At 53.8% G+C, this 282,366-nt stretch overlaps 4 protein-coding genes and 1 long non-coding RNA gene across 9 annotated transcripts; 2 read left to right on the top strand and 3 right to left on the bottom strand.

Annotated features, from left to right (window-relative positions):
- Window positions 1–578: 578 nt before the first annotated feature.
- On the bottom strand, window positions 579–71,455 carry SMARCC1 (SWI/SNF related, matrix associated, actin dependent regulator of chromatin subfamily c member 1). The gene is made up of 28 exons (XM_054273196.1): window positions 71,207–71,455; window positions 65,097–65,216; window positions 62,746–62,831; window positions 58,847–58,928; window positions 57,914–58,006; window positions 56,624–56,693; window positions 55,305–55,374; window positions 54,020–54,095; window positions 52,607–52,732; window positions 52,136–52,254; window positions 51,459–51,583; window positions 50,745–50,804; window positions 50,095–50,132; window positions 48,910–49,031; window positions 47,814–47,885; window positions 44,227–44,340; window positions 42,574–42,727; window positions 41,763–41,876; window positions 40,033–40,092; window positions 35,675–35,933; window positions 33,873–34,034; window positions 25,864–25,919; window positions 23,670–23,784; window positions 22,543–22,697; window positions 18,720–18,854; window positions 13,983–14,244; window positions 3,900–4,058; window positions 579–819 (listed from the first exon to the last, which is right to left on the bottom strand). Exons 1-28 carry the CDS (start codon window positions 71,426–71,428, stop codon window positions 737–739), a joined length of 3,309 nt encoding a protein of 1,102 aa, XP_054129171.1. The 5' UTR covers window positions 71,429–71,455; the 3' UTR covers window positions 579–736.
- A 1,661-nt stretch (window positions 71,456–73,116) lies between these two features.
- DHX30 (DExH-box helicase 30) lies at window positions 73,117–104,851 on the top strand. 3 transcript variants are annotated; one of them, XM_054273156.1, is made up of 20 exons: window positions 73,117–73,158; window positions 75,842–75,895; window positions 86,575–86,705; window positions 89,057–89,167; window positions 91,130–91,485; window positions 92,189–92,315; window positions 93,265–93,414; window positions 93,889–94,041; window positions 94,780–95,601; window positions 96,678–96,756; window positions 97,520–97,624; window positions 98,609–98,784; window positions 100,010–100,216; window positions 100,516–100,597; window positions 101,081–101,274; window positions 101,351–101,510; window positions 101,746–101,903; window positions 102,358–102,461; window positions 102,538–102,677; window positions 103,181–104,851. In XM_054273156.1, exons 2-20 carry the CDS (start codon window positions 75,865–75,867, stop codon window positions 103,414–103,416), a joined length of 3,522 nt encoding a protein of 1,173 aa, XP_054129131.1. In that variant the 5' UTR covers window positions 73,117–73,158; window positions 75,842–75,864; the 3' UTR covers window positions 103,417–104,851. The 3 variants fall into 3 exon arrangements, with proteins under 3 accessions (XP_054129131.1, XP_054129129.1, XP_054129130.1); XM_054273154.1 differs by lacking the exons at window positions 73,117–73,158; window positions 75,842–75,895 and adding an exon at window positions 79,600–79,753; XM_054273155.1 differs by lacking the exons at window positions 73,117–73,158; window positions 75,842–75,895 and adding an exon at window positions 79,841–79,947.
- A 1,613-nt stretch (window positions 104,852–106,464) lies between these two features.
- Window positions 106,465–107,568, top strand: LOC128935157 (uncharacterized). Its single transcript, XR_008482930.1, has 2 exons — window positions 106,465–106,561; window positions 106,662–107,568. It is a non-coding gene; the product is annotated as an uncharacterized LOC128935157 (long non-coding RNA).
- Window positions 107,569–109,402: 1,834 nt separating this feature from the next.
- On the bottom strand, window positions 109,403–146,744 carry MAP4 (microtubule associated protein 4). Of its 3 annotated transcripts, XM_054273160.1 has the most exons (12): window positions 145,172–146,744; window positions 133,931–134,031; window positions 132,877–133,089; window positions 130,652–130,829; window positions 126,570–126,629; window positions 125,164–125,486; window positions 123,288–123,410; window positions 121,503–121,595; window positions 117,153–117,234; window positions 114,243–114,355; window positions 110,743–110,917; window positions 109,403–110,483 (listed from the first exon to the last, which is right to left on the bottom strand). In XM_054273160.1, exons 1-12 carry the CDS (start codon window positions 146,664–146,666, stop codon window positions 110,479–110,481), a joined length of 2,961 nt encoding a protein of 986 aa, XP_054129135.1. In that variant the 5' UTR covers window positions 146,667–146,744; the 3' UTR covers window positions 109,403–110,478. The 3 variants fall into 3 exon arrangements, with proteins under 3 accessions (XP_054129135.1, XP_054129137.1, XP_054129136.1); XM_054273162.1 differs by lacking the exon at window positions 132,877–133,089; XM_054273161.1 differs by lacking the exon at window positions 123,288–123,410.
- A 9,726-nt stretch (window positions 146,745–156,470) lies between these two features.
- LOC128935226 (microtubule-associated protein 4-like) lies at window positions 156,471–265,898 on the bottom strand. The gene is made up of 12 exons (XM_054273373.1): window positions 265,776–265,898; window positions 213,187–213,436; window positions 202,759–202,824; window positions 174,694–174,807; window positions 169,225–169,335; window positions 168,274–168,402; window positions 167,507–167,581; window positions 166,510–166,653; window positions 163,924–164,721; window positions 162,016–162,162; window positions 161,091–161,194; window positions 156,471–157,136 (listed from the first exon to the last, which is right to left on the bottom strand). The coding sequence occupies exons 2-12, from the start codon at window positions 213,425–213,427 to the stop codon at window positions 156,471–156,473; spliced, it is 2,595 nt and encodes an 864-aa protein (XP_054129348.1). The 5' UTR covers window positions 213,428–213,436; window positions 265,776–265,898.
- Window positions 265,899–282,366: the final 16,468 nt, after the last annotated feature.

Raw genomic sequence — 282,366 nt, forward strand, 5'->3', positions numbered from 1 at the left:
TTTGTTTGTTTTCTTCATTTTAAAAAGTACAAAGTATATGCTCCAAAAAGAGGGACTAAAAACGGGGGGGTTATTCCTCAGTTGGCTACTGCACCAAACTACTCAGGGAAGGTCCAACTACCACCTCCAAAGGCAAAGGGAAGGTACAAACTGGAGCAAGAGAACTCCTACCATTGAGTGGTTTTATTCTGATTGATTCACTCCTGGTTTCACTGCCACGGATCAATATTTCCTGTAATAAGTTAGAGGCTGCAGCCACCAGGAATCCCTGCAGGCGTGGCTGCAGGGCTGTGCCTCCCCTGCTCTGCCCCCAGCTCTGGTTTGGCCTCTCCTCTGGGTGCTTTGCTCAGCCCAGAGACCCCGGAACGCCCAATCCCCCGCGGTGGGCACGTCCCAAAGCTCAGCTCCTGCCCTAAACCCGGCATTGTTCCGCCCCAAAGGAGGAGCCCAAAGCACCAAGAGGAAGGAAACCAGCGTGGAGCTCTGCAAGGCCAGCAGCAAGGCGGAGGCACTCCTGGCACCCCTGCCTGCAGCTTTCCCCGGGGACACCGAGCCCTGGGGGCTGCAGGGGACAGGGGACACCAACCGTGCCACCAACCGTGCCACCAACCGTGCCAGCCGTGCCCACGGCCGGGAGGGGAGGGGACCCCGCCCCGGGGACAGCAGGGAACTGAGGAATTCTCTTTTGGTCACCACTCCGCTGCTCGGGAAGCTCCTTCTCCTCCTCGGGGCCGCCTTAGGGGGCGGCTGAGGCCGGCGGGGCCCCGGCCGGGGGCGGCGTCACTCCTTCGGCGGGGGGCGGCGGCGCCGGGCCGGGGTCTGCGGGGACAACGGGACAGTCAGGGACGGGGGGGACACAACGGGACATGGAGGGACACAACAGGACAGTCAGGGACGGGGGGGACACAACGGGACATGGAGGGACACAACGGGACAGTCAGGGACGGGGGGGACACAACGGGACATGGAGGGACACAACGGGACAGGAGGGACACAACGGGACAGTCAGGGACGGGGGGGACACAACGGGACATGGAGGGACACAACGGGACAGTCAGGGACGGGGGGGATACAACGGGACATGGAGGGACACAACGGGACAGTCAGGGACGGGGGGGACACAACGGGACATGGAGGGACACAACGGGACATGGAGGGACACAACAGGACAGTCAGGGATGGAGGGGACACAACGGGACAGTCAGGGACAGGAGGGACACAACGGGACATGGAGGGACACAACGGGACAGGAGGGACACAACGGGACAGTCAGGGACGGAGGGGACACAACGGGGACAGGGAGGGACAGGAGGGGCGCTGTGCCAGGCCGGGGTCTGCGGGACACAACGGGACAGTCAGGGACAGGAGGGGACTCAGGGGGACACAATGGGACGGTGAGGGATGAGGGGGACAGTCAGGGACACGGAAGGACACAAGGGGATGGTGGAAAAGCAGTGAGGGGGGACAACAGGAGGGGCTGGACGCAGAGAAGGGATGTCGCAGACATCTTTTATGAAAAATCCTTTCCTTAGGATTTTTATCTCCTGAGAAGCTGTGAGGCCTCAGGAACAAAATGTGAACAATGGTTATCTGCTGCTGTGGAATGCAACAGGTGCATCTGGGATTGGGCTCATGTGGTTGTTTCTAATTAATGCCCAATCACAGTCAGCTGGCTCAGACAGAGAGCCTGAGCCACAAATCTTTATCATTCTTTGCTATTCTACTCTTAGCTAGCCTTCTGAGGAAATCCTTTCTTCTATTCTTTTAGTACAGTTTTAATGTAATATATATCCTAAAATAATAAATCAGCCTTCTGAAACACGGAGTCAGATCCTGGTCTCTTCCCTCATCCTCGGCCCCCTATGAACACTGTCACAAAGGGACACAACACCCGTGTCGCCAGGTCACAGGACAGTCTGTCTGAGGGCAATTCCTGCAGCCAGGACCCAGGAATGGCTCCTGAAGCTCTGCTGCACCTTTAGTTTGCTTCTCCACCACCCAGCACCGCATGGACTCGGTGAAAGAGCAAAAACTCCCATATTTTATGGACAAGATGCTGGGGATGCAGCCCAGCACTGGCAAAGCCATGCCAAGTAACCTGCAGAGCTGGAGTTGGCACCCCTCACCTGCCAGCTCTGTGCCCAAGCCCAAATTGCAGCTCTGCTCTGTTTAACACAGATGGAACAATGGCTGTGGTACCAACAGAGGCTGCTCCTCCCTCTGAAGGATGGATGTAGGTTAAAGCAGAGCGATCCATGGATGCAGAGAGGAGAGGAGGAAGGAAGGAAGGAGGGTACAAAGGGCCAGCCTCGTGCCCAGAGAGGAGATGCTAATGGAACATGACTGACTTGTGCAGCAGGGGAGGAAAAAAGGAGAAATGAAGGGAAGGGAAGAGAGCAAACAGGAACACAACCTGACACAAGACATTCCCAGTGGTAAAGGCCCGGGGAAAAGCAGGGAAAAGGAGGGCTGGGGAGCAGAGAACAGGAGCAGTGCCCAAGCAGAAATAGCACAGAGCTCTCCTGCTGGGGCTGGGAACGCCCTGAGTCACAGCTCACAGCAGCTCCTGCTGCTCAAGCCAAAACCTAAAGGGCTTTTCCCAATTATTTTTTGGGAGAGGTGCTACAAGTGATGGCAGTTCCTGCTCGTCTGGTGAGAGCCACACTGAGCATTTTGGGGTGAGGATTCCTGAGCAGCACTGAGCTGGGCCAGGCTGCAATTAATAATGGCAAATTTATTGAGGAATTCCTGATGGAGAATTCCCCAGTCATCCCTCCCTGTGCCAGCTTGTCTGCTGCCTTCTGGGCTTGGCCACACTCTCACACTCATTCAAGCAACTCCCACACCATGGCTCCTGATCCAGCTGCTTTTTTGGCTGCCATAAATCAGCTTCATTTCTGGAGGTACAGATTTTATACTGGGAATGTTCTTTACATGGTTTATCCTCTCCTTCCTCCTAATCATGATTTCCATGCTCCAGTTCCAGGGTGCCAAGTTTTCAGTATGGAATTATTGAACTGGATCCTACTCTGACCTCCACTATTTAGAAATTACAGTTAATTCCTGGCCCTTCACTTAGTCAGGAGAGGCTTTTGATCATCACCACCAAGCCTCTGTATGGTTATAAATAAAATAAGGGATGTTATAAATAAAATAAAGAACAATGGGATGCGTTGGGATGCCCAGAGGGCTGAGGAGCACTTAAAGCTTCCAGCACATCCCTGGCAGCACTCTGGGGCTGGCAGCGTGCTCAGATCCTGCTATTCCCGCAGGGAGCAGGGGTTTGGAGAGCAGGGGAGCCCAGGATGGACCATCCCAGTGTGCTCAGATCCTGCTATTCCCACAGGGAGCAGGGGTTTGTAGGGCAGGGGAGCCCAGGATTATCCCAGCAGGCTCAGATCCCATTATTCCCACAGGGAGCAGGGGTTTGTAGGGCAGGGGAGCCCAGGACCATCCCTGGAAGGGTGCACTTACACAGATCCCACTATCCCTGTAGGAAGCAGGGGTTTGCAGGGCAGGGGAGCCCAGGACTATCAGGATTACCCCTTTCAGGCTGCACTTACACATTCCATTTGGGGCAGCCAGGGGGTTTGGGGGACGGGGGACCCCAGGATTATCCATCTCTTTGTAAGCTGCACTTACACATTCCGTTGGGGGCGGCCAGGGGGTTTGGAGGGCAGGGGACCCCAGGATTAGCAGGATTACCCATCCCTGTGTCAGTGTGCACTTACACATTCCGTTGGGGGCAGCCAGGGGGTTTGGGGACAGGGGACCCCAGGGTTACCAGGATTACCCATCCCTGTGTCAGGCTGCACTTACACATTCCATTGGGGGCAGCCAGGGGGTTTGGGGGACAGGGGACCCCAGGATTACCCACCCCTGTGTCAGGCTGCACTTACACATTCCGTTGGGGGCGGCCAGCGGCACTCTGGGCCCCAGCAGGTTGCCGGCCATCGGGGCCATGCCGGGCGGGGCGGCCCCGGCGCCGCCGTGGATGCTGGCAGGGATCATGCGGCCCGGCAGGGGCTGGCCCGGCAGCAGGGAGCCGGGCAGCTGGCCTGCAGGGAGGGACACACACCGTGAGGGGCCGGGCAGCGACGGGCGGCAGCGCTGTGCCCCCAGCGTGGCACTGCCCGGGGGCACGGGCGGCTCCAGGGGTGCCCACACCCCGGGGAACGGCAGGAGAGCCCAGGCATGGAGACACCCCAGCCTATCCAAGGGGCAATTCCCTTCTCACCTCCAGCACATCCCAGGAAACACCTTCTCACTCCCCCCAGCACACCCCAGGAAATGCCTTCTGAACCCCTAGGAAACCCCCAGGAAATGCATTCTCACCCCCCTAGCACATATCCCAGGAAACACCCTCTGACCCCCAGCACACCCCAGGAAATCCCTTCTGAGCCCCAGGAAATGCCTTCTGAGCCCCAGACACCCCCAGCAGGGCCAGGGGCACCTGGAAGCTCTCCACAAGGGACAAGTGGGACACAGCACAGGCAAACCCACTGCAGGCAGGAAGGGCATCCATGGAATACAGGTTTTGGGAAGCAAATGGAGTCACAAGGCATCAGAGGAAGAGCCTTGAGGGAAAGGAGCAGCCATGGAGCCTCCTCATGGATAAATTTGGTGGGGGAACTGAAATCATCCAGTTAAAACTGGGCTGCACAGGAATCCCTACCATGATTCCCTGCTTTGCTGTGAGGGAGGATTCAAGGCTCCTCCTCACAAACCAGCTCTGTGGGAGACCTCCCTGCTCCAGGGAAGGAACAGGTTTCCCATGTTTTAAAATCTCATTTGAGATGTGGTTTGGCACAATCCAATTCCATTTCCTTCATCACACTTGCATGGAGGGACAGGGTTTCAATGAGACGGGGATGGGAGCAGCTCCTGCCCCCTAACCCCAGGCAAAGGGGGAAGCACTGAGAGCCAAAAGGGCTCCAGGAGAGCTGGAGAGGGACTTGGGACATGGGACAGGACCCAGGGAATGGCTCCTCACTGCCAGAGGAATGGGATATTGGGGAAATCATCCAGTTCCAAGCTCCCAAACACTCAGAGGCTTTGTAGCAGGAGATATTCACAGCTATGAGGGGTGTCATTCACTGGCAAAATGAAGGTTGATCAGGGAATAAAACTATAAAAACTGGAACAATAACAATACAGCTGTGTTTGAGAGGCCCAGGAAAGGTGGGAACTGAGGAACTCCCAGCCTGGGAGCTGCCACCTGACAGGAGCCTCAATAATTTGGCCATCCCTGAACACCACAGGCCTGCGAGATCCTCTCTCACTAATGAAGTGATTAATATTAAAATCCCTCTCCTGAAACACCTGAAGCTGAATCAGAGTTTGCTACACACTGAGTGGCTTCAGTGAAACTCCAGCAGTGGGCAGGAATTCCTTCAGGGAAAGGCTGCCAAACCCACAGGGACGTGAAGATTCAAGGATATTTTATATGCACATCAACCCCAGCTGAGCTAAAACCACCACTGAACAGAAACTAAATCTACTTTATAAAGTGCCTTTTCTTCATAAATGCAAAGTGTGGACACTTGGAGCAGGCTGGGACAGTGGGAGGTGTCCCTGCCATGGCAGGGGTGGCACTGGATGATCCTTAAGGTCTCTTCCAACCCAAATCAACCCCAAATGTCCCAGCAACGCTCACTGGGAAGCTCCTCCTCCCTGGGCCATGGAGTGTCCTGAGCTTTTCTCTCTGTTAAACCTTGAAGGGTTAAAACCAAGCAGTTCAAGCTGAAGTTGTGCATAAGCTGAGAGGTTCCTCTGTGTGGGGCTTTGGCTGCCCATTTTTCCCCTTCCTGACACAGGATGCAACATTTTCATCCCATAATTACCTGAGGGGGCTGGCAGAGGAACAAGAACAACCCACCCCAGCTCCAAAACACCCAGCTGAGAGCACCCAAGCAGTGACCCCATCCTGGTGGGATTAACCAGGGGAATCACTGCTGCCACCACAGCACAGCCACAGCCCTGCTCTCACAGAGATGTTTTTCTTTTTTCCAAGAGAAAGCGCTCCGAGACAGCGGCTCAAGCAGAAAATGTGCAAGTGTGACCTACATAGGGGGGAGAGCTGAGGAGCAGCAGCTGCAGGAAGAGATCCAGCCCAAAGGTTCAACACAACGAGACTGAACTGACTGAAAGCCCCTCACACAGAGGGGCAGGGCAGGTTCACCTTCCCCTGCAGCCAGAGCAGCTGCACAGCCCAGGGACACGGGCAGGAGCTGCCTTCAGAGGCTCTCCAAGGTATTTACCTCCATTGAAAAGCCTCTCCCTCTATTAAATCAGCACTTGAGGAGCGCTGGGCTGATAAGCAGCCAGAGGGGTTTTGTTTTGATGCACGAGGCTTGGAGCTGGTCCAAATCCTCCAGCACCTCTCCCTGCCCAGCCTGTGCAGGGGAAAGCTGTGGACACAGCCAGGGCTCAGTGCAGGATGGCCTGGGGAGGGCAGGGAGCAGCTCTGGGCTGAGCCTGGCTGCCAGCCTGCCCTGCTGCTGCTGCTGAGGAGCCGCTTCCCAGCCCTGACACGGGACAGGCACAGAACAGCTCCAGGGAACGGCGGCTGGCACCCCAAGGCGTGCTCCTGCCCGCTGGGAACAGGCTCCACAGGCTCTGGGAGTCTGGAATGGTTTGGGTTGGGAAGGACCCTAAAGCTGATCCCATGCCACCCCTGCCATGGGCAGGGATATTCCAACAGCAAACCCACCCTTCCCTCCCCCTGCCCAGGCAAGCAGCGTGAATAATTAACCACAACAACTCACTGAGCCTGTGTCTGGGGAAGGAGAGGCACAGTTTCCACTTCACTGGCACCCGCATTTCTGTCCCAGGCCCTCCCTCCAGAGCCAGAGCCAGCCCTGCTTGGGGCACCATTCCCAGGGGCAGCAAACCCAGCCCCTCTGGGGCACCATTCACAGACTCCTGAGAGGCATGTAGGAGACACTGGAACATCTCTGGGGAGCTTCTGCTGTCCCCATTCCACAGAAAGGGTCCTGCCCCCAACATCCCCAGGAAAGGATCCTGCCCCCAACATCCCCAGGAGAGCTCAGCCCTCAGGAGGGGAGGGGAGGGCAGTGCTGGTCCTTCCAGAGGAGCCACTGTCCTGGGGTCACTCTGATTGACTGCTTGAGGCCAGGAATTCTGTAATGTGTCAGGTATTTACTGCTTCTGTTCACTACTCCAGCCCCAAACAGCCCAACTGCAGCAGAGGGACCCCAAGGTGGTGTCAGTGTTCCTGTGTCACCAACCACCCTGACAGCTCCCATCCCAAATTACACTGGTGTCAGTGTCACCAACCACCCTGACATCTCCCATCCCAAATTACACTGGTGTCACTGTTCCTGTGTCACCAACCACCCCGACAGCTCCCATCCCAAATTACACTGGTGTCACTGTTCCTGTGTCACCAACCACCCTGACAGCTCCCATCCCAAATTACACTGGTGTCACTGTTCCTGTGTCACCAACCACCCCGACAGCTCCCATCCCAAATTACACTGGTGTCAGTGTCACCAACCACCCCGACAGCTCCCATCCCAAATTACACTGGTGTCAGTGTCACCAACCACCCCGACAGCTCCCATCCCAAATTACACTGGTGTCACTGTTCCTGTGTCACCAACCACCCCGACAGCTCCCATCCCAAATTACACTGGTGTCAGTGTCACCAACCACCCCGACAGCTCCCATCCCAAATTACACTGGTGTCAGTGTCACCAACCACCCCGACAGCTCCCATCCCAAATTACACTGGTGTCAGTGTCATCAACCACCCCGACAGCTCCCATCCCAAATTACACTGGTGTCTGTTCCTGTGTCACCAACCACCCTGACAGCTCCCATCCCAAATTACACTGGTGTCAGTGTCACCGACCACCCTGACAGCTCCCATCCCAAATTACACTGGTGTCAGTGTCACCAACCACCCCGACAGCTCCCATCCCAAATTACACTGGTGTCAGTGTCATCAACCACCCCGACAGCTCCCATCCCAAATTACACTGGTGTCTGTTCCTGTGTCACCAACCACCCTGACAGCTCCCATCCCAAATTACACTGGTGTCAGTGTCACCGACCACCCTGACAGCTCCCATCCCAAATTACACTGGTGTCACTGTTCCTGTGTCACCAACCACCCCGACAGCTCCCATCCCAAATTACACTGGTGTCACTGTTCCCGTGTCACCAACCACCCCGACAGCTCCCATCCCAAATTACACTGGTGTCAGTGTCACCAACCACCCCGACAGCTCCCATCCCAAATTACACTGGTGTCTGTTCCTGTGTCACCAACCACCCCGACAGCTCCCATCCCAAATTACACTGGTGTCAGTGTCACCAACCACCCCGACAGCTCCCATCCCAAATTACACTGGTGTCACTGTTCCTGTGTCACCAACCACCCCGACAGCTCCCATCCCAAATTACACGGGTGTCACTGTTCCTGTGTCACCAACCACCCCGACAGCTCCCATCCCAAATTACACTGGTGTCACTGTTCCTGTGTCACCAACCACCCCGACAGCTCCCATCCCAAATTACACTGGTGTCACTGTTCCTGTGTCACCAACCACCCCGACAGCTCCCATCCCAAATTACACTGGTGTCACTGTTCCTGTGTCACCAACCACCCCGACAGCTCCCATCCCAAATTACACTGGTGTCAGTGTCACCAACCACCCCGACAGCTCCCATCCCAAATTACACTGGTGTCAGTGTCACCGACCACCCTGACAGCTCCCATCCCAAATTACACTGGTGTCAGTGTCACCGACCACCCTGACAGCTCCCATCCCAAATTACACTGGTGTCACTGTCACCGACCACCCTGACAGCTCCCATCCCAAATTACACTGGTGTCACTGTTCCTGTGTCACCAACCACCCCGACAGCTCCCATCCCAAATTACACTGGTGTCACTGTTCCTGTGTCACCAACCACCCTGACAGCTCCCATCCCAAATTACACTGGTGTCACTGTTCCTGTGTCACCAACCACCCCGACAGCTCCCATCCCAAATTACACTGGTGTCAGTGTCACCAACCACCCCGACAGCTCCCATCCCAAATTACACTGGTGTCAGTGTCACCAACCACCCCGACAGCTCCCATCCCAAATTACACTGGTGTCACTGTCACCAACCACCCTGACAGCTCCCATCCCAAATTACACTGGTGTCACTGTTCCTGTGTCACCAACCACCCCGACAGCTCCCATCCCAAATTACACTGGTGTCAGTGTCACCAACCACCCCGACAGCTCCCATCCCAAATTACACTGGTGTCAGTGTCATCAACCACCCCGACAGCTCCCATCCCAAATTACACTGGTGTCACTGTTCCTGTGTCACCAACCACCCTGACAGCTCCCATCCCAAATTACACTGGTGTCAGTGTCACCGACCACCCTGACAGCTCCCATCCCAAATTACACTGGTGTCACTGTTCCCGTGTCACCAACCACCCCGACAGCTCCCATCCCAAATTACACGGGTGTCAGTGTTCCTGTGTCACCAACCACCCCGACAGCTCCCATCCCAAATTACACTGGTGTCACTGTTCCTGTGTCACCAACCACCCCGACAGCTCCCATCCCAAATTACACTGGTGTCACTGTTCCCGTGTCACCAACCACCCCGACAGCTCCCATCCCAAATTACACTGGTGTCAGTGTCACCAACCACCCCGACAGCTCCCATCCCAAATTACACTGGTGTCTGTTCCTGTGTCACCAACCACCCCGACAGCTCCCATCCCAAATTACACTGGTGTCAGTGTCACCAACCACCCCGACAGCTCCCATCCCAAATTACACTGGTGTCACTGTTCCTGTGTCACCAACCACCCCAACAGCTCCCATCCCAAATTACACGGGTGTCACTGTTCCTGTGTCACCAACCACCCCGACAGCTCCCATCCCAAATTACACTGGTGTCACTGTTCCTGTGTCACCAACCACCCCGACAGCTCCCATCCCAAATTACACTGGTGTCACTGTTCCTGTGTCACCAACCACCCCGACAGCTCCCATCCCAAATTACACTGGTGTCACTGTTCCTGTGTCACCAACCACCCCGACAGCTCCCATCCCAAATTACACTGGTGTCAGTGTCACCAACCACCCCGACAGCTCCCATCCCAAATTACACTGGTGTCAGTGTCACCGACCACCCTGACAGCTCCCATCCCAAATTACACTGGTGTCAGTGTCACCGACCACCCTGACAGCTCCCATCCCAAATTACACTGGTGTCACTGTCACCAACCACCCTGACAGCTCCCATCCCAAATTACACTGGTGTCACTGTCACCAACCACCCTGACAGCTCCCATCCCAAATTACACTGGTGTCAGTGTTCCTGTGTCACCAACCACCCCAACAGCTCCCATCCCAAATTACACTGGTGTCTGTTCCTGTGTCACCAACCACCCTGACAGCTCCAATCCCAAATTACACTGGTGTCAGTGTCACCAACCACCCCGACAGCTCCAATCCCAAATTACAGCCTGCTTGCAAGGATCAGCTCCAGCCCCTTTCACCACCCCTGACTTGGATCTCCTCTCATCCCACTGTTCCCTGCCCCTCCCCAGCAAGCTCTGCACATCTGATGGAGAAATGGGAAGCACTGACAGCTGACAGGGAATATTTACCTAAAGGAACTGAGCTCAAAATCCTTTTCTGTACCCAAAAAGCTCCTGGAATCATCACCAGTCCAATATGGAAGCAAATAGCATCCAGCAACTCAATTTAAACCCACAAATAATGAAATGCTCAGCAGCTGAAAAACCCCAAGCCCAAAATTCCTGTCAAAGTCTTTTTTTTTTTTTTTGAGTATTTCAACCATTGACAGAAAATGAGATAAAATCTATCAGGGAAGAGTTATTAAAGTTGCTCATCCTGTCATCCAGCTGTGGTGGGAAGCGTATCCGGCCCTCCTCATTCCATTTCTGCCTTAGGTCAGAAATGATTTACCAGCTGAAAATCCCACCTGAAGGAAGAGGTAACAATGACAGCCACTAATTCCCAGCTATCTCTCTTCCTCCAAGGATTTCCAGAAGTTTCTCCCATTCCACACCATGGGTGTCACCAGAACCAGGAGTTCTCATCCCACTGACCACCAGCCCAGAGCTTGAAGGGAAATCAATGCAGTGCCCAAACTGGTACTATGGGAAGGAACTGGGAATTGATTTCCTATTGCAATGAAAAGGAGCAGCTTTTCACAGTGAAATTGGAATCCAACTCTGCTTTCCTATTCTAAAAGTTTTCATTCCAGGGCAAAGGAATAAATAAGCTCAAGGAAAATGAATTCTATGGTCCAGCAGAGCCAGACACAGCCATGCTAAGGAGACGTGGGTGACCCTTGGCTGGAGATGTTCTCCAGATGGGTCCAGCACTGGAGATGTTCTCCACCACCACATCCAGACTGACACCTGAGCTAAAATCAGACTTCTGGGAAAAGCCTCACTTTTAACTCTTAGTTAAGAGCTTGACTTTACTGCTTCTGCCCTGAGCAGGGATCTATCCTCCTCTCTTCCCTCTCCAATGCCATCTCAGATCCTTCCCTCCCTTTGCTTCCCACCATCCCTGCAGCTGCTGCTGAGCTCAGAACCTGTCAGGAGCCACCACCGAGCACCAGGGTGAGGTCTGCAGTGAAACCTGGCAGGTATTCCCAGCCCAGCTGCTCCATGGTGCCCCTGGATCACCCTCAGGGGTTTGGGGGTTCTCCTCCCCATCCCTGGCAGTGTCCCGGGCCAGGCTGGACACTGGGGCTTGGAGCACCTGGGACAGGGAAGGTGTCCCTGCCATGGCAGGGGTGGCACTGGGTGGTTTTCAAGGTCCAACCCAAACCATTGCAGGACTCCATGATCTCCTCACACTCACCAAATTTTGGGATCTCCACAAAGGCTGCAGGAGACTCACAGGTGTGGGGTGACCAAGCTGAAGCTCACCAGTTTCCCATTTCCTCTCCATGCTCCCAAGCTGGAATAACTCTGCTGTGCAGCCAAGGAGCTCTGGCACCCCTGGGCTTTCCTAACCCCAGGAATTCCTAACAAACTTCCTCTGGAGAACCCAAGGCAAGGAGCCTCCTGTGCTTTCTAGGCAAGACCAGCTGGGCTCTGCCTGGGGACACAGAGGGGTTTGCTCCAAACCTAGAGTGGGCCTCAATTCTTCCCTTTACAAGAGCATCAAAGCAGAGAAGTGTCAGAGGAGTTAGGAAAACATTCCTAGGGGCCAGGAATGAGATGGCACCCCAGCTCTGGATGCTGCTGGGAGCCAGCAGAGTTGAGCCTCAGCCAGGGGAGGTGCTGCTGCAAAGTCAATCTATTGAGCAGCTTTAATCAAACCTGGAAGGGGGATGTTGTGGCTAACGAGCAGAGGCCATTCCCTGTCCCTGGGACTGCAGAGCCTGGAGGGCTGCGAGGGGCTGCAGTAACACAGGGCTGTGTCAGCCAGGGGAGCTCTCAGTGAACAAATACTCTAACCAATGAACAAATGCTTTAACCTTGCCCCAGTCCCCACAGCTGTGTGTGGATGTGCCAGGGTTCCCTCCTTCCCTCTGTTCCCATTTGTTTTCCCTTCCCAGGTTATTCCTTCATGGGAGCAGCCCTGAGCTGTGCACAGCCCACAACAGACTCAGATGTTAAATCTGAGTCTAAAACCACACCCTGTTTTATCACACTCCCAATCTAACTCCAGAAAAAACCACACCAGCTCCCAAACAGGGATTTTTGTCCACAGTAAACCCAGGAACTCCCTGAGCCCTAAAAGCAGAGTGAGCCTGAGCCCCACCAGCCACCAGAACTCTGCCCCTGCTGAGGGAACCCACTCTGATTACCCTGCAAACCCATTGGATTAGATTCTTCCCATTTTCCTGCTCACCTGCAGATCCTGCTGTTTTCCTGAGCCCTTCTGCTCCCTCCCAAACCAAACGCTTTTTGCCTCAAGAGGAAAACTCAAGTTCCTGCAGCTTCTTGTTGCCATGTTCTATGTGGATTATGACACCCAAACTTTGCAGCTTCTTCAGCAGCTGCCTATGAAAAGTCTTCCCAAATATTTTTAGCTAATAACTGATCAGGTTTTCTCCTGGAGCAGGTTTTGGTCAAGCTCCTCCTTGGCTGTATCCAGTCCCACAGCCAGGTTCCTACATGCCAGGCACCATTATTTGATTTTAAATTACCATTTCAACAACCTTTAGCAAGCAAAAGCTGCCAATTCACATCTCACCTGACCACCCCAGGCTGTGGAACCAGGAGTACCCACCCTGGAGACACCCAACCCTCAGCAGGACAGGCTGCACTGGAGACTTCCAGGTGACCCCTCTGACCCTCCCTGACACCAAACCATCCAGGCAGGACACAGGAACCCCTCACAGCCAGGTCTCCTGCCAAAGAAGGCCCTTAAGGAGCCCCTGCTGCTCCTCCCAGTCCTTTCCCTGAATTTCTGCACATTTGGTGTGCCACGAACTGGAGATTTGGAGGAGTGATTGTTTTTGAAGGAGCACCTGCTCAGATCAGCCATTATAAAACAACTCTAAGGAAATACAAATAACCTAAAAACACCTGGAAGTGCTTGGGGCAGCTTCACATTTCGCTTTACTTTAGAGCCTGACTGTCCCAGGCAGGGGACTCCCAGCCCTGCTGGACAATTGCTCTGGGGCTGGTGAGTCCCTGAAGGAGAAAAGTGTTTTCCTGTGGCTGGAAGGAATTTCTGCTGCTGCTGCCCACTGCCTCCCACCCCGGCACTCCCCTAGTCCTGATCTTTGGGGTTCCCCCTTCCATTAAACACCTCCTCCCCACATCTGGAATGGGAGCTCCATAACAAAGCTGTGCAAAGCTCATCTTTGCAGCAGCAAACTGTGTGTGACAGTGGCACCACTACAAACCAGTAACCCAGAGCACCCACAGCCCCCTGGGCAGCCCCTGCCCCCCTGGGCTCCCTGCTCAGGCTCAGGGCAGCCCTTCCCTGCTCCCAGCTCTTACCTGGCTGAGGTGGGTGAGGAGGTGGCATCTGGTGGTGCATCATGGGGTAGGGTGGGGGCTGCTGGTGGGGCAGCAGCCCCGGGTGTGCTGGTGCCCCCAGGGGGGTGATGCCAGGCCCGCTGGGGTGCTGCTGGTGGGGCTGCTGGGGGTTCTGGCTGTGCTGCTGCTCCATTTGCTGGCGAGCCCTCAGCTCGGCGTACTTGAGCTGCTCCATGTGGAAGTTCTGCCTCTCAGTGAGCAGCTGCTGCCTCTGCTGCTCCAGCTGTGCCAGGAAAGGACAGATCTGAGTTAGCAATGGTGCATTTCAAACATCTCCTGCCTCTGCTGCTCCAGCTGTGCCAGGAAAGGACAGATCTGAGTTAGCAATGGTGCATTTCAAACATCTCCTGCCTCTGCTGCTCCAGCTGTGCCAGGACAAAGGGCAGAGGTTAACAATGATCCATTTCCAGCTGTGCTGCTGCCTCTGCTGCTCCAGCTGTGCCAGGACAGGACAAAGGGCAGAGCTGAGTTAGCAATGGTGCATTTCAAACATCTCCTGCCTCTGCTGTGCCAGGACAGGACAGAGGGCAGAGCTGAGTTAGCAATGGTGCATTTCCAACGTGCTCCTGCCCATCAGTGAGTTGGGTTGGGTTGGGTTGGAAGAAGCCTCTCGTCCCAACCCCACCAAACCCAAAAGGAGCTGCTGCCCTGTGGATGTTTGCAGCAGGTTCTGGGAAAGGCTCTGCAGCTTTTTCTAGCTGGGACACATGAACTCACCTCGTTCTGTCCCAAAACCTCTCAGCAGCACAGCTCGTTACTCACTGAGCTCTGCACTGAGAGCTCAGCTCTGGGAGAAACTGGGGGTTTTCCTCTCCATTTCTGCATGTTGGGATGAGGGAGAGCAGGAACCCCAGGGGATTTTCTAGGGAAGGCTGAAGCAGGAGGTGTGTGCAGCTGCAAGAGCTTCAGGGATCACAGGTGGGATCCTTCTCCATCCTCTGAATGCAGGAATTGGATGTCACAGCAGCCAGACACAGATTTGCATTATTATAAGGTTTTTTACATAAAGCTCTTGTCATTCAGGCCAATTAACATCAAATAGTCTGATTTGATTAATTGTGAAGTCACATAGAGAGTGAGACCTGAGCAGCCTGGCCTAGGGAAGGTGCCCCTGCCCCGGGTGGAGCTGGATGATCCAGAAGATCCCTCCAACCCAAACCAGTCTGAGGCTCCATGAAAAGACAAAAAAAGCTACAGAAAGCATTTCCTACCCCTGGGCATTTGTGTGATGGGGCAGGGCTCCGGTGAAGGAAGTGATGTTTGACTTATTTCAGTAATGCTGACCCATTATTCCCACATTATGACACTAATATAAACAATAATACAGCGTTACGTCCACGGACAGCCGGCCCGGGCTGCGTGACTCGGGTACAGACACTGCAGAGTGCTTTAAGGTGGGCTGCACAGCTCAGCTGAAAGCAGGTTGCCAAGGAGACTCTCACCTAGCAGGAGCTCTCCAAAACTCCCCAGGCTGCTCAGTAGCTGTGCTGGCAGCCAGGGCAGGGCAGGCAGCTCACAGAGGCCCTTTGAGCAGCCCCAGCTGGGCCGAGCTCATGAATTAACCATGAGCCGGCCAGGGAGCCCTCCCGGCCACAATGGCATCATTCACGCTGCCCTGGCTCCTTTCTGCTCTCATCTGCTCAGGGAAGCTCCCCATAAACCCTCCCCGCCGGGGAAATGGGGTGTGTGGGGAAACATTCCCGAGGCGGCAGACAGCTGGGGGAGGAATTCCCGCAAATGACCCCAAACAAAGGCTCAGGCAGCGCTGTTTTGTTCCTTTGAGACCCTTTTGTGGCCCTGCTTTGCTCTCTTCGTGGCACCCCATCCCGTTACAGTCTGAAAGAGCCTTTACAAGGATGCCCAAACAGCAGCCAGGGCCTGAAAATTCACACTGGAGGAGGAAAAGCAGGGAAAACTTTCCTCATCCCAAGCACAGGCATTGTGTAGAAGGGAAGACAGCTGGACAGAGGAAAAAAGGCACAGAAAGACAAGTTAGAATTGAGTTGGTGCTAAAGCTGAGCCAAGCTTAAGCCTGGGCTCTAGTGCAGACCCAAAGTCCTGGTTCTGCAGCAGGCTCTGTCCCACCTCACACACAGCCCCCAGCTGTTTCCCCACACTGGCATTAAAACAACTCATTTAAATAACACATTTCCAGTGGGAGCTCCATCAGTGACCCACAGCTGCTCTCCCACCTCAGTCATTCCTGCAGGAATGAGGCAGGAACAAGGCTGGGAGCCTTCATCAAGGTCAGCTCTGCCCCAGACCTGGAGTGCCTGGGCTGGGAGGGTCTGGATGTCACCCAGGGCAGGGCAGGGTCCCTGGGTGTGCCCAGAGGGGTTTGGGATGCTCCAGAGAGGAGACCCCAGCCCCCATGGCAGCTGTGCCAGGCTCTGCCCCTCCATGGACAGAGGCTGTTCCTGCTGCTGTGCTTTGGTTTGTGCCGCTGCTCCTGGTGCTGTCACTGAGCAGGGCCTGGCACCTTCTCCTGGCACAGTTTGGGAGATTTGTGCGCATTGATGGGATCCCCTGGGAGCCTGCCCTTGTGCAGGCTGAGCAGGCCCAGCTCCTGCAGCCCCTGCTCATCAGAGATGCCCCAGAGCCCTGAACATCCCTGTGGCCCTGCTGGACCCTCTCCTGCAGAGCCTCCCCACAAAACCAACTCAGGAAACCAGCTGGAAGTGAGGGAGGTGGCTCTGGGTATCACAGGTGACAATGACAATATCCAACACCCCTTTCTGTGCTGCACCAGGAGGGGTATCTGCAATCCCTTAATGTCCACTCACACAACAAATCAGTGCCACAGCATCACCTCCAGCACAGAGCTTCCTTTCAGGGGAAATTTCCCCATGGAAAGGGGGCTCAGGCCTTGGCAGGGGCTGCCCAGAGAGGTTTGGAGTGCCCATCCCTGGAGGTGTCCAAGGATGGAGCTGGCACTGAGTGCTCTGGGCTGGGGACAAGGTGGGCACAAGTGTCGCAGACATCTTTTATGAGAAATCCTTTCCTTAGGATTTTTCCTCCTGAGAAGCTGAGAGGCCTCAGGAACAAAATGTAAACATTGATTATCTGCTGCTGTGGAATGCACCAGGTGCATCTGGGATTGGTCCATGTTGGATGTTTGTAATTAATGGCCAATCACAGCCCAGCTGGCTCAGACAAAGAGCCAAGCCACAAACCTTTGTTATCATTCTTTGCTATTCTATTCTTAGCCGGCCTTCTGATGAAATCCTTTCTTCTATTCTTTTAGTACAGTTTTAATGTAATATATATCATAAAATAATAAATCAAGCCTTTGAAGCATGGAGTCAGATCCTCATCTCTTCCCTCACTCAAGAACCCCTGTGAACACCATCTCACACAGGTTGGACTCTATGGGCTGGGAGGGCTTTTCCACCCTCAGGGATTCAGGAATTCCTCCCTGGACAGAACCAGCAAAGCTTCAGGTGCCAGTAGAAATTGTGGTGGGCCAAGCCCCACCAACAATGCCCTGGATTCCCACAGTCAGCAGTGGCACTGCTGACACTGCTCAGCTCCAACACAAACACAATAAATGAGTTTTGCCTGAGATGTTACGCCCTGCAGGCTGCAGCACCGGCTCCTGTCAGCACCCCAGCCCTGCTCCCTCCCTGCAAGGAAAGCCAGGGCAGCAGGAGTGACAGGCCCAGGGTGCACTGGCACCAAGGAGGCTTTGCTGCTTTAATTATTCCACTAAATATCCACAATGACAGGTGAAAAGAGCGAATTTAACCACCAGGAAGCCAAGGGGAAAATCTGTATGCACATTTTTAAAAAGGGAAATGTCATATGCCTCAAAAGGGAGGAAAAAAACCCTCCCTGTCACTAATGGAATATATCCCCCAAAGAAAGAATCTGCAGGGAACCTTTCCAAAAGAGCTGGGTCCATTTCCTGAGCTGCCACTCAAACACAGACTGAAACACTGGAGGATGTGGAGCAATCCAGAAATTCCTGCTGACATCCTGCTCCAAGAGGAGTCCACATCTTGTCAGACTCCATCAGTGTGATTAGGGGAACTCTGGATTGGAGAAGGTTCTGCATGGCTGTGACCATGGCATCAGGCCTGGCAGGGCTCAGGGAATGCCTGCAGGACGCTCCTGCTCACCTGGCTGAGTTTTGGGTGCTGTGAGGAGCAGGAGTTGGACCTGGTGCCCTTTCCATGAATGCCAAATGGGGCTGTAATTCCATTAAATTCACACAGAAGGGCAAATGCAGAAATCCCTGCAATTAGGAATCAACATAACCCAGATTGAATCTTCAAGCCACCCATAGTAACACTCTACTCACAACAATGAGGCAGCTACACACAGAAAAAAGAAATTAAAAACTGATAAAAATGAGATTTTGATAAAAAATGAGATTTGGAGTGATCTTTCAAGCAGCTGCAGACGAAACACTTCTCCAAAGCCTCTGGCACTGCATGAGACACAACTGCTGGTAATTCCTGGGTAATCCAGGCCCAGACAGCTCCTCTCCATGTCCTGACCTCACTCCCTTCCCCTCTCCTGAAGCTGCTAATGGACCAGAGAAGCACTGGATGGAGCAGGGCTCGGGTGCCACTGTGGGAGGGAATGGTGGGCTCCAGCTGAGGGGCACAAAGGAGAGGGGAGGGGAGGAGCTGCTGCTGCTCCAGGTGCTGGCACACAGAACTTGCAGGGAGAGATTTGATCCCCAGTTTCACTTACTGCCTCCTTCTCGCGGTCCATGATGGTTTCCAGCTCCTCAAAGTGGCGAAGCTTTATCTCCAGCTTCTTCATCTGAGTCTCCACCAGCAGGGCCACCAGGGACTTGATCTTCCTCTCCTCCACAGCTGCCAGGTGCTGGGGATGAAACACAGGGGGTGCTGTGTGACCCTGGGCACAGGAAGGGGCTGGCAGGGAGGGAACCTGCCAGCTCCAGCCCTCCTGCTCCACCTCTGTCAGGAAACAGGGAATTAGATCATAAATCTTGTACTGGGAACCAGAGGCCCTTGAAGATGATTAATCAAATAAAAGGTGCGAAGGTTTCATACAAGAGGTGTGGAGGATGCTCAGAGCTTTCCCATTCCAGTGGGAATGCAAACGAGGGAGAAGGAAGGGATTTGTCAGAGGAGTCAGCTGAGGGTCACCCAAAAAGCTCCCAGCAGGACACACACAGGAGCCTGTGACCCAGAACGACCCCAAACCAGGGAGGTGGCACTGCCATGTCCTTGCCATTAAAATAGATTTTTCTCAAGCAGAAGGCAAATTGATTTTTATAAGGATTAGCTTCGTGCCATTTATATCCACACATAAATAACAGCAGAGATCTGTGCATCTATATCTGAGGCATGAGGCAGCCATGGGAGTGTTTCACACCCCCAGAGTGTGACAAGGGTGCTCGTGGTGCCTCTCCCTGTTCCTGTTAAACCTGAGCTCAGCAGGAGAAGCCCCTGAGATGGAGACTGGGGGGCTGTGTGCTCACAGATGTGCCACAGGACACAGCCCAGGGCTGGGGGAGCAGGGAACAAGGAGAATCTGGGAACAAGGAGAAGCTGGAGCTCATCCAGCTCCAGCTGCAAACAGACCCTGCTGAGGGAGCCGGGCCCCAAAGTGGGACAAACACAGAGTGGGGAAAGCAGCATCAGAAACCTCCCTGGAACCCTGAGCACAATCCGAATTCCTCGAACCCGTGCGACACCGTGCCATTGACAACGTTCACCTCCTGAGCCAGCAGCAGGGAGGGAGGGCTCAGTAAATGTGGGCAAACGCACTCCTGACTCTCCAAAGTGAATTTCAAATCACGTCTGAGAGAACCAGAGTGACCCCAAGCTCATCCAACACCACTGAGAAATTCCAGCAGCTGCTCCAAAACTGACCAAAGTGCTGCACACAAAATAATGAAACCAAGCTGACAGAACAGGAAATTTCACATTAAATGACACCGTTCAGGAAAATAAACTCATTTGTATGAAAATTCAGAGTGAGGGAATCACCTGGGGATACACAGTCCTCTACCAAACATTTCACCCTGTTTCACATGTGCAATTTTAATAATGAAATGGGATGAACACCTGATCAAAGCACATGATTAGGTAAAGGACAGGTCTCCAAATACACCTTGGAAAGGAAATTATCCCTGAAGCTTTTCCTAGACAGACTCAAAGAGGCTCAGCCTGGCACTACCCAGGGCTTCCATGGGCAAAGGACAAATCCCTGCAGCTGCAGCTGAGGAAAACCAGGAACACAAATTCAGGGGTAATCTGAAATGCCTGACAAACCCATCACTGCACCAGCCTGGAGTCAGAAATGAGCAAGTGATCCTAAAGGGCTTTTCCAGCCTGAATGATTATACAAAAAAGAATCATGGAATGCATGAATGGTTTGGTGGGAAGGGACCTTGAGGATCATCCCAGTGCGACCCCTGCCATGGCAGGGACACCTCCCACTGTCCCAGGGTGATCCAGCCTGGCCTTGGGCACTGCCAGGGATCCAGGGCAGCCACAGCTGCTCTGGGAATTCCATCCCAGCCAGGAATTCCCACTCTCCCATCCATCCCTGCCCTCTGGCAGTGGGAGCCATTCCCTGTGTGCTGTCCCTTCATCCCCTGTCCCTCTGCAGCTCTCCTGGAGCCCCACTGGGATCAGCAGCTCCCAGGAATGGTCTCTCCAGTGCCAGGCACCTCTAACATTTGGTTGGGATTTGGGGAGGCCACGAGATCAGTGTTTGTCAGAGGTGAAACTGGGACCAGGACAGCTCTGGGAAGGGAAGAGATGGACCAAGAGCAGAGCTCTGCAGCGCAGTCCCAGCTGGAGCAGAGCAGGAGCCATCAGGGATATTTCTGCACAGAAAGGAAAAACCAGCTCACATTGGGTGTCCATTGAGGGGAAAATAAGCAGAAGGGACTTAAATGCTAATGCTGTTTGTTCAGAAACCAGAACCTGTGCAAACATTTCAGTTGTTGGTCTGTGTGAAATGCAGAGTCTCACCCTGAACATTCATGTTCACCATTCCTCAAACAGCACAACTCAACTTCTGGAAGCCACTGATCTCAAAAACAAAACAAAACAAAACAACCCCCCCCAAAAAACAATAACAAGGGAAAAAACCCCAAACAAACAACCCCCCCCTTTCAATCCCTCGTATTTAATCCCCATTTCAATCCCTTGCCTTTAACCCCCATCTTCACTCAGAATCCATCTGCAATATTGCTCTGATATGAAATCCTAAGGAAAACAGCTTTTCACATGAGCAGGCCCAGAGTTTATGATGAAGAGTTTAATTTCTCCCTCAGCCACAGACCACCCAAGGCTCCAATATTGTCTGGCTTTTTAAGGGAGTGGGAAGAGAAGTCCCTGCAGAACCTGAATTCCATCTGAAGTGTCAGCCTCCTAATTACAATGCATTACTCCCTGCAATGGGAAGCTGAAGCTCTTCCAGAACATTATCACTGCCATAATGAAAAGTGCCATCAGCCAGGCCCTGCTCCCTCCAACTCCTCATCTCCAGAAAAATGGAGCAAGTGGCCTTCCATAAAACACGGATTAAACCTCGTGTCTCCTCACACAGACACAGCTTTCCCAACCTGGCTGAGGATATCTGTGGGTCTGATGAACTGAGAGCCACTCTGGGCTCTGCACTTCACCAAAACACCGAACATCAGCTTTGCTGCAGGTGGGGATTTGAATGGACAGGGAGCTGTCTGCCATGTGGGATTTCACAGCCTGGTTTGAAAGGTAAGAACTGAAACATCCTCCATCTCCTGGGTCAGGAGGGGGGACTGCACAGGACATCACCCACCAGCCTGGGGGATGCAGCTGGGGAAGAAGTCTGACGTTAAAGAGTCAAAGATCAGAGTGGAAAAGTTAATAGAACACACAACACCTCATTCAAGCCATGGAAATCCATCAGGAATAAACACCCAAGCCTTGCTCTTGGTTTTATGAAGCAGGTGCAATGTGATACTGAATCCAAGAGCGATTAAAAAACCCAAATTAAAACTTGAATCCAGAGAGATTTGTAAAGAGAAAACAGATTTGAGAAAGATACTCTAAAAGCAATGAAAGCAGTGTGGCTCCTGCAAAAGGAAAGGCAAGACAACGTGCAATTAGTAATTACAGGGTAAAGAAAAGCTGATTCGACACAGCTCATTAGAGACCACACACAAACAGGATTTGGGGGACACACCAACGTGCCTTTAGCACAACACAGGATCATTAAGGTGCCTGAAAGCTGCGGTGCCAGGAGGGAACATCCCCCTGTGGCTGCCCCAGGGGTTGGAGTGGAGCCCTGGGGCAGCAGGAGAGGCCATCCGAGGGTTTGTGCCCCCCAGCACCACCCAGACCCCATTAGGGGTTATTCCTTAGGGATGCTCAACCAGTTCATAATCACCCAGGAGCTGCTTAATTACCCCTGTTCATTATCTCCCCCGGGGGCTGAGGCAGGCAGCACCGGTGCTCCTGTGAGGGGTCAGGGATCAGAGGGTGAGCCCTGGGAGCCAGGAGCACTGCAGGCTGGCCCTGCAGGCCCAGGCTGCTGGCACAGCACCAACCTTGGCCTTGGTGGCAGCAGAGGCCAGGGCAGCAGCTGCAGCTGTGGCCACGTTTCCTTCCGAGATCTCGTGCTCCACTTTCTTCTTGCCAGCCTCAGCCTCTTTGTCCTTGCTGCCATCAACGTTCTCCTTGTTCTCCTCTGCCTCCTTTTCCTCTGCAAGACACCCAGCCCAGGCCGTTACACGTGCGCCCAGGATGGCACCACACTAATTAGTCAGGCACTAATTAACTCATCCCCATCCAAATGCTGACAGGGGAACCCCAGTTCGAGAGGATCTGATCCAACAAATGGGGCAACATTAAATGCTTTTCATTCCCATCCTCTCAGTTCAGCACCTGCCATCAGCTCTCCCTCATCATTTCCACATCAACTCCATCAAATCCAAGCACTCCTCATGGTACATGGGGCTAAAATCCTGAATCCTGGATTGCAGGAAAAAAGCAATATATCCATTCCCATCCCTGGAGTGTCCAAAGCCAGGCTGGGAGCACCCTGGGATGGTGGAAGGTGTCCCTGCCATGGCAGAGGTGGCACTGGATGATCCTTAAGGTCCCTCCAACCCAAATCATTCCATGACTTTAGGAGACACAGGGGATATGACAAAAAGAATAAGGTTTTATGTAGATGTTATTACTCCTCAGCCTGTCAAAATCCAGGTTCTGCATCACTACCCAGGGAAACGGAGCTGAAGTATTAACTTCCAATAGGAGAAATGAGCAGAGAATGCCAGAATGGTTGGGTTGGAAGGGACCTCAAAGCCCATCCAGTGCCACCAGAGACACCTTCCCCTGCCCCAGGCTGCTCCCAGCCCTGTCCAACCTTTAACACCTCCAGCAGCTCCAATCACTTCCTTGCATCCAAAATGCTCAGATGTTGTGGAATTTGGGCAACCCCCCCCTTGCTATGACCCACAGGCACTTGGGGGCTGCAGCTCCTCCTCCATGCCCAGGGCTGGGGCGCTCAGGGAGGGATTTGGTGCCCGAGCCCTGCAGGGAGGCTCAGGGGAACCTCTGTGGGCACAGAGCACCAAAGGGGAAGGGGAAGGGGAAGGGGAAGGTTCCCAGCTGGACCGGGCTGTCCAAGCCCTCTGGGGAGGAGCTGGGCAGCAGGGACAGCTCTCCTCACCTGTCTTGGGCTCTGCAGCCCCCTCGCTCTCGGGCTCCTTGTCCACGCTGCGCTCGCTCTCCCCTTCCGGAACCTTCTCCCCTTCCTCAGGCTCGCTCTCGGCTTTGCTCTCCACCTGAGGGGATGGCAGTGGGGGACAGGCAGGGAGAGGAAATACTCACTGTTAACTCTAGGGATGGCCTTCCCATGAATTCCTTACCACACTGGAAAGGGTTACATTTTAAAGGGTGGCTGCTGCCTGAGCCAAATTTGACAGACAAACCCAAAATGTGAATAAAAGTAAATGCAAACTGGGCCAAGAACAGTGACCCAGGCCAAGCTGGGTTACTCTGTGGGCACAAAAACTCCTGAACTAAGATCACTGAATCATGGGATGTCTGGGAACATGCAGATTTCCAAGCCCTGAGTGAGTGTTCCCCACTTTTCTCTTCCCAAATGCCCCTGTTGATCAGGGAGGCAGAACCACCTGAAAACAGAGTGGGAAATAACCCCAAGGCTGCACTGATCAGCCCCAATTAGTCTGAACTCCTCATCAGCTGAAGGAGGCAACAAGAAATATCTCCTGTTGCTGCAGACTCCAGAAAAAACCATCTCCATTTATTTGTCAGGAATGCAGCAGGAATTAAATAATAAACAAACAAAAATTTAAAAATTAAATTTACATATATAATTAAAATAGTCATTTTATTAAAATACATATTAAACATAATTATATTAATACATAAACAAATAAAATAGTAATAATTTAAATATTAGAGTAATTTAGCAGTAACTAAACTGGTATCCTGGAATTGCTGGTTTAATCCCAGCTCATGTCTGAACCACCCAGTGCAGTGTGAGGTGCCTGTCTGTGGACACAGCTTATGAAAAAGCCACAAACGTGTTCCTGTGGTCATTACCAACAGGCTGAAGGATAATGATAATCAGTGATCTTTATGGGCAGGGTGGATCACCCCCAGCACCACAAACACATCCATGCCCAAGGGCCAGCCCAGAATTGCTGTGGGGAGGATTCTCCTGGAGCAGCTCAGCCGGAGGCCCCTCAGGCAGAAAGGGCAGTGAAATAACTGAGGGTGTTTCAAAGGCAGCACGTCCTGTCTGGGGCAGGCATTTGCCCAGAGCCCCCCAGGTCAGGGTGCCCCCACTGCAGCTGCAATCCCAGTTCCCACAGCATTCCCTGTCCCCAGTCCCTTCCAGAACCCCCCTGCTCCCTCACTGCTGTCACTCCACACCCCAGCTCTGAGCTGGAGCTCCGTGCAGGCTGGGATCTGTCCCTGTGGGGACACACACTGTCACAGCTGCCACTGTGCCACAGGCACCCCAAAACTCCTGGATTCAGGATCTGAGTGCCAGGAGCAGACGCAGACTGTCACAGCTGCCACCTGTGCCACAGCACCCCAAAACTCCTGGATTCAGGATCTGAGTGCCAGGAGCAGACACAGACTGTCACAGCTGCCACTGTGCCACAGGCACCCCAAAACTCCTGGATTCAGGATCTGAGTGCCAGGAGCAGACACAGACTGTCACAGCTGCCACTGTGCCACAGCACCCCAAAACTCCTGGATTCAGGATCTGAGTGCCAGGAGCAGACACAGACTGTCACAGCTGTCACCTGTGCCACAGCACCCCAAAACTCCTGGATTCTGCATCTGAGTGCCAGGAGCAGACACAGACTGTCACAGCTGTCACCTGTGCCACAGGCACCCCAAAACTCCTGGATTCAGGATCTGAGTGCCAGGAGCAGACACAGACTGTCACCTGTGCCACAGCACCCCAAAACTCCTGGATTCAGGATCTGAGTGCCAGGAGCAGACACAGACTGTCACCTGTGCCACAGCACCCCAAAACTCCTGGATTCAGGATCTGAGTGCCAGGAGCAGACACAGACTGTCACCTGTGCCACAGCACCCCAAAACTCCTGGATTCAGGGTTTAAGGGCCAGGAGGAGACACAGACTGTCACAGCTGCCACCTGTGTCACAGCACCCCAAAACTCCTGGATTCAGGATCTGAGTGCCAGGAGCAGACACAGACTGTCACCTGTGCCACAGGCACCCCAAAACTCCTGGATTCAGGGTTTAAGGGCCAGGAGGAGACACACACTGTCACAGCTGCCACCTGTGCCACAGCACCCCAAAACTCCTGGATTCAGGGTTTAAGGGCCAGGAGCCTCCTGCCCACAGCCCCAAACTCACCTTCTCTGCTGGCTGCCCCTCTGCCTCCGTTTCCATCTTCTCCTCCTCAGCTCCATCTGAGAAACAAACAGGGAGGGTTTAGGGTTTCGGGATTGCCCCCAATCCTAAAAACCTGCTGCTCTCCACCAGTGGCTTCAGGAAAGGGCCAGCACAGAACTGCCACAGCCCAGGCTGCTCCAACCCTGCCCTGGGGCACTTCCACCCCCCCAGCCCTAAACCAGACCAGATAAAGCCCAACTGGTGTTAAAGTGAGACCAACACGAGGACAGAAGAAGGAATAATAAAGATGATGGTTAAGGAGTCTCTGTTCCAGGTGCTGGATGGGTGCACCTCATAGCAGGAGTGCTGGGAGAGCTGGGAGTGCATCCTGTGCTCAGGACACAGCCCCTGGAAATTCATTTATTGCTTTACAAAACACTGATTTAAAATGTTCCTGTAATGACAGCTGGTTCTGGAGATCAGGGGATAACAGCCAGCCATGGAAACACCATGGAGGTGCCTGCATAATGTTCTAGAATCTAGAATATTTCGTGAGACTGTTTAGAAGTTCAAGGAATCCTAATTTATCCACAGCTCTACAAGGAGAGACAAGAGGAAGCACAAGCTCATGGTCCTGGCCAAGGATTTCACCATTTATCTAGAGGCATTAAAGGAGCTTATTTAGATCCTGGACTGGGGTGATGCAGAACTGCTGGTGACAAGCCCTGATCCATCTCTAAGCTTCTGAAGACATCAGCTGGTGCTGGGGGTTCATTTTCAGTAATCCTCATTTTCCTGCTAATTCCTGTGTGCTACACTGAGAAAAACAAGGTACAAAGTGTTCTTCTTGAACAGCAACAGCTCTGTAGAGAAATTTGTACACAAGTCCTTTCCATATATAAGAAAAACCAACTAAAATGTCTGACTGAAGGGTAATGGTTTTCCTCTTGGCCTATTTTAAGATGATAAACCCCCTTATCTGAACTATCTGCCACCATAATTCAATTTAGGGAGGCTGGGGACGTTCTCCCTCACAGGTTTTATCTCAGAGTAAGGATTTAGTGACCCAATAATGTCACAGGGAAAATCTCGATTAGATTTTGTCAGACAGCTCTTTCAAGCCTAGGAGCAGAGTTCCAGGCTGGGCTGGGAAGTGTCATTCCTCCAGGAAAGGGAAGGGCTCACAAAGAAAGCTGGATTCAATCCTTTGAGACAAAAAAGGGGAGACAAAGCGCAGAACACACTGAGCGTGCCCAGCCAGGTGGAACTCAAACAAAAAAATACTGCATAGAAATACCTAAATTTACATTCTTGGGTGGGGAGGATCACTGAGATCATCCAGTGCCACCCTGCCATGGCAGGGACACCCTCCCACTGTCCTGGGGTGCCCCAAGCCCCTCCAACCTGGCCTGGGACACTCCAGGGATCCAGGGGAGACCCCTCCATGCACCATGGGAGCTGCTGAGGGACTGATGCTGCTGCTGCTGTGGAGAAATGCACAGGATGCCAGGATCCCTGAGGCTGGAAAAGCCCTCCCAGCCCAGTGAGCCCACCTTGTCCCCAGCCCAGAGCTCTGAGTGCCACCTCCAGGAATTCCTTGGGCACCTCCAGGGATGGGCACTCCAAACCCCCCTGGGCAGTTCCAAGGCCTGAGCACCCTTCCCATGGGGAGATTCCCCCTGGGGTCCTCCCCTGGCCCAGCCTGAGGCTGTTTCCTCCTGTCCCTGTTCCCTGGGAGCAGAGCCTGACCCCCCTATCAGGTAGGGGCTCCAAACAAACAGGACATCCCACAAAGACAAACTGCTTCCCAGCCACTCTTCAGGGAGGATTTTCTCAAGGAAAAGCACACAGAGCATCTCCAAGTGCCCTCAGATCCTCCTGGGTGTCAGGACACACTGATGGACACCACCCAAACCCAGGTGCTCCTTCCCAAGCCCAGGGACACCTGGAAGGAAGGGACGTGTGACACCAAGATTATTCCAACATCCTGATTATTCCAACATCCTCCCTCCTCTGCTCCTGGCTGCAGCAGCACGTGTGAGGTTGAAATGAGGCTGACAGCTTCACACAGGTTGTGGTCAATGGGTTTTGAAAAGCGTTTTCCTGCATCAGCTGCAGAGCCCTGACAGGCAGTGACAGCACAGTGACAGCAGCTCCCAGGGCCACCAGGTGCCAGGGTGGGACACACGGGACAACAGCTTCAGTTATCCATTGTCAGTCTGGGGGAAATGAGTTAGCCTGGCTGGAAGCAGGTTTGGCTCTAAACCACAGGCTGCTCAAAGGATCCCAGGGTCACTGAGGTTGGAAAAGACCTCCAGGACCAAGGAGGCCAAGCTGTGCCTGATCCCCACCTTGTCCCCAGCCCAGAGCACTGAGTGCCACTCTGCACTCCACACCTCCCTGGGCAGCCCCTTCTGATATTTAACACCCTCTCCATGAAGAATTCCTCAAAACAGTAGAGTCTGGTATGACACAAAGCCCCAAACATGCCTGACCTTCTGCACAGCCATGGCAGAACTGCCTCTGGCCCTGGCACAGACACAAACACAACTGCACTGATTTTCTTGTATGATCTAATGAGCTTATTGAAAATACATCCCAGAGGAATTGACCAGCCTGGGACAAAGGGGAAGCCTTGACTTTAAGGAGAGCTCCTGAAATCCCTTCCCCTGCCCCAAAGATGCTCCTGAACTCTGTTCAGCAGGGTTGATAGTGCACCTTGCAGGGTGTGGGAATCGGGGATCACAGAATCCCAGCATTACTAAAGCTGGAATTCACCTCTGAGACCATGGAGTCCACCCTGTGCCAGTGCCCACCTTGTCCCCAGCCCAGAGCACTCAGTGCCACCGCAGCCCTTCCTGGGACACCTCCAGGGATGGGCACTCCAAACCTCCCTGGGCAGCCCCTGCCAATATTTAACAACCTTTCCATGAAGGAATTGCTGCTGTGTCCACCCTGAGCCTCCCCTGGCACATCCTGAGGCTGCTCCCTCTCCTCCTGTCCCTGTTCCCTGAATGAAAGGACATTTCTCAGGTCAGGAAGAGGCAGATGGTTGTGAGCCACCCCAGGACAGCTCTCAAGAGGGAAAATCCAGTGGGAGATGAGGAATCATCACCTCTCCAAGCCCCTCTTTCCACCTGAACCAGCAGCTGTTCTGTTTCTATGGAATTTTATTCCATTTTTCACACTATCTCCAAGAACACTGAGCCCTTTTTACTAACTCAGAGCTGAGTTCTGCCCAAGCCAGTGACTGTACAGAGAACTCAAATGGACTTCAGGTCAGCAGGGAAACCTGTGAAACACCTCCCTGCTAAGAGCTTCCTGTGTTACCAGAGAGATGCAGGAGCAGCAGATCCGGAGCCTCTGCTGCAGTGAGAGGAGCAAACAAAGCTCTGCAAACAGCAGTGGAGTCACCTGCCTGAGCTGCAGCTCTGCAAACAGTTTAAGATGCCCTCCAGACAGCCCAGACTCCCTGCTCTCACTGAGGCAACATACAGCCTGTCACAGCCAGGCTGGGACATGAATATTTAATGGAGAGGAAATCCACGATAGCTGAGGAAACATCCCAGCCCTGGCTATGATAATGATGCTGTTATCTAAACCATCATTTGCATTTCCCACCATAAATCAGGGCTGCACAGCCAGCAGAGCTCCTGCCTCGCACAGCCTGGGGGCTCAGCAACAGGGGGGCTCCAGGGCAAGCCTGGGGAGCTGGGAATGCTCTGGGGGAGCTGGGAAAGCCACAGCAGCTCCTGTGAGAGCCACAGGATTCAGCAGGTGAGGAGTGATGGGCTCAACCCCTGGGGGTGCAGACCCAGCCCTTGGGACACACTCAAAGCTATACTATTATTATATTATAATATTTGTACTATATTATATTATTATAATTATTATCATATTATTGGCACTCTGGAATCTATTGGTTTAGGAATGTTTCCATCACCCTGGAGAGCAGCAGAGGAATCTCCCTGCCAAACATGACTAAAATAACTGGGTGTGTGTGCTCTCCTTGTGTGTGGTTTTCTAGAGAGTGTGTGTGTGTGTGTGTGTTTGGGAATGACTCAAACCCGTGCCCAAAATGGTGAATGTAACCCTCTCCTGACACCATTTACTGGTGTTGGGATGCAGGAAATCCAACCACAGCCCCTCACCCCGTGGCACAGAGCAGCTCCAGCTGAGGCCCCCAGGATGGGGTCAGTGGAAATTCCTGTGGGACTGAGACCTGAAATGCTCAGGTACCTCCAGCACAGCCCCTGCAGAGGCTGCCCTGAGAAATCAGTGTCATTAACCATGAACAAAGACTTCCTAGAAATTATTAATCACCACAGGTGTGCTGGATATTCCCCTTCTCTGGAGCTGAATCCCAGCCCAAAGAGGGGATCCTCCTTTGCTCCTTTGCCCAAAGCGCTGAATCCTCCTTTGCTCCTTTGCCCAAAGCGCTGAATCCTCCCTTGCTCCTCTGCCCAAAGAGGGGACCCTCCCTGGCTCCCCTCGGGCCATTGTCACTGTCACAGCTGCAGAGCAGCCCCAGTCATTCCTTCCACAGCCTTCCTGCACTGGGGCAGCAGTCAGAAAGCTCTTGGTATTTATTGGTATTTACTGTGGGGGACTGTTCTAAAACCTTGGAGCAGATTGTGCAGAGCAGCTGTGGCTGCCCCTGGATCCCTGGCAGTGCCCAGGCCAGGCTGGACAGGGCTGGGAGCACCTGGGACAGTGGAGGTGTCCCTGCCATGGCAGGGGTGGCACTGGGTGGGCTTTAGGGTCCTTCCAACCCAAACCTTTCTGTGACCCTATGAAAGCAGGAGACAGAGCCCACCACACTCACCACAGCATCTGAACCACTCCAGTCCCCTCCCAACTCCACTGAAGCCTCACTTTATCAACTTAAAAGGAATTATCACCAGCTCTTAGAAAACCTAACAATGAAGACTTAGAAGAGGAGATTCTTGGGTATTAACTTAAGCTTCTCCAATCTGTTCCAGTCATTTTCGCTTTTCACATTCCATATTGACTATAATTCACTGATATTAAATAGTTTTAAAATTATTATGGAGCTCTGATATAATTTTACTTTTGAAATATATCAACTAATGAACTTTAATTCTAGTATGGAACCTTAGGCAGATAATTGCACTGCAGCCATGGTTGCATTTAAGTATAAAACCAGCATTCTGTGGTTCCATCACAGAATGGATGAAGGGACAGAACACAGAGAATGGCTTTGAAGAGAAAGAGGGCAGGGTTAGACTGGATATTGGGAAGGAACTGTTCCCTGGGAGGGTGAGGAGGGACTGGAACAGATTTCCCAGAGCAGCTGTGGTGCCCCTGGATCCCTGGCAGTGCCCAAGGCCAGGCTGGATGGGGCTCACCTGGGACAGTGGAGGTGTCCCTGCCATGCAGGGCGGGCACTGAGTGATCCCCGAGGTCCCTCCCAGCCCAGCACCCTTTCATTCCATGCCAGTCTAACAGCCAGTGGGCTTTCATTCCCACCTGGAAGCCCCAGCAGGTGTTCCCAGCCCTGCCCAGCTCTGGGGTACAAACCCCAGTGTCCGAGCACAGCCCCAGCCCATGGCACAACCTGTGCACGGACACCGGGGGTCCCTGTGCCCAGCTCCGGGGGGTGGGAGGCACCACAGCTTGCTGAGTGACCCAGTTCACTCGGGCTGAGCAGCTCCCCCAGGGAGAGCCATCTGCTCCTGCCCTAATTTACTCCATTAGTCACAGCCCAGCACAAATCGCATTAACGCCGTGGGGCCGGGCCCAGCTCCCCTCACTGCTCACCCAGAGCTGCTGGGCTGGCACTGCCCCGGGAGCCCCAGAGCCACTGACGGGCACCTCACACCCCCTGCCAGCCTGGGCCCACACAAAGGGCCACCAAGGGCCAACCTGCCCCGGGAGCCCCAGAGCCACTGACGGGCACCTCGCACCCCCTGCCAGCCTGGGCCCACACAAAGGGCCACCAAGGGCCAACCTGCCCCGGGAGCCCCAGAGCCACTGACGGGCACCTCGCACCCCCCTGCCAGCCTGGGCCCACACACAGAGCCAACCTGCCCCGGGAGCCCCAGAGCCACTGACGGGCACCTCGCACCCCCCTGCCAGCCTGGGCCCACACAAAGGGCCACCAAGGGCCAACCTGCAGCCTGGAAACGGGGAAAAGTCCAAGAGCAAATGTGTTACACATTCAGGACAGGAGGGAACGGCCTCAGGATGGGCCAGGGGAGGCTCAGGGTGCACATCAGCAGGAATTCCTTCGTGGAAAGGGTTGTTAAATATTGGAAGGGGCTCCCCAGGGAGGTTTGGAGTCCCAATCCCTCGAGGTGTCCCAGAAGGGCTGGAGGTGGCACTGAGTGCTCAGGGCTGGGGACAAGGTGGGGACCAGGCACAGCTGGGACTCTGTGATCTTGGAGGGCTTTTCCAACTGAAATGATCCTTAACAACCCACAGTGACACTGGGAGAATATGGGAAAGAGGAACAAAGACTGGAAGAAAAATTTAACTTAAGCTGACCTTATTTTAAAACAGCTATGAAATTAAACTCAGCCCCAGATGGAGTAACACGGAGATTTGGTTTATAGCTGACTTGTAAATAAACCCAAAGCTTGTCCTTCCAGCATGGCTTCAATGCCTGCTGTCAGCTCTGAGGAACAGAAGCAGCAGATGTTCCAGATGTTTCTCTTCCCTTCCAGCACACAATGCCCACCATCCCAAAGCACCGAGCTGCCTCATGGCAAGTCTGTCCCGCTGAGTGCACAACAGAGATGTGTGACAGCAGGGCTGAGTGGTTTGTTTGCTTCTTTCCTAATTAAAAACTATCTTGGTGATTTAAGTGGCATTTTGCAATCTGATTTACTGGGTAGTTCTGCAGTGGCCATTAGGAGCCATAAATAGCAGCCCTCTGTGGGCAGCAGTGGATAAGCGAGGAGCAGCGAGCACAGCCCCTCGTGATGCCATCCCACAATCTGGCACCTTGCTCGTGTCCCTGCACAGGGTGACAGCAGGGAGCTCTGCAGGGCAGGAGCACATCCCAAACCAGCCTCCCCGTCAGGCTCCATCTCATCCTGCTCAGCTTCACCCAGAGCCAGACGTGCCTGCTCACGTCCAGTCACTGAAATCACTTGTGGTAAGCTGAACAAAGCAGGAGCCAACAGGGCTGAGAGAAAGCAGCAGTGACAAGATTGTGGATCTGTAACCAAACCAGGAGAGCAAAAGCCCTGGGGATGGAGTAAACAGAGTCTGCTCCTCCTGCTGGGCAGAGCCAACAGAGAGGGGCACACACAGCTTCACTGCCCAGAGAGCTGCTCTGACACTCCAGAGCAATCAGGAACCAATCTGCACCAGGCAGGGTTTCAGAGGAGAGACTTAATAGCAGAATATTTGCTGAACACCACAGAAATTAAACCAGAGCTTGTTAACACACACAGGTAAAGCCCAGCAGAATTCTAGCCCAACCAGAGCCAGGGCTGGATTATCATGTGCCAGTCCAGCACTCCATCAGAAATGTCTCAGCTGCTGCCTCCACAGTGAGCAGCACACTCAGAGTACCAGATCCACCCTAAACCCACTGCCCAAACTCCCCTGCTTGCTTAAACACCACAAAGGCAGAAACAAAACCGTAGCTAAATGCACAGTACCATAAGGAGACAACAGATTTGTATTAATAATACAAATTAATTGCATTACTTTAGCAGAATTAATACTAAATTTAGTCTTGAAGGTCTTGCACAGCTTTCTATGCAAGAACTCCATGACTATCATTTTGCCTTGAATTCTCCAACACCCAACCAACAGAATATCCTGCTCTGGTATTTTTGGTCAGCCCACTCTGTGCACCCCAAGCCACAGCATTTCCCCACAGTGAGAGCAGGAGAACAAACTCCTAGAACTCAAGGTAGCCCTAAAATCCTTAGTTCAGTGTCCGAGTCAATCCTGCTGTGAGCAGAATGAGCCATCCCCTTCTCCCTGCCCACAACTTCCATCTCCTGCTGGAGGAGGAGAATTTGGGGTTTCTCAGGAGGGGATGCAGCACTCACCCATCTTCTCAGGCTCCTCAGGGCCCGTGCCTGCAATGCAGCTGCTCTCCAGCCCATAGGTGGGATCCACCTTCCCAGAGGCTCGAGCTGCTTCCTGCACCTTCTTCACGTGGGCCTCCACCAGCTCCAGGGGCACCTCCTCTCTGACCCGGGAGAACTCCTCTGGGGGACACGACACACAAAATGAGACATCCTGGGGATTCTGCAGCAAATTAAGTCACATTTTCTCTGACTGGTGTGCAGGTAAACCCTGGGACAAAGGGAATTCTCAAACAGCTGAGTTCCTTTCTCTCACACGAGGTGGTTGATTCTGCCTTTCAGGTGTGGTAGAAGAGTCTCTTCCCAATTACACAAAATTGTGTTTTATGTGGAAAAACAAGGCAAAAATTGAGATGAACTATCTTATCGAGTGGACACATCCAATGTCCACTCAAGACTTGAACCTTCTAGAGCAAGATGTCCCTGCCCATTGCAGGAGGTGGAACAGGAGGTCCTTTTAAGGGCCTTCCAACCCAATCCAGTCTGGGAATTCAAGGATCTCTGGCAAATAATTTCACACAGGTAAAACAGGAAAACTGCACAATCCACACTGAATTTACGCAGAGCTGCACTGGTGACAGTGCTCAGAGGAACACCAACCACCAGGTGCAAACACATCAGGAGCAGTGAGGGCAGAAGGTAACACCAGCAATTCCTGGGCACTCAGTGGCCTTCTGGAGCCACTCCAACTTCACACAGAGTGCCTGGATGTCACCCAGGGCAGGGCAGGGTCCCTGGGCTGTGTCCAGGTGGGTTTGGGATGCTCCAGAGAGGAGACCCCAGCCCCCTGGGCAGCTGTGCCAGGCTCTGCCCCTCCACGGACAGAGGCTGCTCCTGCTGCTGTGCTTTGGTTTGTGCCGCTGCTCCTGGTGCTGTCCCTGAGCAGGGCCTGGCACCTTCTCCTGGCACAGTTTGGGAGATTTGTGTGCATTGATGGGATCCCCTGGGAGCCTGCCCTTGTGCAGGCTGAGCAGGCCCAGCTCCTGCAGCCCCTGCTCATCAGAGATGCCCCAGAGCCCTGAACATCCCTGTGGCCCTGCTGGACCCTCTCCTGCAGCTCCTTGCCCTGAGGAGCCCAGAGCTGGACAGGACCCCCCAGCTGTGCTTGGCCAGGGCACCCTGGCTGCAGATGGGATTTTGGGAAAGCAGAACACAAACCTGGGAGGAGCAGAGCTTCTCCCACATAACTGTACCCCCAACTCCTGCGTTTTACTGCTCACTGAGGACTCTGCACCCCTGTGGCTGGAGGGGCAGGCACACACAGGGTGGGGGACATGGGGTGAGGGGGAACAATGCAGGTGGTGAGGGACGTGAGGCGAGGGATGCGGGGCAAAGGGGGCAAGGGACGTGGGGCATGAGGCGAGGGACGTGGGGCAAGGGATGTGAGGTGAGGGACGTGGGGCAAAGGGGCGAGGGACGTGGGGCGAGGGATGTGAGGTGAGGGATGCGGGGCAAAGGGGCGAGGGACGTGGGGCAAGGGATGTGAGGTGAGGGATGCGGGGCAAAGGGGCGAGGGACGTGAGGCGAGGGATGTGAGGCGAGGGATGTGAGGCGAGGGACATGGGGAAAAGGGGCGAGGGACTTGGGGCAAGGGATGCGAGGCGAGGGACACGGGGCACGAGGAGAGGGACGCAGGGCAAGGGATGTGAGGTGAGGGATGTGGGGCAAAGGGGCAAGGGACTTTGGGCAAAGGGGGCAAGGGACATGGGGCAAGGAACATGAGGCAAAGGGGGCGACGACATGGGGCCAGGGCTGTGCCGTACCGAGGGCAGCCTTAGCAGCGGCCGAGGCCACGCGCGGATCCACCACGGAGGCCAGGAAGGCCACGGTGCTCATGACGGGGTTCCCAGACTGGCTGAAGGGCACGGGCTGGTAGGCCAGGGGCCCCAGGGAGGCGTCCGAGTTCTCCAGGTAGGGATCCTCGATGGGCAGGCGCAGGAAGTGCAGGATGCACTCGTCCTGCGTGCGGCTGCCCACGTGCTCCGACACCTTGTTCCAGTCGTCCTTGTACATCTCCAGGGCCTGCAAAAGGCAAAAGTGGCGGCTACTCGGGGAAAGCAACGCTGCTGTGGGCTGAAGGGTTATCCATACTGGTTATTGTGTGATGGAGCAGTAAATGGGGATCAGACAACTACTGAAAATGGGTGTTTTCTGGCATCAAAATTATCTGCGTAAGAAATGTGAGAATTTCCCAGAGGTATCAGTGACGTTGAAGCCACAGGGATCATCATAGGAGTGGATGCTGGTACTACATCAGAATTACTAATATTTGCATAGTAGGTGTTTCCCCATTTTGCTTCCACAGAGAACTAAATCTGCCTTTCCTACCAAGTTTCACAATCCTTTAATTCCCAGCACTCCCCCCAAGGATTCTCTCTCTGCTCCCTCTCTGAACATAGGAAGCTCTTTGGGGCAGGAACAGCATCTATTTCTCTATTTCTTTTTCCAAATGTGGCCTGGCTGTGATGGTGAAATCCAGTCTTTAGATCCAACAGATGCTATGGAAGTGGAAAAGCATCAAGCCAATAGACCAGGGGAAAAGAGGGAAATCTATCCCACACCCTGAAGCCAGGAGAGACCAGCTCGGCAGGAGCTGTGCAGAGTGTGATTTCTGTTAAAGTCAGGGCTAACAAATCATTACTGGCTAGATAAGGCACCTGATAAAGCAAGAACTTGCAGATCCTATCAAAGACATAATTCTGAATTCCAGCCATTTTTAAACTTCCTCAAGAAAAGTCTTAAAACAATTCTACAGCAAGGAGCTACTGAAGGCCTGCACTAGTTCCTGAAAACCAACACATTAATCCTGTAAAACCATCCAAGTCACAGCCTAATAAATTATTACTCCTTAACAAGACATTTTTTCCCTGAAAATTGTTTTAGTGCAGTATCTGGACAGTATAAAATAAATACTGACATATCCTGAACCATTAACTTTTACATTTCTGAGAGGATTCATGGTGCAGTCACCCAGAAAAGGCAAAAAAACCCATTTGAGTTTCTGGCAGATGATGTTCAGTGTGAAAATGAGCTTTCCCAAGTAAATCTCTCCCACAAGCTGAGAACTCCCAGAAATCTCAACCTTCCAGACTGACTGAACTCTCGGAGAGGGAGGGAGAGCTTGGAGCTGGATCTGCCAGAGGTCCCGAGGAGAACATGCTCAAGGTAGGAGAGCAGAGCACAGAGGGACACAAAGTTCCTGTGATGGGGTTTCAGCACTTCCCAGGGACAAGAGGAAGATCCAAACTGGGTCACCAGCCTGGTGCTCAGAGTTCCTCCACCTGGTAAGGGCCCAGAATACACACCAACTTCTGTGGAACAACAGGACCAGGCTGGAGGGGGCTTGGAGCTACCTGGTACAAAGGAAAGTGTCCCTGCCCATGGCAGGGGTGGGGTAGGATGGGCTCTAACATCCCTTCCAAACACACTGCTGTCTTCAGAGCAGCTCTGAAGTGGTTTAGTATTTGTTCAGCTAAAACAGAAGCTCTGAGAATTCCTCAAGGACAAAATATTGACCTGCACGGGGCCCTCAGGCACATTGTGGCTGCAGAGGGTCAGCTGAGGTCAGGAAAATGTTTGCAAAAATGCTCCTGTTTGCAAAGATGTGGAAGCAAACTGGCTACAAGGACAGATAATTCAATCCAAAGGCATCAGAGATCCAACATGGATCAAACTGGAAGGACGTGCCCAAGCTGCCTCAGTGGGCAGCACTTCCCAGAGTGATTTAAGCTCAAACCTGGCTGAAGTTCCTCTCTCCCAGCCAGGTCTCACTGCTTAACTAGGGTGGAAGAGGACAACCCCCAGGTTGTCTCCAGAAAGCCTCTGGCTCCCTGCTCCTTCCCTCCCAGCAGCAGGTGGGGCGTGCTGGGACACCCAGCTGGGTGGGGAGAACACCCAGGAGCTGCTGGAGACCCCGAGCAGCACCAGGAGGGGTTGGAGAGCTCCAGGAGAGCCCTGGGCTTGGGAAGGACCTGGGACAGGCTGCACCGGCCAGCCTGCTCCCCAGCACGGAACCACCATCCCCCAGCCCTGCTGAGCCCTTCTCCTGCCCCTGGGGCCTCCAAGGGCTTGAGCAGAGGACAGACCGCTCAGCTCAGTCACACTCAAGGGAGACATTTATTCTCTGCTCAGCCCTTATTTCCCTTTCCCTGATTTCACCTCTGGGCTCTCAGTCCCCATCTCCATTTTTAACCCCACTGGCACATGAGATCAGCTCTGCTTCTCAACCCCCAAATTTCTGCTTTCTGCTCCTCCTCCTTCCCCGTCTGTTGTTTTCCTGCCAGACAAACCCTCGCTCGCAATAAATGTCCTTCCTAAAAATAGCTGAAAATGCATTTAACTCTGCCTGAGCCGTGGGGACACGGACAGGGCTGTGCAGGGAGGCTGCTTTGGGGAGGAAAGCTCTATTTCCTCCCCCAAATTATTCAGTCAACAGGCAGAAGGCCAATAATTATATTTCAGATACGATTTATTATTTGGAACTTCGCTGCCTATCTATTTGCCCAAAGCTACCCTGAGGATTTAATTGGACTGAGCTGGCTTGTTACAGCAGAATTACTTATGCTTGAACTGATATACTCTTTACTGATTTATTCATGGAGCAAGTCCATGAAAAAGGAGGAACAAAAACATTATTAATTTAAACTCATTAAGCAGAATTGCAATCTCAAGATTTAGGGGGGTTTTGGTTTGTTTTAAACACAGAATATGTCACTGGATTATTTCATTGGGCTATAGCATGAAGCGTACGACCATAAGCTAAAAACATACAAACCAATGAATTTTAAATAACAGTACTATTAATATTAGATATTTAAATAATATATTTAAGCAAATAAAAAAGGAAAGAAGTCAGTATATCAAGGCATTAGCCTTGTTTCTCCTTACAAGAATGCCATGGAAAACAGCTGTTTACACCCTGTAAGCAAAATTTTTCCATGTGCCAATAGAAAAGTATTGGCTAAACAGTGAATATCAACCTAAAATAAATAGGAAAAAAGGGGAGATTTTGGCTGTTTGATGACCACACTCCATATGTGTGAAGACTGAATCACAGCTGCTCATTTGGCACTGACACAGGTCCATCCTCCAGGCTTTTCCCCAGGAAATTAACTTTTCAATGGGTTTATTGACACATGGGAAGACAAAAAAGCTGTAACAACCAGGCAATTGCAGTTTGCTCTGAGCTCTGCAAATAAAACCCAACAAAAACAGAGCCCCAAACTAGAATTCTCAGAACTCTGAATTACCTTAAAAGAAAGAAATCAGCCATGCAGCCTCTACATCAGGAAAATGCTCCTGTGAAAGCAAAGCTGGGGAGAAGATATTTTCTTTGCAGGAAGTGGCAGCACTTTAAATTATTTCAGGCCACTGAGATTGTTCTTGTGCTGAAGCAGAGAGAAAGTGCCCTGATGTGAGAGCCCAGAACCCTCTGCAGCTCCTTGGAAGGTTCCAGCCCCACCGCAGTTCCAGAGATCCACCCATCCCTATGTGCTCCAGAGCTTCCCTGGAAGCCACCTGGGGACACCAGCCTGCACCATAAGGCACCTCATGGAGTCATCTCGGGATTTTTTTTTGGTAGACTTCCAGAAAAAGCTCAAAGAACACCCCAAGTTGAGCTACAGGAAAACAAGGAGGAGACAGATGGGATGAAGGAGCTACCGAAGAACTTCCCTCCTCTGTGGCCTCAACTGTTTCCCAACCACTTCAGCTTCCAAAATGAGCTGTTTCCCTGAGCTATGGCATAGCTTGGAAATCAAAACTCCCAAGTATTTATCTGAGGGCCAGGCAAACATTTACCTGAATTATTTACCACTATTTGAATTAGTGACATCAATTCACACTGTCAGTGAGTCCTGCTGAATGAAAGCACCTCTCTGCACTGCAAAACCTGTTCTTGACTTATACAAAATTGTTAATTGCTTCATTCTGGCCTGCAGGTCCAAGTTAGAAGCAAACCTCAAACACAGGCAGCCCCTCTCTCACAGAGATGATCCTGCCATCTCTTTTTGGTAGCAACACTCTTGTAGCCACGATGGCAGTCATGCTTTAACTCCAAAAAATGCACATGTGGATTTTTAAAGCCTGACCTACCCCTCCTGGCTGGGCCTCATGAACTCACCTCCAACAGAAGCAGTGTCTCCTGCTCTGTCCATTCTCTGCCAGCACTTGCACCTTTACTCTACAAAAGACAGGAGGGAAAAAAGCAGGTGAAACACAGGACTTCTTGCACAAAACCTTGTAGGAGAAAACACTGAGGAGGAAAGGGGAAGAAGCTGTGATTTGATCCACCCAAACCTCCCCCTCCAGCTGGTCACTCCATGCAGGGGTCCATGATTTACTCCTCAGTGAAGGCACACTGGGTTCACACACCCCAGCTTCCCACCATGCCTTCTGAGCTAAAGCAAAGGGATCTGCACCCTCCTCTCCCAGTGATCTGTGCCTGCACACACAGCACAGAGGGTTTTCCTGAATAACAAACCCCTCTGAGAGCTGGAGGCAGAGTGGGCTGGGCACAATGTGGGCTGGTCCAAAATAAGTGAATTTATCTCCAAGTTCATCAGTAACTCGGTAGAGAAATAACAACTCTGTACAGGGGGGTGAGCTATGTGAGAAGGGAGAGTAACTCCAGCAGGATCATCTGCTCCAAGGGCTGCTGCTCCCAAATCTGAGTAAACTGCTCAGACTGGACAGAAGTTCCAATTTCATGGAGCAGCCTCCCCTCCTGTGACACCCCGACCCAGCACAAAAGCAGCTCAGGACCTGCTCCCAAGGAACACCAGCCCCACTGCATGGCTCCGTGCTAGACTGAGAGGAAGAGGCTATTTAGGATAATAAATGTTATCTCCAGATGCATTTCAAACAGCTCATTAACCCACACACAACATTAATCAATGTGAGTCACCCAACTGCTGCTCTCCACAAAGCCCCAGCACACAGAAACCAAACAGGGCAATCTGCCAACAAACCTGCTCCAGTTCACAGTCCCTGTAAACACAGCCAGTGCCCACAACCACCAACAGATTTATCAATTTGGAGAGTATTTATACTTCCCCTAACAAGTGAGACAGTCAATCCATGAAATGTGAGATGGACCAACCTTACAAAAAATACCTCGAGAACTGGTTTGGGTTTGTGGGGTTTTTAAAGGATGGTCTGAAGTGGTAAACAGTGTTTAAATAGTTATTTTTTTAGGTTTAAACAGTGAGCTCTGAGGACAATGAACCAATGGCATGAAATTAGTCTGATGCCACCCATGAGGGGCACTGCCCAGCTCTGCAGAGTCTCAATTCCCACTGGAGGCTGTGCTGAGGTACCCTGGCATTCCCACAGCACCTCCAGGGACACACAGGGAGCAGGGAAAAGCAGGAGGCTGTGGAATCAACACCCCACTGCAATGATGTCCCCCAAGTTTCATTACCCTGTGTGACACCCTGCAATGACAGTGCCCAAGCACCCCCTGCAATGGCCCCAGGACACTCAAGCAGTGGGCACTGGGGTCCCTGAGTGCCACCCTGGGAACCAGGAGAGGTTTCCAGGCAGAGATCCTGCTGGAAGCTCTCTGTGTCCCAAATCCTGGGGTGGTTTGCTGCTGCTGAGCCATTCCAGCAGGACATGCAGGGACACAGTGAGCTTGGCATCTGAGGCTGGCAGTGTGCACTGCTCTGGATGCTGTCCATGGCTTTATTCCCATAAAATCAGAATGCAGCACAACCTCCCACCACAGTGTCCTGCACAGGGATGGGAGACATCCAAACCAGGAGTGGGGGAGCAACACAAGTCACCTCAGGGACAGAGTGGGGGACACCTGAGGGACAACAAAGCTCACAGGGAGCTGGAGGCGACACTTGCCTTGGCCAGAGTCTTTTTGGAGTAGATGTCAGTGCGAAGGCCAAAGTTCTGCAGGTCAGTTGGCTTCTCCTTGTTTTTCTCAGGGAAGCTCAGCATCTGCTGGGCAGCTGGAACCTGGGAACAAACGTTACAGGGGAGAGGGGCAGCAACTGAAAGCTGTCCAAGGTTTCCAGACCAATACCCCACAGAACATGGACTGGACAGAGAAGCTGAACACAAGCCCAAGACACTAAAACAATGTCTGAGCAATGTGGGAGTGGTCCTGCACAGAACTGCCCCAGATGCTGGGCCCAGCTGGCAGCAAGGGGACATTTCCCCAGATGTCCAGCAAAACTACATTATCCCCAGCTGGGCAGATAGGAAGGGGACATTTCCCCAGCTGCTCAGACAGGAAGGGGGACACTTTCCCCAGCTGTCAGACAAGGGACATTTCCCAGGTATTCAGCAAGGGGACACTTCCCAGCTGTCAGACAAGGGACATTTCCCAGGTATTCAGCAAGGGGACACTTCCCAGCTGTCAGACAAGGGACATTTCCCAGGTATTCAGCAAGTGGACACTTCCCAGCTGTCAGACAAGGGACATTTCCTAGCTGCCCAGCAAAGGGACACTTCCCCCAGGTGAGCAGCAAGGGGGACATTTCCCCCAGCTGCTCAGACAGGAAGGGGACACTTCCCCAGCTGTCAGGGGACATTTCCCCAGCTGTCAGGGGACACTCCCCCAGCTGTCAGGGGACACTCCCCCAGCTGTCAGGGGACACTCCCCCAGCCGGGCACAGCCCTGCTGCCAGGGCAGCCCCAGCCCCAGGCTCACCTGCGGGGTGCGGATGTGCAGCGGCATCAGCCCCGAGGGGGTGTCGGCCAGCACGTTGAAGTGGGGGGTCGGGGGGGGGCCCATGGCCATGGGGCGGCTCTCGGGGTCCACCTGGTAGTTGATGAGCCCCCACTGCTCCAGGAAGGCGTGGACCCTGTGAGGAACAGCACAAATCCAGCCTTTCCCATAAAGGTTTGCTCGTGCTTCATGTGGGAGGGGGCAAAGGATGGAGCTGATGGTGCTAGATCAAATCCAGACCTAGGAGCTCCTCCAGTCCTTCCTTAATCCCAAAGAGCAAAACAAATCCCAGAGCAGGAGCTCTGTGCACACCTGAGGGCACTGCAGTGTGATGGACAAACCAAAGTGTGGACACTGACTGTGTCCAGTTCTGGGCCCCAAAGAAAGAGCCTGAAGGGCTGGAGCGAGTCCAGGGAATGGAGCTGGGCAGGGGCTGCAGAATCCCTGAGGAGCTGGGCAGGGGCTGCAGAATCCCTGAGGGAGCTGGGCAGGGGCTGCAGAATCCCTGAGGAGCTGGAAGGGGCTGCAGAATCCCTGAGGAGCTGGGCAGGGGCTGCAGAATCCCTGAGGAGCTGGGCAGGGGCTGCAGAATCCCTGAGGAGCTGGAAGGGGCTGCAGAATCCCTGAGGAGCTGGGCAGGGGCTGCAGAATCCCTGAGGAGCTGGGCAGGGGCTGCAGAATCCCTGAGGGAGCTGGGCAGGGGCTGCAGAATCCCTGAGGAGCCGGGCAGGGGCTGCAGAATCCCTGAGGGAGCTGGGCAGGGGCTGCAGAATCCCTGAGGGAGCTGGGCAGGGGCTGCAGAATCCCTGAGGAGCTGGGCAGGGGCTGCAGAATCCCTGAGGGAGCTGGGCAGGGGCTGCAGAATCCCTGAGGAGCTGGGCAGGGGCTGCAGAATCCCTGAGGAGCTGGAAGGGGCTGGAGAATCCCTGAGGAGCTGGGAAGGGGCTGCAGAATCCCTGAGGGAGCTGGGCAGGGGCTGCAGAATCCCTGAGGAGCTGGGCAGGGGCTGCAGAATCCCTGAGGAGCTGGGCAGGGGCTGGAGAATCCCTGAGGAGCTGGGCAGGGGCTGCAGAATCCCTGAGGGAGCTGGGCAGGGGCTGCAGAATCCCTGAGGGAGCTGGGCAGGGGCTGCAGAATCCCTGAGGGAGCTGGGCAGGGGCTGCAGAATCCCTGAGGAGCTGGGCAGGGGCTGCAGAATCCCTGAGGAGCTGGGCAGGGGCTCAGCTGGAGCAAAGGAGGCTCAGGGGCCCTTGTGGCTCTGCACAGCTCCTGCCAGGAGGGCACAGCCGGGGGGATTTGGGATCTTATCCCAGGGAACAGGGACAGGAGCAGAGGGAACGGCCTCAGGCTGGGCCAGGGCAGGCTCAACTTGGGCACAGCAGGAGTTTCCCCATGGAAAAGGTGCTCAGGGTTGGGGCTGCCCAGGGAGGTGACCCAGAAGTGCCCAAGGAAGGCCTGCATGTGGCACTCAGTGCAGTGCTGGGGATAGGGCAGGGGCTGGGCTCAATCTTTGGAGAACTTTTCCACCCTCGGTTATTCCACGATGCTGCTGCTGCCTGGGAATGCCCAGAAGCTGCAGGCCCCAAAGGCCCAGACCCCAAAGGTCCCCAAAGGCCCCAGAGGGCAGGCTGTCACCTCATGACAGCACAGACGTCCCCGGTGAGGTTCCTCCTGCAGGCAGTGCTGGTCAGGTACTCCTGCGGGTTCAGCCGGTACGTGTCGATCATGAAGTTCCTGTAGGCCAGGTATCTGCAACACAACAGCCACAGCTGTGGCCCCCAGCTCCTCCACAGCTCAGGGCAGGCATTTCAACACTCACACTCTCAAACACCCATATCTGACCAGGAAACACCAGCAGATCCCTTTCATTGCTGCCATTTCAGAATCAACACCAAAACCAATGGGTAAAGTGGAATTCACACTCTTCCAGACTGCTTCACTCTGGATTTTCCCCTGTCTTTGGATCAGCAACACATGGAAATATGTTGAAATTGTAAATCACACAATTATGTGATGCAGCTTGGTCACTGAGCAAATATCCCCACAACAGAATAGAAGCTGCAGGATGAAAATAAAGGTAGCTGGTCTTCAGACAGGAACAGGATAAATAATCCTGCTGCATCCCTGTGTGAAGGAAAAAAGCTGCACAGAAAAGCAGAAGTGGATGGAACACTGCTGTGGCTGCATGTGGAGTTTTTAATGGATGAAGGGATGAGGCAGAAAAGGCTGGAGAACAGCAACATGGAGAAGAAAAAACCTTTGAAAAGCAGAGGACAAGAGCCCAGAGCCAGCACAGCTGGGAACGGCTGGAGCAGAAACAACCCCTCAGAGATTCCCCCATTTCAGTAAGATTCTGGAATATACTGATGCTTCCTAATATAAATTATCCTGAAGAAAATAACCTGCCATAAAATTATTGATAGCCCTGCTCTTTAGAGGGAACAAACCCCATCTGCCACAGGCAGGCTGGCACCATCCAGGCTGGATGGGGTTGGAGCAACCTGGACTATGGAAGGTGTCCCTGCCCATGGCAGACAGGTGGAGTGAGATGGGCTTTAAGGTCCTTTTGTGCCCAAATTACTGCAGGATTCTGTTTAGTGAGTATCCAGTGCAGAGCTGTGTGTAAAACAGTGGTTTTAAAGCAGATTTCTGCCTTTGGAAAATTCCAGGGGAGAATGTTTCACATGCAGTGTGTGAAGCAGCTGGGAACCAAAAATATAAATCATCCAGGCAAGGCCTGAGCAGGCAGATGCTGCAAGCACATGTCCCTGCCAAAATCCCACATCTTCCTCCTGACCAGATCATATGTGCAACTGGCTGGAAGAAAATTGCTGGAGTAGGTGTTTGGCTCCATGTGGGATGCTTGGGAGGCAGGAAACAAAAAGGAGCTTCTTCCACAGAGGAACACTGAGAACATTCCTGAATGCCCTGGGGAGGAGGGGAAGAACCTGCCCAGAACAGGTCCTGGCTGCAGGAATTAGTATTGATTAGCAAAGGTCACATCAGGAGGAGGAGAGAGAAGCACGAGACAGAAACAGCCCCAGGTTGGTTCTGAAGGGAGATGGTTCTGAGCCAGGAGCCACCAGCTAAACCCTGGCAGCAGTGAGAGCTCCAGCAGGATTTATCTGAATCCCTTTCCAGCCAGGGCCACCCCAGGCACTGCTGTCACAGGGATGAACCTGTGTGAGCTCCTCCAGCACGGTGTTCTGGCCTGAACATTCAGCTGAGGCCACTCAGCTCCATTCAGGGGGATGTTCTCTTTTATCCCAAAAGAACTCGCAGAGCCAGGACCATGTGCTGCTCCTACAACCCCACGATGGCCCCACAACCAGACCTCCAGGGTGACAGGAGGAGTGGCAGGAGTGCCCAGGCTGCTCCCATGGCAGGCAGAGAGCAGGGGCAGCCCAGGGAGGAGCAGCAGGAGCACTGACTGGTGATGCCAGCTGCAGGAGGGCACCTGGGCCTGCAGTGACAACCAGGAGAGGAACATTCCTTCCACATCCCAGCTGCCTGCTGCCTCTCACTCTGAGGAACCCCCATACTGCAAAAGCTGCTGGAACAGAGGCAGTGCTGGATGAGCCTTGGAACAAATCCATTTGGAATGGCAGGAGTGGAACAAGAGGATCTTCGCAGCCCCTTGTCCCAAGCCCTGCTGGTGCTTCCCCTGCACTCCCACATGCAGAGAAGCTGGGAGGGCAGAGCAAGGACTGGGAGTCCCTGGGGGTGCCAGGAGCCTCAGGGGTGTCTGAGCCAAGCTCCTGCTCAAACCAGGAATTGTCACCAGGTTCCTTAGGGCTTTGTCCAGGCAGGCTCCAAGGAGCAGCAATCCCGACTTGCCAGTGCCTTGCCTTGTTCAGAGCTCAGAACTCCCCTTGTCTCCAGCCAGAAGCTGCTGTTCCATGCCAGCCTGAGCTGCTCCTGTCCTGGCACAGGCCCAGGGACCTCCTGGGGCAGGACACAAACACCACCAGGGCCCCAGCAGAAAGGACAGCCCCCAATTCCTGTTTCCTTATCAGACCAACAGCCACACCTGAGCTGGGAGATTCCAGCACAAGGACAATCTCTGCAGGGATTGCAACCTCTGCAGGGATTCTCCTCTCCAGGCTGGAGAGCTGGGAATGCTCCCCTGGACAGGAGCAGCTCCAGGCAGAGCTCAGAGCCCCTGGCAGGGCCTGGAGGGGCTCCAGGAGAGCTGCAGAGGGACTGGGGACAAGGATGGAGGGACAGGACACAGGGAATGGCTCCCAGTGCCAGAGGGCAGGGACGGATGGGAGATTGGGAATTGGGAATTCCTGGCTGGGATGGAATTCCCAGAGCAGCTGTGGCTGTCCCTGGATCCCTGGCAGTGCCCCAGGCCAGGCTGGACACTGGGGTTTGGATCACCCTGGGACAGTGGGAGGTGTCCCTGCCATGGCAGGGGTGGCACTGGGTGTTTTTTAAGGTCCCTTCCAGCCCAAACCATCCTGGGATCCCATGGAATGCTGTGTATGAGCAATGAAGGGCCCAGGTGACATCAGGACAATGAGGGGATACCTCAAACACTTCCTGTAGTACTTGATTGAAAAATCACCTTCTAAAACCCCCAAAAGCTGCTTTGGAGCCAAGGCAAGATCTGACACCAGGACAAAGTGACCCCAGCCAGGCCAGTCCCACTGCCCACACTGGCCAGCACACACTGGTGTCCAAACCCAGGATTTTTTGGTGTGAAATCTCAGGTTTAGGATCATTTTAATAGAAACAAGCATATTGTTCAAAAGCCTTTGACCATATTTCCTTTATCAATGGCCTCTCAAGATCACTCTGAATAACCAAACTCAAACCAGAAAATTCACTCCACAGCCTGAGACAGCATCTACAACACACAGAAATACAGAAACAGAGCATGGCATGAGGAGAGAGGCAGGAATAAGCAGGACTGTTCCACTTTTACCCTTTCACGACATTTTAGCATGACTTTGGAAGTGATCACATCTTGTACCACACAGACTTGAAGAATTTGTTCCAGTATTACCAGGGGGAAAGTAGTTTTATTTTACCTGGATAACCAGCAGTAAATACCACTTTGGTGTTTGAACTTTTATCTCTACCACAATATTGAACAAACACTGTCAGTGGCTCTGTCCCTTCAGGAAGTATCAGGCTCACACACACCCAGCTGTGGCCACAGGATTTATGGGATGGGAAGCTCCTTTATCCTGCCCACATTCCCAGGTTTCACTCACATTTCTGGAGTCTTGGACTTGTTTTTCCCATTGAAGAATTCTGGAAGCGCTCGACGCTCAATGACGTGGATGCTGCAACAGAAGTTCAGTGTCAGACCCTGAAACAGCCCGGGCTCCAAGGGGGATTCCAGGCTGCAACAAGTGTCCTCCCTCCAGAATCCCTGACTTCTCCTCAAACTCAACTTCTGAAGCAAAATAAAATGGCTTTCAGGAGTAGAGATAAACACAGAATGGTCAGACAAGGACTAGAGAAGAGAGAAAGGAATTAAGGTGGGAACTGGAGGGAAATCAACGTATGCAAAACCTGTCTGAAATCCTCTTCCTCATTCCCAGTCCCTGAGAAGGCCCAGAAAGATTTCAGCACAAAGTATGGGAACCAGACCTAAACAAGAGTCACTTCCTTCAGCTCCCAGGCTGATTGGTGAGAAAACAAAACAAAGTGAAGCCTGCCTGTGGAATCCTCTGAATGCTTCCCCCTTCCCCCTCCGGGAAAGCCCCAGGGCTGTTGTGGAATCCTCTGAATGCTTCCCCCTCAGGGAAATCCCAGGGCCTTGCCTTGGAACAATTTCCCACAGAGTTTTCCCCACCTAGGCTGAAGGAGAAGACTTCCTATGGAGTCCTGCACGACACCATGAACCACTCCAGTTCCTTTCCCCATATGTCCCAAATTCTGGTGGCTTCTCCTTTCCCTGTCCCCTCATTGGCTGTGGCACCCCTGGTTGCCAGCCCTGCCTTCCCTGTAGGGCAATGCCACCCCAACGTGCGCCCATCCTGAACCCTTTGTGCCACCCCTGTGCCCTCCCACACCCAACCTTGTGCACAGCACATGGCCAGCTCTTTTATCCCTGACTTCCCTTGGCTGTGCTGAAATAAACCCTGCTGGAACTGATCCTACAAAAGGCCCTGCTGCCCCTCCTGGCTGAGCTGGCCACGGTGAGGGTGGTGTGTGCACCTCAATGCCTCCCCCAGCAGCCTTTCCACAGGAGATCTCACTGGGGAACAGGATCCAGGCAGCAGCAGGCACCACCCCATGGATCCCCCTGCCCCAGGTACCCCTCACCACCCTATGGACCTCCCCTGGCCCAGGGCCCCTCACCAGTTGTAGTCGAACCAGGAGGCGTAGCTGGGGATGATGATGTGGTTGGTCTGCTCGGTGACATTGTCCTCTCCTGTGTCCAGGGAGCGGCTCTGGTCACCCTTGTTGGGGTCCTCGTCCTCCTGGGGCACAGGGGGACACAGCAGGTGAGGGCACAGGGGTCCTTGAGCCCACAGACACCCTGTGACACCCCCAGGAACAGGGACAGCAGCACAGGGTCCCTGAGCCCACATTCTGTGACTCCCCCACGAGGAGCAGGGACAGCTTTGGGCCCCCTCCACCGACCCTCCTGTGAACAGCTGCTGTTCTGCAACTCAAGCTCCAACTGCTGAGCCCCAGTGATGATGAGGAGGGCACAGAGGAGGCAGCAAAACAGGGTCAGGACGTGACAAGGACTGTACAAAACACCTCAGGTGTTGATTGAGTGGCATTAAAAATAGCCAAGTGCCACAGGCAGAGCCTGGGGAGTCACTGGTATCAATAATGGATCGTTATCTGTGATCAGATCTTTGTTTGAGCTCCCCCAAAGACAACAAGGTATCACTCTGAACACATTCAGGGATCTGACATCTGTTAAAAATAGTGCCTGGCATGCCACAAATGCAATTCAATACAGAAACTACCCCTGCAGCTCTACTGAAATGATCAGGGAGCCAAAGCAGCGCTTAGATTTAGTCCTAAAACTGAAAAAACAAAGCAAAACCTCTCTCTGAAAAATGCTTCTTGGAAAATACTCAGCATCTGTCTCCTCATTCTCCTTTCTGATACACCAGATTTAAAAATACCAAGTCATCCACAGAACCTGGAGAGCTCTATAATAACAAACCCTCCATCCCGTCAGTCAGTGATTTAATCTTCATCTCACAGATCACTGGAAAATGAGTTCAGGTGAAGTTACTGAAGGCCAGGCTAAGATCTTGACAGGACACAGGGAATGACTTCAAAGAGAAAGAGGGCAGGGTTGGATTCTGGGGAGGAATTGTTCCTGGTGAGGGGCCAGGATGGGAATCCCAGAGCAGCTGTGGCTGTCCCTGGCAGTGTCCCAGGCCAGGCTGGACAGGGGAAGGTGTCCCTGCCATGGCAGGGCTGGCACTGGGTGCTTTCCAAGGTCCCTTCCAGCCCAAACCCTCTGGGATTGTACAATCTCAGCTGTTACCACATCCAGGAAGCAGCAGGTGCTGTTACCTTTCCTCCAGTCGCCACTGTCTCCTCATCCTGCTCATCTGAAAGGGAAAAACATTGAGAATTACACCAATAAACTCATCTAAATGCTCAGGAGCCTTTCCAGCAACACAACTGTTTAACTGGAAAGGACATTTAATTTCTTAGGGAAGGGAGGAGGGAAACAAAGGGGATCCCACATCACTAAAGCAATTACACCTTTACCTATCCCAGACCAGGGAACAGGTAAGAATACAGGAAGAATAATTAGAATTTCTCAACACTTCAGAATCCACAATTAATTACTTCCTTTCCCAGTGTCTTAGGTGACTCTTGTATGATAAGATATGGGATACAAGTTTGTATCTTGTGTCAAGGCTCAGCAAAGCTCAGTGAACCTGTGATTTACCCTGATTCCCAGTTTAAAAAAAAATCTGTTAGAAAGGAGCTCGTATGTCATGTTAAAAAATAAAAGTAACAGTAGCCTATGAGGGAACAGCCTTGCAGTGAAGAGCTGGTACAGTGGAACTTGAATTTGTATGAAATATGAATTAATTCAACAAAACAGCAGAAGTAGAGATTGCTTTTTAAATTGGGAGATTTAGAAATATTTAATATATATTCTAAAATACTGGCTGGAAGCAGGATTGAGGGTGAGGGCTCAGGGGCTTTACCCAGGTCTGCCACGGTTCCGCCTTTGACGGGCGTGTTCTCGCTGTCCTTCTTTGGGTTCACTGCAAGAACAGAGGGATGAGAGAGCAGCAGAGCAGCAGAGCAGCAGCCTGGCCCCGCTCCCTGGGCCCTGCCTGCAGCTCAGGAGTTCACAGCAGCACAAGGGCCCGTTTGTCCCATTGCCCTGCACTCCCAGCTCCTCACAGCCCTGCCCAACACACAGCAGGGCTCCAGGGCACATCCAAGGATCACCCAAACAGAGACTCCCAAATTATTGCTGCCAGGGATGCTGGAGGAATTCTTTTTCCCAGAATTATTACTGCCCACACCAACACTGCCCTGAAAAGGACTAAAAGCACTTGACACTAGCACATTTTCCACTCATTTAACATCCTTCTTCTGGGGGCTTGGCAGGGAAATACTTTGCTCCAGAAAACTCCATTTCCCCCAACACGAGCCAGTGAAAGGAAACATTTCAGCAGATCGTTGCAGATCTATTTTTAAAAGTGTCTTTTATAAATGCAGTTTTGTATTTTAAAAGGCCAAAAGGAGGTGACAAAGCTGCCCTTTTCAGCTGTTACATGCCTGACTAGATAAATTTATGGGCAGAGATCCATCGCCACGGAGTATTTCGAAGATTTGACAAAATATAGACACAATTTTAGTGCAGTTTCATTCCTAACACTCGAAGAGCCCCAAGTGTTCCCACATTTTACCATTTTTGGGAAGTACCACTTCCTCTATGTTGGGCACTGGGGTGGGATCCTCCATGTCCTTGGTGAGATCCTCCTGCTCATCCTCCTCCTTCTGCCCCCTCCTCTTGCCATAGAGAGCTGCTTGCCTGGAACAGAGCAGACACAGGGGCTGTGCCAGGTGCTCCTGGACAGTGCTCAGTGCCAGGACAGGGGCTCAAACCCTCCTGAAACCACTCTGGGAACAGGGGCAGAACCAGCCCCATGTGTCCTCACAGACCCCAACTCAGGCTTTACACCTGGGAGGAGGAATTCAGATTATCAACTCATTCCTGATAAAGTTCCAGTTTTGTCTCAATAGAGCTCCACAGGTGCATAAACAACACCTGAATTTTTAGCTTTGAAGTGCTCTCCTCCATACCCACAAATAATACCCCATAATTGGCAATTAAGTTTTTAATTACTATTAAAAACTTCCTAATTGCTATTTAAGTAATAGTAATTAGGTTTTTATCTGGCTAAAACATTGGTAGAATAAGGAATTGCACAAACTGCCCAGGAATAATCCCTCAAGCCTATCCAGAAATAATTCCAGAGGCCCAGGTCACAGAGCACTCCCCATAAGCATTTCCTGAATTTCTTCTCTCCCTCATTTCATTTCACCTCCATTTCCAGGCCTCTGGACACTTGCAGACACTCACCCTTTCTTCCCTGTCTTTTTCCTGGACTCCACAGGAGTGGGGGGTGGAGAAGGGGAGTGTTTCCTCTTCCTTGTGCTGGCTGCTGCTTTCCTGTCCCTCCTCTCGGGGCTCCTCACGGGCTGGGAGGGAGCAGAGCTTTGAGTTACCCCCAAATTGTCCCACTGCAGGGCTGGAGGCTGCATCCTTCCTTAACCCACCCCAAAACAGGGTGCCACAGCTGCTCCGGGCACCCTGTGCCAGGGCCTGCCCACCTCACAGGGAACAATTCCTAATTCCCAGTACCCCACCCATCCCTGCCCTCTGGCACTGGGAGCCATTCCCTGGGTCCTGTCCCTCCATCCTTGTCCCCAGTCCCTCCCCAGCTCTCCTGGAGCCCCTCAGGCCCTGCCAGGGGCTCTGAGCTCTCCCTGGATCCCTCCCTTTTCCAGCTCTGTGCATGCAGAGCTAAAGGACACTGCTGTCCCCCCTCACCTCCTCGTTCTTCATGGAGATCCTCTGGCGGAAGCTGACGGATTTCCTGTTCTCATCCACCTCATAATCCTCCTCATTCATCCACTCATTGAACACATCCGTGTCCAGAATCCACTTGGCATGGACCTGCACACCAGGAGACAGGGACAGGCTGATGCTTTGGGGAGAAACAGCTCCATGGGAGACCTCCCAGGCTTAGGGACACTCCTGGAGCTTCACCAGGCCTGAGTGTCCCAACCCCTCTGGTGTCACACACACTCCTGCAGTGTCCCAGTCCCTCTGGTGTCACACACACTCCTGCAGTGTCCCAGTCCCTCTGGTGTCACACACACTCCTGGCAGTGGCACAGGGCAGCACCACAAAGGATGAACAGGACCCAGACCTCAACAGTCCCAGGACTCAACCTCTGTTCCTCAACCATTTTCAGGCCTCCTGGAGTGGGAGGTCAGTTCTGAGAGCTGGGACAGCAGCTCTGGGTTACCAGTGCTCTTTGCACGCTGAAAATTGCCATCCAAACCTCCTAAATACACACAGCCCCTTGGCAGGTGTGCCACAAACACCGAATGTGAGCAAGAGTTGGCCACTCACTGGAGGGACAAAGCCAACTGTCAGGATTATAACACCCACCTTCAAAGAGTTTGGTTTACACAGCTGAGAAACCTTCTGGAGTAACTTATTACTGATTTATTATTATTTCACACAATTCTCTGACTATTCCTAGTAAGGTTTATACCCCAAAATCCTGCTTTCCAGTGAGTTACAGGTGCTGGAACAGACTCCAAGGTCCTTTCAGCTTGGGCTGCTGTGACTCCAGGAGCACACACAGAACATGGCCAGGGTAACACAGTGAGTGCGGAACAACCAGAGCAGGGCCAAAACAACAACTGCCCCAGCACAGGGATCCTGGGAAGGAATGAGCCACACTCACTCATCCTCCAGGGCCTGAGCCACACTCACTCATCCTCCAGGGCCTGAGCCACACTCACTCATCCTCCAGGGCCTGAGCCACACTCACCTTCCAGGGCCAGAGGCACACTCACTCACCCTCCAGGGCCTGAGGCACACTCACTCATCCTCCAGGGCCTGAGCCACACTCACTCATCCTCCAGGGCCTGAGGCACACTCACTCATCCTCCAGGGCCTGAGGCACACTCACTCACCCTCCAGGGCCTGAGCCACACTCACTCACCCTCCAGGGCCTGAGCCACACTCACTCATCCTCCAGGGCCTGAGGCACACTCACTCATCCTCCAGGGCCTGAGGCACACTCACTCATCCTCCAGGGCCTGAGCCACACTCACCTTCCAGGGCCAGAGGCACACTCACTCACCCTCCAGGGCCTGAGCCACACTCACTCATCCTCCAGGGCCTGAGGCACACTCACTCACCCTCCAGGGCCTGAGGCACACTCACCTTCCAGGGTTTCTCAGGGATGGGAGCATCCTCGATTTCCGCCTCGATCTCGCTGGCATGGACCCAGGTGTCGTAGCTGGGGAGGGTCAGGAGAGAGCAGCTCAGGCACCAGGAGCAGCAGGAATGGTTTTGCAGCAGCCCTGGCACGTGCAGCCCTCGTTCCCACAGGGAACAATCCTGCTTTGTGCCACAGCACCAGGCACAGGGCACAGGGAGGGCCCCGGGGCATCCAACGCACGTGAAAAGTTAAAAATCCTCTCAGTGAACCACTCCAGCTCCAAGTGCAAGTCTGGAGAGGTTCAGGGGGTAAAGGCAGCTCTGAGTCACCCAACCAAACCCCGCCATTAACTTAATCCACTTCTCCCTGTTCTTGTGATTTCAAAGCAAGAGCTGTTGGATTCCTGGAAGGGAGGAAGCTGCACCCTGCCCTAGAAACCTCTCATTATTTATATTCACTCTTCCACATCATTCCCTCAAAAGTCTATTTATTAACAAACTGCAGTGAGGAACAGCAAAAGCCACAGTGTCCTTTGTAACCAACAGCAGGTGCTGAGGAACAGGAGGGAGTCAGGTGCAAGGAAAGATGTGCCCACAGCACCCTGGTTTTACACTGTTTTGTGTGCACCTGGTTTAAAAATGCCAATACAAGCCTGACTACTGATAGAAATATAGAAATATTGAAAGGCTCTTCATCTGTATGAATAAAAACCTTCAGTGTGATTATGTTTGCTGTCCTCCATTGAAAGCCCCATGTGAAACAGAATTCCCAGGAATTTGGTGTGTGAACAGATTTCAGTGGCCTGAAAAAGTTAATTAAATAGCAGTCAATACTGGGTTATCAATGCTTTGATTGATTTTCCATAGCCTGGGCTCAGAAACCAGTTATTGCAAATACAGTGAAGTTTCTATCAGCACACACATAGAATTTCAACATGTTCCAAGAGCACAGGGCAGGTTTCTCAAAGGATGCTTTAACAGTCACTTGCACCTGACTGAAGACAACCCTTGGAGTGAAATCTCTTTGTCAGAGCACAGCCAGGTTCTCCCTTTAAAATTTTAGGAAAGGCTCATTCCAGCTTTAAAATCAATTTCCAACCAGTTCCTTGTGGCTCTGCAGAAGAACTCTTTTTCCAGCCTCACCCACCTGCCAGTGCCACAGACGGGTGTGGATATTGCAGTTTTACATCAATGGTTCATTCCTTTCAAGCTTTGCACATTGGGATCAAGACTTTTCCATCAACAAACAGTTAAAACTCAGGGTTTGCTTTCCCCCAGCCATCTTTACCTGTCTGGAAAAAAGCCCCAATGTACCAGCACCTGCTTGTCCTTTTTCATCACAGGTCTCAACCACTCATCTGCAAAGGGAGCGAGATCCAGGTCAGGTGTGGAGGGAAAAGCTCAAAAATTCACTTTCCACAGTGAGTCAGAGGGAAGTTACTGCAAACCCCTCTGCTAAAGGGGGTCTGGGAAGGGACCTTAAAGCTCATGCCAATCCCCCCTGCCACGGCAGGGACCCCTCCCACTGTCCCAGAGACATTTCCCACTGTCCCAGGTGCTCCCAGCCCTGTCCAGCCTGGCCTGGGGCACTGCCAGGGATCCAGGGGCAGCCACAGCTGCTCTGGGCACCTGTGCCAGGGCCTGCCCACCCTGCCAGGGAACAATTCCTAACTCCCAACATCCCATCCGTCCATGCAGCCCTCAAGTACCAAACCCTGCAACCCAAACCCTGAGCACAGAGCCCAGAGAAGCACCACAGGAGCAACCCTGAGGATGTGAACCTGCATCTCCAATCCCTGCTGGAATTTTGGGCTGTGGGACCTGGGGCTCAGAGCCTGAGACACACACAGGGCTGAGCCTGCTGCTGCCACAGGGACAGACACACACCATCCCCAGTCCCTGCTGGAATTTTGGGCTGTTCCCCAGTGTGACCTGGGGCTCAGAGCCTGAGACACACAGGGCTGAGCCTGCTGCTGCCACAGGGACAGACACAAACCATCCCCGATCCCTGCAAACTGCAGGGAGCACTTCCATCTAGTGGCCAGCACAGGCCAGGGAATGTGGGGAAGGGATTTCTTTATGTCTGTGCAACTTGGGCTTTGAGGACAATGACCTCCCAGGTAATTAAATTTTATTTAGGATGAAAAGGGAAGAAATATTTTTGGCTATTTGCAGAAAGAGGCAGCAGTGAAATTGCTCTTTTTGGACCTTGCATTTCATGCAGGCAGAGTGAACTTTAACACGGCCAAGGCTCATGGAGGAACTCTCCTTGCCCCCCACACACAAGGGTTGTACCAGCATTCCCTACAGAATCCCTGGAGAGCCAGGAACGCAGAATCAGGGAATTGCTGAGGCTGGAAAAGCCCTCCAAGACCAGAGTGCAGCCATTCCCCAGCACTGCCCTGTGTCCCCAAGTGGCACACAGCTCTGGAATCCCTCCAGGGTTGGGAGGAACTCCCCCAATATCCAGCCCAAAGCTCTCCAGGCACATTATCCACAATGCAGCAATGTCCCTCAGGAGCAGGCTGGGACCAGTCCTGGTGAACACTTCCACACTTCTCATGGCACTCATTACAAGAGGACTCCCACTGAAAAGCAGAACCTCACCATCATCCACTGAGGTAGGACTTGGATACACGTGGTGGGTGGCCTTGGATTTCTCTTCAGTGACTGTTCCCTGTGGGAAACACAGGAGAAACTGCATGAGAAACCCTCAGCACATCACCCCAAAGCACAGCTGGTGTTCAAAACTTACACCCCATAAACACGTAAGGGATTGATTCAACAGCACGAGCTGCAGATCCCATCCCTGGATGGCAGCAGCAGGAACAGAACAGCATTGTGGGTGGGATGTGGGACACTCTGGGATCAGGGGCTGAAGGGCAAGAGCTCCCACAGCTCAGGAAAGGACAGGGCAGCTCTGGAGGGAGCTGGAAAATAACAAAAATTGGAGCAGGGAGGACTTGGGACAGCAGGGAGCCACAGGCACTGGGCTGGGGTAGCAGGGAGATGACAGCAAGGGGTTAAAAATGAAAATAACCAAGATGTGAGGAAGCAAAGCTGGTGACAAGATAAGCATTCAGAGGCAGAGCAAAGGAAAGCCCAAAAAGCAGAATTAGGGACAATTTCTGTTTTCATCTCCTCACATCCCTGCAGAGGCAAAGCTGCTTTAAAAATCCCTTAAATCACTCGTGGATACAGCGTGGAGCTCACTACAGACTTCCTTTATGAAAGGAAAATTGACTCATTCACTCTAATTTAAGCAATAACACCCATCCTGAATCAGCCAAATAATTAAGAGCAACTTGTGAAAATGTGCCCAACTGAGGCTGAGACAATGGTTCATAATCACAACACAGGAAATACATTAAATCTGGAAAAGAAACTCTGGCTACAGCTGTGACTTGTCCTGACTCAAAAGCCACCAGACCATGCAGAGGTCACGTTCCAGGGTATGTCTCTGCAGACAAGTGAGAAGACTGTTTATGTTTTTAAGGATGAAGCCATTAATCCTGCTCAAGTCATCCTGGAATTACGAGGGCAAGGTCCCCTGAGGCTGCCTGGGCTCTGCTCAGCACCAGCAACCAGAGAGTGAAATAAAGCACAAACCAACAACCATGCCAGCTTCCTTCTGCTGTCCCACACATCTGGAACAGCTGCCTCACTCCCTGCTTCAGACCCAGTTTGGACAAACCTGTGCTGAGCAATAAACCAGCTGGGGCTGCCCCAGCTCACCCAGAGCCACCTGGCAGCAGGTCCAGGAGTGCTTTTAGAGCACAGCCCGGGCTCAGCCTCCATGGCAGGGTAAAAACCATTCCCCCACTCCCCAAGGGAGCTGTGCTGCTGCTGCTGGGTGCTCAGGCAGGGCTGGGTGCAGCTGTGCTCTGTGACACTCACCTGGTGACGCTTGACAATGTCCTTCAGCTTGTTGGCCAGCTTCAGCTCCATGTCGGGAATGAGGTAGATGGTTGGTCTGCTCAGACAGTTGTTCTGGGAGAGAACAGCAAGTGGAACAAGGAATTAGGGGGTCTCTGTGGCAAAAATCAGAATATTCCTATAAAATCCCCAGAGTTAGAACTCCAGAGCAGGGGGTGACACAGGTCAGTGATCCCAGCTCCAGGAGCCCTGGGACAGGGACATTCCCTTCCCACAGCTCCCCAGCAAAGCCCTGCCCAGGTTTTTATCATGCACTGAAACCATTGTACGTGGGCAAGGGTTTTTTGTAGTAAGAATATTGTTGCTGTTCTTCCTGTTTCCATTGCTAATGGACACCTGAAAGTTATGTTTTTACTACATCATACACTGAACTTGGCTTCAGAGTTTGAAAAAAAATCACACATTATTGCCACTCAGCAGTTAAAAAAACTAAACTTCAAATGAGACTCCACAGAGCTGCTTAAGGGTACAGATAACTGGTTTGACAAAGTGAGAGTAAAATGGATCCTGACCTGAAAAAGGCCAGTTCAGATCAAACTGAAGTCAGCCCTGGAATGGGTACAGGAGCCCCAGGGGTGCCACCTCCACAGGGACATGGGGACACCTGGGGTGTTTGCTCTTTGCTTACAACAGGTTTTCCTCACACAAATAAATAAAATAAAAACCTCACACAAATAGATAAAATAAAAACCTCTGCATATCCACACAGGGCCAATGGAAATATTTCACATTTCTCAAGTGAAAATGTGGAATTGTGACTGAGCTGGGTGGGAGAGGGAGGGGAGGGTCCCCCATTGCTACAGAGGGCCAGGGTGAAGTCCTGCCCTGAGTGCCCAGGGAGTGGTTCCTGCCCTGGGCTGGGTCTCTCCTGCCCTGGGCTAGGTTTCTCCTTGCCTGCACCAGTGTTTTCTCAATGGTCATGAACATCTCCACGTTCCGGTCCATCCGCGAGGGATTCTGCAGGTCAAACCTCCTCCTGTCGAGGGAAATGATTCACAAATATTAACTGCACACCCCCAGCTGCCAGCAGTCCAGAACCTTCCCTGCTCCACACAAACTCTGGATGGTGGCAGGGGTGCCAGGACACTCCGGCACAGCCACAACTACTTCTGCTGCGCTTGGCACCCTCAGCAGCAGGAAAACCACCATGAACCACACCGAGAAATGCAGCTGATTTGTGAGATGTGCAGGGAGAAAAAGGAAGGTTGACAGTGTCCACCAGACCCTGCAGCAGGGCTGTGCATTCCACCACAGTCACAGGGGGTAACTGAACACACAACCACCATGGATTTCAACAGCAGATGAGAGAATTCATGGATGAGCCCTCATGGTTCTCTTACTTCTGGCTGCCCCATCCAGCAGTCCTGCAGTCCAGAGAAGCAGCAATTCCTGTGCCTGGTGTGAGAACAAACCACCCCCCAGGGCACAGGCAGCTAATAACCCATGGCAGCATTGTATCACCACCTTTACTGGACCCCGGTGCTCTAATTTTGTTATTCCATGGACAAATCATCACAAATATTGCAATGCCAATGGAGATGCGTCCATCAGAAATGGGGGAGGACACAACACCTGAGAATCCTCCTGGGAAGCAGCAGGGGAGCCCCCAGATTCCTTGTGCTGTGCCCTGAACATGTCTGGAACTCACAGATGGGCCAACCCAAAGGAGGGATTGGGGTGGTGACCCCAGAGCCTGAGCTGGGACAGCCCCAGCCCCAAAACAGCCCCAGCAGCTGCAGGGAGTGCCACAGCTGGGGCTGAACCCTCAGGATCCAGCCTGCCCCAGAGCTTCAGCACCTCAGGATCCAGCCTGTCCTGTCCCAAAGCTCCAGCAGGTGCTGAACCCTCAGGATCCAGCCTTAGGAGCTCTTAGGAGGTGCTGAATCAGGATCCAGCCTGTCCCAAAGCTCCAGGAGGTGCCAAAGCCCTGCACACCCAGGGCAGTGGCAGGTGTGAATCCCAAACCCAGCACACCCAGGGCAGTGGCAGGTGTGAATCCCAAACCCAGCACACCCAGGGCAGTGGCAGGTGTAAAACACAAACCCTGCACACCCAGGGCAGTGGCAGGTGTAAAACACAAACCCTGCACACCCAGGGCAGTGGCAGCTGTGAAACCCAAAGTTTTGCACACCCAGGGCAGTGGGGGATGTGAGACCCAGTTTTGCAGAGCCAGGGCAGTGGCAGCTGTGGGAACCCAAGCCCTGCACACCCAGGGCAGTGGCAGGTGTAAAACACAAACCCTGCACACCCAGGGCAGTGGCAGGTGTGTAACCCCAAGCCTTGCACACCCAGGGCAGTGGGAGGTGTAAAACACAAACCCCGCACACCCAGGGCAGTGGCAGGTGTAAAACACAAATCCCGCACACCCAGGGCAGTGGCAGGTGTGTAACCCCAAGCCTTGCACACGCAGGGCAGTGGAGGCTGGCACACCCTCCCCACGAGCACTGAGGCTGCAGTCACCCCCAGCTCACACCAGCCCTTGCCAGCCAAGGGCAGTTCCCCACAAACACAGCCCTGTCCCAGCACAGATCCCTTTATCCAGGGCACACAGGCTCAGGAAAGCAAAGTTCAGCCCCAAAGCTTTCAGCCCCAAGCCCTGTGACCCCACTAAATCAAACATGACACCCCACTGGGACCTCCAGGATCTCCTCCAGGGATTTCCAGGAGGGAGGAGCCCAGGCAAGGGGTTCTGTGGGAGCACCTGAGGTGCTGGGCAGCTCCACCAACACTCTCTGTCAGGGGGATGGTTTCTGTCCTAAAGAAATTACCCTTGACCCTGAGGACATGGCAAACAAATCAAATGTGAGATCCTGGCACATTTATTGGAACCAGCCTTTTAGAGAGGAATTTATGACCTTGCTGTGTGCTTTGGGAAGTTCACCCTGACTTGCAGAAGCATGGCCAGACATCAAGGCTGTCAGGTACTGTTAATAAGGTATTTTACACCTCTAATACAGAGGATTTTGAGTCAAGACTGAGCCCTTTCTCCAGTATTCAGCCATGGTTTGGATCCAAAACACCCAGAATGGCTCTGCGGGAGACAAATGCCACATAAACTCCTACAGATCTCTTGGTACCTGTGGCACAAGGACACCAGGGCACGAGCAGAACGTTGCCATTTTTAGCTCTACACCTGCACTGTGCATCCATGGAATGCTGCACGCCCCAGCTCCCTGCCTGCTCCAGACAGCCAGAGAAGGACACGGACAATGAGTAACAGCGCTGTTTCAGCTGCCCATGAGGACAAAATGGCACTAACTGTTCCTGGGCTCAGCTCAGAGGCTGGGCCAGGCTGTATGTCCAGCTCCCAGACATACCTATTGTGGCGAGGAAGGGGACTTCTCCTATAAGACAGATCAGTCACAAACAGGTTAAGCAGGAGCGACAACGCAGACCAAAACAAAAATCAAATCAAGCACAGGGCAGGCAAGCAGCACAGATCACTGGGCAGAGTCAGTGGGGGCACATTCCAGGCTCTAGGGCTGAGCTCAGAGTTAAGTGCAGGATTACTGCCCGCATGCACACGCACCAGGCACTACCCACCTAATCCTGGGCAGCAGCAAGGCAGGGACAGGGGAGGAGGCAGCTCCAGAGCCCTGCTGGGCAGGGCAGCTGGCTGCACACCACATTTTCTTGTTGAAAATAAGGAATGTTCATTCCATTCAAAGGTTCCTGAAGCTGGAACCATTTCATTCCTGTATGTTAAGGCACAGAGGCAGCAGGACACTGCTGACAAACCACACTGCAGAGGTGCCTGTCCCAGGTGCTGGTAGGATTGGAATAGCAAAGCCCCTGAGAGTGGGTTATTCCTGATAAATCCACCTCAGACAGAGCAGATATGAATACAAATAATTCCTAAAAACAACCAACCATCCTCAAACAACTTTGTTTTGCCTTTTAAATGGCTCTTGTGTGTAAAAACAACTCAGTCAATTCCGGGAATGCTGCTAGATTGGAAACATCACATCCAAACTATTGAAATTTGTGGACAGGAACAATCTCTGCTTAATTTTATTGATTGTTTACATTTATTGGCTTTTCATCCTCATTTTTTTTGCCCAGTGCTGTCAAAAATAGTGATTTCAAGGCCAAAAACAGTGATTTCAATTGGACACTGGGGCTTGGAGCAGCCTGGGACAGTGGAAGGTGTCCCTGCCATGGCAGGGGTGGAACTGGATGAATTCAGGGGCCCTTCCAGCCCAAACCACTCCAGGATTTTATGCTCCCACGCTGCTGTTCCCTTGGGAAGAGGATTGTAACTTAAAAACACCCAGGTTAAACCACTCCTGGGATGTCACAGGGATATTTTCATCCCAGTACCAACAGCTCCAGGGGCAGTTTCTAAGTGCTTACACTCCCCATTTTTGGAGCAATGGAAACCTGAACATTTACCAGGATCTGCAGTGCCTCATGCTTTCCCAGTCATAACTAAACCAAATAATCAACACAGCAACAAAGATTTACATCTCACAGATGTGAGACTGATCCTGGTTCATTTTCTCAGTCAGACAGCAAGGAAATAAAAAAGGAGCCTCAAACTTGTAATTAACTCCAACTACAGACACAAAACCTTAAACTTGGCCAACTCCTCTTTAAATTTAGAAGTGTGGGGGTGTCTCTTAAAAAAGCTACCATCAGCAAAACAGGAAAAAGTTCCCTCTTCCCATCTCCACTGCCTTGCCTGCCCCAGTCTCCAGGAAGGATTAAACTTTAGGTAGTTTGCACAAGCAATTCATGTGCTTGGTTTCATGCAAAAGGTGTATAAATAAAATAAAATACAAATAAAAACTTACCAGCCCTGTTCATTCTTATATTTGTAAGCAGCACCAAGAATGTGACATAATGTACCTCCAGCTTTGAAATCCATGAAGCACTTTGCCTGGAACCCAGAAAACAAGGAAAAACAGTCACATTGACTTTTATGCAATTATTTTAAACAAATACAAGGGTTAGCTGAGTTTTAGACATAGAACATATCAAATGAAAAGTTAATTTTCAGATGAAACACTTCTGGAGTTTGAGGTTTTCCTTTCAGAATGTTTCCTGAAGATTAAATGTATTTGGATTAGGCAGAATTCTTTGTGTTTGCAGGAATTTGATGTATCTGAAAGCTCCAAGCAGAGCTGTAAAAATCCAAAGCACTCTTTGAACACCCATTTCATAGCAAATTAAACCTCACTGTGTAGCTGTCAGGGAAGCAGCTCTTCACCTGTGTGAGAGCATCAAAGCAGATCATCAGGAATGAGCACAGGAATGAGGCAGAGCTCAGCTATTCCACACTCCATCCATCCCTCCCTCCCCAGGGAAAGCTGTGTGTCAGGAGCTGCACACCTGCCCTAAAACACCAAACCCACCTCATTTCTGCCCTTCATTATTATTATTATTATTTAGTATTATTATTATTACTACTACTACTGTGCTTCCCAGTGAATATAAAAAGCCTGTACAAGGCACAAAGCAGAATGTGGGGAGGTGCTCAGAGGCCAGGCTCTGGTTACCACCAGGGCTGAATGTTGGGAGTATGACAGACCCCCAAAGAGCAGCAACTGCTGAGGATGCACTGAGGAGCCGAGTCCTGCTGGAAGTAACAGATATCCATGGGCTGTAAACGAACCTGAGCGAATTTGGCCAGATTAGAGCTTTGAAGCAGCGAGAACAAACACAGGAACAACATCTTTATGATGCCACTGCCATGTTTATTGCTCATTTTTAAGATAAGACAAATTGATTTAAGGCTCAGGAGCACTCCAGTGGTTTATGCACTTGAGGAATGTGGGCAGGTTTATGGTTTGTGCTGCCACATCCAAATAAAGCTCTGCAAAGCTCCCCCTGTCCCTGAAGCTTCCCACCAGCACTGAGGCACCAGGAGAGGTGGTGAGATCCCAATGGCACCTTGGGGTGCTCCTGGGTGCTCTCCAGGAGAGTCACAAAATCCCAAAATGGTTTGGGATGGAGGGACCTTAAGGTGCATTCAGTACCCCCTGTGCTGTCCTAGGGCCACCACCCACAGTCCCAGGGTGCTCCAGGGTCCAGCCTGGCCGGGGGCACTGCCAGGGATCCAGGGGCAGCACAGCTGCTCTGGGCACCCGTGCCAGGGCTCAAAGGGAAGGATTCCTTCTAAAATTCATCTGGGAATCGTTGTGGGATTCACCCCACGAGTGAAGGAGTGTGCACACCCCACCCTCATGGAGAGCTTACAGGGGCAAACACCTGGGGACAGCAGCACAGAACAGAACAAGGACTGTCCTGGCACGTGCACCCACAGCCACAGGAGCTCTGCCAAGTTTCCAGGCCAAATTCAGCTTCCATGGGCTCCAACCTCCTCACTGGCTGGAAATGGTTCAGCTTTGTGCTCCCACCCCAAAGAGCCCCAGAGGCACAGCCCCGGTGCCAGCACACATCTGTGCCAAAGCTGAGCACACCCTGACAGGATCAGGGCACTGCCCTGGCCCACAGACCCCCCAAAGCACCCGGCTGGCACCAGGCTGGCACCCTGCCCTCCTCTGGGGCTCACACTGCTCAGGACAGGATCTGGGTGAGGGCAGGGCTCCAGGCTGGCACCCTGCCCTCCTCCCACCTCTGTGCACCCCACACTGCCCAGGACAGACCCCTGGGCGAGGGCAGGGCTCCAGGCTGCCCTTGGGGAGCAGCACCCTCACAATGCTGATGTTGTTTTGGCTCCCTGGATCCCAGGGGACTGAGAGCCACCCCAGGCCAGCAGGGCACTGCCTGCTGCTGCTGCAGAACGTGGCAAGGGCACTTCTCAGCCCTGGCAACCTCCCAAGTCTGGAGTTTAACCACCAAAACACCTCATGGCAGCTCGTTTGCCCTGGAAAGTGCATTTTACTCACTCAGTTTAGGAGGTACCAGTCCAGAATTGACTTAAAGGTAATGAATTACACTGAGTTTTAGCAGAAATGGAAGTGTTCCCACAGCATTCCAGAAATCATTTCAAATACAGAGAGAAGCTGTATTACAGTGCAAATGGGCACTAAGGAGGGGTGTGCTCCTCCAGCCCCTCCAGAGGGTGCAGCAGGAGCCTGGGCTGGGGCAGGGACGTCCCAGTGCCCTGGACACGTCCCCGGAGCACACACAGAGCTGTGGCAGCAGTGAGAGCCCCAGCAGAACACAACACAATACTCACAGGAAGCTTTGTGAAGGCAGGATTGGTGACATGTTTTCCAAAGGCATCTTCCTGGAATTGCAGCAGCTGCACCACCAGCCCAGCCAAGGTTTTATTGGTAGGAGCATCTGCCTGAACGTACTGCAAGACAAGAAACACAGGTTGTGGGGACAGGAATGCTTCCTCCTGCACCTGCAGAGCAGAGTTTTAGCATTTTGGGATCCCTGGGAAGGGCTGCAGGGGGGTTTGCACAGGAGGAGCACCCTGCAGAACCATTTTCCAGCTTTAGGCTGAGCATCCAGCACTCGCCTGTGCCTGAGCTCCCAGCTGGGCTCCAGACAAGGATTAACCACTCAGCCCCTAATACAGGACCAGGCTCGTGCTGCCCACACACACAGAGCCTCCTGCTCTAATCCACTCCCAGTTAATCCTCAGAGCAGCCCTTGGTATAAATAGGATGTCCTGCACAGAGGGAAAGGCTGAGCCACACAGAGGCACTTGTGATGGTCTGGGACAATCTGACCAGCTCCCAAGGTTCAGTAAAATTACATTTACATTGTGAATGTGAAATCACAGCATGAAGCATTAAACCCCTCCCATGGTGCTGAGTTTTTGTCACCCCTGATATTCAGTATTCACTCACTGGATGTCACCTCCTCGCTGTGCCAGGTGACAGCCAAGAGGAGAACAAACATCACTTTTTCCAGGTAGAACATGGAGCAATTCGAGCTGCCCCAGCCTCTCAGCTGGGTAACTCTCAGCTTTTCCTCTTCCCTCAAATCAGATTCTGCTAAAACCCCTTAAAAATGAGTTTGAGACCCAGACCCTCAAAGTTTTAAAGCTGTGGTGCCAAACATCAGTCAAACCTCACTGAGCTTTGCAAAGCATCAGCTGCAAAGCCAAAGGCACCACAAAGCCACAGAGCGAATGGAAACAATCACAATGTCAGTGTCTGACCACCCTGAGATGTGAATTCCCCCAGCACTTTCTCAGGAGCAGGCACATAGCTGAGAAATTAAATCTCCCCAGCTCAAAGGACACAAATCCCCCTGAGGCTCCCCAGTGTCCTGTCCTGGTATAAATCCTGAACCAGAAACACGAGCCTGGAAGGAACTGAAGGCTAACATTTCAAAGCTGCATTTCAATGTGCCCTCTTCCCTCCCCCAGGAATTCATGTTTTAATTACATCAAAATCACAGAATATCCCGAGTTGGAAGGGATCCACAGAGATCACCGAGTCCAACTCCGGGCTCTGCACAGGACTTTGGACAAGGGGGAACAGCTTCCCACTGCCAGGGGCCAGGGCTGGATGGCATCTTGGGAAGGAATTCCTGCCTGGCAGGGTGGGCAGGCCCTAGAATAGAAATCCCAGAGCAGCTGGGGCTGCCCCTGCATCCCTGGCAGTGCCCAAGGCCAGGCTGGACAGGGCTGGGAGCACCTGGGACAGTGGGAGGTGTCCCTGCCATGGCAGGGGTGGCACTGCATGATCCTTAAGGTCCCTTCCAACCCAAACCAGTCTGGGATTCTATGAACCTCCTTCAAAAAACAAATCCAGAAGAAGTGGCATCCTTGTACTGACAATATATATACTTTTTCGGATATTTTCCTTCAGAAGGAAAATTACATGAGAATGCACCTTGCACAGCCTATTCTTAGACAGGGGAACTTTTCCAGGCAGTCATTCCTTTTCCTGCAGCTCCCATTTTTACCTCTTGCAGGAGGCACTGACAGCTGGAAGCTATAAAGGAAGACAACACCTTCTCATCCTGCCTTGCACTGCCACGATCCTGCAGATCCTTTTAATGAGGAGCCCGTTACCTTGCCTGAGGTCCCCTGAACAATAAAGGGGAAAAACCCTTCAAAAAGAAGCCCAAGACTCCCCTCCATCATCTCTGCATCCTAATGAGCAGCACAAATGGGTTTTTAAGCATTAAAACACAGCAAACAATTTCCCAATCAATGCACAGGGGTTTGAGGGACCACAGAGGCATCAAGTCCAACAGATCTCCAGGTTCCCCCCTCATGTCCACAAAAAATGATCCTGCAGCAAATAAAGGTTTCTAAGCAGTGAATTCCAGAGGACAGAATGATGCCCTGTTCCATAAGAGGATTTTGCTCTCCTGCTGAAATGCCAAAGCCCCACAGACACAGCAGAGTTTTCCAACCTTTCCACAATAATTAGAAACACAAAGCCACCCCCTATCTTTAAGCAGAAAATGTGTGCTCAGGAAGCAGAGTGTGAGCAGCAGCAGAGGGAATCTCTGCAGCCAGAGCTGCACTGCAGCTGCCCTGGGAGCATTTGTCACCGATGGGGGACAGATCCAGGCTGGCTTTGATGTGGGCACTGACCTCAAACACCCCTTCAGCTCTGCTGCGCACACACCTTCCCCACACAAAGGGCACTGCAGCCACACAGGAGCCACGGGAAACGTACACTGAAAGGCTTTGATCTGGTCAAACAAACCCCTGTTCCCTTCCAAACCTGCTCCCTTCCAAAGGGGAGACAAACCCCTGCTCCCCTCCAAAGGGCAGACAAACCCCTGCTCCCCTCCAAAGGGCAGACAAACCCCTGCTCCCCTCCAAACCTGCTCCCCTCCAAAGGGCAGACAAATACAAACCCCTGCTCCTCTCCAAAGGGGAGACAAATACAAACCCCTGCTCCCCTCCAAAGGGGAGATAAACCCCTGCTCCCTTCCAAAGGGGAAACAAAGACAAACCCCTGCTCCCTTCCAAAGGGCAGACAAACCCCTGCTCCCCTCCAAAGCGGAGAACACAGCAGAGCTGCACACAGACCCTCCCTGGATCCAACTCCATGGACACTGCCAGGGCAGCCCTGGGGACAGCAGGGACACTGCCAGGGCAGCCCCGGGGACAGCAGGGACACTGCCAGGGCAGCCCTGGGGACAGCAGGTGGTGCCAGCCTGGCACACTGATGGCACAACTGTCCCCAGCAGCTGCCAGCGCCAGCCTGTGCCCTGCTCTGGGATATTTCTGGCAGGGAGGAGGAGATGCCAGCTCTGCCTGGAGCTCTGCCCTGCAGACCCTCCCTGGGCAGCAGCCCCAGCCCAGGGATGTGCTCAGACCCCTCTCCCTGGGCCAAGGGGGTCCCAGGTGTGCCCCAGAGCTCCCCGTGCTGAGCCACGCCCTGATCCCTCTAACCAACACCCCACCTGCTCCTTACCAACCTCAGCACCCTCCTCCTGCCCCCCAAAAATCAACTGCTCCAGCCTTGTGTGCCAGAGGGACAGAGCTCCCAGGGCCAACAGATGGACATGGAGCTGGATATTGCCCTGGACATGGATAACACACCAGGAGGGCTCCTCAGGGAGCTCAGCTGCAAGGCCAAGGCCAGGGGCTGCATCCTTCATCAGGCAGCTGCTAAACCCCTCCCAGACTACCTTAGAAATAGGTATTACACACAATAAATAACTGCTTTGGAACACCTCATGTTAATATGAGGGATGTGGCTTACTGAGAAAGGAACTGCCTAAACAATGCACAATGTTAGAGGTAAATGAGCGTTAATATAACAAAAAGAGAACTGCCCAGTTTGCCTCTGAAGTGTGAATTTCTAAGTAACTATGGTGGCATCAAGGTGCCCATTAGAGTCTGCCCAAATTGCTCTGAACAAGGGATGGAGGGACAGGACACAGGGAATGGCTCCCACTGCCAGAGGGCAGGGATGGATGGGGGATTGGGAACTGCGAATAGTTCCTGTGAGGGTGGGGAGCCCCGGTGCAGGGTGCCCAGAGCAGCTGTGGCTGCCCCTGGATCCCTGGATGTGTCATGGACAGGGCTGGGAGCAGCCTGGGACAGTGGGAGGGGTCCCTGCCCATGGCAGGGGTGGAATGGGATGGGCTTTGAGGTCCCTTCCCACCTCAACCATTCCAGGATCCTGTGAGTTTGTTCTGTTGAAGTCTGGCAGATGTCCCAGGACCCCAAACCCATTCCCAGCTCCCAGGGAAGTAAGGCTCCAACATCCACACTGCCTGGGAAGGAGATGGGCACCTCCTGCATCCCTTGATGCTCAAAAACACACAAACCAACTTCCAGACATCACACACACACACAAACCAGGAGCAGGAGGGAGCCTAGAATAAATCAGCTCAGTACAATATCAATAATTACATTTTCTGTCATTGTGCTTGGTGCCTCTCAGTGAGTTTTTCAAGGTGCACTGTGAGTCTTCCACACTACTACTACTGAAACCTCTTTTGTTCTTAGTTGTACATTGGAGACACACAGAGCTCCCCAACAGCTGTTGTACTCTGGAGACACAGAAAACTCTTCAATACTAAAGTCTTGTCTAATCTAGAGACAAAATGAGCAGCTCTGTAAATGCAGTGCCCCAACTCTCCCTGTCCCTGGGGACCTCTGGATCCTGACTGAGCTCGGTGCTGCTCTGGGATTCTCTCCAGCTGCTCCCCAGTGTCCCTGGAGCTGGGCACACCAACTGCTGCTGACAGCTTCCCCACTGAGATGTACCAACGCCTATTTTTAAGAGCATAAACTGGACAAAGGCCAGTTAAAATCACCATGTACCTCTCTGGAAGGAGCCACACACCCACAGTGGGATGAAAACAGAACAAGATGAACCAGAGTCCACTTATAGCACATCCAAAAGGCAACCAGCCCTTCCCTCTGCAGTGCTAAGGCTCTATCTCTAAGCATTGGTATCAACTTTCTTGTTTCCTCAAACCAAAATCACTTTTCATTTTTTAAAAGGATTGTTAGGATTGTCACAGCAAACATTCCAAAACTCACTTGCCCTACAGAGTCTCCTTAGCCCAACTCTAATTACCTTCCAGAGCCACAAGAAATAAATATCTATTGTTATAACAATTCATAATATAACAATATAATTTCTATAACAGAATAGTATAATTTCTATAATAGAATAATATAATTTCTATAATAGAATAATTACTATTATATAATTTCTAAATAATAATAACGATAATAATTTTATAAGCAATTTGAAAGGAGGGTTTTTTCCCCTTGGCTCCCATTGCTGCACCACGCTCCCCTGCCCAGCCCGGCAGGGTTCAGAGCCACACAAACACTTTCTGTGCTCAGCAGGGCACCTGGGCCCGGCTCCGAGCAGCGATTTCCTGGGATCCCGGGGGTGCCCGGCCCGGACAGGGAAAGGGAAAACCGCAGCTCCTGCAGGGCGTGGGACAGCCCCGCAAGCGGAACGAGCCAAACCGCACAGATATTCTGTTCCATCGCCCCGTCAACACAAAGAGCCCGAGCTGCTGCTTCAAAGCGCTCCCCACGCCCCGATCCGAGCTGGAAGGAGCTGGAAGGACTGGAAAAACAAAAACACAGCCGAGCCCCAGCTGCCTTCACCCCGCAGCGCCCGGCTCAGATTGCCGGTCTCAGATCCTCCGCCACACAAAGGGCCCAGCCAGCAGCCGGTGCTGCTCCGCGGGTGACGGAGGAACCGGGCCGGCCCCGGAACCGGGGGCACACGGAGATCGTGCAGCTGGGGCCGTGCAGCATGCCCGGTACCGCTCCGGGCCCAGCAAAGCTCCTCCAGCTCCGCGGCAGCGCCGGGCGGAGCCGCTGCAAAGTTACACCGGGGCATTCCTCACGGTACCGAAATGAAGTTATAAAATCAACACAGGGGAAAAAAAACCCCAAACACATAAAGAAAGCGAGGCAGCCGAGGGGAGCGAAGCGTGCGGGGAGGAAGAGGAGCCCAAGGGCAGCAGCGGCGCTGCCGGGGCGAGCGAGCTCGGGGCAACACGCGGGGCCGAACGCGGCTCCCGACGGCTCCGGGGGATTTTCCTCCTTGTCCTCCCTTTCCCAGCGCTCCCGACACCGCCGGGGCGCGGCTGGAGCGAAACCCAGCGGGGCCGGGACCTGCCCGCACAGGAAAGTCACTGCCCGGGGCGGGCGGGCACCGGCCGGGCCCCCGTGGGCAGCGGGAACGTCCCGGGGCCACCGGGGCTGCCCCAAACACAGCCCCGGGCAAGGAGGGAGCGGAAACGTGCCCGGGGCTGCCCCCGGGCCGGCCCCGCGCCCGCCGCAGCGCCGAGGCCGCGGGTCACAAAGAGCGGCGGAAACCTCCGGCCCCCCCGCCCCGTCCCGTCCCCCGCCCGGTGCCCGCCGCCCCCGCCGGGCCGCACCTTCTTGTAGTGCTTCCCCAGCCACACGCGGACCGAGTCGAGCTGGGACACGGTGTCGGGGCTCTCCCAGAACTTGCCGGCGGGGCCGCCGTCCTTGCGGCGCGCCGCGGCCAGCGCGGGGCCGGGCCCGCCCGCCGGAGCCGCCGCGGGGCCGCTCCCGGGGCCTCCGCCCGCCGCCAGCGCCGCCGCCGCCATTGTCCCCGCGCGCCCCGCGCCGCGCATGCGCCGCGCCCCGGCCCGCGCCCCGCCCACCCCGGGAGCGCGCCCGGGACCGGAACGGGAATGTGCTCGGGGATCGGAACGGGAACGCGCACGCGATGGCGAGTGTGCTCGGGGATGAGAGCAGGAACACGAACGGGAACGTGAACGTGCTTGTGGATGTGATCGGGAAGCCCAGCGGGTACACGCGCGGGAACGCGCACGCCGCTCATGTGAAGCCCCACCTCTGCCCCGGGGCGTCCCCGCCCGAGGCGCTCCCGCTGAGGGACTCCGGGAGCTCCGGGTCCTGAACACACCGTCTGTGCCCTCGGTACCGGCAAGGGAGCGCTCCGGGTCCCGAACACACCGTCTGTGCCCTCGATACCGCCCGAGATTGCTCCGGACCCCGAACACACCGTCCGTGCCCTCGGTACCGCCCGGGACTGTTCTGAACACGCCGTCGGTGCCTTCGGTACCGCCAGGGACCGCTCCAACCACACCGTCCGTGCTCTCGGTACCACCCGGGATCGCTCCGGGTCCCGAACGCGCCGTCCGTGCTCTCGGTACCGGCCGGGATTGCTCCAACCACACCGTCCGTGCTCTCGGTACCGGTCCGGTCTGTTCCGACCCCGCCACTCAGGCCCAGTGCAATTAGGGAATAAATTGGGTGCTGCCATAATTACCTGCAGGTGTCTGCACCGAGTTCTCAGTGCTGGGTGAGGACCTTTCCACAGTCACATCCTTTACCTTTTCATAATCACATCTAGACCCACGGAATGGGTCATTAGGAAGCAATTTCCCCCAAATTTCCTTCATAGAAAACACTTAGATTTGAGTCTCTGCTAATGTTTTATTTGTGAATTGAACATAACAGAGATTTTTTTAAAAGCAAAACCGTGTATATAATTAAAAAATACAACATATTTTAGTTCAAACATTATCAAATACAGTGTCAAAAGTCTGTCATTAAAATCACAATGCCCAGTATAAAACCGTCCCTTGTATTACTGTAGTTTGTAAATGTTCCCTTGTCCCTGAACACTATAAACACCTGCAGGAAAGGAAACCGCTGGAGATACAGGGAATAACAAACCCACCAAACATACAGAAATCTGAACTCCAGAATTTCATAGCTGCCACTCTGAAACGGCAGCAGAGTGAGTCCGGCCAAGAATTCCAGAAGGGTTCGGGTTGGGAGAGCCATAAAATCTCATCCCATTCCACCCTTGCCACGGCAGGGACACCGCCCACTGCCCCGGGGTGCTCCCAGCAACAACGTCCAGCCTGGCCTGGGGCACTCCCAGGGATCCAGGGGTAGCCACAGCTGCTCTGGGCAGCTCCCCGGTCGGGATCGGGGTCGGGCCTGGCCGGTCCCATTCCAGGATCGACACCGGGACCAGGATCGGGATCGGGATCAGGGCTTGGATAAGGATCAGGGCCGGAACCCGAACGGGTCCCACGGCGGGGCCGAGGCTACAGCGCCCCCACAGGCCGCGCCCCCTATTGGCTCTGCCGTTGCCATGGGAACAGCCATCGCTGCCCATTGGTTCTGCCGTTGCCATGGGGATAGGCCCCGCCCCCCGCCCACGCCAGGCTTCGCTCTGTGGCGCCGCTGGCCGGAGGGAACGCGCGGGCCGTCTCACTTCCGGGGAAGGGCCGGAAGTGAAGCGCGCGCCGCGCCGGAAGCGCACGCGGGGGCTGCCGGGAGGTGTAGTCCCGAGGGGCGGCCCGGCGGCGGCAGTCGCGGTGCGGAGGTCGGTGCCGGGCGGGCGGGGGTCGGACCGCGACTTCTGGGGCGAACCGGGGGGGCCGCGGGGGCGGGACGGCGGCGGGAGGAGGGGCAGGAGCGGGGGATGGCGGCGAGCAGCGCGGGGCGAGGCGGGGAGGGCCGTGCGGGGCCGCGGCCTGTGCGGGCGGGGCGGCGCGGGCGGGGATGCTCGGCGGCACCGGGGATGCTCGGCGGCACCGCCGGGGCCGGGGATGCTCGGGAGGCCTCGGGGTGCTCGGAGGGGCTCGGGGCACCGCTCCCCGCGGGCCCTGGGCGAGAGGCCGGCGGGGAGAGCCCGGGAGGCGGCGCCGGGAGCGCGGCATCCCCGGAGCTCCGTCGCTGCCCGGGCAGGCTCCGCTCCGCCCGCACGGAGCCGCTCTCCCGCCGCCTCTGCCCCTCCGTGCCCGCCCGTGGCTCGCCCCGCTGCCGCCGCCGGGCCCGTTCTGCCCCGCGGCCGCGGGAACTGTGGCTGCCGGTGCCCGTGTGGCCCCGGGGCTGTCCGGAGCCCGGTGCCACCTGCAGCCCTTCCCTCCCTGTGCCCTGCACCGCTGAGAGCCCGCGGGGCTGCCCCAGCCGGGGGTTCCTGCACCATCCGCTGCCCTTGGCACAAATGTCCAAAATAAAACCGAATCTGCTGCAGGGGCGTGCTGGCTGTGCCCGAGCCGGGCAGGGATCCTGGGCTGTGCAGGCAGCGGGATTTCTCTCTCTGTCCTTTGTTCTCCTCACAAAGCAGCCGGGGCTCTGCCCTTCCCACACCGCTGGAGCACCCCAGCAGCCAGGGATCACAGCTGCTGGGATTTCCCTGTGTCTCTCCCGGGGATGGGGTTTTCCCTCGTGTTTTCCAGTGGATGGAGGAGTCCCCACAAAGGCCCAGTTCCTTCCCATCCTTGGGGATCTGATCTGACAGTTTCTGCAGTGCCTGGTTCCACTCTTTGCCTGAGTCTGTTCCTAACAAACTTTTGGTGTCTCTTGTGCCACCTGGGTCTCTGGAGTTTGCTGGGTGTGAGGCTCCAGGCTGCCGTGGATTCTCATCCCAGCTGTGCCACTGCCTGTCCTGTGTCATCCTGGGCCATTTCATCCCAAATGCGGTGTCCTCAGAGCCCCCACATCTCTCCTGTCATCAGACAAAATACATTTTGAGTGTTCCGGTGCTCCTCTCCCTGGTGGTCCTGCATCCCTGTGCTTCCCTGGGGGCTGCAGCAGCTGTCACAGTTGGACACTTCTCCTCATTTGGGACCAGGATCTGCAGGAGCAAACCCTGGGATGTCCCCCAGGCTGCTGGATGTGCTACAAGTGATTCCCAGGTCGGGATCCTGGTGCCAGGCTCAGCAGATCCTTTATTCTCCTCCCTGCCGTGCCCCGTTCCCCCAGTCTGGCTCTGACTGGTTCCAGTGAGGCTCCCAGCCCCGCTGGGCTCTGCGGACAGGATCACACCAACAGCTGGGCTGGAATCTTCCTTATCCAAGGGCATCTCAGCTGTTCCTCTTGGAACCTCATCCCCAGACGGTCCTCCATTTTTTATTTCTTTGTTCTTGAGCAGAAAAGACCATTTCCATCAACTTTATGTTGTGTTTGCCCATTTGGGTTGGAAGGGAGCGTAAGGATCATCCAGTGCCACCCCTGCCGTGGCAGGGACACCTGCCACTGTGCCAGTGTCCAGCCTGGCCTGGGGCATTGCAGGATCCAGGCATTGCAGCGCCTCAGGAGCATTCAGGGATTGGCTCTTTCCTCTTGGAGCAATGCTGGGCTCACCCACTCATCCCAAATCCCCTTGGCTTGGGGCAGTTTGAGCCAGGCTGGGATGGTGCCCATGGAAGGGGGCACAGGCTGCCCTGTGCCAAGCTCCAGCCTTGGGCATCTGCCCCCAGGAACAAGGAGAGCTCCCTGACTTTGTTCCCTGCAGGAACACTACCCTCCAGGATTCACCACAGCACACGTGGAGTTTCACTTTTGCCAAGTCAATTTACCCTGTTTTTATTGATTTCATCCTTGGAAAAGTCCAGGTGTGGGCCTGGCAGCCAGGGCAGGTTGGTGTCCGTGTGTCCATGGGGAAGGAACCATGGACAAGGTGTCACATCCAGAGATGTGGCCAGAAAATGGGGTGGGTTTTGAAGTAATTTTGTCTTATTGAAAGCAAAAGTGAATAATTGGAAGGATAATTGCAGGCTATTAATTGCATGCACAGGAAGTCAGTGATGGGGACAGTTCATGTCCACAGGATCCCAGAATATCCTGGCTTGGAAGGGATCCACCAGGATTGTGGAAGTGCAGCTCCAAACCAACTTTGTGTGTAAATGCTGACCTTCAGTCCTCACCCATCTGATCTGAGTTTATAGAAAATCCTTGTTACTGTTTCCAAGAATCCCTACGGTGTATTTAATGCTTGGCATGACAGATAAAACACCCCAAAACAAAGCTGGTTTTATTTGAATGAAAGTTATAAATAGGAAATTTAACACAGGTTTAGTAAAGAACATTATCAGAAGTACAGTTCTCTTTCTTCTCCTGTTTTTTTTTCCCTTTAAAGAGAATAATGGCCATAATCTACTTCATCCTGGCCTAAAAGGCTTTTAAACCCCCTCATTTTCACCCCAGAGCCAAAGCAGAAGCATTTGAAAGGAAATGGCCATTCTAACCCGAGTTTCTTTGTCTCCCCGCTGCTGTCCCAGGAGCGCCCTCCCTTCCCGCCGGGATGGAGATGTTCTCGCTGAATTCCCTCAAAGGTAGGAGCTGCCACGCCCGGGGGTTCCTGTGCTCCTGGGGAGATGGAGCAGGGCGCTGGGGAGGAGGAGGAGCAGTTCTTGGTGTGAGGAGGGAGCTCAGCTGTGTCCTGGGGGCTGCAGCACGGAGGGGATGTGGCAGGAGGCTGGGACAGGAGAGGATTTCAGAGGAACAGGAGTTCTTGGTGTGAGGGGGAGCTCAGCTGTGTCCTGGTCCCTGCAGCATGGAGGGGATGTGGCAGGAGGCTGGGACAGGGCAGGAGGCTGGGACAGGGCAGGATTTCAGAGCAGGAGGAGTTCTTGGTGTGAGGAGGGAGCTCAGCTGTGTCCTGGTCCCTGCAGCACAAAGGGGACAGGACAGGAGGCTGGGACAGGACAGGAGGCTGGGACAGGGCAGGATTTCAGGGAAGGACTGGGACTGGGCAGGGAGGAGCCCTGCAGTGTTACCCAGAGACACTTGAAGCTGTTTAGCTTCAAGTACAGTTTTTTTCCCTTTCAATTTTGTCCTCCTAGATATTCCTGTATCCCTCAGTACCAGCTCCGTGGGCTCTTTGTCCTTGGGATTTGATCCTGTTACTGTCACCATGGCTCTTTTCCCTGCCACTGCTTTGCCAGCCTTGCTTTCTATCATATTTTGTCCTCAGAAATCCCTCCAGTCCCTGTTTCCTGTTTTAACTTGTGGATCTTTCCTGAGCTCTGTTACTTGGTCTTAGTGGATAGAATGGACCAAAATATTCCAGCTCTGGTTGAGGCAGAGGGACCCTCCCTCCATCCCAGGGAATTCATCCTGGCACTCAGGGAACCCAGCAGTGACCCCACCACTCCTGTCACTGCCCTGCTCTCAGCCACCAGCACTGGCATTTAGCTGAATTTAAACTAAAAACCCCAGAATTCTTCCCAGTGTGGGGCAGGAATTGTGTACAAAGTCACCTCAGCTGGGAGCAAAGCCCCTCTGCTCCCCCAAATCCTGCCAGGAGGGTTGGAAAGATGGAACTGCCCTGCTCAGGGCTGGTGGTTTGTCATGGCCAGGCTGCCTGTGGGACTCTGGGACGCTCCAGCCCTGGGGATAAATGAATTCCTCAATGAAACTTGGCTCCTTCAGCCCTGGCTGGAGGGGCAGGTCCAGCCCAGCCCCTCCAGGAGCTGCCAGAGCTGGGGATGGCTCTGGAGGTGCTGCCTGTGCTGGCTCACGCTGCTCTCTGCAAAGCAAACATACCTGGGATCCGTGCCTTCTGCAATTCTGTAATAAACTGACTCTGCACCGCTGCTTCTGTGCCCACAAGATAATTTTTTATATCATTTTTAGTGACAAACCACCAGCCCTCCTCAGCCCTGACTGTCCCTGCACGCTGGGACTGCCTGTCAGACTCTTCCCCCAGCTTTTCCAGCCCCTGCCTGTGTGTTCCCAAGGTTTTCCCAGCTTTTCCAGCCCCTTTCTGTGTTTCTGAGCTTTCTCAGCTTTTCCAGCCCCTGCCTGTGTGTTCCCAAGGTTTTCCCAGCTTTTCCAGCCCCTTTCTGTGTTTCTGAGGTTTCTCAGCTTTTCCAGCCCCCTGCCCATGTTTTCCAAGGTTTTCCCAGATTTTCCAGCCCCCTGCCTGTGTGTTCCCGAGGTTTCTCACAATTTCCAGCCTGTGTGTTCCCAAGGTTTCTCCAGCTTTTCCAGCCCCCCACCCATGTGTTTTTAAAGTTTTCCCAGCTTTTCCAGCTCCCTGCCCATGTTTTCCCAAGATTTCCCAGCTTTTCCAGCCCCCTGTCTGTGTTCCCAAGGTTTTCCAGCCTCCCTTTCTTTCCAGTCCTCCTTGAAGATTTGATTTCCAAACCACCTCAGTTTATTCCTGAACAAATAGTAAAAATCACAGTAAAACAGTAAAATAATAGTTTGTGCAATGTGCTGTCACAAGATTAACCCAGGATTAATTCCCTTCAGTGGGATGAGTTTTCCTTTTTAGTGGTCTGGATTATTTTTGGATGAGTTTTGAATGATTTTTCCCATTTTAGTGGACCAATCCCTTAAAATTTGTAATCCAAGTGCCAGAATAACTTCATGTCTTTCAAAAAAACCTGGTTTTTTTTTTTGTCATCTGGTGCTGATTCAAGATCTGTGTTTGTGTTTACATTTGGGGGTATTTTGTTTGTTTAGTGGGTTTTTTGTTGTTGTTGTTGTTTTAAGTAAAAGAACCTACAAAGACAAATCAGCAGCTAATTTTTAGAGGTTCTAAAAAGTGAATACAGGAGAAGGCAAACTTGGTATAATAAGACTTTTTTTGAGTGTTAAACTCTTCCTAACGTTAGTTTTCTTTTTTCTTTTTCTTTGTTTGTTTTGTTTTTTCTTTTCCCCTTTTTCCTAAAGAGTTTTATTTGATAACTTTATTTGTCTTGAACCTCTTCTCATGGAGCCCAGGCTTTGTAAAACTGAACTGTGCCATTGTATTAGTCAGTATCTTTTGCCTTATTTAAGATTTTTTTAAAAATCAGAAAAGAACAAAACCAAAACAAAACCAAAACCAAAACATAAACACCTTTTGCATCATGATGCTTAACCAGCCATTCATGGTAATTTTCACTTTACACACAAAATACTCAGAAATAAAGTCTTTGACATAAAAATGAGACCCTGGTTTAAAGAAATGCAAAATTGAATGGTAATCCCAGTACAGCCAGGGCTGATACAGATTAATTGCTTAGAAAAAAAAAGAAAAATCAGATTTAAATAAATCATCCTGTAGGGTGGGAATTTCAACCAGTTCCGCAGCCTTAAGAATTTTATACCTGAATTATTATATGAAATAATTCATGTAGAACTGAGTAAAGGAGGAGTTGGAGAAGTGGGGAAGCGCTGACTTATTTCATGAAGATTCTAAGATCTTTATCAAAGATTTTCATTTTAGATTGTATAGATTTAAGATTTTATACAGTTTTGAGATTTTAAGTTCTTTAAAAGATTTAAAGCTTATAAAGATTTTAATTTTTTCAGTGTTTATCTCCAATATTAGCAAATAACGAGCTGCAGGAGCAGCTGCATTTTAGGGATATGGGAGGGGAGGACGGTGGCTCTGTGCGCTCCAGGGCCGGAATTCCCAATATTCCCCGGCCGCAATTGCCGGTGCTCCAGAGCTGGAATTCCCGATGTTCCCACAGCCGCAATTCCCGGTGCTTTTATAGATTCTACCGGGAATACCTACTTTATTCTTTATCTCCGTCTAGCCTCTGTTCTAAGGCAGCCTTCCCCAGGCATCACTTCCATGGCCGCAATTCCCGGTGCCCTCACGGCCGCAATTCCCGGTGCTCACGGCCAGAATTCCCGGTGCCACACGGCTCTGGAGCCCCGAGAATGCCGCGGGCTCCGGCCACGGCCAGGACAGCAGCTCCCTGTCCTTTCCCCCGTCCATCCGGGACAGCAGCTCCCTGTCCTTTCCCCCGTCCATCCGGGACAGCAGCTCCCTGTGCTTTCCCCCGTCCATCCGGGACAGCAGCTCCCTGTCCTTTTCCCCGTCCATCCGGGACAGCAGCTCCCTGTCCTTTCCCCCGTCCATCCGGGACAGCAGCTCCCTGTCCTTTCCCCCGTCCCTCTCCGGTCCCTCTCCGCTCCCTCTCCCCGCTCCGTTCCCGCCGGGCCGGGCTCTCCCGGGCGCTCCCGGTCCTCCCGCCCGCCAGGGGGCGCTGCCGCCGCGGCCCCGGCGCTGCCCGCGGGCAAGGGGCGGCCCAAGATGGCGGCGCTGGGGCTGCTGCTGCAGGCGGCGGGGCCGCTGCGCCTGTGCCGCGGGCCCTGCGCGGCTCCCCGCGGGCTCTGCTCGGTTCCCCGCGGGCCCGCCGAGCCCCGCCGGGACGAGGAGGACGAGGAGGAGCCCGAGGCGGCGCAGGGTGAGCGGCGGGCCCGGCCGAGCTGGGGGCCCCGCGCGGCGCTCGCGCAGCGGAAGGGAGGGGCGAGCCCGGGCCCGCGGCGGGGCGGGGGAGCCGCCACATCCCTCCCTCCCTCCATCCCTCCCTCCCTTCTTCCCGCGGCTCCGCCGGGACCGGGATGCGCGGCCACGGAGAGGAGCCGCCGAGCTGCGCAGGTACCGGGGGGCGCCGGGGGCACCGCGGAGCCGCCGCGGGGCCGCCCCCGCCGGCCTTTGTTGGCCGCTGTTGGGTTTCCCCGGTGATTCCCCTCAAGGTCGCCGAGCCGGGCCTGGGCCAGACTCCGGCCGCCTCCGGTGGCTGACGCTAGAGGAAAATCCCCGTGGAGCTCCGGCAGCGGAGCCGCCCGGCCGGGCGGGCCGTTAGGGCCGTTCCCCGCTCTCCGTGCGCGGCATCCCGCGGGTCCGCCCGGGCAGCGGGTGCCACGGGCAGCGGGAGCCACGGGCAGCAGCACCGGACAGCGGCCCCGGGCAGGAACCCCGGGCAGCTCCGCGGCACCGGGCCCGGTCCCGGCCCTGCAGCGGCCCCGGGGCTCACGGCTCTGGCCTGGAGGATGGTCCCGGTTGGATGTCAGGGCTGAGCGGCCCCGGTGGGAAGGAAGGAAGGGTGAATGCCCTCGGAGCTGTCGCTGCTGTAAAAGAAGGTTCAAAACTCGCGTTCGGTGCCGTGTTTTGAATCGCTTTTTGTTGGGTTATGGAGCGTGGAGAACACTTGGAGCTTGGAGGGATGCGAGGGGTTTTGTGCCAGAGGTTGTGACTTGAACCATTTTTCCTTACAAAAACCGCTGGTTTGGTTTCAGTTTTCTTTCGAGGGCTGCATTTTGGAAATTTGGAGTGTTACTATATTTGAATTTTTTCGTTTTCTTTTCTCGGCCCTCATGCTTCTGTGTTGGGTGTTTTTTCCCCCATGCTCCACCATTATTAAAGTTATTCGTTTCTCAGTAATTTCTGGATTCTTTGGGTCGTGGTTCTATTTGTCTTTCAGAAGCTGCTGAGTTTTATCTTGGAGTTCAGAGTGGCATGGTCTTTCAGTTGTTACATTCAAGCTGTTCAACAGAGCAAATTAACTCCCTGCTAAAGCAAGTGCTGAACCACCCCAAATTATTGTTTAATGAGCTGCTTCAGGTGTTGCCTGAGAAAAGGAATAAACCAGGATTTTTTTTCTTTCCTGTTTTGTACTTCATCCCTCATCACTTTTTTCCAATGTGTTTTCAGGCAGTCCCTGAGTACTTTTATTTTTGGTCTTCAGTTCACTCATCCTCCCAGTTTGTAGGGAGGATTGACCATGGAAGGCTCTTGATCTTGAGATGGGAGCGTGGTGATGCTGGAATCGTTTCCAATAATAGATTTGTTTTGGATGAACAAATAAAAGCCCTCAGGGCCTTGTGAACCTGCCCTACCTGTCCAGCTGCTCCTTGAACACGTGAAGATCATAAATGTCATTTGAAAAACCTCTTTCGGAGGTGGGTTCTGAGCCCTCAGCTTGTGGCCTGATGTCTCATTAGCTGTCATCATTTGGCTGCTTTGTTATTGACCTTGGATGCAAATATGGAAACCCACTCAGGCCCAGGCCAGCTTCAGAAAGTCACTGTTAGATCCGTGTTGTTATCTGAGGCTTCAGGTTTTTGGCTCACACGTTGGGTTTGGGGAGCTCATCACTTCCCCCTTGTTCTGAGGCTGACAAGGCAGGCTGCCCCTGCCCTTGGCTTTGCTCCAGGAGCCCTCCCGTGTCACTGATTAAATTTGTCCTGTAGAACTCGGCAGAATTTGGGCTGGAGCTCTGGATGGATCCCTTCCTGGAGCAGGTTCCTGAGCAGCCCCCGTGGCTCCAAGGGGGAGCTTGGCCACTGCTCCTTCTCCTCCTCCTTGCTTTTGGAGGAGCCTGCTCTGTTCCCTGAGCTCTCCTCCAGCCAGGAGCTGCCCGTGGGGTTTATTCTGTGTGTGTTGAAAGGAGCCCTGGTCAGGATGGCTGGGGATGGTTTAAAACCCCCAAATTCCCCAAAAGCCATGCTTTGGTGTACTCCAAGCTGAGCTGCCGGGTGGAACTTCTGTGTCTCCCTCCATCTCTGCAGTGGAACATGTCTGGGCTGATTCCTTGTGTAATGGATATTGTGGAGCCACAGGGCTTTTTTTTCTTCCTGGGGGATTTTTGATGTCTTGGAAACACATTCGAATTTATTGCTTGAATTTATCCTACCTTGAGGACTTTTTGTCTATGACAGTTTGTCCTTGGTGCTCATTTGTTGCTTTTCCAGGGAGTAGAATTGGAGGGAAGAGAGAAACTAGAAACTGATGGGTCTCCTGTGTCCTCCTTGAAGAGGACTTTGGGCTGTTTGGTTTGTGCTCTGGTACCTGAGTGTTGTTTCCACTCCTCAGATCTGTGGGGTTTGGAGGAGGCTGGGCCACTCCAGCTGGGTGGTTTGTTGGTTTTGGGGTCTGCTCTTTGTGGCTTTCAGTGTAGCTTGGAATTATCCGGACTTTCACAATCAAATTAAGCTAAAGCACTCACTGGCTTTGAGGAACTTTAATTAGTTAATTGGCTTCTTTGATAGCCCCACCCTGACTTGTCTGCTCTCCAAGACAGGCTTTTAATATTCCTTCTTGCTGTCAGGGCTGTGGTTTGGGTGCCATGTGTGGCTGTTTGGGGAGTGTTGGGTTGTGCTCCTTGTGCTCCCCTGACGCAGTTCCCACCCAGACATCCACCCTCGGCTGTGGCAGACCCGAGACCCTCCTTGCTGCAAATCCCTTTTGGCAGGGAAGGCAGGGGAAGGGAACGTTCTGCAGAGCCAGCCCTGCAGCTGGGGCTGTTTCAGTCAAAGCTCCAAGGGAGGGATGGCTTCCTGCAGGGTGAGAGCTCTGGAATTGGGGCAGGAACGGGCTGAAGGTGATCCTGCAGCCTTGGCACAGTCAGGGTGTGCTGCTGGATGTGGCATTGTCAGCTGGGGAGAGAACTGCACCTTGCTGGGAATTCCAGGCCTGAGCTGTCACCACCGCTGGGCTTTGTTAGTCAGAGATCCCATTTCCCCTCTAGAGCAGGTTAAATATTTAATCTTCACCGAGGAGTCACCTCAGAGTGTGAGAAACTGCCTCTGTCAGAGGTAATTGCACTTGGGGGGCATTATAAAAATGTGCTTCTTGCACCTCTTATCACAGGATTTCCCAGGTAATTGTTGTGAGAGAGGAAACAACTGGAAGCCAAATCACCAGGCTGGTGCTGGAGATCTGCTTTTTGCTTTTCTTTTTAATTAGTGAATTGAATGGTGCATTTGGGAGTTGTGTTACTGCTCCTCCCTCTGTTAGTCCCACCAACGTGGAATGGAATAGAACTGCAGAGTGCCAAAATCTTGGACACTTTTCCAGTTTTCCTGAGCAGGCCAAAGTCTGAACGTAGAGGAACTTGCTTCAGTAGATAGAAATAGCACATTTGCTGTATAATTACAGAAAATTGGCTCACAGATTTTCGTAAGGCTGAGACCATTTTCCTTCTCCCTTGGCCAATATATAGAAGGTAATTCATGGACAAATCACGTTCATAGATCAGAGTAATTCCTGCATTTCCCCTGGAGTTATCCAAGGCTACTGAAAGCGTTTCTCAAGATCCAGGTGGTTCTTCTGTGGTTTCCAAGAAGCAGTTTCAGAACTGAGTGTCACCAGTGCACGTTGTGTGCTGAGCTGTGGGCCAGGCTGCTGGGTGCTGCTGGAGGGGGTGATGGCATCAGCAATGGCTTTTTGTTCTCCCTAGCCAGTGTCCAAGGCAGTGTCAGGCCTGCAGTGGCACAGCAGAGCTCTGCTCTCTCTGAGCCTCCTGTGGCTTCCCAGTTGTTCCCTGCCAGCTGGGCCCTGCTGGGACAGCACCAGTGAGCAGCTCCCCAGAGAGCATCTCCTGCCCTGCCCGTGGGACAGAGCCTCTCCCAGCTGGGCCCTGCTGGGACAGCATCACAGCATCAGCTCCCCAGAGAGCATCTCCTGCCCTGCCCGTGGGACAGAGCCTCTCCCAGCTGGGCCCTGCTGGGACAGCATCACAGCATCAGCTCCCCAGAGAGCATCTCCTGCCCTGCCCGTGGGACAGAGCCTTTCCCAGCTGGGCCCTGCTGGGACAGCACCAGTGAGCAGCTCCCCAGAGAGCATCTCCTGCCCTGCCCGTGGGACAGAGCCTCTCCCAGCTGGGCCCTGCTGGGACAGCACCAGTGAGCAGCTCCCCAGAGAGCATCTCCTGCCCTGCCCGTGGGACAGAGCCTCTCCCAGCTGGGCCCTGCTGGGACAGCACCAGTGAGCAGCTCCCCAGAGAGCATCTCCTGCCCTGCCCGTGGGACAGAGCCTCTCCCAGCTGGGCCCTGCTGGGACAGCACCACAGTGAGCAGCTCCCCAGAGAGCATCTCCTGCCCTGCCCGTGGGACAGAGCCTCTCTGACCTCTCCTTGCCTTGAACATCTCGGGAAGCGTCCCAGGCCAGGCTGGATGGGCTTGGAGCAGCCTGGGACAGTGGAAGGTGCCCCTGCCCAGCTGTTCAATAAATGAATGAAAGATCTTCAAGGGTCTTTCCAGCACCATTGTGGGATTATCTGCAGTGCCCGTGTTTGTTCATGGCAGTAGCTCCCGAATCAGTTCCCAGCAGGCCATGGTGGCACATCTTGGTGCTGCTCAAGTGGGTGACTCTTGGCTCCTCGTTTCTCCTTGCACTTGGTGGCTCAGTTGGAAATTCTGGTTTCTGATGGTGCCAGTGATCTCTGAGCCGGCTTCTGATTCATTGCTGAAACTTGCCCTGGATTCCTGCAGGGGATTTAGAAGCTCTCTGAAAGGGAATGCTGTCCCCAGGGTGGTGTGCAGGGAGGTTACCCAAGCCCTGGCTGCCCAGGGTGGGTGTGTGGGATGAGCTGTGCTTGCTCCTGCAGAGAGGAACCATCCCTCTGGTCCCTTGTGCTGCTTTTGGTACCTGCAGAGCTGTGCTGGCTGATTCACTGGGAGCCCAGCACAAATGTGTGGGTTTCCTTTCCCTGCCTTGGCCTCCTGTGGGATTAGGGCTGCAGATTGGCTCCCTGCACATCTGGCTTAGTGGGAGTGGGGCAGCTGCCCCTCTCCACAGCTGGAGCTGTGACACCTCCCTGCTTGTGAGCTGTAGGAACGTCTGGAATTGTTATCACGTTGGGCTGATCTCGCTGGGCCCAGTGCTGGCCATGGCAGTGGTGCAGGTGAGAGCAGCTGGAGCAGCTCCGTCACTGCCAAAGCTGCTGGATTGGTCAGGGAGGAGGCTGGGACAGGAGGTGGGTGTGCTATGGCTCTGTCTGGGCCAGTGGGATTATTATTATATATTTTTGTTTGTTTTTTTTTTTAATGAGCGATTTGCTCTGACCATGAACACCCCCTCACTCCTGTACCCCGAGCAGCATTTCCCTGTGGGGGCAGGGCCAGTCCCACCTGCCTTCTGTCCTGCTGCTCCTGGGGCTGCTGTGTCTCCCAGCACTGTTGGCAAACTTCTTTCCAGGAGGTTCTCTGGGCAGTTCAGTACTAAACCACATTCCCAGGCTCTAATCCATCTCAGTCATTTCAGAAGAAGTCCTCAGGCATTTTTACATGTTCCTCTGCTGGTTGGATCTGATGTGTACCCTGTGAGACCCTGGATTTAACCCATGGCTGAGGGGGACGTTGCAAACACCCCAATTGTGCAAAGTTGTCACTGCTCAGTTGGGTTTTGATATGGAGGAGTGACAAACAGAGCTGGTGGGGAAACAGAACCTGTTCCATGCTAGTGACAGTGGCTGGACACAAGGGCAGGGATTGTCCCCTGTGCTGGCCCTGCTGAGGGACCCCCTGGAATCCTGGGGGCAGCTCTGGGCCCCTCCAGCAGGAGAGACCTGGAGGGGCTGGAGAGAGTCCAGGGAATGGAGCTGGGCAGGGGCTGGAGAATCCCTGAGGGAGCTGGCAGGGGCTGCAGAATCCCTGAGGAGCCGGGCAGGGGCTGCAGAATCCCTGAGGAGCTGGGCAGGGGCTGCAGAATCCCTGAGGAGCTGGGCAGGGGCTGCAGAATCCCTGAGGAGCTGGGCAGGGGCTGCAGAATCCCTGAGGAGCTGGGCAGGGGCTGCAGAATCCCTGAGGAGCTGGGCAGGGGCTGCAGAATCCCTGAGGAGCTGGGCAGGGGCTGCAGAATCCCTGAGGAGCCGGGCAGGGGCTGCAGAATCCCTGAGGAGCTGGAAGGGGCTGCAGAATCCCTGAGGGAGCTGGGCAGGGGCTGCAGAATCCCTGAGGGAGCTGGGCAGGGGCTGCAGAATCCCTGAGGAGCTGGGCAGGGGCTCAGCTGGAGCAAAGGAGGCTCAGGGGCCCTTGTGGCTCTGCACAGCTCCTGCCAGGAGGGCACAGCCGGGGGGATTTGGGATCTTATCCCAGGGAGCAGGGACAGGAGCAGAGGGAGCGGCCTCAGGCTGGGCCAGGGCAGCTCAGGGTGGGCACAGCAGGAATTTCCCCATGGAAAGGGGGCTCAGGAACTGGAACTGCCCAGGGAGGCTGTGGGTGCCCATCCCTGGAGGTGTCCCAGGAACACCTGGAGGTGGCACTCACTGCTCTGGGCTGGGACAAGGTGGGCATTGGGCACAGGGTGGGTTTGATGATCCTGAGGTCTCTCCCAACCTCAGGGATTTGGGAGCTCAGTGGTGCCTGGAGGTGCTGCAGGTGAGCCCTGGGCCCTCTGCCTGCCCCCCATCCTCCCCTGTGAGCCAGTGCTGGAACTCACCTATGATGGGACTGCACAGCAATTGGGAGACATTTCATTCCTCTTCTTTTTTTTTTGTTCCAGATTCCAGAGATTTACTAAAGGAATTTCCACAGCCTAAAAACTTGCTCAACAGCGTGATTGGCCGAGCCCTGGGCATTTCCCATGCCAGGGACAAGCTGGTGTACATCCACACCAACGGGCCAAGGAAAAAGGTAATCCTTGCTGCTGGGAGGGGAGCCATGGAACTGCTAATCCTGGATGTAGCTTCCCAGAGAAAATCATAGGAGAGTTTTAATTCCACTTAAAAGTTTGTGATAATCTTTCAAACAAGAAATATTCTCAATTCTTCCTATTTTTCCTGATCTTCATGTGCCTTAAAGGTGTATAAGTGCAGGTGCTGTTCCTCTTTTTGTGTGGATATTTTAAAGTGACTTGCAGTATCTGGCCTTTCTCAGCAGAAGGACACATAGTCTGTGCTTAAAGGTGTCCCTCTACCTTAGAAAATTAAGATTTAAAAGCTGTATTTCAGCCCTTAGGACCCCTAGATTTGATTGTAAATTCCAGTAGAACAAATTCTGAAGCCTAAAGTGTCCAATTGTGAGCAGAAAAGAGGAATTTCTTTGCAATGGAGGGAGACTTTTAATAGTACTTAGGAGCAGAATGAAATGCAGCCTCTTTGTTTGTTAAATGAAGCAGAGGAATTCCAAGCAAACAGTTTGCCAGGTAGTTTGAGCTGTCACTGGGATGCCCAAGGCCCAAACCTGGGTCTGGGCTGTGAACTGAGCAGGGATTCTTACCTAATGGTGCTCCCTGGTCAAGGCTGTGCCTCCTCCTGTCACAGCAGCTCATTCCAGAGCTGAAAGCCCTTTCCAGCTGAAGTTTAACTGTAACCTACATTCCAGGAAAAGACTCACTTCTGATGGCTTAACATTTTCCAATAACGTTCTGTCTAAAATTTCCCAGACAGTTTTTATTGCCACATCCTTTTTAAGCATCCCTGGATTTTAGGGGATACATTAATAATGTTACTGCAGAATTCTTCATTATTTCTGTTTGTTTTTCTTGCTCTTTCTCAAGCACTAGTGCAGTTTCCCAACTTTAAATTTTGGAATACTATAGCCAGTGCCTCATCCCTAAAATTTGGAGTACCCCAGGCAGTGCCTCATCACTTTAGTTTGTGTAATTGGTTCCCATTCTTGCCAGCACTTAAATAGATTAATGTGGAGAGTAACTTCACATTAAAACAAAAAACTAAACCAGGAAAATGATAAAGGAAATAAAGGAGCCTTGGGAAAAAATGAGGGTTGGCTCACAAAGAAAAAGCAACCCAGCAAATGCAGACAGAAGGACAGGTGAGAGCCTGGAGAGCTCTTGTTGGATGTGAACAGGGGATTGTGAGCACTTGGCCTTCCTGAGACACCTTTTTTCCCAGCAGGTCTGTGCTATCCAGGCTGTGCCTGAGGCCAAACCCATAGCAATTCCCTCTGTGAGCCAGGTTCAGGGGCAGGAGGGCAGCCAGCCAGGTGCTGGGGAGTCAGGAGCCCTGGGGGATCCACTGCTGCCTTTCATCTGTGCTGCACAAGCAGGAGAGAGTTCCCTGGGCATTTCCCTCTTGGAGCCTCGTGGCATCTGCAGGGCTGGGAGCTGAGCGAGCTCTTGATTTGGAGCAGTGCTTTGAGGAGGGCACAGTTCAGCTCTCAGCATTCTCTGCCTCTGCAGGTTTTTTGTGCTCCCTTGCAGGAGCTGTGGTTCTGCCAGGGTTGGGTGGAGCTGGGTGCTCCTGTGAGTGCTGGGGTGCCTGGGGGCTGGGGCGCTCCTGTGCTGCTTCCATCACAGGGAGGAGGCAGCTGGGAAGGGGTTGGAGAGGGGATCTGCTCCAGGGCGGGCTCTGGCTGCTGCAGTGAGCAGAGGGACACTGGGATGGAATTGTTCTGTAATGTGGGAAGGGGTTGGAGAGGGGATCTGCTCCAGGGTGGGCTCTGGCTGCTGCAGTGAGCAGAGGGACACTGGGATGGAATCGTTCTGTAATGTGCTCCTGGTGTTTGTCCCTGGGAGCTGACACCCTGTGACACCACAGCCCGTGCTGGACCTCAGCCCTGCAGCTCCTGTGGGGCTGTGGCACCCCTGTGCCCTGCTCAGCCTTTTCCTGCAGAGCTCCTGCAGTGGAGCTTCCCCTGAAGGCACCAAGGCAGCGCTTTGTTCAGTGCTCTTCTGCATTTCTTTTCTTTGCCTGGGGTGCAGAGGTAGTTGGTTCCCCTGAAGGGACCAAGGCAGTGCTTTGTTCAGTTTTTTTCTGCATTTCTCTCCTTTGCCTGGGGTGCAGAGATGGTTGGTTCCCCTGAAGGGACCAAGGCAGTGCTTTGTTCAGTTTTTTTCTGCATTTCTCTCCTTTGCCTGGGGTGCAGAGATGGTTGGTTCCCCTGAAGGGACCAAGGCAGTGCTTTGTTCAGTTTTTTTCTGCATTTCTCTTCTTTGCCTGGGGTGCAGACATGGGTGGAGTGGGTGTGCTCTGCTGGAGGGGAGAGCTTGCCCAGCTCACCCTGTGGCTGTCCTTGCCTTTCAGAAAGTCACTCTCCATATAAAGTGGCCCAAGAATGTGGAAGTGGAGGGCTATGGGACCAAGAAGATCGACGCGGAGCGGCAGGCGGCGGCTGCAGCGTGCCAGCTCTTCAAGGTGAGCCCTGCTGCTGCTGCTGCCCTGCTGGCCAGGCTCACCCTGCACTGTGCACCCAGCCTGGCCTGCTGCTGGGAGCTTTCTCCTTGCCTGGGCACTCCCTTAGTGGGCCCCTCTGGTAGTCAGGGGTAGAGGGTCAAGACCTGAGTCTGAATCCATTTGAGCTTAAAATCCCACTTGCTGCAGATAATCCTGGTCCTTGTTCCTTTTGTCCTGGACCTTAATCAGCTCCTTAGCCTCTACAGCGAGCAGTTTCTCTCAGGTGGGTTTGCTGGTCACTAACTCCCACTTCTGCCCAGTGCACCTGGGTGTGTTTGCAGTTGTAGGACCTTCAGAACCTCCAAAGGCTCTTTCCTCTTCATCAAAGCCAGTGGGGCAATTACATGTAGTAATTTACTATTACTCTACAGTTATGCTTTGTTTGGCACTTATTTATGGCTGGAAATGGGTGTGTGCAGCCAGTATCAAACAGACACAGTAAAGCTATAAAGGTCACTCTTGAAGGTGTTTTATAGCTGAGAAAAAGATGCAGTTTTATCTCCAGCTCTGCCCCTGGTGGTTCTGTGTTACCTTGAGTGAGTCTGACTGATTTTGGAGTTTCCTGTTAATCTATTCAGTGGGAACAGGGATATCTCTGTGCTCAGGAGAGGATGCTGTGGATGCTCTGGCAGTGAGACAGCTTTTGATTTGCTTGTGGATCAGAATGCTCTTTAAGGAAATAGCCAGCCTTCAGAAATTCAGGAGGGCAGTGTGAAAACTCAGCTTCTTCAGCTGCTGAAGCTGATCCTCTAATTCTGTGATCAGCAAAACTTGTCTCACTCACTGACTTCATTCCACCTCACTCAGTCAGCATTCACTGGGAATATATTCTGGTTTTATCCTCTCTAGTCCAGTTTCCTGCTTTCTTTGAGACCCTGGAAGTTTTCAAAGGAAGGAAGATACCCTACTGATACATTTTCCCTGAATTTTGGAAATGGCTGAAGTGTATTTTAAAACTTAAACCAAAACCCAACTATCTGATACCTGAGATTGAATATGCAAAGCTTTCTTTGCCAGCTAAACTGGAACCTGGCTGAAGACCCTTGTGATGAGAGGCCTTGTGTGATCACAGCTATAGAAAGAGCTACAAATGCTGCCTTAAAAAGCCATCAGTTCAAGAAAATTATTAGTGTCCAATTAGTGCAGAGAGTGAATAGAGAGGCTTTGACTAGAGCAGTGAGCCAGGTGAAATTTGATGTCTTAGGCACTCCCACAGCACAAAATAATGCAGCTTTTTCTAATTTCTAATTCAAGGCCATTAAGGCCATTAAATGGCCTACAACTTAAATTTATTTATTTATTAAATTTATTAAATTTATTAAAATTAAAGCTAGAACTTCTTGCAGCAGTCTGGTAATTTTGAAATGGTGTGTGCTGCACTCTTGGTATGTCTGGAGCTTCCTGCAAGGTTCAGTTTGAATGGTGATGGTAGGAAAGTTTTTCATTACTGCAGGTTTGCTCCAGAACCTGACAGGTTAGGGACATTTTCCTGCTGCTTGCACAAATAACTGTTCCTGGGAAATGGAAGGGGATGAACCATTCCCTGAATTCTCACCCTGTATTATCCCAGATTATGCTAGTTCAGACTAGCCTTCCCAAAAAGATGCATTTCCTGCTTTGAGAGTGCTTTCAAAACTCGAGGGTGCTAAATACAGCCAAGAGTTTGGTGGGCCAGGGTTTACTGGGGTTTTACATTCTAAGGAGCTGTGTGGGGCAGAGAGCCATACCCTGGGAAGGGAGGGAGGGAGGGCAGGGAGCAGATTCCCCTTGGGACAGGGCAGTGCTGGGAAAAGCTCAGATCTCCCGCAGGTGCCTTTCCTCACTCTGTCTGTGCTGGGGGAAGGATGGGGAAGGACGGGGCCGCTCCTGCCCCGTCCCCAGCAGGGTTGGGCTGGTTCCCAGAGCTGCCCTGTCTCCCTGCAGGGCTGGGGCTTGCTGGGCCCTCGGAACGAGCTCTTTGACGCCGCCAAGTACCGGCTGCTGGCCGAGCAGCTGGGCTGTCCCGACGAGCGCTGGTGCTCCGAGGGCAAGTGGCGCTCCAAGTCCGGGCCCTCCCTGGCCGACCTGTCCACCTGCTGGCGCCGCATGGAGCCCGACGACGCCATCCAGCCCATGGAGCAGGGCAGGATGCCCAAAGCCATGAGGAGGGAGGAGCTGGAGGAAGGGGAGCTGGAGGAGGGGGAGCTGGAGGAAGGGGAGCTGGAGGAGGAGGCCATCGATGTCTCGGACTACCTGCCCATGGCGCACCAGGACGCCCGCACCCCCGGCAGGGACGCCAGGTGGGTCTGAATGGGAGTGCTGAGCCAGGGCAGGGGAAGGGAGGGTTATCCTGTGGCTGGGGAGGGCTGGAGGTGGGCCAAAGGAATAGTGGGGCAGCCTGGTCTGGTACCTGGCGGCCATCCAGGGAATGCACAGACTTGTTCCCTGCAGCTCTGCCCTCTGGAGACGCTGCTGCCAGTCTTGTTACCTGCCTGATTCTTCTGTGCCTCAAGGCATTTCCATCCCCAGAAGTGGTGCATGTGCACTTACACCAGGTTTTGACCACTCTGTTTTTGAGGGCAATGTTAAATCTGCTCCCTTCCATCCCCATAGCTGCCTGCTTGACTTTATGAGCACAGATCTTGGATTTTTAATAGGCAGCAGGAGCAAGATCTGTAAGAGATAAGGGTGATGGTGGTTATTTCTGTGATGTGATTTTTAAATTCAGAATTATTTATTAATTAAACTTGTTTCAATCTGTTGATGCCGTCTGGTTTTTAGCCTTGGTGTAAAGGTTTGATCTCTCTGCAGTAGGTGACTTTGCTGGGCTGGGTGGTTTTGACTGACAGATTTTAGTACCAAGGGACAGCAGGACTCTGCCCATGACCAGAATTACCTGGGCTTTAACAGAGTAGTTTCAGAGCTCAGTAGCACTCCAGGTGTGAGGCAGGTCTGAGCACAGGTGGGCATTTGCACATCCAGCTCTTCTCTTGTCCCGTGCAGCCGAGGAGGGAGTTCCATTGAAATGACAGACGACAACACTGCCATCCGTGCCCTGACACAGTTCCCACTTCCCAAAAACCTCCTGGCCCAAGTGATTCAGATTGCAACCTCTTCCTCCACAGTCAAGGTAAGGTGCTGTCTGACCCCTGCCAGGGAGGAAGCTCAGGGGCTCTAACTGGAATCACTTTGGGTGCTTGCTTTGGGCAACAGAGCTGGGGAGAGGGGAAAGTTAAAACTAGGCCTAAAGAAATCAGTGTGAACAGCAAAGGAAAGACTTTGTGGTGAGAGCTGAGGGAATGTCTTAACAGAACCATGAGGAATGTTACTCCTGAGGCCAGGGCAGTGGAGGAGCTGCTTTCTAAGGTTTCCCTTCCCCATATACCTGCAACAAGCACAAGTTTGTGTTGCTGGGAGCGATGTGTAACTTCTGTGCTGATAGAATCTTTCCACAGCTCCGTTCTTGCCCGTATCCGGTGATCCTCCTTCCCAGGATGTGTCACCCACCTCCCAGAGCTCGTGTGCTCAGCAGAGAGGAGCTGAGCTCCACCCTGAGGCTCTCAGGATGTTTCCCACAGTTGTCTGCTCTGACTTTGGCTTAGACAATGCCTTGTGAGTTCAGTGCAGTAACCTTCTTCTAGTGCTCCATTAAAAAAAATCCAACAAGTCCAGCAAAAAAACCCACGGTGAAAGGTCAGAGGGGCCACATGAGGATGGCTGAGGTCACTGGGTTGGTCCAGCTGGAGCAGAGCAGACTGAGGGCAGAGCTCAGCAGGGCTGCAGCTCCTCCTGAGGGACAGCTCCAATCTCTGCTCCCTGTGACAGCGACAGGATCCAGGAACAGCTGGAGCTGGGCCAGGGCAGGTTTAGGTGGGAGATATGGAAAGGTTCTTTCTCCAGAGGGCACTGGGCACTGCCCAGGCTCCCCAGGGAACGGGCACAGCCCCAAGGCTGCCAGGGCTCCAGGAGCGTTTGGACACCGCTCGCAGGCACAGAGGGCGTTGTTGGGGTGTCTGTGCAGGGCCAGGGCAGGGCTGGCTGGCCCCTGCTGCCCCACAGAGCCCCTGTTGTCCCTGCAGGAGTACATGCAGTTCCGCACGGTGGGCACCAAGACCAAGATCTGCAAGCTGACGCTGCGCTGGCCCTGCCCCATGACCTTCGCTGCCAAGGGCCGGCGCAAGGTGGAGGCCGAGAACAAGGCAGCAGCTCTGGCCTGCCAGAAGCTGAAGGTGAGTGCCCCTGGCTGCTGCATCCCCTGGGATGTGCCTCTGGACACAGGCTCCTTCTGCCTCACTCGCTGCCTTTGAGCCTGCCAGGGGATGCTGGAAACGTCCTGTGCTTTGGCTTGTTAGTGAGCTAATGCTTAATAAACATCTGCTTCCAAACCTTGGGATCCACAGCATGCCAGAATCACAGCAAGGGACTCAACAAGAGGGTTTTGCAGTCATGGCTGCTGTTCCTCTGATGGGTCTGTTTGAGACCTTGCAGGTGTAGTATCAGGACAGGTGGTTGGTTCTGGTGTGTCTGGTCCTCCAGAGCTGGGGTCATGTCTGGCTTCTTGCTGTGGCAAGAAAAGCAGGAATTGGTGGGTTTAGGATGGTAGGGAGTTGTCCTATCCAAACATGGGATCCAAGTGCTCTGTATCCCAGCCCTGGGTGTGAGCAGCCTCAGACCTGATGGTGTTGTTTGCCTGTTCTCTGCAGAGCCTTGGCCTGGTGGACAAGAACAACAACCCCCTGAGCCATGCCATGTACAACATGACTTCCCTGAGGGAGCTGGGGGAGAACCAGAGGAAGCCCTGCCACATCAAAGTCCCTGAGGCCACCCTGCGCAAGATCGAGAACTACCTGAACCACGTAAGGCTCAGCCCCTGAGGATCCCCTGGGCCTGATCCCTTCTCACTTTGGGAATTGGATGTGTCTGACAGCTTCCTGTCAGAATGTTGGAATTCATGGTTAGATTGTTGCCACAAAACCTGATCACTCTCTGCTGCCCTTTGGGGAAGGAACTCTTCCTGGGCAGTGGCCTTCCCTTTTGGAAGACTGGGATTCTTAAGGTTGAATCCAAAAGATGTGATTGATTGAAAGTTCAGCAGCTTTCATCCCATGAACATCTGGGCCAACGCTTTGATTTGTGTTCTAGGCAATTCCTGACCTCTTGCTCCTTGTAGTTCTTCCTGTGGGATGTCGACTTCAGTTTTTTCTTTTGCCAAGACGGAATGTTTCCGGCTTAGCCAAAAGCTTGTGTTTTGCATAAGTTATGTGTCTGGGTGGTGGTGTAACTTGATAGTTTCCAAAAGTTCTCTTTGAAGGGCTGTTGCATTGCATTGCTGAAGTTACTGCTCTGTGCCTGTCAGTTCAGGCAGCAGCACTAATACCCCTCCTAAAATAGGGAATGCAGCAAGGAGCAGCCCAAATTAGTTCTCACTTTAAATAACCTCAGTTCAGAACAACACTGAGTTACCTAAGATCTGGGGAGACCTTGGCCGAGCCTTGGCCAAGCCAGACTGGCTGAGTCTGTCCCAGGCACTTTTCCTTTCTGTCCTTCTCAGGACCAGCACTAACCTTGCTGTCCTTGCCTGCTTCCTCCCCCAGTACCCCGTGGACATCAGGGAGTCCAGGCCCCGCATTGCCGATGACATGATGAACCTGACCAAGGAGTCCGGCGCCATCAGCGACGCCATCACGGGGAAGACCTACATCCCCATGCTGGAAGCAGAGGAAGTGCGCCTTAGCCAGAACCTGCTGGCCCTCTGGAAGAGGAGAGGAGCCTCCTGGCAGGAGAGCCACCCGCTGCCAGTGGACCCCCACAAGGACACCATCCTGTCGGCCATCGAGCAGAACCCCGTGGTGGTGATCGCGGGGGACACGGGCTGCGGGAAGACCACGCGGATCCCGCAGCTGCTGCTGGAGCACTACATCCTGGAGGGCCGCGGCGCGCGCTGCAACGTGGTCATCACGCAGCCGCGCCGCATCAGCGCCATCTCGGTGGCGCAGCGCGTGGCGCAGGAGCTGGGGCCCAACATGAGGAAGAACGTGGGCTACCAGGTGCGGCTGGAGAGCAAGCCCCCTGCCCGGGGAGGCGCCCTGCTCTTCTGCACCGTGGGCATCCTGCTCAGGAAGCTGCAGGGCAACCCCAGCCTGGAGGGCGTCAGCCACGTGGTGGTGGACGAGGTGCACGAGCGGGACGTGAACACGGATTTCCTGCTCATCCTGCTCAAAGGCATCCAGAAGCTGAACCCCGACCTGCGCCTGGTGCTCATGAGCGCCACGGGCGACAACCAGCGCTTCTCGCACTACTTTGGGGACTGCCCCGTGGTCAAGGTGCCGGGCTTCATGTACCCGGTGAAGGAATACTACCTGGAGGAGATCCTGGCCAAGCTGGGCCGGCACCGGCACCGGCACTACGAGATCAAGGTGGGTTTGCAGCCAGGGGGGCTGTCCCCATGCAGGGGGCACTGGCTTCTGGCCTGTCAGCAGGGGGACAGTCCGGGCCTGGGACTGCTCCTGCTTCCCTGTGGCTGTTGGACGTTTGCTTCGCTTTAACTCCATGCCAGTCCTCCTGAGGTGAAGTCAGCTTAGTAGAACCCCAGAGTATTTTGATTAAATTATGCATAAAGATGACTTTGCATTGGGGTCAAGTTGCTTTTGTCTCCCTTTAATGGGAAGTTTGATGTTTGAGTAGGCTGAGAGCTCATTGCTGTGTGTACACAGCCATAGAGTTGAATGTTTGCACACCCTAGGCAAGCCTGGCCCAGGACTGGGATGGTTGTGGCTTCCAGCACTGTTACCTCAGTGCTCACGGTCCTGCATGACTGAATCCCTGATTGCTGCTTTCTGCAGCTGCTCTGGCCCTCTGGAAAATGCCCTCCAGACGTGTGCAGTGCTCAGGGTAATCCTACACCAGTGATGGGTCATGGAGTCACACAGTCAGAGGTTGGCCAGCGTCTCCAGACGTTTTCTGGTCCAACCAGCTGGTCTGGAGTTTGTCAGCTCATTTTTCCAGCCTGGAGAGATCCTTCCCTGTGGCTGAGCAAGTGTCTGGAGTATCAGCCACTTCTCCAGGTCCTGGATCATCAGCAAACTTGCTTGGGGTATCCCATTGCCCCCAGGGCATTCTTCCTGTTTCTGTTGTGGCAGGGATTTTATCTGAGCTTTAATAGTCTGTTCCAAATTCCTGAAAGCTACAGAAGCTGCCGCTCAGAGCCTGATGCATTTGAACTCCCAGGTGCATGTGGCAGTTTTGTCCACAAAAATCTCGTGGCAGTTCTGTTACTTGTGAGTGCTGTTCAGCAGAGATGCACAGATCTGGACATTGGGAAGGGACTGTGCATTCTCTCTGCGCAGCAGGGAAACTGGCAGCCCTTGTGACCAGAGCAGGCTCCAGGTCCTGGGCAGGCTGTCCAAGGGAGGCGTTTGCTGCCTGCAGAGGGTGCTTTGAGTGCCCCTGTGCTGTGCTGACACCCCCTGAGCCCCTGTCCTGTCCTTCCCAGCAATCTGACGATGAGTGTGTCCTGGACCTTGACCTGATCACTGACCTCGTGCTGCAGATCGATGCCCACGGAGAGCCAGGTGGGTCCTGCCTCGCCCTGAGCTCTTCCTCTGCTGGGGGGAAGGAAAGGGAGCCCCTCCAGAGCCTTTGCAGAGACACCACAATGTGAGTCTTTAGCTAAGACAGGATTATAGGAAATCAGGGCAACCCCGACAAATGGAGTAATGACGAGGAGGACTTTATTGATATCAGAAGGTTAATTAATTACTTTATTATGTTATATTATTTTATACTATATTGTCTCTTGACCAGCAGTCTGGACACGCACTTGGCCCTGGTAGACCAAGGAAATAAAACACTATCACTTTGGGTAAACAGTCTCTATATTGCATTCTACTTTGGCACAACACAGGTGCAGTAAATGAGATAAGAATTGTTTTCTCTTTCTCTGAAGTTCCTTGCTGTATTCCTAGAAAATATCCTTAAGACGTTGTGCCTTGCTTTTCTCTGTAAAGAGAAATGTAGCTACACAGGGTTGGACTCCTCAGTGTCCTGGGCAGCTGTTCCAAGCTGTGCTCCAGCACTGGGAGCCTTGTGCTGCATAATTACCTTTTCTGTTGGAGCCCCATCCCTGTCAAATACCCTTGCCTGGACATGATGTGTTTGGGAACAAAGCAGGACTCTCAGGTGACTTGAAGAGATTTAAGTGTTTCAAAGCTCATGGTATTCACTGTCAAACTCCAGGTAGCCTGGTAGCTTTCTGCCCCAGGAATTGTGTGTCTCCAGCTGGGGAAGAGCACTTGGCTTTAGAGGCTGTGAGTTCTTAGCTGCTGTGTGTTGCAGGTGGGATCCTGTGCTTCCTCCCTGGCTGGCAGGAGATCAAAGGGGTGCAGCAGCGGCTGCTGGAGATGCTGGGCTCGCAGAACAGCCGCTACCTCGTCTTGCCAGGTGAGAGGGCAGGGCCAGCCCCTTCTTCCCAGGATTCGGGACAATCTGGGGCATTGGCTTCATGTGCCCCTGCAGCTTTGCTCTGCTGCAGAGCTGGTGAGCTTTGATGTCCCAGCTGTGTGATGGTGTGTGGTAAGTGTGAGTAACTCCTCCTAGCAGAGGCTGAGTAACTCCTGCGTATGATCAAAGAGAGTGGCTTCCCATTTGCCTCCAGCAATTTGGAATTAGGCAAGGGGAAAGCAGCTCAGTTCTGCACTGCTGTAGCTGCACGCTGAGCCTGCCCAGGAAAGATCTCAGGACCTGTTCCGTGGGATGCAGGTGGACTCTGGAGCTGAGCTTTGATCAGTGAATTTAACATTCCTTGCCCCAGGAGGAAATTTACAACAAAAGCCAGCTTTGCTCTGCATAGTTCTTAAGGGTTTTGGCATTTTTTGTTTGGTTTTGGGCAGCTCTGCCTATTCAGTGTCAAACCAGGCCCGGCAGGAGCAGAGCTTGGAGCAGCTGGGCTGTTGATGAGTGCAGGTGTAGTTTGGTGGAAGGTGCCTGCTCTCCTCTGCCCTGCCGTGCTCTGCCAGGAATTCCTGTGTGGTGCTGAGCTGTGGCAGGGAAAGCTGGGATACAGGACAGCCATGGGCCCTCCATGAGAACCCCTTCTGACAGAGAGAATCCCTGCCCCGAGGGACTTTGAGGAGGGGCAGCTGCAGAACTGGACTGCGGGAGGGAGTGGGATTTCTGCCAGGGATATTCCTGGGGTGCCACCAGGCTCTGGGACAGGAGGTGGGCAGAGCTGCTGCTGCTGCTGAGCACAGGTTGAAGCTACTGAAGTGAGGCCTTCCCAAATGACTTGTGGGAGCTTTTTCCTGGGGTCTAGCTGGCAGGAAGCTGCTGGCTGTGCCCACTGGCACCTGGTGTCCCCATTTCTGAGATGTGGCGGTACAAGGAAAAGCTCAGCTGGGTGGGTCTGACTATGGTTTGGTTTCCCAGTGCACTCCAACATCCCCATGATGGACCAGCAGAACATCTTCCAGAGGCCTCCCCCGGGTGTCAGGAAGATCGTCCTGGCCACCAACATTGCGGAGACCTCCATCACCATCAACGACATCGTGCACGTGGTGGACAGCGGCACGCACAAGGAGGAGCGCTACGACCTCAAGACCAAGGTACTGCTGCCGTGCTGCCTCTGACCCCCCTGGGACACTCTGGAGCACAGGGCTGTGGTCAGAGCAGTATCTGGGGTGCCAGTAATGGCATGATGGAGCTGTGTCCCATTTGGCCCCTGGGGCACGGGCGTTGTGTTGTTTATGGAGAGTGACTCCTCGTCAGCATTTGCTGTGTCCAAGCTCTGGGCGAGGCTCCCCATCAAATTCTGAGGTTTTTCCAACAAATTTAAGGCAAATCCTACCTCCTTCTGAACTCTGTTTTACTATAGAGCACCGTAGGTTCTCTGTTTTGCTTTCAGCTTTTTTCTATGATTTCATCAAAAACCTCTTGCTGGCCCTCGCAGGGCAGCCCTGACTTGTTAGATCGTGCTCCTGTTGGCAGCTCTCCTGGCCCAATCCCTGTTCCTCAGCTTTCCGAGGGGGATCTGCTGCCCCCTGGCCTGTTCCTGGCAGTGCTGGGCCCTGAGCCTGGGAAGGCTCTTGTTGTACACCTTTGCAACAAAGTGAAGGCAACCGTGCTGCTGTTGCTGTTGGGAAAAGGAATTGTGGCACCATCCCTCTGCCGCTGTTCTAGAACATCATCTCCCAGGGCTGTTCACACCTTGGAGCAGTTCTGGTTTAAACTTTGGTATTTGCCCAGTTTTATCCCAGTTCAGAATGCAGACCCCGAGGCAGGGCTGGGATGGGATGGGATGGGGAGCCCCGGGATGGGACAGGGACAAGTGTCCAGCAGGTGGCATCTGGGTCCCATCCATGCAGCCCGGAGCTGCTGCTGGACAGAGCCTGGCACTGCACGAGGCACGAGAGTGGGAAAGGCTTCCCTGGCCCTTTGGGACCATTCTCAGTCTGAGTTCTCTTGGCTGGGTGGAAAGATGGCAAAGGGAGGGACTTTGGGTATGGGTCTGGAGTGACAGGACAAGAGGGAATGGCTTCCACTGCCAGAGGGCAGGGATAGATGGGATACTGGGAAGGAATCCTTGGCCGTGAGGGTGGGGAGGGGCTGGAATGGATTTTCCAGAGCAGCTGTGGCTGCCCGTGGGTCCCTGGCAGTGCCCCAGGCCAGGCTGGACAGGGCTTGGAGCAGCCTGGGACTGTGGGAGGTGTCCCTGCCGTGCCAGGGCAGAACAGGATGGGCTTTAAGGTCCTTTCCAGCCCAGAGCAGGCTGGGGTTCCGTGCTGTGAGCAGGTGAGCTGTGGGAGGGCTCACCCTCTGCTGTGCCCACAGGTGTCCTGCCTGGAGACCGTGTGGGTGTCCAAGTCCAACGTGGTGCAGCGGCGCGGGCGCGCCGGGCGCTGCCAGTCGGGCTTTGCCTACCACCTGTTCCCGCGCAGCCGCCTGGACAAGATGCCCACGTACCAGGTGCCCGAGATCCTGCGCACGCCCCTGGAGAACCTGGTGGTGCAGGCCAAGATCCACATGCCAGAGAAAACGGTGAGCAGGCCCTGGCTGCGGGCACTGAGAGGGTTTGTGGAGCCCCAGGGGCAGGAGGGGGCAGAACCCAGAGTGCTGATGAACATGGTGCTGTCCAGGGAAGTTCAGAACAGGAAATGTGTGGATCCCTGAGATCACAGAGTGTGTCTGGAGGCTTGAAGGAACGGAGAGGGCTGACTCATATCCCTGGAGGCAGACAGAGAGGGAGTTGTGCTGCAGTCTGGGTTCCTGAGGGCTCTCACAGCTGTATGGGAAGCTGGCTCACTTTTTCCCTTTTCCCTTCCCCTGCTGTGTTGCAGGCAGTTGAATTTCTGTCCAAGGCTCTGGACAGCCCTGACATCAAAGCTGTGGATGAAGCTGTGATCTTGCTGCAGGAGATTGGTGAGTTAATTCTGTGTCCTGGAAAAATGTTTGCTGTCTTGGCATGGGAATGGGACTTGGCTGCTGTGGGGCAGACTGGGCAGGATTGTCCCTGGATAGGGGTAGCAGTTGACAGTGACTTCCCCAAACCACGTGCCCTGTGCTGTTTTATTTCCCACACTGCTTTGCTTAAAAATTGGGGATATAACTTTCCAAGGTTCAAAAAATAAAGCGGAGGCTACAGAAGGAAGTGGTGATCTGGAGTTCAGAGGTGGGGGACAGAAGGAAAGGAAATGGTGATCTGGAGTTCAGAGCTGGGCCTCGTGGATTGTCCTGTGGCTGTTTCTATGTCCTGAGCTCAGTGAGACCTGGGGGGTTCTGGGTGCTTACTGCAGGCCCCTGTGCCTCTTCTGGAGGTCACCCCAAATCTTCCCAGCCCTGGCAGTTCCCATCCCCTGTTTTGGCTGAGCTGATGGATGTGCCGTGTGGGTGTCTCTCCCGCAGGAGTGCTGGACCAGCGGGAAGCGCTGACCACCCTGGGCAAGCGCCTGGCGCAGATCTCCACGGACCCTCGGCTGGCCAAGGCCATCGTGCTGGCCTCCATCTACCGCTGCCTGCACCCGCTGCTGGTCATCGTGTCGTGCCTGACGCGGGACCCCTTCAGCAGCAGCCTGCAGAACCGCGCCGAGGTGGACAAGGTGAGGAGCGGCCCCCCGGCACGGGGGCACGGCTGGCGCGGGGGCTGCCCGTGGCTCAGCCGTGTCCCTGTCCCAGGCCAAGGCCGTGCTGAGCCGGGAGAGCGGCAGCGACCACCTGGCCTTCGTGCGGGCGGTGGCGGGCTGGGAGGAGGTGCTGCGGCGCAGGGACAGCCGCGCCAGGGACAACTACCTGCAGGACTACTACCTGTACGGGCCCAGCCTGCGCTTCATCAACGGTGAGTTCTGAGCCACCCTGCCCCTCCCTGGCCCAGGCGGGTGCTGTGCAGGGAGGGACACGGGGCACAAATGGGCCGTGCTGGGCTGGTGACTGCGGGACCAGGCAGGGGCTGGCTTTGGCCCAGGACAGGGCTCCTGCCCCAGCCCGGGCTGGTGCTGCCCTGCTCAGGTGACTCATTCCATGGGGGAAAGGAGAGGGTGAATCTCATCGCTGGGGCTGTCTCCTCCCTCCAGGCCTTGTCAAGCAGTTCTCTGAGAACCTCTACGAAGCCTTCCTGGTGTCATCCCCGTCTGACTGTACCATGCCCTCGTCCGTGTGTAACCAGTACAGTGAGGAGGAGGAACTGGTCAAGGGTGTCCTCATGGCTGGGCTCTACCCCAACCTCATCCAGGTACTGCACTGCCATTGCTCTCTGGGGTTGGCTGTCACAGCAGGTGGCACTGAAGTGCTGAGGTGCCAGAGAAGCTTCTGCTCTCTTGGCAGTGAGTGTCCAAGCCGGGCGTCCTGCTCTGGGCTCCGGCCTGTGCTCCAGTGCTGTCCCTGATCCCCATTCACGAGGAGTGGCCACCCCAGATTGTGTTAGGTCCATGTTTAGGTTCTTATCACTGGGTTTGGGAGCCATTGAAGTGGCATTTATCTCCTGTTTACTGCCTGAGGTGGCATTTTTCTCCTCCTTTTGTCTCTGCTGGCACTGGGTGATTGCCAGGTGTAGTCACCCCAGGAACACACTCCACTAACCCCTGGAGCTGCTGGGAGTGCAGGGACATCATCCCCCTCCCCCTGTCAGAGGGTGGCTGTGGCTCTCAGGGCTGGTGCAGGTGTGTGACAGTCCCCTCCCGTGGCAGGTGAGACAAGGCAAGGTGACACGCCAGGGGAAGTTCAAGCCCAACAGTTACGCGTACCGGACCAAGGCCGGCACCGTGCTGCTGCACAAGTCCACCATCAACAGGTGGGTGATGGGGAGGGGTCCCACGGGGCAGCGGCTGTGCCAGGGCCTGGCCAGGCTGACAGAGCTGCTCCTGCAGGGAGGCGTCCAAGCTCTACAGCCGCTGGCTCACCTACTTCATGGCCGTCAAGTCCAACGGCGGCGTCTTCGTGCGCGACTCGTCGCAGGTGCACCCGCTGGCCGTGCTGCTCATGACTGACACCGACATCCACGTGCGAGGTGAGTGCTCGGGTGCCCAGCCTGCTCCAGCTGCTCCCTGGGCCCAGTTCCCGCTTCCCAAGGCTCTCGGGCTGGGCATGCATTGGTGGCAGGGCCATAGAGGTGATGGTTTGTGAGCTGTTCCCAGCTGCTGCTCTGCAGGGAGACAAAGCCAGCCCCGGCAGGCTGAGCCTTAGGGCTGTGCCTGATCGTTCTGGGGGAAGGAGCTGAGCTGGCAGGATCCCACTTGTCCCTGGGGATGTGTCTGTCCAGCCTGTGGGGTTTTGGCAGTGCTGCAGTCGGTCTCTAGCCCACGAGCTCAGCAGGGCTATGCCATCAGTCACCTCCTGTGGGAAAGCAGGAGGATCCCAGTGTGTGCTCAGAGCTGCCTGGCTTTTGTGGAGCTGTCGGCCCAGCTGAGTCCCTGGACCGGCTCAAAGGAGTGTGGGGAGTCGCTGCCTCGGGGGCAGCAGAGGAGCCCCAGCAGCCCCGTTTTCCCCTCACACGCTCTCCCTCCCCCCAAGATGACGGCTGGCGAGCGACGGTGTCCCTGACGGACAGCGACCTGCTGGTGCTGGAGGGGGACTCCTACACCATCCGCCTGCTGCGCGACTTCCGCGTGTCCCTCTCCAAGATGGTGGAGACGTGCCTGTGCTACGAGATGGCCGCGATCCCCGGGGACCTGCACCACCAGCACAGCCAACTGCTCGACATCCTGGTGGATCTGCTCAAGGGCCCTCCCGGCAGCTTCGGCTCGTAGGCGGAGCTGCAGCCTCGTGTGGGGACTTGTAATTTGTATAAAGATGTTCACAAATGTTTATTTAAATAAAGTTCTATTTATCCCTTGTGAAGTCATCTCTCTCCATCCTAGAAGATTAATGTTGTCTGAATCTCCTGCTGTCGGCTCCGTGCATGGTCACCGCGTGGGAAGAGCAGCGCAGTCCCGCCGGGAATGGACTGGGAGTGCCGACGGACCCCGGCTCGTGGACGCCCACCCGCCTCCTCCGCCCGTCCCTGACCGGGAGCAAGGCCACGGCTGCTGCGGGCCCTCCTCTGCCCCCTCCCCACGGGGCCAGAGCTGCTCCGGGCCCAAGAGGAGCACGGATGTCCCGGCTGTGCCAGGATGGCGGATGCAGCAGCTCCGGCAGGGAGGGGATCGCTGATCGTTGTCTCTCCGCTCTCCGCATGGAGGAAGCCCCGAAAGCGCCGGATGGAGAGGAATTCCACGCGGGATCCGAGGGGCCCTGCCAGCCCCTGCACAGTCGTGGCGTCTGAGTGTGAGATGTGACTCGTCCTTCCCAACCTGCCTGTACTTCTCGTCCTCTTGCGTTGTTCCTATGATTTTTTTTTAATTCCTGTTCTCCCCACGTGGAGGAGGCCGGATCCCTGTCCCTTGTGCAACACAGGACGTGATTGTAGCTGCCAGGCTGCCTGTGAGCGCCGCTCCTGCGGGAAGCCAGGAGCAGAGGCACAAAATCCTTTGTTTTCTATGAACAGGGACCATATTTCTGTGGAAGGAGGATTGCGACAGGCACAGCACTCACTGAGGAATCTGGAGTTTAATCCCAGCTTTGCCTTGGATTCTCTGTCCGAAGAAGACAGTGACCTACCTCACAGGGCTGTTGTGAGGGTCGGGGTTTGTAACGGGAGCCCTCGGGCCCAGGGCTGTGCCCCCCGGGCCCGGGCTCCTTTCTTTTTATTCCCATTTCTTACGCTCTTTGTACCTGCAGCCAGGAATGGGAGTGAGGCCGTTTCCATGGCACAGGGGCTCCTGCCCCGGGGCCACCCTTTGGTTCTCCCAGTTCTACCATTTACGTTCCTGCTCATGGGCTTTAGGGCACCGTGGCTGTGCCAGCACAAGGCCCGGGGGGCCCTTCCCAGGCCCCGCTGCCCCCGGCCGTGGGGGGCCCTTGGAGTCCTGCAGCCTGGGGTCACTCCAAACTGCTCATCTTCATTTCACTTGCTTGAGGTTGTCACTATTATTTGACCAGTGTTTGTTTCTTTTGGCCTGTATAATGGGCAGTATGGTTTTCCCTTCCAGCAGGTTTAAAAAAAAAAGAAAAAAAAATACAAAAAAAAAAAAAGACTAAGCTATTGTCTAAATGGTTCCGAACTAGTGTGATATTGGGATACTTCCGTGGCTGTTATGTGATACTGGATCTTTTTACAACATAGATTAAAGACAATAAAAAGGGATAGAGTAGGAACTGCCTCTGTCCTCTTCATTCTTTTTTTCCTTTTTTTTTTCTCCTGCAAAGGTTGGAATGTTGTGCCTTTCCCTGGGTAGGGAAGAACAGCAACAGCTGCTCCTCTGCTGGGAGAAGTGCAGAGCTGCCCTGGGGCTGTGGGGCAGTGAGGGGCTGCAGGGCCATGCTGTGCCCCCACACCGACCCCAGCCACACTGAGGGGACAGGGAGCACAGGGGGCTGGCACTGAGGGAGGGTGTTTGGGGGGACAAGGCCTGGTGCTGCTGCTGCCTGGAGAAACCGAGCGTGGCCCAGAGGTGCCCACACGCGAGGAGGCCAACCCAGGCTGTCCCAGTGCTCCCGTGTCTGGGGCAGCTGAGGGTCAATGGTGCTGGGGCTGTTTCCACAGCAGCACTCAAGGAGGGCGCAGGAGCAGCTGCTCCAGGCACGGGGCCCTGGGACTTGGCTCCCAGTCCTGTTTGGGGTCTCGGGTCAGGTCCAAGCCAGGGTGGGAAACCTTTATCTGTGTGAGTGGCCAGGGGCACCTCCTGGTACCTCTGGCTGTGCCAGCTGTGCCACGTCAGCCCAAAGCCCCGTCCCCTCCGAGCCCAGGCTTGCAGAGCAAAGCCAGGGATGGGAATTCTCCTGTGGCTGAAATCAAGCACCCAAATTCCTTCAGTCCCCTGCTTAGCCAGCCCCACATCAGGAGCCCCAGGCTGTGCTAGCGCCCCCTGCCCGGCCCTCCCGTCCCACAGAGCCACAGCAGCCTGAGGAGGAACATCTAGAAGCTTTATTTCAACCCTTTACAATAGTAAGAATCACAACATCAAGTCAGGAAATGTTGCTAAGGAGACGACGCTCGTACAGCCCCCGGGGCGGGGAGACACAAAGGCAGAAGCAACCGCTGGGCTCCCCCCTGATCTGCTGCCTCACACGGAGCACTGACCTCCCCTCACAGCCCTCGCCTCCCCACCACGGCGCAGGGACCGCGGAGTCCCCCTCCTCGGGCACGCCCTGCAGAATAATCCAATAATCCTATGACACAAAATAATAATAACACGTCACATTTAGAGAACACGTCACGCGCTGCTCGCGCCTCACAACAGCCCGGTGAGGTAAAATTGAATCCCCCCCACCTTTGCAGATGGGGAAACTGAGGCAGAGAGGTTGAGTGGCTTCCCAAGGGAGCCGAGGGCCGGGATCGCCCTCCGGGGCGCTGCCCCGAGCCCTCCTGCCCGGCCGCACGCCCCAGCCCGCGGTCACTGCGCTCGCTCCTGGTGCTCAGCGTGAGGGACAGCGGGGGCTGCGGGCGGCCGGGCGGGGACGGCGAGGGGCGCTGCGGCCTCGTGTATGATCTCGGCCGGCGGGACCCGCGCGAGGAGGGCGGAAGGTGAGCGCTGCCGGGCTGGGGCTCAGGCGGGGAGGGAGGAGGGAGAGCCGGAGCCCCTCAGAGCCCTTTCCATGCTGCTGCTGCTGCTGCTGCTGCCGCCCGGAGCCTCCTCCGTCCCACCCGCCGGGTCCGCGGGCCACGAGGCCTTGGGGCACATTTCCCCTCAGCCTGGAGGCGACTCGGCCTCAGGGGACATTCCTCCAAGCCTGGAGGCCGCTCGGCCTTGGGGGACATTTGCCCTCAGCCTGGAGGCCACTCAGCCTTGAGGGACATTTCCCGTCAGCCTGGAGGTCACTCGGCCTTGGGGGACATTTCCCCTCAGCCTGGAGGTGACTCAACCTTGAGGGACATTTCCCCTCAGCCTCGAGGCTACTTGGCCTTGGGTGACATTTCCCCTGGCCTTTGGGGACATTTTCCCTCAGCCTGGAGGCCGCTCGGCCTCGGGGACATTTCTCCAAGCCTTGAGGCTGCTGAGCCCCAGTGCGGCCGCTCGGCCTCAGCGGGGTCGCGGCTCCGCGGGGACTCGGTCCTGCCCTGAGGGGAGCCCCGTCACCCCAAGGACCGACACCAAGCTCCAAGAAAAGTAGGAATTCTGCCTAGACACGAACACGCGAGGCCCGGGGCCCCTCTCACACACCACACTACGCGGGGACAGCGCGAGGGGCAGCGTAGAAAACTACATTCAGTTTGCGGCCGGGAGCCGAGCGGGAGCCACGCTGGGGCGGCCGCGGCCTCGAGCCCACCAACTCGGTTACTCGAATGTTGCTGTTTAACAGTACAAAAAGCCCAAAGAACTGTGGATGCCACTGATATGCCGAGAGGCGCCGGGCTCCGGCGGCTGACGGCCGGGGGAGGCTCCGGCTGCCCGGAGGAAGGGCGGCCCCGCCGGGGTGGAGCTCGCACCCGGCCCCGCCGCTTCCCCCCAGCCCTGCGGCAGCTCAGCCCCTCCAGAGCGCCGCTCCGAGCCCTGAGCTCTGCGAAGGCCTTTGCCGAGCATCTTGCCCGGAGCCAGCCACCAGCCTGGCCCCGCTCAGCCCCTGCCCAGCCCACAGTGCCCCCAGTGCGGCCAAAGCCAGGACCCCTGGCGCCAGCTCGGGACAGGAACGTGTACATTCAACTTGCATCTCATTCAGAGCTCAGCTCCTGTTTCCCCCCGGATTCGCTGCCTCCACCCCTCGATGGAGCCACTGGCGCCCGCAGCCCCTTCCCCAGCAGCGTTAAGGTCTCAGCACTACCCAGCTCATCCCACCTCTCCAGACAGGAAACTAAAGTCATTCCCACCACACACGGCTCCTTCCCAGCCTAGCAATATGTACAGCCGCTTTCTCAAAATAAAGTTAAAAAACAAATCCGTATTAAAACTGAAGCTGTCCTAGAAACACCACGGCAAACTAGTGTATCTGGATTTAGTTAATCAGCTAAACACAGGCACAACAAGTGTTAGAGAAGTGGCACAGAGGCACGGGCCGGGGGTGAGCTGGGCCGGGGTTTGGGCAGGGACAGCCTGGGCACCGCACGCAGCCACCGCGCCCGGCCAGGGCCGCCCGGCGCTCGGGGAATCATCGGGAATCGGAGAAAAGCAGTGCAGGGAGAAGGTGATGTCTCTGTCCCTTTGCAGCGGGGCAGGGCTGTTTGCTTTTTGCAATCTCAGAAGATAAAGTGCAATGTTGCCATTTGCTTTCCTCCTGCAGTCCCTGAACCGGGACCGGGCTGCTTCCCTTTGCCCGGGGCCTCACCTGGGCACCCTGGGAATACCATCCTGAGGGACCCCGGGAATGTCATCCCGGGGCACCCTGGGAATGTCATCCCGGGGTATCCAGGGAATGTCATCCCGGGGTATCCAGGGAATCCCATCCCGGGACATCCCAGGCCACCGTCCCTGGGGTGCCCCAGGAAGAGCAGCAAGAGGAACAAGACATCTCAGCCTGCACCTCCTCTTTGGTTGCCCCCGCACATCTCCGGCTGCCGCCAGCTCACAAACGCTGCTCTCAGCGCCTCTCCCGGCCGGTGAGCCTGGAGCTCGACTCCAGCCCTGCCGAGGCCACCCCGGCTGGTCACAGGCTGGGAACAGAGGCTCCAGGCTCACCGTCCTGCCGAGGGGCTCACCCTGCTCCTCTCCTCTCCTAATTCTCCCTCAATTCAAGTGTTGGAAAAAAAAAAATCGACCAAAGCAAAGGCAAGGCTGCCAAGCTGAAGCTGGTGTGTAGAATTTAGCAGTAAAGAAAGAAGGAAGCGTCACGGGAGGGCAGTGATATATACCGGCACACGGGGATCGAGCGGGGCTCCGGGGCGCGGGGCCGGCTCCAGCTCCTGCTCCGGGAACGCCGGGGACACACAGGGACACACAGGGAGGGCACGGAGCGACGGCACGGCCGCCTGCCCCGCTGGGGTCACAGGGATGCGGAGGGAGTGGGGAGGTGGGGAGGAGGAGGAGGAAAAGGAGGAGGAGGAGGAAGAGGAAGGGAAGCACTGGGAGGTCTCTGGGTATATATAACCGCCCCTTTCAGGTGCAAATCTGCATCGTTTAAATTTGTATTCAGATGAAAAAGCACTTATGAAACTACCAGACGACTTTGATGCAAACTAGTACATTTTAATGCCATTTTATTAGAAACCATGCAAACTTTAATATAAAAAATACAAGTGCAATAAGAATCTTTGTGTGTAAATACAGATTCCGGGTTATCGTGTCGTTGTTGGCTTCCCAAAGAAATACTCCCACAAGCACGAGAAGCTGCAGGCTTCCCTCTGTCCCCTTCTGGAGCAGCCCCCCTTAGCACACGCCTGGTTCAGTTCTCTTTGATCCCAGTGTTTTGTTATTCTGCTTGCCTCTTATTTTTTTTTCTTTAAATTAGTTCGACCACCCAAGAACACTTTTCTTTTCTTTTGTTTTAATTTATTTACATTTCGTTCCTTTAGTGTCATTTGAAACGAGGAGCTCCAAGAGTGGTTAGATCTCCTTCCCAGTCAGAGCTGCACCTGCCTGGCACCACCCCTGCCCTGCTGCCCCCGGGATGAGCTCCCTGCTCCTGCTGCCCGCTCGGCGCTGCTCATCCCGGCTCGCTCGGGTCCCCCTGCACCACCCCAAAACCGCACACCCCGCACTGCCCACACCCCCACGGACCTGCGGCAGCCTCGCAACTCCCGGCCCGCGCCCTCCCGCCCCCGCCGCGGCCGCCTCCTGCTCCCTCCGGCCTCGGCCCGGAAAACGGGACAAATCCCGGGGCTCGGCCGTGCCGCTAATAAATAAACCATAAACCACCTCGGCAGAAGGCACCCGCGGAGGGCTCGAGAGCGTCAATTAACACATCTCGAGCATCAATTACACATCTCGAGGTCAACACAGGCTCCACCTGAGCTCTCACAGCAAGTTCGCCCTTTACACATTCCTGTGCCTTTCGTTCCGGACATGGCTTAATCCCATGAACTCGCTCCATCGTTTTAAAATATTAAAAAGAAAAAACCCCAAACAACAACAAAGAAGTTACAACGGCTGGATATGTCAGTAAGAAGCCAGCACGGCAGCAGCGGTTAAATGTCCCTACTCTCCTACGGGTCGGAAAAGAAGGAAAGAGAAAAGGAAACTTAGCACGGCTTCGAACACGATAAATCATCAACACTTCGTCACAAAGAATAAAAGGTTCAAGTCAACAGTTAAAACAGCCTAACGAGTGTGGAGGGGATTTATCAGCATCCCACAGGCGGCAGAAACTGAAGCGGCGAGGAGGGAAGGGGTTAAAAAGAGAGACAGAAAGAAAGATCACAGCTTATCCCTGTTAACTCGGCCTGGCCCCAGAGCCAGGGCTCTGCTCTGCCCTGCCCTGGCACAGCCGGAGCCGCTCGGGCCGGCCCCGAGGCGCAGCAACCCCCGGGAGTCCCGGGCCGGCGGGAGGGCAGGACAGGGGGAGAAGGAGGGAGGGGAGCCCTGCCCGGCCGCCGAGGGACCCCAGCCCGGGCGGGCCCGAGGAGCATCGGCCCCTTCCCCCTAAAGGCAGAGCCGGGTTAAGAGGGCCAAGCTGGGGTCCCCGGGGCGCGGAGCGGGGCCGGGGGTCACAAGCCTTGCTGGGAGGGCGCGGCCGGCGGCGGTGACGGTGACGGGGAGGCGACGGAGCCCAGGCTGTCGCTGGCGGAGGTGCTACGCCGGGGGCAGGTGCTGCTGGAAAGGGTGGGGGGTTTGGAGACGACGATTTCCGCTCCGTGGTCTGTTCGAGCCTTGGCCTTCGCACGGAACGTCAGCTTGTGAGACTCAATCTGCAGCGACACAAGGGCAGGGGACAAGGGGACGCGGGGAGAGGAGGAGACAAGGGACAGGAGGGGAATGGAAGACGATACCATAATGTCATCATTAGATGCCTGGAAGATAAAAGGCAATTTTCTGAATTAAAAGCAAGGCACGACAACCCCGCAGACGTCGCTGGCAGCGGTCGGGGGCTGCGGTGGCAGCGACGCCGCCGCGCCCGGGGCTGCCGGGCTCCCTCCCCCCGGCCCCGGGCGGGGCCCCGGCGCTTACTTGTTTCTTGGATGTGAGTGTCGAGGCTCTGCATTTCCCTTTGGTCGGCGGTGCCGAGGGCGGCCAGGGCCGGCCCCACGCCGTTCTCCCGCAGCGCGGGGGCCGCGGGCAGCGCGCCCGGCTCCGGCCCCGCTCCGTTGGCCGCCGGGAGCTGCGCCGGCTCCGCGCCGCCCTCCTGCAATGACAACGCGGGCACGGGTCAGTACCACGGCGAGGGAAGGGTGCAGGGACGGGAGGGGATGGCAGCGGCAATCTCGGCTCCTGGGAAAGCAAATCCTGCCCGGCCCTGCGGGGTCTGACGGACCCCGGGGCCCTGGAGCTCCTCCGGGTGCCCTCGTGTCCAAGAGCTGAGCTGCCACACTGACACCTGGCACAGGGAATGCCAGGGACAAACCCCCGTGTTCTGGGGCCGAGGGCTGCCTGTGGGGCCACTGCTGTGACACTGGATCATGACCTGGGGACACCCACAGCAGCTGGGGCTGCCCCTGGATCCCTGGCAGTGCCCAAGGCCGGGCTGGACACTGGGGCTTGGGGCACCCTGGGACAGTGGCAGGTGTCCCTGCCATGGCAGGGGTGGCACTGGATGATCCTCAGGGTCCCTTCCAGCCCAAACCACTCCAGCATTCCGTGTTCCCAGCTCCTGGAGGGTCCCAAACCAGCAGGGCCAGGCTCACACAAGGAGCCCCCTTCCCCTCCACACTGAGCCATGGGCCAGGACTGAGAGCTCAGAGAATCCAGAGTCCCCTCCTGCTCTGGTCCCACAGCAGAGCTGCTCATCCCACTCGGCTCAGCAGCTGTCCCTGGGCCTGGAGCAGAGCTGAGCCCTCCTGCCCTTGGAGGGGACTCTGCTGCCCTGGGCATCCCAGGGGTGACAGAAACCCTTGGCAAGGCCCTGGGACAGCAGCAGCATCACTGCCAGCACTGCCAGCACAGACACCCAGGGAGGGGAAACAGCCCACAGTCACAGTCAGACTGAACCTGAGCTGGCTCCACAGTCAGGCTGAACCTGAGCAGGTGAGAATCTGGAACTTGGGTGGAAGCATCCTCAACTCCCCAGCACACACCAGTGTACACACCAGGAGCTGCAGTTCACTGGAATTCTGTTACAGAAAGTTCCAGATCCCTTCCCATGCAGGAGCAGCTTCTCCAGCTCCTTCCAGCCTTCCCTGAGCCACGATTTGCCAGGATGGAGTTTCCAGACAGGGCTGGAGCCAGGAGAACCTGAGCAGTGGCCATGCCCTCTGCCCTTGCTTTGCCAGGAATGCCTGAGCTCCATCCCCCTGGGAATCCTGCTGCCCCAGGACTGGCACTGCTGCTTTCCAGTGCCCCCAGAATTCAACACAGCAGCTCAGCCCAGCTCTGAGCCCTTCCTGCACACACAGAGAGAGCCTCACACACGCCAGGGCTGGGACACCCAGTCCAGCTGGACCCCTGGCAGTGCCCAAGGCCAGGCTGACACTGGGGCTTGCAGCAGCCTGGGGCAGTGGGAGGTGTCCCTGCCATGGCAGGGGTGTCACAAGTCCCTTCCGGTGACTCCCTGAGCACAATTCCTGCTCCTTGGGGTTGTGCCAGGCCCACACGTCCCCTGGGGAGGGAATGTCCCCTCCCTGGGCACAGATGTCCCATTGCTGCAGCCAGACCTGGAACACGCAGAGCCGAGGCTGGGGACAGTTTGTGCTCCTGTGGGAGAGGGGATGAATCAGCCCAAGAGCTGGGCTCTGTTCTCATCCCCACACAAACAAAACAGGGCTGAAGGATGGGCTGGACAGATCCCTTCCAGCTCAGGGCATTCCATGGCTCTGTAAATGCTCCCAAGACTGCCAGGTGCTCTCTCCAGCACAGAGCATGTGAATCTCAGCAGCTTTCACTGGGGGTGAAACTGCCAGCCCCTCTGCTGGGCACGGCCCCTGCCAGCCCTGCCAGCCCCTCTGCTGGGCACGGCCCCTGCCAGCCCTGCCAGCCCCTCTGCTGGGCACGGCCCCTGCCAGCCCCTCTGCTGGGCACGGCCCCTGCCAGCCCCTGCCAGCCCCTCTGCTGGGCACGGCCCTGCCAGCCCCTGCCAGCCCCTCTGCTGGGCACGGCCCTGCCAGCCCCTCTGCTGGGCACGGCCCCTGCCAGCCCTGCCAGCCCCTCTGCTGGGCACGGCCCCTGCCAGCCCCTCTGCTGGGCACGGCCCCTGCCAGCCCTGCCAGCCCCTGCCAGCCCCTCTGCTGGGCACGGCCCTGCCAGCCCCTCTGCTGGGCACGGCCCCTGCCAGCCCTGCCAGCCCCTGCCAGCCCCTCTGCTGGGCACGGCCCCTGCCAGCCCCTGCCAGCCCCTCTGCTGGGCACGGCCCCTGCCAGCCCTGCCAGCCCCTCTGCTGGGCACGGCCCTGCCAGCCCCTCTGCTGGGCACGGCCCCTGCCAGCCCTGCCAGCCCCTGCCAGCCCCTCTGCTGGGCACGGCCCTGCCAGCCCCTCTGCTGGGCACGGCCCCTGCCAGCCCTGCCAGCCCCTGCCAGCCCCTCTGCTGGGCACGGCCCTGCCAGCCCCTCTGCTGGGCACGGCCCCTGCCAGCCCCTCTGCTGGGCCCCCAGCCTGCAGAGATCCCTGCTCTCAGGTTCCAAGAGGAAGGATGGAGATGGGCAGTGCCAGCCCTTGGGAATGCCCAGCAGGATCAGGCACCCCGAGCTGGGTCCAGCTCTCTCCTTTCCAGCTGTCCTTGTCCTGGGCTCCATCCTCACCCAGGGCTCCATCCTCACCCAGGGCTCCATCCTCACCCAGGGCTCCATCCCTGTCCTGGGCTCCATCCCCATCCTGGGCTCCATCCCCATCCTGGGCTCCATCCCTGTCCTGGGCTCCATCCCCATCCTGGGCTCCATCCCCATCCTGGGCTCCATCCCTGTCCTGGGCTCCATCCCCATCCTGGGCTCCATCCCCATCCTGGGCTCCATCCCTGTCCTGGGCTCCATCCCCATCCTGGGCTCCATCCCCATCCTGGGCTCCATCCCTGTCCTGGGCTCCATCCCTGTCCTGGGCTCCATCCTCACCCAGGGCTCCATCCTCACCCAGGGCTCCATCCCCATCCTGGGCTCCATCCCTGTCCTGGGCTCCATCCCCACCCAGGGCTCCATCCTCACCCAGGGCTCCATCCTCACCCAGGGCTCCATCCCCACCCAGGGCTCCATCCTCACCCAGGGCTCCATCCCTGTCCTGGGCTCCATCCCCGTCCTGAGCTCCATCCCCACCCAGGGCTCCATCCCTGTCCTGGGCTCCATCCCCACCCAGGGCTCCATCCTCACCCAGGGCTCCATCCCTGTCCTGGGCTCCATCCCCACCCAGGGCTCCATCCCCACCCAGGGCTCCATCCCCATCCTGGGCTCCATCCCCACCCTGGGGTGCACAGCACAGGCCCCAGGAGCAAGGAGGCTGTACCAGGCTGTGAGGGAGGAGCTGCACAGCAGGAGCAGGACAAGAACTGGATCAGAGCCCTTCCCTGGCTGTGCCAGGTCCCTGCCCTCACCTTGACGGCCCCTCCGGCCGGTGAGTGTCCCACGTTGTCCAGAGATCCCACCTTGGCCTGGGCCTTCTCCTTGAAGTTCAGCTTCTGGTTCTCGATTTTGACGTCTCCTCCGCCTGCAGGGACAGGGAGCAGGGCTGAGTTTGGGGAAGGTCCCAGCAGTCCCACCCAGGAGCCGCTGGGGAGCCCTCGGAGGAGGGACAGGACAAGTTCCACAGTCCCTGCCTCAGGAAAAGTTCTGCAAGACCAACGCTGGTGACTTCCAGCCCTGCCAGCACACAGGGCCCTGGGGAATGCTGCACATCCAGACAGACAGGATGGAGAGAACTCCCTGGATCTGCTCCTGAGGCTGCCTCCTCCAGCAGAGGCGTGAAATGCCACCCCCACCGTCCCTCACTGCTGCCATTCCAAGGCTGTGTCCCATCCCTGTCCCTGCCCAGGCCCCTCCAGCTCAGCCACCTGTGCTCCCAGCAGTGCCAGGGCACCTCCTGCTCCTCTGTCCCTGCCCTCCTCCCCTGCTGCTCCAGCCCTGCCTGCCTGGGCAGCTCCCCTGGCACACCCCACCTGCAGGAACACTGCAGGGAGTGTGGAGGGCACAAACACAGCTGAGCATTTCAGCAAGGTTTTTCCAGAATGGAATAGATTGCAGAATTAGATATAGACAGATTCCTATAAATAGATATATATAGATATAGATGACATAGATACAGATACAGATAGATTAAGACAGAATAGATAAATTAGATATAGATGGATTCCCATTAATCACAGAATCCAGAATGGGCTGGGTTGGAAAGGACCTTAAGGATCCTCCAGTGCCACCCCTGCCATGTCAGAGACACCTCCCACTGTCCCAGGCTGCTCCCAGCCCTGTCCAGCCTGGCCTGGGCACTGCCAGGGATCCAGGGGCAGCCACGGCTGCTCTGGGCACCCTGTGCCAGGGCCTGCCCACCCTGCCAGGGAACAATTCCTAATTCTCAGTATCCCATCCAGCCCTGCCCTCTGGCAGTGGGAGCCATTCCCCATGTCCTGGCACTCCAGGCCTTTGGAAGTCATCTCTCCCCATCTTTCTTGGCTCCCTTCAGGTCCTGGAAGGCCACAGTGAGGTCACCCCAAAACCTTCCCTTCTCAGGCTGAGCAATCCCAGCTCTCTCAGCCTTTCCTCCCAGGGGAATGCTCCATCCCTCTGATCACAGTGCTTTACTGACAAATCCTTTACTGACAAATGAGCGCACAATCCCACAGATTGGAATCCTGGATCCTGAGGATGATTCCAACCCTCCTGGATGGACAGGCCCACCTTTCCCTGGCTGCAGTCCCCGTCCCAGCAGCTTCTCCAGAGCCCAGCACAAGTCTTGCTGAGCACAGCTCTGCCTCCCAGCGACATCATTAAAGCCTCAGCTCTGCCCTGGAAGCCTGGCACGGCCAATGGTGCAAAGCAGAGATTTGGTGCCACAGCTGAAGCCCTGGCAGGGTGGCAGTGCTCCCATCAGGCCTGGACAAGGCACTGATTGTCACCCCAGCTCGTTACTGGATTGTCACTGCCCAGCACTGAGCTGGCAGAGGTCGTGCCCGTGGCACCGCGTTCCCAGGGCCGGGAGCCCCTGGAGCCGGGGCTCCTGCCAGGGAGTGCCCTGCTCTGACCTGGCAGCCTGGGCAGCCTGCAGGGCACTGCCAGGGGGACACAGAGCGGCCTGAGGGGCTCCCTCCCACCCTGAGGGGCTCCCTCCCTGCCTGAGGGGCTCCCTCACAGCCTGAGGGGCTCCTTCCCAGCCTGAGGGGCTCCCTCCCTGCCTGAGGGGCTCCCTCCCACCCTGAGGGTCTCCCTCCCTGCCTGAGGGGCTCCCTCACAGCCTGAGGGGCTCCCTCCCACCCTGAGGGGCTCCCTCCCTGCCTGAGGGGCTCCCTCACAGCCTGAGGGGCTCCCTCACAGCCTGAGGGGCTCCTTCCCAGCCTGAGGGGCTCCCTCACAGCCTGAGGGGCTCCCTCCCACCCTGAGGGTCTCCCTCCCTGCCTGAGGGGCTCCCTCACAGCCTGAGGGGCTCCTTCCCACCCTGAGGGTCTCCCTCCCACCCTGAGGGGCTCCCTCCCACCCTGAGGGGCTCCCTCCCAGCCTGAGGGGCTCCCTCACAGCCTGGGCACTGAACCCTGGCCCTCGTGCTGGCAGCAGCGCTCCTGGCTGGAGAATGTGCCCAGAGGCCAGGGGCAGCCAAGGGCACTGAGATGACCATCAGCTCCAGGACACAACTGACCATCAGCCCAAGGACACTGAACTGACCATCAGCTCCAGGACACTGAACTGACCATCCCTCAGGCCAAGCCAGGGGCCTCCAGCCCCAGCACCTTGGGGTGGGCACAGTGTGGGACAAACCTGAGATTCCCAGGAACTCAGGCTGTGTTCTCAGCAGGGAGCAGGTAATTCCCACACCCATCCCAGAGAATCCACCCTGGGCCCTGAAGGGTTCCATGTGAGGCAGGAGCTGCTGTGGACTCAAGGCTAAAAGGAGCCTGGTGTGTGCTCTGAAGGACTGCAGGGTATTTCCTTTATCCTGCCATGTCCCATGACCATCCTGGGATGTTCTGAGTGCCCCAAAGCCTCTGTGAGCATGGATGGAGCTTCCTGGAATGACTGTGGAAGCATCCCTGTGTTCCTTCTCAAATGAGCAGGAAAAGCAGAAATGAGCCAAAGCTGTAGATTATCTTCACAGGCAAGAGGACGTCCCACATCTCCTAATCCCCCTCTCTGCTCATCAAACCACCAGGAACTGTGGAAGAAGCATTTCTAGAAATTTCCAGAAGCACTGGGAGCATCCCCTGAAAGCAACAAGCCCCTAAAACTATTGCAGTCCCAATCCAGGGCTGTGTTTAAGGGACAAAACTTACAGATAAATGAGGAAATGGCAAAATTCCTACCTGGCTTATGCTTGATATTTGCTTTAGATCCACACTTGGAGGACACTTTGGAGAGGTCGACTTTCTTGTTCTGGATCTGCACCTGGGGAGACAAAAAGCAGCAGCTGAGCACAGAGAAAGCCCTGGAGCCAGAGGGCACCTCAGGCTGTGCTCTGTGAGCCTGTGTCCCTGCTCTCATCCCTCCTCCTGCAGATTGCCAGAATCCTGCCTGCAATTCCTGTGCCACTGCAGCCCTGGGGTCACCCAGAGCCAAAGTGAGACACAGCTGGGACAGACAGCAGGACAGAGGGACAGAACCATCCCAGGGCTGAGCTCGGGCACAGCCATGGGACACAGCAGCCCTGCGACAGGACAATAAAAGCCAACCCTGCTGCCAGGGTGCCCACAGGGCTCCTGCCCAGCCTGGGACATGGGCATGGCCTGGGGCCACCTCAGGGAGCCCAGCTGCAGGCCAGGGCTGTGCCACCAGCTCTGCTCTGCTCTGCACCATCACACACAGCCTGGGCAGGAGCAGCTCCAGGGAGAGCTCAGAGCCCCTGGCAGGGCCTGGAGGGGCTCCAGGAGAGCTGGAGAGGGACTGGGGACAAGGATGGAGGGACAGGACACAGGGAATGGCTCCCACTGCCAGAGGGCAGGGATGGATGGGAGACTGGGAATTGGGAATTCCTGGCTGGGATGGGATTCCCAGAGCAGCTGTGGCTGCCCCTGGATCCCTGGCAGTGCCCAAGGCCAGGCTGGACAGGGCTGGGAGCACCTGGGACAGGGGGAGGTGTCCCTGCCATGGCAGGGGTGGCACTGGGTGGGATTTAAGGTCCCTCCACTCCCAGCAGCCTGGGATTCTCACAGGGATCTGGTGCCCTGATGGAATGCCCTGCTCCAGCAACCCACCCCTCTCCAGGACAAGGCCAGGGGTGAGAGCAGCCACCAGCTGGGGGCTGCAGGCTCAGCTCTGCTCCAGGTCACGTCACAGAGCAAACCCAAGGATTTCCTTTCCAATATGAGCAGAATTCCCAGACCAGCAGCTGATCTGGGAGGTTACTGAGAGCTCTCAGGAGGATCTGCCAGAACTCCTCCAAGGGAATCAGGGATCCTGCTGCTCTGTGCCCAGGGAGGAGCCCCAGGATGCTGCAGGGGGAGCAGGACAGCCCAGCCCAGCTCCTGCCAGGTCCCACATCCCCAGCTCAGGGACACCCTCCAAAGGTCCCTCACACACCCTGGTTGTGTTTTCTCAGGAGTAAAGTTACTACAGCTTTAATCACCAGTCCTTGCTTGCTCAGAACTGAGCTGAAATGAAATTTATTTCACAGAATGCACCTGGAAATCTGCTGTTTGTTACCAGCTGTGGTTCCTGACCTGAGACACAAACTGTCCCACCCTCAGGGAAGGGTCTGTTGGTAGCACTTCAGCAGGAGCTGGGTTTGCACCTTGGGATTGCACTCAGAGAGCCAAGCACAGACTCTGGAGCCAGAAATAAACTTTGGGGGTTTGGCTCAGGTGGGGAAGTTCGGTGTCAGCTCTTGTCAGCTTGTGTGTCCCTGACCACGTCCCAGAGCAGCCAAGCAGGACAAGCCAAAGGCCAGGGGAGCACAGGGACACTCCAAACTCCCTTCCCAAACCTCCTTCACCCACACATTGCCTGCACTTTGTGAAATCCACTCTGCTCTGCTGTCTTGGAACACAAAACTTGCTCAGAGGTTGGACTCCATGGTCTTGGGGATCTTTTCCAACCTCAGTGGTTCTGAGAGAGGGAAATACTAAACAAAAACCATCCAACCCTTTTCCCCAGGAACTGGACTGTGTTTGTGCTTCTGGTGAGCAGCAACTGCAGCTGCTGCTCTTGGGCACAGCTCCTGGGGAATGTGGGCATGGACAGGAATGATCTCCACGGGCAGAGGGCAGGGTGGGACAGCAGTGTCCACCCTGGAGTGTCCCTGCCAGGCTGGACAGGGCTGGCAGCAGCCTGGGACAGGGAAGGTGTCCCTGCCACGGCAGGGGTGGCACTCAGTCATCCCTGAGTCCTTCCCAACCCAAACCATCCCATGGCCATCCCCTCCTAAAGCTCCACCAGGAATTGTTTCTAAACCACAGCACTCTTGTCCACAGGATCCTGCAAGCTCCACCTCAAGGCACAGACCAGAAGAGACCTTCCAGACAGACCCAGCTGGGAATCCAACACTGGGAATTCTATCACAAGTGATCACCACAACTACCTGAGCAAGGAAACATCTTGGAAGAGGTCACTAACACCACAGTGCTCCAAAGGGAGGGGGAAGATACAAAAATGAATAAATAAAAATAAAAACGTCCACACCGCCTGTGCTGGAGGGCTGGCAATGCTCTCCTGGAGCTGCTCTGGGAGCATTTGGAGCCTGAAATGAGTTTTTGGCTCAGAAAATGCAGAATAAAGAGCTGCTTAGGGAGCTGAGCAAGGAGCAAAACTGCAGTGGTGAAAGGAGGGTGTGGGAGAGGAGGAGAGGAGAGGAAAGCAGGGACAGAGCTGTGCCCAGGGCTGGGAATGGCTGGCAGTGCAGAGGGAAGGACAGGATGGTGACTCATGAGCAGGAGGACACTTCAGTGACACAGTTCATCAGGCAAGGCAGGATCCCCACATGCCAGCGCCATTTCTGCAGCCTGGAAGAGCAGGGAAGGCACCTGTGAGGCTCCTGGAAGGCTCAGCAAGGTAAGGTGGCAGCACTGAGGTGGTTTATGAAATACAGCCCCTTGGGGAGCATGGCCAGGGAAATGCCAGCAGCTGCTCCAGAGCTGGCACAGGGGGGCCAAAGGCCCTTCTGGGACAGGCTGGGGACAGCACCAGGGGAACAGGCAGCAGGAACAGAATCAGGGCCCCAAACCCCCTGAGGGCTCCCATGGACACCAGGGCTCCAGGCCAGCATTCCCAGGTATCCTGTGGGAGTATTTCCATGGGAAACACTCCCAGAAACACGGTGTAAATCATGGAAACAGCAGAGAGCCACAAATCCCAAATCCCCAGAGCAGGGATGTGGGAAGGCAGCCTGGGTTCAGTGGCACAGGTGTGACTTCAGCACCTCTGGCCACCCTGGCAGCCAGCCTCCAGGGAAGCAGGTGTCAGGAACCCACATTTGGCTGCCACTTGCAAAGATCTGTGGAAAAATCAGTCCTGGAGAGGTTCAGGCAGCTGGACATGGATTTTCCAGGAGGAGTGGCCCCAGCTGGCTCCACAGGCAGGTCCTGAGCAGGGTTTGTGTCACTGGGCACCTCAGAGATATGGTAGATGGACATCTCTCCTTGGGAACCCAGGATATTTAAACATCTCAGAACAAACTTTGTTAGGCTCAGGTATTTCAGTGCCTTTGAAACCACCCAAACTTTGCATTGCTGAACCTGCCCTGTGCCCAGAGCCCAGCCCAGGTTTGTCAGGGCAGCACAAATCTGAGCCCCCAGACCCTGCTCATGCTCTCCCAGCCTGCCAGGGGCTGGACAGAGAACCTGGCTTACCTGGCAGACACCTGGAGCACCCCACACCCCAAACCAAGCTGCAGACACCACCAGATTAACTTTCTATTTTAATAAGCTCAGCCCTGCTGCCAGAGATACCAGCAGCCTTTAAATTTAGAAATTAATCTCAGCTCAAAGGTTAAGTCCCAGAGTCTTTGCCTGCTCCAAAGAACCTTTTATGAAACAAGGAGTGAATGAGTGTGGCTCCAGCTGGCCCTGGGAGCCAGGGGAGAGTTACAGGCACTGCCAGGCCATGATGGATCTGCTCTGGGGATGGAGGCTCCAGGCAGGTCAGGGGCGAGCTCAGCCCCAGGCTCAGGCACATCCTCACCCCTGTGTGGGTCACAGCCAGCCCAGGGAGCAGGAACAGCCCAGGGAGCAGGACCAGCCCACAGAGCAGGACCATTCCACAGAGCAGGACCAGCCCACAGAGCAGGAACAGCCCAGGGAGCAGGAACAGCCCACAGAGCAGGACCATTCCACAGAGCAGGACCAGCCCAGGGAGCAGGACCAGCCCAGGGAGCAGGACCATTCCACAGAGCAGGACCAGCCCAGGGAGCAGGACCAGCCCACAGAGCAGGACCATTCCACAGAGCAGGACCAGCCCACAGAGCAGGACCAGCCCACAGAGCAGGAACAGCCCAGGGAGCAGGAACAGCCCAGGGAGCAGGAACAGCCCAGGAGCAGCTGAACACTGGAACAAACCCCACAGCTCAGCCTGGCAGCCCCAGAGCAGGGCAGGAATCCTCCAGGCTGTGCCCAGGAGCTCTGCCACGGCTCCTGCCTGCAGCACAGCACTCCTGGGGCTGGCACCCCCAGCACAGCACAGAGAAGCAGTCAGCAGACACACAGCTTGCCCAGACCCATACTTACATTCCCACCTCCAGGGACATGCTTAATATTGTCCTTGGAACCACACTTGGACTGAACATGGCTGTAGTTCGCTTTTTTGGAGACTATCTGGACCTGGAACGTCACAGAACGGAGACAACACAAGGGAAGAGGACTGGTTAGAGATGGCATTCTGCAGGGCACCCGGGCTCCTGGGCACCAGGGACCCTGAGGAGCTGGGCCCAGAGCTGGGGAAGGCACCAAGGAGAGAGTGAGAGACAGTGAAGGACAGGAGGCTGCACAGACAGTGTTAGTGCCAGGCTGGGAGTGCCCAGGGACCCTGCAGAGCCCTGGGGTGGGGTGGGCTGGGGCTGCCCAGGGCCTGGAAACCCTCCTGGGGCAGGGAGAGCCAGCCCAGAGGGACAGGATGGGACTGCCCAGGGCATGGAAACCCCCTGGGGCAGGGAGAGCCAGCCCAGAGGGACAGGATGGGACTGCCCAGAGCATGGAAACCCTCCTGGGGCAGGGAGAGCCAGCCCAGAGGGACAGGATGGGACTGCCCAGAGCATGGAAACTCCCTGGAGCAGGGAGAGCCAGGTGGGATGGGACTGTCCATGGCCCAGGAGGCTCCTGGGAGGTTTCCAGGGACATCTGGCCAGAGCAGGGAGAGGCAGCCCTGGGAGCCAGCACTCCCAGCACGCTGTGAGCTGCTCCAGCCCTGGACAATGTCCCTCCACAGCCCTGGGCAGTACAGCTGGCTCTGAGGAACATTCTGCTACTGAAGGTGGTCACACCTTCAGCTGAATGGCCTCAGATGAGTCCCGGGTTAATGAAATTGTTTCTCCTTCACACTGACTCAGATGAAGGGTGCGAGAACGTGGCTGGAGGTGGTTTGGCAGTGCTGGGGATGGCTGGACTCCATGATCTCACAGGGCTTCTCCAGCCTCAGTGAGTGTGTGATTTTTAAGGCAAGAGGAGAGGTTTGGGTGAGCTCTGCTCACAGCAGTAGCTGGGTTAGGCACCAGTGTTTACAGAGGTTAGTTACAACACAGGTTTAGTCTGGAGCTGAGTTATTCACCACAGCACAAGCAGGCCCAGCTGGATCCTGGCTCCCACAAGGCGACAAGCTTGGAGCACAGCAGGGATCACCCAACACTCTCAGCTGGGCAGGCTCCCAGAGCTCCTCAGCCAGGTCAGAAAGCCTGGACTCAGGAACAGGAGCTCTGGGAACATACCTGTGCCATGGAGTGTGGGCTGCTTCACTGACTCCATACACGTACAAACCCTGCTCATTCCTGACCATTCCTGCCTGGTAATACTGGAATTAATCTGTGGCACTCCCACCTCATGCCATCCACTTGGACTTTGGAGTAACCCATCCAGTGGTGATGGCCTAAGGCTTGGAGTTACAGAGTTTTGGTACAACTGGGCTGGGAGTATTGCAGGGAAGGTGTGAATTCCTCCATATTGTGCACTCCTAGAAGGAGCAGCTGTGAACTCAACCCCTCTGCCTCGTTACAAACTGGTTCTGTGTGTGGAGAACTGGTTTAAGGGAAACCCTCTGACTCCAAGTTAAGCCTGTATTAGCCTGGCAGTGAAACAGGAGGACTCTGCTCTGCAAACCTCTCCAGCAGCAGCGGAGAGGGTCCCTCCCTGGAGGAGCTTCCCTGGGAACATCTCAGGGTGCAGGGGAGAGAAGGGGAGGTGTCTGTGCAAGGACAGTGCCACTGACAGGAGAGAGCAGGACAGCTGGAGAGGAGGGACAGTGACTCAAAATGGAAACGTTTTCCTTCATCTCCCCCAGAGAAAAGTGTGAAAGCAACTCACTTTCCCATTGGGCTGTTTGGGGACCCCCTCTTTTGCTGCCACTTTAGGAGCCACCTTAGAGCCCGCGCTGGGCTCAGAGCTGGGCGCGGCGCCGGCTGACTCTGGCCTTTTCTCTACCTTCCCCTGGATGGAGACAAAGGGATGATTTCACCAGCAAAGGCAGAACCTGGGCAGGAGCACGGGAACACGAGAGACCTGCTGCACAGAGACCCAGCACAACTCCCTGCCTGCTCTGACTGCCAGGGCAAGGATCATCCCATGCCGGGACCGCTGGCACCAAGGGCACAGCAGTGCCCAGCCCGGGGCACAGAGCAAGGATTCCCTTCTCAAAAAGCTCCTGGTGCCCTTCCTCAGGATCCAGGCAACCCCAGGACAATGATGCTGCCAAAAAAATCCAACCAAATCCCTGGGGAGCCCAAGAGCAGAGCAGGAGCAGCTCCTTCTCGTGGAGGACGTGGTGCAGGTCTGGAGGTGAAGACACCCAGGGCTGGTCTGGGGCTCTGAGGGCTCTGCTGGACACACACCCTGAGCTCCCAGCTCAGATTCCCACCCAGCCTCACTGCACTCAGCCTTGGATCTCAGCAGCTCCTTTAGTTTTTATCTACCCAAAGGCAGGTGCACCCAGAAAGTCCAGCTGAGCAGAAAATTGAAGGAAAATTTACAGGTTTCATAAAAATTCAGCAACTACCTGAGGATATCTATTGTTTTTGCTAGTTTAGATGCAGAGAAGTGCAGCAGGACCTGCATTTTTGGGGAGGGCTCAGCATAAATCTTGTGTTTCACTAACCTACAGACCAGTGAACAAAAAAACCCAACACTACAATAATTCTCAGACTCTAAAAACAGCTCAGTGTGGACAGGACTACAAAAAGGACAATTTGCTTAACAAGGCAATTGTTAGGATTTAATAACTCTATGAAAATATTTAGAAAATGAAGGGCAGTGCAATTAAATGCAAATGCAAGTCCCCTGAGCTGACAGAACGAGGGCTGTGCTGTGCTGCTGCCCAGCCAGGAGCTGCTGCCTCTGAGGATAAATCCATGCTGCATCGATGCTGTCTGGGACACACAGCACCCAGCCAGGAGTGCCCTTGACTTTAATGTGCCTGAGAGCAGATTAAAGCTCTCCCAGCATGGAACGTGCTCCCTTGGCAGCAGATTAAAGTTCTGGGCCGGGTTATTCAGCACCACAGAGCTGCAGCAAAGAGAATGGAAAGATCTGTGTCCCACTGGGGGGGAGGCAGAGCCCTCTGGCTGCTGCTGACACACGTGGCCAGGCCAAGGCTGGGCTTACACAACAGCTAAGCAGGGCTCTGTGGTTCTGCTTGGCCATTTGTTCAGCAGGGGCTGCAGGTGGATCCCATCTTTGTCCTCTCCATGAGAGGTGCTGATGGTGGAAGTGCCCCCTAAGGGCTTTAGGAGGCAGTGAGAGCCCCAAGTTTTTTCTCTGGTAATGGTTTTCCAGCACTGCCCTCTCCTCATGCCCACTATGGGGGGTCCCAAAAGACTCATTACATGTCAGCTTTGGGCCTGAGGAGCTGGGCATGGGAAAGGTGCTGTGCAATCCAGAATTCCCTCATCCTAGTGCACTATTCCACCTTCTGTACCATTCAGCAGGCAGTTCCTCCACCCAAGGGCAAAGGGCAGGACTATGGACAGGACCGAGGGTGTTTCTGTGCCAGGCTTGGGGCAGGAGAGCAGCAGCAGCGGAGCTCTGGGTTCTGCTGTGGAGCAGGGCTGGCTCTGGGGTGGCTCCCGCGCTCTGCCCAAGCAGGACCCAGCGAGGAGCCGAGAGAGCAGTGAGGACACAGCCACCATCCCGCAGAGCCGGCACAGAGCCCGGAGCAGGCAGGGCGGGCAGGGAGGGCAGGGCTCACCTTTCCCCCGCCGGGCTGGTGTTTGATGTTGTCGGTGGAGCCCACCTTGGAGCGGACGTGGCGCAGGTCGGGCCCGGCGGCGCTGGCGGGGCGCGGGGCTCGGGCCGCGGGCCCGGTGCTGCCTTTGCTGCCCGCTGCGGCCTTGCCCGCGGCTCTCTTGGCGTCCGCGGACACCGTGGAGGCCGTGGCGGCTTTGGGGGTGGCGGCTTTGGGCTTGGGCCGGCTGGGGGCCGTGCCCGGCACGCTGGAGGCCGCGGTGGAAGGAGTGGTGGCGCTGCTCTTGGTGGTGCTGCCCGGGGCGCTCTTGGGGCGGCTGGAATCGCCTGTGGGATCGCGGGGAGGGAAGGGGAGAGCAGGGTCAGGTACAGAACTGCCTCGGACACACAGAACTGCCTCAGTCAGAACTGCCTTGGACACACAGAACTGCCTGAGACACACAGAACGGCCTCGGACACACAGAACTGCCTGAGACACACCGAACTGCCTCACTCAGAACTGCCTGAGACACACAGAACTGCCTCAGACACACAGAACTGCCTCAGTCAGAACTGCCTCAGTCAGAACTGCCTGAGACACACAGAACTGCCTGAGACACACAGAACTGCCTCGGACACACAGAACTGCCTCACACAGAACTGCCTCGGACACACAGAACTGCCTCGGACACACAGAACTGCCTCACACAGAACTGCCTCAGACACACAGAACTGCCTCACACAGAACTGCCTCGGACACACAGAACTGCCTCGGACACACAGAACTGCCTCAGGCACACCGAACTGCCTCAGTCACACAGAACTGCCTCAGTCAGAACTGCCTGAGACACACAGAACTGCCTCAGTCACACAGAACTGCCTCAGACACACAGAACTGCCTTGGACACACAGAACTGCCTCAGTCACAGAACTGCCTCAGTCAGAACTGCCTCAGTCACACAGAACTGCCTCAGACACACAGAACTGCCTTAGTCACATAGCCCAGCACGGGCTGGAACCCCAAAGATCAGCTCATCCCAGCCCTGCCGTGGCAGGGACACCTTCACTGTCCCAGGTGCTCCATGTCCCATCCAGCCCAGCTGGGACATCCCCGTTCCCAGAGATGTACAGGGACCCCGTAATGACCCCAGCCCCAGACAAAGGGGATTGGATTCAGATTGAGGAAACAGCCTCAGGCTGTGCCAGGAGAGGTTCAGGTGGATATTGGGAATATTCCTTCCTGGAAAGGGCTCTCCAGCCCTGGCCCAGCTGCCCAGGGCAGTGGTGGTTCCCCATCGCTGGAGGGATGTGACACCCACGTGGATGTGGCACTGGGGACATGGTCAGTGCTGGGGACAGGGGCTCCATGGCCTTGCAGGGTTTCCCCAGCTGGATTTCCCAGAGCCCAGGTGAGGAGGGAGGTGAGGTTACCTGAGGGAGACTTGGCAGGAGGTTTCTTGGCATCGGCCGGCTTCGCGTCCGTCTTGATGGCTGCCAACACAAACACAGCAGTCAGAGGAGATCCCTGCACGTTCCAGCCTGGAACCAGCCCAGGATTCACTGCTCTGTGGGTGAGAGCACCTGCAGCCTGGGCAGCTCCTGCTGCCACCAGAACCCCTCGTGTTTGGCAGCCAAAGCACCAATCCTTGTCACAGGATCCTTGCTCTGTGACACCACACACCTGGGGATGGGCTGCATTTTCTTTCTCCTCACATTACCTTCCTGGGTCTGACAGCACTCACTGGGAGTATTTTAATCCTGCCCCATCTTCATTTCTTAAACAAAAAACCCAACCAAGCAAAAAACCCTACCCCAAAACATTTCCTTTCTTTAAAAAGGAACAAAAGCAGCCCCACATTTGTCCTTGTCCAACCTTGCTCTCATTGCCAGACCAGTCCTACTCTGTGCCAATTTTCTTGCACAGGAGTTATTGCACATATTTTGGCTGCTATTTTAATTGTATAAACCCAAAAATCAATCCCTAAACTGAGCTGCCTTTGGGCAAAGCCCAACGATCATGACCTGATTACACTGCACAGAGGACACTGTAAACCAGGGATGCAGCCACACTTCCCCAAGCAGGAGAAAACCAAACACCAAATTGATCAAGGCAAAAACCATAGACTGAAAAATAGAAATGGGACTTTATTTTAAGGAACTCTTTGATAATGAAATTGGAGGGGTTTTACTATCAGTGATGAGCACGTTTGGGTAAATTCTGCTTCATTTCAACAGCCAAAGGAAGGCAACATTGAAAAGAAATAATAAATTGAAAAGACCCAATTTAGAAATTAGGAAAACCCTCATTTTTTAATATTTAATTTCCATTAAGTCTCAGATTTTTAGATACACTCCAGCAGCTGTCAGGGTCCTTTATGGAATATCAATACCAAAAAGACCAAGGGGAAGAGGCAGATAACTACAGGCCAAGTTAGTCTGGATCATTCCACCCTGACTTTGCTAAAAGCATTCAATTAAACACCCCAGATAAGATTCCAGCTAATGAGGTGAAACCCATTTGGATAATTTAATAAGGCCTAAAGGATGGATACATAATTAATAGCAAACACTTCAAACAAGGGGCTGGCAAATCAACCTAATTTCATTCCTCGAGACCACAACTTTAATTGGGGAAACTGCACAGACAGAACAGCCTTAGGTTTGTGTAAAAGGCAGAGGAATATTATGTTAGATTAATATACAGAGATGTTCTGTCTGCTGGTGTCAGTGGGGAGCCAAATGCTGAACACTTCTCTCTGTGTGAACATGAGGTGCTGCAAACCCAGAGAGAGCCCCTGGGACAAGGGTCTGTGTGACAGACTTTGATCTGTGCCTGATCTGAAGGGCTGAGCGTGGTCTTGTACAAACATTAAAGTCACTTCCACAGGGAGGGGGGCAAAAACTAATGAAGAAATAAAATTAAAAATCAAAACATTAAGCCCCACATAACCCTCGGCTCTCCTTTAGCAGAGAAAATGACTGACCTGAAAATACCTGAAAAAGTGGGACTCTATAATGTCAAACCTGGCCTTTACACACACATTTTGTGTGAGACAATGACTGAAATTGATGGCAGCTGTGACCCCAGAGCTGTGAGCCCAAGAGCTCCAGGTGTTCCCACCCACATCTCACTCAAACCACACCAAACCCAACCCAACCCAACCACACCAAACCCAACCCAACCCAACCCAGCCAAACCACACCAAACCCAACCCAACCAAACCACACCAAACCCAACCCAACCCAACCAAACCACACCAAACCCAACCCAACCCAACCACACCAAACCCAACCCAACCCAACCACACCAAACCCAACCCAACCCAACCAAACCACACCAAACCCAACCCAACCCAACCACACCAAACCCAACCCAACCCAACCAAACCACACCAAACGCAACCCAACCAAACGAAACCCAACCCAACCAACCAACAACCAATCAAATAAAACCAAACTAAACCAAACCCAATGAAACCAAATCCAACCGAACCAAACCCAACCAAACCAAACTCAATCAAATCAACCCAACTGAACCAAACCCAACAGAACCAAACCCAACTACACCAAACCAAACCCAACCCAACTACACCAAACCAAACTCAACTCTCAGCATTGGGCTCGTGGTTGCCTTGAGGCCCCAGGGCACCTTCCACCCTCTGTCCCAGCCCTGCTTCCACCTCACCCAGCACAGGACCCCCTGCCCTTCCCATTCCTGCCGTCCCTGTGCATTTCCAGATCCAGATTTCTCAGCCTCCCCATGGAGCCCCTCCAGCTGACCTCATCCTCCCTCACCCCAGGGCCCTGCCTGTGCCCTGGCAGGTCCCACCACGCTCCTGGTGCCACAGCCCCTTGCCCTGCACCTCCTGCCTCTTGGAACAGCTCCCTGCAGCTCTGCATCGCTGCCTCCATCTCCTTTCAGCAGCAAACATTGCTTTGTTTGTGGGGCAGCAGGAATGAGCCCAACTCATTAGAACAGATCCTGCATTCCCGCGCTCCCATTTGCCTCCAAGACCACACAAAATGAGTTTGACTCACAAAATGAGTTTATCAGACAGGATATGTGGCTCTTGGAATGTGCAACACCTTCTCTACACTTGATTAATTAGATTTTCCCCCAGAACATAAAGTCTGGGATGTCCATCAGGCCAAATCCATCTCAGCACAGCTAAAACATGACAATTTTTTTGGGAAAGCTGGGATAGGAATCCATGCTTTGGGATTCAAACCAGTCTGTGCCATTTTACACTTTAATTGACAAATTTTGCCACTGAGGCCAGTCATTTGAAAAGACTGGAGAAGACTTGGACTATAATCTTATCTAATGTTAAATCTCTCAAGTTCCATTAAGAGGAGTGAGAACAGTGTTAGCTTAGCTAAAACACTGCTCAGGTTTCCTGTGGAACTCATGGGAAGTTCCCTCTTTAGCAGCAGCACGAGTGGGACACAGTTTTTGGACGAAGCTGATGTGATTTCAGCTCCAAATTCTTCCTGCTCTACTAAAAATCCAGCACTTCTGCTCAACCCTTTTGGATTTCCCACACCAGTTCAGGTGTTTCAAGTCCTCTTCTGAAGATTTGCTTTTTTGAACTTTTATTTAGTGTTTATTCTGTTCCTATGGCAAAATATAGAAGGAATGGAATGCCCACTCTTAAATCAAGTGTGTCCAGTAATTGCATTAACCCTGGATTACACACAGTTGATGGAGGTTGGCCCTGAAGGGAACTGGAAGAGGAAGCCCTGGAGAGAAGAACACTTAAGCCACTGTCAGACTCCAGGCAAAGATGGAGTGGCTTCTGAACACTTCCAGAGGTGAGGACTCCACAGCTGTGCCAGGGCTGGAGAGCCTTTTCCAGGAGGAACATTCCCAATAATATCCACCTGAACCTCCACCAGCTGTGCCAGGGCTGGAGAGCCTTTTCCAGCAGGAACATTCCCAATAATATCCACCTGAACCTCCACCAGCTGTGCCAGGGCTGGAGAGCCTTTTCCAGGGGGAACGTTCCCAATATCCACCTGAACCTCCAGCAGCTGGGCCAGTGCTGGAGAGCCTTTTCCAGGGGGAACATTCCCAATAATATCCACCTGAACCTCCACCAGCTGTGCCAGGGCTGGAGAGCCTTTTCCAGCAGGAACATTCCCAATAATATCCACCTGAACCTCCAGCAGCTGGGCCAGTGCTGGAGAGCCTTTTCCAGGGGGAACGTTCCCAATATCCACATGAACCTCCAGCAGCTGGGCCAGGGCTGGAGAGCCTTTTCCAGGAGGAACATTCCCAATAATATCCACCTGAACCTCCACCAGCTGTGCCAGGGCTGGAGAGCCTTTTCCAGGAGGAACATTCCCAGTATCCAGCCGAGCGTGCCCTGCCCAGCCTGAGGCCGTTCCCTCTGCTCCTGTCCCTGTTCCCCAGCTGTGCCCTGTGCCAGGAGCTGTGCAGAGCCCCCGGTGTGCCCAGGCAGGAGGCTGCAGGTGCTGCAGGATGGGTTCCCCAGGGAAGGGGCAGCACTCACACGTCGGCCTCTTGGGAGGAGTGGGCGCCGTGGTTTTGGCAGCGGCCGCTGCCGTCACCGGGGACGGCGCCGTGGTCCGGGGAGCAGCAGAGGAGCTCCTGGAAGGAGTTTTGGGGGTGGTGGAGGATGGAGGCTTGGACAGGGAGGTTTTCTTCTCCGCGGGCTTCGCATCCGCGACCTGCAAGGGAGCGAGCGGCGTCAGAGCGGCCCCGGCAGAGCCCGACCCAGGAGGGGCTGGAAGGAACAGGAATCCCTGAAATGCCCCAGCACTTAATGAAGCCTGGCACTGCTGAAAGGTTATAATGCAATTAAAATATAATTGAGACGTGCAGAAGCGAGCGGTGGTGTGGAGGGCAGGACACGGAGCACGGACGCTGCGGAGGAGCAGCTCCCAGCCAGGGCTGGCTCAGCTCTGGTGTGTGGGGGGGCCTGTCCTGCTGGGGAGCAGGTTTTGATTTCTGGATCAAATGGAGCCAGCAGAACACCAGCAATGCTCCTGGGAGAGATTCCCATCCTCCAGGAGCACCAATGCTCCCTAAGCTGGAATTTGTTTTAACAGTGGGGACATGAGAATCAGGAGTCCACAGATCATCCCTCACTGGGAAAACTCTTTCCTGCTGTCCCTGCTCAGGCACTTGTTTGTCAACTGCCTGATCTCTGAGGTATGAAAATACTGAATTAATATTATTTTATCAAAAAGATACAAAAACTTGAACTAAACCAAAGTCACCAGCTCAGAGAAGAGTACAGTTTTACACCTGGGCTTTCATTTGCCTTCTGCTATTTTTAGTTACTTCTAAAGACACTCAAATGCAGTAACTTGAGCTTAATACAGCAGGAATGGTGGTGTTCAGCCATCAGTGAAAGCTTCTGAAATGGATTTGATGTTCCCTTTTAAACTTGAGTTCCCCTACTCTCTCAGATCACAAGTTAACTTAGGGATCATTCAAGGGACACCTCCCACTTCTGACACACAGGGATTCCCTGCTTATCTGGAAGATGCAACACTGTCCATGAATCCTCTCTTTTGGGGATTTACACGTTTCCAGAGTTTTTTAAGTGTTATCAATCCTCTCTGTGCAGTTCTGCAGTGACCACACATCATAAAATAACCATTGGTGGGAAATAAGGAGTGTTCACATGGATTTGTTTTTCTTCAATATTCATATCAGATGTCCCTAGTCAGGCTTCCCATGTTCTTGTCTGCATTTAGGAGTTGTACACAGAAAGAATTCCTGGCTGGGAGGGTGGGGAGGGACTGGGATGGAATTCCCAGAGAAGCTGTGGGTGTTCCCTGGATCCCTGGAATCCAAGGCCAGGTTGGACAGGGCTTGGATCACTCTGGGATAGTGGGAGGTGTCCCTGCCATGGCAGGGATGGGATGGGATGGGATGGAAGGGGATGGGATGGGATGGGAATGGGGATGGGATGGGAATGGGAACGGGATGGGATGGAATGGGAATGGAGATGGAGATGGGAATGGGGAAGGGAATGGGGATGGGATGGGATGAGATGGGATGGGATGGGAATGGGGAAGGGAATGGGGATGGGATGGGATGGGAATGGGGATGGGATGGGATGGAATGGGATGGGATGGGATGGGAATGGGGATGGGATGGGAATGGGAACGGGATGGGATGGAATGGGAATGGAGATGGAGATAGGAATGGGGAAGGGAATGGGGATGGGATGGGATGGGATGGGATGGGATGGGATGGGATGGGAATGGGAACGGGATGGGGATGGGATGGGATGGGAATGGGGATGGGATGGGGATGGAATGGGATGGGATGGGATGGGAATGGGGATGGGGATGGGATGGGATGGGAATGGGGATGGGATGGGATGGGATGGGATGGGATGGGAATGGGGATGGGATGGGGATGGAATGGGATGGGGATGGAATGAGATGGGATGGGATGGGAATGGGGATGGGGATGGGATGGGATGGGAATGGGGATGGGATGGGATGGGATGGGGATGGAATGGGATGGGATGGGCTTTAAGGTCCCTCCCAACCCAACCCAGCCTGGGATCCCTGACTCATGGCAGCTCATCAGGACGATCTCAGCACTACACTCAGGTTTAACTCTCCTCTGTGCCAGGGACACTGAGTGCCCCTCCTGATCTCACCTAGCCCAGCAATTCTGCCCTGCCCCGTGGCTGAGGGCTGGCAGCCTGCCCTGCAGCGAGCCCTGGTGCCCCCAGAGCCAGGCAGTTCTTACCTTTGGTTTAGTCTCTTTTGGAGTGAGGGTGGAGGGACGGGTGCTGCTGGTGCCGGGGCGTTTGGAGGCGCTGCCTGGAGCAGGAGCTGCACTCGGGCTCGTGGGCTTTTTGTTTGTGCCCGGGGTGGCCGAGCTGGGCCGCTTGGGGCTGGTGCTGCCCGAGGGCTTGGCCTTGGCTGCCGCCGCCTTGGCAGAGGAGGAGGATGCAGCAGGCTTTAGGGTTGGGCCAAAAAGCAAAATCCAGGATAAAACCAAAGAAATACAACAAAAAATAGCGCATTGTAAACCAAAACACTGAGCTGCAACAACAGAAAAGTGATATTTTAAATGAAAATAATAATAATAATAATAATAATAATAATAATAATAATAATAATAATAATAATAATTTTCTGTTTTCTGAGTGCAACAAAGACCAAAATGCAGCAGCCTCTGAAGCTGGGGGCGTTCTGCCATTCAATTCCAAACCAACAGATTTATTTCAGCAGCATGGAAAGCAACAGAAGGAATGGCTGGTAAAGCTGGATTAGTAATTGGGTGCTCCTGGCATCCAGGGCTACGTGCAATCCACGGCCGTGGCTTTCCAATTATGGGCACGCAGGGATTGCAGCTCCAAATCCCCTGGGATCAGCTCCCATGGTCACACGGGCAGGGCCTCGAGGGGACAGAGCCCCTGCCCCCCAGCCCTGCTGGGGACACTGGGGGGACCCTGCTGAGTGCTGGGAGCTCCTGAGCACAGCTCCAAAGCCAGAGGGGCTGAGCAGGGCTCTGAAATGGGCTGGGAAACACTCACAGAGTATGGCTGAGCACAGGGGTTACCACACGTTTACTCCGTGTTTACTACTGCTACAGTCACTGCAGCAGGCAGGAACTCACTGAAATGGATTTTGCACACTTTGATCACAGTTTGCCACGGGCAGCTCCGAACTGGACGGGTTTGCTGCAGGGGCAGCTCAGAAAACAGAAGTGTGGCTGGCACAGCTGAGGAAGCAGAAAAGCTGGGAAATAAATGAAAGCCCTGGGAGCAGGGATGGGAGCAGGGAACAGCTCCTACCTTGGTCTTCTTCTCGGGGCTGGGGGGCAGCTCCTTGTTGGGGGGAGCTGAGATGTCGTTCCCACTCACGGCCTCGGCTGCTTTGGGCTCCTCTGCCTTGCCTGGGGAAGGAAGGCACATCTGTGAGTTTAAGCTTTTTTTTTTTTAAGATATGTTTTTTAGTTTGCTGTTATTCAACACAGCAGCAGCAGGAGACAGAACTGACACAGCACAGGTTGGTGTTAGTGGAAAAGTTCCTGAACCCCAAAATACCTGCAGGAAGAAAGATTTTCCCTGTAAAAGGACAGGTTCATCCAGGGGCTGTTAGATTCCAATTTCTCACATTATCCCAGTGGGAAAAGCCAGCCAGCAGAGGAAGGAAACCTGTGGTTTACTTTAAATAGCAAATTTCATCTTTAAGTTGTTACAAGAAATTGTTGGAACGTTCATGGTGAAGTCCAGGTTTTACACTTATCCTGGAGTGGGGCTCTGCTCCCAGCTATCCCCATTGTTACAGCTGCTCCTGCTCAACCTTTCCTCTGCCCACATCCACACCTGGAGCCCTCAGGGAGCAGCCAAAGGGAGCACCAGGAAAGGTCACACACATCACAGGTGCCAGCCCTGATCCAACAGCACAAGGAGCTGGAGCTGCTGGACAGATCCAGAGAGGCCCCGGAGCTGCTGCAGGGCTGGAGCCAGGCTGGGAGAGCTGGGAATGTTCATCTGGAGAGGAGAAGCTCCAGGGAGAGCTCAGAGCCCCTGGCAGGGCCTGGAGGGGCTCCAGGAGAGCTGGAGAGGGACTGGGGACAGGGATGGAGGGACAGGACACAGGGAATGGCTTTAGCTGAAGGAGGGTACATTTAGATTGTTTATTAAGAGGGAATTCTTCAGCTGTGGCTGCCCCTGGATCCCTGGCAGTGCCCAAGGCCAGGCTGGACATTGGGGTTTGGATCACCTGGGACAGTGGGAGGTGTCCCTGCCATGGCAGGGGTGGGGTGGGATGGGATGGGATGGTCCTCAATGCCTCTTTCCATCCAAACCACTCCAGGATTCCCACAAGAGCAGGACCATGGGGATCCCATTCTGGCAGACACTGACCCCTCACTGCAGCTGTGTTACAGCACGGAGCTCAGAGCCAGTTCCAAGAAGTGCCATTGTTTCTTCTGGCCATTGTCACACTGCCTGGGGACAGGGAACACACCCAGGCTGTTCCCTGAGGGGCAGGAGAGCAGCACCTCCTCCTTGTGTCCTCTGCAAAGCCAGAACCCAGACCAGCCCCAGCACTGCTCTCCAACCCAACAAATCCTTCATTGAGGAGCGGTTTCCCCACGTTTTCTCCCCAAATCCCTGAAATCCCACAGCAGCCAGCAGCAGCTTCCCTACAAATCCCTTGCAAGCCCTCCTTCCCCAGGGTGCAGCTGCACAAGCACCCTGCCCTGGGCTGGATCCTGCCAGCATCCTGTGCCAAGAGCCCAGCACGAATTCCTGCAGCATCTCCCCTGTCATCTGGGGATTCAAATCCAGCCTTATCCGTGTTGGACGCTGCTTTTTATAACCCTGAACAGATTGTGACAAGGCCAGGCTAAGGATTCCAGCAGTAAACAGCCTGTTCTCCACATCTTTTGGAAATTGCAGTTTCTGTTCCCTGCTTTCCTGCCTGCCACACTTGACAGGAGTGTCTCAGAGGATGTCTCAGTCCTGGTACCAGCCAGGAAAATAAAATCACCCCGTGCCTCCCTCCCACCAGAGTATGGGGTGTTGTTTTTGTGTTCTGACTCCAGGGTAAGCTCAGGATAAGCCTTTTTCCCCTGAATTGGTTTAACCCCTTCCTGCCCATCTGGCCTTCCAGTTTTGCAGCACTGGCTGAGCATCCTGGGCACACGAGAGAGTTGTGAAGGAAAATCAGCAAAATGTAGAGGCTGAACACCTGCTTTACTGCAAAATCCTTGGGAATTGTGTCTGTTCACCTGGAAAACCTGTTTTTATTGCAGCTGATCTGTATTGGCTGCTCTCTGATTCCTCCCATGCATTTCAATAACCCTTTCTCTTCTCCTGGTTTCACCTGTCAGGTCCATGCACAGCAATGCCAGCAGCAGCAGTTGTCAGCAGTTCCCTCTCCTGAAACACAACTCCTGCCCATTCCCTTCTCTCTGCTCCCAGAACTGCTTCGTTTGGAGTCCTATCAGTCTCAAATATCCCCCACATCAAGGTGACTTCCAGTGGTAAAAGCTGCTGTCATGAATTATTTCAGCTAATTCAGCACCAACATTAAACCTCTGCCTGATGAGGGGTTGCAGCACCCATGACAAGAATTCCCAGCATCAGGGAGTGCTCCTCAAATCCTGCAACACCCAGAGGGTCAGGATCTGAACTCCAGCAGCTCCCACATTTCTGAACCAGTGACAGCATGAATTTCAGGTTATTTCATGTTGCTTACTAGAAGGTGAATAAAAACCAGGACAGGACACAGGGAATGGCTTCCCACTGCCACAGGGTAAGGTCAAATGGAATATTGGGAAGGAATTGCTCCCTGGGAGGGTGGGCAGGCCCTAGAATAGAATCCCCAGAGCAGCTGTGGCTGCCCCTGGATCCCTGGCAGTGTCCCTGCCATGGCAGGGGTGGCACTGGATGGGCTTTAAGGTCTCTCCAACCTAAACCATTCCATGATATTATTATTATTATTATTATTATTATTATTATTATTATTCAGAAAACTGAGTAGAGACCATCCCTACTTGAGGGGCCACAACTCAGGCTCCATCTCCCACAGACTCTTGACATCCCAGGACACACAACCCTGCCCCATCCCCCAGGGATTACAGAAGGAGAGCTTTGGGGTTTAATATTCATTTGTCCTGTGTTCATCAGGACATTTCTCTCATTCACGGTTTAATTACGAGGCTGTTCTCAGAGCAGAGAACTGGCACCATTTCCTAGTTACAGGGAATATTAGGCAAAGCTGCCAAACCTTAATCAAATTTGTTCATTAGGCCGCAAGAATTATTTAGGAGACTTTTCAGTTTGCCTGCTCCCCCAGGCAGAGGAGAAGCCCTGGCAGATGTTTGAAAGGCATTTGGTCGGAGCTGCTGTGCCCTGAGCTGAGTCAGCAGCCCCAGGGCAGCACTGCCAGGGCCAGGGGCTTCAAGGAGCCAGGGAAGGACGTTCCCATCTGCCACCCCATGGATCCCTCCAGGCACAGCCAGCAGCAGCTCCTCCCCACACTGCTGGCACTGTGCTGCCAGTGCCTCCATCGCCGTCCCTGTCCTCACCACTCCTGCTCCTGATGGGGAAAATCACAATTCTTGGCATGTCCCAACAGCTTCCAAGAGCAGCACTGCAGGAAATTATTCTTATCATTATTCCTATCAAGAAATCGCTCCTAGCATTTTTCCTATCATGATTCCTATCAAGAAATGATTCCTTTAATGATTCCTATCAAGAAATTATTCCTATCACTTTTCCTATCATGATTCCTATCAAGAAATGATTCCTAGCATTTTTCCTATCACAATTCCTATCAATAAATCATTCCTATCATTTTTCCTATCATGATACCTATCAAGAAATCATTCCTGTAATTTTTCCTATCACGATTCCTATCAAGAAATGATTCCTATAATGATTCCTATCAAGAAATGATTCCTAGCATTTTTCCTATTGTGATTCCTATCAAGAAATAATTCCTGTAATTTTTCCTATCACGATTCCTATCAATAAATGATTCCTACCAATAAGTCATTCCTATAATTTCTCCTATATGATTCCTATCAATAAATCATTCCTATCATTTTTCCTATCACGATTCCTATCAATAAATGATTCCTATCACGTCTCCTATCATGATTCCTATCAATAAATCATTCCTATAATTTCTCCTATCATGATTCCTACCAATAAATCATTCCTATCATGATGAAGCTCTAGCACAGGGTGCCCAGAGCAGCTGTGGCTGCCCCTGGATCCCTGGCAGTGCCCAGGCCAGGCTGGAGCTTGGAGCAGCCTGGGACAGTGGGAGGTGTCCCTGGGACAGGGAGAGGTGTCCCTGGGACAGGGAGAGGTGTCCCTGCCATGGCAGGGGTGGGATGGGATGAGCTTTAAGCTCCTTTACCCCAGTTCCCCACCCCAGCTCCCCCTGATGCTCAGGGCTGTTCAATCTTCCTCTGAGCGTCTCCAGCAATGGAGATTCCACAGCTGGGAGCTGCTGCTCCTCTATCTGATCACCCTCCTGGTAAAAAAAATAGAAAGCTAAAATCCCACAGTTCCCAAATTGCTGGCAGGAGCTGTTTTACAGCTTTGCTGAAATCTCTCAGCAGTCACACAGCACGGTTTGCTTTCAGCTGCTGCTGTTATTTTCGTTTGCTGACCCACATTCCTATCCTGGAAAAGCAGAACTGTCTCTTGTTCACAGCTCCCCTGCCACTGATGGCTTTTCAGACACAACCACAACCTCCTCCCTGCCTCCCCACATTCCCTGTTCCAGGCTCAGAGTCTCGTTTGGCCACTGCCTGGGCCAGCTCCCCCAGGACAATAAAAAAATAAATTTATTTATTTATCACAGCTCTCATTCCAGGGAGCCCCTGGAGGACCAGGTGTGCACTGAGACATTGGACTCAAAGGGAAGCACATGGAATTATGGAATCCCAGGATGGTTTGGGATGGAGAGACCCTAAAGAGCATCAGCCCCTGCCATGGCAGGGACACCTTCCCCTGTCCCAGGTGCTCCCAGCCCTGTCCAGCCTGGCCTTGGGCACTGCCAGGGATCCAGGGGCAGCCACAGCTGCTCTGGGCACCTCCCCACACTCACAACCAGGATTTTTTCCATTTATCTTTACCTGAAATTTCCCTCTTTCAAACATTAGGATTTATGAATTAACAGAGTTTTTTCCTTTTGTTTTCTCTTTCTGGATTCCTCCAAGTCCCTGTGCTGGAGGAAAGCCACACAGAATCGTCCTTATGGCACCTCCATCCTACAAATCCAGTGTGGAGTCCCAGCTGGTGTGAGGTGATGCTGAGCTGAGCCAGGAGGGAGCAAACACAAACCTTCAGCTTGGAGTAACAGCTCTCACAAAAGCTGCAACTCTGTGTGAAAACCCCAAACAGGCACAAAGCCTGAAAAGCTTTGCTGTTTGTATTCTCCGAAGAAGTAAAACGAGACAACAGCACTTGCAGAAATGCACCCAGGAGGATCTTTTCGAAGTTAAACTGTGCTACTGCACTGATTTATAAATCACAAAGCTCAGGAGCAACGCCTGTGGCAGCTCAACACCAACCAGCAGCTTAGGAAAGAGCAAGAACTCCCAAAAATCCATCCTCATGCCAAAAGGCAGACCCTGGTAGGAGCTGTCTTGGGCTCCTCTCACCAGGCCAGAGGTGTTCCTGGTTTCTGGCCCCATGGTAGGCAAAGGCTGGATGTGGAACCCATCCTGCTTTTTGGGGTTTGCTGCTCCTCGTGTCCCATCCAGAGGCTGCTGGGCCTGCCCAGGCTCCCCAGGGCATGGGAGCATTCCCAGCCCTGCCAGAGCCCCAGGAGAGTTTGGGCAGCACTCCCAGGGATGCCCAGGGTGGGATTTTGGGGTGTCTGGGCAGGGCCAGGGGTTGGATCAATGATCCCTGTGGGTCCCTCCTGCCCCAGGACATTCCCCATTCCTCTATGACTCCTTCCTCCCTCTAATGAAGGAGATTTCCATGGGTGTTTGAGGCTGTATCCCCAGATGTGTCCCTGGGGCTCTGTGTGGCAGTCCCTGTGTCACCTGCCCTGCCTGCAGCTGCAGCCCAATGTGAACCAGGCCAGGCATCATCCCCAGATCCCCAGCCAGGGATATTTAGCAGGCTAAGCTCAACTAAAACATCATTCAATGAAACAGCTCCATAATTCTCATCGGGATTAGAGTCATCAGCTGAAAATCCATTAAGAGAAATAGATTAAGCAATAAGGCAATGACCATCCTTGTCTTTACTCTCCCTCTTGAACGTAAACAAGCCCTGGAACAAAACCCTCATGGGGAACCACAGAGAGGGACCAGCTCCTCCTCATCCTCAGCTCCTTCCTCATCTGCTTCCTCACCCCTCAGCTCCTTCCTCATCCTCAGCTCCTTCTTCATCCCTCAGCTCCTTCCTCATCCTCAGCTCCTTCCTCATCCCTCAGCACCCCAAAGGAGCAGCTGCATCCCAAAACCCACCCTCAAATAAAGCTTTTTTGTCTAAGGCTCTTCAGAAAAGTATCTACAAGTACAACAGATCTTGGTTTGAACAGAAATGCAACCCTGAGCTGCTTCCTCCTCTCCAGAAAAGGCAGAATCAACATCTCCTGCTTGACCCAAATGCAGAGGGCTCAGCATTTTATTTGGCAACAAATGCAACTCAGTCAATGTGTACATTTTCCCTGGTTATCAAGAATTGAGAATTAATCAGATGTCCTCTTTGCCTGCATTTGTAAACCTAAGGCTCCAGGATTGCTAAGACTCTATTTGTACCCCAGCAAGGGCAATCCTAAATGAGAACAACCTGAAGTGCCTCCCACATTTATCCAACAGAGCATGACTGGAATGGTGAGGCTGCTCTGAGTAACAGCTCCCACCACAGCGACAGCAAACCCCCCTGACCTGCAGCTGCCTTGGGCAGGGCAGCCAGGGAGGAGCAGGCACGAAACAGAGCCCAAATTCCATTGCAGGCTGGCCCTAAAGCTGCTCTGAATGCTGGTGAAACCCCAGAGAATCTCCAGCTGCCACCTGGGCTGGGGCAGTGCTTGGGCCAGGGGACAAGGGGCTTTACAGGGGATTTACAGGGAATTCAGAGATTCCCAGACTGGTCTGGGTGGGAGGGACCTTAAAGAGCACCCAGTGTCACCCCTGCCATGGCAGGGACACCTCCCACTGTCCCAGGTGCTCCAAGCCCTGTCCAGCCTGGCCTTGGGCACTGCCAGGGATCCAGGGCAGCCACAGCTGCTCTGGGAATTCCATCCCAGCCAGGAATTCCCAATTCCCAATCTCCCATCCATCCCTGCCCTCTGGCACTGGGAGCCATTCCCTGTGTCCTGTCCCTCCAGGCCTTTGCCCAAAGCCCCTCTCAGTGTTTCAGTGTCTGAAGGCATAAAACTGTCCCAACACTGTTCAAAATGTGAAATAAAGGCAATCCTGCCTTGGAACAGCCAAGCACAAAGGTGTCACTGATGATGCAATGAATTCCAGGGAGGCTCCCCAGTATCCCCCAGTCCCACCCAGGCCCAGAGCAGCTGCAGTCACTTCTGTCTTTTCTCCCTTGGGACAAACACATTTCCTGTGCCCCCACACCACCAATGCAGTGTTGGCTTTTTACAGGTTGTTTTACTGGGCTGACATTCCCAATCCCAGCAGCAACTTAAATCAGTGCAAACCTGAGGCCAGGGCTCTCACACCCTCATGCTGGGACTCCTGGATTCTGTATTCATCTAAACCTCAGTGTTCTGCTGAAAAAACATCCCTCAGGAGACTGGGAGTTAGGCTGGACTTCACGGAGTATAAAAAACATGAGTGGAAACCCAGGATGGTTTCCTGATGCAAAATGAGCTGGTGTTGGGTGGGACAGACCCAACCTGCAATTCTTGGTGTTCCAGAGCAGAAAACATCTCAGGGAGAGGCCGAGGCAGTGAGAGAAGGCAGAAGTGAGGGCAGTGCTGAAGGACATCCCTGCTGGCAGTGACACTGCTGGAGGTGACACTGGGGACAGATAAATGCCAATAAATCACACAACACTCAGGAGTCACACCTGTCCCCAGGGCTGGGAACAACCTGGCCAGGGAGATTTGATTCCTGAGGGAGCTGGGCAGGTGCTGGGGCTCAGCTCTGAGCAGGACTAATCTGCAGCCAGGATCTCCTGGCTGAACATAAATACCCATCCTGGGCACGCCAGGGCTTGGACTGGGAGCATCTTTGGGGCAGCTTTTAAAATGAAATTGAAATAAAATTAAACTACATGTGCCATCACCAGAGGGGCTTAAAGGTCCCTTCCAATCAAACCACCCTGGGATTCTGTGATCACACAAACACCCACCTGTCTGCAAGGAAGAAAAGTAAGTTTCATGTACAATTCTACTAATTCTTTCTATTAAAAGAACACAAGAGGAGCAGATATTTAGCAAAAAATCCCACAACCCTGGGTGGGCAGAGCCAAGGAAGTCTGCTGTAAGTGGAGATACCATACAAATGATTGGGATCAGGCTGCACAATTCTTAAGGTATTTTTAGGCCGATAAAAGGTGCAAGTGACAGAATTTGTTGCCCCAGGTGTGAGCACCGAGGTCAGGGTGAACAGGCAGAGCAGGCAGACAAAGAGAGGGGTTAACAAAAAGCAGGAAAAACCCTTTGTGTCAGATCAATGGATGCTCTGAGCACTGAGAGCTGCAAGGGGAGTGCTGGGATGAGGCTGATCAGGATCTCAGGACAGGAGCTGAGCCTGAATGAAATGCACAGGAGGGATTTGGCACCAGCTCCACCTTCCAGCCTGCACTGCCTGCTGGGGGAGTTATTTTTACTGTAACCACCTCTCTGCTGGTTAACAGGGGAGAGGGAAAAATCCTCAGCACGGAAAGCTGGAAAGCTTTTCAGGAGCATCTGAGGAATTTCTGTCTGGTTTCTCTTGCATCCTGAAAATCCTCTAAACTGCACATATAGAAAACATTCGTTGCATTTACTGCTTTGTTTACTCCCAGGAGAGGAAAAACCCAGAGATTAAAAGAGTAAAAACTACAAAGAGCAGAAAATAACTTTTTGAAATCTACGATACTGATGCCTGCGAGAGCTGTGCCAGCTCAGCTATCTCTGTATCAGCTCACCCAGACCTGTGACTGTGAGGACAACAAACAAGCTTTCATAATAAAGATTGCAAGAGCAAAATTTTAAACCAAATGCTAAAAAACCCTTGGCAATCTGAATAAACCATCTGCAAAGCACAACCCAGCCAGAACACTGGGAGCACTCCCATCTCAGCGACCTTTCCATCACTGATGCTCAGCCCCTCTGGGGAAAACATGTCAATCCACTTCAGATGAGGTTTTAAATGTTTTGTCTGATTTAAAGATCCCACAGAGCTGGGCTTTCAAACAGCTGTCCCTTGAGCTGGACAGAATTCACCAGCCAAGCCAAACTGGGGGTCCCAGTTGCCCAAAACATGAACCTTTTTGCTGATTTGTATTGTAGTTAAACCGTGGTGTCAGGGCAAGTGTTGGCAAATCCTATCACCCCCAAAAAACTGGGAAATGGAAAGTGTCAGCAAACACCATCACCCCCAAAAAACTGGGACATGAAAAGTACCAGCAAACCCCTAAAACTGTGACATGAAAGGTTTCATCAAACCCCACAAAACCTGGCACATGAAAGACGTCAGCAAACTCCCCAAGATCTGTGACATGAAAGGTGATGGCAAGCTCCTTCACCCCGAGAACTCTGACATGAAAGGTGTGCACAAATAATTCATTTTTGGTTATTTTCTCCTCCACATTTGCTGTCAACACCTCTTTACTCCTGCCATGTTTCAGTTCCCAAGACAACTGATGGCCCTCTCATGTTTGGGTACAAAATCAAGCCCAGGTGACCAGGGAACACAAGGGTCTGATCTGGGCCCAAGGGAACATCCCCAGGTGTCCTGTCCAGCCCTGTGGCTCAAGCCAGGACCACCACAGGGCAGCCAGGGGCTCCCACCTGCCTGCCAGGAGCTGACAGCTCTGCTCAGGCTCCAGGCTACCCGAGCTCATTAAAATCTGTCCCTGGAGCTAACCGTGAGGAACCAGGGAACACTGAGAGGATGGAAAGGGAAGGATCTCCCCATCCTCAACACTCCATCCCTGGAAGTGTCCCACGCCAGGCTGGATGGGGCTTGGAGCAGCCTGGGACTGGGGAAGGTGTCCTTGCCCATGGCAGGGGTGGCATGGATGGGCTTTGAGGTCCCTCCAGCCCAGCCCCAGCCCATCCTGGGATCCTGTGGTTCAGTGAACAGGTGAGACATGCTGGCAGAACACAGAGGGGAGTTTGTACTGCCCAAATGCTCCCCAAACATGAGGTTGGGAACTGAAGCATCTAGGGAGATCAGTGGAGAAAGCAGAACCCCCATTAGGCCCAGCAGTGCTGAGTGACCGATGGCTGGGGGGCCATGGCCAGAGCCCAGCAGTGAGAGCAGCCAGAGTGACCATGGGGTGTCACTCACACACCACAAAGCCAGAGGAGAGCAAACCCAGGGCTGTGAGAGCACAGCCCCTCGGGGCTGCCCTGCCCCGCTCAGAGAGCTCAGCTCACCCCAAGAGTTTTGGGGCTCCACCTGAGGAGCTCATTCCCTGCACACCTGAGCTGTACCCTCCCCTCCCTCGACAACGCGACCCTTCCCATTTCACATCAGCCCTCCCAGCTGGCTACAAGAGGATGCAAAAATTCTCTTGCAAATCTTTTGTCTTTATCCCCTGACACATTTTCTCTCTCTCGTTAATGCGGGCGGCAGACAAAGCACAAACACCGCGGTCGCATCCAAAATCTGGGAAAAAAGCAGGTTTATTGCTGGCTGGGGCTGCCAGGGGGGACACAGAGATGTTGTTCCAGGCGGGAGAACAAAGATTAACTACTCTTCTCACAGATTTTAAATCCGGGAAGAGTGACCTCATACACCACAGCACCATTGAAACAACAAACCCCACAGAACACAACAAGCTGCTATTGACCCTTGGAACGGGAACGGCTCCATTCAAACGGGGGGTTTGGGACAGAGCTTCCAGAAAGTGACAGGGAAATTCCACTTTGAATTTCAGCACCGGGAAGAGCTTAACTCCATAAATCATCGCACCCATCGCTCTTGTGCTCCCCTCAAACTGAGTGCCAGAAGCTTACGGGAAAAGCACAACCCGCAGATTTTTTTGGCAGGGGCTGAAAGGGTTTAACTTTGCTATCACCCTGCTCTCACAATGCAGCTCGTGATCTGGGGTACCTCTGCTCGGGGGAGGTGTGGCAGGAGGGGACCCGGGGCAGACCGGCAGGGACCCCTGTGGATGCCACGGATCTGAAAATGCATCGCTCAAGTTTAGGATCCTGACAACCCATTAACAGCTGCTGCTGCACCAGGCGCTGAGCAGCCAGCCAGGCAATTAATTTTCCCCTTCTCCCCTCCGTTTCTATCCGTACGGAGCCATCCTTTGTTCTGCCTGCCGAGCGCGGCGGCGCCGGGCTCCCAGGTGCGCTCTGAAGTCACTGAGCACTCCCAGCTCCTGTCCGCTCCCTGCCCGGAGAGGTAAAAATCAGTGACATACCATCACGTGGTAGATCTCCTTGCTTGGGAGACGGAGAGCTCTGCACATTGCTGACCTCGATTTCTTTCCTCTCCAGAGGAGCCGCTTTGCCGGGCTCCGGCTCGGCGCCTTTGCCTTTGGGAGCATCGAGCCCCGGCGCTCCATCGCCGCCGTCCCTCTTGTCCCTCTTGGCCGCCGCCTCCTGCCGCTCTTTGTCCTGGCTGCCGAGCTCGGGGATCTGCTCCAGCTTGCTGTGGAAGGCGCTCGGGCTGCCCAGCTCTCTCTTGAGCGAGTTGCTGCCGTTCCACTCCTCTCGCTTCTTGGCGGCCGGCTCCTCCCGCGCCGGGGCCGGGGGCTGCGCGCCGGGGCCGGGGCTCGGCGGGGCCGCGGGGCCGCCCAGCGCCGCCTGCTCCTCCGCCACCGTCAGCGAGCGCTTCATCGGGGAGCTCGGCTTGGCGGCCGTGGGGCTGCGGCTCTGGGTCAGGCTGCTATTAGGAGAGAGCAGCCCAGTGGCGACGTCTTCTCTAAGCACCGGCTCAGGGTATTTATCGGCCAGGTTAAGGGTTAGGGGCACCGACAAGTGAGAGCACTCTGACATCGCACGCCTCATCGCCTTCCTCTGGTGGGCAGCCCTGGCCAGCAAACTGCCCTCAGAGCCCAGCTGCTCCTCCATCTCCTCCTCCAGCTCGGGGCTCTCGCTCAGGTCGCTGCTTTTGGACTCGTCCTGGGCCAGCTCCACGGTGGTGGTCGGAGGGGCGGCTTTGGCCGCGGGAGCGGGGGAACGGAGCCCGCTCTGCCCGGAGCTCTCGTTAAGCACCCCCAGGACACAATAGCCGGGGGCTCCATCTTTTTTCACGGCCGCTTCTTTAGACCCCGAGTCGTTCGGCAGGATGGGCTGGAAATTGGGGTTCCAGACGCTGATTTCCTGCTCCTTCATGTATTTGCCGGCATCGCTCTCTGGCATGGAGAGATGGGGCAGCTTCGGCTCCGGCTGGCACTTGGTCTCCATCCCAGCCTTACCCACGGCTTTCTCCTGGTCGGTGATGGCTTCATTTTTACCCAGCCCGGGAGCGGCTTTTTCGGCTGCCGCCTGTCCCACGCGGAAATCGGTGGCTTTAGGGTTCCCGAAGTTGCCTTCAGCAGAAGGATAGGTTTCCGAAATCAGGGACCAGCTCTCAAGGTGACCTGCAGCCGCCTGGTATTTCTTGCCGGGCACCTCAAATTCTCTTTTGTCTTTCTGAGCTATTTTTAGCTCTTTGTCCAGCTTTCCCTCGAAGAAGCAGAGCTTGTCCTCATCCGTGAAACCGGCGTTCTTAACGAGCCCATCCTTAATCGGTCCCCCCGAGTTCACGTTCAAGCCAATCTCGTTAAGCTTCCCCTCGGTCCTCTGCCACTCGAATTCGGTTTTGCCGAAGTCCTTCGGGGACTCCATGCGGTGGAAGGCGGCCGGGAAGCTCTCGGGGCTCTTGCCCTTGCCCAGCGGGCTGTACTCGGGCTGCTGGTTGGAGAGGGACATCGCGGCGGCTCCGCGGCTCCGCTGCAGCGCTCGGCGCGCCGGGCTCGCTGCCGTGACGACACGGCGTGCCCCCGGTATTCGTGACAAACCCCGTCCTCCCCACCCCCTGCGCCGTCGCCTTCACTTACTGCAGGCAGCCACTAGTTCAAAAGAAACCGGCAGGTTGCATCCTTTTGTGGAGAAGCCTCAGGAATTCACTTGGGGAAGGCGAGCGCCCGGCCCCGGGCTGAGGCTGCCGGGGCTTTATCGGCTCAGGGGAAGGGTTCTGCTGTCAGCAGCCTTTGGGGGGTCCCGACACGTTTGGGGGGATTTCAGCCTCTCCCCTTGCTCTGCCAAGCTGTGCCGCGATCGATGCTGTGATCGGTATCAGTTCCTGCTGATGAGCCATTCCAAGAACACGCAGGACCCGAGGTCAGCAATTCCCCCCCAAACCAAACCAAGGCACGGCCCCCCCAGCCCAGCCCCAGCAGCACAGCGCAGAATGAGCCCTTTCAGCACAAGGGCTTTGTTTTCTGTGAATTTTAATATATTCTTCTGGAGTCAACAGTGATCACAAGTCCTGCTGTAATGAGGGTTTCACAATTCACAAACCGGATCGCTCCCGTAAGCAAGAGGACAAAGCTGAAAAGGATGGGAAGGGATGTGTTTGGAAAGGTCCTGGAGTCTCAAATACAGCAAGAATCATTTTCATCATATTTTTATGAACACGGACATATCGTACAATATTTTTAGCTGACGTAAAGATTCCACATATCTGTGTTTTGAAACAGCCTCTCTGGGTGCACAGAATTTGCCAGACAAGCCAGACATGTGCCCCAGCTGACAAAAATACAAACTTCATTGCTTGTTGCCCTGGCTGCAGGTGGATTTTTTCTGTCACCCTTCACCCACACCAGCACTGCACACTTTGTGTTGGTCCATCCCAGCCCAGCCTCAACACCTCTGATGTGTCCTCCTCAGCCACCCCTGTTCCAGCATCCCCACAGGGCTCCTCCAGCTGGGAGTCGTGATTTGGACACCACTCCCCTGGTTAAACCGGGCTGCAGAGGCTGCATTAGCACCAAACTGCAGATTCAGCTTTTATTCTTAAGTGTCTGGTGCAGCTTAATCCTTGACTGAGGCAGATTTTGCTCTCTGAGCCAGGGTCACAGCACATGAACCATCCCGGATGTCACCACACTCTGGAGAAAATGTCCTCAGAGCTCATGGAAAAGGCCTCCCCTGCTCGAATTGAACTGAAAGAAATGTATTTTTATACCCAGAGCCTGCAAGTTCCACTACGCCCCCTGAATTGAACCTGCTGTGAGAAATGCTACAATCCACACATTTATCTGCTTGTATTTAAGCCTGGGATTTAAGGCACTGCTATATTTAAAAACAATGACTAAGGAACTGTAAGTTATATGAATCTTTCCTGACAGCCTCTAATTAACCAGAATAGTTCCACCCACAACCTTCACTTCTCAAAGAGCCTCAACAATCTTTCTCTGCTCTAAAATATTCCGAGGTGTCTTGCTGTGGGAAACGGGCTCTCAGCTCACGGCTCGTGCTCTCCCTCCTCCCTGATGTAGGACTAATGTTTGCAAGCACTTGCTCACTCTGAAAGTACTGACTGTGCTCCCCAATCTGGCAGGCCCCGAGTTCCTCTAATCCCGTGTAATTACTGTTATTCCTCCATTGCTCACTCAATCCAAACCAAGATTTTTTTTACAGGAAATCTCAATCCACCAGAGATCCCTTAAAGCACTTCCCTAGGAGTGAGGGCAGCCCTGTAAAGCTCTCTGAAACCACCTAGGAGCTTTTTATTTGATTTTTTTTTTAAGAAAAGCAAATATCAACCATTTCTAACAGAGGAGAAAACCCCCTTTGATTTTGGGGCTGGTACTTCAGAGCCTGGGATCATGGAAGGGATTTGCATCACAGGGATGAAAAGCCTGGCTCCATGTCAGTGCACAGCCACTAACAGCCTCCACTGCTGCTGCCTTATTAAATAATATTTTCTAATGCAGGAAATGAACCACAGTCAATACCTGGGATGCTCAGAAGCAGGAGAATGCTTAGCTATGAAAAATCTCCAAAGTCAGCCAGTATTTAATCTCTCAGGACATTAATGGAGGTAATGCAGAGTTCATACACTGAGAGCTTCCCAACAGCCTCCTCCTGCCCAGGGCATGCTGCTCCCAGAGCCCTGCCCAGCTCCAGTGGCCTCTATCTTCTACCCAGTCCCTTTCTTTTCATCTCTATTTATGAATATTCTGCCTCGGAAGCTGTGCCATGGTGTTTATGCAAGGGCAGGAATGGCCACTCGCTGTGACCAGCAGCTCTCCCAGCAGAGCTTTGCTCCCTCTTGTTCCTTTAGATTCCCAGAAACCTTAAATTCTCTGAAGAATTAAAAGGCAAAGTGGCCAGTGAAGATGAGCCAGAAAGGGTGGAAGGATGTTGGGCAGATTTTGAGAAGAGACTCAAGTAAGGGAGGGTCTCACTGGAGCAGAGCTGGGATGGAAGGAGGAATCAGACACCCCCAAAGGAGCTCCACCACTGCTTTCACCCTCAGCTCAACATGGAGGAACATTTCCTGCTCTTCAAGTACCAAATCTGGGGTTTCCCTCTCCTCTGGGCTCTCCGGCACCCTTCATGCCAGGCAGGAGCAGTGACACCATGACAGGATCCTGTAAATCAGGCCTTGGTCCAGCTCTGCACGTGGAGCTTCCCCACCGCCTGAGGGTCCCAGTCCCTCCCAGAGGGGAGAGAGCCTGCTCTTGAGGAGGAAGGCTCTGGTTTGCCTGCTCACAAGGAGGAAGGCTCTGGTTTGCCTGTTCACAAGGAGGAAGGCTCTGGTTTCCCTGCTCACAAGGAGGAAGGCTCTGGTTTGCCTGTTCACAAGGAGGAAGGCTCTGGTTTCCCTGTTCACAAGGAGGAAGGCTCTGGTTTGCCTGTTCACAAGGAGGAAGGCTCTGGTTTGCCTGCTCACAAGGAGGAAGGCTCTGGTTTGCCTGTTCACAAGGAGGAAGGCTCTGGTTTCCCTGCTCACAAGGAGGAAGGCTCTGGTTTGCCTGTTCACAAGGAGGAAGGCTCTGGTTTGCCTGCTCACAAGGAGGAAGGCTCTGGTTTGCCTGTTCACAAGGAGGAAGGGTCTGGTTTGCCTGCTCACAAGGAGGAAGGCTCTGGTTTGCCTGCTCACAAGGAGGAAGGCTCTGGTTTCCCTGCTCACGAGGAGGAAGGCTCTGGTTTGCCTGCTCACAAGGAGGAAGGGTCTGGTTTGCCTGCTCACAAGGAGGAAGGCTCTGGTTTGCCTGCTCACAAGGAGGAAGGCTCTGGTTTGCCTGCTCACGAGGAGGAAGGCTCTGGTTTGCCTGTTCACAAGGAGGAAGGCTCTGGTTTGCCTGTTCACAAGGAGGAAGGCTCTGGTTTGCCTGCTCACAAGGAGGAAGGCTCTGGTTTCCCTGTTCACAAGGAGGAAGGCTCTGGTTTCCCTGTTCACAAGGAGGAAGGCTCTGGTTTCCCTGCTCACGAGGAGGAAGGCTCTGGTTTGCCTGCTCACAAGGAGGAAGGCTCTGGTTTCCCTGCTCACGAGGAGGAAGGCTCTGGTTTGCCTGTTCACGAGGAGGAAGGCTCTGGTTTGCCTGCTCACAAGGAGGAAGGGTCTGGTTTGCCTGTTCACGAGGAGGAAGGGTCTGGTTTGCCTGTTCACGAGGAGGAAGGCTCTGGTTTGCCTGCTCACAAGGAGGAAGGCTCTGGTTTGCCTGCTCATGAGGAGGAAGGCTCTGGTTTGCCTGCTCTTGAGGAGGAAGGCTCTGGTTTCCCTGCTCACGAGGAGGAAGGCTCTGGTTTGCCTGCTCACAAGGAGGAAGGCTCTGGTTTCCCTGTTCACAAGGAGGAAGGGTCTGGTTTGCCTGCTCACAAGGAGGAAGGCTCTGGTTTGCCTGCTCACAAGGAGGAAGGCTCTGGTTTGCCTGTTCACATCTGTTTAACCCCATTAAACACTGTCCCTGCTTGCTGGATCTGACAGGATCAGTCCGGGATGCTGAGCACGCCCAGCCCAGTCCCAGTCCCAGCCCCAACCACCCCTGCAGGCACTCAGACCTACTGGGCTGCTTCCAGTGATCCCTTTCCAAGGGCAGCCATCCCAAGGGATGCTGAGCCCTCGCTGGGCTGCTCCAGGTGGAGCTGGGCCGTGCCAGTCCCCGGAGCAGGCGGAGATCACTACATCCCACGTCAGCCCTGGTACCCAATCTGCAGCCTCCCAGCCTCAGCAGATGAATCAGCCTAGTGCTTCTATTTTTGCTTCACTCCCGAAGCTATTACTTATCCCTGCTAATGCTCTGGGGTTTTTTTTTTTGCTTTAATCTAACACAATCGTTTCTGTGCAGCCTCTTGCGCTGGTTTCTAAGGCAACATCACTTTCCAGGATGATGAGCTCCTCGGTGCCAGCGTGGTTGGTGTGGTCTCTAATTAAGAGTTATTAGCAAGAACAGCAATCAGAGCAGGCAGAGCCACGAGGACACGCTCTGTGTGCCCAGGAACATGGGATTTACACACCCTGCCCCCTGCGCTGGCACACACACGGGCTGTGGAACCAGCCCTGCCCAACTCATGCTTCACTTCTTCCCACAGGCTGCGAGGAACCAGGCTGAAGGATAAAACCAGAATATTTAGGATTCTGACCACCAGAACCTTGCACTATAAGGTCAACATTGCAAAGGTGAGAAGTTGTACAAACCTTAAACACAGCCTCATGCTTTATAGGATGGGTCATTTACAGATCAAATCCTGCTTTAGAATTTACATGAAAAACCAGAGATCAGCCAAAACCAGCAATCAAACACACTCAGAGTGTTTCCAACTCAATATTTGCTTATTGTGGAGATATTTCACAGAGCAAAGGCAACACAAAGTTCACCAAATGATGCACAAGCCACAGACTGGCAACATCAGCCAGGGAAAGAGGTTTGGAATTCAGATTTCCCAGAAAGTTACACAGCACCACAAGGAAATGTGGTCAGCAGCCTCAGCCTGGCAGACTCTGCAGCCAGAAGTGGATTTGTTTCACTCCCAGCTTTTCTTGGAAATCCAAGTGTCAAGGATGAGCAGGAATACAAAATAAAGGAAGGAGATCAGCCTCAGGAAGGACCAGCTCCAGGGGAGAGCTGGGCATGGCTGCATCAGCTGCAGAGGAACCAGAACTGGGGCAGCAGGGAGGGAAAGCAGCTGGGAAAACCAGGGGCATCTGCAGTGGGGTCAGCTGCTCTGGGCAACCTCGACAGAACACAGAGCTGAGGGCTGGGGTAGCACAGGGAGGGGGATTTAGGTGGGATATTGCCCAGGAATTCCTGCCTGGGAGGTGAGGAGGGTGCCCAGAGCAGCTGGGGCTGCCCCTGCATCCCTGGCAGTGCCCAGGCCAGGCTGGACAGGGCTGGGAGCACCTGGGACAGTGGGAGGTGTCCCTGCCATGGCAGGGGTGGCACTGGGTGAGGTCTGAGGTTCCTTCCAACCCAAACCATTCAGGGATTCTGTGATCCTGTGGGATCAGAGGCCCCTGAGCACCCAGCACTGCAGAGCTGCACCTCTGGAAAAGCATCCTGTAAGCTCAGCTCAGCTCAGCTCAGCTCAGCCCAGCTCAGCCCAGCTCAGTTTTTAGCCAGGGACAGAAGCAACACCTCCCCAAAGCCTTCTGCTCACGCTGAACCAAACTCCCAGGGCAGGAGAGCAGCCCAGGGCCAAGGTCCCCTCCCAAAGCCCTGTGACACTGCCAGGTGACACCGTGTGGGGCTCAGCTCCCTCCCACACCCCCCGGGATAATTAACAGGCCTTTAATTAATGCACAGCCTGCAATATGGTGACTCTGAGCACTTCCAAAGCGTTATCAGAGCACCTCTGCTATTGCCAGCACACAACTGCTGATGATCTCAGGATGACTGGCTGCACTTGCACATCCTCAGCCCCTGCCCTGATTAACACAGCGTTAATCAGCTGATGAATTGCTGTCAGACAAACCCAATTACACTTTGGGGTCCCACAGGAGAACTCCAAACATGGCATGACTGAAAGGTTACTGTGCAAACGCTAGACCCACTTAAAATAATGGAAACCAGGCAGGGAAAGAAAATATTTCCAGCAAGAGCTTCACTGTGGCTGCAAAAGCAAAGCAAATCCTGTCATTAGACAGGGATGGGCATTTCTTGCTTTTAAATGGATTTGATTTGCACACAAACTGTTGAGAAATCTGCCCTGCATGCCACAGGGTGGCTGTGGCAATGGGCACACGACAGCCTGGCACGGGCTGGGGACAGGAGGCAGCCCCAGGGATGGGGATGGAGGGGGGAAAGAGGGATCCAGGCATGAGATGAGCACTCCAGCAGCCCCCACTGGGGCAGGAAGGCAGGAGCAGACTGTCAGCACCACAGGGTGGTTGTGCAATGGCTGCAGAGCTGGCCCTGGGCTGAACAGCTTATGCAAATCAAAATCCATAAGAGGATACAGCCCCCAAACGCTGAAACAAATTAATTTCTTTTTCTAAAATCGACTATTCTTCAAGGACAGATTGAAAAAAAAAATCTTCTGCAATTCTCCCTTTGAAATAGAGCTTGAGGAGCAGAGGGAAGGGGGATGTGAGCAGCAGATCAGAATCTGAATCAGAATCAGAATCCAACAGCCCAGCCCTGGCCCAGTGGAAACTTTCCATCATTCCTGCTTAACCATTCCCCAGCACCCAGCACCTCCTTGGAAATTCAGAATTGAGGATCCTGACTGTCACCTCTAATTCCCAAACTGAGTTTTAATTCACACAAGAGGCACCACAAAGGTTCAGTCACATTGTAAAGGCTGATAATGCCTGTGGTGTTTCTGTTATCAGCTGCCTCCTGACATTAAAAGTATAAAATAATTTTCCAGGAGGCTCTGGGGTAGTTTTTCCAATGGCAACAACAACAACGAGAAGCTGAAATAAACCCAAAAGAGGGATAAGGGATTAAATTTAAGAATTGCACCATCAGCCTTATAGCCAATGTTCCTTAAGCTGCACAGTCAAAAATAGAAAAAAAATAAAATTACACAAGTGTGCAAGGCCTAATTTACAGGAGATGGATCCAACTCCCATCAGAGAGAGGGATCTGCAGCATCACAGTTGCCATGACTCCCGAGGGAGCTGCACCACAGCCCTGGCACTGATTTTAGCAGCACAGACAGGAGCTGATGTTTTCAGGGAAGCATCCTGTTATCCTGGAACACACAGTGTAGGACATGGGAGCCTGGCTAAAGAGATTTCATCACTGAACTTCAGCGGGGGGTCCTCCAAAATGCCTTAAAATGGGAGCAAATCACTGCCTGCCCACCAGGGGAAAGAAACAAGAAAAATGGAGAGGGGCTGGGGACAAGGATGGAGGGACAGGACACAGGGAATGGCTCCCACTGCCACAGGGCAGGGATGGGTGGGAGATTGGGAATTGGGAATTCCCAGCTGGGATGGAATTCCCAGAGCAGCTGTGGCTGCCCCTGGATCCCTGGCAGTGCCCAAGGCCAGGCTGGACATTGGGACACCCTGGGACAGTGGGAGGTGTCCCTGCCATGGCAGGGGTGGCACTAAAGCTTTAAGGTCCCTCCCAACCCAGACCATTGCAGGACCCTGTGAGGATCTCAGGTGTGCAGCAGGAGCCTCCCAGCCCTGCCTGACAGTCCCAGGTGAGGAGCTGGCCATGGTGTGGCCACAGCTAAAGGCACAAACCCCCTGAGCATGCCACTGTTACAGAACAGGAGCACAAACCGGCACCTGGAGGGGACACAGCCCCTGTGACACCTGGACTGCCACAGAGCTCTCCTGGGTCCCTGCAGCCCTGCCAGGGGATGCTGCCACCACCAGCCCTGGAATGGTTACAAAGGTGTGGATGTGGCACAGGGGAATGTGGGTCAGTGGCGCCCTGGCAGTGCTGGGGTTAAAGGCTGAGCTTCCCCAGCCTGAGCAATTCCCTGATCTGTGCCATGAACAAGCACAGGCACCGGCCAGGGATGCCAGCACCCTCCCCTCGCTGAGTGCTGGGCTCAGCTCGGTGCCACTGGGGTGTGAATCCCCTCTGCAGGCACCCCCACACCCCTTGTGCCAGCTGAGGGACCCAGCCAGGCCCTGGGGTGTTTGCAGCTCTGAACAGCTGCTCCAGGAGGGGCCAGCACGGATGGAAATGGAGACAAAAGCCTCGGCCATGGATCTGATCTGTGGGCAGGAGTGCCCATCCCTGAACTCCTGGAGGTGGCACTCAGTGCTCTGGGCTGGGGACAGGGCTGGCATTGGGCACAGCACTCCAACCTCAATGATGCTGGGGCTCTGGCATGGCAAAGCACCCTCAGCTGCTGTGGGAACACAGCTCAGGAGCTCCCAAACAAGCTCAGCCTGGAACCATGGAAGCTCCTGAGCTGGGAGGGATCCACAGGGATCACTGATCCAACTCCTGCTCTGCACATACACCCCAAAATCCCAGCCTGAGCATCCCTGAGGGTGCTGGACAAACACCCCTGGAGCTCTGGCAGGGTTGGGGATGTGCCCATGCCCTGGGGAGCCTGGGGGAATTCAGAGCTGGGCACTCTGAGCTCCTCCTAAAACCCCAACAAACCAAGTGCTGACTCTGCAAAGTGCTGAAAGGAGGAAGCGATGGAAGGTTATCAAAGCCCTGAGTAAACTGACATCAGGACAACTTCCAGGTGCAAACTTTGTGCCAACTTACTCACAGGCTGCAGTGCTACTCTGAGTCAGGGCTCCTCCACTGTTACCTGTTCAAGTTATTCAGGAGGAGCTTCTCCTTCAGAAACTCCTGGCAGACAATGGAAAGGCTTGGAAGAAATGTTGGTTTTGCAAAAGGTGCCGCCTTCAGCTTTCCCTTTGTTTTGTTGCATCATGCACCAAAGAGCATCACTCACTTCTGCAGGCACAAGTTCATGCAGAGAACACCACTTCCACTAAAATAGAACTACTTCAGGTTATGCAACACTCATTAAAATTACAAAACCTCTCAAAAACCTGAGCAGCATGTTAAGGCACTCTGGAGCTCGGGGTCTGGTGAGTTAGTGGCTGCATCATGCAAACTGGCAGCAAGGGACTCTGCAGAACAGCAGCAAACTTCCATGCCTGATGACAAGGCACAAATGGAGAGCACCTGAGGGCAGGGATAAACTCCCTGGCCTGTCTCAGCAGAGTGGGGTTCACAGAGATGCCAACTCCTGCTGAGGAAGCTTCAGAATGAGCACAAGCACAAGAATATTGGTAATCTCATCTCTAGCCGTATTTCAAAATTTCTAAGAACTGGATTCAGTTCTGTGGGATCAATTCCAGCTCATTTCCTATGAGCACAGAGACCTTGTTCCCTGGAGAACAGCCAGGGTGCCCAGCCCTGGATGCTGACCAGCCCATCCAAAGTCTCCTAAGAGGGAAAAAGTCCCAAAATTTACATCAGTCCCACCATTGTTTTGTTCGAGCTGCTTTGGAAAAGGTTTTGGCTTAGAAGGAAACACATTTTGTGGATGAGGAGGCTCAAGCCAAACCAACTGCAGGAGGAGAAGGGGATGCAGTTGGTGTGAGGTGGGATAGAGCCAGACCCTGCCAACAGCAGGGACCCAGAACATGCCCTGCCCTGGCATCCTCCATCCCTGAGCAGGTCAGGGACACTGTCACACCAAACCCTGCACACACACCAGCTGTAACTCAGTCCCACGCTGCCCCAAGGCAGAGCCTGGCACTCAGTGTGTGCCAGCTGTGCCCGTGGGCATGAGCACTGTGAGCCAGGCAAGCAGCCCCAGCACCCTGAGAGCAGCCAGCACCCCTCATGCCACGCTGGGTGCCCGCTGGGGCTCGTGCCAGGGCAGGCAGGCAGCCCTGGGCACACACACACCTCTGTCCATGCGCCGGGGCACGGCTCGGCCCGCCAGGGCTGGCACCAGGGCTGGCACCCCCCGCGCCTTGGTGGGTCTCATGTAGCCCTTGAGCTGCTCTGCTGCCTTCACTCTCTCCTTCTTTGCCTCTTTCACCACTTTCTGCTCTCCTTCTTCTGGCTCTTTAGCTGGGGCTCCAGATTCCTTCTCTTTAGTTACTTCTTGAGATTCCTTCTCTTTGGTTGTGTCCTGAGATTCTTTTTCTTTGGCTGTGTCTTGAGATTCCTTTTCTTTAATTATTTCTTGAGATTCCTTTTCTTTAGTTGTGTCCTGAGATTCCTTCTCTTTAGTTACTTCTTGAGATTCCTTTACTTCAGTTGTGTCCTGAGATTCCTTTTCTTTAATTCTGTCCTGAGATTCCTTTTGTTTAGAGGTGTCCTGAGATTCCTTTTCCTTAGTTGTATCTTGAGTTTCTCTTTCTTTATTTGTGTCCTGAGACTCCTTTTCTTTGGTTTTAGCTGGAGAATCCTTTTCCTTGGTTTTCTCTTGAGGTTTATCCCCCTCAGCCTTTGACACTGGAGCGTCCTTCAGGAGAACCTCCCCAGCATGAGGAGCATCCTTCAGGAGAGCAGGGCCCTCCTCTGCAGGCTGACAGGGACCTTTTTTGTCCTCTTTGGGCTGGTTTTGGGTGGTTTGGGCAGCTGGCCCAGCAGCCTCAGGCTCAGTGCCCTGGTGCTGGGGGGAGCTCTGCTCATTCCTCCTGTCCCTGCCCTGCTCAGCCCCTCCAGCCTTCCTGTCCTTGCCAGCTCCTGGCACACCCACAGGTGTCCCTGCAGGGGCTGGGGACACCCCTGTTCCCTTCTCTGCACAGGACCTGGTGGCCTCTGGTCCTCCTGCCCCCTCAGCAGCTCCAGAGGCTGCTCTGTGTTTTGGATCTACTGCCCCATGAGGAAGCTCTGAGGGAGCCTTGGCAGTGCTGTGCTTTGTATCAGTGGGTTTTATTTCTTTATCACCCACCTTTGTGTCAGTGGGTTTTATTTCTTTATCACCCACCTTTGTATCAGTGGGTTTTATTTCTTTGTCACCCACCTTGGTATCAGTGGGTTTTATTTCTTTATCACCCACCTTTATATCAGTGGGTTTTATTTCTTTATCACCCACCTTTATATCAGTGGGTTTTATTTCTTTATCACCCACCTTGTTATCAGTGGGTTTTATTTCTTTATCACCCACCTTTGCCAAGGGACAAAGGTGACTTTTGTCCTCAGGCTGGCCACCCTGGGACCCAGCCTCTCTGCTCTTCCCACCTTTCTGGGAAATCTCTTTTCCAGGTTCTTTGGGCTGCTCATGAGATCTCTGGCTCTGCATCTCCTTCTTAGCACCAGCTCCAAGCTCTTTGCTGCTTTTCTCTGCTTCCAGAGGAGGAGGAGGAGGAAGGCCCCCAATCCCTGCAGCCCCCTCTCCCTGCTTTGGGAGGCCACAGGGAGCATCAGCATCACCCCCATCCCCAGGGCCACGTGCTGGGCTCTGAGACATGGATTTGAAGTCCCTTCTTTTATTATTCCCAACTCTTTGAGGGCCAGTGGGAAAGTTTTTGATGTTTCTGTTTTCATCTACAAGATCTGTGTCTCCCACCCCACACTCCAGCCCAGCTCCCACTGCAGGCTGTGCCTCACTCCTGTCTGGTTCTGCCTCCAGGGGAACAGGCTGCCTGGAGGCATTTTTAGCCTTTTTACTGCTTCCATCATAGCCCCTCTTTTTAGATCTCTCAGTGACTGGGGCCAGGCTGGGATCTGACACTGCTGGATGCTCTGGAATAGGAGTTTTATTCCTGCTGCAAGGACTGGCACCTCCTGCCTCAGGTTTGTCCCTGATCTCCAGGCCAGCAGGAGGGAACATCTCTGCTCCTGCTTTATGCTCCAGCAGAAAGGGCTGCTGTGGGTCAGGCTCCCCCTTTCTGTGCTTCTCCTCCCCACCTGTGTGTGACTTCCCTGGCTCCAGGGGCAAAGCAGGGGCCTGTGCCTTGGCAGGGTCAGGCAGGTGACCCAGCAGCACCTCTGGACTCCTGGAATTCTCTTTGCCCTCCTCAGACTGAGCTTGTTGAACGTGTCCCACTGCAGGGAAGACACCTGGCTGCATCTCAGGACTGTGCTCAGCCTTTTTGCCTTTCCCATCTCTGCTTTTACCCTTGGGCTTGTCCATGCCCAGTTCCCTGGTGGGACTGTGCATCCCTGCCCTGTGCCCTGGGGATTTATCTGCTTCCTTCCCTTTATTCACAGGCCAAGTTTCCAAGTTTCCTTTCCCTGTTTCTGGCTCTGAAGTCTCTGTTTTACGGCCTGAAAGATTTGGCTGCTCACAGAAGCTCCCAGTGCCACCCTGCATTCTGGGCTTCCCCAGCTCCTCCTCCAGCCTCTCTCTGTGCAGACCAGCCCCCTTCTCCTCAGCCAGGCTCATTTCCTTCCTGCCTGCAGCCACCTGCTCCTGCCTGCCTTCCCCCCCAGCCCCCAGGGCAGCTGCCTGCCCCGAGGGGCTTTTCTCAGCCTGTTTCCTTCTCCCATCACTGCTCCTCTTCCTGGCTTTCTCTGCCAGCACCGGCACATCCGAGCTGAGCCCGGCAGCTCCGGCCTCTCCGCCTTTCCCAGCCAAACCCACCTGCTCTGTGGGGCTGGTGGTGGCAGCCAGAGCAGGGTTTTTGGCTCCCTTTCTGCTCTTCTCCAGCAGCAAAGCTTGGTCTAAAGCTCCCAAATCAGCTGTTTCACCTTGCCCAACATTTTCTTTCGGTTTCTCCGGTCCCAGCTCAATTGGCCTTTGCATTTTAGCTGCATTTTCCTGCAAGCCCCCAGCAGGGACACAGCCCTGCTCTCTGCCCTTGTCACTGCCCTCCTTCACCTTATCAGCTCCCTCAGGAAAACTCCCTGAATCCATCTTATTATCAAGGAAAGGCTGCTGGGAAAAGCTCCTTTCCCCCTTTTTGCTCCTTCCGTCGCTGCCTCTTTTTTTGGGCTTGTCTGCAGGGCAGGCCTGTGCAGCACTGCCTGAGGGGTGTCCTCTGGCAGGAACAGCCTGGCCATTCTCAGGATAAACTGTTTCCTTCCCAGCCTCATCTGTCCTCGCTCCATCCTCTGAGAGCATCCCCTGCTCTGAGCAGCTTTTCATTCTTTTGCCTCTCCCCTCACTGCGCTTTTTCTTTGGCCTGTCTGTGCTGTGTGCCAGCCTGGGCTCTGTCCCAGCCTGCTGCTCACCCTCAGGGACCCCTTTGCCCTGCTTTGGATCTGCTGCCACCCCCGTGTCCCCTGCCTCGCCAGGGCTGGGAGGTTTGGGGACACCCTGGGCCCTGCCCTGCCCAGCCGGAACTTCCCCAGGTTCTGGTGGAACAGGAACAGGAGCTCCAGGAGCGTCTGTGGGGCTCCTCAGCGCTCCCTCTGACCCTCTTCCCCTTTCTGCAGCTGCCTTTGGCTCTGCAGGGAGCTTGTCCAGGGCTGCAGCCTCCAGGTGAGGCTGTTGGAGGGGTTCCCTTCCAAGCCCTTTGCTTTTTTCCCACTTTTTCTTGGCTGCTGTTTCCAGGGAAGGCTGGACAGAGTCACTGGGTGCTTCCTGCCCTGGAGATGGGGATTTGGGCTCCTTGTTTTTATGGGACAGTTCCAAAGGTTTTGTCTGTAAGGGAGCTCCTGCTGTGCTCAGATTGACCTTCAGCTCGGCACCCTTTGGCTCTTTGTCCCCTCTCCTCTCATTTTGCCTGGGGAGGTCTCTCTCTGTGGCCTTGCTGGGTCCCTTGGCTGCAGCAGATTCCTGCAGCTCAGTGTGACCCATCTCTCTGCTCTGGCCCTTGGATCCCAGCCCCCAGCTGGCAGCTCTGCTGCCCTGTGGCTCCGTCTCCTCCCTGGGGCTGCCGTCCAGCTCGCTGGGTTTGGGGCCCTGCTGTCCTGGGGCTGGCACAGGGCAGCTGTTTTTCTGCTCCAGGATAGGACTCCCAGGTGTTGTTTTAGCCTCCTGTGGCACATCCAGAGCTCTGCTTCCAGGGGCTGTTGCAGGACACACGGCTGGGTTCTGCCACTCCCCCCCAAAGGGAGCACTCCTGGCACCTCTGCAGGTTCCATTCTCCTCCCAGAACTCCATCCCTCTTGGCAGCTGGTTCCTCCTTTGTTTTGGTTTCTTTTTCTTTTTCTTCACCATGGCACCTTCCAAATCCCAGTTTTCCTGGGGGGGATCTCTGCAGCTCTCCACAGGCTCCGTGGGGACACTGGTGGCCTTTTTGTGAGGAGCCCTAGAGCGAGGGGATGCTCCAGCACCACAGCCAAGCTCCACTGTGGAACAGGGGTCTGCTCTGGGCTCAGGACTCTTCTGCTGTGGGACACCTACAGGATGCTCCTCTGGCACATCTGTGAGAGGCACTGGGGCAGGTTTTGCTCTGCCAAACCCACGGTCCCTGGATTTGGGAGCTTGCCTGACTTGTGCAGTGGGAAGACCTGGAATACAGGAAGCCTGCTCAAACATCAAGGCCACTATTTGCTTGATAAAAGAAATAATAAATATATTCTCTGTGTGGCTGCAGCCCTCTCAGACAGGCCCTACAGGCAGGATTTCCCACTGGAACCACACCAGAGCCACCTCAGGAGGGCTGGGGTAGGCATTTACCCCAACACCTGTGTGATCTACCCCAAATCCATCCACCAGTGCTATTTAAACACAAGTCTGACACAGGCTCTTACCCCACCAAAAAGCACCAGTTCTTGCAAGGACATGCCATTGCTTTTTAAAAATGCATTAAGGATCCATTTTGTCTCAGCAAGACAAGATCAGAGAGAGCCTTTTTATATCTCTAGCTGGCATCCTTCCAGAGTGGGAAAACAGAAGTTTAGTGGGAAGATGGGAAGAGAGATGGGGGCAAGAGAGCCAAGTTTCCCCAGCAGCCAGGGAGGAAGCAGGGGGAGGCAGAGCCTCTGTGCCAGGGTCACCTCTGTGTCCCTGGGGATCCCTCAGGGTGAGGAGAGCAGCAGCTGTTTGTCACTCAGCCCTGGCCCACAAATCCTCCTCCACACAAGTGTGAGCAGCACCAGCCCCTCTGGAGGCTGGGTCAGTGGAGCAGGAGAAAATCACATCTTCCTTTGGCAATTGCACAGCTCACTTGGGAAGGAGATCCTCCCTGGAATATCCTCACGAGAATTACCAGTCCTTTTCAACAGCAAAATAAAAGCCAGTGCTGATGGCAGAGATGGGAGCTCTGCACTGCCCCAGCACAGCTGTGAGCCAGTCCCAGTGATAAAGCACTCAGAGCACAGGGATTTGGGCTTTTAGTCTGAGTGGGAGGGGAAAGAGCCTTGGAGAGGGCAGGGATCCGAGGGGAAGGGTGAGCCCAGCACCAGGAGCCCCGAGAGCCACACAAAGACATTTCTGCTGGCCCAGGTGGCCCCACAGCCAGGAGCAGAAGTGAAGAGTTCCCAGAGGAGGTTTCCATGAGGAAATGGAATTGTTTTTTATGTTATCATTTCTGTCCTACCTGTGGGCTCCTGCAGGGCTTTCCCTTCCTGAGGTTCTGCGTGTTGGACGTGGTTGTGCTCAGCCTCCTCCTTCTGTGTCTCACCATTCTCAGCAGGAGCAGATTTTTCTGGAAGGTCTTTATTGTCTAGTGCTCCTTTTGCTTCAGCTGGAACATGAAAGACAGGAACAGAAAGCTTCAGGTCTCAGGAGTACAGGCAGCCTGCAGCTAAACCTAGCCCTTGCAAAGGGGTTAATTTTGTGTTTAACAGGAATGAGGTTTATGACACATGGTTGGTTCATGCCCTCACAATCCCATTTCAGCAGCACTTTTACATTTGGCACACGCCAAGGTGGGGGCAGAACAGAAGCAGGGGCTGTTTCAGGGCTTTTAAGCACAGGGTGAGGGTTTGTTTGGGTTTTTTCCTCTTTGTAATCAGCCCAGTTCAGACTGTCCCAGCTTCCCACTGGGAATTCAAATCCAGAATGAACTCCATTATCAGCCTGGAGTCCCTGGCTAATGCTGATCATCTTGTATTCATCTATACCTTCCAATACATGCACACAGCCACCACAACATTCCTCACTCTGCATAATTACAGCCAGTTTTCATTTGTAAGGCATAATTACAAGGGAGAGCAGTTCTGCCTGTAATTAATTTTATTTAAATTTTGCACAGAAAGGGAAACGATGACAGGCATTGGTGCAAGAGCCGTGCAGGGGGAAGGAAAGGACAAGGGCTGTGACTGAGCCCCGTGTCAGCAGGCACTGAAAACCTGCAGGGGCTGCACCCTGGGGCCTGGCCCTGCCTGCCTGGGCAGAGCTGTGCCCTGCTGCATTTCCCACCTGCTGCCTCCGGGGGCTGCTGGCTTTTGCCGGGAGTTTCCTCCTCCCCGGGGCTCGGGGGAGGTTTCCTGTCCTTCGTCTCCTCTGAGTGATCCACACAAACTTCAGGGGCTTTGCATTCCGCCTCCACCTTTGCTGCTGCTTCTGTAAATCGAATGTGAAGAGTAAAAATTCCTGGGTTTAAATATAGATCAGATTAAATTAGATAAAATTCACTCTCTCGCCTAGTTTTTAATCCTCTGTAAGGAACTGAAGGGTTTCCTCACTTTCAAAACCTGATTTTTAGGATCTTTCTACCTTCCTGCATTGTCTTGCATTTCCTCTTTCATTCACCCACCTGGTCCTCTCAGTCTCTACATCCCAGTGGGTGTTTTTGTTAAAACTTCTCTCTTGAAATTTATCTTCATCATTAAACTAAGGAGTATTAGAAGGTAAGAAAAAAAACATCTCACTCCAACCCCATCCACAACCAAGCCACATATGCTGCCTCTGCCCAGGACTATTTGCTGCATTTTAGTAATATAAATATTCAATAAGTACAATTTTGGAGAGCAGTTTTCTCTCCAGAGGGATGGTGTCCCTGGAGAAACCCACACAGCACAGCAAACCTGCACATGGAGAACCAAACACGCCCTTCCCAGCATTCAACACCTACAGTCATCCCAAGGAAAGGTCCCAGAATTATCAACTAAGCCTTTTAGGCTCTTCAGAAATTGTTTTCAAGAACCTCTGTTTGTCAGCTCTGTGTCCTACAGGACCTGGGAGATTCCAGGGAGAGCTGAGGGCGGTGGTGACACAGAGCCAAGCACCAGCAGGGATGAGCCAGCACCTCCCCATGGCTGTCCTCAGACCACTCAGCACTGCTCAGAATGGCAAATGACAATTTAAAAATCATTTAAAACCTCTGGTTTCATGTTTGGTAAGTGAAGAATCCCCATGATGCATTTTCTGTGTCTGCTGAGAGCAGAGCTGAGCCCTCCTCAAGGTGCTTCACCCAAAGCCAACCAATGCTGGGCTCCCTGACCTCAGAGGCTTTTCCAACCTGAATTACCCATGGCTGTGACTGGGATTTGGGCACACTCACCTGCAGCAGCCTTGTCCTGCTGAAGGGCAGCCTCAGATGTCAGCAGCTCCCCAGACACAGCAATGCTGGGCTGAGCTGCCACGTTCCCACCATTCACAGCAGGGACAGGCTTGGCTGGAGCTGCAGGAGCAAACCCAGAATCCAGGCCATGGTGATGGTTGACTTCTGCTGCTGGGGCAAACTCAGAGCCCAGAACGTGCTGAGCTTTGTTATCTGCTGCTGCAGCAAATCCCAAATCCAAGGTATGGTGAGGTTCTGTGTCTGCTGCCGGGGCAAACCCCAAATCCATGGTCTGCTGGGACTCCACATCTGCTGCTGGAGCAAATCCCAAATCCATGTTCTGGTGGGACTCCAAACCCGCTGCTGGGGAAAATCCCAAATCCATGTTCTGGTGAGATTCCACACCTGCTGCTGGAGCAAACCCCAAATCCATGTTCTGATGGGACTCCACATCTGCTGCTGGGGCAAATCCAAAATCCATGGCTTGGTGGGACTCCACACCTGCTGCTGGGGCAAATCCCAAATCCACGGCCTGGTGGGACTCCATACCTGCTGCTGGAGCAAACCCCAAATCCACCCCATGGTGGGATCCAGCATCTGCTGCCGGGGCAAACACGTCATTGACACCTCTGGCAGGGCTGGCTTCAGGTGCAGGAGCAAAGCCCCCATCTGTGGCCTGGAGAGGGCTGCCTGCTGCTGCTGCAGGACTCTGGGGAGGTTTGGCGTCTCCAGCAGGGCCAGCCCCAGCTTTCTCTGCAGGATGGGACGCGGTGTCGGTGGTGGGAACAGAGGCTGCACCTGGCAGGGACAGAGGCACCACAGGTCAGGGACAACCCATGGAAACTTCTGACCTGCTGCTTTGTGCCTGGGGAACAGCCAGGCTCCCTCCCTGTGTCCCCTCCTGCCTTTCAGCACCACCTCCTCCCCTGGCAGCAGCTCACCCAGGTGCTCCATCCTTATCCCCTGCTGCAGCCCCCGTGCCCTGTGTGCACCCCTGGCTGCAGAGGGGCTCCCATCTGCTCCAGCAGCAGGGATTGCCTCTGTGCCAAAGCTGCCCGATGCCAAACAGCTGGCAGGGGGCCAGGGCTGCTGGATGCTCTGCCAGGAGCACATTCCAGCAGAGCCCAGCATGGCTGGAGCTGCAAGGCACCTTCGAGATGTCCCGGCTCCAGTCCCGCTCCCTTCTCCTGGCAGGGACACCTCCCACCACGCCAGGTTGCTCCATCCTGGCCTGGGACACTTCCAGCAGCCACAGCTTCCCCAGGAAAGCTGGTTTTCCCTCTGCTGCAGGACACAGAAAACGTGGGATCACCTGTGTGAGCCCAGCAAGTTTTCTAAGAGCAGAAGTCCCGTCACCCTCCAAAGCCACACACTTCAATGTAAACATGGTTTGTGCTGCTGGTGGGGTTGGGTTGGTGCTCCAGCAGCAGCTCTGGCACTCCTGACACAAAATCCTCCCACGAATCCCAAATTCCCTCTATTCCCTCAAATTGGCCTCGTTCATTTTTCACACTGTATCTCCTAACACTGAGCTGGTAGCTCCAAACCAACATTTGTCACTTCACAGCACAATCAAAGCTCTGCATTAAAGCTCCTATTTGCCTAAAATCCCCCTGAAGGAGGTTTTTCAGTCAGTTTTTGTTTAACGTTTCAGCTGTCCAGAGGCAAGCTTTTCCAAATGATCAGAGGCAGAAGCAGTGGATCTCTGTGCTGCAGCTCCTCATCTCGACAGCCCCAAGCTCTGCCCACCCTCTGTGTCCTGCAGCTCAGTGCCCTGAACATCCCCCATCTATTGCTGACGACCAAAAAACAACATTTCTACTGATTTTTTGAGTCACATCTAAAAATATCCTCCCCATCCAGTGGAAAACGTATGAAATCTAATTTAGATGCTTAAACTGAAGTCAGAAAGAAATAGAAAAATCAAAAAAGCCCCTTGTAAAATGGTACTAAAGGATCCATTTAGATAAAACAAGTATTTTAGTGAACCAAAGCAAGAGGATCCATCATGCACCAGCCCTCATTTGGGTTTGACTTTGTTGTGGGTTTTTTAAGTGATATCATGATCTTCTCCAAAGAAAACATAAAGGTTGTGATTTAACATGTGAATAAGACTGTAAATAGATATTAAAAGCAGTATGGATGATTCCCGGAGAATTAGGGAAATGAGTGGGATGAAGATTAGGAAACTGGACAACAACTGGCACTGTGAGTCTGTGTATAAATACGTTAAAAATGGGTTTTTTTAAAAGAGAATCTTTAAAAGGACAGATTCAAGGTCCTTGTGGATAGATGTGGCAGTTGGGGCCGTGGGCCAGTGCTGGGGAAGGGTTGGACCCAGTGACCTCAGGGGCTTTTCCCCCTAAACCATTGCCTCCCTCTGCTGTAACCACAGCCTTGGGATCTTCCTGGAGCTCAAACGTGGAGACAGCAAAGAGCCACGGAATCAGCTCCAGGACTGGGACACAAGCAGCAGGTTTGCTGCTCCTCCCTCAGCTGCAGGCACACAGATCCGTTCCCACCTTGCTGTGTTTCCCCCAGGAGAGGCAATCCCGTGTTCTGCCCCCTCCAGGGTGCAGGGCTCACCTGGAGCTGCAGCCTTGGCTCCCTCGGGGGCTGCAGCCTCTGCTGGCAGGGCTGGGGCTGCGGCAGGGGGGCTCCCCGGGGCTGCTGCTGCCGTGGGGCTCTCGGGCAGGCTCGTCCTTATGGCTTCTGTGGCTGCAGGGGGCACTGCCAACACAAGAGCTGGCATCAGCTCCTGGAGAGGCCTCACCCCCAGGTGCTGCCTCAGCCACCGCGGGGAGGGAATCCCCCTCAGCTCAGAGAGAATCTGCTCTGATTGCCCACCCTCAGGAAAGTAATTGGTGCAGCACCCAGGAAAACTCTTGAATCCCAGGAGAAGTGGCAAAGTTGGGGAGGGTTGTGCTACAAACCCTCCCAGTGCCACCCCCAGCTCCAGAAACACTTCCTACCCATCACCAGGGTGAAACTGTTCCCAGCTTCTTCACAGAAATAAAGATCCCATTATGGGTCAAGTTTTGTAATGCACACAAATCCCAGTGGGATAATGCTCCAGTGGAGCTTCAAAGATTTATCTGTGACCAGAATTTAAAGGTAATTGTAAAATCCCAGGAAGGTTTGGGTGGGAAGGGACCTTCAGGATCATCCTGAGCCACCCCTGCCATGGCAGGGACACCACCACTGTCCCAGGGACACCTCCACTGTCCCAGGCTGCTCCCAGCCCTGTCCAGCCTGGCCTTGGGCACTGCCAGGGATCCAGGGGCAGCCACAGCTGCTCTGGGCACCTGTGCCAGGGCCTGCCCACCCTCCAGCCAGGAATTCCTTCCCAATCTCCCATCTAACCCCACTCCCTTTCAGTTTAAAGCCATTCCCACTCCCCAAAGACTCATTTCCATTGTAAACTGATGTGAGCAGCAGAAACAGTGCTGTCCTTGGCCAGCCCCCACGTGGCTCTGTCCCAGTCTGGTGTCCCTTGAGGAGGCAGACAAGGAGAGGAGCTGGTTCTGCTGCTCAGGAGCTCTCTGCCAACACCTCCTACAGATCAGCTCACAACTGGTTTTACCTGGTGGCTCAACAAAGTAAGAGGTATCTGGTCCCTTCATGTCCTGCTGAGCTCCCATCCAGTATTCTTCAGGGGCTGTGGGAAACAAACACACTGAGTCCAGCCCTGACCTCACAGGGCTTTGATTTCCCAGGGGAAGGTTTGACTCTGCTGGCTCTGGGGTTCATCCCCAGGGAATTTCAATTCCCTCTACAAGGGGCAGCAGAACCTCTGTTCTCCCAGGATTATTGGGAGTGAGAGCTCCCATCAGACAGAGTTACACCCAGCACTGACCCCAGGAGCCAGAAGAGGAGTTTCTTTCCTCAGTTCTCCTGGGCAAGTGGCTCTGGGTAGCCCTGCCTAAGCAGGGGGCTTGGAAAAGTTCCAACCTCACTAATTCTGTGACCTCCTAATGTAGAATCCCAGCATGGTTTGGGCTGGAAGGGACCTTAAAGCTCATTTCAGGGGCAGGAACACCTTCCACTATCCCAGGGTGCTCCAAGCCTCCTCCAACCTGGCCCTGGGCACTGCCAGGGATCCAGGGGCAGCCACAGCTGCTCTGGCTGTGCCAGGGTTAGGGTTTGGGTTAGGGGCTAGGGGTTAGGGGTTAAGTTCACACCAGAACACTCCCCTGAACCAAGAGCTGTCCATGCCAAGAGGAAACTTTCCAATCTTGACTCATTTTTTGTATCAACTCCTCACCAAGGTTCTTTCGGACTCGTAAAGTGGGATTTCCCAGCTGCAAACCCTCCAAACCCAGCCAGTCAGAGGAAACATTTGCTTCTCACCTGCTTTTCCTGGCAGGAATTCTGTGCCTGACTCAAGGCCTATGAAGGCCGACGGGTCCAGAGCCTCTGCAGGGGAATACAGGGACCCCAGGAAAGGCTGTTCAGGTCCCATCATGGATCCATGTGGAGCTAAGGAAATAACAAAACTTTTGTTAGTCACCAGCCTTAATGGCATCTCTCCTAAATTTCAAGTCCTACCACTTGGACTGTTCTGCTCAGCAGCAGTTCAGATCAATCTGCATCAAATGTTAGTTCTGCATCACAAACCATAAATTTTGTATTTAACAGAACCTTCTGACAAGGTTTAAGAGAGTAAACACAGGCAAATTATTTCCTTTAGCTTTCTGCTTCTGCTCCCATGAATTCCAGCTGGTAATCCCTTAATAATCCAATATTGGTATAATAATCCAAGAGCTGAAATCCTGAAGAGCATTTTGCAGCAACAGCTCCTGAGTATCTGGGTTTCAGCCATTAAAACAAGAGCAGGGGAAGAAAAGGCTTGTGAATTTACAGCTGTAGAAACCTCCCTCGTGGATTCCCTGATGTGGAGACCCCTAAAAAGTTCTGGGCCAGGATCGAGAGATGGGTGGGATTTTGGGTTTTTCAGTCTTCAGGTTGTTGTTTATTTTTCTCTTATCCAAAGCTCTGCAAGCTGCCTACATCTCAGACTTGGTGTACAAAGAGAAGTCACCAAAAATCACACGACACACAAGTTCAAGGCCTTTTAAAACTAGTTTGCCCAATTAACTCTTAGAATGTATTTTAATTCTACCTTCCTACTAAGAAAGGTAGAAACGGGTTCCAACATCAAACCTGAAGTTTCAGTACATGAGAATGAACCTTCAACCAACACCGTGGAGTTCCAACGTCAACCTGAATTTCCAGCACAAGACAGACAGGAGAGCCGAGTGCCCAGCTGGCAGCTGGGGAGGGCTGTGCAGGGGAGCTCACCCAGGATGTCCCTGGCAGCGTCAGCGTGGCCCGGGAACAGCGGCGCGCTCTTCATGTCCGTGGGGAAGGACAGCTCGGGCAGGTTCTCCCCTCCGTGCATGCTGAAGGGGTCTGGCAGAGACACAACAGGCAGGGACACCACTCAGGGACAGGGACACCACTCAGGGACAGGGACACCACTCAGGGTGACAGGGACACCCTCAGGGTGACAGGGACACCACTCAGGGGTGACAGGGACACCACTCGGGGTGACAGGGACACCACTCAGGGGACAGGGACACCACTCAGGAGCACCACTGGAACAAGAGGAAGGAGATGCAGCAGGTCCCAACGCTGCACTTCCAAGGAAAGGCTGCTTTTGGAGCAAACCCCTTCCCAATTAGAATTCACACCCTCAGTAGCTCAGGCTGATTTTTGGGGAAAGTGGATCATGACTGCTCCTGGAGAAAGTGTGCCCTCCCCTCCAGGAGGAACCACTTGCCCTGATGGACACAGCCCATGAATCTGAGTCAGGAACAAGGGCTGGGCTCAGCTCAGCCCAGCCCAGAGCAGGGAAAGGTGTGGGATCCCTGAGCTCTCCCAGCCATGAGCTGCACCCCAGTATGAACTGGGCTGATGGACTGGTATTTTAACCAAATTACTGGGAAATTGAAACATCCCCCAGTGTCCCAGGCAGACTGTCCCACCCCTGGCAGTGTCCCAGGCCAGGGGGCACAGGGCTTGGAGCAGCCTGGGACAGTGGGAGGTGTCCCTGCCATGGCAGGGGTGGCACTGGGTGGGCTTTGAATGGCTCCGTCTGGCAGTGGGAGCCATTCCCTGTGTCCTGTCCCTCCATGCCTTGTCCCCAGTCCCTCTCCAGCTCTCCTGGAGCCCCTCCAGGCCCTGCCAGGGGCTCTGAGCTCTCCCTGGAGCTTCTCCTCTCCAGGTGAGCACCCTATTTCCAGACACTCAGATTTCCTCCAGTTAAAGCCAGCTCAGGGGGATTTGGTTCAGGGCTGGGGCTCATTCTCATGCCAGAAGTGCTCCCTGCAGGGCTGAGAGCCCTGAGCTGCTCCCATGCCCACAGTGGGCTGGGATGTCAAGATCAGGTGAGCTGAGCAAATTCCTTCATAAACCTGTCAGATTATTTGAGATGCCAAGACAACATCTTGCCTCGGAGCAACATGCAGAATATTTTGATTTTGAGCTGTTTACAACAATACTGCCAGGTTTGAACAACTGCTTTCTTTCCAGTTAAAGAACCAACCCCAAAAAACAAGGGAAAAAAAAAAAGAGCATGACTGAAACAATTTAAAACTAGAAGAGATTCTGCTGATGTTCCCTCTTTGCCCAGCAGTTGAATGATGTGGAAGAAATGGGCAGCTCAGATCTCTGGGCCAACCCACCTCTGCTCCAGAGGGAATAAGGGAGGAGTGGGAGAGCTGAAATTTCCCCTCTTTCTTCCCAAGGAACAAGGAATTACAGGGATACTGGTCAGGGGATCCTTTGTACCACTGGCCAGAGAATCCTCTCCTTGGGAGGGAAATCATCCTCCCATTTTCCAAAGGGTGGGCACACCAATATTGAATAAATCAAATTATTTCTCTGAGTCTGATCTCTGCTCCATTATAGGAGCTCTAAGCAGAATCTCATTTATATCCAACTGGAAGAGCAACACAGGGGACACTTTGATCCTGAACTTTATGTGATCCCTGCAGAGGTGTGCAAGACACTCCAAGGACATAAAACCTAAAGAAATGTGGTTTCATGCAACAAATAAACTAAAATATTCCTATTATTCAGGCCAAAAGAACACTGGGTGCCAGGCCAGGTATGTAAATTGTTCCTAATTAACAAATTTGACATCTGGCTCTTGAGCAGAACAACACCAATGTCCCATTCCTGCACCCACTAAGCAACAGGAGGGAAAACCCAAGAAAGCTGTGGCTCTTCCAGTTCTTCCATTAATCATTTCTTATCCTTGTAAAAATACAACAGTTCTTCACAGTCAGTAAGAAAATCATGCCCTAAGCAGGCCTACAGTACTCAAAAATATATTAAAAATAAGAAGTTCCATCCTGTATCTTCCCAGGTTGATTGCCTGGGATAATCTGGGCAGGACCCACATTTCTTACGCGCTCCTGGAGCCAGCAAGCAATTTCATTTCAAAAAATGAGGGGGGAAAGGAGAATATTGAGGGGAAGCTGCTGGGTGAAAGTGTATCAATGTGCAGGGCTGGGTGCAGCTCATGCTCAGCAGTGTCAGCAGCTGCAGAGGTGTGGGACAGCCCCACTGCAGGGCAGGATGTGACACAGGGACAGGCACTGCCTGGGGACACTGCAGCTCAGAGGGACACATCTGGGGGGGTCTGCACTGAAACCCACAGTGCTCACAGCAGCTCAGCTGTGGGAGTCCCCCAAAACCTGCTCTGGGCATAGAACCCCAGAATTATTAGGGCTGGAAAAGAGTTCCAAGACAATCAACTCCAACTTTTGACCAAATACCCCCAAAATACATCACAAAATGCTGTGTCTGCTCAGGCTTTGAACAATTCCAGGGATAGGGACTCAGCACTGCCCTGGGCAGCCCCTGCCAACACTGAACCTCTCTTTAGTGCAGGAATTTTCCCAATATCCACCCAGAGCCTGCCCTGGCCCAGCCTGGGGACATTCCTTCTGCTCCTGTCCCTGTTCCCTGGGATAAGATCCCAAATCCCCCTGGCTGTGCCCTCCTGGCAGGAGCTCTGCAGAGCCACAAGGGCCCCTGAGCCTCCTTTGCTCCAGCTGAGCCCCTGCCCAGCTCCTCAGGGATTCTGCAGCCCCTGCCCAGCTCCTCAGGGATTCTGCAGCCCCTGCCCAGCTCCCTCAGGGATTCTGCAGCCCCTGCCCAGCTCCTCAGGGATTCTGCAGCCCCTGCCCAGCTCCTCAGGGATTCTCCAGCCCCTTCCAGCTCCCTCAGGGATTCTGCAGCCCCTGCCCGGCTCCCTCAGGGATTCTGCAGCCCCTGCCCAGCTCCCTCAGGGATTCTGCAGCCCCTGCCCAGCTCCTCAGGGATTCTCCAGCCCCTGCCCAGCTCCCTCAGGGATTCTGCAGCCCCTGCCAGCTCCCTCAGGGATTCTGCAGCCCCTGCCCGGCTCCCTCAGGGATTCTGCAGCCCCTTCCCAGCTCCCTCAGGGATTCTGCAGCCCCTGCCCAGCTCCTCAGGGATTCTGCAGCCCCTGCCCGGCTCCCTCAGGGATTCTGCAGCCCCTGCCCGGCTCCCTCAGGGATTCTGCAGCCCCTGCCCAGCTCCTCAGGGATTCTGCAGCCCCTGCCCAGCTCCCTCAGGGATTCTGCAGCCCCTGCCCAGCTCCCTCAGGGATTCTGCAGCCCCTGCCCAGCTCCCTCAGGGATTCTGCAGCCCCTGCCCAGCTCCTCAGGGATTCTGCAGCCCCTGCCCAGCTCCCTCAGGGATTCTGCAGCCCCTGCCCAGCTCCCTCAGGGATTCTGCAGCCCCTGCCCAGCTCCCTCAGGGATTCTGCAGCCCCTTCCAGCTCCTCAGGGATTCTGCAGCCCCTGCCCAGCTCCATTTCCTGGACTCTCTCCAGCCCCTCCAGGGCTCTCCTACTGGAAGGGCCCAGAGCTGCCCCCAGGATTCCAGGGGGTCCCTCAGCAGGGCCAGCACAGGGGACAATCCCTGCCCTGGGCTTGTGTCCAGCTGTTGTCATCAGCCCCGGTGCCCAGCCTGGAGATCCCATGGGGTGACAGTGCCCTGAGGGCAGGACCTGGCCCTCAGCCGTGGATCCAGCCTGTCCTGATCCTCCTGGAGCCTCCCTGCCCTGCAGCACGGCCACATCCACACACCATGTTGGCCGTGACCACGGAGGAGTCACCCCATGCCCTCACCCCATCCCCAGGAGGGATCCCCTGAGCAGGGCTGGGCCCAAAACCAAAAACCAACTCACAGGGAGTCCAGGGGCTGCCAAAGGCCATGAGGGGAGCAGGAGCCCCTCAGGGATGGAGCCTGCAGGCCATGAGGGGAGCAGGAGCCCCTCAGGGATGGAGCCTGCAGGCCATGAGGGGAGCAGGAGCCCCTCAGGGATGGAGCCTGCAGGCCATGAGGGGAGCAGGAGCCCCTCAGGGATGCCATGAGGGGAGCAGGAGCCCCTCAGGAATGGAGCCTGCAGATCGTGAGGGGAGCAGGAGCTCCTCAGGGATGGCATGAGGGGAACAGGAGCCCCTCAGAGATGGAGCCTGCAGCCCATGAGGGGAGCAGGAGCCCCTCAGGGAGTCCATGACAGGAGGAGGAGCCCCTCAGAGATGGAGCCTGCAGTCCACGAGGGGAGCAGGACCCCCTCAGGGATCGAGCCTGTAGGCCATGAGGGGAACAGAAGTTCCCTCAGGAATGGAGCCTGCAGGCCGTAATTGAGGGGAGCAGGAGCCCCTCAGGGATGCCATGAGGGGAGCAGGAGCCCTCTCAGGAATGGAGCCTGCAGCCTATGAGGGGAGCAGGAGCCCCTCAGGGATGGAGCCTGCAGTCCATGAGGGAAGCAGGAGCCCATCAGGGATGGAGCCTGCAGTCCATGAAGGGAGCAGGAGCCCCTCAGGGATAGGGCCTGCAGTCCATGAGGGGAGCAGGAGCCCCTCAGGGATAGGGCCTGCAGTCCATGAGGGAAGCAGGAGCCCATCAGGGATGGAGCCTGCAGTCCATGAAGGGAGCAGGAGCCCCTCAGGAATGGAGCCTGCAGCCTATGAGGGGAGCAGGAGCCCCTCAGGGATAGGGCCTGCAGTCCATGAGGGAAGCAGGAGCCCATCAGGGATGGAGCCTGCAGTCCATGAAGGGAGCAGGAGCCCCTCAGGGATAGGGCCTGCAGCCTATGAGGGGAGCAGGAGCCCCTCAGGGATAGGGCCTGCAGTCCATGAGGGAAGCAGGAGCCCATCAGGGATGGAGCCTGCAGTCCATGAAGGGAGCAGGAGCCCCTCAGGAATGGAGCCTGCAGCCTATGAGGGGAGCAGGAGCCCCTCAGGGATAGGGCCTGCAGTCCATGAGGGAAGCAGGAGCCCATCAGGGATGGAGCCTGCAGTCCATGAAGGGAGCAGGAGCCCCTCAGGAATGGAGCCTGCAGCCTATGAGGGGAGCAGGAGCCCCTCAGGGATAGGGCCTGCAGTCCATGAGGGAAGCAGGAGCCCATCAGGGATGGAGCCTGCAGTCCATGAAGGGAGCAGGAGCCCCTCAGGGATAGGGCCTGCAGCCTATGAGGGGAGCAGGAGCCCCTCAGGGATAGGGCCTGCAGTCCATGAAGGGAGCAGGAGCCCCTCGGGGATGCCATGAGGGGAGCAGGAGCCCCTCAAGGATGGAACCTGCAGTCCATGATTGAGGGATGCAGGAGCCCCTCAGGGACAGAACCTGCAGCCCATGAGGGGAACAGGAACCCCTCAGAGATGGAGCCTGCAGCCCATGAGGTCCCCCAGCTGCTGAAATCAGGGTGCTCCAGCTCCTGAGCCATCCTACCAGCCATGTCCATGGGCTTGAAGCACAGGTCCCTCTCCTCTGCTGACCAGGTGTCGTTGCGATCCAGGAACTCTTTGTAGGACATCTTCTCATCCATGATTTCTCCTGGGAATACTGACATGGGAGAAGGAAATGACCCAGTCAAAAGCCAAACATTGAAATATTTAAAATGGATTACTGCACTATGTGACATTTGGGTGTGACATCCCCAGGTAACAGGGACTGGCAGCCAAACCAGAGCCCATAATATTCATTTTTGACTGGTTTGATCCAGCTCTTCAAATACAAGACTCAGAATAATGGGCATTTCTGTGTCCTGATGCACATGTAAGATCAAGAACAGACTCACACGGAAGTGCTGTCCTGGTCCAAAGCCCCCAGTTGTACAAAAAGAACAAAACCATAAGTCCTGAGGCTTTAAACAGGACAAACTCAGTGGAAAGGTTCAAAATTAATACCCAGACTAATGACTTTTAGCTATATTTCTGTTTTAAGGACGCCTGAATTTGTCAACTCTTCTGAGGACAACATTAGAGTTTTTTAACTGGTTCCAGTTTCTTCTGGAAAGAAACAGAAATATTTACAGGGACTCCTCTCATCCCCCATACAACATCCTCTGCTCTCTGCCAATACACCTCTTCATGCTTTTAATATTTTTACCTTCACTTAGGCTGACAATACCTGCAAGCCTGGAGCTCAGGAGATGAAATTCATCACAAAATAACTCTGGATATAACCCTTAATTCAGTGTAAAACTGTAGTTACTAAAAACAACCTAATGTTAAGGCACAGAAGGACCAGAAGGGAAGAATTCATTAAAAACATGACCCTGGTCTGTAAAACAACAACCTGGAGGGGTCAGGTGGGCTGAGAGCTCACACAGCAAGGTGGGCAGAGACTCAGCTGTGTTTTTATTAATAATGATGATGATGATAATGATGATGATAACAACAACAATAAAGTTATTGAGAGAGAATAAGATGAAAAATTGCTTTTGTGGGGCTCGGGGTTTGTTTTACATCATAAAACAAGGAAAGGTCACCAGTACAAATCATCAGGTGTGTTCAATAATTTGCTCAGACAGTCTGGGTTTAGAGGAGCAGGAAGAAATTCCTTGGAGTTTGAAACATGTCCAAATCTCTAATTTGGGTAAATATTAAATATTACTTCTAATTAATAACAAAATCAATAATATATATAGTTAATAATTATTTAAATAATTAATAATTAAAGCAATCATTAGAATTATAATACATTTCTATAATAATATAATCTATTAGATAATTTATGTTATGTATGTTATAAATAAATGTAATATATAAATATACAGCATATACATTTTATATATAATATATTATATATACATTATAGGTACTTCATAATATATTTTGCATGTTTCCATGCACATCATTCTACATATTATAATATATATTTTATCATGTATAGTTCATATATTTTCATGTGGTTTATATTATATATTACATTATCTTATATAATGTATACTATATAATACTTCTATTTATATAAATATATGTAAATGATGTATTTTATATTATTCTATACATATTTTTATTTATACACACACACACACACACACACACATATATATATATATATATATATATATATATATATATATATATATAAAAATGCATTTTTGTAATGACTAATACAATTAATGTAAATATTACTTCCAGTCAGGGGTGTGGCCCTGTGAGCCTGCGCTATGTGACACTCACTGTGTGTCTGACATTGTGTGTGACACTGTGTGTGACACTCCCCGTGTGTGACATCCCCAGTGTGTCCCCTTTGTGTCTCCGTTCCCAGGCCAGGCAGGAGCTTCCCAGGGTTTGGATCCCTCTGAGAGTCACATGGAGTGACACGGAGGTGCTGGCACCGTGTCCCCATTGCCACCCTGGGCAGGAGCAGGACGGGAGCTCCACCTGCCCCTGTCCCAACATTCCCACCTGGGTGTCCCCAGCAGGAGCTGCCAGGGGCAGGACAGATCCTAGAGAGATGCTGGTCCAAGGAAACACAAATAAAATGGATTTTTACACTTACACACACTGGGAAAGCCAGGCTGGGAATGAAAGGGGAATTTCAGGGATCACAACACTCCCACCTCTTGTCTCCAGGAGAACCCTGATTCATCCATCCCATCCATCCCCTGCAGCCCTGCCCCAATCCCATCCATCCCCGGGCACCTCTGGAGCTGCTGCCCCTCCTGTGCAGCCCCCAGCAGCAGGGCCTGGCACGGGCACGCTGCTTTGCTGCCAGAGCTCTCATTCTGCTCAGTGGCTCCATTTGCCATGGCTGACTGCAGCAGGGCACTCAGCAGCTCCCAGGCAGGGTGACACCACCTCTGCCTCCGCTGACAAAGGACAGGGGGACACGGGGGACAACAACCCACCGTGTGTCCCATTGAAAACCAAACCCAGCCTGGGCAACGCTGCCCGAGCCTGCAGCAGCTCAAAGCCTGATTATTCAGGAGAAAAGTATTTTATTAATATTTTATTTGAGAATATAACATAATTTTGGTACTATTTCATTTAGCTTTGCAAAGTGCTTTGGAGACAAAGTGCCACTGCAATGTGTCAAGAGACATTATTATTATTTACCATTATTTGTGGTACAGAACAGCAAGGGATTTAATTAGATTCCACTGTAAATTCCTCTAGACAGGAGCCTGTCATTCGTGTGTCTATAAAACTATTTAAGGCAAAAAAAAAAAACAGAAGACACTAAAAGTCCTTGACAGTGTGAGGAAGAGCCTGGGAGCAGTTAAAACATTCCAAAACTTCCTCAAAGATGATATGATGATATTATGACATTAACAGAGTGCTGGGCTGGACCCACACTGAGGCTGATGGAGAGCACCCACTGCTTGAACTCTGAATATTTGAAACAAATCAATTTGTTAGCACTAAAAATATATTGGCATATTGCCATGATGAAAGATTTCACAGGGAAGAACATAAAATTAGGGTCAGAAAGGTAAACCTGAATAAACCCCTTCACTTTGAGGGGGTTTAGTACCAGGTTGTGCTCATGCCTTTCAATACAGAGGGGAACCACACCCGGGGCTGGAGAAGGAGGGAGCAGCAGGAGACAAAAGGAATTGGGACAGGAAATATTTCCATTTGCCATCAGATGGAACCAAGTTGAGCAAAACTCCGCCAGTGTTTGCAAGCCCTGAGCTGCAGCAAAACCCCAGAGCCGGCTGCAAGCTGCATCAGGAGCAGTTGGGAGCTGCCTCTGCCAAATCCTTCCAAATCCAAACCCAAGACTGGAATATTCTTCACACAATATTTTCACAACAGATGCAAATGAAAAACCCAAAGCAGGCAGTGCTTCCCAGCAGGAATGCCGGTGCAAGGAGGGATGCAGGCAGCTCTGGAGCAGGGAGAGCAGAGCAGGGCCAGCCACAGGGACAAGGCTGGAGCAGCCATCCCTTCCCTGGGCCAGCCAGGACCCAGCTGCCCCTGCCAGGCCAGCACAGCAAAGATTTCTGCAGCACAGCCACCACCAGCAAACCCCCTCTGCTATTCCCACAATGTTTCCCAAGTTATGTGCCTTACCGTGGACACTTCCAGCTTATCTGTCATCCCCACCCCATCCCAATATTCAGTTTCCCCTTATCAAACCTGGAACACAAAATGTGATCTCAGATTTCCCAAGGACTGGGAAAAGAGGATTTTTCAGTTCCACACCCAGGCTCCCCAGACACCAACAAACATCTGATCTACCAACAAACATCACAAAACAACACAAAGGAGAAGCCAAACTCCTCCAAGGCCCAGTGCTGCCAGTGCCCGTGGATGTGCATGGCAGCAGATAATGCACTCCACACAAAATGCAAATCTGACAGATCCCACAGACCTGTAAAGCAATTTTAGCAAGTATTAAAGCTGGCTGATAGCTGAAAATCCGGTTACGAGCCCTGATAATATAAACCAATGTAGGATTAGAGCTTACAAAGTCTTGCTTAAAGGAAAAAAGACCATTAACAACATACTTACAAAGCAAACTTGCTTCTGAGAGGAAAAACAAGGATCCCATGCAAGAAGCACCTTCTGTGCACTGCTCCCAGGGCAGGATGAGGGCGGAACATTTAGCAGGGCTGCTGACAGCGTGGAATTGTTTGTTTGATCATCTCTCTGCACAGGTCAGCTCGGTCACAGCACCCAATTCACAGCTAATCCAGCCAGAAGTGCCCCCGTGGCCACCCACCCCTGTGCCCAGGCTGGGAGCTGGGGCAGGACCCGCTCCTGGAGCTGCTGGCACACAGGACACCCCAGGGAATGTCCAGCCAGGGCTCTCTGAGCACAGGATTACCCTCTAAAGCCTTTTCCCTGCAGGAGATGCTAATCTTGGCAGGTCACTGGCCAGACCTCCAGCTCGGGGTTAAGGAGCTTCAAAATTACTGAGTGAGCAGCCAGGAGAGGGCCCTGCCAGCAGCCAGCAGGGAACACAGGGAGAGGGAGGCCTGGGAGCTCCATTCCTGCAGAGGATCCCAAAGGGAATTTGCCCAGATCACCCTGGCATGGGGAGGCACAGTTGGCCTTGCTGGAGTCCCCAAAGAGCAGCAGTTTTATCAGCCATGCCAATCAATTCACATCCCCCTCTGCAGGTGTGGGATCTGCAGCCTCAAAAAGGAGCTTCAGAATCAGTCATGGAATGGTCTGGGCTGGAAGGAACCTCAGAGCCCCTCCAGTGTCACCCCTGCCATGGCAGGGACACCTCCCACTGTCCCAGGTGCTCCAAGCCCCAATGTCCAGCCTGGCCTTGGGCACTGCCAGGGATCCAGGGCAGCCACAGCTGCTCTGGGAATTCCATCCCAGCCAGGCATTCCCAATTCCCAGTCTCCCATCCATCCCTGTGTCCTGTCCCTCCATCCCTTGTCCCAGGTCCCTCTCCAGCTCTCCTGGAGCCCTTTTAGAGTCCAAAGTGTCCCTGGAGCCTTTCCATCTCCACACTGGATGCTGTAGGGGTTCCACACAAGATTTAGGCTGTTTTGGGAGCACTTGGTGCCTGTGCTCAGGGCATTTATTACCAGGAGCAGCTTCTGATTCCCACTTGAGGGATTTATGAGAACCTTGCCTGCATGTCCTGTCTGATTTTCAGGCACACACCCCTTCAATCTGCTGCCCAGTGGTGTTGTACAGGATGGGATTCACCTGGAACATCAGGTAAAAACCCCAACAGGCAGCCAAGACATTCCAGGGTCTCCTTCCCTTGCCCACAACATTATTTCCAGACATTATTTAGGGTAAGCGAGGCAAAAGTTTCCCCTGAAAGGTCACAGGGTACCTCCCCAAGAAGCTCAGGCTCTCTGTGCCTGCTGGCTTTGGAGTAAACATGGAGTATCCTGCAGGAATACCCCCTCAATGCTTTATGATCAGTCTCATCATTTTGTAAAATAAAATATTGTCTAGCTCAGTTCAGAGTGAAAGGTCTGAAAATCCCTGTGAGTGAGTTTTGCAGACAAGCTTCACTAATCCCAAATCTAAGGGATAAGCACAGACAGGAGCTACATGGGAAAAGATGTCACCCAGCCACCCAAAGGGAGCTGTGCATTTTTATCCAAGGGAATAAGAGCTCAAGATTCCAAGAAGTTTTTGCATTTAATGAATGTCTAAATCACTGAGCTGGCAGCCCTGATGGAGCACAGCTCACCCAGAGCAGAGCTGTCAGAGCTGGTTACTGCCTCCCTTTGCTCCTGTCAAAGTGAAGGGCAGCAATTCCACTGAAATTCCACTGAAAACTGAATTCTGAGGGGACTGGACACGGGGCAGGTTGGCCAGAGAGGCTGTGCAGTGTCCAGCCCTGGGCAGCTCCAGCCCAGCTGGGCACAGTCTGCTTTCCCTGCCCTGGGCAAAGCTGCTGGGCTTGGCAGAGCTTCCTCCAGCCTGCTGAGCCCCCACAGGCTCCTCACACCCAGCTTTTTGGGGAAAACACATTTCTGTCCTCGCAGGAGAGGAAAGTTTAATCCCAGGAGCCAGTGCTGAGCCCAAATCTGGCTGGGACGACACAAAATACTTTAATTTCATAGAATATTATAATGGTTTGGGCTCGAAGGGACCTTAAAGATCATCTCATTCCATTCCCACTGTCCCAGGCTGCTCCAAGCCTCAATGTCCAGCCTGGCCTGGGACACTGCCAGGGATGCAGGGGCAGCCCCAGCTGCTCTGGGAATCCCCTGCCAGGCTCTCAGGCAGGAATTCCTCCCCAGTATCCCACCCATCCCTGCCCTCTGGCACTGGGAACCCACTCCCCCTTGGCCTGGCACTCTCAAGTCCCTGCAATGAGAAGCAAATTAAATTCCACCACTGAGCTGGATGGGAAGAAGATGATCAGGAGTCTATGCAAGGCCCTCAAGGAACTGCAGGGCATTTCAGAGGGTGCTGACAGTTCCAGAAGGGTTTTGCTGCCTTCCCTCTGAAATTCCATGAGGTTACATAACCCTGAATGCTAAAAGGGCCCCGTGCCTACAACTGTCAGAACCACTATCTCCAAACTTCAGAGATGCAAAGTCAGTAACTTGAAAGTTCAACACAAGGTTCATGTTCTGCCTTGTAAAAAAAAAAAATCTACAAGGAAAAAAAAATGCAGCTGCTACAGTTTCTTGTCCAGCTTTTTTCCCTTCCTTACTTCTCCTTCCCAGAGGGAATTTTGGCAGCAATTGCTTTGTCATGGACTGGGGGGTGGAAGCAGGGAGGTGCAGAGAGCAACCAGCTGTGCTCTAACTGCTCCATGTTTGTCCTGCTGCTCCTGCTCCCCACTGGGAACACCAGGGAGTGGGGAATCCTCAGCACTGCTCACATTTACTCCTCAGTGCCCTGCACCATGGGACAGCCCAGCTCCCACCTCACCTGGAGCCAGCCTGCACAGACTCATCTGGTAATAACACTGTTAATAACAGATTCATCTGGTAATAACCTCTGTTAATAATAGACTTATCTGGTAACAACAAAGGCACCCAAAGCTCTGTTTTTAAACAAAAGGCTCACTAAAGACTTATTTACACCACACTGGAAATACTCCAGGTGTTGGGAGCTGGAGAGGGACTGGGGACAAGGCATGGAGGGACAGGACACAGGGAATGGCTCCCAGTGCCAGAGGGCAGGGCTGGATGGGAGACTGGGAATTGGGAATTCCTGGCTGGGAGGGTGGGGAAAGGTTGGTACAAAATTCTCAGAGCAGCTGTGGCTGTCCCTGGGTCCCTGAAGTCCCCAAGGCCAGGCTGGACACTGGACCTTGGAGCACCTGGGACAGTGGAAGTGCCCCAGCTTGGACTTTTTGTTTGGATTTTCTCAGCCCAGTGGCACAACTGAGACACTTCTGTTTCACTTGGGTTTCCTTCCTAAAGCCAGGAGCCTTCTGCACATCCTTGGCAGGGAATATTTCCATCCACAGCCAGGCAAAACCCCCCAGAGCTGTTCAGCAGGCCCAGGGCGAGGAGCAGGTGATGCAGAGACCATCTCATCTCCTGTGGAGAGCCCAGGGCAGCAACGCCAGGGCAGCAGTGCCAGGGCAGAGGCAGCTGAGTCCCTGCCCCATTCCCTGGCCTTGCATCCTGCCCCAGAGCTGGGGAGGAGAATCCAGAGCAAGGTCTGGGACACCCTGCCCAGGCTGCCCTGCCTGAAACGTGTGAAGCTGAAATAAACTCAATTCTGAGGCAAAGGGATCACAGTGAGGAGTGGGCACAGGAACCTGTCCAGATCCCACTGTGCTGGCACAGGGAGAGCCCCAGAGACCCCAGAACCCTGCAATCATCCAGGCTGGAAAAGCTCTCCAAGATCATCAAACCCACCCTGTGCCAAATGCCCACCTTGTCCCCAGAGCTCTGAGTGCCACCTCCAGGTGACATCTTCAGGGATGGGCACGCCAAACCTCCCTGGGCAGCTCCTGCCAAAGCCTGAGCACCTTTTCCATGGGGAAATTCCTGCTGTGCCCACCCAGACCCTGCCCTGGCCCAGCCTGAGGCCGCTCCCTCTGCTCCTGTCCCTGTTCCCTGGAGCACAGCCCGACCCCCCCAGCTGTCCCCTCCTGGCAGGGAGTTCTGGAGGACCACAAGGTCCCCCCTGAGTCCCCTTTTCTCCAGGCTGAGCTGTGGCACCAGCTGGAGCCTCCTCCTCCTCCCTGTGCCAGCCTGGCCCCAGCTCCTGAGCAGGAGATCCCAGAGCCACGAGCACACAGGGCTGGGACTGATGTGACAAAATGGTGTAAAATAGGGGTCACCTGAGCTTCCATCAGCTCTCCCACCGAGCTGTGCTGCTTCCATGCCCTACAGCAGCTCCTGGGTCCCAGAGCAGCCTGGCAGGAGCCCCAGGGAGGTTTGGGGGATGGCAGCCCCTCCCTGGTGCCAGCCAGGCAGGGCAGTGTCCCTGTGCTGGCACCATGGAGCAGTGACAGTGCAGTTTGCAGAGCTGTGACCCGCAGTGCTGTCAGCCCTCCCTCTGAGCAGGGAACGGCAATTTCCCCTGAAAGGGCTGTTTCCAAATTTACACTGCTCCAGCCTGACTCAGGGAACGCTCCAGCTCCAGCCTCACTCCTCGGTGGGGCAGAGCTGGGGCAGATCTCAGCCCTGAGGAGCTCCCTGAGCCTGTCTGGGTTCCAGCTCCAGCCTCACTCCTCAGTGGGGCAGAGCTGGGGCAGATCTCAGCCCTGAGGAGCTCCCTGGGCTCCAGTCCCAGCCTCACTCCTCAATGGGGCAGAGCTGGGGCAGATCTCAGCCCTGAGGAGCTCCCTGGGCTCCAGTCCCAGCCTCACTCCTCAGTGGGGCAGAGCTGGGGCAGATCTCAGCCCTGAGGAGCTCCCTGGGCTCCAGTCCCAGCCTCACTCCTCAATGGGGCAGAGCTGGGGCAGATCTCAGCCCTGAGGAGCTCCCTGGGCTCCAGTCCCAGCCTCACTCCTCAGTGGGGCAGAGCTGGGGCAGATCTCAGCCCTGAGGAGCTCCCTGGGCTCCAGTCCCAGCCTCACTCCTCAATGGGGCAGAGCTGGGGCAGATCTCAGCCCTGAGGAGCTCCCTGGGCTCCAGTCCCAGCCTCACTCCTCAGTGGGGCAGAGCTGGGGCAGATCTCAGCCCTGAGGAGCTCCCTGGGCTCCAGTCCCAGCCTCACTCCTCAGTGGGGCAGAGCTGGGGCAGATCTCAGCCTGAGGAGCTCCCTGGGCTCCAGTTCCAGCCTCACTCCTCAATGGGGCAGAGCTGGAGCAGATCTCAGCCCTGAGGAGCCTCCCTGGGCCTCCCTGGGCTCCAGTCCCAGCCTCACTCCTCAGTGGGGCAGAGCTGGGGCAGATCTAAGCCCTGAGGAGCTGCCTGGGCTCCAGTCCCAGCCTCACTCCTCAATGGGGCAGAGCTGGAGCAGATCTCAGCCCTGAGAAGCCTGCCCAGGCTCCAGTTCCAGCCTCAGCCCCTCAGTGGAACAGAGCTGGAGCAGATCTCAGCCCTGAGGAGCTGCCCAGGCTCCAGTTCCAGCCTCACTCCTCAGTGGGGCAGAGCTGGAGCAGATCTAAGCCCTGAGGAACCTCCCTGGGCTCCAGTCCCAGCCTCACTCCTCAATGGGGCAGAGCTGGAGCAGATCTCAGCCCTGAGGAGCTGCCTGGGCTCCAGTCCCAGCCTCACTCCTCAGTGGGGCAGAGCTGGAGCAGATCTCAGCCTGAGGAGCTGCCCAGGCTCCAGTTCCAGCCTCAGCCCCTCAGTGGAACAGAGCTGGGGCAGATCTCAGCCCTGAGAAGCCTCCCTGGGCCTCCCTGGCCTCCAGTCCCAGCCTCACTCCTCAATGGGGCAGAGCTGGGGCAGATCTAAGCCCTGAGGAGCTGCCCAGGCTCCAGTTCCAGCCTCAGCCCCTCAGTGGAACAGAGCTGGGGCAGATCTCAGCCCTGAGAAGCCTCCCTGGGCCTCCCTGGCCTCCAGTCCCAGCCTCACTCCTCAATGGGGCAGAGCTGGGGCAGATCTAAGCCCTGAGGAGCTGCCCAGGCTCCAGTTCCAGCCTCAGCCCCTCAGTGGAACAGAGCTGGGGCAGATCTCAGCCCTGAGAAGCCTGCCTGGGCTCCACACTAAGCCAGGCTCAGGAGGGGCAGGACTGAGAGCAGCAGCCCTGCACAAGGGCACAGCACAGAGGGAGCAGCACAAGGACTCCTGCTCAAAGGTCACTGCTGGGATTGCTCAGACCTTTCACACAGGAACTGTCACCCTGCAGGGCTTTCAAGGCAGGCAGGTCTGAAGTTCCCTTCCCCCAGGAAAACTGAAGCAGCCTCTAGGACAGGGACACAGATCTCCTCTGAGGCTCTGGAGAAGGGGTGGGATGAGCAAACATCACCAGACTCACCAGGCCCAGCCAGGGAACCCGAGGATTGGAAGGCGAGCAGGGGCAGCTGTGAGCTGGACAATGTGCTCTGGTGCCTCCCAGGTGTGTGTGACTCCCTGGGGCTCAGGAGCAGGGGACAGGCCCAGGGTGCCCAGAGCAGCTGTGGATTCCAGCCCCTGGCACTGCCCAAGGCCAGGCTGGAGCTTGGAGCAGCCTGGGACAGTGGGAGCTGTCCCTGCCACGGCAGGAATGGAACCCTGTGAGGTCCCTTCCCACACCATCCCATGACTCAGGTTCTGCTCTTGCTCACAGGAGGCCCAGGGATACCCTCCAGCCCAGCTGAGATTTTGGGCTGGGACCAGACCCAGTTCAGGGAATCCTGAGCTGCAGCCTGGGCCGATGCCAACACCTGCAGAGGGTTCAGGACACCACAAACACAGAAGAGCAGCCAAACCACCATCTGCTGCCAGTCTGCACACAGGAATGGCACTTGCAAAGTGTCTCCTGCTCCCAAGAAACCTAAGAGCCACAGAGTGAAATTAAAAAAAAAATACCTGAGGAATAAATAGCCAGCAAAATTCCAGAAAGAAAATATCCCTTCCTTCCCACTGATGATGATGCGGTACCCAAACCTCCCCTAAGCTTTATCCTTGTGATACCCAAGCACATTTACCATAAAGAGCAGAGCTGCAGGATTCTCTTCAGCTGAGCACAAAGCACTCCTGATCCCGAGGCAGGCCAGGACCTTCCTGCTGCTGTGCCCCAGCACCGAGAGCAGCCCAGCCCTGCTCTCTCAGTGGAACCGGGTACCTGAGCTGCCCTCCCGGGGCTCAGCAGGCAGCACACGTTCCCCACGTCCCACAGTGACTCCCCTGCCTGGCACGGCCCTGGCAGGAGCAGCTGGGGCAGTGCCCACTCCCACGCCCATCACCCCACAGGACACGGCCCCTGCTCCCTGTGCTGCTGCTGCAAACCCCAGATCCTCCCTGGCACCAGCCAGGACCTGCATTCTTCTTTTAAATGCAGCCAGGGCCAGGGAAGAAAACAAAAAGAAGAAAAAGCAGCACTTACAGACTCTGCTGGGGATCACGAGCTCCAAGTGTGCTCCTTGGAGAGTCAATATTTACAAACCACGAGGAAGAACAAGGTCCACACAGCAGCTCACTTGACCCACTAACAGCACTTTGCAGGAGCTGCTCCTCAGGCTGAGGAGGGCACAAAACTCTGACTCTTCTCAAAACTTACAGCACATAAAATACATGAAGAAAACATCCTCACTGCACCAGGCTGTAGCTACACCTCATCTGCTGCCCCCTCACACTTTTATCCCTCCAGCTGGCTCTCTCTGGCTGTGTCAGCACTTGTCCTGATATCTGTTAATGAACTAGGTTACCAATTAATAATCCTTCACACATCTGGGTGGTGCCTGCCCTGTCCATCAGCTGGAACACCCATCCCCACCCCTGAGTGCTGCTCCCTGCCCTGGAAGGAGCCTGTGCTCTAATCCTTATCAAATGATAACAACCAGAACTAAAGCAGGCTGAGGGCTGAACCCTGCAGCCTCCTGTGCATCACTTTCCCCTCCATCTCCATTTAAGAGCTTTCTTCAACCCTTCTCTTATCTCTAATAAACTGGAAATCCTCTTCCTTTGACTCGTGCACTTCAGTGCTTGTAAATCACTGTGCACCATAATCTGGGCAGTCCTTAAATCTCCCCAGCTCTAAGTCCTCTCTTCCATTTTTATTAATTTCCTCCTTTTTTTCCAGGCTCTTAAAAGCATTTGCCACAGCCTCCTTGGAGATGGTCTGTGAGTGCCTTTCCTCCCCATACAAATCACTTCCCTCCATTAGTTTTTTAGCACTTCACCTTCCCAACAGGTTTAACTCCTGCCATCCCTGACTGCCAAGGTGAGTTTGAATTTATTGCCCTTTCCTCCCTCCTGCTCATGTTGTGAAAACAGCCAATCCTATCACATTCCTTGTTTCCCAGCTTTCCTCAGGCAGCAGTCCCTAGGGAAGCTCCATGATTAACCCTTCTCCAGGCTCAGAACATCCCAATCTTCAGCTCAGGCTGGGAGCCCACACTTGTCCCCAAGAGCTGTCAGTGAGGGAGCCCCTCTGAGGATGAGGAATGAATTATAAATATTGCAGGAGTGTGGGAACTCTGGAAATCATCCCCATAATCCTGCCCCACGTTCCACCACACCCTACCAGTGCATCCAGCCTGGAATTCCAGCACTTGATTGCTGCTTGGATGCAAAATACTTCATTTCTCTTGACCTACATATTTTGGCACTTTCACTCTGCCTCACATGAGATGGAGAGGAGCCATTCAGAAGTGACAGTATTTACTGACACCCTTGAAACACACACATACACACACACATATATCTCCATACACTCATTTGTATTTTTCCTCCTCCTTCCTGGATCCCATCTGTGGGTGCACGGCCCCAACACCCCCCCACATGCTTGTTGTGCAGAATGAGATGGTGATAATGGAAATAAGGGCTTAAAATAGCAGATTTCCCTTCAGCACTGAGTGCTGTTTGTTTGTGGCTGTGATTCCAGCATCCCTGCTCACACACATCACCCTGACCTACTTTCAGCTTCCCCAATCCCGCGGCACAGGCAGCGAGCTCACAGGAGGAATCACAGGCAGTCAGGAGAAATCTCTCTGCCACGTTTGTAATAGAGTTTTATGGCCATTAATTCCAGCTAGTGTCAAACTAATGACACGAGGGACATCAAAGCATGAAGCCATTTACATAATACCAGAAGAATCTACAATTCTATTACTGTTTATTCAGGCAGCTTCTGCTTGAGAATGAGGAAGATGACACGCTGTCTGTGCTCTTTTGAAATCATTCTAATTTACAGCCCTGCAGAGAGGCAGCCAGTTTTCTAGGAATTCTTTAATTCCTCACTAAGGAGTTTCTGATGTTTTGAAACAAACCCTGTCAATTTGATTTTCCTCTGAAAATCTAGGAAATAAAATGCTTTCATTCCTGTGGACGAGCCCTGAGAGACTCAACCTGGCATGTGAGGGAGCAGCTCACCTCAGAGCAGGGCTGTTCCATGGGATCTCCCACCTGGCCACCACGGGCATGGGATGGAAGGAAAGGAAAAGTGAATTCTTGCCCAGATCCGTGCTCTGGGACTGAACTGTCTCACCTAGATGGAGCTGACAGCGCGGGCGGCGCCGCGTTTGACGCTGACACCAGAGGACATTTCCAGGCTTCTGGGAGCTGCTCCCAGCCCTGCTCACCCTGCAGGGCCCAGCCAGCCCAGACGTGTCCCCTGGGCTTGGGGACAGCACAGCACAGCACACACAGTGTCACCTTCAGAGCCAGCCCCGTGCCCAGGGGGATGAGACGGTGCCACCGACACCGCTGGCACAGGGACAGGCTGCAGGACGGGTCTGGCACAGGGCAGCTGGGGGTGACTCCAGAGACACCAACAAGGGACAAAGCCCTCAATTCCCGCTCTCCAGGTCCCTCGGGGGGTATGGCTTCAGACTGGAATTCAGCACCAAACAGATGAGAACAAACCCCTGAATGGTTTGGGTGTGGAGGGACCTCCAGGATCATCCTGTGCCACCCCTGCCATGGCAGGGACACCTCCCACTGTCCCAGGGTGCCCCAAGCCTGTCCAGCCTGGCCTTGGGCACTCCCAGGGATCCAGGGGCAGCCACAGCTGCTCTGGGAATCCCATCCCAGCCCCTCCCCACCCTCCCAGCCAGGAATTCCTTCCCCATATCCCACCTGGCACTGGGAGCCATTCCCTGTGTCCTGTCCCTCCATATCTTGTCCCCAGTCCCTTCCAGCTCTCCTGGAGCCCCTTCAGGCCCTGCTGAACTTCTGGTTGTCTTCAATTCACAGAGGTTTAATGCTGAAACCTGATTTTAGCAGGACTGCAGTCACCCCTGATACAGAAAAGCAGCACAAGACTCAGAAGGTAAAAATCTGATGTGACCCCTGTGAGCAGCAATTCTAAAATCACCAGAGGAAATAAAACTGCCACCTGAAACCTCTCATAAGATCATTTATATCTACATTTATGTGTTTTTAGCTGAAAGTCTGGCCAGGTAAATCTCATCTTCCTCAACTCTCTGCTACAAAATGGAGCAACTCTAATTTGGATCTCTCCATGATTATCAGATTCCCATTCCTATTGAATCTCAGATTGTCTTTGGTACAATACAGAGTTGCCAAAAACTACCTGAAACTTTCAGTTATGCTCACAAAATTGCAGATTTTTTTTAAAGCAGACTCATTAATTTTGGTTGTAAAATTGAGACACAGAGCCCCTAAAATCTTGCAAAACTGCCCATGAGTGACATTTAGAAAGAGCTGTTTGCATCACTGGGAAGCAGGAGAGTGTTAATGTAGGAGATGGAACATCACAGCTTTTCCAGGCAGAGCATGGAAGGCTTGACAAAGCTGAAAGCAAAGTATTTTTATCTGTAGCCAGGGGAAATGTTAGGGAAAGTGGAGACACAAGGAAATGACACAAAGGTAAATAAAGAGTTGGCTAAGTGACAAGTGGCAAGGCAATGTCAAAAGGGGAATTCTCTTCCTGGAGGAACATAACCAGTTATTAGAGTGTGAGGATTGAGGAGCCAAAACAACCCTTGCTTAATGTTTTCATTTTTAATCCTAGAAACCCAAAACCTCTGATGAAATGAAGATAAAAGTATCTTTTCTCAGATAAAACATTCAGCCTGCACATCACAGACTCAGCTGAGCAGCCCAGTTTGTCACCTGTGTGTGCTGGAGATCAGATCAGACACTGCTGCCCAGTGACCAGAACCTCCCTGGAGCTGGATGATCCCTGGCTCTCCCTCCCAGTCCAGAATATTCTGATTTTATGATTTCTCTTGGCAGATTCCACTCCCCAGCCTGGCACTGGGATGGGAGATTTGGAAGCACAAAAACCCGGGCCCCAATAAATGCAGAATTGTTTTCCAGTCCTTCAGACATCTCTGAGGGAACTCCCAACCCTCTGAAACCCAAGTCACTGCTGATCCCCAGGAGTTTAAAAACACTGGGTTTGGCCAGGCTGGGTTTTCAGGAAGCCAGACCAAACTGGGGGCACGGAAAACCCAACTTCACAGAATCACAGAATATCCTGAGCTGGAAGGGACCCACAAGGCTCATCCTGGCCCTGCACAGGCTGAGTTTGTCACAGAGAGCCACAGGAAATTCTCTTTGAGAAGAGACAGATCAAACCTGTGCAGGAGGGGACAGCCAGGGGGGTCAGGCTGGGGACAGGGACAGGACAAGGGGAAATGGCCTCAGGCAGGGCCAGGGCAGCTCAGGGTGGGCACAGCTGGAATTTCCCCATGGAAAGGGGGCTCAGGGTGGGCACAGCTGGAATTTCCCCATGGAAAGGGGGCTCAGGGTGGGCACAGCTGGAATTTCTCCATGGAAAGGGGGCTCAGGGCAGGCTCAGGGTGGGCATCAGCTGGAATTTCCCCATGGAAAGGGTGATTAGACTTTAGCAGGGGCTGCCCAGGGATGTCTGGAGTGCCCATCCCTGCAGGTGCCACCTGTACATGGCACTCAGAGCTCTGGGCTGGGGACAATTTGGGCACAGCTGGGGCTCCATGACCTTGGAGCTCTTTTCCAACCTCAGCAACTCCGTGATTCAGTCAGATGCAGTGTGCTCTCACTGCAAGGAAGAAGGTTAAACAGCATCCTAAGTTATGTGACAGAACAGAATCAAACATCCCTCCCAGATATTTTTTTGGGGGTGGTGAACTGTGCTCTGCTCGTGTCCTGCAGTCTCCTGTCACTTCTGTGCCTTGCCAAGTCACTTCTAATTCCAGAGGTGCCTCCAGCATCAATTGTCCACAGAAGCAGCCACAGCCAGAAGGTGCAGGACTGTTCCCAGGGGAGCTGTTAACCCTGCACTATTTAGCAGCTATTAATTAATGCCAAGGGAAGCAGGGACCCTGCCTGCTCACCCCCAGGAAGGGGCTCCTTCTGCTGCCAAAGGAAGGGACAGCTTTATGGGAACAGCCTCATCCTCCACCACACACAAATCCCAAGCCCACCTCGGGCAGGAGCAGCTGCAGGTGAGGGAGCAGCTCTGCCTTGCTGAGCTCAGCTTTTACCCCCAAATGGAAAATCAGGAGCACACACTTAGAAAAAGCATCCAACCCAGCATCTGCCACCATTCCCAAGGGTGCACTGAGCCTGCCTTGCAGCTTTACCCCACAGGAGAGGAAATGTTCCAAAGGAGCAGGCACAGCTCCCTGGGCTGGGAGAGGATGAGGATCCTGAGCATCTCTCACACATTATTTCAGTTTTGTAACTCCAGAAAGCAGCAAAGCTTTCCTGCTGATACTCAGGAATTCAGGAAGGTTTTATGCCACACTTGCCAAAAGCCAGAGTGTTTCAGACACACCAAGTGCACACAAGGTGTGCTCAGTATTTCACGGGTCAGAGCTGGAAACCAGCTGCAGAAATTGCACCAAAACAGCAGCAGAGAGGGGAGACTGCTGCTGAGTATCATGTAATTTATATTTCAGGGACTTGCTCATGCAGGACTGAGAGAGCTGAAGTTGTCCAAAGGTCTCTCCAGGGAGAGCAGCTCTGTGGGGTTTAATGAGGAGGCACCACAGCCTTGCTCAGCCTTGCTGAGCTTCCCTTTGCTGCCCTTGCTCCAAGGTGTAGATTTGCTCCAAGGTGTAGATCCGCTCTCAGCCCAACCACCAAAGAGCTCCTGATCAGCTTCACAGTAACCAACACGTTCCTTAACTATAAAATTTCCTTTTTCCAAAAAAAAAAGGCCCCATTAATCCAAGATTACCCCGGTGCCAACCCACCCCGAAACAAGAACGCTCGATAACAACAGCTGGGGTGCAGCTAGAAAAGATAAAATGCACAATATAATCAGCCTTACCCTATTTGCAGTGATGGGGCTGAAGTGGAAGAAGATTAAAGAGCTCAGGCCCACGAGGGAGCCACGAGCAGAGGCGGGATTAGGGAAGTTTCCTATCCCGGGTTGGATTTAGCCCGGGTCACACGACCTCGCAAAGCCACCCCAGCACACGACTCTCCCCGGGTTTTGTAAGCAGGATAAACCCCAGCAAATCCCTTCTTACCAGGAGAACCCAGCGCTGCAGCAGGAGTGAAAGGTGGGGAGAGAGGCTGGAAAGGGAGAGCCTGCTGGGAGGGAGGGGAGCACACTGCAGGCCCAGCCACACCTTGCTGCAGGTGCTGCTGCACAGCTGCTGATGGAGCTTCTGCTGGGAACGGGACCCAGCAGCTCCCAGACCCCCTCCAGCCCTGCTGGGGGGCATGGACAAAGCCATGGAGATGGGTGAAGCCATGGGGATGGATGAAGCCATGGGAATGGATGGAGCCATGGGGATGGATGGAGCCATGGGGATGGGGATGGATGAAGCCATGGGAATGGATGGAGCCATGGAGATGGGGATGGATGAAGCCATGGAGATGGGGATGGATGGAGCCATGGGGATGGGGATGGATGAAGTCATGGAGATGGGGATGGATGGAGCCATGGGGATGGGGATGGATGAAGTCATGGAGATGGGGATGGATGGAGCCATGGGGATGGGGATGGATGGAGCCATGGGGATGGGGATGGATGAAGCCATGGAGATGCAGATGGAGGTAGCTGAAGCCCTGCAGGTGGACATGGCTGAAGCCCTGCAGATGGGGATGGCTGAAACCATGGAGAAGGAGGTGGCTGAAGCCCTGCAGATGCAGATGGAGGTGGCTGAAGCCCTGCAGATGCAGATGCAGGTGGGGATGGATGAAGCCCTGCAGATGGACATGGATGAAGCCATGGGGATGGAGATGGGGATGGCTGAACCCCTGCAGATGAGGATGGATGAAGCCATGGAGATGGAAATGGCAGAGGCCCTGGAGATGCAGATGGCAGTGGTTGAAGCCCTGCAGATGCAGATGGGGATGGTGAAGCCCTGCAGATGGGGATGGGGATGGAAATGGCTGAAGCCCTGCAGAGCTCATCCCTGCTCTTTGTGCTGTCAGCCCAGGAGCTGATCCAGGCTCACCCTGACAGCTCCAAGACAAATATTTCAATATTTACCCAAGTGATCAAAGGCAGAGATTAACTCCCATTGTGAAGCCAAACCACGAACCCCACCTAGCAAAAAGGTGATGATAAAGGGTTTAGACTAAGCTTCATTTTTGTGCCTTTTACAGTGCTGCTGTTTATTTTCCTTTCACAAGCCCCTCATTGAAATTCCCTATTTAATCTGAAGGATCCCTGCAAAGACTCCCCATGAGCTACTGGAATAAGCAAGGGAATAAACATGATGTTGTTTTAAGCACTGAAGAAGGAGGGGGAAAAGCATCTTTTAAGCTGCAGTGAAGTCCAGAGAGACAAATTAAAGGCAAATTGGGTAATGTAAGCGCAGGGTAAGAGCAGGGCTCTGGAAGAGGAGCAGTGAGGGTCAGCCAGCCCTCCTTGTCTCTGTCTCTCCTACCTGCCTCAAACCCTCCTGAAAACACCAAGAGTTTAAAAAGCTGCCTCATGATGTGCCCAGAAACATTCCAGTCCCACAGGAACACATTCAGAGAAATGACAGGCCAATTTGGTGTGAAGGCTGACGAGTTCAAAGGAGGGGCAGAGAAAAGGGTTCACATCTTCCAGGAGGTCCCAGCCTGCCCAGCTCTGCAGCCCCTCCCCAGACAAGGGGCTTTAGTGCACTAACAGCACATTAAACCCAAGCTACAAGCTCCAAAGTTCATGGCTTGAATATTTTAACTCCCAGCTACTTGCTGAGGCAATTCAAGCCTTGGAGGATCCCATTAATTCACCCAGCTGTCAGATCCTTGCTAGAACAACTCCTGAACACGCTGCAAAACAGAAAGGGTTTGTATTCCCAGTTTTTAAACCTCTCTAAGCCTCCCTGTTAAGCTTTTAATAGACTTCTCGACATATGTATGACTTCATTATAATCCTTTTAATTTCCCATTCAATGAGCCAAGCCAGGGACATCCCACCTCAGAAGCCAAGGCTGAAACAAAAAAAAAGAAAATCCAAGCAGCAGATTGGTGGGGAAGCACCATCTGAGAGAGAGCCAGCATGAAATCAGCATTTTGTAGGCAGAAAAGGTCCCTGCTTTTCCTTGGAGCCCCCAGAGGAGCCCCCAGGGCATTCCAGGCTGCAGCAGCTCCAACACTCGCAGCCCTGTGGGGACACACAGTGACACTGGGACAGCAGTGCTGGCTTCCTGAGAAACCCCAGCTTCTGCACCCTCATCCCAGAGCTGCTTCTGCACATCCTGACACCACAGGTGCCACAATTCCAGGATGCTTTGGGTTGCAAAGGATCCTGAGCCCACCCAGTGCCACCCCTGCCATGGCAGGGACACCTCCCGTGGTCCCAGGTGATCCAAGCCCTGCCCAGCCTGGCCTTGGGCACTGCCAGGGATGCAGAGATGCTGCTCTGTGTGTTACTCCCAGTGTTTATCAGCACTCCAACACCTGGGAAATGTCTTTGTGCTCTTTGAAAGCCTCAGGAGCAGCTCAGGAGCTGAGATTGTGCAGCTGCTCAGCTCCTGAGCCGCAGGAAGCCACAAATTCCTCATCTGAAAGAGCGGCAGGACCTGCAGGAAAAACCCTCATCCCCCACTGCCCCTGCAGAGCTGGGGAGGCTCCACATTGCCTGGATGGGCTCTGTCCCCCCCAGCTGCCACATCCCCTTCCCCCAGAACAAGCCCCCAAAGCCCAGGGAGGCTCTCACAGAGCTCTGAGCCGCAGGAACTCAGCAAAGCTGCTCAATTATTCACTTGGCTGCTGTTTTTAGCCTGCAGCCAGGGAAAGGTGAAGTCCCCAGCTGTGAGCACGGGGATGCAGCCCCCTGTGAGGAGCCTGCAGAGCTCTGCCTGGAGCCAGGAAGGATAAAAGCCTCTGTAAGCAAAAACTTGCACCAAGAGGGAAATGCACAGGCAGGTAAAGAGGAAAGCCAGCAGAACAGTTCTGATTAGAAGAACACACCAGTAGCTGTCCTATTTACAAAATGCTACACAGAATAAACAGATTTTGGGATGCTTTTGTTGGGTTGTTTGGGCTGGGGGGGTTTTTTAATGCTTTTCTCCCACAAATCTTTGTCCTCAGTGTTCTCCATCCCTTCACTCCCAGGCTGGATTTGTGCTTGGGATTGTCCCAGCCCAGGTGCAGAACTTTGCCCTTGGCCTGAGGCTGGCACAGCCCCATCTCTTCATGCCTTAAGTTCCAGCTTCCATATTTTCCAGATTCTGCGTATATTAGTATATACATATATATTTATTTATTAATTATTATTATTATACTCTGAACTTCATACAAAGTGTTAGTAAGTTCTCCTCACAGCTTAGTCAGACAAAACAATCCCTTTCCAGCCCCAGAACCAAGGATACCATTCCAGCTTCAGGCCCCAAAAGTGCAAACAACAGTGAACTGAGGAGAGCAAACTGGGAGGATGGGGCTGCATAACCTGGAGCTGGAATTGGACAATTAACCCCAGTATGTAAATGGACCAAAACTTATAAAAATATGACAACCCGTGACTCGGAGTCCATCTTGGGCGTAGCCTCAGGCAGGCTCTTGTACTGCCCAAGGCGCATCCTTTGAAGGCCTTTTAATCAATCCCTGCTTTATTCCTTGAGCACTGTCCAGCCCCTGGTCCAGGGAGCCTCCCCAGCGTCACCAGCACCCAGAGTTCAGTGTCAGCAGCACCCAGAGCTGTCACCATCACCCAGAGCTCGGTGTCACCATCACCCAGAGCTCGGTGTCACCAGCATCCAGAGCTCAGTGTCACCAGCACTAAGAGCTCAGTGTCACCAGCATCCAGAGCTCAGTGTCACCATCATCAAGAGCTCGGTGTCACCAGCAGAGTGCCCAGGGTGCCCCAGCCCCAGTGCCAGGGAGGTTGGACAGTGCTGGTGCCGCCCCTCAGTGTCCCTCCTGTCACTGCTCTGCATTCAGACACCGAGCCAGTGACCACAGCTGAGTGTGACCATGCAGCCCCTTCCTCATGCCCCGAGTGCTGCACCCAGGCAATCCCTGTCCCTCAGTCTGGGGACAAGGACGTGGTGTGGGACACTCTGCACAACACGCCTGGCTTTGAGGGACAGGTTCCCAACCCCTGCCAGCTGCAGCCATGTCCCCTTCCAGCAGTGCCACCAGAGCACAGCCCCAGCACACTCCCTGCAGGACTCGTTCCCGGGCTGGCAGCAGGACCCCAGACACTCCCAGCACAGAACAACTCGGGAGGGGTTAGTCAGAGATGTTTATTAGGGACGTTTATTGCACAGCAGTTACAGCTTCACGTCATACAGAGCATTGCAACGAGCGACTCAGCAGCAGTGACAACACATGGGTGTGCAAGCACAGGGGTTAGAGCACAGCACAGCCCCAGCTGTGAGCAGAGAACTCTCCTGGGGCTGCACAGGACACCCCCAGGCAGCCCCCACTGGGACACTGGGGTGTTTCCAGCAGGGACAGAAACTGCACAGAGCCCCCATTCCCCACTCTGCACAGACCCCCATTCCCCACATCCCCTGGGATCCCACCCCAGCACACCCAGAGCTCGGGGGCAGTGCTGCAGGAACATCACCCAGCCCCTCAGCACAGCCCCCTGTGCCCACAGCCCCCCTGCCCACCAGTGACCCATGGCACTACAAATGAACAGGGCACAAACATGGGGTGGCATGGGATGGGTGATCCATGTTTGCAGCAGGCACAGCCAAACTGGCTGGAGGAGCTGCCCCTGCCCTGCCCAGCCCCAGGATGGGCAGCTGCTCCCAAACTCCTCTGCCCACCTCACCCTGGCTACAAGTCAAGGCTTTAAAGCATTCTTGCCTTTCAATAAGGTAAAACATCTGTGGGAGTGGGAGAAGTGTCATATTCAGGTACCTGAAACCTTCCATATTTCATATTTCCATATTCCATATTTCCATCTGAAATTTCCTTCCTTACTTCTACAGCTTTTGGGCAGGAGTGTGACACCAAAGCCACTCCCTAAGGCAGGAATTTGGGGCTGGATGTTCCCCTTCATACTCCCAGTTATGGCACAGGCTGGGACCCCCAAATGCACCCCTCAGACACCAGTCTTATATTATTTATTCTCTATTTCTAGGGCACAAGAGTTTAGCCCACTTAAGGCAAAAGGTGAGAAGGAACAATTGAGGAGCCAAGTTAAAGTGATGCTGCCTTGCTTCAAAATCACATTAAAAAAAAAAAAAAAAGCTATGAAAAGGTCTTTGAAAAGAAAGCCAAGAAGGCAAGAATCTCCTTTTATGGCCACAGACACCAAAAAGCCAAAGGAAAGCACACCAGGAGGGGCCCACAGGTTGGATCTGATCTCAGGTCACTCCCAGCTTGAACGATGCTCTGAAATTCATGGGTGGGAGGGAGAGCCCAGAGTGGGGCTCCAGGACCTGGAGTGTCCCCAGGAACAGCCATGAGCACCAGGAGGACAAACCCCGGCGTCACTGGCACCACAGGGCTGGCAGCTCCTCAGGGGGGCACACAGGGGTGACCTGGCACCAAAGTGGGCAGCGCATGCCAGGCCCTGCCTCAGTGCAGGGCCAGGCTGTGACTCAGCGCTGGCACTGCCACCCAGCCGGGCCATGTGAGTCCCACTGGGGACAAACTGCAGAGCAAGGCTGCCTGGCCTGGGGGAGCTGCCCAGAGCTGCTCTGCGGGCCCTGGCACGGCCCTGGCACTGCCCATTGCACCCAAACCCTGCTGCAGCAGCATGGGGGTGCCAGGGGGTGCCAGGCACTCCCCTCACAACAGGGAAATGCCATTTTAGCCCAGTGAAGCTCTCAGCTCTTGCTTTGGGCAGTTCAGCCCCAGGCTGCATTTGGGTTGAGCTAAATCCTTCCATCAGGTGTGGCAGGCAAAGCACCCTGAGCTCCAGCACAGGGTTCTCCTCACCCAGAACAGCCCCTCGCCTCCCAAAGCCAGGCTGGGCCTGCCTCAGCTCAAACTCTCATTTCCCTCTCTAATTATCTCCTCCTTTCATGCTTTGGTTCATCTACTGATGGAAAAATGAGCACTTTGTCTTTGGAAAGCTTTGCAGCTCCGTGGGGCAGTGGGAATGCCACTGGACAGGCTCCTGGAGCTCTGGCTTAGGTTAAACCAGGCCTGTTCCTGCTGGTGCTGCTGGAAATTGTCAGGAATATTTCAGCACAATATCACATCTCAGTGCTTTTGTTCCCCTCAGTTCAGCAGGGACAGATTATTTCTCATGGCAGGTAAATTCCATCCAAGGACTCATTCCCCACTGGAAGCCAAGGGTGTGAAGTTAAAAAAGGCAATTTCCTTCCTTATTTCTGGGGTTTTTGGGAAGGAGTGTGACACCAAAGCCACTCCCTGAGGCAGGAATTTGGGGCTGGTTCCTTCCCTTCATACTCCCAGCTATGGCAAGGGCTGGGACCCCAAAATGCACCCCTCATGATCCACCTGCACCTCAGGACACCTGGTTTTCCCTGATCTGCTTCTCAATTCTACAAAGCGCTGAAATGATGTGAACCCACCCAAGAAAACAACATTGTTACAGACCAGAACCTCGTGTGAGAGGGTTCCAAAGCAGCAAGGAGCAAGGCAGGTACTCTAAAAGGCTGTGGGGAGTGTGGGGACAAGGCAAGGGAGCTGCAGTCATGGTGGACCCATCCACTATGGAAGCACAACTGGAAATCTCAAACCTTCTCTTATCCAGCACCATGAAAACGGAGAGAAATTAAATTTAAAGGTGATCAAACCAAAAAATGGAGCTGTGGTGGCGATTTCAAACCAGAGGCACAGTGCAGTTCCAAAGCAGGGTGCACCTTTGTGCTTACACAGACAGAGGAAGGTTTCAACAAGCACTGCAGAGCACAGGGAGGAGGAGCAGGACGGAGCCACCCTTTGGTTCTTCTACAGCCAAGTCCAAGGAGGTAAAGCAAGAGCTCTGTAAAATGCTGCAGAGTTTAGGAGTGTAATGGCAGGTAGAAAAGGACACTGGCCTCGTGTCAGTGGCAGCCCCAGTGTTAGGAGACAGTCTAGGCTTCTAGGAGGAGAAAATAGAAGAGAGGAGGAGAAGTAGGAGAGGGAAAGGGGATGGGGAAAGGGGCGAGAAAGCGCAAGTGATTAGTAAACATCAGCACGGAGCAGCTCTGCACCACACCCAGCACCTCAGAGCGCAGCGGGACACCCGCCAGGGGACACACAGCTCTGCCAGGGGGCTGCGGGGCTGGGGCTGGCACCTGGCACCTGCAGGGCTGTGTCCCTGTCACCTGCAGGTCTGCCACCCTCTCACCTGCAGGGCTGTCCCTTGTCACCTGTCACCTGCACGGCTGTCACTTTGTCACCTGCAGGGCTGTCACCTGCAGGGCTGGCCCTGTCCCTGTCACCTGCACGGCTGTCACTTCATCACCTGCAGGGCTGTCACCTGCAGGGCTGTCCCTTGTCACCTGTCACCTGCACGGCTGTCACTTCATCACCTGCAGGGCTGTCACCTGCAGGGCTGTCCCTTGTCACCTGTCACCTGCACGGCTGTCACTTTGTCACCTGCAGGGCTGTCCCTTATTGTTGCAGGGCTGTCCCTGTCACCTGCAGGGCTGTCACCTGCAGGGCTGGCCCTGTCCCTGTCACCTGCACGGCTGTCACTTTGTCACCTGCAGGGCTGGCCCTGTCCCTGTCACCTGCAGGGCTGTCCCCTGTCACCTGCAGGGCTGGCCCTGTCCCTGTCACCTGCAGGGCTGTCCCCTGTCACCACACAGCAGCGGCAGGCCCAGGAGCAGCACCCAGGAGCACAGCTGGCACCGCTCACAGTGTTTCTGTGACACTGCTGGGGACACAAGTGCCATCAGGCTGGCTGGAGGCACAGCCCAGCCAGGGGAAGCACCAGATCCAGCAGGGACACGTCCCCAGGGAGCTTCTCAGCTGCCACCACGGGCCTGGACAGCATCTTGGGCAGGAGGCACACCCACATCAACCATCCCTGGCCATCCCTGATGGATTTATTTCCAGAAATTTGGTTGGGTTTTAGTTTTAAATGCATATTTCCTTTGAACTCTAGGCATCTATCCTACAATAAAGAGTTGCAAATTGCAAATTGCCCCTGAATTTTTGGTTCTGAACGTGCTGCTGGTTTGACCAAGCCCTCCCTGCCCCTGGCCTGTGGAGGTGGGCAGAGAGCTGCTCCCCCAGCAGGACCGCAGAGCCCCACTGAGCTCCTGCTCCCAGCCCCGCAGCCCTGGCAGTGCTGCTCCAGCCTCTCCATTTCTCCTTTTAAGGAAGAGCAGGGCTGCAGGGGATGTGCCCAGAGTGCAGCTCTGCAGAGCCCAAACCCAGACCCCAGGGCCAGGCAGCCACGGCCACGTCAGGCTCAGCCCTGCCAAGCCCTGGGCAGAGCTGCCAGGCCCTCCCTGCCTAAAGCCTGGCCTAAAGCCTGGCCTAAGCACAGCCTGAGCAGCCTCTGAGCTCTGCCCTGCCAGGGGAAAAGGATCCAACGCTCAGTGAGGCTCTGGCCCCGAGCTGCAGGGTTTGGGTCCCTGCCAGGGCTGCCCTGAGGGTGTGTGGCGGTGCCAAGGGGTGCCAGCAGCCCAGCCTGGCTGATGCCAGCTCTGCAGACACAGCCCAAGGGCTGCACGGGATGCTGCTGCAATAACACAGGGTCAGTCATCACCTTGTTAGATGTGAGGAGTGAAGGGAACATCCAGCAGTGCCTGCTGAGCTGCAGCCCAGAGAGAGCCACGTTCGGATGTGCCAACAGCTGCACTACCCTGCTCCTTGGAGTGTTCCAGGATCAGCTTAAACCCAAAAAGAACAGCTTTCAACACTGCTTTTGAACCTGTAGTTTGAGCACTGGTTTTGAACCCTGCAGCTTTTAACTGGTTTTTAACCTGTAGTTTTGAACGCTGGTTTTGAACCCTGTAGTTTTGAACACTGGTTTTTAACCTGTAGCTTTTTAACCTGTAGTTTGAGCACTGGTTTTTAACCTGTAGTTTTGAAAACTGGATTTGAACTTGTAGTTTTGAACACTGGTTTTTAACCCTGTAGCTTTGAACACTGGTTTTTAACCCTGTAGTTTTGAACGCTGGTTTTTAACCTGCAGTTTTGAACACTGGTTTTCAATCCTGTAGTTTGAGCACTGGTTTTGAACCTGTAGTTTTGAACACTGGTTTTTAACTCTGTAGTTTTGAGCACTGGTTTTTAACCTGTAACTTTTAACACTGGTTTTTAACCTGCAGCTTTCAGCACTGGTTTTTGCAGCAGCTGCTTTGCCTGAGCATCACCTGCCTCAGTCCCCTCCTGGCTGCTCCATTTCTCTGCTCTCATCCCTAGGAATCATTTCAGCTTTCAGACACAGGGAGTGGGTCCTGCTGAGAACAAGCCCAGAAGCAGAGGTGGTTCAGAGCCAGGGATCCAGCTCGGGGCAGCAGCACCTCTGCAGTGTGCCTTGCCAAGAGCAGCAGCTCTGAACCCTGCACACCCTGTGGAAATTCAGCATTTCTCCCTTCTCTCCCGTGCAGAACCAGAACATGGAAAGCATTCCACAGGGAAGGGGGCAGGGAAAGAGGCCATGAAGGAATCGTGTCATGCACATCTCCTGTTCCTCTGGCAAACCTAATTAACTTGATGGCCACAGCTCCCCATCCTGACACCCTGCTCTGCCACTTTGATGTCACTTTTAGACACACTTGAACAAGAGAAGGAAACAAATCAACTCTACCCCACAAAGAGGGAACATATTAATAAATTAAAAAGCTCCAGACACATAAAAGTATCTTTGATCAAAGTTGTTAACAGTTAGTGTGAACAGTTAAACCTCCACAAAGCAAGAGTGAGGCAAATAACAAAGGATTTTTTAAACACAAGCCAGAAGCTCAATACAAAAATCCTGAGCCTTTAATTATTCAGACCATAAATCTGATTGCATTTCTAACTCCTTTAGTTAGAAGTATTAATGAAGAGGGAGGAAATATCCTTAGAAAGGTTCAGAAGCGTTCTTAATTTCAGTTTATACTGAATTACAGAAGATGCACAAATTCCTTTTGACCAGATTTCCAATGGCAAATGAAGCACAAAGATCAATTTTTCTATTCCCACCCTCACTAAGGACATGAAACTCACTCCCACTGAACCAAACTCTAAAATCCTAAAGGGAATTATAGCAAAGAGGTGTTTTAATTCACCAATTCCCAGGCACAGAGGCTCAGGGGGAAGGGAAGCAGAGCCCACAACTGACTGGGACTGAAACAGGACCAAGCTCAGCACCTCAGCCTGACTGGAAAGGCTTTGAAAAATTCTTTTCCAGGTTCTGCACAAGTCTGAAATGCTCATCCAGTTCCATCACAAGCTTCTGGCAGTCAGAACTGCCCTGATGCCATGGAAAATGTCCCAAAGGTTCAGCGTCACCTGTGCCACTGCTGGAGCAGGTGTGGGGACACGTCCATGGAGGGAGGACACAGCTGGGTCAGGGCAGGGAATTAAAACTACTCCAAAGGGTGGGGATGTGGGAAAACACCACAGAGGGTCACAGGGAAGTCACAGGACAGGGGACAGGTCACCTGTGGTGTTATGGACTCTCCAAAGCCATTTCTATCAGCTGCCCTCCCAGCACTGCCCCTGGACAGAGAACATCTCAGATCCAGGTTTTACCCAAGAAACCCCTTAAACCCCAAAGAAACTGAAGCTCTGTTTGGCTGCCCGTTCCTCGGCAGCTCTCTGGAGGCAAGGCCAGCCCCTGGCAGGAGAGAGGAGAGCAGACAGAGGGTTGGTACCTGTGTGATGGTCCTGCAGCCCGTGGTCGCCGTTCTCCACCACCATGGGCCCCGAGGCTGAGGAATCTGCAAGGGATCAACACAGGGGTTAAACTGCATGGATTCATCCCAGTCAGACCTTGACAACAGCCCTGTGACCCTGCAGAATCACTGAGGGTGGAAAAGAGCTCCAAGATGGAGCCCAAGCTTTGATGGATCCCCCCTTGTCACCTGGTGGGGATCCCAAAACCAACACAAGAAATTACCAATTCCAGCCCTGAGCACCCCCACAGAGCCCCAGGATCCCTGAGGCTGGAAAAGCCCTCTGGGATCACCAAATCCAGCCTGATCCCCTCCCTGTCCCCAGCTCTGAGTGCCACCCCAGGAATTCCTGGGGCACCTCCAGGGATGGGCACTCAAACCTCCCTGGGCAAGGAGGGAGGCCTGAGCCCCCTTTCCATGGGGAAATTCCTGCTGAAACACCAAATACTGCTGAAGCAGGGATCAGGGGAGGTTTAAGGAGGGTGGTCAGGGTGGAAGATCACCAATTCCAAAACCCAGCACAGAAAATCCTTCTCACTGTGAGACTGAATCCATCTTGTTCTGACACTGAGAGCCAAAATCTGAACCAGCACCAGGATTTGCAGCCTGAACTTGGGAAACTTGGCAGCAGTGGGCAAGGGGAGCAGTTGGAAGCTGCAGATTTAGTTTATATAGAAAAAGAATTATATAGAATTTAGATTATATAAAAGAAGACGTTTTATACAGTGAGGGTGGGCAGGCCCTGGCACAGGGTGCCCAGAGCAGCTGTGGCTGCCCCTGGATCCCTGGCAGTGCCAAGGCCAGGCTGGACAGGGCTGGGAGCACCTGGGACAGGGGAAGGTGACCCTGGGACAACAGAAGGTGTCCCTGCCATGGCAGGGGTGGCACTGGATGGGTTTAAGGTCCCTCCACCCCAAACCAGTCTGGATTCTGTGACTTTATGACCCTGAGCAGTTTTAGGGAAGCAGAACAAGCAGCACCAGCTCCTCCCCGGGCCCTCAGCTCTGCTGACAGTGAGGAAATGCTCACTGCACAAATAACAAAGAGACACACACTCAGTCACCTGGAGCTGCTGCTGGCCCCTCCTCAGCCCCAGTTTTATACCAGAGCCACGTTCCCAGGGCCCCTCAGACACAGCAGGGCTGAATCCAGCCCTCAGCAAAGCAAAGGAAAAGCATTTCCAGCTCCATCCGTGCTCATCCTGCTCTGCAAAAATCCCCCGTGACCTTGTCAGTTTATAGCAAACCACACAGCTCCATGCTCCTGGAGGGGCTGGGGACAGCACAGGGACCCCTGGGGCTGCTCCCCAGGCTGAAACAGAAATGGGCCTGAAACAGAAACTGGGGAGGTCCTGGCAGTGCCTGGATCCCCTGAAATCGGGGTCAGTGTGGTTTAAACACAGAGTCACAGCTGCCCAAAGCACAGGAGGAGTGTCAGGGTCCTGCAGTGAGATCCCTGAGGAATTCCATGGAATTCCTGCAGGAGCCACACATTTCATAAGCCCTGCAGAATCATGGAACCTCCTGAGAGGGAAGGAACCCCCAGGGACCATCCCTGTCCAGCCCCTGGCCCTGCACAGACAGCCCCAAATTCCCTCCATGATCACATCCTGCTTTCCTTCCTCTGAGCTGCTCCTTGCACCCTGCACAGGCAACTGAGCTGCTGGGATGCTCCAGAGTCTGGAGGAATTGAATTTCCCCATGGAAAGGGTGCTCAGGTTTGAGTGCCCATCCCTGGGGGTGTCCCAGGAACACCTGGAGGTGGCACTGAGTGCTCTGGGCTGGGACAGGGTGGGCACTGGGCACAGCTGGGACTCCATGGGCTGGGAGGGCTTTGCCAGCCTCAGTGACTCTGATGCCAGCACAATTATTAATGCATTAACCCCTCCAAAGTGGGTTCCCAGAGGAGCAGAAGGATCAGAAGTGCCACGGCTCTCCTTGGGAAGGACACAGAGCAGGTAAAATGGTTCCCTGTACAGTTTTAGCTTTTTGGGAAGACAAGCTTCCAGTAAAACCAGGTCAAATCCCACCAATGCAGCCAGCAGGAGTGGCTGTTATTTAAAGTCTCTGAAGGTCAGTGCCTTTGGAGAAATCAATCTGAGCTTGGTTTGCTGAAGTCCCAGTGTGAAATCACCCAGCAACCTGCCCAGGGCCAGGGCTCCTCCCCTCATAGCCTAAATTGCATAAACCCAAAACCATGTCAAGATGTTGTAACTACCTAATCCTCATCAGAATCACAAGATAGTATTTGCATCTGGCTCGTGGATCAAAGGATTGTTTTTATATAAACAAATTTCAGGCAGCGCTGGCTAAAGAGATAATCTGGAGCAAATGGGCAGTGCCAGCAGCAGCCCCTAATCCCAGGGGAGCACAGGGGACAGCACCACGGCCAGCACGTCCCTGCAGCACCTGCAGCCTGCCCCAGCCTCACCTGAGGGCACAGGGGGCTCTGGGGGGCTCTGGGGGGCAGGAGTGCCCATGCAGGTTTTATCCCAGCTGTAAACGCTGACACTGAGAGGAAAATGTGAGTGAAAACACTGAGGGACAGAGTGTGACCCAGCTGGTGACTCTGAACAACGAGTGTCATCTCCTTCCATCCATTCCTTTAAATGTTCTGCCTCAAAATCACCTGCAGAGCTGCCCCAGCCCTGATCCAACAGCACAGGGAGCTGGAGCCAGGCTGGAGAGCTGGGAATGTTCATCTGGAGAGGAGAAGCTCCAGGGAGAGCTCAGAGCCCCTGGCAGGGCCTGGAGGGGCTCCAGGAGAGCTGGAGAGGGACTGGGGACAAGGGATGGAGGGACAGGACACAGGGAATGGCTCCCAGTGCCAGAGGGCAGGGATGGATGGGAGATTGGGAATTGGGAATTGCTCCTGTGAGGGTGGGGAGAGCTGGCACAGATGTGCCCAGATGTGGTGGGCACCACTTTTGTGATGTAAACCCAGCACAGCAGAGCAGCTGGGGCTGCCCCTGGAGCCCTGGCAGTGCCCAAGGCCAGGCTGGACAGGGCTGGGAGCACCTGGGACAGGGGGAGGTGTCCCTGCCATGGCAGGGGTGGCACTGGGTGGGATTTCAGGTCCCTTCCAGCCCAAACCAGTCTGGGTCTGTGATGTAACTGGGGTTCTGTGATGTAACTGTGGGGCAGGAATGGGGCTGGACGGACTCTGAGAGGGAAAAGGTTTAATGTTTCATCTGAGCCAAAATTGCAAATATCATCGTGTGCTGATCTCCCTTTGATCCCTGTGGGACTCTGGGCTGTGGGGAACACTCTCCATCTCCCCTTTCATACCTGACCAAGTGCCTGAATGCCTCTGGCTAAAGCAAATCCTGCTGCAAGGCAAGCACTTATTCCTGGTGTGGGAAGGGAGGGAAGAGCCAGAGGAGCCGAGGTGTGCCCGGGTTTGGGCTCTGCAGCCGCGGGACAGAGGGCAGCAGGGCCGGCAGAGCCACCTCGTGGTGACACCGCTGTCCCAGCGCCACCGCTGGGATTGGTGCACTCAAACCGAGCCCATCCCTCCTGGCAGGCAGGGCTGGGTCCTGCAGGGCTCAATCCCACGGGAATGGGGCCCAGGGAGCCCCCCCAGCCCCCGGGGAGGGGAGTGCAGGGCAATGAACCCCGGGCTCAAGGACGGGTTAATACATGAAAGAAAATAATGGAATTATAATAGTGAAAAGAGAGAGGGGGATTGCTCAGCCTGGAGAAAAGGGGGATCAGGGGGAAACCTTGTGGCTCTGCACAGCTCCTGCCAGGAGGGGACACCTGGGGGGATTTGGGATCTTATCCCAGGGAGCAGGGACAGGAGCAGAGGGAACGGCCCCAGGCTGGGCCAGGGGAGTTCAGGTTGGAAATTGGGAAAATTCCTTCATGGGAAGAGCTGTCCAGATGTGGCACAGCTGCCCAGGGCAGGGGGGAGTCCCCATCCCGGCAGAAATTTAAATCCCTGTGGATGTGGCACTTGGGGACAGGTCAGGGTGGCCCTGGCAGTGCTGGGCATGGCTGGACTCCGTGGTCTCTGAGGGCTTTTCCAACCTCAGCAATTCCGTGATTCTGTGCAAAAACCCAAGAGGGACCAGGGGTGCCCAATGCCCTGGGTCAGCAGGCCTGAGCCATGCCCAGCCTGTCCCAGCAGTGCCTGGCAGCTCCTGGCCACCTCTCCCAGTTCACACTGGGCAGGATGTGATATCCCAGCGCTGCGGGACATCCCTCTGGCCAGGTGGGATCAGCTCCCCTGGCCATGCCCCCCACCCTCCTGGCACCTCCCTGCCTGAGCCTGGCAAAGCAAAACCTCCTCAGGAACATCCAAACCACCCAGGTGTCATCAGCACCATTCCCACAGCCCCCTCCAAACACAGCACTGCCCCAGCCAGGGAGAACATCAACCCCAGCCCAGCCCAGACCAGGACAATCCCCTCCAAAAAATCCTGTGTTCAAGGTCAAAGCTCACCAAGGAGTCTGTGAGCAGCGCAAGGATGCAGAACACAGGGACTGAGCAGGAGGGCACATCCCAGCACAGAGCACAGAGCTGCCCTTTGGTCTGGGCTCAGTTCCCCACCAGGAACACAATTCCACACCAGGAACACAATTCCTGACCAGGAACACAATTCCCCACCAGGAACACAATTCCTGACCAGGAACACAATTCCCCACCAGGAACACAATTCCCCACCAGGAACACAATTCCTGACCAGGAACACAATTCCTGACCAGGGACACAATTCCTGACCAGGGACACAATTCCACACCAGGAACACAATTCCTCACCAGGAACACAATTCCTGACCAGGAACACAATTCCTCACCAGGAACACAATTCCTCACCAGGGACACAATTCCTGACCAGGAACACAATTCCTGACCAGAAACACAATTCCTCACCAGGAACACAATTCCACACCAGGAACACAATTCCTCACCAGGAACACAATTCCTGACCAGGAACACAATTCCACACCAGGAACACAATTCCTCATCAGGAACACAATTCCTGACCAGGAACACAATTCCTGACCAGGAACACAATTCCTGACCAGGAACACAATTCCACACCAGAAACACAATTCCCCACCAGGAACACAATTCCTGACCAGGGACACAATTCCCCACCAGGAACACAATTCCACACCAGGGACACAATACCCCACCAGGAACACAATTCCTGACCAGGAACACAATTCCACACCAGAAACACAATTCCCCACCAGGAACACAATTCCTGACCAGGGACACAATTCCTCACCAGGAACACAATTCCTGACCAGGAACACAATTCCTGACCAGGAACACAATTCCTCACCAGGAACACAATTCCTGACCAGGAACACAATTCCCCACCAGGAACACAATTCCTCACCAGGAACACAATTCCCCACCAGGGACACAATTCCTCATCAGGGACACAATTCCTGACCAGGAACACAATTCCACACCAGAAACACAATTCCCCACCAGGAACACAATTCCTCACCAGGAACACAATTCCTCACCAGGGACACAATTCCCGACCAGAAACACAATTCCTGACCAGGAACACAATTCCTCACCAGGAACACAATTCCCCACCTGGGACACAATTCCCCACCTGGGACACAATTCCTCACCAGGAACACAATTCCTGACCAGAAACACAATTCCACACCAGAAACACAATTCCCCACCAGGAACACAATTCCACACCAGAAACACAATTCCTGACCAGGAACACAATTCCTGACCAGGAACACAATTCCTGACCAGGGACACAATTCCACACCAGGGACACAATACCCCACCAGGAACACAATTCCTGACCAGGGACACAATTCCACACCAGAAACACAATTCCCCACCAGGAACACAATTCCTGACCAGGGACACAATTCCTCACCAGGGACACAATTCCTGACCAGGAACACAATTCCACACCAGAGACACAATTCCACACCAGAGACACAATTCCTCATCAGGAACACAATTCCTGACCAGGAACACAATTCCTGACCCGAAACACAATTCCTCATCAGGGACACAATTCCTCATCAGGAACACAATTCCCCACCAGGAACACAATTCCACACCAGGAACACAATTCCTCATCAGGAACACAATTCCTGACCAGGAACACAATTCCTGACCAGAAACACAATTCCTCACCAGGAACACAATTCCACACCAGGAACACAATTCCTGACCAGGAACACAATTCCCCACCAGGAACACAATTCCTGACCAGGAACACAATTCCTCACCAGGAACACAATTCCCCACCTGGGACACAATTCCTCACCAGGAACACAATTCCTGACCAGAAACACAATTCCACACCAGAAACACAATTCCACACCAGGAACACAATTCCACACCAGAAACACAATTCCCCACCAGGAACACAATTCCACACCAGAAACACAATTCCCCACCAGGAACACAATTCCACACCAGGAACACAATTCCCCACCAGGAACACAATTCCCCACCAGGAACACAATTCCACACCAGAAACACAATTCCACACCAGAAACACAATTCCCCACCAGGAACACAATTCCACACCAGAAACACAATTCCCCACCAGGAACACAATTCCACACCAGGAACACAATTCCACACCAGAAACACAATTCCCCACCAGGAACACAATTCCCCACCAGGAACACAATTCCTCACCAGGAACACAATTCCACACCAGGAACACAATTCCACACCAGAAACACAATTCCACACCAGAAACACAATTCCACACCAGAAACACAATTCCTGACCAGAAACACACTTCCCCACCAGGAACCATCACTGCACAGACAATCCTGCTCCTCACCTCATCTGAAACTCCCCAGGAGCTCTGCTGCAAATCATGAACCCTCCCCAGTGTTTTCCTTTCCCTGGAATGCGCTCCCATCTGAAATCCCATCATCCCACCACATCAGCACCTGAATGAAAGTGCTGCTGCAGCCTCCAGGATTTCCTGGGAGCTCCAGAGCACCCTGAGAGCCTTGGAATTGCCAAGGAAAGCAGGCAGCACACAGCCCTTGCGTTATGTAAGGCCCACAAGGTCAAAAGGGATTATCCCAGAATTTGCCAAATTACCACGTCCAGCCAGGTGTGAGGAAGAGCAAACCCATTTCTCCCGGTACTTTAGGAGTTAACATTATTAAAGCTTTGTTCTAGGACAGATTTTTAGTGCTCATCACAGGTCCCTGCTCTTCTCCCCTCTCTGTACTCACCCAGCCCAGGCTGGGGCCCAGCTCAACATTAAACTCTCCCAATCTGGCTCCTGGGTTTAGGGAAAAAAGTGAAAGAAAACCCTGGAGCAGAGCTGGAGCAGCTAAAGCCTGACAGGACGGAGGATTAAACCCCTTCTGACTGGGAAAAGACAATCTGAGGAGCACAGGCCGTGATGTCAGAACACATTTGTGCCTTTTAACATAAATAAATGAACGAGGGGAGGCTGCAGAGCCTGAGCTCTGCAGGCTGCTCCTCTCCCTCAGGAAAGCCAGGCTGTCTGGAGCCAGGGACATGGAACTCTGTCTGCTATGCCCCAGAAACTTGGGGTCACACTCAAACATGGAACTGCGACACCAAGACCTCCTCAGGGCCCTGTAAACCTCACCCAGAGCTCATTTATTTATTCTGGAGCCTCAAGAAATGAAACTCATTCCCTTTACTGCCTTTTTAAACCGTTACAAATCTTAAATAAACTTCATGGAAGAAACAGGTATCTGTTTTTCCCTGGATATCACACACTTCTATTCCAGCTCCACACCCACAATCCCAGTTCTGTCATTCCATTTTGGAAGCTTTCTCCACAACCCCAGGTCAATGCAGTTTTCTCCTGAGGGTCTTTCAACACAGAAAATCTGAAATTCTCAGCAGCCAGGGCTGCACCAGGTACCCTCATCACTTCAGGAAAAACAGATCAGAGAAATGAAGACATTCCAGGACCAAATCCTGAGCCTGGCCTGTGGTTACTGACCCTGCTTTAGGCTTCAGTCCTCCCCTGCCGGTCCAGGCTGGGAAAGCTGAACAGCTCCACTCAACAACTCCTCCATCTCCTCACCAGGGTCTCGTCTGCATCTTGCCAAAGGGTTAGATCATGCTCCTGACTGCTCTCCAGCTCTCCCAAAAAAGGGAAAAACCAATCTCCAAAGCAAGGGTAACAAACTGCATCCCCCCCTTGCCATGGAGGAGGAAACGAGCTCTGCTCAAGCAGCCCAGGATGGGCTGCAGAGAGGGGAGAGAGGGGCTGGAAAAGCCAGGAGAGCCCAGAATCCCTGAATCCCTGAGGCTGGCAAAGCCCTCCCAGCCCCCTGAGTCCCAGCTGTGCCCAGTGCCCACCCTGTCCCAGCCCTGAGCACTCAGTGCCACCTCCAGGGACCCTGGGACACCTCCAGGGATGGGCACTGCCAACCTCCCTGGGCAGCCCCTGCCAGTATTGAATAACCCTTTCCATGAAGGAATTGCTCCTGAAATTCTGCTTCTGCCCCCAGTATTTGTGCCTGAGCTCTCACAGAGTTTTAATTACTGAGCAAAGCCAAAAGGGCTCGTTACCCCCAGTAACGAGTCATTGGAATAATGGCCTGGAGTTATGTGGAATAATGAGTTGGGACAGTGATGCCCTAAAAACTAGAAAGCTAAACCCCAAGGTATCAATAGCAATGTCCAGGGATCCACAGATGGCAGGACACACTTAAGGGCCTTGTATTTTACACCAATATTGTGTCATGATTTTAGCACTGAGAAACCCTGTGCTGAGATGGTTCAGGATCTGCAGCTTCTACAACAAAGGATTGCTTTAAAATACCCTCAAATCATAAACAAGGTGTTAACAAGTCCTCATGTTTCCCTGCTTCTGCAGTGCTAAAATAGAAATGAAATAAATAATACACATCTGAACTGCCCAAATTCCAAGTTTTATAATAATCCCTCTGCCCATCCCTCCTGCTCCTTTGGTGCCATTTAATAACTGTGTCAGCATGGAAAATTCAAGGTTACATTTTCTGTATTACAAGGCACCCAGTGCACTTCTAATCAAAGCAAATGAATGCCTTGAACAGAGCAGAACTCCCCATGCTGTGGTCCTGGAGGTTCTGTTCATTCTGAGGAATCACCTCCCACCTTCCTCAGCACTGATGAGCAGAAGGATTAAAGCAAAAAAAGAAAACTTCTTCTGAAGAAGTCATCAGGTTACCAAAGGTTTTCCTCTTCTTGAGCACAGATCAAGGCCACAAAACAAATAAAATCATCAAGGCACTGCTGGTCCCAGTGACAATTCCCACTTGGGCAGGGAGGCAACAGCACACAAGGAAAGGGAGCAATAATTTAAATTGTTCACTGGGGAAGAAACCCATTTCATGACCCCAAATCTCACACAGGGAAGCATCTGTTTAAAAATCTTTTCCTGTAGAGTTTTTGATAAAGCTCTTAACACAAATGAATTGGTGATGTTCCACCTCAAACTCCTGGGGCAGTGCTGGGGTCCCCAGGTCCAGGACAGACCCTGAGGGGCTGGAGGGTGTCCAGGGAAAGGAATGGAGTTGGGAAGGGGCTGCAGAATCCCTGAGGGAGATGGGCAGGGGCTCAGCCTGGAGCAAAGGGGGCTCAGGGGGGCCCTTGTGGCTCTGCACAGCTCCTGCCAGGAGGGGTTCGGGCTCTGCTCCAGGGAACAGGGACAGGAGCAGAGGGAATGGCCTCAAGGACAGGTTCAGGTGGATATTGAGAATATTCCTCCTGGAAAAGTCTGTCCAGCCCTGCCCCAGCTGCCCAGGGCATGGTGGAGTCCCCATTGCTGGAGGCATGTGACATCCATGTGGATGTGGCACTTGGGGACATGGTCAGGGGTGGCCCTGGCAGTGCTGGGTTTGATGATCTCCAAGATCTTTTCCAACCTGAATGACTCCATGACTCTAAATACCAGCTGGGCTGGAAAGCACTCAGCAGCAGCAGCAGCAGCAGCAGAGGCAGCAGCATGTTTTGTGCCATGCACACAACCAGCACAGCCAAAGAAATCCAAGTAAATAAACCTTGGGCCAGAACCATGGGATTCTGCTGTCAAACATTTGGGAGATGATGAACATTCCCATCTTTCACTTCATCATCCACCTTTCCTGCTTGGCTCTGCCATGCCCCAGAGTGGGGGCACCTTGCACAGTTCTGCTGTTTTGGGACACTGCTTGTGGAATTTGGCCAGTGCTTCCTCTGAGAGCCCCAAAAGCACCAACCCCAAACATGAGTGTAAAGCAGAGCCTCTCCCTAAAGGGGGTGGCCAGCAGGGAGAGGCTGTTTCACAGAGCAAAAAGCAGCAAACAGGGCTTGACCTCATAAGCCTGTCAGACTGAGGCCAGCAGCAGAGCAGCTCCTGTCCCAGCAGTGTCACAGCGAGCACAGATGTCCCAGCTGTGGCAGCAGCAGCTTTGGGGACACTTGGGGCACTTACGTTCCACGGCAATGCCGTCCACGTGGCCTTTGCTTTTGGGCTCCTGGGAGCCAGGCCTGGCCTGCTCCTCATCATCCAGCAGGGGCACGTAGTCTGTCTTGTCCACAGTCTCCCCCACCACGTCATCAAACTTCTCAGCCTCCAGCGTGGCGATGAAATCTCTCTTCACCTCCTCCTCCACGTCCGGGGGCGGCTCCGTCAGAGCGTCGGCCAGGCTCAGGGAGTGGTCCAGGTCAGCCATGCCTGAGCACTGCAACAGCCAGGGAGAGAGAGGGAGAGAGAGAGAGCACGCCATCAGACATGTCTGGGCACTGCACACCCCCTGTGCCTGTGCACCAAGCCTTTGTGCAGGGCTCAGGAACTCCCAGATGTTCCTAAACCCCACCATGACCCCTGTGCCTGCACACCAACCCTTTGTGCAGGGCTCAGGAACTCCCAGATGTTCCTAAACCCCACCATGTCCCCTGTGCCTGCACACCAACCCTTTGTGCAGGGCTCAGGAACTCCCAGATGTTCCTAAACCCCACCATGACCCCTGTGCCTGCACACCAACCCTTTGTGCAGGGCTCAGGAACTCCCAGATGTTCCTAAACCCCACCATGTCCCCTGTGCCTGCACACCAACCCTTTGTGCAGGGCTCAGGAACTCCCAGATGTTCCTAAACCCCACCATGTCCCCTGTGCCTGCACACCAACCCTTTGTGCAGGGCTCAGGAACTCCCAGATGTTCCTAAACCCCACCATGTCCCCTGTGCCTGCACACCAACCCTTTGTGCAGGGCTCAGGAACTCCCAGATGTTCCTAAACCCCACCATGTCCCCTGTGCCTGCACACCAACCCTTTGTGCAGGGCTCAGGAACTCCCAGATGTTCCTAAACCCCCTATGACCCCTGTGCCATTACACCAACCCTTTGTGCAGTGCTCAGGAACTCCCAGATGTTCCTAAACCCCACCATGTCCCCTGTGCCTTTACACTAAATGTTTCTGCAGCGTTCAGTAACTCCCAGATGTTCCTAAACTCCCACAATGGATCAGAAATAAACTGGGATCATCTAAAGCAGGTTTATCTCATAGATATGACATTTATGGGGTCTTTTATCAGAACCTTAAATAAAAAAGGTAAAGAACACCACCCAGCACCTGGCCAGGGTAGCCATGGTGTGACACTGCCCTGGAACCCAGCCAGGGAGACAGAGAGAATTCCATCAGACATCTCTGGCCACTGCACATCCCCTGTGCACCAAACCTTTGTGCAGTGCTCAGGAATTCCCAGATGTTCCTAAACCCCCCCACAAAGGATCAGAAATAAACTGGGATCATCTAAAGCAGGTTTAGCTCATAGATGTGACATTTCATGGGGTCTTTTATCAGAACCTTGAATAAAAAAGGTAAAAAATAATGCCCAGCACCTGGCCAGGGTGGCTGTGGTGTGACACTGGCCTGCCCCATATCTGGAGTTAATGCCACCCCAGTTCTGGAGTTAATGTCACCCCATATCTGGAGTTAATGCCACCCCAGATCTGGAGTTAATGCCACCCCAGATCTGGAGTTAATGCCACCCCAGATCTGGAGCTAATGTCATCCCAGATCTGGAGCTAATGTCATCCCAGATCTGGAGTTAATGCCACCCCAGATCTGGAGTTAATGTCACCCCATATCTGGAGTTAATGCCACCTCAGATCCAAAGTTAATGTCACCCCAGATCTGGAGTTAATGTCACCCCAGATCTGGAGCTAATGTCACCACATATCTGGAGTTAATGCCACCCCAGATCTGGAGTTAATGTCACCCCAGTTCTGGAGTTAATGACACCCCTGAGCAGCACAAATGACGCAAGGGAATTTAGTGCTGGGCTTGACTCCACCCAGCTCCCCTATGGAGATTAGGATTTTACATAATCTCTGATGTATATACTTCAGTGCTGCTCCTGATCCCTCCCAGAGGGTCCTGCAGCACATCCCTGTCCTCAGCAAACCTTGCTAATCCCAGCAAACCCCCTCCAGCCCTGGGATTTGGGAGGGAAAGTGACGTTTTAATAATGTTGACATGAAAAAAATACAGCAAAATGCACACGTAGGCATTATATCCACAGCTATGAACTGGAAACAGAGGAGAAATAATCACCAGTTAGCCCTCCCTGATTTGCATCTCTGTGTTCAATTTATTCCTGGCACCAAGCTGAAAAAATGCACCTGAACTGACTCATCTGCAGCCTTCTGGTTGGCACAACACACACCCATCACCAATTCTTCACTTTTTCACTTTGCAGCTTTTTGAGGCCATCCTTGGAACAGAAAGGCTGGAATGCACAGAAAGGTTTTGTCCCCAGTCCCTCTCCAGCTCTCCTGGAGATCCTGGAGGGGCTCTGAGCTGCTCCTGCATTTCCCCTGTCCAGGTGAGCATTCCTGCCCCTGGATCTCCCTTATCCAGGTGAGCATTCCTGCCCCTGCATTTCCCATGTCCAGGTGAGCATTCCTGCCCCTGCATTTCCTTTATCCAGGTGAGCATTCCTGGCCCTGCATTTCCCCTGTCCAGGTGAGCATTCCTGCCCCTGGATCTCCCATGTCCAGGTGAGCATTCCTGCCCCTGCATTTCCCCTGTCCAGGTGAGCATTCCTGCCCCTGGATCTCCCTTATCCAGGTGAGCATTCCTGCCCCTGCATTTCCCATGTCCAGGTGAGCATTCCTGCCCCTGCATTTCCCTTGTCCAGGTGAGCATTCCTGCCCCTGGATCTCCCATGTCCAGGTGAGCATTCCTGCCCCTGCATTTCCCCTGTCCAGGTGAGCATTCCTGCCCCTGCATTTCCCCTGTCCAGGTGAACATTCCTGCCCCTGGATCTCCCATGTCCAGGTGAGCATTCCTGCCCCTGGATCTCCCCTGTCCAGGTGAGCATTCCTGCCCCTGGATCTCCCTTATCCAGGTGAGCATTCCTGCCCCTGGATCTCCCTTATCCAGGTGAGCATTCCTGCCCCTGCATTTCCCCTGTCCAGGTGAGCATTCCTGCCCCTGCATTTCCCATGTCCAGGTGAGCATTCCTGCCCCTGCATTTCCCCTGTCCAGGTGAGCATTCCTGCCCCTGCACTTCCCTTGTCCAGGTGAACATTCCTGCCCCTGGATCTCCCATGTCCAGGTGAGCATTCCTGCCCCTGCATTTCCCTTGTCCAGGTGAACATTCCTGCCCCTGGATCTCCCATATCCAGGTGAGCATTCCTGCCCCTGCATTTCCCCTGTCCAGGTGAGCATTCCTGCCCCTGGATCTCCCTTATCCAGGTGAGCATTCCTGCCCCTGCATTTCCCATGTCCAGGTGAGCATTCCTGCCCCTGGATCTCCCATGTCCAGGTGAGCATTCCTGCCCCTGGATCTCCCATATCCAGGTGAGCATTCCTGCCCCTGCATTTCCCCTGTCCAGGTGAGCATTCCTGCCCCTGGATCTCCCATATCCAGGTGAGCACTCCCAGCTCTCCCAGCCCAGCTCCAGCCTCTCCTTAGGAGCACCAGGAGCTGCTGCCACAGAGCTGCAGCCACAGGGACACAAGGGACACAAGGGACACAAGGGACACTTGTTGTGCTGGGTCAGGAGGGTGACCCAAGTGGCCACAGAGCAGCAGCCCAGGCCTGCTGCCCTCCATGGGGTGGCAGAACACAGCTCCTCTTGTTCCCAAAAAACAAAGGCTCCTACTCCTTGAACTCCAGGAAATTCTGTGTCAGCACTGCAGGGCCAGCACATACCTACAGGCTCCAGCCTCACATTCCTGGGGAACAATGGGGTCCCACTGACAGTGGTGTTTCTGTCCTTCCAGGCAAGTCTATTATGGAAAATAATTCAGTGCAAGCTCTTCTTTTTCATTCTCTGGACAATGAAAGGTCAGGCTTGCAGGCAGAGCACACTTCAGGCAGCAACTGCAGTTCTTGGTGGTTCAGATAAAGGCCCTGAGTCACAGCTTGGAAATCCAGAGGTGAAAAGTTTGGAGCTCATCACCCCCCGTGCAGGGTCACACTTGAATGAATTATGGTCAGTCAAAAAAAAACCATTTTATATTTAAATGAAAAAGGCTTATAAAAAGGTTTCTTTCAGAGTTTCTGGCTATTTTAAGACAAACCATCACCCAGATGTGCACACAACTGGATGCATCACCTGCAGGAAGCACCAACCAGGGAAGGCACTTCCAGAAGTTTCATCCCTGCACTGAGCAGTCTCCAAGGAACAAATGGGGCTCAGACAAAACCAATTTTTCAGGCACATCCTCCTTTGTTTTCAACTCACAAGTGAACTGATGGCTTTAGGTCACTGAGCCTCGATGTGCAGTGATGAACATTTAATCATCATCTTCTGAAAATGTCATTTAGCATCAGAAGTTAAAGCAATATTTACATTTCCCAGCAAGCTGCATCATGAGCACAGAGTGGCTGGAAAAGTCCCCTGAGTCCATCCAGCCCAGCCATTCCCCAGCACTGCCAAGGCCACCCCGACCATGTCCCCAAATGCCACATCCACAGGGATTTTAAATCCCTTCACCAATGGGGACTCCAGCACTGCCCTGGGCAGCTGGGCCAGGGCTGGACAGACTTTTTGGGGAAGGAATTTCCCCAATATCCAGCCTGAACTCCCCTGGCCCAGCTGGAAGCTGTTTCCCCCTGTCCTGTGCCTGTTCCCTGGATGTGAAGTGGCTGCACTCCATGGAAGAGCTGCCATAAAATAAATGGGATTTGTGGGGCTTGTGGCACTGCCAGTGCTGCTAGTTCAGGTGTGCACAGGAACTGGGACACTGATCTACTTTCTGGGGAAAAACAATAATGAGGCTATGCAGCCTTATCAGCAGGGCATTTCCTCGGCCATATTTAGCTAAACAGGGAGTGCAGGAAGGATGCATAAAAATAAACCAGTGTACCTAAGAAAAGCCATTTCAAAGACAGCACTGGTGTCCCAGACAGGCAGGAGCACTGGCACAGACTGCAGGGATCCCTCCTCAGCCCAGGTGGGCTCCAAGGACAGCCACCACCCTGGGAATTCCTCCTTTTCCCCCTCTGCTCTTACAGACAAATTCCCAATTCCCTGTCTAAGGCAAGAGGAAAATGAGGATATTGCAGGGATTGTGCCCAAGGGTACAGAGCAGATCCTGGAGCACATCCATGTGTTGAGCAGCTCAGGGACACAGATGCTCCCACCCCATTTCCATCCATATCAGAGCTGCCTGGGGAGCATGACAGGATCCTCAGCACGATGCACCTCAGTCCTTGCCTCCCCAGCTCTGGGAATCACACACTAACAGAGCACAGGGAAGGGGAATTCTGGCATTAACCTGGGGGTGAAGGGGAAAAACTGAGGAGTGGCAGAGATTTCTGAAGGCAGAGGTTTAAGAATGCACTGAAATTCCCCATGGAAAGGGGGTCAGGCACTGAACTGCCCAGGGAGGTTGGGAGTGCCCATCTGTGACCGTGTTCACAGGGGTTTTTAGGTGAGGGAAGAGACAAGAATGTTGACTCTATGTTCAGGAGGCTTGATTTATTATTATATGATATACATTACATTAAAACTATACTGAAAAGAATAGAAAGAAAAGTTTCATCTCAGAAGGCTAGCTAAGCTAAGAATAGAATAGAATGAATAATAAAAGTTTGTGTCTTAGACAAAAAGTCCAAGCTAACTGGGCTGTAATTGGCCATTAATTATAAACATCTAAGATGGGCCAATCCCAGATGCACCTGTTGCATTCCACAGCAGCAGATAATCAATGTTCACATTTTGTTCCTGAGGCCTCTCAGCTTCTCAGGAGGAAAAATCCTAAGAAAATATGTTTAATGAAAAGATGTCTGCGACATCCATCCCTGGAGGGGTCCCAGGAACACCTGGAGGTGGCACTGAGTGCTCAGGGCTGGGGACAGGGTGGGGATGGGGCACAGCTGGGACTCAGGGGGCTGGGAGGGCTTTTCCAGCCTCAGGGATTGTGAATCATGGTTCAGCTGCCCAGGTCCTCGTGGCTGTTAAATCAGCATGGGTGACACCAACCTGACTGCAGGCTTGTACCCAGAACAGCCTCCAAGGACAGCCCAGCCCTCCCTGACAGCACCAAAGGGAGGAGTTTGCTCCAGGGAAAGGCGTGGAAGGAGCAGGAACAGCCCTGCCACAGTGACAGGGCAAGGAGAAGGGGTTTCCTGCAGCCACACATTCCAGGAAACCTTCAAAGCACCCCAAAGCAAACCCATCCTGTTCTCTGAGCTCACACATTATTTTTACACAGGAGGGTTGTTTAGATCTCTCCTGTTCCAGGCACAGCTGATCTGTTACACTCAGGGTTTGCTCCATCTGCTCTTCTCCAGCTCAGAATCTCTGTGTACTTACTCAGTGAGTAACCTGCTTGTTGGGGTAAATAAAATCCAGCTCTCCTCAGCTGATCTGAACCATTCAGCGGGGTTATTTTAACCCCTTACCCTCCATCCTGGTGCCTTGTTCCAAAGAGTTCCAGCTCTTCACTGGCTTTAAGTGCCAGCTGCCCCATCCCTGGAAGTGTCCCAGACTGGTTTGGGTTGGCAAGGACATTAAAGTCCATTCAGTGCCACCCCTGCCGTGGCAGGGATACCTTCCACTGTCCCAGGGTGCTGCCAGCCCTGTCCAGCCTGGCCTTGGACACTTTTAGGCATCAGGAGCATCAACAACTCCTCAGGTTGTCGAGAATTTCTCTTCAGCAACTTCCTCACCCAGGTTTTAGTTCAAGTGAGCCCCTGGAACACGTTCCCAGAGCCACCACCCCACTCACCACCCTCTGGAAAAGGAGGCAAACCAAAGCCTGCATGAGCCACAGCCTGAGCTTCCCATGCAGGGAAGAGCAGAATTCCTTTCCTCAACTTTGTGCCTCCATTTTGCAGCTTCCCTGCCTGCTCTGTTGTGTTCCTGCCTCCAGGCACGCACAGGCTCGGAATTTCAAGTTATGATCAGGCTGACCCAGATTCTGTGTTCTTGTCTGAAGACAGAGAAAGAGGAGAGCTGGCACGGGGATGCTGCCCCAAAACCCAAACCTGACAGGCTGTCAAGTGTCCCAACACAATGGCACCCAGCGTGGGACACTGCCCGCCCTCCCTGGCACTGCTGGCACAGGCAATGCTGGGGTTGCTTTTCCCACAGGAGCTCGCCCAGGGACCTGGTGATGCCTTGTGAGGCTGCCCTAGAGCAGAGGCTGCACAGAGCTAAAGAATAAAGCAGGATTTATTGAAAGGATCTCCTCCATGGCTGCACCTTGGGCAGCACAAGAGCCCAGCCAGATGCACCCAAGATGAACCAAAATGGCCCCAAAATGAACCCAAGATGAACCAAAATGGTCACAAATGAACCCAAGATGAACCCAAATGGCCCCAAAATGCACGAGCACTCCCGGGGTCTCTCCCTGGGATCAGTTCTGCTCCATTTGCACCTTGCAGTTCATTGTCCCATTCCAGCTTTAGCCCAGGCAGTCCCACCCTGCTTGTTTTTCTCTCTCCAGCCCACGGTGTTTGTGCTCCTGGGCTGAGATTTGGATCATTTGTCCTTGGTGCCCAGCTGGGGCAGGAATTGTTTTGTCTCCCTGCTCTGTGCACAGAGCTCACCATGCCCTGATGTGAAGCCCAGACCCACACACTAAAGCAGCACAGAATCTGAGAATATAAAAGCTGAACCTGAGGCCTCACAGACAGCCCTGCAGTGACAGTGACACAGCATTCCAGCCCCAGAGCCCTGCCAGGTGCCTCCATGGCTCCATCCTGCTCCAAACTGGACCCAGCCCCTGGCCAGAGAGGGAAGAGAAGCCTGCTCCCATCCAGGAGGAGCAGGGAAGGAACACTTCCTCCCTTTTGCTGGTTTGAAGGAGACCCTGATGTCCACACATCCATTATCCCACCAGACCCACTTGCTCCTTCAAAATTAGCTCCAAATTCCATCCCAAATGAGATGCCTGGCTGGGAGGAGCAGGGACAGCTCATCATTCCCATTTCTCCTGGGTAAGTCAGGCTGCTTTTCTTAGCTGTGAGTGTTGGGAGCACTGAGCCGTGGCTGCTGAGGAAACAGGAGAGCAGAGATCTGCAGAGTCATCCTCCTTCAGAGCCCTGGAATCCATGGAAAGATTTCTGCATCCCTCTCCCAGGGCAGAGGACACAGCAACCGCCTGGGCCGCCGACGTTCCTCACATTCCCTGGCTGGGCACAAAATTCTGTGACCCAATCTGGGCATTTCTTATATTTTGGCACAGCCTAAAGCAATGGGATTCACTTATTTATTGGTTTAAAGTGAAACACAGCAAGAGCTCTGCTTTGTGGCTGTTTCTGGAGTCACAGGAAATCCCTCAGATCACCAGAAGCTTCTTAAGAGGCAGAGATAGAGGCTGAGAGATCTTTAATAAAATCTTCCCAACACTTAAAGTCACACTCAGCTCCAGTGCTGGAAAAACCAGTTCAGAAAGGGTGACCTGGATCCCAGAACCATATTCAGGCATGATTATGATTCCCCAAGGAGGATGTGCAGGTACCACCCCTGGCAGAGGGAAGGTCTCCAGTTCTTTGGGATCTCCAGACCTGCTGGACCAGCCCAAGCACCCGATGGCATCATCAAAGCAGGATTAATTAGGAGATTCCAGATATTTCCACAGCAAAATCAAACCAAACTTCAGCTTGGAGGTGTTGCTGAGTGAGCTGGCAGCTTCCCCAGAGCTCCTGGGAGGGCACACAGGGAGGCAGCACATCAAATATTCCTGATTTCTGTGCACGTTTGGACAGCCAGCAAATGGGGATTTCAGGGAGAGTCACAGAGTCACCTCCTCCTGCAGACCATCCAGAAATACAGCAAGGGATTTTCCAACTATTATTTATAGGCTTAAATGACTGCTGCCCTCCTGTGTGAGGGACAAGAGACAAGGCAGGAGCAGAGGAGGCAGATTTGGGGACAAAGAGAGCAGGTTTGGGGACAAAGGGAGCAGGTTTGGGGACAAAGGGAGCAGGTTTGGGTGCAGAGGGGAGTAGGTTTGGGGCATTTGATGATTTTTAGCCTGAACTCCTTAAACAGACAAAGCACTTGTAGGGTTGTTTCCCTTCTCAGCACAAACTCCCTGAGCCTTCTGGCTCACTTTAATTTCTCAGAATGAATTCAGTCAGCCCCAGAGCCTCCAGATTGCTATAGAAAAACCAGAAATGCACAAGGGAAAAGAGTTCCTGCTATTGCCTCCACAAGGGAATACAAGGACAACACAGGCTGGACAGGGCTTGGATCACTCTGGGACGATGAAGGTGTCCCTGCCATGGCAGGGGTGGCACTGGATGGGCTTTGAGGTTCTTTCCAGCCCAAACCAGTCTGGGACTCCAGGATGTGACCATGAAACAGCTCTGGAGGCTTCACACAGATCTCGGGCACTTCCACAGCCCCTCGATGGCCACGCAGCAGACAATAAACAGGAAGTTTTCAGTTCTCACTTCAGATGGGTTTAATGAAGTCCCAGCAGGATCCCAAAGCCGAGGCAGAACTCCAGCCCTGATTGCTTCCCCCTGTCACTGTCTGCTCCAGCCACTTCCCCCTGCACGTCTGGCATCTCCTCCTTCCACCTCCCAGGTCAGAACAGCCTCTCCCACCTGGGCCTCCCACCACAGGGAAATCTGAGGCTCCTCAAGATGTCCATCAACTGCAGCGTGTCATTCCTTAGGGATTTGGAGCCATTTCTCTGTTTCAAGCATTGATTTTGCTGTTACTGGTGCTGCAAATAAACCCAATTTGCTGCATCCCTGTCCTTAATGATGATTTCTGCTCCGTGATCAGAAACATTCTCATCAGCTCCATTTCCCTGAGGAAAGCACTGATGAGGCCACTGAGCTGTGCCTTCCCCACCATCAATTATTCAGATGCCACATGAATTAGCAGAGCCTGGCAGCAGACAACTCCAGCCTCCCTGCCTCGTTGGGAATGTTAAAAAGATTCTCTCCGTTTCTGGAGATTTGAGGAAATTTCTATTTTCTCCCTGCCTCGCAGCCACTCGTGGCTTGGAGAGCTTCAATTTCATGGAGTGCTGAAGTCTCCAAGGAGAAGCAGGCACAAATCCCACTCCAGCCAGAGGCAAGTTGTAAAACAAGCTCCTCTCTCTATATGTGGAGCTCCTGCTCACTGTCAGCTCCAAAGCCACTGCTGAGGGTGGCCTGAAGGCTGCCAGACCAGCATTTCCCACATTTACTACAGCAGCTCCCACCTGCTCTTTTTAAATGTGGATATCCATTCATAGTGGAATTATCTCTATTTGATCCAACCAAAAAAGACAAAGATTTTTTCTTTAGAGTGCAGGGGCTTTAAGGAAAGTGCAGGACCAGAAGGGCAGCCAGGATGACTCAAGGCTGCTTGAGTTCAGCTGTGCTTTGGTGGATACGGGGGTGTCAGTCAAAGGTTGGGAGTCTGTGACTGTGAAGGATTCTGTGAAACTGCAGAGAGCATCCCAGGAACATCACACACTCCAGAACTGCAGCAAGGAAAAGCTCCCAGCACCCATAAAAACTGCACTGGAGCTGCAAGAGTGCAGCAGGAACCATGGCACCACCAAACCCCACAGGACAATGCGCATTTAGAGCTGGAACAAGCCCAGGGTGACAGGGCTGCTGCAGGAGGGTGCTGCCAAGGAACCCAGCCTCATCCATGGACCAATGGATGCTCCAGGAGCCTCTCAGCTCTGCAGTGAGCTCTTCAGAGGAGCTCCAGGCTCTGCACTGCTCAAACAGAGCCTGTCCCCCAGCCAGAACTGCTTTTACTGACTTGAAAATAATGTTAATCAGGGACATGTAATATTCATGTTACCAGCTACTGGAATTCCTCAAAGTCCTGCATTTCACAGAGTGCTCCTTGAGGGACCTGGAGCACTCCAGCCTTTACCTGGCTGTGATTCCACAGGAATGGATCTCACCCCACAGCTCACTGGTGATCCTGGCACAGCCAAATCCTGCCAGCATCCAGAGCCTCTGCCTCTGCCCCTTCCCATCCTGCTGCCAGTGCATCCCACAAAGAATTCCCTCCAAAGAGCTCAGCACAGCCCCACAGAGCCGGGATTCCAGAGAGGAGTCCCTGCACACCCCATTACAGTCCACTGAACATTTCCTGGGGAAGGGGTTTTACAGTGACTGCTGTGAGCCAGAGAGGATCCTTGTTTATCCCAGATAGGATCCATTTTTACCCCAGAGAGGATCCACGTTTACCCCAAAAAGGATCCACATTTACCCCTGAAAGAATTTCCTACCAAGGTGGTTGACACAGAAACCAAGAAGGAAAGAAGGATAAACAAGAGAAACCTGCAGCTGCCTGTTCCACTGAGCACTTTGTTTGTCTCTCCTGACCAATGAGTGAAGTGTAAACTCCCTTTTGTAAGTTTTGTAAGACTGTATAAAAGCGTGCATGCTGTAATAAAAAGGGTTTGAAGCCTTGTGGAAATGGAGTGTGCTGCTTGGTATTGTCTCTGTTTCATCTACACCAGTTTCCCTCTCTCACAGCACAGCTGCCTGGACAGGACTCATGCCATCACTGCCAGGTGTGATGGAAGGTTCCAGTCTCCACACAAAGGGATCACTGTGGCCAGGGCTGGTGTCAGCAGAGGAAAGGGAACAGAGAAATAAATACCAGGACTTCGAGGAATTCCAGTGGTGGGCAACATGAATATTACATGTCCCTGATTAACATTAGTTTCAACCCAGTAAAAGCAGTTCAAAAATAAACTCCACATTCTGCACTTATGCAAAAGAGAAGTAATGATCTGGAGTCAGATCTCTGCCAAAGATCAAGGCAGAAGGGATATCCAAATGCAAGAGAACTGGGGAGAATTCCTGTTTGAGCATGGCTGAATGCACACACACACACACAGAGAGGTGTGTGTGCAGGTACCTGTGCCATGGGATGCCATCACTGGATGGTTTGGCTTGGAGGGATCTTAGAGATCATGCAGTGCCACCCCTGCCATGGCAGGGACACGTCCCACTGCCCCAGGCGCTCCCAGCCCTGTCCAGCCTGGCCTTGGCACTGCCAGGGATCAGGGGCAGCCCCAGCTGCTCTGGGCACCCTGTGCCAGGACCTGCAGCTCCCTCCCAGCCAGGCCCCTGGAGCTCAGCATTTCCATGGCACAGATGCCCTGCTGGATCTCATTCAGCTGCACTGAGAGCTCTGCAAACTCTCATTTCAGGCTCTCACCTGCAGGATTTCCATCAGTTCCCTCCTGGCCCCGTTCCAGCCTCCCCTGTGCCCAGGTGAGGAGATTGCAGAACCAGGCTGTGTTATCAGGGCACTCCACAGCAACTCCTGCTGCTCTCAGGCTCTGGGGAGCCACACTGTGCCCAAGAACCCAGACAGAGAACTCCAGACACCCAGGAGAGCAGCCCTGCCACATTCCTGGGAATTGCAACTCCTGCAATTGCTCTGCACTCGCCCAAAAGCCTGAGGGGGGTTTTGCAACTTCCCTGTGGAAGGAAGGCAGCACAGAGAGGCAGCACCAGAGAGGCAGCTCAGCTCCTCAGCCCCAGACAGGGCCCTGAGCCACCTCCCAAACCCTCCAGTGACCCCACACTGACCACCAGGGCTGCCCAAAGCCACCACACTGACAACAGTAAGGCAAAATTGCTCCAGCTGCCCTCCTGTCTGAATCCCCGGCAGGAGAACATGAAGGAATCCCTCCTGGAGCAGCCCTGGAGAAGGAGGGATGGTGGGAAGGGAGAGGCTCACACAGGGAGAGGGCTGGAGGCCAGCACAGCCACAAGTGGATGAAAAGCAGAGCTGGGAGGCTGTAGGAATGTCAGGCTGAGCAGAGAAGAGAGATACAACTGCAAAGAATCACCCCAGCACCCAGAGTCCCCTCCAGCTGCACCCATTCCCACAAAAGATCTGTGGCACTGGTGCCTGCAAAGAGCCCTTACAATGGGTAATTATGGCTGAGATAAGAGCACAGCACCCTCCTGAAATTCCCTCCCTTTGGGCAATGTCAGGGCCATCCAGCACTCAGCAGGATGGGGTAAGAGTGTCCAAGCTGGATTGCTCCATCCTGAGCTGTCCCCTTTCCAAGCTGATAAAAAGTCACATTAATAAACTTGCCTTAAGTTACAGAGAGAGGTGCTCTGCCAGAGCAGCTTCACTGGGAGGACAAGAATAACTTTCCCCTAAGCCCCAGCAGGGATTAGGGACTCTAGAAGGTGGGGATTAATGCTCTTGGCTGGCCTTCAAAAAGGCCACATGGAAGATGAGTTCATAGATAATAACTGTGAGGGACTTTCAAGTGTAGATCTCTGCACAGGCCTAGCAGCACTGAAGCAAGAGCCCTAAAAAGGACTCCAAAAACCAAATATTTATCTAAGGAAAAAAAAAACCAGATTCTGCCCACCTTCTGCCCAGACCTGGAAGTTTTAGCTGCCAAGTGAGGAGCTGTAAAATGCAGCCCCCAGAGCCCTGCAGGCCTCAGGCCTCGCAGCAGAGGGAATTTCTTGTGCTGCTTGCCCAGAGAGGCAGCACCAAAAAAGGAGAGTTTCATCAATCAGGGGGGAAGAGGCTCCCGGCTCTCCTGGCACGGGGCAGGACAAGGGGGGGCAGGGGAGGAAAGGGCTGTTTGCAAAGCACTTTCTCTGCAGGATGCTGGGCCGGGCCCAGCCCCAGCAGCTGCTCTGTCAGCTGCTTTCCTTTAATAGCTCCGGGCCAGGGAGGAGCTGGAGCCCACCTCGCCCCCAGGGCAAACCCACGGCACCGGGGCAGCCTGGCTGTGCCACAGAGATCCCACCCTGGCACAGAGGGCATCGCACACAGCTCCCATCTTCACCTCCTCCTTCCCCTTCCTGCCTCTCCACCTCACTGCCACAGCCTGGGCACCACAAACAGGACAAGTTCCACCACAAAACTTCACTCAGCCCCTCTGAATTCATCCTATTCCACGTTTGTCTTACAGACGTTTCTCCCAGAATAATGGATTTTGTTCCCACGTGAGAATTTGGGTGTTCATTTCTAAGATGGGATGAAAACTGTACAGCACCAACACTGGAAGGACAAACCCAGAGATGAGAATGACTTCAAGTCATGCTGTGAGAAAGAAATTTAGAGGTTTAGACTGACCTAATTACAGTTTGAGTACCACTGTGCAGGCCCTCAGTGCCTTCATCAACTCCCAGTTCTGCCTTCTGTATATATAATAATATATAAATATGTGTATAGACACATCTGAGAGTGTAGGAGGGGAAGCAAGGTCAGAGAGGACAAATTCTGAATTAATTCTGGGGATCAGGCACAGGCTGGACACCACCTCTGCTTCCAGCCACTCCTCACAGGCTCAGCTCCTTTCCCTGCACAGAACAGCTCCAGTTGTGTCAGTGACTGTACCAGAGCAGCTGCTTCACTTTTAATTAAAATAAGCCCTTCTCCTGACAGTTTAATTACAGAGCACCAGAACCTGCCCATCAGGACACAGGACTGGAAGCTTCCACATGAGAAAGTTGAGTGCAGAATTATTTTCATTCATGGCAACTCAGCACCAGCTTGGTGCTCCAGAGGAGTAGAGCAGGAAACCTGGCAATGCTTTTTTCAAGGGGATTTCTCACGAGAAAACAGTATTTTAAAGCTTTAAACACTATTGGAAGGTTAAAAGGCTTTAGAAGATTAAACTTAAGTGTCTCTATACCAAGGAATGAGTTTTAGCTATCTGCAAATTCTGAAAGACTTTGGCTACAGCAAGTGAGGGACTGTAAGGGCTCTGAGGAGTGTGGCTTTGCAAGCTCCCAGAAAACAGACAAAATCTGCCCAAGAGAACCTGGAAATGGGACAGGGACACACTGGGCTGCTGCAGAGGGCAGGGGCTGCCCTTTGGGAACCACAACAAAGCTGTGGGGAGGCTCTGACAGGGCAGAGCAAATGCTCTGTTAGTGCCTGGCTCTGTGGCCCTGCTGGGGACCTGCTCCTGCACCATGGGGATGTGCCAGGGAACCACACACAAGCACCTCCCCACTCCATCCATAGGGATTTTCAGGCCAGGAACCAAACTCCCTCCTTTTCTGGGGAGGCCACTCAGGCGCTCAGAAATTCATGGAGAATTAAAATCCCTAAACACATTTCGGGTGGGAGCAGAATACAGCTGGAAGGCTCCAAGCTGTGGAGCCTGTTCCTGACTGCTCTGGGATATCCCTGTTCTTACCCTGCTGTGCACAGGGTATCCTGTTTGGGATATCCCAGCCAGCCTTCACACACTGCTGTGCCACTAGAACATGCTCAGAAAGGACTTTTTGCACCACTTTTGGCAATTCCATGCATGGATTGTGTTCATCTTGGGGCAGCTCCACAACTGATGCAATGGGGATTAACCACATTCCACATTAACAGGAATTACTCCTAAGTAGGGATGTTTGTGCCCACACACAGGTGAGAAAGGCAAAACTCTGAAATCCTTTTAAACCAAGGTAGGAGCCTGTGGGAACTCAGGGTAAGGGGGATATTCATGCCTCTGATTGCTCTGGGGGACCCTGACCCCCAGGAAAACACTGCCTTTGACTCTCACTTGGGGAGAAGGCTTCTAGGATTTCTAGATAAACTAGAAATTACAATAGTGTGAGATAGATAATAGAGATTATCTATTGTAGTGTATGACTGAGGTGAGAAATTTAGGTTTTAGGGTGTTTTAGTATATTTTAGTATGGAGTTAAGATGGAGGACAAAGTGGTGCCCTGAGGTGTTTCTCCTTCTTCCTCATCTACTCTATTTTCTGTAGTGTTGTAGTACAAAGTGATTAAAGGAGATTTACCACAACTTTTAGTTATGTAGATGAACAGAGGATGAGTATAGGTAGAAAAAATGAAAATAAAGCACATTTCTAAAGTTAATTGAACAAAGTGATTATAAAGAACCTTAAGACTGTACATTCCTCAACCATTTTAGTGGTAGTTTCCCTAAGCACTAAATCCAGTCCAGATGATACCAAGTTTTTAATCCCCTTCGGATGGAACAACACCCTCTGCTTGCAGACAGCTCCAAGGGGCAGAGCAGACCCTACAGCTTGGCAGAAAGAGCCCAAAGAGGAGTTTTTAGGGTTTAAAACGTAACACAGCGTGGTGATGTAATGATTCTTATAGGCTGTATGGAAATGCTGTAGGATTTGTATCTTGTACTGGATTGGTTAGTGAGAATCAGAATATTCAGCACAGAAGATGATTTACTGTATTGGAACGGGAATGTCACTCTCTTGTTTCTTAGCTCTTGCCTTTTACACTCTTACCCCTTTTACTCTCTCACCCTCTCATCCTCTCTCACCCTCTCTCCCCTCTCTTCTCTCAGGCCTGCTCTGAGCTGTGCCTGGCAGCTCCCAGCAGGGCCCTGCACCCAGGCCCTGTGCAATAACCCCAAATCCCAGCAGGGCCCTGCACCCAGGCCCTGTGCAATAACCCCAAATCCCAGCAGGGCCCTGCACCCAGGCCCTTTGCAATAACCCCAAATCCCAGCAGGGCCCTGCACCCAGGCCCTGTGCAATAACCCCAAATCCCAGCAGGGCCCTGCACCCAGGCCCTTTGCAATAACCCCAAATCCCAGCAGGGCCCTGCACCCAGGCCCTGTGCAATAACCCCAAATCCCAGCAGGGCCCTGCACCCAGGCCCTGTGCAATAACCCCAAATCCCAGCAGGGCCCTGCACCCAGGCCCTGTGCAATAACCCCAAATCCCAGCAGGGCCCTGCACCCAGGCCCTTTGCAATAACCCCAAATCCCAGCAGGGCCCTGCACCCAGGCCCTGTGCAATAACCCCAAATCCCAGCAGGGCCCTGCACCCAGGCCCTGTGCAATAACCCCAAATCCCAGCAGGGCCCTGCACCCAGGCCCTGTGCAATAACCCCAAATCCCAGCAGGGCCCTGCACCCAGGCCCTGTGCAATAACCCCAAATCCCAGCAGGGCCCTGCACCCAGGCCCTTTGCAATGAACCCCAAATCCCAGCAGGGCCCTGCACCCAAGCCCTTTGCAATAAACCCCAAATCCCAGCAGGGCCCTGCACCCAGGCCCTGTGCAATAAACCCCAAATGCCAGCAGGGCCCTGCACCCAGGCCCTTTGCAATAAACCCCAAATCCCAGCAGGGCCCTGCACCCAGGCCCTTTGCAATAAACCTCAAATTCCTGACCTGGCTTCAGAGATCTCTTGTCTCTGTCCATCCTCACTTTCCTATCCCCCTTTGCTCCTACACTCCAGCAGCTCTGCAGCTCCTGTGCTGCCCAGGGCAGGGCCAAAGCCACAGCTCCAGGGAAGTGTTCAGTGGCACATCCCGCAGCATTGCATCCAGAGGGAGCTCTGCTGGACCACATTTCAGCAGGTGCATCCCCACCTCCCTCAAAAGGGACCCAGAGGTTGCTGAATGATGGACCCAGCAGCTCTGGAAGCAAGGAGAGCTGCAGGTGCAGGCCAGCTCCTCCTGCCTGCGGCCCTGCAGCTCATCCCTGAAGCCAGGGGTGCAGGGGGATAGAATGTAAGAAAATTAAGATAGTGTAGAAAGTAACCTTACCCCTAAGGAGCTGCAGCTGGGCCAATTATCAAAGATTAGGAGCAGGCATGCCTTTACCAGGCCACAGCTGTAAGCAACAAGAAAAAAGAGTGCTATAAAGGAGTGGGGTGGCCTTGAGAAGGGAGCTGGAGTCAGTTGCCTGCTTTGGGAAAAAGGAAGAGTCAGTGCTCTGAGAGCTGGCCATGAGAAACACCAAGAAGGTATGGAACCTTTGTGACAAGGAGACAGCAGCATGGAACCCCTGCAATAAGATGATAACAAGGGGATGCCAGCCCAGCCCTTAAGCTGCTGCTGTTATTGCCTCCCAGCAGGACACTTAATTCTGCCCAGGCAGGGGGATACTCCTGCTCTCATGTGATGTTTATTCTTAGAGAGGATCCCGGGGATTTTTCCTGAGCTGCTTCAGCCCCACAGCTGGCCCAGGGCCAGAGGAGCAGCCCTGAGCTCCTGGGCAGGGAGCAGGGCCAGCCCAGGTGCCACAGACACATCACGATTTACTGTGGCACCTTGGGCAGGAAAGGCCTGGTGACTGAGGGGAGGAAAGAGTGCCCAGAAAGCTGTTCCTGCCACACAAAGTCCATGACAGAGTCAGTAAAAAAAGCAGATGACAGGCACAGAGTGAGGCCAAGTGCTGCTCACATCCAACAGCTGAGCCCAATTCCTCCCGGCTGAGGGCAAAGAACAAATTCTACATTGGAGCCTTTCTGCTGTCCTGACCTGGTTTTAATGACAAAATTCCTGCTGACTGAGAGATCAACCAACATTAGCTCCCAGTGACCAAGCACATCCAGCACAGCCTCACTTGGGCAAAGCTCTCCAAAGCAGCTGCAAACTTAAGGCCCTGAGACTCAGGCTGGTGAAGGCCTCAGTTTTTTTAGTTCTTCTTCTAGGAAATGAGCTCAAATGTTGCAAGGAGAAGAATGCAGTCTCAGTTCAAGCAGAACAGTGCCTGTGTGGCTTATCTAGTTAAAAATGGGATGTGCTGGTAGGCAGGAGCTTGGGGGAATGCCAAGAGCAGCCACAGCACGAGGCCTTGTGTGAGTTCTTGCTCTCAAGGAGAGAATTGTCCGTCTCTGAAATCTGATGAGGTGGCAGCAGGGGCAAGAACAGTCCTTTCTGAATGAATTAATGCACAAGAACAGCTCCCCCCTCCCCAAGTGCATGCAGGAAGGCAGGGGGAGGAAGGGAGGAGCTGCTGCAGCCCAAGCACCATTGTATTTACATTTCCGTGCTCCCGATAACAAACACATTCAAGGGTGCCTGCAAAACAAGGCTTTGCTTGGAAAACAAAAGCTGAGATTTCATGAAAGAAAGAGCAATAAAGACATTCCAGGTGTCCCTGCAGCTTATCAGGCATGCTGTGGTGGTTTCCTTAGAGAATGATTCATTTTCTTATCCCAGGTGTGGCTGCAGTGTCCAGTACCACACTGAGGTGCCCTTGGACACAGCAACTCCCTTCAAAAGGGCAAAAAGAGGGGAATAAATAAATAACTATTCAGTGTAGAAATGAAAAAAATTTGATTTTAGTTCAGGGTGCTTCCCACATCACTTTAGGAAAGTAAAACCTTAAATGGTAAAGTGACTCAGAATCCTCAAATCCCTGAATGAGTTGGGCTGGAAGGGACCTCCAAGCCCATCCAGTGCCACCCCTGCCATGGCAGGGACACCTCCCACTGTCCCAGGTGCTCCCAGCCCTGTCCAGCCTGGCCTTGGGCACTGCCAGGGATCCAGGGGCAGCCACAGCTGCTCTGGGCACCTGTGCCAGGGACTCACACCCCATAACACTGACCCTAAAGATGGGGGTTTGTGGGGGCTTCTTCCCAGTTAGAGTCATTACACAACAAAAAATCAATTTATCCAGCAGGTAACGTTTTCAGAAGTGTTTTCTCCCCATGTGTACACGTGGAACCAACACAAGGACCAAGTGAAGATCCTGGTGCCACCATCATTCCCAAACATTCCCCTGGGCTTGGCTGGAAGAGCACCCAGTGCAGTGAGCAGGAGGAACTGGGGGACTCGTGAGGAACAATCTGAGATAAGAGCTTTGTAAAGAACCCAAGATATTCTCAGGCAGGTCAATCCAGGCAGCTCCTCCCTCGTGCCTCTCCCCCAGCTGCCCCGGGATGTGGGGGAGGAAGCTGCTGCTCCTCATCCTCACACTCAGAGCCTGGGTTAAACATTCCCAGATAATTCACTCCAGGAAGCCCCTGAGCTGCTCAGTGCAGCCTGGGGAAACACCTGCAGGTCCTGGACCCCTGAACAAGGGCAGTGGGGCCAGGGATGCCTGGGGTGCACCACAGCTCCCCCAGAAATGGAGAAATGCAGGGAGGAGGACCCTGATGGCAAAGTCACCTCCTGGACGAGCTGGGAGGCACAACAGGACCTGTCAGAGCTCCAGGGCTGCCTGCAGAGCACTCTCGTTGTTTCAGGCAGTTGGAATTGATGATCCCTAAGGGTCCCTTCCCACTGCAGATATTCCATGAAATCCAAACCCATTCCAGACATCCCAGCAGCCTGGCAGACCTTCCCACCACACTGGGCCAGGCCAAGAGAGGCAGAAAAGAGGAAAAACAAAACCCACTCAAGACTGGCAGGGGCAGGGAGGAGAACACCAAGCTCTGCCATTGCTCTGTCACCTTCCCTGTGTGGCTCCTCCTGAGGAGGAGGCGACACCCTGTGACCCCTGCAGGGCCACCCAGGCCACGGGGACAAGCACGTGGGGACAGGCTGTGGGCATGGCCCCCCTCCTGCCCACCCAGGGCAGATAAGCCACCTTCCCTGGCTTCCCTTCAAGTGGCTTTGAGACAACAGCTTAAGATGCTTTGGCTGGTGGCCACAGCCCTGGGAGTGACAGCAGGAATGCCCAGGGAGCCTGGGCACAGCCCCTGCAGCACTGGGAGCCCCTTCCAACCTTCCATCCCCTCAGGAACCAACTGGGAGCCCCTTCCAACCTTCCATCCCCTCAGGAACTAATTGGGAGCACCTTCCATCCCCCTCAGGAACCAACTGGGAGCCCCTTCCAACCTTCCATCCCCTCAGGAACCAACTGGGAGCCCCTTCCAACCTTCCATCCCCTGAGGAACCAACTGGGAGCCCCTTCCAACCTTCCATCCCCTCAGGAACCAACTGGGAGCCCCTTCCAACCTTCCATCCCCTCAGGAACCAACTGGGAGCCCCTTCCAACCTTCCATCCCCTGAGGAACCAACTGGGAGCCCCTTCCAACCTTCCATCCCCTCAGGAACCAACTGGGAGCCCCTTCCAACCTTCCATCCCCTCAGGAACCAACTGGGAGCCCCTTCCAACCTTCCATCCCCTCAGGAACCAACTGGGAGCACCCTCCAGCCCCCTCAGGAACTGGGACACAGAAGCCTCTTGCAGTCCCACCATGGACAGGACCATCAGCCCCACTGAAAATAAAGAACTCTGGACCTATGGCATTATCTCTGCATGTGACAATTAAGAACACTGAAAAAAAAAAAAAGGCACCTGAGGAATAATTTTATGTCATAACTGAGTTTTAGGGGGCTCATGAGGCTCCTGTGACCTGCAGTGGATAGAGCTGGTGATGGTAAATCAGGGTGTTAAAGCTGTGTCTGTGTGACCCCTCTGCACTGCTAGAGCCAAGGGTCACTGGGTGGAACCAGCTGTGCCACTGACAGCTCAGGAAAAGGCAGATGGATGGCTCAAACGGGGAAGAAAACAGCAGATTTTCCTCTCAGGACTTCAAGACATAACCAGCACTTGAGAACAATCCCAAACTGCTCTGCAGGAGACAACTGGGTCTCTCAGTCCACACAAAAATCAGGAATAAATTGTAATTCCACCCCCACAGCACATCAGGTGAGCACCTGCACCTCAGACATCCCCACTGCAGAGCTGAAGGCAGATTCCAGAGCTAGAGCTGTGCCTCCCCCAAAGGACAGCCAGGATAAAAACCTGCATGATCTGCTGCTCCCAATTCCCAACAAATCAAATCAGACTTGTTGTTTTTCTTAGCCTAGTTTACCCATTTTAATCTTTTGTAGTCCTCTTACTCTGATAAAAAGAAGATTTGAATGACCAAGTTAAACAAGCCCTCCGAAGCACAAAAGGCAAGGAAAGAAAGTGGCCAGAAAGGAAAAGCCTGGAGTTCCACAGCAGCCCGGTTATCCCAAACAGAGCCCAGCAATGTCTGAAACTTCAATAAATACCTGCAGGGCTGGAGCCAGGCTGGAGAGCTGGGAATGTTCCCCTGGACAGGAGCAGCTCCAGGGAGAGCTCAGAGCCCCTGGCAGGGCCTGGAGGGGCTCCAGGAGAGCTGGAGAGGGACTGGGGACAAGGCATGGAGGGACAGGACACAGGGAATGGCTCCCACTGCCAGAGGGCAGGGATGGATGGGAGATTGGGAATTGGGAATTCCTGGCTGGGATGGGATTCCCAGAGCAGCTGTGCCTGCCCTGAATCCCTGGGAGTGTCCCAGGCCAGGCTGGACAGGGCTGGGAGCACCCTGGGGCAGTGGGAGGTGTCCCTGCCATGGCAGGGGTGGCACTGGGTGGGTTTAACCCAACCCAAACCTTTCTCTGACTCTGTGTGGCAGGGTTTTAACTGGCAGGATGTAGAAGGAGCAGTAATTAAAGGTTTATCAGAACAGAATGGAAGGTGAGTGCATTCCAGCCATGCCTGCTCCGCACCAGCTCCCATCTCCCATCTCTGGCTGGGGCTGCAGTTCCAGCACAGCTGCACCAAACCCTGATCCTGAATCAAACATCTCTGTTGGGACAGCAGAAATTCAGTTCCTACCTCAGAGCAGGGGTTCCCTGGGCAGGTTCTTCAGTCCTCAGGAGCTGCTGATCTGCAGGACAAAGCAGAGGGAGCTGTGAGCACAGAGCCCTGGCATGGCAGGAGTCAGTCAGGGATGCTGGGACACGAGTGCTGCCCCTCAATTACTGGGAGGATTTGCTGCAGCCCCTCCAGTGATCCAGCAGCTTTTCCTGGTGCTCCCTCCTCAGCAGGAGTCAGATCTCCTGTTGCTGGTCAGGAGTGAGGGAGGGGATGCTGCCCCTCCTCTCAGCCCTGGCCAAGCACAGCTGGGGGGTCCTGTCCAGCTCTGGGCTCCTCAGGACAAGGAGCTGCAGGAGAGGGTCCAGCAGGGCCACAGGGATGTTCAGGGCTCTGGGGCATCTCTGATGAGCAGGGGCTGCAGGAGCTGGGCCTGCTCAGCCTGCACAAGGGCAGGCTCCCAGGGGATCCCATCAATGCACACAAATCTCCCAAACTGTGCCAGGAGAAGGTGCCAGGCCCTGCTCAGGGACAGCACCAGGAGCAGCGGCACAAACCAAAGCACAGCAGCAGGAGCAGCCTCTGTCCATGGAGGGGCAGAGCCTGGCACAGCTGCCCAGGGGGGCTGGGGTCTCCTCTCTGGAGCATCCCAAACCCACCTGGGCACACCCAGGGACCCTGCCCTGCCCTGGGTGACATCCAGAGGTGCCCCCACACTCCAACCACCCTGTGATTGCCATTTCCCATCCACACCTGCTCAGCTGCTCAGGATCTTCCATGAAAACTGTGAGCCACTCTTCCCTCGTTGCACACCTTAATAGGTTTCTCCAAACACAGCATTAAAGCTGAATTAATGCAGGCTGATCAGGACATCCCTGCCCTAAGCAGCATTTCAGGTACTCAATGAATGGCTTAAGAGCTCCCAGGGCCCCTGGCAGTCCCTGGCACACCTGTGACAGCCACGAGCCCACCCTGCTCTGCTCCAGCTCCTTTCCTCCCTTTGCTGTGATTCCAGTGCAAATCCCACCAGATTTACCAGGAACCATCTCCTCACCTGCCTGTCCTCTTCCAAATTTTTCTAGCCAATATTTTACATTCTGTTGATAAAGTTTCTTAATTGAAGCAAACACAGCTGTTAAAAAAGATTCTATCCCAGTAATTACTCCTTCTAGCCCCCTTGCGGAAGAGAACGTCAACTGAGCCACAGAGTTCAAGCATTTCAATCCCCATGGAGAAATAAATGTCCAACTTGTCCTCCAGCACTGCAAGTCATCAAGCCAATCTCCCAGGAAAATATCATTTCAGCAGTCAGACAGAAACCCCAACCCATGTTCCTCTCCCCACAGATGGGCATTTCGTGTTCCAGGGAAGTGAATTGCCAGAGCTTTTAGCTAAATGAGGAAAGAGCCCAGTGAAAAGTGTCATTTTAGCTTCAGTGGAGCACTCAGGAGTGAGAAAAGCCTTCCAGAGAGTCCTGCTCCCTCCAGAAGGGCTGGGAATGGGAGTTGCCACTTTAATTAAGGAAAGGAGAATCTCTGGTGCAGGATTCAGCTGCACCAGGTGCTCAGCTCACAACACCACAGACCACACCACACCTCCTTCCTCCACATCCTCACTGGCAGGTGAGCCACCCTGTGACACACTGGGACATCAGGATATCCCTCTGTCCAGCTCCTTCCCCTGGAGAGCACCCCCAGCCCCCCCAAGGCATCACAGCCCCCCTGGCTGCTCCCCTGGCCTCCAGCCCACAGCTGACATCCACTCTCACACACGAGATTCCAATCTCTTTGCGCTGAAACTGCCAAAACTTTACCTTATTTGTTAAGAAAAACAACCCAGAGACCTCTCTTTTCGGGCAGAATTGAGGAAAATGAGAAGCAGGAGCTCCTTTTTTGGTTCAGATGGGGCAGTGCTGGGTCAGCCTGGAACTGTGAGATAAAATCCACCACAGCTGCTTGGTCTGGGCAAACCAACCTTTCCTGTGGTAAAGCTGCACCTCTGGCTGCTGTCTACATAACCCCTGAAGGGCAGAATTCCTGTACTCTGGGGGTTTTAACTGCCCCCATTGTAAAATTGATGCTCTTTAAGTTAGGGGGTGCTCTCACTGACAAGCAGAAGTGTTAAATATCTAAAACCCAACAGATTTGCTGGAATTGAAGGTGTGGCTGCAAAGATTTCTTATGTGTTTGGTCTTAAAATAATCTGAGAGACTTTACCCCATCCCCTCACATGATAAACTGAGGAAGACTCTGGCTGCTCCAGAAGCCTTGCTGAACAGGAGAAAACCCATATATCCAGCAAATCCCAGCTCCTGTGGCCATGGTTAACCAGGACTGCTCTCCAGTTTGGAGAAAACCCATATATCCAGCAAATCCCAGCTCCTGTGCCCATGGTTAACCAGGACTGCTCTCCAGTTTGGAGAAAACCCATATATCCAGCAAATCCCAGCTCCTGTGCCCATGGCTAACCAGGACTGCTCTCCTGTTTGAAAAACCCATATATCCAGCAAATCCCAGCTCCTGTGCCCATGGTTAACAGGACTGCTCTCCAGTTTGGAGAAAACCTAAATATTCAGCAAATCCCAGCTCCTGTGGCCATGGCTAACCAGGACTGTTCTGCAGTTTGCAGAAACACCTCTGAGAACTGTTTTAAGGAGCAAAGACAGCTGTCCCTGCATTGTGACCCCGAGCTCCCAACTTCCTTCCTCCCTCCCAGCACAGTTTCCCCAGAGCTGCCTTGGAAAAGCAGCCCCAAGGCAGAGCAGGGATCTCAGGAATGGCACTGCCCATTGCCTGCCTGCACTATCAGGAACAGGCACTGCCTGGCCTGCAGACTGCTCCCTCTGAGATCCAGTTCCACATCCTGCACCAGTAGTTCTTGTTCCTCAGCTCCTCTGCTCCCCATCCTGTTAGCACACAGCATTCCAACCTCAGAGATTCCCCTCCCAGAAAAACTGCACCCCTGAATCCCATTAGCAAAAACTGCACCCCATTAACACACTGAGCACCCCAGTTCCCACCCAGGAGCTCACCAAGCACACCCCATCCCTGACGCGCTGCTTATTCCAGGGAGTTCCAAAATCATATCCACATTTCTGTGCAAACATTAACAATTCCCTTCAGGGTTTTCTGATTTTGATGGTTCTTACTGCTTTTAGTAGCACCTACTCATCTCTAGCAGTTTACCAGCCCTTTGCAGGATAACTCCCAGCTCTGGCTGCTCCTGGGGAAAAGCCCTGAGCCCATCCTGGTCAGCCACCCAACAAGGATGAAGGGCAGCAGCTCCCAACAGGATCACCACTGGACAGGGTCCAGTTCCAGAGCCCAGGACTGTCCCTGTCCCTGCTCAGGATGGCACAGACAGGAGCAGGGCAGTGCTCTGGATCATCACTGACCCGGCCAGGTGGAATGCACTCCAGAGCCACTGAGGACGTAACAAATACAGAATGTGCCATTCCCCACCCCAGCAGCCCTTATCAGCTCCCTTAAAGCCCCTGTGCAAGCAGCACTTTGTGTTTTCCCAGCCCAAACTCAGGAGCGTTCCTGTGCCTTGCAGGAGAAAGCCCCTCGGCCTTGGAGCTTCCTGTTCTCTCACCCTTCAGGCCTGCTGCCCAAAGCTCTGGATAAACAGCTCCCTTTAAATAGCTCCCGTCTCCAGGACACACACAGGCCGTGGAGATCACTTATGGAGGAGCCGAGAGGGGCGTTGCCCATCCCAGCTCCAACATTCCTCATGCAGAGCAGTCCCGGGGTGTCGGGTGCCGGCTCCAAAGGCAAAGGCTGCTGAACCCTGAGCTAAATATACACCCTGCCCATGAAATCCAGGTTGGGCAGCTCAGATTTCCATCCCTGGCCCTTCCCGGCAATAACCACAACAACCTGACAAGGAGTCACAGAACCACAGCATGGTTTGGGGTGGAAGGAACCCTAAAGATCCCATTTAAGATTACCTTCCTTAAAGATCACCTTCCCCGAGAAGGAAAACTGCCTTTATGGCCACAACCCCCTATGCTGTCTCCTTGCCTGTTCCTGAACTCACCAAGACTCTAAACCAAGAGTTTATTCACAAATATACAATGGATTTTTTTTTCCTTCATGGGCACCACTAGCAGATACTCAATGAATTTTTGTTCAGCATCAAACTCCTGTTCTCACAATGGCATGAGGCATCTGGATAAAGCTGACAGTAAATCCTAGGAGAAATGGATAAGGGAGCTGGAAAGGGGCTCAGCCTGGAGAAAAGGGGGATCAGGGGGACCTTGTGGCTCTGCAGAGCTCCCGCCAGGAGGGCACAGCCGGGGGGATTTGGGATCTTATCCCAGGGAACAGGGACAGGAGCAGAGGGAACGGCCTCAGGCTGGGCCAGGGCAGCTCAGGGTGGGCACAGCAGGAATTTCCCCACGGAAAGGGGGCTCAGGCCTTGGCAGGAGCTGCCCAGGGAGGTTTGGAGTGCCCATCCCTGGGGGTGGCACTCAGTGCTCTGGGCTGGGGACAAGGAGGGGATTTGGCACAGCCTGGACTCCACGGCCTTGGAGATCTTTTCCAACCCAAATGATTCTGGGATTTGAAAGAGATTTGAAAGAGAGACTTGCTTTTACATTTAACTGCAGGCTTTTGAGTGGAGCTCCTCCCAAGAGAAGCTGAGCTAGACTAATAATTTAAAGAGTCTTCAGAACACAGGATGTATTTGCAGTGCACTTGAAGAGTGGAGCATTTTGCAGGGAAATATTCATGAGCAGCAAGTCCGAGCTCCGCGGCAGTCACGCAAGTCCTGCAGCCTGGAGAAGGGGATGATCCTCCCAGTCCCAGGTAGAACAGGGCAGGATGAAGCCCTTCCCCTGCCGAGCAAGCACACACTCTGTGGCAAAATCCACATTTCATCCTTATTAGAGGGGACAGACTTTCCAATGAGAGTCTGGGGCAGCGACTGGGGCTGACAAAGTTGGAGCCCAGTGAGGTTCATGCAGTCGGACAGGAAATAAGCAGCTGCACAAGCTGGGCTGTTTTTATAGCACCGCGGATTTGGGGATGTCAGGAGCAATTTGGAAAGAAGAAACAACGAGCAGTGACTCTGGGAAGTTGAGGAGTGACTCATGGGCTGCCACAGTGCCAAGGACCAGCCAAGGACCTTCCCAAAGGGCTCTGCAGGGCTGGGCAGGGCACCAAGGGCTGCTCTCACCTGGGAAAGAACATTCCAGAAGCCAGAGCCCTCTGGTTTGTGAGTGCCTGAGACAGGAACGTGGCAGAGACTGTGTTACACATAAACTCTGTGTGACAGGAGGCTGCAAACACCCAGACACGGCTGAGATGAAGGACTCTGACACAAGCGATGCGTAGAGATTCAAAGATCTTTCTGAAGTGTCAAAACAAAACAAAAAAAAACCCTTTAACATCCAGATTCACACCAAAAAGAAAGCCAGCACCAAAAACCGAGGCAGAAATTGCCCTTGGTGAGAATCAGCAAGGCCTGTCTGTGCTCAGCAGAAGCTCAGTAAAAAAAGAAAGTGATTTAAGCAAGAGCGAAGTGTCTCTTTTCACAGCTGAAGGACTCTGCTGCTCACAGGACTGAATTAGCTAAAATTAGCTCTCACAGTTGCATTCTCACCAGCACCTCCAGCCTCCCGTGTGGATGAGTAGTTTTGGTGAAAGCAGCTTTAATTTGGATTCAGAGCATGCAAATTTAAGGAGAATAGTGATTTCTGACCAGCTCCTTCCATGAACATTGATGCATAAAAAACACTGACTCGCACATTCAAGTTTAATCCTCTTCTGAAATATTTATTTTTGGAACAATTCAGGGAACAGAAAGCCTTCAGCCCAGACGGACTACATCTAAAAATAGAGGGTTTAAGAATTCAGGAATTCTCCCTACTGTTGTGTCTGATCAATACAGATCCACTGTGACTCCTGTCATCTGCTTTATTTGTCAAAGCACATCCCCACTCCCACCCTCTGCCAGCAATATCCAACCTGCATCTTCTGGGATCCTCCAGGCCAGAAACAGCATTTCTAATGATCTGAGATTCATAAAGACTCAGCTGCACACACATTATGCATTATACAAGGAGCAGCAAGAACAGAGTCAACTCCTGAACTATGAAATCATCCTTCCAGGCTGGAGCTCCTCCAGTGCCCACCCTGCCCTGGCACCATTAATGAGCTCTTTGATGGCAACAAGGAGAAGAAGCAGCTTTCATTATCCAAATGTCATTTGCCCACTAATGAGAGGCTCTAAGCCTTCCTACAGCAGAAGGAATGGGAAGGAGCTCCTCAATGCCACAGCTGAGTTAGAGTGACCAGGAACATCCTCATAGATCAAATCCTGCTCTCCACACCAGGATTGCTATATGCAAACAGATCTGAGAATGCTCCTGGTCCATGGCAGCTCTGGAACAGCACCCAGCAGTGTGTGGGACAGGATTTCTGCCCAGGGACAAAGGCTGCAAGGGCAAATATCCTGAAATAAAACACCCCAGCACTGCCAGAAATCACCAAACATCCCATAACCCAGCAGCACAAGGGCAGCCAGAGACACCAGGCTGTGAGCAGCTCTCACTGAACATTTTTTATTCTCACATCTCCCCAGATTCCTGGGAGCTCCAGCAGCACAGCTCACCTGGCACTACACAAGAGCAAAGCAGCACAAAAGCCTCCCCAGCCCACACCTGCAACAAACAGGGCATTTACAAGGGATTCTCTCTCAGTGACTCTTTAAAAATTAACATTTTCACTGGTTTTTACAGAGTCTCTCACAAAGTCTCCCAGCCAAGGTGCAAGAGGCAGTTCAGCAGGTCCAGCACAAGGATGCCCTGTTACTGCACACACCACAGCCAGAGCAGCAGCAGGACAGGGCTGCTCCCCCTGGCAAGGCTGGGGATGATTCCAGAACAGCCCCTGAGGTTTATTCCACTCTCACCCATGACAAAGCCTTGCTGTGCAGACCCAAGGGTCAGTGGAATGGTGTTAGGGACAGCCAAAAAACGGAATGTGCAGCTGTGTCCTGCCTGCACCCCTAAATGGGCTCAGACAAAAGGCAGAGAGAGAAAACGGTGACAGAACAAGGGGAGATGGGTTTAAACTGAGAGGGGAGAGATTGATATCAGATATTGGGAAGGAATTCCTGGCTGGAGGGTGGGCAGGCCCTGGCACAGGTGCCCAGAGAAGCCCCTGGATCCCTGGCAGTGCCCAAGGCCAGGCTGGACAGGGCTGGGAGCACCTGGGACAGTGGAGGTGTCCCTGCCATGGCACAGGTGGGATGGGATGATCCTTAAGGTCCCTTCCTTTCCAACCCAAACCACTCCATGATTCTGTATCAAAGCCATGCACCCCAGAATGGAGAACCCCCTGATCCCAGTGGAACTACAAAACACTGGCTTTGCTCAGCTTTGGGAAAGCAAAACCAAGAAGGAAACTGCAGGTACCAATCATGATTTCCCCAAGCTGCACCAGATGAAGGAATGTTGTCTGCAGTGTCAGCTCAGGCCCTGCTGTGGGCAAACAGGAGCCAAGTTTGGATTTCCCACCCCCTTGGGCCCTGCCACAGCCACAGCTTCAAAGCCAAACAGCTCCTGGAGAATTCCCAACTGTCCCTGACATTTATTAGTGTAAGAAAGCATGAAAATTCATGAGCCTGAGATCTCCTGATGCTTTCAAGGCTGATGCCTGCCAGGTTTCATAACTGCAGTGCCCAGCTGCCCATTGATATCTCTCACCTCCACCAGGTCACAGCCTCGCCCTGTGTCCTGCCCTGGGGGTGAGGGATTATCCATGGGGAGTGTGGGTGGCACGGAGCTGCAGCGCTCAGCTCAGCTGATGGAGCTCAGCGAGACCTCAAAACCCACCTGTTTTATGGGATTTTATGGGAAAGGATCCATGCAGAGATCAGTGGGTGCTCCTGGAGCTCAGCTTTGTTTGGTGCTTGTGAATGGAGCATTTTACAGGGACTCCAGCACGGTGGAACCACTGACCTGTGCTGCTTCACCCCAACTCACAACTGCCCCAGTCCTGCCCTGAGAGTCCAACAGGGATTTTGGATTTAACTCCTGACTTTTCAGGTTGCAAACTTATTATGGCCATAGATTTTGCATGGATGCTTCAGAGGAAAAAAAGAGAAAAATACTCAAAGTTTAACAGAATACAGGCTGGCAGCATGACCAGGACACTGGGAGAAAAGCTCTAAAAATACAAGTTATTTGGTTAATAAATATATAAATATTTCCAGGAAGGTCATCTATATACATTTCTATAAATCCAAGTCTCCACATTATTTGGTTAATAAATATATAAATATTTCCAGGAAGGTCATCTATATACATTTCTATAAATCCAAGTCTCCACATTATTTGGTTAATAAATATATAAATATTTCCAGGAAGGTCATCTATATACATTTCTATAAATCCAAGTCTCCACATTATTTGGTTAATAAATATATAAATATTTCCAGGAAGGTCATCTATATACATTTCTATAAATCCAAGTCTCCACATTATTTGGTTAATAAATATATAAATATTTCCAGGAAGGTAATCTATATACATTCCTATAAATCCAAGTCGCATGCCCAGATGTGCCCTAAATAAAGAGCAGCATCTCAGCAGAGCAGTGTGACAGGTTAAATAAGAATAAGCTGAGTATTTGAGGGGAATATTTCAAATGTGCAGGAACACACAGGGAGTGAGCCAGGCATTCCTCATGTCCCCAACAACGAGTCCAAATCATTCTGGAATTCTAGGATTTTGCTACTATATCAATTTTGGGACAATGATGATACAGCAGATGCTTCATCACTCTTTTTAGGCAAAAGGATTCCAACTTTTCGTTTTTAAATGATGCCAGACAGCAACACAAGCAGTGTTGGAGGAATACATTAACAACCCAACGCTGCACAATAGAGCAGGTTCAAAGCCTCAATCATCAGCTGATTTCTCTGTGAATTCTCAAGAGCAAAACCATGAATGTGGATCAGAAGGAGAAGGTAAAAAAGGCATTTACACCCTGTGCAGACACAGGACTGCTGCTGCTCCAGGGCTAGGAATCTCTGAGTTCCCTGCTTATTTTCTGGCATCTCCTGCTACTGAACCAGCTGCTCCTTGCACATCTGAAACATCAGTAACCTACAGCTCTGATTACAGCAAGCACCAAATCTCCCTTGTTTCCTGACACACAGGCACCTCCCCGAGCTCCTGCCCCTGGAGCAGCAGCTGCTGGGACCAGGGCAGGACAGACAAACTGCCCAGGGCTCCAGGGACCCAGCAGAATATCCCAAACCTGCCTACTGCAGAGCCTGGGCTGCCCACTGGAGAACTACAGCTCCTTGCTGTGCCTCTGCAGCAGGGGACAAGCTGGGCCCGCGCTGCAGGGCAAGGAATGGGCACCGTAACACGGCCCTGGCACAGGCTCCTGGCAGGTTGGGTTTTCCTTCCCCTCCTTCTTCCAGCCAAAAAGCTTTTCCAGGAGCCACGGCTGCTCAGCAGCACAGAGAGGATACACTTTGTCTAATGTCAACATAGGCAAACCACAGAATCAGAATTGCAGGGACAGATTCAGGTAAACCACAGGAACAGAACTGCAGGGACAGATTCAGATTCCAGGTAAACCACAGAATTGCAGGGACAGATTCAGATTCCAGGTAAACCACAGAATCAGAATTGCAGGGACAGATTCAGATTCCAGGTAAACCACAGGATCAGAATTGCAGGAACAGATTCACAGATTCAGAATCCAGGTAAACCACAGAATCAGAATTGCAGGGACAGATTCAGGTAAACCACAGGATCAGAACTGCAGGGACAGATTCAGATTCCAGGTAAACCACAGGATCAGAATTGCAGGAACAGATTCACAGATTCAGATTCCAGGTAAACCACAGAATCAGAATTGCAGGGACAGATTCAGATTCCAGGTAAACCACAGAATCAGAATTGCAGGGACAGATTCACAGATTCAGATTCCAGGTAAACCACAGGATCAGAATTGCAGGGACAGATTCACAGATTCAGATTCCAGGAAAGCCACAGAATCAGAATTGCAGGGACAGATTCAGATTCCAGGTAAACCACAGAATCACAATTCCAGGGACACATCCCACTGTCCCAGGTGCTCCCAGCCCTGTCCAGCCTGGCCTTGGGCACTGCCAGGGATCCAGGGGCACCCACAGCTGCTCTGGGCACCTGTGACAGGGCCTGCCCACCCTCCAGCCAGGAATTCCTCCCCAATATCCCATCTAAACCTGCTCTCTGTCGGTTTGAACCATTCTCCTTTGTCCTATCTCCACTGAAGTCCCTCTCCATGTTTTTTTTGGCTTCTAGACTAGAGGGCATCCTCTGCTACAGAACTTAATGACACTCAAAATCATTGCACAGACAGCATGAAGTGTCAGAATCAATTCAAACCAAACCCACTCACAATATGACCAGATTCCAGAAGGTTTCAGCTACCTGAAAGTTTTCCATGGAAAAACCCAGAGTAGCAAGAATTAAGCAATATCTGTGTCCTGAGATACCAAAACTACTAAAATATTGAACTCCTGATTGCACAGTGACTTTGTCAGGACCCACTGGGATCCAGCTGGGCAGAAGGCACTCGTGGAACATCCCAAATTCTCCTGGCAAATTCAGGAGGAGCCTCAGAACATCACTTGGGGACAGTGCCCAACACCTGACAGAACTTACACCTCAGCTTAGGCAGAGCTTGGTTAGGTCAGCTCTGAGTGATCTCCAGAAAAACCAACCTCTCTCCACCCCAGAAACAAGAATTCGGGCAGGAGAACCAGAGAAAACCAACACTCTGCTGTTATTTCAGATTTCCAGCTAAAATCAGAGCAGATTTGCTCTGGGAGGTGCAAGCAGAAAGTGATACCTGCACCTGGGAAAGGGGAGCTGGGAGATAAAGGTCAGGACAGGGCACCCAGATAGGGTTAAGGTCATTAACGTTTAGTTCTTTGCCTCTCAGCTCACAGATCACATTTCCAAGGCACAAAGACACCTTACCCAAGCTTTTCAGACTCAGATTGAAAAACAAACCCACCAGCAAAAAAAAAAGTCCATTTATAAGGGGTAAGTTTCCCTTTGTTAAAGGTGCATTGGAAAAGCAACCAGTCAGAGTAAGACTCAAAGCTATCTTGTGGATAAATTCTTGGACTGAGCTGGAACACATTCATTTATTCTGCATCAAAACTACGGATTTTAGGGATTTTTAAGCAGTGTCACCTCTTAGTAAATTCAAAGCAACAGTGGCCAACCCTGGAATTACCTGATAAATCCTTCAGATGTTTACTTACAACTGCAGTAGAGTAATTAAGGTTTCTAAAGAAAAAAGTTTCTAAAGCCAAAACAAACAAAATTTAAAAAAAAAAAAAAAAAAGTGGAACAGAAGATGAGCAGCCACTTCCCGTTATGCAACTGTCTGAAAAAACAGATTTGTTCAATTCAGCGTGAAAAACTGGGCTGGATCTGAGCACCCACCAGCAGCTGCTGACAGGTTCCAACAAGGTGCAGACAGCTGTGGGAAACCAGATCCCAGGAGCAAATGGCTGCAGGACCTGAGACAGGGGAATGGGAACGGGGTGCTGGGCACACCCAGACCCCAAACACTCCCTGGAGGGCTCCAGGGCTGGCACTGCCACCCCCTGTCCCTGCAGCCTGCCCTGAACCTGCAGGGTGCTGCTCAACAGCTCCCAATGATGGGTTTGTAAATGATCTCTGGTCACAGTGATGGCAGGGCCACCCCAGAATTGATTGGGAAGGAGCTCCAAGGTCACTGAGTGAGCCCTGTGCCCAATGCCCACCCTGTCCCCAGCTCAGAGCACCGAGTGCCACATCCAGGAATCCCTGAGGCACCACCAGGGATGGGCACTCACAGCCTCCCAATCCCTGAGCACCCTTTCCAAGGGGAAATTCCTGCTGTGCCCACCCTGAGCAGGGCCAGCCCGAGGTGGGGAGGGCAGGAACACCCCAGAATTGATTGAAAAGGAGCTCCAAGGTCACTGAGTGAGCCCTGTGCCAAATGCCCACCCTGTCCCCAGCTCAGAGCACCGAGTGCCACATCCAGGAATCCCTGAGGCACCTCCAGGGATGGGCACTCACAGCCTCCCAATCCCTGAGCACCCCTTCCATAGGGAAATTCCTGCTGTGCCCACCCTGAGCCCATTCCCTCTCCTCCTGTCCCCTGCTCAGCACAAACTCCTCCCAAGCAGCTGCAGAGAGAGAAGTTCTCCCCTGAGAGCTGAGCACTTTCACTTTGCTGCGCTTTTGGAAGTTCAGTCACAGTAAACAACGAGCTGGGTAAGAACTTCAGGGAAAATAAAACCAAGGGAGAGATTCTGCACCCTGAAAGCTCCAGCCCCACAGCCCCTCTCATCCTGGGAGAGCAGAGGAGCAGCTCCCAGCCTGGCTGTGCTATCAGAGCGATGTCAGCCTGAGCCCAGGGAGCTGCTGCAAGTGTTTGCTCTGATCCCTGCTCTGGGCTTATCAAGGAAAGCAAGTCCTGCTCTGAAAATGCAGCAGGACCAGCAGCAGTTTCCTCATCAAGATTGGAACCAGTACAAAGTGTGTTACTTCACACCCCAACCAAATAAATCAGTGCACTCACTGCTCCAAAACCTCAAATAACCCCTTCAGAAATCAAAATCTGCATTAATAAATACTGAATTTTGACTGAATGGAAATGCTCCAGAGGTACCTGTAAAATGAATTTCCAGCACTATACTTAATCCACCCAATTTCTATTACTCACAGCAACTGGAATTCAGAAAGTTCTGCGGTTTTATGCACAGGTTCTTACTGCAAAGACCAATTAAAAAATTATTATACCATCCAGCTTTTAATCTGGACTTAAAACTGTTCAGCTCAGACTCATTCACAAAAAAAGAAGAAAAAAAAAGAAAAAAAAAAAGAAAAGCCCAGCTGTTCATAGGCACACATACCCACACTTTCACTGGTTCCTGGCTGGGACACAAACCCATTCCTGCTGCTGGTCACTCACCCAGAGGCACAGGAGTGCTGAGGAAATGGGGTGTGCAGGGGTGTGAGACCCCAGAGCAGGGCTGCCCCAGCCCTGAGCCAGCAGCACAGGGAGCTGGAGCCAGGCTGGAGAGCTGGGAATGTTCATCTGGAGAGGAGAAGCTTTGGGGTGAGTTCAGTGTGACCTTCCAGGGCCTGAAGGGGCTCCAGGAGAGCTGGAGAGGGACTGGGGACAAGGATGGAGGGACAGGACACAGGGAATGGCTCCCACTGCCAGAGGGCAGGGATGGATGGGAGATTGGGAATTGGGAATTCCTGGCTGGGATGGAATTCCCAGAGCAGCTGTGGCTGCCCCTGGATCCCTGGCAGTGCCCAAGGCCAGGCTGGACATTGGGGTTTGGATCACCCTGGGGCAGTGGGAGGTGTCCCTGCCATGGCAGGGGTGGCACTGGGTGATCCCCAATCTCCCTTCCAGCCCAAACCACACTGGGATCCCAGGATCCAGCACAGCTCCTTCCCTGCAGGCCAGGCTCCACTCACGGCTCCAGGAACACACCCAGGAGCTGGGAATGCTCCCAGGAGCTGGGAATGCAGTGACACTGCCTGTGCACCGCATCTGGCAGCTCCTGAGGAGGGCAGAGCTCTGCCAGAGCCCTGCTCCTGCAGGGGCTGGGATTTGAGTCACCCCCACCAATGGATCCCCCGTTCCTGCTGTGCTCATGTCCAGGAGCTGCTGCAGCTCCAATTCCTTCTCCCACAGCTTCAAAGAGGAATCCCAGTGACAAGGGAGACAAGTCTAGCACATTGTCTCACATGCAATTCCCTTATTTTCACTGCTCTCAGCATTTCTTTAGTTGGCAGGAATAAAAGATTTGTCCTGGAGCTGCAGCAGCCTCCGAAGCTTCCGGCCTCCCCTACACACAGATTTGCAATTGAGCCTGGAACCAGCACCAGGCTCCCAGCGCCCCCAAGGACAACGGAGCAGCTTATCAGGGTGAGAAACTGAAAGAACAAAGGATAATACAACTCCTGGTGTTTAAAGCAGACTTAGAATGAAGCTAACTCTGTGTTTCTGGCACATCACTCAATTCCCACTCAGCAGGATCCCGGTGTCAGCCCCCACAAGCATTGCACAAGTTGAATATTCAGGGTTTGCCCTTACTACAAGTAGTTTTAACAACCAACTGCTCATTTCATATTACAACAATTTTGTAATTTTAAAAACAGAAGCAGGTAGAAAGCACAGAAGGCACACTGAATCACCATACTATGTTTTAAAAGGAGTCACTTAAAATTATGAAGCCAAGAGCCACTGACAAATAATTTTTGATTTAATCTTCCCTGGCTCCACCTCAAGACCTAAGTGATGTTTCTCAGTGAAGATTGGGCCCACATTTCTTCACTCTTCTTAACCTTTCCTCATTAGAGAGGTTTGGGTTGGAGGGACATTAGGGACCACCCAGTGCCACCCCTGCCATGGCAGGGACACCGCCCACTGTCCCAGGGTGCTCCAGCCTGGTCCTGGGCACTGCCAGGGATGCAGGGGCAGCCACGGCTGCTCTGGGCACCTGTGCCAGGGCTCACCATGCTCACAGCCAGAATTTCTCCCTAATAAACAATTCAAATCCACCTCCTTCAGTTCCAAGCCATTCCCCTGCCCTGGCACTCCATGCCCTTTGTGAAGAGTCCCTCTCCAGCTCTCTCCATTCACCTCAAATCAATGCAACTGCCAGAAAAACAAACACAGCAGATCCACAATCCACAGTGGTGCTGAGCTCACCTGGAGGCTGAGACCCCTGGGGATGGCCCCACACTCCCTGCAGGACCCCAGCCCACGCTGGGAGCAGCAAACAGCCCCAGCCCTGCCCAGTGCCCAGCTGGGCACCGGGATGAGCTCATTCCCAGCAGCAAACTCCATCAAAAAGCTTTTTGTTATAAGCTGCTGCCCTTCAGTTTGCTCGGGTTTTGGATTAATTAGTAAAGATGTTTTACAGAAAGATCCACTTTATTATTCAGAAAATGTTCAGTACTTCCCCCCCTTCTCCTTCTCTTACACTTCTACCTCTTTAGATTTCGAATATTTATAAGGCATTTTTCAATTTTTTAGCCAAATTGTTAGAATCTTGAGGGGATGAATTCTGGAGAAGCCTTTTCTTTGGTTTTTGTTTTTGGGTTTTTTCTCTTTGGGGTTTGAAAGAAGAAATACTTTCAGGTTCTGCTTTCAGGTCTGTCCATCCCCTTCCTAACCAGGCATTCCAGGTTTTGACTTCTGTTTCAGGAACTGCTTCTGTGTTTCATGCAAGAAACTTTCTTGAATAAACCAAAAATAATTCCAGACTGTTTTGGGTTGGAAGGGACCTTAGGGATCATCCCAATCCACCCCATTCCATGGGCAGGGACAGCTCCCACTGTCCCAGGGTGATCCAGCCTGGCCTTGGGCACTGCCAGGGATGCAGGGGCAGCCCCGGCTGCTCTGGGAATTCCATCCCAGCCAGGAATTCCCAATGCCCAATCTCCCACCTAACCCTGCCCTGTGCCAGCTGCAGAATTCAGACTGATCAGCCCAGAACTGAAATCACAGCACTGGGACATTTCTGAACAGCCAGGAATTAGGAGGACACAAACCAGAAGCCCTGCAGTGTTCAGGAATCAGAGAACCTCTGGTTGTGTTCTGTAAATGTCCTGAGATCTGCACTGAGGCACAGGCTGCCTATTCCCCATTCACTGTCCAGAAGGAAGCTCAGATGCCTCACAGAGTTTCACTCTGTGCTGCGTTTGTTTTTTCCTTCACCCCATCGTGTGCAGCCTCAGCCAGACTCAATGAATGAGTCACTTAATTAACCCAGAATTTACACAAAGGACATGGGAGAGCAAAAGCCTGCCCTGAATCTGGTCAGCCCAGTGAGCATCTGAAAACACTTCATTTTCCTTTTTTTAAAAATAAATCAGTAGAATAACAGAAATCAGTAACAACTTGCTGAGAGAGAACAATCCACATGCAACTTCCACACTAAAAACCATAAGATTTCAGTCAATTCCATAAAACACAGCCTACATCCCTGTTTAGCAGCTGAAAATTCTCCTCGTACACAACCCCCTTTTTTGGTACTATGCTTCTGAAAAGTACAATAGAAAGTACAAAAGTACAACACAAAGCATTTCATCTGGAAATCCCAGCTCCTGTCCTTTGAGAGATTACCAGAAAACTCCCACAGGAGATAAGCAGGGAGAGGAGGGCTCAGTGTGAGCTGCAGGTGTGAAACCCTATGCTGAGAGGACAAAGGTGACAGTGGCAGCCACAGATAATTTTTTATTTGCCAGGATTGAGATTTAGAGCTGGGTTATTCCCTTGGCACCATCAGGGCCAACCTGTGCACTTGGCTTGGAGGAGGGAAAGGCATTTTCTGCTGCAGAGAAGATGGAGAGACCCTGAGAAAGCCAAATCAGACACCTGGGCTGGGGCACCCTGGGCACTGTGCTGGTGACACCGAGCTCTGGCTGCTGTCCCAGCTGCAGGGAGGGGACAGGTGGGGCTGTGCCAACCTCAGGAGGCTCAGCGAGGCCAAGGGCATGGTCCTGCACCTGGGCTGGGACAATCTCAAGCACAAACCCACAAATCCAGGCTGGGAATGAACAGAGAGCAGGACTGAGGGATGGATGAGCAGCTGAGCATTGCCTGGCCAGGGACCCCTGTGCCTGGGCTGCAGGAAATGGGGATTGTGCCCCTCTGCCCCTCGGGTGAGACCCCCCTGCAGAGCTGCCCCCGACCAGCACCGGGAGCTGGAGCCAGGCTGGAGAGCTGGCAATGCTCCAGGCAGAGCTCAGAGGGGCTCCAGGGTGGACCTGGATGATCCCCAGGGTTTGGATTGCGTGACCTGAACCCCACAGAGCCCCCAGGACCCTCAGGGGCTGCAGCACGAGCAAAGCCATGGGGACACAGCCCCCAGTCCCCAGCAGCCAGAGTGAAAGCCAAGGAGATGAACAAAGGAAAAACAGACACCAAACCTGCTCTGCACACACAGGAACCTTTTGCCTGATCTGCTGTCACAGCTTTTATATTCTGATTTAACATGCCATAAAGTGGGGAGTGCAATGCTGTCCTGCTGACTGACAAACACACAGCACAGTAATTGACTCACCTCACCCTCCTGCTCTGCTCTTCATGCTGAATTATTTGCATTTATTCCTCTGATCCAGCTTTTTTTTCTTCCTACCCCTAATCCCACAAAAAAAGTTTAGGCTTGAATTTAAAGCATTAACAGGATTGCTGAAAGAAAACTACTTTGAAAAGCCTGTTATCAGTCAGGGAGTGCAGCTGGTGGATACCCAGCCTCCCTTTGTAGCTGCAATTCTCTAATAAAGGAACATCTGAGCTTAATCCAAAGCCTCTGTGTGATAAATAATGAGATTCTGCAATCTATCATTTGAAAACTAAAGTAATTTAAGGACAAAAAGCAGGTCCTCCCAAGGCAATTTGGAAACCTTGCTTTGAAGCAAGGGTTAAAAATTCAGTGTGGAAAATTACAGTGCTCAAGGTGATCTGTGTTAAACAGTATCTCCCTCAGCAGAGCCCCCCTGCTCCACTGCTGCCTTTCAGAGGATCATTTCCCAATCTCTGTTTATGCTGCACACCTCAGCTTACAAACTGGGAAGTTCCTTTTAAGTCTACATCTATTTAGAATAAAGCAGGGTGTTACACTTGTACAACCAGGATGCTCTGATGCATTTCCATTTAGATTAACTATTTTCATTACTCCTTGTGCTCCCCCCACACATTTGCAAAATTACTTCAGCACAATGTTTAATTATTCAAATAGAGCTGAAAAAATAACTCCCACTGAAATTTTGATGAGGTGCTAAGGATCTGTAACCTGCTTCCCCCCCTCCTCAGGCATAAACTGTCATCTCTTAATTAAAAAATGAGCAAAAGCAAAGTTACTGAATAGCACAAACAGCTACACGAAAAAGACACAAAAATAACAATTCCACACGGGTTTTAAGAGCAAACTTTGCACTACATAATTTCTTGTTGAGGTCAAATTCGAGGGTTTGATTACATCAGCACCTCCAAATGATCCTGGAAGAAGTGAAGCTTGCCAGGGAATTTCACTGGGGAAACCTAACAGGCACAGTCAGCATATCTGGCTGCTGAAAAATTATTCTACAGATAAACTACATGCTAGAAAAAATAAACATACCCCAGACTAGCAAGAAAACCAGCCTAATTTTGATGAATGGTGGGCATTTTCCATGTTTTTGTGGGCACAGCCCAGCCCAGGGAAACCAATATTCCATTTTAAATGCCCAGGGAGCTCAGAGCTGCAGGAGCAGTGTGGGCAGGGGGAGTCTGAACTGCTGGGGCAGGAGCAAGGAAAGCTCAGGGAGCTCAGGGACTGCTGCCAGAACACAGCTGGCTTCCCCAGGGTGTACCCCTGCCTCCCAAAAACCCTGCTCAGGGATGGTAAACTGCTCTGGGAACTGCCATCTTTACCCCAAAAACCCTGCTCAGGGATGGTAAACTGCTCTGGGAACTGCCATCTTTACCCCAAAAACCCTGCTCAGGGATGGTAAACTGCTCTGGGAACTGCCATCTTTACCCTCAAAACCCTGCTGAGGGACAGCAGCCTGCTCTGGGAACTCCCATCTTTACCCCATCCCAAAAACCCTGCTGAGGGACAGCAAACTGCTCTGAGAACCCCCATATTTACCCCAAAAACCCTGCTGAGAGGCAGCAAACTGCTCTGAGAACCCCCATATTTACCCCAAAAACCCTGCTGAGAGGCAGCAAACTGCTCTGAGAACCCCCATATTTACCCCAAAAACCCTGCTGAGGGACAGCAAACTGCTCTGAGAACCCCCATATTTACCCCAAAAACCCTGCTGAGAGGCAGCAAACTGCTCTGAGAACTGCCATCTTATCTTTACCCCATCCCAAAAACCCTTCTGAGAGACCCCAACCTGCTCTGGGAACTGCCATCTTTACCCCAAAAACCCTGCTGAGGGACAGCAAACTCCCATTTTTACCCCATCCCCAAATCCCTGCTGAGGGACAGCAAACTGCTCTGGAACTCCCATTTTTACCCAAGCAACAGCAGAAAAAGGCAATTTTCACCCTGGTTCCTGCACAGGGCTTGGCACTCCTGGCAGGGAAGCAGAAGGGCAAGCAGAGGAATTAGTCAGTTCCCTGAAGACAAAGCCACATGCACATATTCAAAATTAACTTCTACTCATGGCTTCAGCCAAAGTCAGCACAGCTCTTGGAGGGTCAGACTTGGAGAATTCTGCTTGGGAGCGGCTTCTGGAGGGGAGGAAAAGCAGTTTGGAAAGGGTTAAATGCTCCAAGAGGAACCCTAGATGAGCACTGAGCAGCTCTGTCCTCAGCACAACCTTCCTTGCACTGCTGTGCCCTGGTCACTCCCTCATTTCATTCCTTAAATGTGTTCCTCTCACTTTCCCAAGAGCACTCGAGTTACCCGTGCCCTCCTGAGCGAATTTCCTATTCCCCTGCCCAACAGTCAGCCACCAAAATAACTTTTCTATTCTCCCAGTGTCACTTTTGGAGTATTTCCTTCTCTCATTATATAACCACAGAGCTCTGCTTTAAAAGGGAATCTCCTTTTATCACAGGAAGTCAAACCCCAAGGGGAAAAAACATCGAGTCTGTGGTATGTTTAAACAAGACACCATCAGCTGATGCCAGCCAGAGTCAGGATCTCTGGGAGCAGCTGCTAAACTCTGTGCTCCAATCACCTTTTCTTTTTAAAAGGTCCTTGTAGCAAAAAAAAAAAAGAAACCAACCCTACACTGAATACATTCAGATGGCCTAAAACAGGATCTGGGGAGAAAGGAGAGAGAGATTGGGGAGGGAAAAGAGAGACTGGGGAGGGAAAAGAGAGAGATGGGGAGGGAAAAGAGAGAGATGATGGGGAGGGAAAAGAGAGAGATGATGGGGAGGGAAAAGAGAGAGATGATGGGGAGGGAAAAGAGAGAGAGAGATTGGGGAGGGAAAGAGAGAGAGAGATTGGGGAGGGAAAGAGAGAGAGAGATTGGGGAGGGAAAGAGAGAGAGAGATTGGGGAGGGAAAGAGAGAGAGATTGGGGAGGGAAAGAGAGAGAGAGATTGGGGAGGGAAAGAGAGAGATGATGGGGAGGGAAAGAGAGAGAGATTGGGGAGGGAAAGAGAGAGAGATTGGGGAGGGAAAGAGAGAGATGATGGGGAGGGAAAGAGAGAGAGATTGGGGAGGGAAAGCAGCAGCTGGGAGCTTTGGAGAGAGAGCAGAGGAAACCTGTGGCACAAACAGCTCAGGGGAATGAAGGGAAAATGCCAATAGATGCTGTGGAGCTTTTGGGGCTGGGTGAATCCCAGCCTCTCCCTCCCCCAGCACCACTGAGGGGGCACTGGGCAGGGCAGGGGGCTCAGAAAGCCCCTCTGCAGCCAGCACTGGGTGCCAGGCTCTGCCCAGAGATCAGCACACAGGGATGTGCCCAGGGGCAGAGTCTGTCAGCAGGAACAGCAATTACTGCTCATTTCAACACCTTCACTGCAGAAAACTCAGCTTGGAGGTGCAAGGAGCTTCCTTGATGCCTTCAAATTCATGGGGATTCCTTCCAGGAGAGGGAAATCCCACTGAAGCTGCCAGCTGAGGGACACACACACCAAAATCATGCAGAACAGCACGAGTGAAAGGGTTGTTAGAACAGCACGAGTGAAAGGGTTGTTACAGTTGTAAGAACAAGACAGTGGCTGGTGCAAGGAAAGAATCTTGGGAAGTTGGTAATCATAAAGGGTTTTTCCACACCATTAACACCCAGAGGTCTCAAATGTGCAGCTTTTGGGATAAATTTAGGTTTTACCCACCAGACAATGCTGTGCAACACTGCTCTACATTCATATTTAGAGCTATTAAATCCTGGCAAAACCACCACTGCTTTTAAGGGAAAATACAGGCAAATTATAGCAGCCCTCCTTAAAAGTGAATTCCCCAAGCTGAAAATAGTTTGGAGCAAAAGCAAATCAGCTCGAGTCCCATCAAACCAGGGCTAATGCAGATATACATCCCTATAAATCCAGTCATTCACCAATTACACCCATGCAAGCTCCTAAGAGGGTCACTCCAGGACAAATATGTAATCCCAATGTGACACTTGATCCTATTGCCCTACATGCTCTGTCCAAATCCCAATGCAAAAAAAAAGTACATTTTATCTAAAAAAAAAAACCCAGTTAAAGAAAATCCAGCCCTCAGAACACGAGATGGAAATATCCTTTAATTCTCATGCCGTAAATGCTTAAATAGGTTAAAATACAGCCCAAGGAAAATTAATATGTGTGCTTTAAGCATGAAGATATCCTGGAAAAATTAACCCTGCAGATTACAGACACTGTAGTTTCACGTATAAATGCAAATTTGTGATATCCAATCCAGCTCCAGCCACACAGAGCACCCTGCAGCCCCATTGGGGTGGTGTCACAGGGGCACCTGACATGGATGGGCACTGTGTGCCAGCCCCACAGCATGGCATCCCAAAGGGACCCCCTGACATGGATGGGCACTGTGTGCCAGCCCCACAGCATGGCATCCCAAAGGGACTGAATGCAGGACTCAGGCTCAGGGACACCCTGAGGGTGTGCCCATCATCCTGAACCACCCTGGAACCAACCTCCACTCTGGGGTCACATCCTGCAGACACTCACAGCACCCAGAGCAAACACTCCCAGAATCAGAGCCCTGGGATGGGCTGGGCTGGAAGGGACCCCAAAGACCACCCAGTGCCACCCCTGCCATGGCAGGGACACCTCAGAGCCCACCCAGTGCCACCCCTGCCATGGCAGGGACACCTCAGAGCCCACCCAGTGCCACCCCTGCCATGGCAGGGACACCTCAGAGCCCACCCAGTGCCACCCCTGCCATGGCAGGGACACTTCCACTGTCCCAGGGTGATCCAAGCCCTGTCCAGGGATCCAGGGGCAGCCACAGCTGCTCTGGGAATTCCATCCCAGCCAGGAATTCCCAATTCCCAATCTCCCACCCATCCCTGCCCTCTGGCACTGGGAGCCATTCCCTGTGTCCTGTCCCTCCATCCCTGTCCCCAGTCCCTCTCCAGCTCTCCTGGAGCCCCTCCAGGCCCTGCCAGGGGCTCTGAGCTCTCCCTGGAGCTTCTCCTCTCCAGGGGAACATTCCCAGCTCTCCCAGCAGAGCTGCCCCATCCCTGGGGTCCCCCTGGTGCCTCCTCCTCAGCTCCTGCCCGTGCTGGGGGCTGCACCCAGAGTATCAAATCCACACTGCTGAGGCTGGGCAGCCACAACATCCCAGTGGGAATCCAGCACCAGCCCATCACACACTCTATTCCATTTCCTGCTGCTTATTTATCCCACTTAAACCCACAGCTCCTGCTAAGTAAGGAGTTTGAATGATGCACCCATTAACATCCAGAACCCTGCTGCTAATTGCTCAGATTTATGACTTAAAACAGAAACGATTCCCTCCCACCACAAGAGTCCAAAGGAAGGAAGAGAGGGTGACTCAGTTCTTTGTCTCATTCTCTGCCTCCCCTGTCTGCAGAGCCTCATTCAGAGCCTCTGCTGCAGCTGCTTGGGGACTTTTGTCTTTGCTCTCCCACTTTGGAAGTTTCCCCTAATTACCAGCAGTGGAAGTATCCATGGACAGCAGAAACACTTCTGAGAGTCCTTAAAACCAGAGCTGATAAGCAAAGGAGCATTTTGAACAGGGCACTGCACTTAATAAAGCTGCAGCAGAGAAATGGCTGAAACTGAGAGGTTAAACAGAAAAAAACCCACAAAGAGGAACACACCTCATCAACAGCACCAAAATCCCCAGCCCTGGCAGTGTCCAAGGCCAGGCTGGACAGGGCTTGGAGCAGCCTGGGATAGTGAAGGTGCCCTGCCCATGGCAGGGGTAGAATGACATGATCTTCCAACCCACACCATTCTGGGATAATAGGGAAAATTAGCATCCCAAACTCAGGGCTGTGCTTGGTGTTAACAGCATTTCAGTGCACCACAAAGGGAACCTGGAGCAGAGAGCAGTGAGGGCACAGGCAGGAGTAAAGCTCTTGGAACTGCTATAAACAGCACCAACAATGACATTTAAAAACACTTTCTTTAAGCTGCTGTTCACAATTGGGTTTTCCTCAGTATTTCCAACAGCATTTCACACCAACATCATTGCTGCCTTCACATCACCGCTGATTTTCCCCTCAAGTGTGCACCAAGCTGTCCTTGCCCACAGGGAAGGGAGCAGGTGAACTGCCGAGCGGATGTCACTCCATCAGCAGATGGCACTGCCAGGGGCACCTCCCAGGGACCCCAGGCTGAGCCAGGGAGCTCCTCTCACCACAGCCCACCCTCCTCTGAGTGAGCCTGGAACCCAGGCACATCTGAACTCCTGAGAGCCAGGTGCTTAAAAACACCCCGTGCTCTCCAGAGAGGATTGCAGAAAGTGTCAGTGAAGCACAACTTTCAGATCTGCGTTTGCATCCTGCTCAGAGCAGTCCCAAGTGCTCCATTCCTGCCCTGGCCTCCCTGAGGTCTGCACTCAGCTCCCTTTCTGATGAGCTGGAATGGAGTTAACAGCAAACACAGCAAGACAATTTGGATGTGGGGTCTGGATCCTTTCCCATATGAGGAGAGGCTGCAGGAGGAATCCCCCCTGGGCTGTCAGGAGAAATTCCCCCTGGGCTGCAGGGGTCCTGCCTGCCCTGCTCAGCCCAGCTTTCCCACAAGGGACACCCACCTTTCCCTGGAGATGAGGATGGTGCCAGGCCCTGCTCAGTGACAGCACCAGGAGCAGCGGCACAAACCAAAGCACAGCAGCAGGAACAGCCTCTGGCCTCTGTCCATGGAGGGGCAGAGCCTGGCACAGCTGCCCAGGGGGCTGGGGTCTCCTCTCTGGAGCATCCCAAACCCCCCTGGGCACAGCCCAGGGACCCTGCCCTGGGTGATCCCCTTCCAGCTCCAACCATCCTGGCATCCAGGTGTGCCTGGCAGCCTCAGCCTTTCCAATGAAACCTGGCCAAGGATTCTTCACCCCGAGCTCTTACTCATCCCACTGACAGCATCTCTCCATCACATTTTCCCCACCACAGCCAGAGTGCTGAGTGCTTGGCATCCCCTCCTCCAAGCAGTTGTTTCTGCTTCCCCTTGAACAGAATTGATGCAGCTTCTAAAATCAGTTGCAGAAATCCCACCTGAGCACCGACCCACTTCTCACTGCCCCATTTCACTGCCCTGAACTTCTGCCACAACAACCTGACAGAAAGCATGAAGTGGAGGAGGGCTGGAACCTCAAACGAGCTCTGTTACCCTCAGTATCAGCTCCTGGAAGGACAAACTGCCAGAGTGTCTCCAGCCAAGAGCCAACACACCACAGCCCCTGCAAGAAACACGTGGGAGGAGGGAGAAGTAAGAGCAGGTAAAAGCACCTGGAAGTTTCTCTGCCCCCTCCAGAGGATTTTAAGCACTTCACAAACATCATTCAAGCTCCATGGAGATCTTTGCCCCAGCCCTCAGAGTGAGAGCTGAGGGTTTCCACTCCCAAGGATGAATTGAGCCCCGGCACTTGGGGGGTCACAACTCCAGAGGATGTAAACACACTTGGAAATTGCTCTGATAAATGCTCCCATAGCTTTACTGTGTTTAGAGCGAGTGTCAACACCCTAAATTCAGCTGAAAAACAGCTTTTGGGGATGATGTAGCTCTAATACAATTTTACAAAAGACAATGACTCACTCCCAGGCGGGAATGTGGTGGAAGTGTATGACCTAATGCTCAGAGACGTTGGCTTTTCCAAAAAGGTCCAGTTTGAGAATGTACAGTATCTCCCCAACCAGTGAAGTTTTTAAAAAAGAGAGATTTTGCACACAGGAATTCGCACAATTACCTCACTTTTTGTCTTTTTTTCCACTTCTAGTCAAAATCCAACCAGCTGATGTGCAGTTTCCCTATCCTCAATTTCAGCCTTGTTTTTCCCTATCATCCCATCCCTGGACTTGCTCTCCAGCCCATTCCAGAGGAGCCCTGCCCCAAGGTGCCAGCCAGCACCAGCAACTCCTCAGCACACGGGGATGGAGATGCCAAAATCCAAGTGTCAGGACACACCAGACATGGAATGTGAGCCCGACGAGCCTACTCCATGCTCAGCTGCATTCCCCACAGCCCTGCTGGGGCTCCTCCAGCTGTGAAGGGCTGATTTTTAGATATTCTCTTCAGCCAGCAGCTGGGCAGCTTCCTGAGGAACACAAAGCCCAGAACCCCGGGATCCATTCCCAGCTCCCACAACCCCGGGATCCATTCCCAGCTCCCACAGTCCCGGGATCCATTCCCAGCTCCCACAACCCCGGGATCCATTCCCAGCTCCCACAACCCCGGGATCCATTCCCAGCTCCCACAGTCCCGGGATCCATTCCCAGCTCCCACAACCCCGGGATCCATTCACAGCTCCCAGCCTGCTGCTGCTCACAGCTGCAAACACCCCCGATAAAAAGGGGCGAAGTGTAGGAGGAAAATGGGAGTGAGTGACACGGGCTAATCAGGATTTCAGTCATGCTAATGGATGTGATTAACTGCATACTTGTCCCAGAAGCTCCTCGGAGCGGCCTGATAGCCAGCACGCAGCCAGGGCTGCTCATCCCACCTTAATCCACAGCTACACCTGGGTGGCACGTCACCTGTCACCTGCTCAGGTACACCTGGGGCTGAACCCTGCTCCCACCCACACAGCCACCATTCCAGCCTGCCAACGTGCTCCTTTTGGGCAGGGGACAGTGTTAAACTCCCTTCACCAGGGCAGCTCCAGCTCCAGGAGGCTGGAAATCCAACCTTGGCAGAGGAAAGCTAATCCAGGGCCTGTTGTGTTACACAAACCTCCCTCGATAACACGACTACAACTCTTGTTTTCGTCTGCCAGTTTTGTTCAAATCACAGGGACACTGTGAGCTTTATCTCAGCGCTGCTATCTCGCTACTCCCTGGAGGAACCACCCATTCAGCAGTTGCCACTCGACCCGAGGAAAGCTCTAAGAGGCACGGAGTAAAATAAAACAAGGCAGCAAGGAGCAGCCTTTTCTGAGAGAGAGGGAAGAAATCAGCCCCTTCCCTCCCTGTCTCCAGGGGAGCACAGAATAAATAACCCAGCAGACAGTTCCAGGGAACAATGTGCATTCTGGAGGTGGAATACACCATCATTTACGTGCACAGCCATTTTTATCCTGGGAGTAACCTACACTTCCCATTAACTCAGTGTCTCACAGGTTTTCTACAGCAGCAACTGCAAAAAGTTTTGCTCTCCAGCACTCCAAAATATGGGCTCTTATGGCAACATACAAAAATGAGTAATTTACTCAGAGGAGTCCAAGGCTGATCTTGTTTGGGGCAAATCCTCAGCACTATCCTGATGTCACTTTTAAGAGTGCTAGAGCATCACACCAATGTCTGCTAATAATCCTTCAGGGTCAGATTTCACAATAATTTAAAGTAAATTTCATATTTAATAATTTCTAACGCAATATTAAGAACCCAGAGCAACACAGGGCACCAGTGTGAGCCACAAGGATTTCATTCTTCTCACTACCAAGTTAAAATCTGCATAACATCTACAGCAACTGATTTCACTGACCTTTTCTTCCCACGAGAAATTCCTTCCCCTGTGCGCAACACTGAGCCATGGAACTGCTCTCTGAGGTGTAGGAGGACAAATCCCCACGGGAGGCAGGGGTCCTACCTGCTCTGCTAGCCCAGCTTCTCCAGCATCTCCCAGGAACCTGCTCCAGAGGACATGCACCCTCCTCCTGGAGATGAACCCTGTGGGGATGATGCCGCTCCGGTGGCTCCGGCTCAAGGCTGGAGCTCTCTGCCCCCTCCCACGGGCTGTAATCACAGACCCCTGGCTGCTCTCATCTACAGCTGGCTATAATTCCATTTGCCTTCAAGGAGGAAAGAAAGCAAGCACAGAAATAATCAGTTCACTTGCTGTTAAAGCACGAGGAAGCTGTGGACACAGAAATTTGACTAAGCAAGAGTTTCATCTGCTTCATTTGAGACAGGAAGCACAAACTCAAGAGTTCCAGGAAATAACTCTGCCTTTCAGAGCACTATCAGCTTCTTCAATTTGCCTTTGAAACTCCACAGGTACCTACACAAATTATAATTTTGTTGTCTGCAGTCTGACTCGCAACAACACGATGAGTAACACGCCTTGAACTCTTCATTCTCAGCGGAGGAAGCTGGAATTTTATCTTCCAATCTATGTCTGGCCTAGCAAAATAAATTATTTGGGTTTTTTCTGGACCAAACCGAGGTACAGTCACACATTATTTCGCTTTCAAGTAACCATCACGTTCATTTGAATTGCAAGTAGCTTGAATTCACCCTGACAGACCTGAACCCTGTCTGACCAGTGGTTTCCCTGAGTCATAACTTTGGTGTAGGTCAGAATTTGGAAGCTTGCACATCAAGACACGGTGCAGAGAGACAAATGCAGCCCAAGAACTGAGCAATGGAGACATCGCTGGCTCAGCAAACAGCAGGAGAGTTTAAGCCTGAGGAACACAAGGGCAAGAACCTGCAATGGGTGTGAACCAGACCTGAACTCTGCCACAACTCAGAGCTGAGTGGCTCAGATTCATTTATTTCTAGGGAAAACAGACAACCACTGAAATACTACAAGGGTTGGAACCTCAAATATAATTACAGCTCCATTGGCTGAAATTACAGCTGTGTCAGCCCTTTTACCAGCAGGAATACGTAATTCATCTGGTCCAAGTGAGCACTCCTCAGACTGCACATAACGAGCTTAAGGCTGGAAATCCAGCCCTGCCCCAGCCTCCACTCAGCCTCACCTTCTGCCCCTCCAAAACCCAATTTGCTTCTGTTCTCACTGCTGCTCAGGCTGCTGGGGGCGTGGGGGTGTCTGATACCATCACAGAGCAGGCTGGGCAATGCTCTGCTGCTTCAAACCTTGCCTTAAACTGCCTGGTGTCCCTGGGAGGGAACAGAGGAATGCACTGAACCCCAAGAGTTCACAATTAGTACTGCCACCTGTAAGTGACACTCACCAGGGAACTCCAGGCTGGTTCCAGCAGTGCCTGGGAGCCTCTGGTGAGATTATTCACCCCCACACAGGGCTGCTCTCCTCACTTCCCACAGCACCCACAGCCAAATCAGGCAGCTCGCTGGAGCACACCTCCAGATGTGCTGCAGCTGGCAGAGAGGAGCCCCGGTGTGCCACGGTGTCCCCACTCCTGGGAGCCTGCCTGGCACCCCTGGCCAGCACAGGACAGTGCCTGGCACGGCCCTGCCTTGGAGGAACAGGCTGATAAAGCCAGGGTCTGCTGCCATAAGTGTCCTCCAGCAGCCTCCCCGTTTGTTCTTTAAGGGCAGGAGTGACATAATCCTCTCCTAATATCAGCTGGGGGAACCAGGGTGACCCACAAACTGTACCCATGGCAACACTGGGCTCTAGCTGAACTCCCCAGGCTGGCATCTTCAAACCACTGACACTTCTTTGTATTAGCTGATCTTTCCCTGATGTCATTTCTGCAGAGACACATAAAAACAGATTTAATAATATCCATGGCCTTCAGCTTCAGAGTCAACAATCACAGTCACAAACAGATCAGCTATTCTGCTTCAAGCTTATTATTTGTCACTAACATGTAATTATTACCAAACAAAACAAAAGACACAGGATATTGCTGCTGTTGCAACAGCAAGTAAGTTAAGCTCTTTTTCAAACTGAAAAAGCCCATCTCTTCTGATGCAAGAAGGCACAAAAGAATAAAAAAATTTAAAACTTCAAAAGAGCCCGTGAATCCTGCAAAATGCATCTGGAAGGATAATCAGAAACGTCATTGCTTCTCACAAAGAAAAACAAACAAAAGCCCCTAAAGTGAATTTGACAGACAGGTCTGTACAGCCAATGTCACCTTTGTCATAACTGTATTGTCAACCTGAATAATTCTGAGTTACAATCTCTCTTTCTCAAATAAAGGAGGAGTTCATCAAGCTGCAACAGCACCTTATAGATACAATACCAGCAAAACACACCACATGGGACATCAGGGCCTGGCAAGGAGAAAAGAAGCCTTAGAGTTGTAAAACTCCAGAGCAGTCCTGTCCCTGCAGTTTACAAAATGAAGCCACAGCAGCATCACACAGAGCAGGAGGAGGCCCCAGCAAGGCTTGTTACTCCACACTGAAACTCTGAGCAGGACTTGGGTGCCTATTGTATTATTCAAGAAGCCTTCCAGTTGGAATTATAAACTGGGAAGAACATGGTTCACTGAATAGATGATTCCAGCTTGAAAAATAAATAAAAACTTCTTTAAAAGCTCTAAAATCAATGGGTAAATCTGCTAAATCCATACAGGAATCAGGGGAAGGAAATAACCGAGGAAACCACCGAGAAGGAGAGATCAAGAACGACCTAAAGAAAAGAGAACTAAACCTCTAAATTCAAGTTCGGTATGTTCACAGAGCAGGCTTTTAACACACCCCTCGAAGAGAGGCAGAGCCTACAACACTCATACTACCAGGATCCACTTAGAAGTAGCTTTTGGCAGCAGAACAGCATCTGCAGAACCCAAAATTTCACCGCCGTGAGCTCAAACTTATTAACAGCAGCCCCGCATGGCGCCGTGGCGAGCATTTGTTTAATTCCCGTACGCCGAGCTCGGCAGGAGAAGTTTGCTCATCCCGAAAGCGGCCCCGCTCGCTCTGCGGCCGGGCTGCGGGGCGATGACTGAGCAGAGGCCTGGCTGGAGCCTGGCGCATCCCGGCCGCCACACCCAGCGCTCCGAGCCGCGCTCTGCCCATGCTCATCACCGTCCCCAGCCCGCTGCGAGCCCGCCGCCCTCCTTATAAAGCCGGCACCGAGGGACCCGCGGCGGCCGGCGGGGCGGCACGGGGCGCCAAGGCGGCACGGAAACTTTCCAGCCGTCCCGAGGAGAAGTGCGGAACCGCTGCGCCGCCCTTGAGCGAAACGCGCGGCTCCGTGCGCCCGGGGCAGCCGGGCCCGAAGGGACCCTGCGGGAGCAAGGCCGGGCAACGCCCGGGGCCCCCCCGACCCCCGCAGCCAGCCCCGCCGCTGCCCCCGAGCAACAAAGCCGCGCCCCGGCAGCGCCCGCTCCCTCCGCCGGCTCCCCCGGGAGATGCTCGGGGATGCTGCGGCCGCTCCCCGCGCGGCTCCCAAGCACCGCAGCCCCGGCCGCCTCCCGGCCCGGCCCGGCCCGCTCGGCCCCGGCCCCCCGGACAGCGGCGAGGCCGGAGCCCCCGCTCGGCCCGGGCCGCCCCTCCAACGCGTCGGAGGGCGCCGCGCCCGCAGCGCGGTGTCCCCGCGCCCCGTCCCCGGCCGCAGCCCCCTCCCCGCGGCCTTACCGAGCGGCGGGGGCGCGGGGCAGCGCCGGGACGGAGGCGCCTGGTGAATGTCGCTGTCCCCTGCGGGCCCGGCAGGAGGAGGAGCAGGGAGCGGAGCCGCGCTGGCCGCGCGCCGAGCGCACTACCCTGCTGGCTGGGGGGGCGGGGCTCGCGCCGCCCGGCCAATCAGCGCCGCGCCGCGCCCGGCGCCGACCAATCAGCGTGAGCGCGGGCGGCGCGCGGCCGCGCGGGGCGGAGGCGGCGTTGCGGTGAACGGACAGAGCGGTTGGGTGCGGCGCGGGGCGGGGCTGGGGGCGGGGTCAGTGGTGGGAGGCGGGGCGGGGGTGGGGCCAAGGGGCGGCGATGGAGGACGGGCACGAGGGGACGGGGACAGAGGAGCTGAGGGGACGGAGGAGCTGAAGGGAGAAGGGAGCTGAGGGGATGGGGCTGAGGGAAGAGAGGAACTGAGGGGACGGAGGAGCTGAGGGAATGGGGCTGAGGGGAGACAGGAGCTGAAGGGGCATGGCTGAGTGAGGGTGAAGGGAGACAGCAGCTAAGGGGACACGGCTGAGGGGACACAGCTGAGCGGGGCTGAGGACATGAAGGAGATCCCAGCTTTGGGAAGGGTGACGTGGGCAGGAAAGGGCGATATTTAAAGCGGGAGAGGAAGCCCTGGGAGCGTGTGCACGCCCGTGTGGCACAGCACGCGTGGCCGTGAGGGAGCTGAAGGAGGCTGCTGACAGAGCCGGGCCCAGGGACAGATGGAGCGCCCAGCCGCCCCTCCAGGTGGCCGAACAGCAGGGACCACTCGTGCTGCTGCTCCTAATCCTCCGTGGCCCTTCTGGCCCAGAAAGGCAGCCCTCTGCACATGCAGGAGGGCAGGAAAACAGGATAAAGGGATGAAGTGTAGATAGCAGGACGGTGAGGGATGAAGGGGTGTGTTTTTACAGCAGGCACAGCTGCAGAGTCACAGAATCACAGACTGGCTTCGGTTGGAACCGACCTTAAGGATCATCCAGTGCCACCCCTGGCATGGACACTTCCACTGTCTCAAGCTGCTCCAAGCCCTGTCCAACCTGGCCTTGGGCACTGCCAGGGATCCAGGAACAGCTGCTCTGGTCACCTTGTGCCAGGGCCTGCCCATCCTCACATCTACCCTCCTTCAGTTTAAAGCCATTCCCTGTGTCCTGTCCCTCCATCCCTTGTCCCCAGTCCCTCTCCAGCTCTCCTGGAGCCCCTTCAGGCCCTGGAGCTCCCAACTCCTGAGTGTCCCTCTTGTCACTGCTCTGCACTCATACACCGAGCCAGTGACCACAGCTGAGTGTGACCATGCAGCCCCTTCCTCATCCCCCGAGTGGTCCATCCAGGCAATCCCTGTCCCTCAGTTTGGGGACAAGGACGTGGTGCGGGACAGTCAAACACTTTGTGCAAGTCCAGGTGGGTGACACAGGTCACTGTTCCCTCATCCACCACCACTGTCACCTCATCCATCACTGTTCCCTCATCCACCACCACTGTCAGCTCCATTGTTTGCCCTCAGTGGAACCATTTGGCTGTAACTACCTGGGACAAGTGTGAGGTGACACTGGGTTGCTGCAGGGTCAGCAAGCACGTGGGAGGAACATCCAGCCTCGCTCTTCAGGGAGAAACCATTACAGCGAGCTTTGGGAGTGAACCCGGGCAGAAGGGAGGGACACTGTCCCCTGCCTGTTGACAGCCAGGCTCCTGCATGTCCCCGAGGGCTCTGTGTCACCCATCTGCCCAGAGGGAGCTGCAGAGCTACTAAATCATGAAAATATGGGACACGCTGGCCTGCCAGATAAGCAAATCAAAGCACGGTGACTAAATTAAAACAAAAATAGGTGTGGCTCATGTCTGGTCACTGGAGGGAGGAAACACCCTTGGCATGAGATGTGGGAGGGGACACACCCCATCCAGGCAGGGTTCAGCTGCAGCCTCTGCCCACCCTCTCCCACCCTCCCGAGCCTGGGTACCTTTCCAGGGCTGGAGCCGGTAAGGGGAAATCCCGTGTCCTGATGAAAGGCAGATCCAGAACAACTGCTTGTACCATGTGCTATTTTTAAGCTCCGAGATAAAATAGCATCCTGATGGCTCTCTTTGGGAGGGTCGGGCAGCAGTTTGAATTTCAGGGCTGTCCCAGCCTACCCTGATCATCAGACACTTAAAGATCCCTCTCTCTCTCCTTAGGAAATCCACCTCCCTTCCCCTCTCGAGCCTTCCTGCTGCCTGTCTCTGAGACAGGGTGCACCCCGGCCCTAGAGCAGGACAGTGCTCCCTGTGTCTGCGGAACAGACTCAGTAACACAACAAAAAGCAGGGGTTACAACACAATAATACAACAAAAATTACTGAGTTACATCAGTGCATGTCCGACCACTGGGCTGACTGCTTTGGGCTTCAAAAGAGCTTCTGGGTCATTCCTTCTAAATTCTGAGCCTGGAATTTATTCCCCAAAAGAAAAACCTGAGAGCCAGGCATTCACTGCACAGTGATCACACAGGAGCAAACCTTTGGTGGATTAAGGACACGGTGTGCCCAGGCTTCTCCCTGTCACACCACAGCTCTGACTCCTCACCCAAATCCCAGCCAGGCACACCTGAAATCAGAGCAGGTAGAGCCCTGTAAAGCCACAGGTGTGTCCATTGTGAAGTACAGATTGCAGCAGGCAACTGTCCACTGTAATCCAGGCATCCCTATGGAATTGCACAGGGGCTTCTGACCTCCCCAAGCCTGGCTGTGTGACCTGGGTGCCAACGGCCCCACAGCTTTGGGATTTTCTTCTGTGAAACCCAGGAAATCACAGAAAAGGAGGGAGGGAGGGAGGGAGGGAGGGAGGGAGGAAGGAAGGAAGGAAGGAAGGAAGGAAGGAAGGAAGGAAGGAAGGAAGGAAGGAAGGAAGGAAGGAAGGATTGATTCCTAGCACAGCTTCCCAGGGCACTGTTTAATATGACACTTCCTTGGTTTAGTTTAAAATCTGATGTCTATTCTCTGCTTCCTGGGAGCAACCTCAGGCCACACTCCGTTTGTTGCCTCCCCACATACTTCACCTGTGCAAAAATTCAAAGCATCTCCTTTATCTTTGTTTGTCCCTCTGAAGAAAATAACCTGTTTTCTTTCCACTTGCTTTTCCAGACTCCGAGTCCTCCCCATCTCCATGTGGCCTGGAAGGGAGGGCAGCAGGAGCCAATGTCCTCAGCAGGAGGACAGATCTTGTAAGGCAGACAAGATCTGTGAGACGCCACAGGTGTGTCTGTCCTTGTCCCAGCAGAGGGGGGGATTTGGTTTGGTGGGGTTGGTGGCAGGACAGAAGGTGTTTAGGCAATGGCTCTGCCCTTTCATCAGGCCAGACAGGGAAAGTGGCTGTGGAAAAGGGAAAGGGCCCAGCTCATCTCCCTAAGGAGTCACTCCTGGCCAGCCCATTAGCCCAGCAGGGCAGGTAGGGCAGCCAGCACCGGGGCTGCTCTCAGCATGGGCCTGGCCCGTGCTGGGTGAGTCCCCTTGGGCACTGGGAGAGCTGGAAAGGGAAAGCTCAGTCTGGGGAACGCTCGTTTGTCACTGCTTTGATGGGAGCCGGTGCAAATGAAGGACGCTGGGTGACACAGGCAATCCCAGGGCACTGCAGCACAACTGTTGGAGATAAGCAATAATGAACCAGGCAGCTTTCCTGCCTGTGTGGCAAGAGTTCGTCATTCCCTGCTCAGAGCAGGGATGTGGGTGCCTACAAGGGCAGCGCTGCAGGGTCTGCCCGGGTCTGGGGTCTGTCTGGGCTCTGGGGTCCGTCTGAGCTCTGGGGTCTGTCCACACTCTGGGGTCTGTCCAGGCTCTTGGGTCTGTCCAGGCTCTGGGGTCTGTCCATGCTCCAGGGTCTGTCCAGGCTCTGGGGTCTGTCTGAGCCCTGGGGTCTGTCTGAGCTCTGGGGTCTGTCCGGGCTCTGGGGTCTGTCCGGGCTCTGGGGTCTGTCTGAGCTCTGGGGTCTATCCAGGCTCTGGGGTCTGTCCGGGCTCTGGGGTCTGTCCGGGCTCTGGGGTCTGTCTGAGCTCTGGGGTCTATCCAGGCTCTGGGGTCTGTCCGGGCTCTGGGGTCTGTCTGAGCTCTGGGGTCTGTCTGAGCTCTGGGGTCTATCCAGGCTCTGGGGTCTGTCTGAGCTCCGGGGTCTGTCTGAGCTCTGGGGTCTATCCAGGCTCTGGGGTCTGTCTGAGCTCCGGGGTCTGTCTGAGCTCTGGGGTCTATCCAGGCTCTGGGGTCTGTCTGAGCTCTGGGGTCTGTCTGAGCTCTGGGGTCTGTCTGGGCTCTGGGGTCTGTCTGAGCTCTGGGGTCTATCCAGGCTCTGGGGTCTGTCTGAGCTCTGGGGTCTGTCTGGGCTCTGGGGTCTATCCAGGCTCTGGGGTCTGTCCAGGCTCTGGGGTCTGTCTGAGCTCTGGGGTCTGTCTGGGCTCTGGGGTCTGTCTGAGCTCCAGGGTCTGTCTGGGGTCCGTCCATGCTCTAAGATCTGTCCATGCCCTGGTGTCCATCCGTGCTCCGGGGAAGCGGCGCTGCCGGGGCTGAGCTGTCACTCCTCACATCCCTCACTCATCCCGGACAGGCAGCAGAGCCCATGCAGGGGTCACATCCAAAAAGGAGTGCCCAGCAGTGCAGTCAGTAAGTAATGAACCTGAACTCTATCAAGGAGAAAAACTCATGAATCAGATCTGGAAAGGGTTTGAGTGGAATTGCCACCACACTTGGAGCAGCACCCACAGACTCTCCTCTTCAGGAAATTTCATCTCATTCACTTTTGAATGTCTGTAAGCAGCTTGGAGAATTTGAATACTCTTACAAAACAAATGTTTCATCACTGCCCTATCGTGGATCAGGGATGCAAGGAGAAGGTAACGACTCAATGAGGCAGGACGCTGCTCTGGAGACAACAAAAGCATTGTGGGTCACTGGCAGACATTTGCCAGCCAGACAGGGCTGTTCTGCTCATCAAAGCTGACTCCAGCTCAATGGAAGGCATGGAATTTTGGCCAGGGATCCCTGCCATCCCAGAGACCTGTCCAGGCTCTCTGACTGGTCATGGGATTTGCCTTGCAGCTGGCACACCCCGTGATCTCCTGATCTGGGATCTCTCCGTCAGCTGTAACCCGGTGTGGGGCCACAGAGGAGGAGGAAGGTGGCTGGGGGCTGCACTGAAGCTGGGGCACAGACTTCCACTGCCAAGAGCTCTGTGGTCCCAGAAAACACAGCTCCTGCTGCTGTCCTGCACCATAGGTCCTGCTGTGCGTGACCTGGTACACTTCCCACACACAGCTCGGGCACAGGAGCTTGGGATTTCACATGTGGGAAGAGCAGAGCCTGCAGAGGCCTGTCAGGATGCAGGAGCTGATATCTGCATCGTTCTTTCTCCAAGCAGAGTCCTGGGGAGCACAGGGCAGCCTGGCCTTCTGCAGGGCTTCATCCTGCTCCTCTGGAGAGGCCTGTTAGTACCAGAGCTGATCTCTTCTCTAGCCTGGGCCTTCATAAACTGAGCCCAATTATTCTGAGGCAGAAAAATCTGTGCTGTAATGACAGAATGAAATGTCCTCAGGAGTTTGCGCATAGCCTTAAGTTACCTTTTATAAATAGGTTAACAGCTGGAGGGCCCGTGGCTGTTTAAAGGGAAAAGACATACAGGACATGCCCTATATGATATGTTCCATCCTAAGCAATTCTGCCACTCTGCTGATTTATATCTGCAGATTAAAGGATTTGCCTTTCAATCAAATGATTCTCCTCAAACTCCCAAGTGGGGGACAGAGGGGATTGTGACATTCCCCACTCGGTGCAGCTCTCCCTGGTGCAGCTATGGATGTTTTCTTCCTTGCTGTGTGAAAATGCAGCTCCCAAATTACTCCTGATCACTTGGATGGGGGTTTGCTATTTCTGTCCTGCTTCTGGTGCACAGGACACTTGGGGGACAGGAGAGGGTGAGAGGTCTTTGGGCCCTGAGGAGCTCCCAGCCCAAACTAGACAGAGCACGTAACCAGGACTGACAAAAGCTGCCTGATGAGGCAGAAGACGACTGTTCTGGGGGAAAGCCATCTCCAAGAGCCCTCTCCACCAGGCCTGAGGGTCTGCAAGGAGTTTTGTGCAAGTCATTCCCTCCACTGACAAGGACAGGGTGTCAGGGACCAGGGCCTGGCTGGTTTTATTGACTGTTCCTTCCCTGGGTGAGCAGGTACAAGATCAGGTGCAGAGAGCAGCAGAGGGGAAACTTCTGACCACTCACCTGCTGACTGGGAGGAGAGGCCTGAGGGTGCTCACATGAGGTGAGGTGTCCAGAGGATTTCCAGGCCTCTGCTGTGGGACCTGCTGGCACTGCAGGGACAAAAGGAGGGAACTGTGAAAGGCAACCAAAGGGCACACCTGGTGTGGGGCTGTGTGTGGGGACAGCTGTGCCAGGGGTGCTGTGCCAGGCACAGGCAAGGCCAGGCCAAACAGGAGTGACCTCCTCATGCTGAGTCTCCTCCTGGGCTGCTGGGAGCTCTGGGACAGGACTTTTCAGAGCCCACACTTTTCACACCACTCCTCAGGATGACTCTGGGCAATGCTGGGAGTCCACTTCTTTCTGAGCCTTCCTAACCCAGGGACAGCACTTCCTCATGGCTATAACTTACAGAGAGTCCTGCCTTCTAATTCCTCTGTTTCCATGTTACAACAGAAAAAACAATGGAGGCTTTCTGCTGCATCCTCCCTTGGCCATTCAGAATTTGTTCTGGCTCCATCACATCATTTCTCACCTCTGCTGAGGTGGCTGATCCCTCAGTGTCTCACCACGTGCTCTCCTCTGTTCCACAGGTGTCCCTCCTGCTCTTGGTGAGCTCTGCTGAATCCTGCAGTGTGCTGTGGGAATTGCCTTTGGAAAGGCTGGGCTGTCTCCATGCATTTCCTGATCACTCATCCGTGTTCCAACATTTCCATCTCCCTTCATCTCCCTTCCCTTCAGTCTCTGGCACCGTGTTCCTCCTGCTCCAGCCTGGCAGAGGTCAGGACACTGTGTACAGTAGTGCCCAGGCCTGAATTTGGAAATGCCCCTTTAGAAACCTGACCCCCATGGAGCTCCCCTGGCCTTGGGGATGGCTGGGGGCACTTTGGGCTGCCTGAAGAATTCCCAGGGCATTTTCTGTTGTTTATTTTCAGTTTGGGCAGCCAGGCCATTCGCATGCAGCCTGTGAAGGACAGGGGTGCTGGGAAGGACACGAGTGATGCTCCTCTGAGCTGTGCAGCCACTGCTGGCCCTGTCCTGCACACTCAGCACTCCAGGCATGCAAATAAAGGGCGTGTGGCTTTCATGCAGATGCTGCAGCTTTAAATATGAGCTGCACAGGGAAATTGCATGAAAAACACCTTTTCAGGCTAGAAGCCTGTGTGGATTAAAGGCAGTGTCACCTCAGCAGCAAGGGCAGAGCTCTGCCTGAGTGGAGCATTCCTGGTTTGGCTGGGAAGGGGCCTTGAGGATGATCCCATTCCAGCCCTGCCACGGGCAGAGGGGCCCAGCCCTCGGGGCAGCTCCGTGGCCTCCTCTGGACCCCTGGAGGAGCCAGAGCTGGTTCCTGTCCCTGGCAGCCCCTCGGGCCCAGCTGCTCGTGCTGGGCTGGGCTGGGCTGGCAGTTCCAGTGCCAGGTAAGGAATCCCACACAGCTCCACAGCCCTGGAACGTGGACCCTCCACACCAATCCCCTCACCAGGAAGGTTTTCCAGGCTCGGAAAAGTTTCCTGCCCCTGCTCCCAAGCCCCTGCTGCCAGAGCAGAGCAGAGTGAATCAGCTCAGCCCTGAGGCTGGGGCAGAGAGGAGAACTCTGAGGAGCTGTCTCCCATCCAAAGCTGGGGTGAGGACCAGGGAGGGACAGCTGGGGTGAGGGTGTGACTGCAGAAAGGGTCCCAAGCAGCACAGTGACAGTGCAGCACAGGCTGCAGCAGAGCTGCTCCAGTTACAGCTGAGCCAGAGGGTGGCTGACGGGGGAATTAAAAGTTGCCTGGAAATGCCGAAGGATGAAACTCAATCTGTCATCTAATTTAATCACCACGTTGGTAAAGCCCAGCTTTCTGGAAGAGACAACATAAACACAGGCTCTAGAAGGAGATTTCTTCCCTTGAGACTCCACAGCAGACCTGGAGACCTGATTGTGAAATTCCATCATTGCAGGGAGGAAAAAAAGGCCAATAATATCCAAAGCTTGTGCTCAAAGGCCACAAACTGCCATGATTTCTCTACATCTCTTTCTGCTCTTGCTTTTAAGACATGAGAGCTGGGGGAAATGACAGCAGCTCTCAGTACTGTGGGGGAGAAATCCCATTTAAATTCTTATTCATCTCCCAAAAATGAGCGACTTTAAGGGGGAGGGGGTGAATGTGCTGCAGTTGCTTGGAATAGGAATACAACTTGTTATACAAAGCATGGAAAATAAAGATAATCCAAGGGGAAAAAAATCTTGGCAGGCTATGAAATTCAAAAAAGGCAGAAAACTAGAAAGTCTGAGCAATGGCAGAAGCAAAAAGACTGAGAGACAGCCCCTTTCCAGCGTTTTGAGAGATAAAACAGCTTTTGGGGAGAGCAGGCAGGTCTGAGGGCCCAGCAAAGGAGGCTCTTGGCAACTGATCTTAAGTATTATCTTGGCATTTTAATTTTTGCAGCCAAGAGGATTTATCACAGAAAACAGCAGGGCAGCAGACAGGCAGGAATTAAGGAAAATTTAGGCCCCCACCTCTGTGAATTTATTATAATTGGACGCATCCACCAGCCAAGGATCGAGGCAACCAAACAGCCCAATTCAGCTATTTTCAAGTTTTTGGTAAACTGAATGAATCCCTAATAGCAGCACTCAGCTGTGGAGTGGTGTCTGCATTAAAAACTGCTTTTAAGGGGAAGAAAACAAACTCTGAAGGAATCAAAGCCCCCCTTGTCCAAGCTACTCCCAAATTCTCCGATGTGAAGAAGGTTTGTGGCAGCTGGGAAAGTGAAGGGCATGAAATGCCACACCAAGTAGGTGATAAAGAAATAAGTGCTGAAGACATCTATAAATAGAGGTGTTCAGTGCCAGCATCAGGCATTGAACAGGGCATGGTACAGGCAGAGCAAGCTTGGGAAAGGCCCCTGGAGAAGGAAGGGGAAGATGACAGGAGAGTCGTGAAGATCAGAGAGCTCTGTGGTAATTAACTCGTGTCAGGGAGAGATGAAGGTGACAGACAAAGGAGCCCTCAGGACATCAGGATGCCACGGGAAAGGGGGACACAGTGGCTGGGGAGCCTGAATGACTCAAGGATCCTTTCCCTAATTAAAGCCAGTCCCCAAAGGTCGTTACACATCGTAATGAGGCACCCAGTGCAGTCTCTGCTCAGGAGCAAATCCTCGGGTGCTCAGCTGGCCCAGGCTCTGGGCTTGCCCTGTCTGTGAGCCACAGACTCACTGAGGGCACGTGGGAGAGCCTCAGCCCCCTCCCAGCCAGGAATTTCCTCTTAATAATCAATCTAAATGTACCCTCCCTCAGTTTAAAGCCATTCCCTGTGTCCTGTCCCTCCATCCTTGTCCCCAGTCCCTCTCCAGCTCTCCTGGAGCCCCTTCAGGCCCTGGAGGGGCTCTGAGCTCTCCCTGGAGCTTCTCCTCTCCAGGGGAACATTCCCACGTGGGGTGGATTGAACCTGAACTGAGCTAACAGGAGAAGCTGTAGAGGCAACAGGGAGTTTGGAATGCTGTGGGGTCATTTAGTGCCCAGACAGATGGGACAAGGCATTTAAGGTGTCTCAGCACGTCACCTGAGGGTGACCTTCAGGCCATTCCAAAAGGAGCACCCACAGTCCATGGAAGAGCTGCTGGAGTTCAGCCTTTGCTGTGTGCAGTTCTTTCCAGGCCCGTTACTAAATCACTGATAAAAGATTTGAACTAAAATCCTGCAGAAAACTGAGTTTCAGCTGAAAACCCTGCAGGCTGTGCTTGTGGCTTCCATAAACCCCATCTGAACCCAGATGAGGTCAGGACAGCATCCAGATCCTGCTAGGAGAGCACTTGGAAACCTTCACAGGGCTTGGTTTCACGGAGCAGAGAGCCTTTTAATCTCTCACTGCAGAGGCAGTTTTGGAAAGGGAATCTGCTTGAAGTCGTGTCCCATGTGGACATCGCTCCCTTTCCTTGTTAATGGATGGCTTCTGTCAGAGCTGGCCTCAGAGCAGTTTTCAAAGGCACTGGATTAATTCTCCTCCCTCTGAGAACAGGCTCCCATGGCTGCTGTCTCCTCTCCTTGGCCATGGAGTCTTTGGAAGGAAGAATTAGGGATAATCAGTTTGTCACAAGTGTCAGGAACGCGCTGCACAGAGCTTTACATGCTGACAGAGTGGTGCTGGTTGTAACCAGCCCAAGCATTTCCCTAAAATTAGTATCTAAATAAATCCATTCCTCTGGGAAAGCATCTGCTTGGGAATTAAATTATTCCAGATCTGAACATTAGCAGGATTTTTGCTAAACTCGAGCTGTCACCCTACCAGAGCACAATTAAACATTAAGTCTGCAAAAATTCCTCAGGAAACCTGAGAAGTCAAATGTGAAACCACTGAAAAGAACCAATGACTTCAACGTCAAATTGCTGCTTCAGCAAATGGAAGCAGATTTGGGGCACTGGGGGAAGATGCAATTTCTGGGCTGAGAAGATGAGCCACAGCCATAATGAGTGTTTTGCCAAGCCTGTATCTGGTTTCAAAACCTTCCCACAGTCATCCCAAATAAGCACTGCTGAGAGGGAGTCATTAAAGAGGGGATGGACTGAGAGCAGCCTGAGCATTAATGAATGAGTGCAGGTTTGCAGCAGAACTCGTTCCATGGGGGAACTGCTCGGGTTCTCACATGGGGACGGGGCTCTTGCAAAAGCAGGAGGGGAGAGCAGCTGCAATGAGCCTTGCTGTGTCCCACCAGGGCTCCAGCAGCTGAGCTCTGCAGCCTCACAGCACTGCTGCTCCCAGCCTCCCCTCGCCACAATGGCTGGGCTGGATGGGACCTAAAGGATCACCCAGTGCCACCCCTGCCATGGTCCATGATCCCAGGGTTCTCCCAGCCCTGTCCAGCCTGGCCTTGGGCACTGCCAGGGATCCAGGGGCAGCCACAGCTGCTCTGGGCACCCTGTGCCAGGGCCTGCCCACCCTCCCAGCAAGGAATTTCCTCTTAATAAACAATCTAAATGTATCCCCCTTCAGCTAAAGCCGTTCCCTGTGTCCTGTCCCTCCATGCCTTGTCCCCAGTCCCTCTCCAGCTCTCCTGGAGCCCCTTCAGGCCCTGCCAGGGGCTCTGAGCTCTCCCTGGAGCTTCTCCTCTCCAGGGGAACATTCCCAGCTCTCCAGCCTGGCTCCAGCCCTGCAGCAGCTCCAGCTCCCTGTGCTGTTAGATGAGGGCTGGGGCAGCTCTGCAGGTGGGGTCTCACCTGAGGGGCAGAGGGGCAGAATCCCCTCCCTCAGGATCACCAGGAGCACCAGGATCCCCTCCCTGTGTCCCCCAGGGCACAGCTGTGGCCATTCCCTCCCTGTGTCCCTGTGTCCCCCAGGACACAGCTGTGACCATTCCCTCTCTGTGTCCCCCAGGGCACAGCTGTGGCCATTCCCTCCCTGTGTCCCCCAGGGCAGAGCTGTGGCCATTCCCTCCCTGTGTCCCCCAGGGCAGAGCTGAGGCCATTCCCTCCCTGTGTCCCTGTGTCCCCCAGGACAGAGCTGTGGCCATTCCCTCCCTGTGTCCCTGTGTCCCCCAGGGCAGAGCTGAGGCCATTCCCTCCCTGTGTCCCTGTGTCCCCCAGGACAGAGCTGTGGCCATTCCCTCCCTGTGTCCCTGTGTCCCCCAGGACACAGCTGTGACCATTCCCTCTCTGTGTCCCCCAGGACACAGCTGTGACCATTCCCTCCCTGTGTCCCCCAGGGCAGAGCTGAGGCCATTCCCTCCCTGTGTCCCCCAGGGCAGAGCTGTGGCCATTCCCTCTCTGTGTCCTTCCCTGTGTCCCTCTGTGTCCCTGTGTCCTCCCAGCCAATCCCTGCAGTGACCCCGGGCTCTGCCCTGCTCCAGCAGCCACAGCCCAGCCCTGACTGCTCCGGGGGAGCTGCACAGAGACAGGAGAGGAAATACAAAGGAATTGAGGCAGGGGGAAAGGGGCCTGACTGCAGAACTGCTGGCAGGCCCTTCCAGGAGCTCTGGGATGTGACCAAGGCCATGGGCTCAAGGGAAAGGTGACAGAAGGGCAGCAGTGCCCCTGACTGCCCTCTTCACTGCACAAAGCCGTGAGTGTAATTATGCCCTGTGTTAATTACAGCCCAGACTCGCTGCCTCCACAAATGCACTCAGGTGTTTTAGCAGAGGTGACTCCTTTTTTATATTCTGGCTGGGCCAGAGGAGCAAGGTCTTGCTCTTCCTCACCAGCTTTAAACCTTCATCAAGAAATGGAGACTGATAAAACCAAGAAACACTGAAAGAAACTTTCCTTACTTGTTCAGACACTGAAATTCCAGCATAACACCCTCAGGTCCTCCTTGGTCCTCACCAGAGCTGACAGGAAGGGCTGGAGCCGGGGAAATCCCAGGAACTGGGACCACAGGAGCCCCTGCAGCTTCCCAATCCTCTCCTTTCACTGCAGGGATGGTGCCTTGCAGGCAAAAGAAACCATTTCTTCCTTTGCTGATGGTTCTGCTGACAAGGTCCTGCACCAAACTCTCCGTGAGCTGCCACCAAGGCAGGCTTTGGTCTGGGAGAACAGAACCAACTACAGAATTGGGCAGGGTGCTGAAAGACCTTTGGAGTAAGGATTGTGTGCAAGGTTTCTCTAGGGTTACATTAAAAGAGAAGAAATCCTAGAGGGTTTGTGATGAAAGAGAACATTTTTTGTCTGCATGGTAAACACGCCCCTTTATTAAAGCGCATTAGGATGTGATTTGTAACCAAATATTACAAATATGGCTATTTATTACCAAATTATCCCTGGTAATCCCTCAGGGCTTCCCAGGCAGGACACTCCAGCATGGTGAGAGGGGAGATCATCTGTCCTCTGGCAGCTGGCAGCAGACAGGCTCTATTCAGAGAGAAAACCAGGCCCAAACTGCAGGAACAGCTCAGGAAAAGCAAGGCTGTTCTTAGGGAGGGTTGGAGCACCCACAACCGACTGCTCAACCCCAAAAAAGGCACGGGTGGGGGGCTTGGCTGTTTGCTGCTGTTCATTTATCACTGAAATGCACCAAGCTGAAAACAATCAGCATATTTTGGAGCACTGATGTTCATTAGAATAAAATATTTCCTTTTCTGCCAGGCCAGCAGAGGAAGTGGAACCCAAGCCCCGAGATGGCACCGTGATATTGTGCAGAGCCTCACCACAGCCCCGGGGGGAGCAGCTTCAGCTGAGCCCCACAGCAGCTCTGTCTGGTTCTAATCTTTCCAGGCCATTAATCCTGCAGCAGTTAAAGCTGCCAAACAAAGAGACAGCGTCAAATAGACATTTTGGGCATCTACATCTCTGGAACCATGTGCAGGAAGGATTGCTGCTATTGTTTCTTCAGGGAGTCATGGAAGCACGGGATCCCAGAGTGGTGTGGCTTGGAAGGGATCTCCAAACTCATCTCCTGCCATGGGTGTGGAAATGAGTGTGTGATGTTGCTGTCACCTGGGGGTGGCTGTGGCAGGTCCTGCTCCTGGCTGTGTGCCATGGGAGCTGTGGGGCTGGAGGGACACTGGGGGTGAAGGGAAGGGATTCAAGATGCTGTCAAACCCACACTTCTAAAAAGACCAGGCCTTCCATCCCTGCACCTCCTGTCCCTACCTCGAGCACCCCTCATTTAGGAGCTGGGCTCCATGGTCCTTGTGGGCCCTTCCAACTCAGGATATTCCATGATTTACATGTGGGAAAAACACTCAGGGGGTGCCAAAAAGCACCTTCTGCCCAGTTTGTCCACGCTGACATACAAACCCCACAAAGGATCACGTTCCAGCGCTCAAATAATCCCCCTGGCACAAATCTTGGCTGCTGCTATTTGAATATTGAATTTCTTCTCACAGGAAGTGTGATGGAGCATGGAAGTGCCTCAGGGCACTCATTGTGCTGGGGGGAGAAGATGGGAAGCACTCGTGTCTCCTGGGCTCCTCGAAGTGTTACAGACTGAACCTCCCTGCACATGCAGCCGGGCCGTGAACTGCTGGGCTGTTCTGTTCTTTTCTGCTAGAACAGCTTCTCCTCCTGGGCTGATTAAAATGTCTTGCACTGAAAGGCAGCCCCAGGAGAGCCAGGCTGCCCCGGATCAGCTGCAGAGACAGCTCTGGCTGGGCTGCTGTGCTGGGGAGAGGAGCAGCGCTCACCACAGCACAGATCCACGGGGACCATGGCAAAGGCCAGCTCTGTTAGGCAATAACCGAGTTATTTATGAGTGGGTGGGTGGCTACATGCTTCTGTCAATAGCAACATCGTCCCACAGAAAGAAAAGACTCTTCTGGCTGTCCTGTGGTGAAGGAGGAAAAAGAGCCTGGCAGGGAGCTCCTCATCACTTCCAGGAGGAAGATAAAGCATCCGAGCCCCAGTTTGGCCATCAGCGTTCAGCAAGGCAGGGAAGCTCCTCCTTGCTTCCAGCCAAAAGCGGGCTGGGAGAGGAAGCTGCTCCGAGGGCTGGGAACAAAACACTCCTCCTTTTTCTGGGGCTCTCCTGTGGCAGCAGCAGGGTGTGAATGCGGGCAGCAGCCAGCGCTTCCCGCCCGCTCCGTGCAGAGGAGCAGCCCTGGGACAGCGCCCGGCTCCTGCTCCTGTTCCATGGGTAGGAAATGCCCAGGATGCCACAAATTCCCTGCTGTGCTCAGCCAGGCTGGGGGCAGCGCTGCCGGGAGATGCTCTGGGGGCAGGAGCGGTGAGTGTGAGTGTGAGTGTGAGTGTGGAGGGGTGGTGACACTCAGGACAGGTGACACTCAGGACAGGCGACACGGCTCCGTGCTCACCTGAACCCCGCGGTGCTCCCCCGCTGCCGCACGGAGGAACCGGCGCCTGTGACCCAGAGGGATCCGGAGCTTCAGGCGGTCTCAGCCCGCCGGAACCGGAGCAGCTCTGCGGGAAAAGGGGCTGGGAATGCCCACCCTGTCCCTCAGCCCCTCCCACGGGCCGCAGGGGTGACACAAAGGATCCCTGAGCATCCCGCAGCGCCCACCCGGGATGCCGGGAGCACGGGACGCTTTGGGCTGGCCCGGCTGGCACAGACAGGACGGGCACAGGGGGACAGCCCTCGGTGACATGTGGCTGCTCCCAGGGTGGCTGCTCCCCATCTCACGGGCTCTGCCGGCATCCAGCAGAAGCCAGGCGGAAATTCCCGGAGCTCTCCTGTCCGGAGGCGCTGCTGGACGCTCCCTCCAGACCCCCGAGCCAAACCGCGCCTGGTGCCCGGCCCAGCCCGGAGCTGCAGCGCTGCTGTCCCGGTGCCTGCCCGCTCCGTGCCCAGCTGCCGGGCGGTTCCCAGCGCCCACAGGGGCATCGGGGAATTGTTTTCCAGGGGCTCCAGCTGCTGCCTGGCAGCGCCCAGAGACCCCGGGGCAGCCTCGCTCCTCCCGAGCCCCGGCAGCAACAATGGCGCCTTTGTCCGCGGCTCCCGACGGCTCCATGGCCGCTGCCAGCTCTGCGGGCAGGACACGGCTCCCGGGCCCGGACACACGGACAGCAGCTGTGCGGGCAGGACACGGCTCCCGGGCCCGGACACACGGACAGCAGCTGCTGCTGCTCCAGGGAATATCCCTCTCCTTGCTTCTGCTCCTGGCCAGCGGCTGCCGCAGCTCAGAGCGAGCCCTGCTCGGCCCCAGCCCCGCTGGGGACACGAATGGTGGCTCCCATCCTGCCTGAGGTGAATTTGGGGTGAAACGCCCCGGGAACAGGCCCTGGGACACGGTGGGGGCTGTGCTGGGCACGGGGAACACAGGCAGCCCTGGCACCCAAAGCCACTGCTGCAGAGAGCTCCTGGTCACAGCTCCCAACAAAATCCACCCTGGGAACAGCTCCACATCCCAGCAGCACCGCAGGCAGCCCCGGGCAGCTGGGAGCAGCTGGGAACGGGAACAAACAAACACCCTCAGGGCATGCAAAGGCCTCTGTGCACAGCTGCAGTGTGGGGCTGGGGTGTGCACGTACCGGGGCACGGGGAGCTCCTCTGCTGCCCGGGACAGTGCCAGGCAGCGCCCTGAGGGTGAGCCCTGCTGCCCGGGACAGTGCAGGCCGTGCCCTGACCCTGAGGGATGGCCCGGCCCTGAGGGATGCCCCTGCCCTGAGGGGCGCCCTGCTGCCCGGGACAGTGCCAGGCAGCGCCCTGAGGGTGAGCCCTGCTGCCCGGGACAGTGCAGGCCGTGCCCTGACCCTGAGGGATGGCCCGGCCCTGAGGGATGGCCCGGCCCTGAGGGGCGCCCTGCTGCCCGGGACAGTGCCAGCCAATGCCCCGACCCTGAGGGATGGCCCAGCCCTGGAGAGATGGCTCTGCTGCCCAGGGATCACTCTGGCAGTGCCAGGCAGTGCCCTGAGGGATGGCTCTGCCCTGAGGGGTGCCCTGCTGCCCAGGAACAGTGCCAGGAGTGCCATGAGGGATGGCTCTGCTGCCCACGGATC

The sequence above is a fragment of the Melozone crissalis genome, unplaced genomic scaffold, assembly GCF_028551555.1.
Source record: "Melozone crissalis strain CALT ecotype California unplaced genomic scaffold, PUWL_Pcris_2 ptg000016l_1, whole genome shotgun sequence".
NCBI lineage: Eukaryota > Metazoa > Chordata > Aves > Passeriformes > Passerellidae > Melozone > Melozone crissalis.

Bases quoted from the DNA above. Each gene is read 5' to 3' on its own strand.
- LOC128935226 (XM_054273373.1), bottom strand. From the start codon at position 213,427: ATGGCTGACCTGGACCACTCCCTGAGCCTGGCCGACGCTCTGACGGAG. The intron at 166,654-167,506 runs GTAAAACCAGTT...TTGTGTTGGCAG, and splicing joins TTACTTTGTTGAGCCACCAG to TGCCCCCTGCAGCCACAGAA. The intron at 161,195-162,015 runs GTAGGACAGAAA...GTGTTTAAATAG, and splicing joins AGCCCTGCAGGAGCCCACAG to CACTGGTGGATGGATTTGGG.
- SMARCC1 (XM_054273196.1), bottom strand. From the start codon at position 71,428: ATGCGCGGCGCGGGGCGCGCGGGGACAATGGCGGCGGCGGCGCTGGCG. The intron at 35,934-40,032 runs GTGAGTTCATGA...TGCCTTTTGCAG, and splicing joins AGACACTGCTTCTGTTGGAG to GCCCTGGAGATGTACAAGGA. The intron at 25,920-33,872 runs GTGAGTGCTGCA...TTTGTTTCTCAG, and splicing joins TGAGGAGCCTGAGAAGATGG to ATGGAGCTGAGGAGGAGAAG.
- MAP4 (XM_054273160.1), bottom strand. From the start codon at position 146,666: ATGTCCCTCTCCAACCAGCAGCCCGAGTACAGCCCGCTGGGCAAGGGC. The intron at 134,032-145,171 runs GTATGTCACTGA...TTCCTTCCCCAG, and splicing joins AGGAGATCTACCACGTGATG to GCAAGGCAGAGGAGCCCAAA. The intron at 123,411-125,163 runs GTGAGCCCTGCC...GTCTCCATCCAG, and splicing joins ACCAGCCCGGCGGGGGAAAG to GGGAAGGTAGAGAAAAGGCC.
- DHX30 (XM_054273154.1), top strand. From the start codon at position 79,600: ATGGCGGCGCTGGGGCTGCTGCTGCAGGCGGCGGGGCCGCTGCGCCTG. The intron at 86,706-89,056 runs GTAATCCTTGCT...CTTGCCTTTCAG, and splicing joins CCAACGGGCCAAGGAAAAAG to AAAGTCACTCTCCATATAAA. The intron at 102,462-102,537 runs GTGGGTGATGGG...CTGCTCCTGCAG, and splicing joins CACAAGTCCACCATCAACAG to GGAGGCGTCCAAGCTCTACA.